The sequence below is a fragment of the Astyanax mexicanus genome, chromosome 2 (genome assembly GCF_023375975.1).
Source record: "Astyanax mexicanus isolate ESR-SI-001 chromosome 2, AstMex3_surface, whole genome shotgun sequence".
Lineage (NCBI taxonomy): Eukaryota > Metazoa > Chordata > Actinopteri > Characiformes > Acestrorhamphidae > Astyanax > Astyanax mexicanus.
In genome coordinates, this window is record NC_064409.1 from 66,418,743 (window position 1) to 66,662,674 (window position 243,932).

Genomic DNA, 243,932 nt, shown 5'->3' on the forward strand with positions numbered 1-243,932 from the left:
CACACACACACACACACACACACACACACACACACATAATGCTTAAATGGACTTCCAGAGTACTCCACACACATTCACAATCTATCATTCACTCACTTTCTCACTTTCTTTCTAAATTAGTTCAGTATTAGTTTTAAAACATTCATCCAACAGTTCCAGAGTATAGTGAAAGATGAAGTTAACCACACATCAGAGAAGCTACCCCACCATAAAATAAAATGAAAAATCAGTGGTCAGGGATACATGAGTCTGTCCACTCTTAGGTCGACTTTACACTAGACTTAGTACATCATACAGCGAGCATTACACTCCAATATCAGCTAGTGTAGCCTTTTACACCAGCAGTGTAAGTTACCAGTGCTTTGTAGACAGATAATAAACATACACATTTTTCCTGCTAAATGTACGTTAGCATTTATTTCTGTACAAAATGTAGTACAAAATACATTTTATCTAAATATACAGTGTATTTCAATAAATAGAGCTGGGTCAAAATTCGATACCAAAAAGACAGAAATGTCTTGGTACTGCTGAGAACCGTATGGTTAAAAAAAAAAATTTGGTGCCTGTATTATTACTGTGCATGAAACACACATAGACATAGCAAACGTGGAGAGCACGAACAGCAAGTTAAAACCAACTGCGACACCGCACACAAGCAGAGAGCTTGTGCAGAAACGCCGTGAGCAAGTTCACAGTAATCATTCAAATTGTGGCCACAGTGTGCTTAAATCTCAGATGCTTGCACTGTCTCTTATAATATTATAATACAGAATAAAGCTCTAGTCTGCCTGACCTAAACTACACTACACTATTATTACTGCTTCCATTCCCAAAAATACAGGGATTTAGCAGCATTAAAAAAAGAATCATGATTTTTTTTTTTTTTTTTTTTTTTTTTTTTTTTTTTTTTTTTTACACAAACATGCTCATTTTTCAACAAGATCCAAAATATGGAGTCTCCCATGGTGACAGTATTAGAATGAGATTACATATGTCCGAATTTTTTGCTTACAATTTAGAACAAGGTATCAAAAAAAAAGTACTGTTTGGATATCGGTTCCAAATTCAAAGTAATTTTATCAGTACTGAAAGTACAGAACATTTTAAAACAATAGCCAGCCCTACCAAAAAACTGACCAATAAACGTGACATATGTTGGAGCAGAAATGTATTTATATTCCACGGCTGTAAGCTGTTTTCCACCTAATATAGTAAACCAGCAGGCTAAAATAATTAGCAGCAGGCTAAAAAAAAAAACATGAAGATAGTAATAATATCTGATTAGAAAAGCCAATTCTGCCACTTCTGCCCTTAAATTGGCTTTACCATTAACCTGGACAGGAGAATAAATTTAATTAAAGTAATAGTAGTAATATAAGGTTGTGTCTTGGCTTTTTATGGGTATTCTAAATGTGCAAGTAAGCAAATTAGTAAATCAGTGATTCTAAAATCGCTTTAAAATGACAAAGATTTTGTTTCTTTTTATCACTGTTTTAGTTTGTTAAAAGAAAACTCTTGTATTTTGGTGATTGGAACACGACTCCCTGACTCCTTGAGATTCATCACAGTTGCTTCTAGTCAGAGTAGCTTTCACTTTATAGGGAAAATAGAAATTGTTATATAAAATATAAGGCTAAATGTCCAGATCATGGGTATGGAGATATATATGGTAAGTGTGGTGGTGGTGTATGGGTATGCACATGTGTGTGCTTGACTGCACTTATTCTCGCCTTTAATTTATACACACATCTGCTGGGTCACGACCTGCCAAACAAAGCCCCCGACACACTCCTACCACCAGCGACCAGACACACACAATACATCACAATAGAGCCTGACACACAGCCCTGCTTTAAAACACCAACACTGCTGCTTCATCACCAGCCTACGTCACAAAAGAGTGAAGAAAGCAGCCAAGCCTGCCACTCGAAGAGAGAAAAAACACACAAAACCTCTCATAAAACACAGGCGTGCATCTGCAGTGCTGCCAGGACCTCTTTACGCTTTACCCAGTACTAAAGAGAGATGAGCAGCCTACCCTCCATCTAAAGTAACCTACCCTACATCTACTGCTGAGGGCGCAGTAAGCACACTTTGCTCCTCAGCAACACGCATACATGGATACACACAATATAATGAAGCGTGTGATATATCCTGCTTCCTCTTGGGGGTGCTGGTTACCTCAAATCTTACCATATGCATGTATTTATTATGTAGTTACACTACATATTATTTAAAAGAAACATAATTTAATTATTTATCATATAGGTAGCAGTGAGATTAATATTATCCTTTCTGTTAAGAATAAACTCTCACTTAATGATTAAGCTCAGATCAGATTTTAGTCAGATTTCATCAGTGGTGACAAATTTATATGTAGGTCGCTCCTACATTATCATCACAATCCATTAATACAACTTTAAACACTTAAAATAACTAATAAAGCAGCTATTAGAACTCTTAGCATATATTCAAATAGTTATGGATTCTAAAAACATGAGAATGGGTTATTTGGAGCTTATCTACTCACAGACCAAAACAGACTAGGTAAAAACCTGTTCATCAACCTGTTTGTAATGCACTAAAATGAAAATTTTTGTCTAAAAGTAAACAAAATGAAAAATTTGGCATAATACTGAACTGATTTTTATTTGTTTTTCAATATTTAATAAATTAAATAACCTAAATGTATTTGAAAAAAATTACAGAACTACCATTCAAATATTTATTAAACACTAAAACTTCTTAATAAAACCATCAAAACCATCAAAGCACAATACAGTTCAGCAGTTCAAGTTTAATCATGAATTTACTTAAGCAGTGCTGTTTTAATAACAAGTTTACTTAAGTGATTCTCTTCCGGTCATAAAGTACCTCTGAACTGTTATCCTGATCATAAATGTACAGTGTGGGTTTGCTGCTGTCAGTTAAAAAAAAATCCTTCGTTTATTCGTGAGACTTAAAATAAACATCATTGTTTTTGTGTGTGTGAAGGTCTTCAGATTTCTCTGTAAAGTGGGTCGTTTACGTAAGTTGTAATTAGTTGAGAGTGTGTCAGTAGGGTAGCGTGTGCTTGGATTGCACTCTCCCAGAGGCAGGAGGTAGAAGACTGAGAGAGGGCGGAGATAAAGCGGGGTGAGAGAGAGAGACGAGAGGAAGGAAATGAGATTGCTAATTAAAAATCACAGATGGTCTTATCTCCCGTTTTCACAGATACAGGACGCTGCTGTGGATGTGATTCATTGCCGTGGAGAGAGGCTATGTTTGGGATATGCTATCTTGGAGAGTCCCGTAGAGGAAAGCAGAGAACTTTAACAGAGTCTGGAGTTCAGAAAGGTCACACTTAGGAGCCAACGAGCTTCTTTAATAGAGCTGCAGAGCACAGTGAACTTTGACCAGGCTGTTGAGAATGTGCTTCACTCACTTTTTCACTAGAGAAAGTGGTGTTGCTTTTTTATGATGAAGATAAACTTATAGTGGTGTTATATGAAACTTGTCGACCTAACTTCTGTCTGATTACACTCCTTACAGTGAATCATGGAGTCTATCAGTGTTCTTTATTTATAAGTGATATCCACAATATACTCAGACACCTATCTTATAAATTACAATAAAAATGATGTATATATGATTGATTATGATAAAATATTGTCATATTCCCCGCAACTTACAGAAACAGTAAGAAACCCTGCAGGCAGTCGTTAAAACAGCTTTCCACTGCCTTCATTTATCTATACTTTTTGTCCATATTATCATGTCAATCATGTATAGTTTCTGATTGCAATAACAGTCACAATAAGGCAGTTCAATTCTGATCTTATGCCCAAAGTTAGGAGTTTGTGTCCGGAATTATGTTATATAATTAAAGACTTTATATATATTGTATTTAAAATAATAGGTCCAGTTAAATTGATTTGTTTAACATTTTTATAACATGATGTCACAAAGTAATGAAAAAAATATGAAAATAAACAAATGACTTATAAAGGGGGAAACACACTCATTTGGTCAGAACCATTTACAGATAACTTAATATTTGGTGTAAAGTCACCTTAATACCTCATAAATTAATTGTTCTGAAGTAACTAAAGTATTGGTACATAATGATGAGACAGAGGAGATGTGGAGATTAAAGAAATCTATATTAGTCCCAAAAATCAGTCATGAATTTGACAGTATAGGCCCCTTTTTTTAAAGATTAATTATCATTCCCTCCTGCAGAGTCTCTATAGGCCCGTTGTGCTAAATTTGGATACAGTATGATTTGATGCAGCAGGTTACATATCTGATCAAATAGTCTGTGGTGCTTGTTGAGGGATATGAAAACCGCCTGTTCTGTTTTTAATAACGGAAATTTGAATTCATAAATAATTTAACTGGTCTAGTCTTATGTTTGAAGGCGTGTAAGCACTCAGCCCACAGGCTCTGCATTTTTATTGGTCTGAGAGTGAAATAGTGTGGCCCTAGCAGCAAGAGCGGTCTACTGCCGCAGCATGGCTTAGGTTTGTACCAAGAGTGCTTTTTTTTTTTTTTTTTTTTTCTTTCAGATTTCTTTTCCCATTTATCTCCCAATTTCGTTATCCAATTGTCCCGCCCCTTTGTGCGTCCCCATCACTAGTGGCAGCTGCAACCATAGGAGGGTGCGGATGAGCACATGCCTCCTCTGACACATGTGAAGTTATTCACCCCTTTTTTCGAGCTGCTAGCGATGTGTCATTGCCTGAGCGGCTAGTGCGCTCGGAGGAAAGCGCAGCGACTCAGTTCCGATACATCCACTCACAGCCGCCTTGTGCCACCTGGCGCCACATTTAAGTGTGATGAAGAGAGAGCGCCATCTACCCACCTGGAGAGAGCAAGGCCAGTTTTGCTGGCAGAGATACATAAACGGGATTCGAACCTGTGACCTCCCGCTCATAGTGGCAGCCCATTAGACCGCTGGACCTCTCAGCACCCATACCTAGCGTGTTTTGTTATTACATGAAAGTGAAGAGTTTTTGAAAAGAACTAATAGTACAGATGAAGCTTCAGGTTTAGACAGTTGTAGAAGATCATGCACTACAGGACATTTCAGAATCATGCTGGTTTAAAAGTTCCAGATTTAGTCAAAAGCCACATAAATGAAATCCTCTCTTTAAGTGAAACTACTGTACACTAGCTACAGTGAGCTTACTTCACTCTCTCTCTCTCTCTCTCTCTCTCTCTCACACGCACCCACACACTCACATCATCTAACTGATTTTTACTTCTCCAACAGACTCAGTGCTGTCCTTATCCCAGCTCATATTGGACACAAGCCTGGTAACCCGCGCGTGTGTGTGTGTGTGACAGTGTGTGCATGTCATGTTTAACTGTACCCTGCAGTGTTTCTTGTGGATGATGTTTGTTTTGTGAACCATGAGGCTTAGTGATATCAATGGCAGTTTGGGCGTGGTCCTGCGTGTGAGCCCGCCAGCCATTGTCATTCATCCATGGTTCACTTTGCATGAGTTTGTTCTGTGTGACCGATTTGCATGTATGATGATTAAAAATGAGTCATGTAATAAGCTGGTACATATTGACATCATAACCAACAGGAACTGTTCTTCAGAGCCAGCAGGACCCATGATCTCTAAATAGGCCTTCAAGTATTTAACTTGGATTATTATGTTTTAATAGTTCTTAATTGAGAGAAATGTGCCTCCTGGGCTCGGATTAGAGTAAGAGTACAATTAAAGTCGCCCAACCTGTTGGAGAAAACACCAACATTAGGTTTTGCACATCATGTACTAAGCATTTCATTATTTCCCTTTAAATGCGTCTTTTATTGCTGTATTTCAATTAATAATTAATAATTTTTAAACTTTTGTCTTTTTCACTGGTAGGCCTATCATGATGATAATGTAATCAATGTATCATTGAATTTACAGACCTCATTTTTGCTGACCTTGATATTGGCAGGTTTTTTTTTTCTTATCAAGGAAAGCCCATTAACATGAGTATGTTGAATTTATTTAAAAACGATTTTATTTATGTAGGATTTTGACATGCTCCAGTGCCAGAATGTTCTTAATAATTAAAAGGTCATTCCTCTTTAACAAGATGTAATTGCATTACTGTATTTTTTTTAGACTATAAGGTGCATTAAGCGACACTAGTAAGGATGCCTAAATTGAAGCAAGCAAGGGTGTCGCCATGTTTCCCTTCTAATCGGGAACCTGGGAGAACAAAGCTGTATTTATTTATAAAACATTTTCTTTTAAAGTCAAATTAGTGCTGGATGTTAATCTACACAGATTTCTCTCCTGAAAACTGTTTATTTTGGCAAGTAAAGTGCTTTCATTTATTTCGATCAAGCTTAGATTTTCAAAATTTTCTATGGGTGAGTTTTCAGTAAAGCTTCTCCAGAACTAAGGCTGAGTGCAGCAGCATTAGCATTAGCCTTCAACCGACGGAGGAACCCTGAGTGTTCCAGTAACCCAGGATGCAATCAGCTAGCAATTCGTCCCATATAGCTTGTTTTAACATGGCGAACACGTAGACTACAGTCTAATATACTCACCTCAGAATGGCAAAAGAGCTAGTGCTGCAGTTAGCAGCTAATGCTAATGCTGCTGCACCCAGCCTTAGTGCTGGAGAAACTTAACTGAAATCTCATCCTTATAATGCTGTACTGTGGCTTTCTACAGTGGCTTTACTTCTCCTTAATACCGGACTGATAAAATTAATATATAAATTGCACTGGATTGCACATATATTCTTGGGGAAATTAAAGTGCACCTTATAGTCTGAAAGATACTATATTATTATGGTATTTGATGATCATTAGCGGAATAGTAAAATCCTCTTGATTTTAATTTAATTTAAATCTATTTCATTAATTACATTTCATTCTGAGAGAGTATATCATCCAGAAAAAATAGTTTGTGAAATTTAACAAAAAAAAGTTTGTTACAAGTTTGTTACAATACACGCCCATTTTTTATTTTTTATTTTTTGTATTTTTTTTCTTTCTTTTTTTTCTTTTCTAGTTAGAAATGGGATGCAGAGGTTTTTGCTTCAGTGAGATGAGTAGTTTTTGGCCCTCTGTCATAGCTTATTTGTCTGAGCTGAGACTAACAGGGCGTTCTGGATATGTGGTCTGTTCTGCAGTTAAGTCTTTGTGACAACCACTGCTTGATAATATGCTGATAAAACTGCTCTGTCTGAATAGGTCACTGACAGCTTTTTGTTTTTTGTACCAAGACTTGTAATAGCTCTTACTTTATTTTAGTCTGTATATCTTTGATATATAACGTTTTGTGCATAACTTGTGTTGTTGAGCAAATTATTGGGTCGTCAGGCTGTTATATTATTAGGGTTAATAATATAACCCTATATTATTAGAGTGCTCATTTCTGGTTCTGCATCTGTATCTTATCTACCACACTGCAACGTTCCTTCTAGTCTCTCATACCTGACCCATGTAATTAAGGCCTTCAGGGACATGAGAACATTGTAGACTCAAGTGTGTTGGATCAGAAATTTCTCGGTCATTAGATCTGCAGGACCCAGAATGAGCACCTCTGCTTTAGAAAGGACCATAAGAATTGATACATGGGGTTTATTTGGGTTTATTTTCATGAACTCAGCATCAGCTGAGCAGTAGCTCCCTAGCTCTGACCCTAAGCGTGACTTTTTAACTTTTCTGACCAGCATGATCTACAGTTGTGTGCTAACCAGGCATTATCTGCTATTCAGATAATGCAACCCTCTGTTTGTTGTTTGTTTTTTTCTTCTTCTTCTTTTTAGGTTTTGACTTAAACACATTATTTATGTATTAATCGCCCATCTCTTTCTCTCCCGCTTTCTTTTTTTTGTACTCTCTATCTCTCAGCCAATCGAAGAGGAGCTGGCCAAGCAGTGACGAACATTCTAGCCAAAGAGTTGCTGCAGGAAAGCCCCTCTTCTAGTTCTGCGACCAAAAAGACGCGATTGGAAAAAGAGGCCAGAAAGCCGGAGCCAGTGGAAGACACAGGTTCACTGGAAGATCTGTTAGAAGACATTCCATCACGGTCCAATTAGGAGATTTCTTTATATGACCCTGTCTTGTCCTGCAAAGGGAGCCAGGGGTTTGGACACATAGTGCTTGGGGGCCAAATGTGAGCCATTACCCTCAGGTAAAGCCTTCATGGCCAATATCACTGTGGACGAGGGGCTCTGTAGATTCTGCCCCTCACTGGAAGCTTGTAAAGAGTGCAGCCACCATTCATGTGCTCCTCATCCACTGCCCTGATGATGTCTTTAAAAATGTCATGTTCTTCTCTCTCACTCTCATCGTGTCTCGTTATTTTTTTTTATGGTTATACAAACAACCCAAAGATAGCTTTTTGTTTCGCAGTTTAGTAAAAATTCATCATTTTGTGTCACAGGATGGATCTTATTACATTATTAGCATATCACATTCCTGCACTTGGAGTTTTCAAAGATTTCAAACTTTTCTCATTTTCTCATTGTCGATGATTTCTCTTGTTCTTGTCCACACATAAATAAAGGCTATGCCTTTATTGTCTTTTGTTTTTTCTTTTCTTTTTTTCTAGAACCAATTGTACTTACTATGCAGAACATACTGTATGCAAAGCGTTTTAAAGGGGGGTGTAGAGTATGGATTGAGTGAATTCGCATTAGCACACGCAAAATGACAAGTGCCAATTATATTTGTAATGTATATGTACACACTGTATCAACACACTGTCCAGTAGCAGTGTGCCTTAGGTGGAAGGGTCAACCAATCACATGCATTTTTTTTTTTTTTTGAGGGTTTTGTTTTAGTTCAGTTCAGTTCAAGCCAGTTACCTCTTCACTTGGGTGGGTGTGTGCTTGTGTGTGTGTATATGTGTGTGTTACTGGGTTAATGAAGGTCTGGTACCTCATCATAACATTTTTTCTGCTATTTCTGCGTTGATTTATTTTGGTCCAATCGAGGCTCTTGTTGAAGATCTCATGACTAAATTTAGACTAGTCTGTCATTATATCACCACAGTGATGGAGTCTGTGCTGTGCATGTGTGTGTGTATGTGTGTGTGTGTGTGTGTATGTGTGCATGAGTGTGTGTATGCCCTCTGTAATTACTGTACTGCCTGTTACTGTTATAAATTTTGCATCTCATAAACAGTGCTGTTTTCTGCGTGGGTGTGGGTATGTATGAGTGTTTCGTTGTTTCCGTCCACGTGTGTATGTCTATGAATGCGCATGTGTGTGTGTGTGTGTGTGTTTAAAAGAGCTGTCCAAATACTGTACCCTTTCAGATTAGTTTAATACACCCTCGAGTGTTGCCACCTTGGTAACTGCTGCAACAGACATATCTCAAACATATACTTCTCACTTGAGCAGTACAATAAATCATATAATATATTCTTTTTATCATTATTGCGGTATGAGTTTTGATAAACATAGAACTAGGCTGGAGGCAGAGCGAGGTAGAGGTTCACAGTGAGAGCACATACAAGGCTACTACTTCGCCTGGGAAACCAAGTGCTGAGAAACCTTTAAGGAGCTTAAACTGCTTTAAACTCATCTAGTTTCAAAACAAAATCAGGACACAGACAGCGTTGTTAAATTATAGCACATCATATTTTTGTACATTGTATGTACCTCTTCCCTTTCCCCCACACATTTGCTGTCTGTTGGTCTTTCTGTCAAGTCCGATTAGAGTTATTTGCAGGTTAAGCAGGAAAGCTATAGCCATGCCCAAGCCTACATGTGTCAACTGCCAACCAAACCAACTGTTAACATCACCATTGCAGCATCTAGGGAACCTTTCAGATTGCGGTGTCTCCATTCACTGTTGTGTCTATGGCCAAAACAGGAAATCAGGAAAGAGGTACTCTGTACTCAGATCAGGTACATATCCCTCATTATTCCTGTTATTAACATTATTCTGGAATGTTGCTTTCACCCTACTACTGTTCACATACATGTTACATACAGAGAAATATGCAGACTCATGTTAGCCAGCATATAATATATATATATATATATATACATTTTACATGATATTAAAGGTGCATCGCAGCCATAAAAACTAAAATATTGAACCAACACTTGATTTTTATTTGGATTTAACACATTAACACTGGATGTGAAAGTCACTTGTGTTGTAGGGATGACGAGCAGGATAAGGAGGACTACTAGGCCTATAGAAGCCTGTCTACTATTGATCAGATTAACATCCTGAGAAGAAAGCTTCCATAAACTGGTGGGTTAGTTCTGTGTGGATGCGTCTGTAAAGTCTCAGTGTGTGTGGATGTTTGTCTTTCTGTTTTTCAGTGTGTACGGATAGTGTGGTAATGATTAGGCCTTTACACACTGGCCAGGCACTGTAGCTTACACGGAGAGAACTTTGCAATTCTGCTGCAGAGCGTTTAGCCCATAACTGCTCATGTTTTAGGCTTGTATGATTCATCCTGACTCTCACTAGCTTTGTTCTTTTATATTTCTAATCATAGAATTCCTCTTAAACTTAATTGAACAAACTTTCAAAAAAAAAAAAAAAAAAAACATTTATGCCTTTCATTTCTGTCATTACCAATCATATGCAGCCTCTTCTCATTATATCAGGATGTTCTTTGATGTCCTAGCTGGTGAGATTCAGGCTGATTTATTACAGGTCTAACATGATGTTTTCAGGATGTTTTGTTTTTTTGACCGGTCGTATTCTGGCTGGTTCAGACTGTTGATATCTACTGGAGTTTGCTTGTATGTGTAGATCTTCTGGACCTTCTGAACATTCCTTTAACAGTTGTTACTTGCTCGAGTGCAAGATGTACATGCTTGGGGAGATTAGATCACTGGAGAACAGAATGCCCATGGCTTGCTCTTTCTGTTGTTTCATTTTTGTTCTCTTCATTTTTAAGGAGTTTCTATACAAATTTTTATTGCTGATTGTTTTATTGTAAGAGTATTGTAATGAGAAATGCAATTGATAAAGTGTGTATATTAAATTGTCTTTAGATAAATTAATGCTTCCAATTCTGTTAAATCCCCTGCCATTAAAATGTCTTCAGTAGAATCTCATCGACTTGGGTGTGTTTATGTGGATGTGTGTGTGTGTTTCTATGAGTACACATTTAACAAGAGTTATATATCTTCAGAATCAACAATTATCTCTATGATTTTGTGGGAAAACACTGCACTGACTTTAGACTTGATAAAACACATGGATGGATCAACACCAGCAGATGACATGCCTCTCCAAACCATCTCTGACCATCAGTACATTTTACACAGTACATTTTACATTTCATTTGTAAATCAAGGGATCAGAGTCTGAAAGAAGAGTGGAGAGAGACACAGTTCAAGCTGCTTGAGGTCTAGTGTGAAGTTTCCACCAATCAGTGATGGTTTGGAGAGACATGTCTGTCATCTGCTGGTGTTGGTTCACTGTGTTACATCAAGTCTAAAGTCAGTGCAGTTTTGTTTTCCCACAAAATCTTACAGCACTTCATGCTTCCCCCTGCTGACAACTTTTATGAAGATGCAGATTTAATTTTCCAGCAGGACTTGGCACATTGCCCACACTGCCAACAGTATCAATTGGTCTTATATAATATTAAAATTTTCTGAGACAAGAATTCTTGTTTTTTTTTTTTGCTGGAAGCCATAATAATCAACAATAAAAGAAATTAATTTTGAACTGAATTACTGGAATAAAGTAACTTTTTCAGCCAATCAAGCATGTATGGTACCAGCTTCAGTAACCTATGAGTCTGCGGGATCTACATGACCCACTGAAACATCTGAGTAAATGTGCATTGCAAAATCTTTATAATTCTATGCCCAAATGTATCTCATCTTTTATCCAGACTAGAGGTGCCTAACGGGGTATTTCACTCCAATATTGTAATCACTTATATACAGCTCTGGAAAAAAAACATGAGATCACCTAAAATGATGAGTTTCTTTGATTTTATTAAATTTAAAACCTCTGGAATATAATCACATGATCACAAGCCACCATTTCAAGCTGAACTGCTTGAATTTTTGCACCGGGAGTGGCATAAAGTTATCCAAAAGCAGTGTGTAAGACTGGTGGAGGAGAACAAGCCAAGACGCATGAAAACTGATTAAAAACAGGGTTATTGCACCAAATATTGATTTCTGAACTCTTAAAATGTACTTTGCATTATTTGAGGTCTAAAAGCTCTGCATTGTTTTTTTTTTATATATATAAATAGCCATTTCTCATTTTCTTCAAATAAATGCTCTACATGACAATATTTTTATTCTGAATTTGGGAGAAATGCTGTTTTTAGTTTATAGAATAAAACAACAATGTTAATTTTACTCAAACATATACCTATAAATAGCAAAATCAGATAAACTGATTCAGAAACTGAAGTGGTCTCTTTATTTTTTTCTCAGAACTGTATATCATTCTTATTTTTACATATAGAAAGTTAAATTTCATGGCCTTTTAAATTCGCCATATATGTGTTTTAAAATGCTGAGGAGATGTGTGATTAGAGTTAGCAATGTCTTGTTCCAGTATCATTTTAAGCAGTGCTAGGTCTGCGAGTATAGAAGAAAGAATGTGTGTCGTGTCTCTTCTGTTTCTTTATTTGAGTGAAAAATGCAGCTCAGATGTGGAATTTCCTCTGGTTTAATCCCAGGAGCTCTGCATGCTCAATTTTATACACGCCGCTTCGAACACAAACCCATTGAGTGTAATAACAGTTGTTTTGGCTGTTAGGAGAGTCAGATTATGGGACAGCTGCTGCCTGCTGTCCTTCACTCGGTCTCTTCCTCTCTCGCTCTCCTTTTCCTTCTCCCGACACTTTTCCACTGTGGGCTGCCAATGTTCCACAGCTCTGAGACAGGGAACATCCCAGTCCTTGGACTTCAGGCACTCATCTGACGTACCCACACACACTCACTCACTCACTCTCTCTCTCTCGCTCTCATTTTCTCGCTCTCATTTTCTCTTTCTCTCTTTATGTTGCAGTGTACTGTTTATCTCACTTTGGTTTCAGAGGGGAAGATCTATGTTCAACATGGATAAAACTTACTAGCAAAATATTTTTTTTCTTCACTTTACAAAAAGTTTTTAGTGTACACACTTAAATGAAAGTTTTCTAACTTCTATGTCAATCATTTCTCATTTTATTCATATTTATCTCCTGATTCTCGTTCTTCTTCTGATGTTATTTTGATTCTTCATCTGATATTTTTTCGTTGTCTGATTTTTTTTCACCTTCTGTTTATTCTTTTCCGTCTTCTGATTATTCATCTTTTTTTTTATCCTTCTTATTCTCCTTATTTTTTCCTTTTTCTGCTTCTGATTCTTTTTATTATATATATTTTTACATTCTTATTGATTTCTTTTTTTTTTGTCTTGTAATTCCTCTAATCCGTCTATTGGTCTGCCTTCTGATACTACTTCTGATTCTTCTTCTGATTTCCTTTCTACTGATTTTTGTTTTTTGTCTGTCTCTGATTTTCTTTTCTTGTTTTTATGATTCTGACATTTTTTCTGATTCCTTCTTCCTCTTTTGATTTTTCTTTTTCTTCTGAATTATTGTCTCTTTTCTTCTTGGTCTCCTTCTTTTTCCCCTTTTATTCTGATTTCTTCTTTTTCTTTTAATGATCATCCATGTCTGATTCTTCTTCTTTCACCATCTCTGCCTCTCCTTCTGTAGAGAGACACAGACAGAGAGTAAGAGGAATGCTGTATTTTCCATGGGGAGAGATGGGAATTGTTCCACTAAGAATAGAACGGGGCTCATCCTCATGCTGGTTATTGTGACCAGAGCAACATGTGCAAAACATCCATCACCATAACAGCCACCAGACTGTGTGTGTTTCTTGATGGGTACGTTGGTCTAGAAGTCACATAGCATTTTCTATGAGTCATACAGAGACTGTTTGTAATGGACTTTTTTCATTAGTTAGGGACTGAGGATCTGAGGCTGATTAGAATTAAAATAAGATTGTTTCTAGTTGATCATGCCGTGTTTTCGATCAAGGAAACATCAACTAAAAACAATCTTATTTACCATTTGTATAAGACACAGGTGAATTTTGGTCTTTGCCTTTAACCCATGTATGCAGTAAATACACAAAAACACAAACTATTATTGACAGCCCTAAGGACTTTTGCTCAAGGGCCTGACAGTACCAGTTTATCAAACCCAGGTATTGAACCCACAACCCTGTCGTTAATAACCAAGTGTTCTAACTACTAATCCTGCCCTTAAAATATCAGGGGTTATCACAAGATGTTCCTTATAAAACTGCAGTTACTTTTAGGGCAGCCAAAGTTAGCTATTGTGACTAGCTTTTTGTTAGAATTTTCCTATTCCACCTTAAATTGTGTTGCAGCCACATGTGTAAGTGTAACTGTTGTAACATTTTAAGGGGGAATGGAAATGTAAGCTAGCTACTAGTGATTTATTTATGCTTGTTATTAAGACAATTACAATAGTATATTAAAAAATACATTATACTAAGATTATGCAATGTTTATCATTATTTTTAACAAATAAAATACTTCATTTGTTGTTGTTTTTTCAGCTGTTTTACTTCTTTGTCTTGATTTCTCACAACCCTCTGTATGAAGTGTTAAAGTTAACCCTTCACGCTCACCCTCTATCCCAAAAAGCATTGAGCCTTTAGTTCTCAGCAGCCCAGTATTATGTGGGCTTATATTGCATTATATTGAGGTTGTTAGAAATTCATTATTATACACATCACTGATGTCAACTGCAGCACCTGGAGCTTTGGCAGCAATACAGTCTCAACCCACAGTCCTGGTCAGTAGACATGCAGGGCTTCTGTTGCACTGTGAAGTTTGAGTATTCTCTGAGTATGCTCTGCTCTATAGTTCCAGCAACTCTGGATTTAAGACTTTATGAGCCCAGGTGCATCTGAAGCCTGCGTTTCTTCGACTGTGTTCCTTGGCGTCGTGGTGTCTCTCACTCTGTTCCTCAGCAGACGCAAGAATAACACGCTCTCTCTTGTTCTTCCTGTCAGGTTTCTTCCAGATGTTTGAAGCCTTTCGATTATTGCATTTAATGGAATGTTCAAGCATGAATTTGTCTTTGATTCCACTCGACTGCTCTGCGTGGGTTGATATCGAGCTGCCTCTTCTAATTTGTCTGTTCCTTGGCTTTCCTTATAGCATTGTGTGGCTAGGCTATTATGTGCATTACCTCAGTTATAAATTATGAAGTGTGTTTCTTTCTAACAGAGCTTTTTAAAATATTTAAAACTATGTATATAGTTTTAAATCTCCCCTCCATCACGGACATTTACACCACCCGCAGCATCCGCAAAGCAACCAGCATTGTGAATGACCCCACTCATCCCTCACATGAACTGTTCTCCCTCCTGCCTTCGGGAAGAAGGTACCGCAGCATCCGGTCCAGCAAGACCAGATTCTGCAACAGCTTCTACCCCCAAGCCATCAGACTCCTCAACTGCAGAGACTGAACTGATGTTTTTTCTGTACATGCACACACACTCTTACCCCACTTACCCCAGAAAATGGAAAGCACTAAAAAACCCTACCACCTCACTGGACTCTATTGCACACTGCGTAATAGAGGTAATTACTACCTCACTGGTCTTTTTTGCACACTGCATAATTTGCACACTGTCTTTTTGTTTATTATTCTTTGTCTGTATTGTGTTGTATTGTCTGTCTGCACTTTTGTACTGTTGCACTTTTTGTTCTGTCTACACTGTGTTTATGTGCACCATGGTTCCTGGAGGAACGTTGTTTCATTTCACTGTGTACTCTGTATATAGCTGAAATGACAATAAAAGCCACTTTGACTTTGACTTTGACTTAGTAGTGACTGCACTATTATTGTATTATTAAATGTATACATTATTAAAAGGGCACCAAACAGGAGACCACCAGGCTCAGCAGAGTGCAGCAGTTTATCTGCAGGGCCAACAGCTAGGTTCAGCAGATTTTAATAGGTTAGTCATGATGCTAACATCCAGGCTTGCAGAGTTGGTACATGGTAGCTTCAATGCTCGCTGACACATGAAACAGAGTACAGAGAACAAAGTCAGCAATCACAGAGAGATGCAAACATCTAATCCTGATATGATGGCTTACACTTGTGTAAGTGCATATAGGCTGAAGATGTTTGCAAAATCAGTGCCTCCTTTTCTTTTTTCTTTTTAGCTGCTCTGTTAATAGGCATAACTGAATGAAAGTTAATGGCTAAATGTAAAGCATTTGTTTTGTCTTAGACACTGGTGCTCTGGTGTGACATCTAGCGTGAGAAAGGATCATATATAGAACCTTTTACAGATTGTTTTGATGACTGAAGCAATCAATCTAAACATTTTTTTATATAAAGCCACAAAATGAGTTGATCTGCCAACAAGGCCTTGCAAGATGCCAAACCGCCCATCAGTGATGGATTGGGTTGAGGAGTGGGGATGTTCAAGTAATGCCATGAGTAACACATACCAGATTTAAACAGCAGTGAGAGAACTTGTGAGACTGTGTTGGGGAAGAAAAGATGTGGAAAAGAAAATTTAACCCAACTCTAAGAGGTCTTTGGACAGCAATGAAGAATGAAGTTATTATACGAAGTTATGTGATTGGCTGAGAGGCATTTTATGAGCGACATTATTAGCCGGTAATGCACTGTAACCGAAGATCTCCATGTATTACTCTGCCACATACAGGTAACCTAGCAACAATACATCGCTTACAAACCAAATGCAATGTCATTATACATCACTGGGAGCCGCTGGATCCCATAGAGGCACCGTGCAGAAAGGTCATGTTTCCAATAGAAGGCACAAACAAAGACGCGGTCCCACAAATAAATTAGCCCAGCGATTCAAAAATATGCATTATTACACACATTATCAGCCTCCAATATCAGGTTTAGAGTTGTCATTATTAAAATAAAAGCTTAAGCTTATATATTTTCCACTTAATATAGGGTATTTTAAGCTGAATGTAGAGTGGACCTTTTTTTGTAATACCGCAGGTCTTGCTGCTGGGGGGTGCCAAAGTAAATAAAACTTCTTAAAAATTTTTTTAAATAATTTCAAAGTCAAACAACCACTGGACTTTGATCTTTAATCTACTTCTCCTGAAAATCATTTATTTGGGTGAGTAAAGCTCTTATGTTTATTTACAATAAGCTTAGACTTCCACAATTTGTACCGAAATGTCACAAAAATTGCTAACTTAGCAACAATGCAGCGCTTATAGCGCAGCTACAAACAGAGCAGCAATAGAACTATTTAAACCAAACAGATCGTATTTCTTCATCCCCTTTAACTCAAAAATTTCAATAAACAGCGATAATGGAACTGTGGTATAATACGCAATAATACACTTAAGAGTCATGCTATAATTAAGTAATGGAACACGAGAGGCTCGTGCCTACGATCAAATCATAGCCGTGATGTTATTCATGATAACACACAACCTCGAGTGTTCTATTGCTTTTATACAACAGTTTTTTTTTTAATTAATAAAGAAAATAAATAAAAGAACCTTGAGAAATTCAGAATGAATATGCTTTAATATGGACTGTGCCTTCCACCAAAAGGTAGTTCCACCACAACTGTAACAGAACTGAAACTTAACTACAAAACAGTGTTTGGTTAATACAGACTAACACCACGAAAGTTAGCTTGAAATTAAAATTGGGAATAAGTGAAGATGGTAACGTTAGGAGCGTGAAATAACACTGAAATTCTCCTCTCCTGCTCCTTGGAGTCCTCTTTAGGTGAAAGCTGCACAGTTTTTTGAGCATTTCTGCTTGTTTTGCTGGGTGGTGTTGGTTAGCTACACGGCTGGACTGTGGTTAGCAGTAAACGCACAGCATGACAGATGAGTAAAAGCCATAAAGCGTAGAGAGATCTAAAGAACAAGGGAAGGAAGAGAGAGAAAGAAAGAATGAAAGAGAGCAGAAATAGACAGACAGGCATAATGAAATGATTAGTCTGACTAAAGAGAAGCCAGGGGATGAAAGAGTCTGAGTGAGTTCCTTTGTTCAAGACAACCACAGTGTAGAGCAACAGCTGTGTAACTGTGCACACACTTATACATTTACACACACACAGTCATTTGCTCAGTGTTTGGGATCTTGTCATTCAGATATGATTGGGATTTTAATCTTTTTCATCTGTAATAAACCATTAGTACACCATTTATTACATATAATAGCACATTTGTTTGTGTTTAGACTGTCTTTTCATGCTTTTGTGATGTTTTAATGTTATTTGCACATCAGTTCTTCATTCCCTTCCTCTCATTTATCCTTCAGTCTCTGCTCTTCTCCTCTTTTCAAGTAATTTATTCTCTCCCTCACTCCTTCCATCCCAGTTATAAGGTTGTTTGTGACAAAGAGCACAAAGCGACGGCGCATAATTGGCCCGATCATGGCCAGACGACACAATGGCAGCCACATTGATATAATAATGAGCTCTGAGGAGGCAGCCGGCCTATCAGAGAGCCAGGCTTTGGTTCCCAGGCCAGCTGATTGGCTGGCTGTGTGTGTCTGTGGTCTCCAGGTAGCCGGGTCAATGCTGGAGAACATTTTAGCCTTTCTGAAGGGGCGGGTCTACAGAGTGAGAGAGGGAGAGAGAGAGAAGGAGAGACTAATTCTCTGCCAGTGACTCTCCTGCTCTCTTCTCTCTTTCTCTCTCTCTTTTACTGAATATAAATGTCACTGTAGAAGTCACAGTGTCGCTGAAAAATTCACATCATTCTTGCTCTGCATTTCTCGGCTGTTTTTTGTTAAAATACCTCCATTGCTGGCACCGTGTTTGTGTCTCCAAGCTTCAGAATGAACTGCTCCATCCCTGTTCCTGACCCTCTAATTCCTCCCTCTTTCTTCTAACTCGCTAAAGCTTGATAAAATAAAGTAGTCCACTGAATACACCGTTTCTCTCTCACAGCTTGAGGCCACCTTTCTCCAGAGCTTCTCCATCAGAGCAGTGAGGAGTGTGTGTGACTTAGGAGGAGTTATGTTTGCCCACAAAACATAGAAATAGAAGGAGTGGGAGGAGAAAGAAACGATGAGAATGTTCTGGATACCTTCAATTCAATTCAATTTTATTTATATAGGGCTTTTTACAACAAAAGTTGTCACGTAGCAGCAAGGAGAAAAACCACAAAGATGCCAATTATTGTGGGGACTACAGTGACAAGGAAAAACTCCCTTACATTAAGAGGAAGAAACCTTAGGACAAACCAAGACTAAAAGTATCTTATAAAATCATATTGTACTGACAATAGAACATACTGTATAACACATCCGGTTAAAAACATGAACTCAGTAAAAAATAAATGATGACAGCAACACATCTTTTAAAGGAATGAAAATGGAAATGATACTAAAACAAAACAGCTACAGCTAACTAACTCACATAAAAAAGGCTCACAAATCTGCAAAAACAACGGCATCCAAAAAATTGTGTGAAGATTTTGGAAATCCCACCATCTACAGTAATTTTATCCAAAGGTTCAACGGATTCAGAGAAATATCTGTGTGATAGAAACATGTCTTACTGTCAATATTGGATGCTGGTGATCTTCAGGCCCTCAGGTAGCACTACATTAAAAACAGGCACAACTATGTACTGGAAATCATTGCATTGGCTTATTTAAAATTTCTCTTTTTAATTCATCTGACCACAGGGTGATTTTTCACATTTCAAAAGAGTTTTGGCCAAGAGAAGACAGCAGTGTCAAATAGAAAATAAATGAACTGCTCTCATTCCTGTTTATGTCCCTCTTATTACTTCCTCTTTTTTCTCACTTACTGGTAAATGCTTTTTTTAAATAAAATTATTCTGGCTTTAATAAATAAGTCAATTTTTAATGTTTAAATAACATAGTATTAGAGACATTTTATTCCTCACCCACTCTTACATACACATTCATTGCCACAGTTCTTTCTAACATAGGACTCTTTAAAACCCCCCTCAGCCATAATGTCTTAATTACATTGGTAATTAAGTACTTTATAAAATACGTCTGAATTTTTAAAAACAAGAATACGGTCACATTAGTTAATGCTATATTGGTATGGAAAGGGATTCGCCTGTTACCTGAGCATCTTCCTAAAACCTGTGTACAGATATAAACTCTCTATAAATCAGTTTGCTAATACAGTTAATTATGGAAATGTGTGGTATTTTTTGGGCAAGTCTGTTTCCAGCACAGTACAATTTATTTCCAGTTTCTGATTTCTGAGCCCTGATATCCGGTGCTCTGTATGGTCGATTTAAAAGCTTCAGTTGTCTGTTGATGCATAGATGTGGTTGGCAGTGTGAGAGGCCAGACAGGCTGTGTAGGTGGACACAGAGGACAGATTCAGTTTCAGCAGGTGGTGATTGTTGCTAAATCATGCGAGTATGAAGGGCTTTAGCAGGGGGCGATTTAGCTGAACTTGGCCTTGGTGGATACAGGCTTAGTGGAGACAAACAGCACCTGCTGAAGCTCTAATAGCTGTTAGCTTAGAGATCTCAGACAGTGAAGGTCTGCTGAAGCGTTAGGTTGTTGATGTAGTCGCCATATGTTTATACAGAGTACAGTAATAGACCTTTTTATATGCTGTATTTTACACATATGTATCTGCCCCTTATTGATCAGTAGAACAAAGGCCAGGGAACGCTGTATATATAAGAAAGTCTCTTTGCGCTATATTTCAATTTTTTGATATAATGCTTTTAATTTGTGCTGGGTCACTACATAAGATTAAGAATGTTGCTAAGGTTGAAGTTCACTTTAATATATTTAATTATTTATTGAAACAGGGATTGTACTATTAGTTATCTAAATTTGTTAACCATTTAGTTTCGAAGTATACTGAAAATGGTAGAACGCTGAAGATTGTGAAAGATGCTTTTCTTGTAACAACAAATATTGAGAAATTGTACAGACTATAGTGAGGGTATGAAAGGCCTTGGATACTATTTTAAGTCTGGGGAGGAAAGACAGGGTTACACTAACACCAATCCTGGCCCCGAAACTGTCTATAGTCAATTATTCAGTCTAAGACTCTCCTGCATATATCGTTCTCTGATCTTCCATCTCTTTGTTTTAGAAGGGACCCTAGTCTTAAACAAATTCTGCATTTTTAAATAAATATATGGCAATTTAGCTGAAAATCTAAACTTTAGTTGCTTTATTTCATTCAAAAACACAAAAAGAGGTACAAGTGTAAAAATCCACAGATTTATAGAATTTATTTGCAGAAAATGAGAAATGGCTGAAATAACAAAAAATACAGAGCTTTCAGACCTCAAATAATGCAAAAAAAAAGTTCATATTCATAAAGTTGCATCTTGGCATGTTCTCCTCCACCAGTCTTACACACTGCTTTTAGATAACTTTATGCCTTTACTCCTGGAGCAAAAATTCAAGCAGTTCAGCTTGGTTTGATGGCTTGTGATCATCCATCTTCCTCTTAATTATATTCCAGAGGTTTTCAATTTGGTCAAATCAAAGAAATTCATCATTTTTAGGTGGTCTATTTTTTCCCAGAGCTTTATATATATACGTGTAAGTAAATGGTGTACAGTACCAGTCAAAAGTTTGGACACATCTCTTCATCATTCAATGTGCTTTCTTTATATATTTTTTTACATTTAAAATTTAATATAAGGTCATTAAAATTATAGATGAAGATGTTCAATATTTTCTCAGTGTCTTCATGAGGGAGAGTCACCTGGAATAGTTTCTCAGCATCTTGAAGGAGTTCCTGGAGGTGCTGAAAAATAGTTACTGCTTTTCCTTCACACTGTGAACCTCCAGGTCATCCATCTCAAATAACTGTCTCATCTGATCAGGATAAGATCACGGGATTGTGGAGAACAAACACTTTTTTTACTGTTTGCTATGAAATTCCATATGTGCCCGTTAATTCTTTTTATGTCTTTAATATTAATATACAATGTGGAAAATAAATTAAATACAGAAACAAAGAAAAACTTTGAATGAGAAGGTGTGTCTATTCTTATGACTGGTACTGTACATTAAAACATTAACAATCTCCATCATGCTCTCTTATTTTATAAAATGCATTTCTACTCATAGCCTTAATATGTCATAAATTGGTTTTGATTTGTTGAAATACTCCACTAGTTTCTCTGTACAGCTGTAGGCATCAGAATGTCTGTATTAGTTTGTGTTGGTTTGGTCAGTTTTGTCAGTGTGTACTCTGGCATTTAATCATCCAGCAGCACAGGCTGCCTGTATGCTGATACCAGTGGGTTTCTTCTGGTCTCAGTGCCTGAGGAGTCATGTGATGAGGAAGCGAACTGCAGAGAGAGGATTTTCTTCTTTTAATCAGCGTGTCTGGATTTTATTATGAAGTATGTATGTGTGCTGTAGAGCGCTGTCATAGTTTGGTATAAATATGTTCTTGAGGGAATAACTCAGTGAGACAGAGATAAAGAAGCTGAGGAGAAGATGGAGAGGCATGGCCTACTTTTCTATCCTTTTCCTTCTACAGAGTGAAAAAAGAGAGAAAGTGGAGGAGGAGGAGGATGATGATGGGGATGAGTTTCTGAGCTGCTTTTCCAGCTTTCTCTCAGTAAAACCCTTCCTCCCCCCGAACTCTGTCTGCTCTAATGAAGAACCTGTGAAAAGATGAAGATGAAGAAAAAAGCAAGAATTTAAAAAAAGAACAATGTTTTTGTTGGTGTAGGAAAGAGATAGAGGTATGGTTTTAATCTATTTCTCCTATTTCACATACCTAACATCTGTAAATGTGAAGATTCACTCTAAAGACCCGGTTTAATTATGTAAAAGTAGCTGCTTTTTATATTGTATTTTTAAAACAAAGATTTTAATCCTGTATTATCCTCCTATGACCTGGTGTCCACATGTGTGGACATCATATTTTGGGTTGTCTAGACCACAATACTAAATGTAGCTCTACAAAGGCCTGGTGTCCTCTTATGAGGCCATTATACTGTCACCTAATGGTGGCCAAAGAGTGTAAAACATTACAGTCTCAATTTGAACAGTAAAGGTTTTACTATGTTTAGGCACAAAATAAATGTGTTGCACATCAATGCTAATTGCGACTTCATTCTGTTAGATATTCTATCTAAATATAAAACTAAAGTCCTCATATGTGGACATAATTTTTCTCAGAAACTACACAATATTAAATGATAGTTCTTTGTTTTTACACTAATCAGGTGCAAATAGGAGGTTAGGAACAGGGGTTAAGCTGTTAGTGAGACTGGAAACTGATGAACTTGTGCAACAGAGGTAATGTTTGCTCTTCCTTTCCTGGGGTGGTCCTGATGAGAGCCAGTTTCGTTGTAATTTTTTTGATAGTCTTTACGACTGCAGTTACAAGATACTTTCAAAGTGTCTTTTAAAATCTTCACAACTTTACAATTAATGCTCTTGAACACATTAGGAGAAGCAAAACATTCAAGTTATTAACTCTTGACGAGTTCAGCACAGAAGTTAACTGAAAGCCTGGATTTCAGGATACGCTACCTCATAAAGCTGACTGAGAAAATGCAGCCAAAATGTGCCTACTAAAGTACATTATACAACAGTAATTTCTGATCTCACAATCTGATTGGTTGAGAAGTGTTCAGATTTAGTGTGAGAAGGCCGTGCTGTTATCACAAATATCAGAAATATCACTAAATCTGTATCACTCCGTCGACGTGTTGCCAAGTAACGCCATATACATACTAAGCAATTTTTGTTTCATCGCCTCCACCAGTAGCATTAGCTTAGCACAGGCTAGCGCCCAGCCAAGGCACGCTCGCTCGCCTGCAGCCCGCTGTGCCGGCTGGTCTTTTGTGGAAAAAAATAGAAAGAAAATCCATCAGTCACCTCGGACACAGTCTGACAACCAGCCAGGCTAGGCTAAGCTAAGCTAATGCTAAAATAAAACAAGCTATACTAACATAACCACAGTCCTTCAGGCACAGCTAGCTAACCAACACCACCCAGCAAAACAGGCAGAAATGCTTGCAAACGCGCAGCTTTCACATGAAGACCACTCTGCAGAGCAGGAGAGGAGAGTTTCAGCATTATTTCAGGGTCCTAACGTTTACTAACCTCCATAATCCTCAATTTTGATTTTAAGCTAACGTATAAACCATACGCTGATTTATAGTTACAGTTCTGTTACAGTTTACTTATTGTGGAACTACTTTTTGGCAGAAGGCACAGTCTGTATTAAAACATATTTATTATGATTTATTGAGGGTCTTTTGAGGGTGGTGTATAAAAGCAGTAGAACATTAAAATAATGTTTTATCACGAATAACACACTCCCTCTCGTGTTCTATTATCTAAGTATAAAACATATTCTAGTTTTCTTCATATTTTGGATGACTTTAATATTAATCCACAATGCAGAAAATTATAAAATAATGGAAATTATGAAATTATTTTTGACCGGTACTGTACCACAAAGGAAAGGCTTTCTGTCCATCTCTCTAAATCTGCCTCCAGTTCTTCAGGCAAATCTGCTTTAATGCTTAATTTACTGTAATCCTCACTGCCATCGTTCTGCTGCTCAAAATAACACCTCACTCTGCTGCAGGCCTGCTGACGGGTGACGGATCACACTGAAGAGGGAGGCTGTGAGAGAGGCTGTGTGGGCCTACACGCTTATCCTGCCATTTTGTGTTCTGTGTGTGTGTGTGTGTGTGTGTGTGTGTGTGTCAGGTCTTTCATTGCTCTGGCTGTGTGGAGGAGGGAGAGACTGCATGCTGAATTTTAACCACTGTGAAAGTCTACCCAGGATTTATCCACATTCACACACAATGATGCACACATTACACTGTGTATCTAAATATGGATGTGCTGTGATGTCATAATCACATCCATATCACAGGTATTTTCTTTAATCTGGCATCAGACAGCTGTCATTTTTACCAGTGTTTACCAGAAGAAGCACTCGATAAATTGTAGTCTATTCCAGAACAGTGGAGTTATTTTGCAGTATAATTTTATTTATATGGAAACTAAATAATGCTGCAAAAATGGGATATGTGAGTGTGGCCTCCTGCTCCCAGCTCTGAAGAATGTGTTCCACCTGTTCCTATTGTCCTACCCACTGTCAGACCTCTCTCAAACTTGCATAATTCATGCTGCCTTGCCATGAGCACACTGACCAGTGTTCAGCCGCACGTACAAGATAAAACCTCCAAAACAATCCCAATTATCCATTTAAATACTGCTATCACTTGATGTTTTATGGGCACGTCAATGTAATATATGTATTGAATTTGTTATCGTGTAGAAAAACATTTTGCATTACTCTAAAATGTTAATTACTTTTTTTTAATGAACCAGATTCATAAAAAAAAAAAATCTGATAATGGTTTGCTCCAGCGAGTCAATGCTACTGGCTAGCCAATTGTTTCATTTTTAGAGCTAACATTTAAAAGAACTTTGTACACAAAGGTCAAAGATTTAACAGAGTAATAATAATAGTTATAACCACCAATAATAACCAGTTATTAATCACAATACATTAACACATGAGGGGACCTACAGTAGCACTTCACTTCTATCAGCCAAGAACAGAAAGCTGAGGTTGCAGTGAGCACAAGTAAAGCAGACTGATCACTGTAACACAAAGACAAAGAAAATGTAACCTCATCAGATGAATTTTCATTTTTGAGAACACACAAGACCATCCCTGCTTTACAGTCATTATTTATTTATTATTATTTTTTTTCTTAATTAATAATTGGAATGACAACTATGCATTACTCAGACTTTATTTTAATCAGAGAACTTACACAGACTCCACATGACGGTTGTTTCAGGGCAGTTATTCTCCAACTCCTCATTTGACATATGTGTAAATGGAAGTCTTTGTTGTGATGATGATGATGATGATGATGATGCTGAAGGCTGGTTTTGAAATGATGTTGATGAAGATGATGATGAAGAACACCTCTGTGTTGGGATGTCTTGTGTTTGTCCTCAGGCTGTGTGTCCCCTCAGCTGACCACCATAATTCAGTGACCAAGGAGAAGCTCACGCCCACCCCAAAAATGGGACAGAAATAGTGTGTGTGTGTGTGTGTGTGTGTGTGTGTGTGTGTCCCTCTAGAGAGTATGTAATGTATGAGGAGTCACATTGCTGGTTGTTAGTGGTGTGTGACTGTCTAACTGTCTGTGACTGAAAATGTGTGTGTGTGTGTGTGTGTGTGAGACTATGAACCTAAAAATGGTTCTAGACTATATAGCATAAAGAATTCTGCATTGCTATACAAAGGTGAAAAAAACGTTTTTTGAATAATGATGAATGATGAGAGGTTCCTGTTTTGTACGGCTGTACCGAATGTTTTGTTTAAAACCTAAATCAAGCAAAAAAAAAAAAAAAAAAAAAAGAATTGGGCCAAATACCAACTACACTATATTTACAAGTTTTTAATGAATTTTCATATTTTTCCCAACTTTAAAATAAATGAAATAGCAAGAAAAAGTTTACATAAAAGCTACAGTTTAATAATATACTGTAGATACAAAACACTGAACATTTAACTCCCCAGTAGACATACCACTAAGACACAATAGTGCTTAAATAAATAAATAAAATAAATAAATAAAAATAAACAAATATAATTAAAAATTGCCATTTGATGCAATCAGAATTTTTCATCATTTTTATGTATAAATTGTTCAAATCAAATGAAATGTATTTATATAGCATATATAAACTATATAACTAATGTTATATAACTAATTATATAATGTTATATATAATGTTAACTAATTATAACTAATGTTTTCTCAAAGCAGCTTTACAGAAAAAAGAATCAGATAAAACACTGAACATATAATAAACAACCCCCAGTGAACCATGCTTACTTTTGGAATCTTTTGGGTTAAATATTAATATGTATTCGTACCATCCAAAAATTATGGTTTCCCCACTATTTTTATTTATCTTCCTGCAGATAAAAGCCAGAAGATTTTGTCTTATTTTAATAATATAAGATAAATTACATTGCTTTGAATGTATTGAATTAAGAAACAAACAAATCTCATATTTAGGCCAGTAAGGAATTCCTTGTTACAAAATATGAACTGTTTGTGACTTTAATCAACACTTAATTTTAGTGAATGATAAATGCTATCATGCTATTATCATTTATAATTTGTTTAGTTTTTAATAATACAGTATTTACAGACTATTTGCTATTATGAATATAAAGTCATGATTAGGGCATGTTTGGGCTGATGGGTTGTAAAAGGTTTTTGTTAATATTTATTTTAATAGCCTCACATATCAGAATCAGGCATGTCAGCACACGTCAGATACAGTTCAGTGCAGTGTGTTACTAGTTCACAGACACAGCTCAGTGACTAGTCTGTTATTACTGTCAATATCAGGCAGTTCTAGTGTGTGTGTGTGTGTGTTTGTTTGGTTGGTGGTCAGCTGCTGTCTCGGAGCAGCTAGCATGAGTAATTGCTGGAGTGTGTGTGCTGGACTGAGAGATATCAGCAGTGTGTGTGAGTGTGTATCTGGGTCTGGGTCTGGGTCTGGGTCTGGGTCTGGATTTCTGGGTGCACTAAGAGGACAGTTAAAGCAGGTTAGGGCGGGGACTGTTTTTCTGTACCTCAGGGGGTAGGTTGTTTGTGTGTGTGTCTGTGTGTCTGTGTGTGTGTAAGTGTGTGTGTGTGTGTAAGGGTGTGTGTATGGGTGTGTGTATGGGGATGGGGGCAGTTGCTGGGTATGTCTGGTACAGAGAGATACGTGGAGGCAGGAGGGATATAGACAGATCTGTGTTACAGGGTCACTGGTTGATTGGCCTACATTATGTGAGTATGCAGCACAGAGAGACAGTAGAGATTGGTGCTTAACAGAACAGGGAGAGTCCCGCATTACTTTATTCTAAAACATGTTTGTTATTAGAATATCCACACTTAAACAATTATAAGGCTTAATTTTCATTTATTGTGTGCAACAAGCTTTTGATATGATTCAGTAATTATATATGATAACTGTTGAAGGTGAAGTAGAGAAGTTTGACAGAAGAAAATTCAGCATGTGACCCTTAAATAAATGTGGATTTTGATGTTTAGGATTATCGTCCTGCTGTAGAAGATATTATCTGTACATTTACATCTTTTTTTGCACACAGTGATGCTTTCTTCCAGATTTGGCTAATATTTATTTAAATCAATTCTTTCTGTAACAGTGATTGATTTAGTTTTAATGTTTGTAAACTGTGAAAAAAATATTTTTTGTTGTGTCTATAAGACTGTTGGCTAAACACACCTATTATCCAAAAAAAAAAAAATATATATATATATATAACAATATTTCACACTTCTACTCCTACAATTGAAAAAACAGGAGGACCAGTGAGTTTTTTTTTTTTTTTTGGCTTTCTCGGTCACATGACATCATATGACATTCAGTGGGCCCCCCTATTTCCACTCATTGTGGATCTCTGTGGAAACATGTGTGCCCAAAGTGTAATTGTGGTGCGTGGCAGTGGATAAAAAGCTATTTTATTTGATAGCTGAAAAAACTCAGAGATGTGGATCAGGACAGGACTAAAATTACCAGACGAGTTCAGTGGTAAACAGTAGGTAATTCAGCCTGTAATTGTTTTTAGAGGACAGCAGAGAAAAACACATACATGGTCGTTCTGGACGAGAATAAAATCACAGAGGACCCCTCATAAAAAAGAAAACTACCCCAGAACCCCCTGAGAAACTAATCCCATCCGGATAGGACCAACGAATGTTTGTTTGGCATCATGAAAAGATGCCTGATTACATTGGACATCATTCCAGGCATTTTTACATCTTAATGTTATGGTTATAAGGTCCTGCAACCAGTAGCCTTACCTTTTCATTATAGGTATTCCTGTAATAGGAACAGGACAACTACAACTACACTACCTTCACTTTTTCTTAAAAAAAAAAAAACATATATATGTTTTACTTTTTAACTTTCAAGTGTAAATGTTTCCTGAGGCAGAAAATATTCTAAATGCATACTGTAACTCTAAGATTCACATTGGATTTTGATAGATTTAGTAGCTACAGTGAAAGTTACTATAGCTACAGAGTTCCCTTGAGGATATCAGCTCAGTGACAGTGCTTATTATACTCCACAATAGTAGAGTTTAGTGCCTTTTTTTTGCCCTTGAGGCCTCTAAAGTCCAGATATCTGTAGATTAGGCTGACCGCACCCATCACTAATAGGATGTAAGAGTGGAACGGCAGTTGTCTGAGACAGAGGACGTTTGTAAGTGACTAAGCGCTTCCCTGCTGCTCCTCATGTATTGGGGGTTTTGTAGTAATTTAATGACAGAATGATGAGCTAATTGCATCAACCTCCCTCAATCCCGGACACACAGAGGAGAGTCTTTATGAACGGGGCTTTAGTGTGCTGTTGTTCATTGTGTCAGTTTGAGTCACTTCCGCAGCGGGAGGAGAGGGAATGTGTGAGTGGGGCAGTGTGGGGGGGGGGGGGGGGGGGGGTGTGAGTGGGTGGGAGTGGGATCGAGGGTCAGATTAGAATAGATTTCTGCATGTTAATGACCATGTGTTCTTATTTGGGTGGGATGGGGTTGTGAGGAAAAATATATTTGCCATACATATTTATGCAACACTTCCTCTTGCTCATTCATTTTTCTTTTTTCAAATTAAAGAGATTAACATACACACCAAAAAAGATTGTTTGACTTAACCCTCTAATGCGAAATGGGTCAAAAATGTCCCGCATTCATTATGGTTGTGCATTGCTTTAGCTATAAAGACCAAATTCGCAAGACCCATAGGACATATTGTGTTCAGGAAACGATACGATATTTCGTAGGTTTTCATACAGTTGTCGTACAAATTTTCCCCATAGGAATGAATGGGGGTTCCAGAGTTCAATTTCACACACCAGCGGCTCTGCATACGAAACCCTTTCGGTCCTCTGCTCTCCAGTACTGTGAGTGTATGGAGGAGCTATCAGATAAAGCAGCTATTGTTCAAAAGTTTAGACACGCGACACGTCCTGAGCAACCTAGTGTGCGCAGCAACATGCAAACACATTATAACCTGATTTATGCAAATACATTACTTAGCAACCACTTAGCAACACCAGAGCAACACCTTAGCAACCACATAGCAATTGCTTAGCAACATCATAGCAACCACCATGGATACCATAGCAATGCCTTAGCTACCACCTAGCAACCGCTTATCAACCACAACAGAATAGCAATGGCAAGTGCGTAGCAACCACTTAGCAACACCTTAGCAGCCACCATAGCGAACGGTGGGAGCCATTCTAGCTGCACAACCATCCTGCGTTTCCTTTAGGAAATGCACTTTTCTAGTTTTCTGTGGAACTTCATGGCTGAGTGTTTCTATCAATAAATCAATTCAGCCATTCACTATCCAAGGTATTCCTCTATTAACTTGTTTTTAATTTATTGGCTAAGATATATCATAGAAACTCCTAGCCATACATAAAGTTCCTTAGAAAATTAATGCGTTAATGCATTAATTAATGTCATTTTTGACCGATGTTGTGCATTAGAGGGGCAGTGATGCAAAAAGGGCTTTTATTCAAAAAGTAAAAAAGAAAAAAATTAAAAAAGGATGTACTATGATTAAAATAAGTTAATTCAGGAATACCTTGGACCACTGAATGATTTTTTTTTTCTATAATATATTAAAGAAACACTTAGCTATACATGAAGTTCCATAGAAAATGAATGCGGGTCATTTTTCACCCTTGTTGTTCATTAGGGAAATAGTGATATAAAAAGGGCTTTTATTCAAAAAGTAAAAACGTTTAAAATAAAATGAGGATCTACAATAATAAAAAAACAAGTTACTTAATGAATACCTTGGACACTAAATGATTGAGTTAATTTTTTGCTATATCATAGAAACTCTCATCCATACATAAAGTTCCATAGAAAATGAATGTGGGTTGTTTTTGACCCTTGTTGTGCATTAGAGGGATAGTGATACAAAAATGGCTTTTATTGAAAAGGTTAAAAAGTATGAGGATGTTCTGTAATAAAAAACAAGTTAATTGAGGAATACATTGAATACTAAATTATTTAATTAATTTATTGCAAAGATATATACAATTAAATCTCAGCCATGTCACTTTTGACCCATGTTGCCCAATAAAGGGTTAAACTAACATGATTGTGAGTCAAATTCTGAATTCTTGTTGAATTCTTGAATTCACTGAATTCTTAGCTGAATGTAACACTACACCTAACACTAAAACAAACTCTAATCTTAAGCTTAAAGAGTATATTTTAGAGTTATATTTATACGTTTTAATCTCCCTGCTGGGAGTTTAGTTGAATTTAATAGATATTCAATTAAATGTAGGTTAAATATTAGCTGAGCATCTATGATGCATCTTTAATGGAGCACCCAAATGAACTGATACCAAATGATGCCTTAGATGATTTTCACATTGACTGACCCCTACACGTTCCTTGAGTAAAATATACTTCATTATTTGAAGCTGAGTGCACTGTGAGGGGTGGAGAATATGAAGAAAAAAAAAACATATAATTTTTTCACATTTTACACTTTCAGGAACAGCTGTAGAATATCACACATCATATTCTCACGAAGGCTGATGTCATATGATCACATGCTGTAGGATATATATATGTGTGTGGGTGTAAGTGTGTTCACACCAGAACCCTTGGGTGCAATCAGCATGTAAAGGAGCTTAGTAGCAAGCATTACATCACCATGTTGGGGTTTGTTTCCATGGTTTCTGTGACTGATGTAGACAGACTTTCCCTCTTTCTGGTGTTTCCATTACTGTATGCGCCATGAAGTTTGGAAGATGATGCGCAAAACATGAGGGATCAACGTAAATGCCCTTCAGAAGAGGAATTGCTCATAAAATCATTGTGATTTGATCATTTTACATTCTTTTTTTTTCAAACTGTTTTAATCTGCAACATAAGGGGTTGGTTTTCCAGACAGAAATTTAGACTTATTACTATTTTCTTTTCAGTGGAAAATCAATGGCATCACATCAATGTCAAAAGTCGGAAAAATGCAAGAAAGGAGGGGGGCGAAAATACCAGGTGAAAAAAATTAACCAGCATGTTTTTACATTTTGCGTGTGTAAATAAACTTCTCGTGAGCAGGAATGTGAAACTAGCGAGCATAAAAAATGGAATCGTAGCATAGCCAGCAAGCTAACTCTCCTGCCGTCTTCCTTTCTCCGCCCTCCTCCGGCTCGTGGAGGTAGGCGGTCCGTCACAAACCCTGGAGATATCAGCCAATAGCGTTCGCTGAGGGAGGTGACCCCGGCCCCGCCCCCAAACGGTCAAAACCACCCCTTTCAAAACTTGAGTGCAAAACTCTTAGTCGAGCATAAACTGCTGCTGCAGAGCAACATTTTCTTCAGTGCGCACACGATTCCCTTTTTTTTTGCTCACTAGTTTCACATTTGTGCTCACGAGAAGTTCCTTTACACATGCAAAATGTTAAAACACGCTGGTAAATTTTTTTTTAAACTTTTGTGCCCCAAACTTGTATTTTTGCGCCCTCGACTTTTGACATTAATGTGACACCATAAGAATCTCCATTCAAAATGCTGTGTAGCCCATAGACTTTATCACTCACTGAAAAACTGCCCCTGTAAAAGTTTAAGACTGACCTGTTAATTACAACTGCTGATGTCACACTGGTACTTTTAATATTCTGTAGCTGAAGTTCGTTTCGTTTTGTCTGTTATCTGAGCTGCTATATATGGAGCTGACTCAGACACATTATTGTCCGGTGACTCTGCAGACACAGTGGTCAGTGTGTGCAGACTGGAGGTGTGTTGATGAATGTGGGAAGTCATACTGTCTAGTTGATGACTGTAGAAACTGCAGTATTTACTGAGTGTAGAATACAGAGAGAGAACAAATCAGCATTGCAGAGTCATCTTAACTCAACTGCCCTACTTTAAACAACCCCCTCATCATTCCACCCACTCTCTCATTCTCTCTCTCCTCTTTCTCTCTCTCTGCTTTCTGGGTTGAAGATGAAAGTCTGAGAGGGATGTAGAGGCACGTTTCTGTTCATCCTGTTTAAATATTCATGCCGTTCACTCACTTCGTTCTATTTAGCTGCAGTGTAAGAGATGCTGTTGTGAACTACAGGACCATCCAGCTTTTCAACCACCCCCTGCTCTTCTACATCCCAAACACACTGCCTACCTTTACACACCAAATGTGCCTTGGTTGATTGACTACATTTGGGGTAGTTTAAGAAAAGCTCACATTCTGCTTCTTGGTTAGTATTATTACAATGTGCACCATGCTTGATTAATCCTGGTCTCATCAGACCATAGGACATGGTTCCAGTAATCCTTGTCCTTTGTTGACATGTCTTCAGCAAACTGTTTGTGGGCTTTCTTGTGTACAGACTTCAGAAGAGGCTTCAGACCAATTTGATTTAGTGTGTATTGTATGCCCTGAGCTCTGACAGGCTAAACCCCCCACCTCTTCAATCTCTGGAGCACTACTGCGCCTATCTTTCAAAGACAACATTTAGACGTGCCGCTCAGCACGTCCACTCAGCTTCTTTGGACAGCCAACGTGAGGTCTGTTCTGAGAGGATCCTGTACTTTTAAAATGCTGGATGATCTTGATCAACAATTCATCTTTTACGGTCCTCAGAGAGTTCTTTGTCATGAGGTGCCGTGTTAGAACTTTCAGTGAACAGTATGAGAGAGTGTGAAAGCTGTACCACAAACTGAACACACCTGCTCCCTATAAACACCTGAGACCTAGTAACACTGACAAGAAAAATAATTTGGACATTTAAGGGTGTAGTCTATTTGGGGTACTCACTTTTGTTGCTTGTGGTTTAAAAATGAATGGCTGTATATTGGGTTATTTTGAGGGAAGAATAAATTTACACTGTTATATAAGCTACACATAGACTACTTTTCATTGTGTCAAAAAGCACATTAATGTGCTTTTTGTTCATTTTGTACAGTTTTATTTAATGTGGGGAGGGGTGAACCTTTTCCATGTCCGCAGTGCTGCTTAGATTAAATTAAAGTTAAATAATTCCCTTATTAATATTTCTCATATTGTCTGTATATTTGCTGGAGGTGAGGCTTAATCTCTTTACTCTGTTGTAGTAAAAACGTAAATTAAAATAATTAGAGGAAAAAAGGGTTGCATAAGCAATTGTTATTAAACAGCTTGAGAGGAGACAGAGGATGGGGTTAAGATGCTTGAGAAAAGGGGGAGTGGGGGCAAAAAGTGGGCCAAAGGTAGTCCCATTCAGAGCATTCTTCACTGGGACAGGCTGGCAGGCTGGAGAGATATACACACTCTGTAACACACACACACACACACACACACACACACACACATGAACACCATAACTCTGTTGCAGAAAGTTTTCACAAAGTATTTTTGCTTAGTTAAACATTTTCTGAACAGTACAGATAACTTTCTTAGAAAATTAAACAGGTTGGATTGGATATTCTGTTTTCTATATATTTTTGAACATTTTTATTTATAGTAGCATTGCTACAACTTTAATCACTTATGACAATGTTTTAATTTTTCAGAATGTTTTAGGAATGTTACTTTAAATGTTTATGTAATGTCTAGTATTCATCTAGCTGGTAATGTTATGTCAGAAACATTATAATCCCATTTTGATGCAAACCATTATTGTGTCAGATGTTTTTAGAACATTCCTGGAACATTATTTCTGTAATTTTACAGGCTAATCTTCCAGGAACCTTTTCAAAATGTTGTTAAACATTGTTAGAGCATTTTCTGTTAGCTAGGTAGTCACAAGTGGTCACTTTCTGGACTAGAGGAGGAGAAATACAGTGATAAACATGACTAGGTTAACCTTATCAATCTAATTTGTTAACTGCTTAAGTGCCAAACATATTTGAAAATTGCTAAAGAAATTATGGTATTGGTAAGTATTGCTTGAAACATAAATCTATATTTTAATAATTTTAAGTTATACAGTATAAGTCTATATGCAGCACAGTTTTAACTGTAGAGCAGCACTACATGGTGCTGTGGTGGATGCATTTTGCTGCATTTTGCATTTTATCTGTAGCTTCACGCTCACAGTGGACACGTTTCTAAATAAATTCTGACAATTCTAACATTCTTAACCCCACTGCTTTTAGATCAGTGCATTTCTGTAGCCATGATGTTTTCTGTGTCAGGCTGAAAGCATGTTTTGGAAAGCCTCTGCATATGATGCTGTATGAGCTGTAATCTGTCTGTGGTGGATGTGGATTCGTGTTTGTTTGTTATGTCTTTGCCATGGTGACATGACAGACATTTCCCTGCAGTTCAGGCTGCAGCGTCGGTGCTGCTACCAGACACATCTGGCGAGATGTTGCAGCTGGAGTGTCGCTGCCACATGTTCTGTTTATCCTCCTTATCCTGAAAAAAAACTGAGCCTTCACTGAAACTCGTCCTGTTCTAACACAGAAACACAGGTCACACTGCTGCTTCTAAGTATTTAACCTCTTGAAGATAATGTACAGTATGTTTATTTCCTGCTAGCACCTATAAACTCATGTGGATACCTGATTTCCTCAGTAGTTTTAATCAGTTTTGGATATAGTGTTATCACACTTTATAGTCACTTATAGTTCAACAATTACGACTGGAAGCAAATGTGTTAGTTTACATTTTTAATGTTGAACAAGAATACATGTCACTTATAAAGAGAGGACTCTGCAGATCCTGTCGTACATGGAAGACAGGGAGGAGCCAACCACCAGGGCATCCCAACAGGACCAACCTGGAGGCAGTTAGGAAGGAGGTGGGGGAAAATGAGCTGTTAGCATCACCAGTAATGCTAATACTGCTCCAGCAGTGCTAGCCGGGGTAAGCAGCAGAATACAGGCTGATAATACTCACCTTTGAATGGCAAAAGAGCTAAAGCCTAGCACGCTTAGCGACTAATGCTAATGCTGCTTCAGAACATGCTAATGAAACATGCAGGAATTTCCCTGCTTACTTCAGACTGGACTGCAGGGTGGAAAGTGTAATGAGAGCAAGGTGTGAAATCTGCCAGGCCACACAGACATTCCAGCAATTACTCACCGCTCTAACTTTCCCCCAAAGTGAGCCTTTCTAAGAATGATCATTTTCTATTGTTTAGTTTCTGCAGTGATCAGGCTGGTATGGACCTTTTAAACAATGTAGATTAATGTACAGTATGTCTGTGTTCCCAACACGAATGTTTACTTTCAGTTTGCACCTGTCAATGCATCTAGATTGTCTGATTTCCTCACATAGCATATTATATTTGTGTATATTATAATTTAAATTTAGTCTTATTTCACTTTATTTGGGCATAGAGTATAGTTTTATAGAAACATTTAAATAAGTACAGTAAACATTGTTTAATTCTCCCTTTTAAATTCTTTCCACCCACACTCATCCCACTCTGCATTTATTTTTTAAAACATCCCCCAAAAAGTCCAATAATTATTATAGAGTGGTTTAAAAAGATGCAGAAGAATGCTGATTTAGTACCAAAAAACAAAAGATAAATATTTAGACACTTTTATTATATTTAGAGTTGATATCGTTCATTGTAGAATTTAGTGTTTTAGTTGTTAGATTTTTTTTTTCATTCACGTCTTGACATTAGCCAGTCATGCTCACTAGTAAAGCAGGTTGGCTGAAGTGTCACACTCCCTACAGCACTCTACTTATGAACTCTACTTCCCAGGATGCATTGCCAAACCATGTGACTGCACCTACAAATCAGAACTCTGTTTTCTTTTTGTTCAAACTCTCCTGCATACTAATTAGCCTCAGCTGTTTAGTAATGTATATAAATTGGTTTGTTTGTAAAACTCTTTGGGATATATTGCTCTGTTTTTTTTTACATCAGTTGAATCCTTTTCTTATGTCTTTTTTAAATTACCCCTTTTTTGTCTTTGGTTTATTTAATTTTGGTTTTCGCTTATTTGATTCTTTTGCTGATTTTTTCACTTTTTGGTGTGGATCTCTGCCTAAACCTCATTTACACTTTTGGATCTTCCTTGTATTGTGTTTTGCCTTGGATATTGCTTACCTGGATTGTTTTCTGGATTTCTCTTTTTCTAATAAACCCCATGGATTTTTTTTTATCTGTGAGTGTCTGATTCTCTCCCAGATTGTTACATAAAGAGGAAAATGGAAAATGGCACAGTGAAGTTCTGTGCAGTACAGGAAGCCACAAAATATCCACAGCCACATTATGAGCTGAACTGAGGACTAGCAGTAACCAGCTGCACAAGCAGTTTATGAGAATCTGTAACAAGATAATGTACTACTATTATGTAACGTACTGAAATATTTAATCAAAAAAAGTTATGGTTACGTTTTCAAAACAAACTTGCAAAATGCAAAATTTACTGTTCAGGACAGTCAGTAATAAACATATGCAGTTGAAGTTCAGTCAAGCTCCCAAAATGATGCAATATGTCATGCATCATGATTTTTGCCATGTGCCATGTATGCTAATGTACACTGCATTGACCTCTGGGTTATGTGTGTGAGACAGGGCCATTTTAAGGCATTTGGGGGCCCCACCACATATCATCAAACAAATCAAACAGATCATACACAGATCTATAAAGGTATATGTTAGTGTTCATTTTTCATTAAAATATAGTAAAGGAAGTAAAAGGAAGTAAAATATATTAATTCACTACTAGTTTAGTCCAGTGCTCTAAAATCCACCTCGCTGCTGGGAAACTGAGTTCAGACAGAGCATGGCTACAAATATAAATTTAATTCATAAACACTCATTGTCTGGGGGCCCCAGGCCCTCAAGCCCCAAGAAATTGCTTGGTTTTGCTTACCCTGTTACAACAGGTCTGGTGTAAGACCAATGGTTCTAATAGAGTTATTTATCTGTTCGCCCAGACAATTCTGTCCAGATGCTGCCAGTCACAATCATTACCACCCACTGCACTGTCCACTGTGGGTGGTAATGGCGTATGACATCATTCTTATTCATTTTTTTTTATAAACACGTGACACTGTGGATCACAGAGGAACGTTAAATACTTAAACAACACTGGGCCTCAGTCCAACTCTGATAACAATACACTTATACAGCTGTGGGCATTCCCTCAAGTACCACTTAATGATTTCATTTTTATATTCTGCTATCCTCTAACTTTTGGCATGTTAGTGTTTCTGTTGATATTCTCAGATGTTCAGGACTGTTGAACAGCACTCTAAGCTGTAGTCATGGTTATATTGACACACTGCAAAAAACGATTCTTGAGCCCAGTAAACTTTGCTCATTAATATGAGAAGATTTTACCTAAAATTATACTTTTTGAACTATGCTTAATTAAAACAGTATGTACAACCCAATATTTTGTGTGTTTATTTTGTTTAGAAATTTGGAGAAATATTGCATGAATATTTGAGTAAAATCAACATGATTTGAGCCCAGTGATGTTTGCTCATTATAATGAGAAGATTTTACCTAAAATTATACTTTTTGAACTATGCTTAATTAAAACAGTATGTACAACCCAATATTTTGTGTGTTTATTTTGTTTAGAAATTTGGAGAAATATTGCATGAATATTTGAGTAAAATCAACATGATTTGAGCCCAGTGATGTTTGCTCATTATAATGAGAAGATTTTACCTAAAATTATACTTTTCGAACTTTGCTTAATTACAAAAATAAGTACAACCCAATAGTTTTAGTGTGTATTATGTTAAGATTTTGTTACGCCTAACTAAATATTTTAAGGCTGCTTGGGAGACCACGAGGCACTGATACAAGTACTTATCTCCACTGATGAAGAACTTTTGGAAGGCAGCGAGCATGGACTGCATGGGTAAGAGCACAGTGACTGATTATTTTTGAGATATTTACAGTTGTGAGTTATCTGTGTAGTTTAAGTTGGTTTTAGAAACACGGTGCTTCAGTGAACTGTGTTGGCCTGCAGCTATAGGCAAGCATCAAACCGAAAGAAAGGGCAAATGTAGCTAGCTAGCACGTAGGCTAACCACCCGGGTGGCTATTCCGGTGTTCTATCATTTCATCCTACCCATCGAGTGGTCCTACCGAGGCTTACTGCGCATGCGCACATCATTTTTACGTCAAATGACTATGGTTTTCGGGTACGCCCATAATTTTATCCTACCTGGATATAAGTACGGTGAGTTAACTTGCTCTTTATAATGTTTTAACGTCTATTTAATGTTCATTGTTTGCTTTAAGCTTACTATATGAACTAGGCGTCATGTTAATGTCTGCAGGAGTGTTTTAAACGTGTACATAGAAGAAAAAAATACCTTGAGTGGTTAAAAATGGTGCGGTTAAGTTCAAAACTATTCAATGTTTGTAACGTTAACGTTACTCTCGGTAGTTTCGGTAGTTTGCGCTTACCCACGTGTAACTACGAGCCTTACCTCATTAATTTGGTGGGCTCAAGAGCACAAATATATTCAGAGGCTGTTTTAGGGCTTTTGAGCAAATACAGGTACATTAGTCTGGAGTTAAGACTTGTCTTTTAGCCTGATAAATGTACACAGAAGTCAGCTAGCCGAGTGAATTAAAGCTAGCCTTCTAGACACGGTTAGTTGAGCCTATTGTCTACGAAACTGAAACTTAAACAGGCCAAACCATGAATACTAAATATACAGTAATATAGTATAATATATATATATATATATGTGTGTGTTTGTGTGTGTGTGTGTGTGTGTGTGTGTGTGTGTGTGTAAATATATATGTGCATATATTTGTGTGTGTATATATATATATATATATATATATTTCTATTATAATAGAGTGGTATTATCAGTGCTTTTTGAAATTGTTTTGGACTTTAAATTGACCCTTTTCTTCCATCCATCTTCCGTGATAGCCATGGAAAAGAAGTGGGAAACAGTATACAATCTTCTGTCTTCGGGATCATACCCATCAGACTTTGACAAATCACAGCGGCAGAACCTTCGGAGATATGCCTCCAATTTTCAGATAAAGGGTTAGTTTATATAAGCATCTCTCTTTTTATGATCTCCTTTTTGCTCTCTCTCTCACCCACACACACACTCAGATGTATAGCATATATATGGTGATTATGTTCAGAATTCAGAATTACAAGCAAAAACAGTACTCCCTTCATTAAAACTATAGGTAGGATAATTCGATAGCCTAATTATGATCATAAAACAGTACTCCCTTCATTAAAACTATAGGTAGGATAATTCGATAGCCTAATTATGATCATAAAACAGTACTCCCTTCATTAAAACTATAGGTAGGATAATTCGATAGCCTAATTATGATCATAAAACAGTACTCCCTTCATTAAAACTATAGGTAGGATAATTTGATAGCCTTAATATGATCATAAAACAGTACTCCCTTCATTAAAACTATAGGTAGGATAATTTGATAGCCTAATTATAATCATAAAACAGTACTCCCTTCATTAAAACTATAGGTAGGATAATTCGATAGCCTAATTATGATCATAAAACAGTACTCCCTTCATTAAAACTATAGGTAGGATAATTCGATAGCCTAATTATGATCATAAAACAGTACTCCCTTCATTAAAACTATAGGTAGGATAATTTGATAGCCTTAATATGATCATAAAACAGTACTCCCTTCATTAAAACTATAGGTAGGATAATTCGATAGCCTAATTATAATCATAAAACAGTACTCCTTTCATTAAAACTATAGGTAGGATAATTTGATAGCCTAATTATGATCATAAAACAGTACTCCCTTCATTAAAACTATAGGTAGGATAATTTGATAGCCTTAATATGATCATAAAACAGTACTCCCTTCATTAAAACTATAGGTAGGATAATTTGATAGCCTAATTATGATCATAAAACAGTACTCCCTTCATTAAAACTATAGGTAGGATAATTTGATAGCCTTAATATGATCATAAAACAGTACTCCCTTCATTAAAACTATAGGTAGGATAATTCGATAGCCTAATTATAATCATAAAACAGTACTCCCTTCATTAAAACTATAGGTAGGATAATTCGATAGCCTAATTATAATCATAAAACAGTACTCCTTTCATTAAAACCATAGGTAGGATAATTCGATAGCCTAATTATAATCATAAAACAGTACTCCTTTCATTAAAACTATAGGTAGGATAATTCGATAGCCTAATTATGATCATAAAACAGTACTCCCTTCATTAAAACCATAGGTAGGATAATTCGATAGCCTTAATATGATCATAAAACAGTACTCCCTTCATTAAAACTATAGGTAGGATAATTTGATAGCCTAATTATGATCATAAAACAGTACTCCCTTCATTAAAACTATAGGTAGGATAATTTGATAGCCTAATTATAATCATAAAACAGTACTCCCTTCATTAAAACCATAGGTAGGACTGTAAAATCTCATTGATAATCTAATAAAGTATTTAATTGTATTATGTAGATGGAGATCTGTTTTTTGGGAATCAAAGAAGGGTTATTAAAACCAAAGAAGAAGCCATGTTGCTGTTCCAGGAGTTTCATTCCTCTCCCATGGGTGGACATTCAGGAATCTTAAAAACACGGACAGCCATGTGTTCCAGATTTTACTGGCATGGAATGTCAATCGACATTGACAACTGGGTATGTATTTTTTTTCTCATTTGTTAGTTTTTTTAACCAATTACTGTATTTTCAAATAATTGCAAGCTGTTTGGATTTTAATTGGGTTCATCTTAAAGGTACTGGAATGTGATAAATGCCAGAAAATTGGAAAGCCATTGACCGCTGCACAACCACTACAGTGCATTAAGGTAAAAAATTGTGTTTTTGTACTGAATAATTCGCATGTGGTTGTGATTGCTTTTACCAAGTTAAACCAAAAAGAGAGTTTTCTCTCATTGCATGTTGAAAATGTAGTGAACTGAGCTGCACAATATAGACGTTGCAACACTATTCAATTATGGTAGAAACTCATAATGCCAAAGAAAAATAAAGCCATAATACATGCTCCTGCATCAATTTTCTCATTTATGGTTTCAGCACATAAGCTGTCTTTTGCATTTTATGAAATGTCCTAACCAGTGGAGCAATGAAATTACTGCGAAATATTTAGTAAAACCTCCGTATATCAACTTAAATATTCATTATAAGCTACAAACTTTTGCCATCTCCTTTAAAGTTACTGGTTTGAGGTTGCATGTTTTTTTTTGGACTGCAACAGTGTCATGTTTCCAGTGACTAATTCAAACTCCTCCTTACCTTCTCCTTAACTTAAACAGTCTAATGAAATAAAGCCAAGTAAATCGATCAAAATATAATGTCATGGTTCTTAAATAATTCTGACACAGTGTCATTCTTTTTTTCTGAAAGTGAGAAAAATTAAAAGACAAGCAAATACTCTCCTTCCATTTTATTCAACATGTTATATCCTGAACTGCACAAATTCCAACTAGATATGATTGATTGTGCTCTTTTTGTAATCAACAATGTCCATGATCAAAAAAATAATTATGTAAGAAATATAGTGACCAGCCCTACTTTTATTTTTCTACTGCACTACCTCATATCTACAACTGATTACTTCCATACTTTATGTATAGTTTTTGTATTTATATATTTATGTATATATTTTTAAGTCTCAGTTTTGAATTTTAGTTTAGAGTCTTATATCCCTTACTGTGCTCTCTTATTGTACTACACCTATTGTTTTTCTACTGTGTTTTGTAACTGCTACTGGCTGCTAAATTTCCTTTGGGATCAATAAAGTATCTATATATCTGTCTTTAATTATAGCTTATTTGTTTTTTGCTTTGTAGGTGTCTGCGGTCTGGGAGCTCATTGGGATAGACCTAACAGGACCATTACCAAAAACTTCAGATGGCTTTCAATACATTTTGACAGTTACAGATTATTTCTCAAAATGGGTAGAGGCCTTTCCTTTGAAAACTAAATCTGCAGCTGAAGTGGGTAGAAATCTTTGTTCTATCATTTATAGACATGGCTGTCCAAAGCGCATCCTTTCAGATCAGGGACGGGAATTTGTTAATGATGTAAGTGTAATCATTAAACTGGAAAACTTTTGAGCCCTCTGTTTATTAGGATTCATAGTTGCTGTCTTGACACTATGCTTGTGATGATTGTGTATTTATTTTGCATGCAAATTGAATGTTTTTATAAATATATTTGATTACAATAATCATATCTTTTTAAAGCTTAACCATAGGCTTTGTGAATTGCTACACATCCAAAGGAGCGTAACAGCAGCCTATCATCCACAAACAAATGGCCTGGATGAGAAGACTAATGACAATATAAAAAGGTATATTTTTGTATTTATTACAATGCTTGCAAGGCAAAGCCAATTCAACCACACCCTATATAGTGCCTTATGGAAAGTGGCAAATGCATGTAATACAAAACAGTGTCCCTTACATTGTTAATGGCATTGCAGACAGTGTGGACTCAACATATTTCCTGTTTTGTCTGATCAACTTCATGTTAATTGCATGTCATACATTAGTTTTAGATTTTAGGCCTTCAACACAATCCTAAAAGGTTGGGATAGTACAGCAATACAATTTTGTAAAATAACGAAATATTTCTTCGTTGTTTGATATCCTTGGTGCCTAAACCAATTATGATCATCGTGAGAAGGGCACTACAAAGTAGTAAATGATTCACTGTGCCAACTTTAAGGATGTGCTATAGGCCTATAATACAGTATTTGAAGTATATTAACAAATAAGTTGTCTGCAATGAAATAAAGGGCCATGTAAAAAACACTGGATTGTTTGTTTGCATTTTCCACACTTTCCCAACTTTTTCTGATTTGGAAATGCATAAAAGCATTGCTCTAAAACATGTCACATGGTGTTTTTTTGTGCATAAACTTGATGATTTCATTCTTTTCCAGCAAGCAATGCATTTCCTTTAGCAAATTAATATAGATCATTTGTTCCCCTAACTTTTGTACAGTTAAGCACCCCTTCATACTTTAACAGCAGTCACACTTCATTCAGCTTTCAGCACAGGATAAACTACTAGTCTAATAAATCGTCAATTTAAGTAGAAAAAGTGATATGCAAGTGGGACCAGGGAACAACACATTACTCTGTATCATAACTAATTCATGATAAAGAGTAAAATATTAAGTAAAATAAATGTTTGGTCATGTCCTGGACATATAGTGTCTGTACAGATAGTTAATGGAATGAATGAAATGAAGATTCATTTCAGAGATGTAGCCAAAACGTCACTGGTATTCCACATGGTGGATATTGGGAACCACTTATATATACTGGCATTAGCTATTATTTATTGGTAATTTGGTTTACGAAGCAATTTTTTAAATTAATTATATTTTTGCATTTTAGAGCCCTTAAAAAATTGGTCAATGACCAGCAAAACGATTGGAATGTCTATCTGGATGCCACCCTGTTTTCATTGCGGTCTAAAGTGCACACTACCACAAAATTCTCCCCGTTTCTTTTGATGTATGGGAGGGAGGCAGTGTTCCCTTCAGAGGTTCCTGTTGAAGTGCCAGTAAGTATGTTTTTGTCTTTACAATTGTAATAAAATTATGACTCTCTATTAGTTTCTCAGATGACAGTCTTGGAAGTCTGTTGATAATTTTCTTCTTACCATCATAATCCTAAATAACATGTAACAGTGTTGAGGTCTGGACTCTGGAGTGGTGAGTACATTATACTGAGAACACCAGAACCTTCCTACCTTCCTTGTTTTGTGTCTGTATCTTCCTTTCTCATTGAGGGCTTTATGACTGAAACACATCCTTCTAGACCCATAACATTCAGCTGTCTTTTCACAGAGGAAGGATGAACAAAAACACCTGAAACTGGGGCTTGTCTGTCTCTCTCTCTCTCTGTCTCTCTCTCTCTCTCTCTGTCTCTCTCTCTCTCTCTCTGCTCAAACTAATGTTTATCTGATGCAGGCAGTTTGGATAAGGCAGTTTACTCTGGTCTACTGTATTCACTAATTGGGGTAACATTTGCTGACTGTTTTTCAATTTAGCTTTCCAAGATTATTCTCCCTGAAGGAGGATACAGCGAGTTTCTTGATTCAAAACAAAAAACATCGGAAGCTGTTAAAAAAACAGCAGAAGATAACATACGTAAGTCTCAAGAAAAACAAAAAGAAGCATATGCCAGAAAAGTGCAGAAGAAATACCAAAATGTTGAGTATAATGATGGGGATGAAGTACTTCTACTGAATATGAGGAAGCGAGGAAGGAAAGGCGGAAGAATAGAACCGGATTTCTCTGGTCCATATGTTATCCAGTCAGTCCGTGGCAAACTTGTCACATTAAAAAACCCTGAAGGAGCCATCCTGAAAAACAAATACAACATTGGCCATCTAAAACCATATAGAAGAAGCCAGGCAGCCGACAGTAGCAGCAGCATCTTCTCTCCTTGTCCTCAGCAGTCTTCTTCCAAGAAGAAGAGTTCAGAAGAGTACACAGACCCAAATGTACAACGGTGCTCAGTTATACGTTTAGCTTCAAAACAAGCTGATGTCAAAAAACATGTGCAAACAACCACAGTAACTGAAAAGCCTGCAACAAAGAGCTCATCAAACACTGAAACAACTTCAGTAACTGAAAAGCCTGCAACGAAGAGCTCATCAAACACTGAAACAACTTCAGTAACTGAAAAGCCTGCAACAAAGAGCTCATCAAACACTGAAACAACTTCAGTAACTGAAAAGCCTGCAACAAAGAGCTCATCAAACACTGAAACAACTTCAGTAACTGAAAAGCCTGCAACAAAGAGCTCATCAAACACTGAAACAACTTCAGTAACTGAAAAGCCTGCAATGAAGAGCTCATCAAACACTGAAAGAAGCATTCAAGAAGAAGGTGGCATAGTTACAAAGTTCAGATTTTGACCTGTTGGTCCGTTTGTTACCAGTTTGGTCTAACCCAGAACATTTTTGTTCATGGAGGTTTGCCCATGATAAACTGTTTTCTTCTTCTTCTTCTTCTTCTTTCTATAAGCCCCCTGGCTGTGTTTGAACTGTTGGTCTTAATCTTGCCATTTCACATTTTAGGGTGGACAAAATAACCTATGAAAATGCAAGGTATTTGATGTATCGAAGGAATTCTTCTCCAGCCCCTAGGTTGGATTTTTACACCTAACATCTTATGAATTAGGCTATGCACACTACTTTCCATTGATTCTCCCACAGTCCTAGATGATTCCTTTAAACATATTTGTTAAATAACAATCATTGTTTAGGTTATCATGTCCATCCCATTTATTTTTGCTTTTTTTGTTTGCATGAGGCCTGTTGGCCTGTTTGTTTTACACTGTTTGTTTTATTTTGCCCTGTTTTAGCCTTGTTTATCAGTATATAACTGATATGGTGATGCTAATGTTTACATATTTATTTTCAGTAATGAGACTCTGGTCTTCAAAGGACAACAATCAGGTGGAAGCAGTTGCCGGGCCATACAAATTGTATGATTCTTCTTTTAGAACACTGCAAGGGACCGAATGGGTCGCTGATGAAGTAAGAATTAGAAATAAATAAAGTTTAATTAGTCCTTCTCAGGATTTAGTTCCAACTGGCTGGACACTTTTGCTGCTGGATCAAACTATTCAAAGAGGCCAGGCAGTTGGAACAAAATCCTTAGAGAGATTTTTTTTATAAACAAATTGTTTATTTGTTTATTAACAATTATTGTGTGAATATAGGTGATTGATGCATACCTGAACCATCTGATTGAACAACATAAGGCAAGTAGGGTTTAAGGATGTAGTTATTTTGAGATTCTTTGATATGTTCTTATCATACTAATTGCTGGTTGCTGTTTTACAGACGCCTGTATATCAGCTGTGTGCAGTGGTTGCTTCTTCTTTAGCTGCTGGACAGTTTCGATGTCTCAGAAAGGTAATGCATTTACACATAAAGTTCTGGTGATTACTTAACCCATTTAGAACCATAACTAATATTTTCTGTTGAAAACTTAAACGCAGATGAAGTTCCCAGTTGAGGACACATGGCTGTGCCCTGTCAATACCGGAGGACATTGGATTCTTGTGGTGTGTGTTCTTAAAATTACATATTTCCAGTAATGTTGCTTTGTTCATTTCCAGTTATGGGTCACAATATATTGTCAGGATATATATTTCAATGCATACTACAGTGGAAAACACTGAAGTTCATAAAATCAAATTCAAGCATTTAATTCTTAGTTCCTATTTCACCAACAAGGGTATTTTTAAAGGGGTTAAACACTGAAATATTTTGGAATGAACAGTGATCTGAGTAATACTGTGTGTACGTAAAATACATTGGACAATCTTAAAGAAAGATTTGTTTGAGGTAAAGAACCATTTTTGTACACAATATAAATAAATGCAGGATGTAATAATGTTAAATTTATTTAAACCATATATCAATGCATGAAAATGCATTGTTTTAAATTTAATACAAGCAACAAATTTAAAAAAAAAATGTTCACCACTGTGTTAATCATTTGGGAACTAAGGACGGGGAGACACATAATATACTCAGTCATCTTACTGACCTTTCAAATCAAATAATTTTTTCCACCGGGTGTTTTTAGAATTATTCAGCTTTTGTACATTTTTTTGTGTTACTTTTTTTGGAAATAGGATTGTATTTGGGAAAAAAAATTAACAGAAAATCACTGTTAAACCAAAGTATTTACATTAATTTTTTTTAGATTGTCAGCATGTCAAGAAAGATCCTCTCCATCATTGACCCCATGGGAAATGAGGGATTATATGAGAGAAAGATTTTGCGGAACTGGAGGTAAGCTTCTTATTAAGAAACCTATTTCATCTTTTTTACAAAGAAACATACGCGTTCTGATTGCAAATATTATGTTTTGGGCCAAATAGGAATTTTTTAAAGATGATTGGACACCAAGATCACAGCGCTGAATGGCGAACAACAGTATTGAAACACAACCCACAGCAAGATGCGAGCAGCTGTGGCGTTTTAGTGCTAAAGGTATGTTAACTTTTTCAGCTTTTGTTCACATAAATATCTTCAGGCCAATTGGTGTATGGTTTAAAAGGTTTGTAAATAATATTGCAGTTCGCAGAAGATTTTCTTTCTACTGGAGCTATCGACAATGTGCAGACAACACAAGCAGCTATTAGCACCGCCCGAATGGGGATAGCCTGTTCATTGCTTGAACGTAAAGGTGAGTTGTGTAGCAGTGGCCATTATTACCATATCGTACATTATATTTTGTCTCTCACCTATGCTCTATGAATCAATTTTGGTTAGGTGATATAGTATTTTATGTATGAATCAAATTGTGTAGTGATGCTTGTCATCAGTGAAATACAACCATAAAATACTCACAGTTCTTTCAGTGTGTGTTGTACTGGTACATGTGGGTGAGACACTACAGTGTTGCTGTTGTTTTCGAACACTGTCCATTCACTGTCCACTCTATTATTAATTTCTAACTGGTAGGTCTACCTTGTTAATGTAAAGTTAGAGATAATAGCTGCACAGTTTGTGTTCCTCTAGTCCTTGATCAGTGCAAACATGACACTGTTGGCTGGATGTTTCTGGTTGATGTATTATTCTCAGTCCAACAGTGACACAGTTCTATTTAAACACTCCAGCAGCACTGCTGTGTCTGATCCACTCACATCAGAACAACACAAACTAACACCACCATTTCAGGGTCACTGCAGTCATGTAACATTGTCATTGCAGTAGCATTTTTCTTTTTGTGCAAAAAAAAAATAATGAAAATGAATTTGCTTCAAGGCAATGCAGAGGACTACTGCACAGTTTGCTCTATGCTGGAAGGGGATGGAGACAAGAGCATGACTGAAATGGTAAATATTTACATGTCTGCAAGTATGCAGTACTCTCATTGTTAATGAGTTACAATAAAATAAATAAGTAAATATAATCGTTTTTAATGTTTTCTTTTTCCTATTTGTCACACATTGTTAATGGATATCAATTTGATTTTTTTTTTTTTTTTTTAGGTGCAGTGTGATGTGTGCAGTCGCTGGGCACATTTTGAATGTGTCCAATATAGTAAAGAGATTTCCGCCAACTACCACTGTAGAAAGTGTACAGTTAACAAATAACCTGAATGTATTTTTTCCTGGATTAAGCTGCACTTTGCACTGTTTGTTTTAAAATGTAAAATCTAAGTACACTGTATAATATGTTTATAAAAATGTGTGTTATTGGATTACAATGCAATGTTCAACTTAATTAGTAAAAGTATTAGCAAACCATGAGAAAAAAAAACTTTGGGGATTCAGTAAAATCACAGTGAACCTTAATCAACTCCCATCAGGTCATCCGATTGTGGTTATTTCTGCTATCGAATTATCCTACCTATAGTTTTAATGAAGGGAGTACTGTTTTATGATCATTTTAAGGCTATCAAATTATCCTACCTATGGTTTTAATGAAAGGAGTACTGTTTTATGATTATAATTAGGCTATCAAATTATCCTACCTATAGTTTTAATGAAGGGAGTACTGTTTTATGATCATATTAAGGCTATCGAATTATCCTACTTATGGTTTTAATGAAGGGAGTACTGTTTTATGATCATATTAAGGCTATCAAATTATCCTACCTATAGTTTTAATGAAAGGAGTACTGTTTTATGATTATAATTAGGCTATCAAATTATCCTACCTATAGTTTTAATGAAGGGAGTACTGTTTTATGATCATATTAAGGCTATCGAATTATCCTACTTATGGTTTTAATGAAGGGAGTACTGTTTTATGATCATAATTAGGCTATCGAATTATCCTACTTATGGTTTTAATGAAGGGAGTACTGTTTTATGATCATAATTAGGCTATCAAATTATCCTACCTATGGTTTTAATGAAGGGAGTACTGTTTTATGATTATAATTAGGCTATCAAATTATCCTACCTATAGTTTTAATGAAGGGAGTACTGTTTTATGATCATATTAAGGCTATCGAATTATCCTACTTATGGTTTTAATGAAGGGAGTACTGTTTTATGATCATAATTAGGCTATCAAATTATCCTACCTATAGTTTTAATGAAGGGAGTACTGTTTTATGATCATATTAAGGCTATCAAATTATCCTACCTATAGTTTTAATGAAGGGAGTACTGTTTTATGATCATAATTAGGCTATCAAATTATCCTACCTATAGTTTTAATGAAGGGAATACTGTTTTATGATCATATTAAGGCTATCAAATTATCCTACCTATAGTTTTAATGAAGGGAGTACTGTTTTATGATCATATTAAGGCTATCGAATTATCCTACTTATGGTTTTAATGAAGGGAGTACTGTTTTATGATCATATTAAGGCTATCAAATTATCCTACCTATAGTTTTAATGAAGGGAGTACTGTTTTATGATCATAATTAGGCTATCAAATTATCCTACCTATAGTTTTAATGAAGGGAGTACTGTTTTATGATCATAATTAGGCTATCAAATTATCCTACCTATAGTTTTAATGAAGGGAGTACTGTTTTATGATCATATTAAGGCTATCAAATTATCCTACCTATGGTTTTAATGAAGGGAGTACTGTTTTATGATTATAATTAGGCTATCAAATTATCCTACCTATAGTTTTAATGAAGGGAGTACTGTTTTATGATTATAATTAGGCTATCGAATTATCCTACCTATGGTTTTAATGAAAGGAGTACTGTTTTATGATTATAATTAGGCTATCAAATTATCCTACCTATGGTTTTAATGAAAGGAGTACTGTTTTATGATCATATTAAGGCTATCAAATTATCCTACCTATAGTTTTAATGAAGGGAGTACTGTTTTATGATCATATTAAGGCTATCAAATTATCCTACCTATAGTTTTAATGAAGGGAGTACTGTTTTATGATTATAATTAGGCTATCAAATTATCCTACCTATGGTTTTAATGAAGGGAGTACTGTTTTATGATTATAATTAGGCTATCAAATTATCCTACCTATGGTTTTAATGAAAGGAGTACTGTTTTATGATTATAATTAGGCTATCGAATTATCCTACCTATAGTTTTAATGAAAGGAGTACTGTTTTATGATTATAATTAGGCTATCAAATTATCCTACCTATAGTTTTAATGAAGGGAGTACTGTTTTATGATTATAATTAGGCTATCGAATTATCCTACCTATGGTTTTAATGAAAGGAGTACTGTTTTATGATCATATTAAGGCTATCAAATTATCCTACCTATAGTTTTAATGAAGGGAGTACTGTTTTATGATCATAATTAGGCTATCAAATTATCCTACCTATAGTTTTAATGAAGGGAGTACTGTTTTATGATCATATTAAGGCTATCAAATTATCCTACCTATAGTTTTAATGAAGGGAGTACTGTTTTATGATTATAATTAGGCTATCGAATTATCCTACCTATGGTTTTAATGAAAGGAGTACTGTTTTATGATCATATTAAGGCTATCAAATTATCCTACCTATAGTTTTAATGAAGGGAGTACTGTTTTATGATTATAATTAGGCTATCGAATTATCCTACCTATGGTTTTAATGAAAGGAGTACTGTTTTATGATCATATTAAGGCTATCAAATTATCCTACCTATAGTTTTAATGAAGGGAGTACTGTTTTATGATCATAATTAGGCTATCAAATTATCCTACCTATAGTTTTAATGAAGGGAGTACTGTTTTATGATCATAATTAGGCTATCAAATTATCCTACCTATAGTTTTAATGAAGGGAGTACTGTTTTATGATCATATTAAGGCTATCAAATTATCCTACCTATGGTTTTAATGAAGGGAGTACTGTTTTATGATTATAATTAGGCTATCAAATTATCCTACCTATAGTTTTAATGAAGGGAGTACTGTTTTATGATTATAATTAGGCTATCAAATTATCCTACCTATGGTTTTAATGAAAGGAGTACTGTTTTATGATTATAATTAGGCTATCGAATTATCCTACCTATAGTTTTAATGAAAGGAGTACTGTTTTATGATTATAATTAGGCTATCAAATTATCCTACCTATAGTTTTAATGAAGGGAGTACTGTTTTATGATTATAATTAGGCTATCGAATTATCCTACCTATGGTTTTAATGAAAGGAGTACTGTTTTATGATCATATTAAGGCTATCAAATTATCCTACCTATAGTTTTAATGAAGGGAGTACTGTTTTATGATCATAATTAGGCTATCAAATTATCCTACCTATAGTTTTAATGAAGGGAGTACTGTTTTATGATCATAATTAGGCTATCAAATTATCCTACCTATAGTTTTAATGAAGGGAGTACTGTTTTATGATCATATTAAGGCTATCAAATTATCCTACCTATGGTTTTAATGAAGGGAGTACTGTTTTATGATTATAATTAGGCTATCAAATTATCCTACCTATAGTTTTAATGAAGGGAGTACTGTTTTATGATTATAATTAGGCTATCGAATTATCCTACCTATAGTTTTAATGAAAGGAGTATTATCAAATAGAAAGTGAAACACAAAACACGCGCGGTAGTATTTTTCGACAAAGTAGCATAAATCGACAGATATAATCTATCATTCTGCGCCACGGTAGGACGTTTCGACAAGGTAGGACAAATCGTCAGAACACCGGCACTGGGCGCGTACAAACCGGGCTGGGCCGTCATGCTAACACCGCATTAGCGACCCCGGTGAGTAGACCAGAGTCGGTCTAGCTGGCTTAATCAACTTATTTTTAGCGTGCCGTAATGCTAACACAGCGTTAGCGTGCACCGCATTAGAGACCCCGGTGAGTAACGCCAGATCAGAGTCGGTCTAGCTGGCTAATCAAAGTATTGTTCGCGTGCTATAAGGCTAACGCATGTTAGCTACAATGATTGGCCACTTCAACCCCTTTTTTACATTCTCCTTTTCACTGAGCAGCTTGGTGCACTTAGTTCTATAATTATCAGTGGTGGGATTAACAGCGTTATAAGTAACGGCGTTAGGTAACGACGTCATTTTGTCAGTAACGGGGTAAAATAATTAATTACTTTTCCTGTCGTTACAACGCCGTTGACGTTACTGGTGATTAAAAGCAGTGCGTTACTATATAATGATATAATAACAGTAATTCGAGCGGACCCCTGCCCAGGCTAGTAACAGGTGTTTCACCATGAACTGTGACCTATAGAGATCTGTGACTCCAGGTCTAAACAGGTGACAGTTCTCGGTGTAACACCTGTTGAACTTGACACGCTCTTAACACGCCCTGGCCCGACGGCGGGCCAGATAAATATAATAATTAATATCTGTCTGTGTTTATGAATACTCAATATATCAATGACAGCCTGCTGACTCTCAGGATTACGGAGCTGCAAACCGTTTTACTGTCGGATGTACGGTTCCTGAATAAGAGTGCGTTAGACGGTTCGGTCTGTGAACACGCTCTTTGATCCGCCTGGGGTTACTACAGGACACCCTTCACACGCAAAAAGAGAATATCAGCGCGTACCTCAGAGTCCGGGCTTCAGAACCCCTCCAAACATCACAACATCCATCAGTCCAGTCTCCAGTAATCCTCATATCCGAGCACTGCTTTTAGAAAAAAATATTATCAACTTTAACGGTTTATTTTAGGAGTTTCTCTTTGTTCTACAGCGATAAACTGCGCATGCGCGTTTCCATGGGCTTCAGCCTGAGAAAAAAAAGAGGTCTGGGCTCAGCCAATCAGGTGGCGAGTTATGCGGGACAGAGGTGGTAGCCAATCAGAGCCAGTGTTTTTACACGTGTGCCGAAGCACACCTGTGACACTCTCTGTAACTGTTTACTTTTTGCTTTTGCCTTTTTTTTTATAAAAAAAAATTGTTTTTTTAAAGGATTTTATTCTGCTCTATTCTGATGTGCAATAAATATAAAAAGTTATGTACAAACACCTTTCTGATCTACTTATTTCAACTGACTGTAAAAATGCTTTTTTTTTCAGTAATTGGCCTGCAGGTTAGGGAGACAAAGGGATCAAATATTATTTTTGTTTCTACACTGTTTTACAGAGTTTTTGCAGATGAGCATAAAACACATGTATTTCTATAATTACAGACTGTTTGTTAAAAAAAATAAATGGAGTTCATTTGAAATGGTCTAAGACTTTTTTTTAACTGCTTTTAAATATTTAATGTTCAGCTGCTCAACCTGCTGTCTTGCTCATGTTCATCTTACAATATTAAGTTAAGTTAATATTAAGTTTATTCACTGGACAAAGACATTTTTTTATGTGAAGGCGTAAAGTGATTTTTTTTGTACTGTCAGTATTAAGACTTTTTGAAAAAAGGACAAAAAAACTTTTCTTAGTTTTATTTAAGAATATGGTGCAACATTTTTGCAAACGTATTATTAAGTATTGCCAGTTTAAGATTTTTGTTAAAAATTAGTAAAAAAATATTTGTTGGTTCTACGTAAAAATATGGTGCAACATTTTTGCAACCTTATTATTAAGTAATGTCAGTTTAAGATTTTAGTTAAAAATGACTAAAAAATATTTGTTGGTTCTACGTAAAAATATGGTGCAACATTTTTGCAACCTTATTTTTAAGTAATTTCACTGTAATTTTTTTTTGTAAAAATGACGAAAAATGTTTCTATGGGTTTACGTAAAAACATAGTGCAACATTTTTGCAAGCAAATTATTAAGTAATATCAGTTTAATATTTTAATTAAAAGTTATCAAAAAAGATTTGTGGGTAACACTTAAAAACAAGCTTGCAAAAACGTTGCACTATATTTTTAAGTAAAACCAGCACATCATTTTTTACAGTGCATGATAACTTTTCTTCAAACAGTAAAATGTGTTTTACTACAGCTTGTACAGACTATTTAGAAAAAAAACTTGATAATGCTCATGTGCTGTGTGTTAATGTGATCCACGTTTCAGGATGTGTGTAGAGCAGACTACAGGAGTGGAGTCAGAGTCTCAGAATATCCCCTGCAGCTGCTCTTAGAGCTCCACACAACACCTGCCACCCGAACGCTGAAGTGAGGACAAGGTTTTTTATCAGGGGTGCATGTCTAACACGCTTTAGATTCACACTCAGATTCCTCCACACACACACATTATACACTCTCTCTCTCTCTCTCTCTCTCTCTCTCTCTCTCTCTCTCTCTCTCTCTCTCTCTCTCTCTCTCTCTCTCTCTCTCTCTCTCTCTCTCTCTCTCTCTCTCTCTCTCTCTCTCACACACTCACTACACACTCACAGCCCAGTGAACCAAAGCGTTCATGCACCTGATGATTCTGTTGAATGCTTTATTTCAACGGTATTATACTTTTATCACACCTTTAAACTGGAGCAGTTAAAGCATGCACTAAAACTGGATTATTATTATTTTTTCATAAGACTAGAATTATGCCTTAAGTAGAAGCTAGTTCCCATGTTCTACAAAAATTAAGTCACCAATAAATGCTTCTGTGCTTCCATAGAAAAGTGCTCACAAACTCTCCTCTCGGACATGTGCTTTTGTGGAAGTTTCACCTGCAACCCTGTAGAAATGTTGATGTCCAGCAATAAGAGTCATTTTTTGGTACCACTTTAAAATAAGACTACCTTTATAAAGGGTTTATAAGTGGTTTACAATTATGTTTATTAATGGTTACTAATTAGGTTGTAAATTCCTTAAAAATCATTAATAATCAGTTATAACACATATGTAGAAAGGTCAACAATGACCTGTTGTTTGCCAAATAGTGAACTCACAGCCATCTATATTGTTGCCCTTTTTACGTGTGTTATAACTGATTATTAATGATTTTTAAGGCATTTACAACCTAATTAGTAACCATTTATAAACTAATTGTAAACCATTTAGAAACCCTTTATAAAGGTAGTCTTATTTTAAAGTGGTATTTTTATTTTTTATTTTTATTTATGTAATTAATGTAATTTAATTGAGGATGTCAAAAAATCCTCCAAATAATGTAATAATCATGTAAAGCTTCAATACTGATTCACTTTATACTGTATTTTCCTAGCTCCATACACACACAAACCAAGAACAGACTATGTTGACTGTTACTTCTGGCAACTGTGAGGATGGTGCTTCTGTTTGAGTCTTTAAACACTTTATTTCCACTTTATTTTTGTAAAGATTCTAATCCATCTTTTCTGGAGAAGCAGGCAGGAACATGCTGGTTAATGCTTATGTATTTCTCAGCTTGTCCAGAAAGGTGTATCCTGTAGTTCAAAGCACAAATTACACTGTTTGAATGTAAAAGGAGTCTGTAAACAAAACTATCATCTCTCACATAATGCTGCTTTAACAGAATTCTATACTTACAATAGTATTTTTTTCTAGTTTAAACCAAGTCCAATAGCACATTGATTGTATGGTAGAACGTCCCTTTTAACTCAACAAAAGAGTGTTAACCACTCAAACTTCTCAAAGGATGTGTCATTAAATGCGAGAGAGAATCCTCTTTTTTCTCTTTAGGTGGTCTTTAATCAGTGTCTGGTTTAAGCTGTGATCCTTTGAGCTTGACTCAGCTCACCCTGCCTGTGACCCTAAATCCCTGCTCTCTGGCCTGTGCTTCTGTAGGGCAAAGATAGCAGAGACGACATTTTTTATCATTTATTTTTTACTTCAATGAAGAGCTGAATAGATATTAGATTTAATTTTAGTGGTACTAAACTTACACTGTGTTCAGAATGATATATTTGTGAACTCAATCACTCTTCACTACATAGTGGTTGTTTTATAGTGAACACACTGAAGAACTAATGTGGAATAGACGAAAATTATAATGTGAGAATTTAAGCACTATAATATGGCTAACACTTTGTATAATGCATTCTCAAGCCAAGTTTTATCTTATCAGCTACACTAACCATATATGAGCATTTTATGGTTCTATAAATACACACTGTATACCTGTATCTGTTTCTCTGCATATTTTATTATCATCCTGCCCCCCCTTTCACCTTCAATGGATAGAACCTCATAAGACCACCAGAGAGCAGCTATTATTCTTTGCATGGTGGGTCCTATTCATTCTCAGCACTAGTGACAGTGATTGGCATGGTGATGGTGTATGAGGTGTTAGTGTGTGTTGTCCAGGTATGAGTAGATCAGACTGCATTTAAACACTCCACTCTATTAGACACTCGTACCTACTATAACTGCTTGTTAGGTCTTGTAGATAAAGTAAAGTCAGAGACAGAAGCTCTGAATCTGTTGCTGTAGAGTTTGTGTTGGTCATCCTCTAGTTCTTCAACAGTGGTCGCAGGACACTGCCCGCAGAATGCTGCCCACAGGACACTGGTCAGAGGTGATAGTAGCTGGATATTTCTAGTTGGTGGACTATTCTCAGTTCAGCAGTGAAAATGAGGTGTTCCTCAAATAATAAACCTATCCAAATAAAATAAACCCATCCTAATAGCTTGTTTTTCAGTGGTCCCAGCCACTAAGAAACATGATGAAAGGAGGATAATAAAGGATGCACAGAAAGAGAAACTACAGTATGTAGTTCTCATGGAACTACAAAGCCTTCCTTTATCATTAGTGAAGCTGATACGAAGGCCAGTGAATGTAGAAACAATTATAATATGACTGTTTATAACAAAAAAAAATCCCATAGTATTGTCTTGGAGTACATGGAAAACTATCCTGTAGTGCTGTATAGTAATCTACAGTACATTTACATTTAATATCCTATGTGTAGTACTATATGAAAAATAATTCTGTATACAACAAAACAAATGTGCTGTACGGAAATCTTGCTGTAGTTATTATTACCAAACTATGTCTCAAAGACCAGAGCCCTTTCTAAATAGTGAATAGCTACCTCGTCTGTATTCTAACCTCACAGCTGAGAAAACATGCAGAGAGTTTGGCAGAGAAAGCCAGGAAAGAGAGAGAGAGAGAGAGAGAGAGAGAGAGAATAAAAAGCAGCTATGAAAGGGAACACTGTGTCAGCTAGCCTTGTTTCCCTCTCTCTTTTGATGAGAGCTGAGCATGCAGAACTTTGTCTCTCAGAGTTAGCCTAGTTAGTGTGTAGCTGCCCCATGCTTTCAGACATGCCGGCAGATCGTGAGTGTAGTCGAGCTGTCATTAAAAATCCCTCTGAGGTACACTGCTTGTCTAAGCAGAGTTAACCCACGACTGCCTGGTTCACTTTGCTTTCATGGAGCAGAACTGACATCTGTTACAAGGTAAACATATTCGGCCTTCAGCAGCAGACAGCACTGGCTAGACAGTAGTGGAAATGTCCTGAATGTCCGGAATCTTCTGTGCAGAACATTTTAAAGACCGTCCACATTCAGTGGCCATATTATCAGGTACTTACTGTATAAGAGCACGGCTTTTATCAACCCTATCTGTTAGTACCATAGGACAGACATTGCAATATATATCTGTGGCTATTTTTCACATTAACTAACCTCAACATGCCTTTTGCAATCATTTAGTCCCCTGTGGGCAATGCTAAAATCACTATTACAAACTGTACAGTGGGCAAGACTTTCAATGTTTTTTACTTTTACCAGACATGGATATACTTTAGAGTAGTCTGAGGTGAAATGAGTTTTGATGGGAGCCATGATGCTCCTGAATGCATCCCACACTAAAAACTGATAGGCTGACTCAAAATCTTTGTAGAGAACAGGCCAATCAGAACCCTCTCTGTTTTGCATGCGCTTCCTGAATATGCACAAGAGGGTAGGGGCTTTCTCGCCTTCTCCCTCTCTTTCACACACGCGGGGAAAAAAGGCTGCGTCGTCTGCGTGTGTGTCTGTGGTGTGTTCTAGATTGTGGGAGATTTTATCTAGCTTGCGGGCATCAGGGAGCCGGTAGTGATATGCGCTATACCCCGCATTCTCCAGGAGACTTGAGAAGTCTGCACAGAAGCACTATAGTAGCACCACTTACAAGATATTATTTGCATGGTGGACCGCTCTCACAACAGCAGCAGTACCAATATGGCAGTGTGTGTGGTCTGAGAGAGCATCAGGCAGAGAAGTGCTGCTGATGTTTGTGCATTGCCACACATCCGTGTCACTGCTGGATACTTCACCATCCACCAATCATATTAAACATAAGGTGGACCATGTGCACTGTAAAATCAAAACTTAAAATGGACATTCCAGGATTTTGGTACATTTCAGGGGTGTTCACTTCTGAAAATTTGATCTTTAATTTGATCATTTTTAGTCATATATTTATTAAATACAGGTAAAAGACTATCAAAAAGTTTTATTCGTCAAGCTCAGGTATCAAAGCAGTTTTTTAAATTAGATTATGCAATATATTTGGTAACTTACAGTAACAGGGTTGCGAGTAACAGGGTTGCAAATCTAGGCTAAGCTGTGGTTTACCCCAGGAACAGATGCTAACTGTAAAATTTAGCTATGTATACAAGATCAAGGACAAGCATGGTTATATAAGTATATAAAGTAAATTTTCACTCTACTCATTATTAGTCTTACAATATGAGTAACAGGGTTGCGTTCACTGAGTGACACACACAACTTGGACAAACATATCTGGAAAAAAAACTTGAAAATTGTTAGAGCACTTACTCTTGGTCTTGCCATGTGGGCAGAAAATGTCCTTGTGATGTCACTTCCTTTGTGCCAGTAGACAAATATTTTTATCTCTTTCTCTGCCAGGTAAAATTCCTTATGGTAACAGGGTTGCACGCATGTTGTGGGACACAACTTAATAGCATAAAAACTGTAACATGCAAAACAATGTAGACCAAAGAAGTTGTTTTCATAAGTAAAGGAGATGCATATCAACAATATACAAGAGGAAGTCATTTATTTAGAGCTGAGTTGGTCACCCAATGTGTGGGACAAGAGAAAATGGCCATTTTTTGATGTGGTCCAAAGGTATTCAGTCTTTTGAATAATATCTAAGGAGCTTATTTTTTTCACCATATTTTACAGTTTGTCTTATAACAAGTACATTGTTCACAAAAAATAGTCATGTAGATATTTTGGATATGTACATTTGAAATTTAAGTGGTGGGACAGGAAATGTACCAAAATCCTGGAATGTCCCAAAATTGTTTTCTTTAATGTGATTTTTAAGTCAAATGAACAAGAAATATTGAATTGCAGTGTAAACTATAGCAAACTGGTTACCTTAACTAACATAACTGAGTTTCCTGTTAAAAGTAACTAAATTATTTGTAACAGGTGTATCTAATATGAAGGACAGTAAGTGTAGACCTACATTGTTAGATTCCCCTGAAATAACACAGCGACTGATACCCAAGCAGGGAATTTTAGGGAAAGCTGAGCTGAGAAAATCGGGGCTAATTTCCACCATCATCACTGTCCCACAAATACTTACAGTACATCATTTTTTAATTTTTTTTTATATTTTGCCTCATGATAATTATTTGTTTTTTTTGTACATTTTGTCACAATTGATGATTGAATAAAAACACCAATCAAAATGAGATCCTCTGCAATTTGAAAAAATAAAAATAATTTCTTTCGTGAGAGCATCATTATTTAATAAATCACAGTCATGTGTATTAATGCTATTCTCTTTCCCCCTCCCTGTTAGTGGTGGTAAACAGAACACTGAGACAAGCTTTCTGCTCCATTTGAGGGATTTCAGTTCCAGCTGTTCAGCTCCGCATTCAGGCAGATGCTCCAGATACAAACTGTTCCTATTTTTTATAGCTTGCTTTAAAAGCAAGTGCACTAATTGTGAAGTCATCCAAGTTCTGCAGATTTATAAAACATGCAAAAAAACAGAACATTCAGCCACTGCTGTGAGACTCATACTAAACCTGCCTCTTATTACAATGTTATATAACAAACTAAAAAGAAAAAAGAAAATTAGGTGAATTATTAGGCAGAATGTAATACTTTGCATCAATGTTATGTGTTTGTACTAAAATACATGGAAGAAAAGGGATTCACTATTATTCATGTGTGATATTAAATTTTGCCACTATTAATACATTAAATATTAATTAAATCATGCATTGTGATTGTCCTGACCTCCTAATTCATATTAATCTTGAATTACATGAAATTATTAATCTTTATACTTACTCTAAACATCTTAAATTAATTGTATAGAATAAATATTTCATGTGTAATATGGACTGCATATTGACTCTGACCTGGACTCTGAACTGGTGATGTCACTTCCTCTGACAGGAAACAAGGAAGGAAGTGAGGCTTACCAAGCTAAAATTATTTAGCAAATCAGTTTTTGTGATACTGGGTGAATATATCATGCATCCTTAAGTTTGGGGAAAGACGTAATATAAGTTATTAATTAATATAAGACATTTAACAAAGCTATGTTAAAAAAAACAACAACTTGAGAGTCATTTTTGAGCAAAAAAGCAAATAAACGTGATATTTCTAGTGACATAAATTACATTAGAACAGCAATGCACAATAAATGAGTATGAATAAAAAAATTACATTAAGAGCAAAGGATTAATGATTTCATAACTTTTTATTTGAAATGTCAGTGTTCAAGAGAAAATAAAACAGCAATATAAATATTAGCATATAAAATAAGTGTAACACTGAGGAGAAGGGGGAGGGGGAGTCTTAGCATTTAATAAGAGGGATGTTACAGTGGGATACAGAGCATTACGGCATTGGCAGAGACACACACACATAGATAATATTTATATTTGTTTCTTCATATAGACATTAGGAAGCAGTCTAGCACATATGCACAATAGAAATCACAAAGGAAAAGGAAAGGCTACAGGAAGTTAGGAGGTTTGTTATTTTTGCGTCTATGCATTTAGGAGTGATCGATCGGAGAAGAAAGTAGGAGAAAAGAAAATGTGAACACAAAAATATATGCAAAAAACTTCACAAGTTTCTAGACTACGTGTGTGCCACTTTCTTTTAAATCCTTAGAAGTTAATCTCTCTATTTACAATCGAGTTAGTGTTGGCCTTCATGTGCTAAAGTACTACTTCTGCAACACATCTCTGAGAACATTGTTTTTTTTAGTTATTTTGTTTGTTTGTTTGTTTTTTTCCCCATCATTTTACTATAAAAAAAACAAAAGTAATGCAACACATTCCAGTAGTAAGCCTGTGTTCCAGGCTTAGAAATCTTATTGGATACTTTTCTTAGTGAACGCATCTTACTCTGTATACTGACTGATATCTATTTACAACAGGTCATGATTTTTTAGCATTGAGTGGACGGATGGGAGGTATGGGGTAAATGATCAGGATTTCCAGCTGAGTGGAGCTTTGGGAACTGGACTGAATGTCCTATTTGCCCCTTCTCAGTGGCACTTCCATGATTGTGGCTTTAGGACTGAGCTTGCTGTTGCTTACTGTTGATTGTTGGGTCACTAAATTCTGAATCATCATTCTGAACTGAGGTTCCTGAAAGTATCTTAACTTAAACAACCAAAAGACTGTTCTTAAATTGTTAGGTGAGCATCACACTGTACACTCACTCTCTCTACACCAGTTAAGATGATCTATTTAAGATAAAGATACTTTTAGGAGACTCTTGTAGGGCTCAGAACAACAATTGAACACTTTATGGTGTCAAAGCGAAACACTTCCAGTGTTTCTGAAAGATCTTATTTTGGCTCTACTGTACTCTCAGGCAGCTGGTAATTAATGTTATGATGTAATTAATGATACAGTCTCTCTTTCTCTGTTACAGTACATGTATCGTGTTTGGCTCTGAACACATAGCATGCCACAAGGCTAGAAGTTACGCATGCACTGGGCTGGTGAAAGCACAATTTGAAGAGCTTTTGAAATTATTTAAAAAAACTTCCTAACTCACTAATGGAGAAGTGAGTCAAGCTCAAAAACTAAAGAAAAAAAGAAAAAAGGACACAATGGATCGTTTAGAAAAGAGCAATTATTCATCTTCTCATTCTAACATCCAATTGATGCTACAAATGGAGTTGATCTCAAGGGGTTCTTCTCTGTCAAGCAATGCATAGTTACTCCTAGTTTTAGCTTTAGATTTATAAGATGTTTGGCTAAAATGCGTCATGCAAAAAAAAAAAGGATTACCTGTATTATATTCCTTAAAAGCTGAACCCTCACATACTTTGTTAGATTTTAGATTTCATGTATTCCATCAGTGGTAGCCTAGGCACAGCAACAGCTATTTATTTACCTGAAAAGGAAACGATTTGAGGAAGAAGAAAGAAAAGTGTCAAACATCAGAATCAAATCAAACATCAAAGTGATATATTACAAAAATCAACACTTTTCTTCTGGGTAAGGCCAGGAAATGCAGCACAGGATATAAAAAAAGAAGAAAAACAAAAACTCAAAGCATCAAATCAAATTATCATCAATATAATCATTACTATCATAAGTCATTTTCAACATGATGATCACCACAGGTTAACCCTCTCCCTCAGAGTGAAGAAGTAAAAGCAAGATCACCATCACAAAAGCACTGTGTTATACACCTGATGATGCCATACACGTCAAAGTATTGTCCTTCAAAACGAAACAGCAAACAAAACAAAGCCAACAACAAAAAAAAAAAAAGTAAAATCTCTCCCAACTTCTAAAACATTCAGCTAGACCAGAGGTCTAATGGAACTGTGATTAAATCTCTGTGTGAAAAATTATCCTATCATACGCAACACATACTGTATAATCAGCCGTGGTATAATACAGGGAATACAGTGAATGAAAGCTAGGACTGGAACAGACGGTGGGCTGTCTTTCTTGCACACACCCACCACAGTCAGAAGTCAAGAGAGTAACAACAAAAAAAAAGTGTTTCAAAACCAAAAATCAAAATAATAAAGAAGACAAAAGAACTCCAGAGGAAGGTGCACATTGATACACTGATGTTTCCTCACTTCCTTCTTCTCATTTTTTCCACATCCTTTAAAGTTCAGTGCACCAAAGCTCACCAATCTCTGAAGCAGCAAGAGAAGAGTAAGCTATGTTCTTCCCTAACTCACCTCTTTCTTTTTCTCTCTCTAGGTATATTTCCATCCATCTATCCATTCTTATCTGCTTTCTTATGTCTACCTCCTTCCATCCTCACTGTCTACCTCATCCAGCACCACCCCTCTGTCTCATTCTCAATCTTTACTTCTTCTCCTTCTTGGTGGACTTCTTCTTGCTGGCAGGTGTCTGGGCCTTTGGTGGTTCAGGCTGGGCGGCAGAGACCTGAGGCGGGGGCAGGGCCTGCTGGGGCTGCTGGGGGTTGGCAGTGAGCGTAGCCGTGCTGCCGGGGATGTAGACATTCTGACGGTAGTCGGGGACGTGCTGCAGGGTGAACTGCGGGCTGTAGCGGGTGCTCAAGCCCATGGTGCCCGGACCCAGAGTGTTGGTAGCCTCACTCACTTCTGAAGAGAGAAAAAACAGTCATTGAGCTATTAGTCAATTAAATATATGTTCCTTTCGAAATACATAATTCGAAATACGTATTCAATACGTTTAAATACATTCAATCCATTTATACCTTATCCTTTGACTTTGACAAAGCCAATTATGCATTCTTGGATTCTCAATTTTTGATAGATGTGTCATTACAATAAATTTACTAATGGTAGGACCAACATTTAAATCATTATCTTCCAGGAACCCTGAACATCTCCCTGCCATTGATAAAGAAACTAAGGGGACCATATACAGCTCTGAAAAAAAAAGAGGCGGCTTAAAAATGATTTTACAAAATTGAAATCCTCTGGAATATAATCAAGAGGAGGATGGATGATTACAAGCCATCAAACCAAACTGAACTGCTTGAACTTTTGGCACCAGGAGTGGCATAAAGTTATCCAAAAGCAGTGTGTAAGAACGTGGAGGAGAACATGTCAAAACTGTGATTAAAAAACAGGGTTATTCCACCAAATATTGATTTCTGTACTCTTTATGAACTTTATGAATATGAACTTGTTTTCTTTGCATTATTTGAGGTCTGAAAGTTCTGCATCTTTTTTTTATTTCAGCCATTTCTCATTTTCTGCAAATAAATGCTCTAAATAACAATATTTTTATTTGAATTTTTGAAGAAATGTTGTCTGTAGTTTATAGAATTAAACAACAATGTTCATTTTACTCAAACATAAATCTATAAATAACAAAATCAGAGAAACTGATTCAGAAACTGAAGTAACCTCTTTATTTTTTTTTCAGAGCTGTATACCATAACAGTCATTCTGATTGATTACAATACACTGCAAATGTTCTGAAGTATAGGACAGTGGTTTCCTAGGAAACCCTGCCTCAGTGTGTTCATGAAGCTCCATATTGTTATTGTTTTTAGAAAGATCAATTTTCATTGACAAAAACAATGTTTTAATGTGGATGAAACACCACAAAATGTACCAAAATATCACTTTTTTAAGTATTTGAATATATGTGGAAGGGATCTTGGTGGTTATCCTGCTCCCTTCACACATGATCCAACTACTTTACTAATATGGTGTGTTAGAGAAGGAAACCACCAAATTGGGTGGGGCAGGGGGTTCTCCAGAACCAGGGTTCAGGGTTGGAAATCACTGGTCTAGAAGACAATATTATAAAAAAAAAAATCTGAAACTGGGTCGATCAATCAATAAATCAATCATTTAAACAACCTTCAACAGATGTATCTGTTATAGTAATCACCTTCAGCTGCAGACTTACAGTATGGTCTATTTGGAGCAGCAGAGGAAGCAGGTGGGTGTTTGTGAGTATGAATGAAGGAAGGAAGGAATGCAGGAAAAGGTCCAGTACTGTGAAATATATGTATGTAAAGCCCATGGGAGGTCACTGCAAATCAGAGCTCAGATGGAGGGTACATGAATGCATGTGTGTGTTTTCATCTGTTTCTACTCTCCATGCTGTTAGTGTCAGTATGATGAAGTGTCTGGCTCATAACTCACGCTTGCCCTTTAATTCCTCCCCCATTCTGCACCATGCCCAACTACGCTCACAACACACACACATTGTATTTATGTTCCCATGTTCTGTTTTATTTTCTAATTGTTGGTAATAAAAAACTTGCATTTGCGTCCGCTCTCCGCATCTCCTTGCTGCACCCTGACAATATTTTTAACATTTTTAACTGGATGCAGTGCAGAAATTACAAATTAAAATAACAATACTAAGATTTGACTGTTCATTAAAAATATGGTATTATTTGTTTGTTTGCATATCACAATATTAGAATACATACGGGCATTTGAAAAAATTGAGACGCACCCTGAAAATTAAAAGATGTTTAGAATACTAAAAGATGGCTGTAAACCATAAATAAAGCATAACACATAATTTAATAGGTAAATTAATTATGGACATTTTCTTTTTTTATGGTCATTTAAGCTTTTTAATATTTTCCTGGTTACTTTACTTTATTTTTGATCATTTAATACAGCTATTTTGTGAGTTATCAAAAATCAGTGTTGTGATTAACTCCTTCACAAGTTATGTTTTAGTAAGCTGAGATGTGGCTGAGAGTTTGAAACTGCAGGAGGCTTCGCTTAATGTTATGCATGTAAATCTTGCTTTAGGCTCCGAACACAGTGTGAGGGTTTCCTAAATTAAGAAAATGGAATTCTAGTAAGGAAAAAAAGAACACTGCATAGGTTTATGTCAGTTTATACTCCAAACAAACCTCACTCTCACTGAGTAAGAACCCTATAGGATTACAGCTCTGCTCTATATCTCTCTCTCTTTCTCTGAAACAGAACAGGTCATAGGTACTTCAGACAAAGTGTGAAGTGTGAGTTCTTGGAAACTCCAGAGGCTTTGCTGGAGGAGAACACTGAGGCAATAACAATGGAAATAATGACGGCGGTTTCTTCAGCATGACTCAAATTACTTGGCACTATTAATCCAGCCTACGTCTCCAAACAAATTGGCCAGGAATGTTTGCCAATGTTTGCCCCAAAAGTGCAGAGAGAGCCATGCAGTGGTTCTAATATGCAATGGTTCTAATTAGAGATGCAGCAAAATGATTTATTTTTGCCACAATACATTTATCATAGCAGTTCTACTATTCTAATCATGGATTTACTTCAGCATGGAACTTTTAGTCATACACTGATCCCAGCAATGCATTCTGAGTCATATGTGCATGCAATTTACACAGAAAAAGCCAATCTGTCCTTTGGTAAACAAACAAATGCTAAGGCTTAGTTAGTTCAGCTAATGTCCTAGCCCTGTACAGCGTGTATCTTTCAGCTGTAAAACAGCTAGCTTGAAAAGAGGTACTAATCAAATACCAAGTATTTCAAGTAATGTTAAAAACTTTTACCTAGCTATACAGTAGCCGATACACAACAGGGGTCTAGGTTAGAAGCTACTGAAATAATATGACTTAAAATAAAGTACTGAATAAATACAGTGTTTTAACTTATTGGCCAAATACAAAAAGTGCTTTATTGCAATTTTGCTTTTCATAATTTGTGCATATGTGTGCATACTAGAATTATTATGCCTGCTTAGTCACAGTAGCAGAGAAAAGGAATGAGTTATAAAGATGGGAAGAGAGAGAGAGAGAGAGAAAGAGAGAGAGAGAGAGAGAGAGAGAATGACATTGTGTGATGTAAGCAAATGAGCTGTCTTCTGCTCTGATTAGGATTGAAATGCTACGGTAGGCTGAACACTGTGTGTTTGTCCATGTGGGTCTTTTTACTTGCACACGTGCCCTCTGTAGATCTGCTGATAATAAGGTCTACAGTAGAAACTCTGTACCACTGTGGCTTGTTATTGTAGAAACACACACACACACACACACACACTGTTTGATAGAGGTCAGACTGCACGTGCACTTTAGTTAAAGAATTAGAAGAACTACAAGAATAGATTGTTGCAAAAACTCTCAAAAATGGTCCTTATAAAGTTACAAGAACAATCAAAGTAAAAATGCTTCATTAAAAGTCATTTTAAAGCAGTTCTATTGGTCCACTCATCATGAAACCTTGATATAATGTAAGGAAGAACTGCCAGACTCACATCATATTAAAAAGTGATGTAACAGCCTACTCTTTCCTGATTAGCAAGAAAAAAAGCCTCATGCGAATGCAGCATTTGTAGGTGAACTCATCATCACTGTCCTGCAAAATCTTTACAGCTTTACATCTTTTTCGACATAATGTGAGTTTAATAGTTATTCTTTACATTTTGTCACTAGAAATGTTCCAAAGTGACTTGGAAAAAATCTTTTTACATTGATTTACACTGAAAGTTAAAGTCTATTCCTTTTCCTATAAAGTTGTTGTTTTCGATACATAAGGTTTTTGCCTGACAGAAGCGACATGTTTCTGTGTAATAACAGAGAGGCTTTGTGTGTGTGTGTGTGTGTGTGTGTGTGTGGTATAAAAAAGTACTGATGAGTACAGAGTAGGCTTTATCAATGAGTGCAGCTGCTCTCTCCCCTCCAGCAATCACTAAACAGGTCAGAGAGAGAGAGAGAGAGAGAGACAGAGAGAGAGACTGAGTGAGAGTGTGTTTCTCACCATTGGCGGCGGCCATAAGAGCCTGGAGCTGCTCGGCTTCAGTGGGGGGGTTGGGCCAGGGTCCTGTTCCCACAGCAACCTCTGGGGTGGCAGCAGCTCTGCAGAAAAAAGAGAGAGAGAGGAATAGGAGTCAGCAAACGGTGGCCATTTTGTTTTCCTTTCCTCAACACCACAGCTGCATCTGTTCTCACTACTTAAATCTGTATGTGTGTTTGTGTGTGTGTGAATATGTATGTGTATGTGTGTGTGTGTGTGTTATAAGTTTTTCAGTAATAAGAGCTGACAGTCTGCTGAAACCTGGAGTAAAATCCAGGGTGTGTATAGGTGGGTAATATTCAATAAAACATGAATATAATTGAGATTATTATAATATGGATTTTTTTTATTGTTTTAAAATTGATGATATTAACCCCCTACTAATGTGGTCCATCTCTCTCTCCATCCCTCACTTTCTTTATCTCATCCTTTCCCACTTTGTTACCATATCCTTACGCTCTTCTTTAGTCTCTTCTTTTTTCATTTCTGTCTCTCTTATTTTCGGTCCCTCTCTAATTCTCACTCTCATTCTCATTTCTCCTTCTTCTTTCTTCTTTAACTATCTCTCTCTATCTGTCTCACACTCTTTCTTCCTTTTTTGGCCTGCCTTACTTTTTCTATGATTTCTCTATTCTTTTTCTCTGATCTCTCTTCTCTTTTTTTCCTGTCTTCCTCTCCTTCAGTCTGTCTCTTTTCTTCTCCGTTTTCCTCCATAACTTTTTACTTCTCACTGTTTCTCTTCATTCTTACTTTATTCTCACTCACTTTTCTTGCTCTTCTCTTTTCTCTTTGTTCCTGCTTTTTACTCCTTTTCTTGTTTCTCTCTTTCTTTCTCTCTCTCTCTCTCTCTGTATTTCTCCCTTTCTCAAACACACGTACATATATAGTTACATAGTTACAGTTATGTAAATACTGGTATGAACACACACACACACACACACACACACACACACACACACACACACACACACACACACACACACACACACACACACATCACATTAAACGTTCACCTTCCCTGTTGTTCTGAACCTTGTCATGTTGTAAAATGAAAAGTTAATGAGACCAGAAACAGAGAGAGCTAACAGCTGCCTGAAAGTAGAACACAGTATACACACACACACACACACACACACACACACACACACAGAGCTTTTCCATCTGGACTGAATTGAGCTTCAAAGACTTGTTTTTAAACTCAGCAATTTGCATCTACAGAGAACAAAAGCAAAAGTACCCTGATCTCCGTAACACTCACCTCATTAGAGAACCAACACACACACACACACACACACACACACACACACACACACACACACACACACACAAAGATTTAGGAGATACGGACACATACTCCTCTAATGGTGGCTTTCCTGGTTACCAGTAGTAAACACACTTCAGGCACTTCAAGGCCTGGTTTTTCCATCAACACCTAACATACAGAATCACTCAGCTCTACACAGGCTTAGAGTTACCGTGCAGCTCCAGCCTGAAGCAGATGGACCTAACGACTCAATTAGAGCTTACAGCACTTTCACAATCCATATTAAATACATCAACACAAAGAACAAACAGCTCCTAAAGTCTACAGCACTACCGGTGGGCAGTGTGTTCCTGCTGCTGAACGCACTGCATTAATACCCATTAATGACAGAAGGTTGCCAGGTGTATCAAGATTTATCCAACGTACGTTCATACACCTACAGCTGCAATCTAGTCTTTTTGTTTATCCAAAGACAACATAGAAAATAATAGAGTGTAATAAAACTTGCACAACCTCTCTTAGACAGTCTGTAACTCTACAGCACATTGCTTCTTCCAGCTGTTGAGGGAAGGTGAATGTGTGTAGCTATAGCATTAAGGGTCACAAACAACTTTTATGTATCTGTTTACAACAATGACCCTCACATCTCTGCTGCAGATCTAATCAAATGACGTGTTTCACATGTTCCTTGTCTTTATAATCAGATTTGTTTATTCAACTAATTCCTCTAAAATCTGTTGTGCACAGATTAAATTGGCAGAACTGTGCAAAATTTCCATAAATACATAAATAAATACATTTAAATAAACACTTCCTTGCACTGAAAAACACAAATGTTAAGATAAATGCAGACAGCTGTTTAATCATAATGGTTTTATGAAATATTGATGTGTCTGTTTAACTATTCCAATGGTCTCAACATTATTTATTATTTAAATTGTGTTTTATAATGGTCAATTTTTGCAATGCACCTTCTTCTTCATCCAGATTTCTGCCATTTAACTTATTTCACAGTTTTTAAGATATAAACAGTTTCCAACTCCAGATTTTTGGGCTAATTGTTCAAAGCATGCTTTTATTATTGATCAAACCCACCCACCCTCATCAAACTCTTTTTTTTTTTCTCCAAAAGACTGAATAGGCTGCTAAGATTTTGCACCATTCAAATTAAATAATGTTAAGAGTACTCCTGTAACACCCAACAATCAACATGGGTACCAAAACAACCACCTGAGACACCATACCAATCACTGAGATTACAATGCAAGTGCCTAGCAACCACTTAATAACCCCTTAGCAACACCACAGCAAGCACTTTACACCACCATAGCAACCACTTAGGATACAATACCTCTGTTTTTTATTATATAAAAAATATATATAGTTTTAGTTCTCATTAATGATTTTCTGATCTCTGTACAGTATAAGATCCTAGGTTACATATCTGCTGCAGATATTTATTTGAAGGGACTTTGGTTGGAGGACCAAACAGATCCGCTTCATGGACCAAATGTGCTTCTGTACTAAAATGACCAAACTTTGCTAATCCCCCCATCTGGAGCCTCTGTATTGAGAGAAATAGGTTTAACTCTTAGTCAGTGAAGTTAATGAGCCCTTTCTCACATACACAGTGGTGTTTTTTTTTACAGATTCCACAATTACACACTCCTTTTGTATTTTAAGTACGATAAATATGTCCCAAGAGTTGACCATCATTTTATTTTTTTTTTAATCATTGTTCCTGGTAACCTTTATCTTTTTCTAAACAGCATTGCATTCGGACCTTTTCTTCTGGGTGCTCATTTTTTGCAATTTCTTTTACAATAAGCACATATCCTTGATGTCCCTTCAGGTGATTGTCACATTGAACCATTAAAGTTAAAAGGACATGTCAAAAAAGTAACACAATATTCAATTCCATCTGTCTCTCTCTCTGGCCTGGGCTTACTGAAAGGGGTTAAAAGGAAGTAAAGGTCTCGTGGGGTCTCACTTCCTGCTTTATACAAGCCTAAAAGTCATAAAACAGGCCTACCGCACAGTTTTACTCTCTCTGGGGAGCCAGGAGACAATTACTCTCACCAACAGAGGACACATCTGCATACAGGACGTGATTAAGGAAAGAAGAGAAGGACAGCCAGAGGAAAAACGCTACTTATGAAAAGTGCAGAAAATGTTACACCACTGATGGACTGTTTATAGGAAAGACCAGAAAAAGAAAACACAAGGCCTAAAGAAGAAGGTTTAAAAGTTCAACGTTCAGAGGAAGAAGGAACACAGAGAAAGAGAGAGACAGAGAGAAAGAAAAACATCATGCAAGAGAAGATGCTGGAATGAAGCACAGCGGAGAGGAGAGGTGCTGCCAGATTCTGCCTGCCAACACTGAGAGCGGGATAAACCCACAGAGCCAAAATGAGGGAAGGCAGGGGACAGGGGCTTCGAGCCAGCACTGCAAGGACTGATGAACAGCAGACCTGAGCACAGTCACACACTGGGACCTTTCTAACCATACGAACATGCAGCTCCAGTCAAACAACTGCATCCAGATCAGGTTCACCAATTCTAACTTCACCAGCCCACAAGTGAACTCTTAATTACTCAACTTATACAACTTTAAAAGTGTTCTTTTTTTTAGGGGGTGGGAGGTATTAAGCAAAGTCCATTGACATATCATACATAATGCAACTGTGTACCACTGGCAAAGAAAATTGCACCACTATCCAATAATGTCAATTATTCTCATCACTCATTAATAGAAAAATAGAAAACACCAGTCATTATCTGCTTACTGTTTGCATGTACAGGCTCAAAAAATATTCAAATTTCTGTCTGGCTATGGACTTACACTATACAGCCTCACATTTTACCCACATACGTTTTCCACCTGAATATCCTGTTTTCTAAGTCTTTCTAATCAACTTAACCCTACTGTTATGATAAGCTAAAGAGAACAGCAACAATGTTGCCAGGTCATACTGACTCCAAAAGTAGTTCAAATTATTGTTTTTTTCATCATAATCATTGTCAAGTAAGTATAAACATAATCAACATTGAAATCCATGCAATCCAATTTTTTATCTCTTTACAGGTCATTGATTACTTGTCATAATTCACAAAAACAACAAAACACATCCTCAGTCTAATTTTTTTGGCCGGAAGGGTAGGTCTATAATATAAAAATACTGTTTATTAACATGCATAAGATAAACATTAAATTGGTTGCTTTTTATTTGCATATTCCCTACACTAATTAAGCCCAAGAGAAAATGTTTCATGCACCTACAATGAGCAAACATATTTTTCTGCATTTTTAAACTTTAAAATGGGTCAGTTTAATCCACACAATAATACGAGATTTACTGTAAGTAGAAAACTAAACTTAACTTCGATTCACAAGTGATGTCCTCTTTCAGAAGATATGGGTTAAAGACTACTGGTTACGGTAATGTAACTATGGGAAGGTCCATCATGGACAGACACTGTTTGAACAATAGTAGCATTAGCTAGGCTAGCACTAACATATGGCGATCAAGTTTTCAATAGGATAGCATAAGTACGCAAAGCTAAGTGAGTCCTACCTGTTTTGATGATGCTAAGCTAAGCCTATTAGTTATAGAACATTGTTCACCAAAATGGTCATTTATTATTGGAGTGTAATTTGTGCTGATGTTTATGCGGCAGTTTCCAATACAGGTATTGAGTCTAGTCTTGGACTTCAGACCATTTTAAGTAGTGATTTTCCATTGAATGACTAGACTTAATCCCTGTCTGAGAAACTGACCCTAAGGATTATAACTAAAATACAGAACAGCTGCAGTTCAAATCGCTGCAAAAACTATCACAGTAGAAACTCTTTTTTCAACTTCTCTTCTCTCAACTCAAAGTAAAATAAGTTAAGACAGCATATCTGATGCCAGACTAGCACTCAGGACAGAAGTTGGAGACGGGACACTTTGTTGTCATGATGAGTTTCCCATTTCCACTGAATCTGTCACTGAGGATAAGATGCCTCGTTTGTACCTAATTAGCCTTGCACCGCTCTGACCGTAGATAGCACTTCCTCTGGCCAGCATTATCATATACTGTGGTTGGATAATGACTTCCTGTGGTCAAGACTGCAGGCTGTCGGTCAGATAGAGTGAACAAACAGCCGCACACATACAAACACACACACGCACTGCTGGCCAGAAGTAAGCAGTTACGAAAAGTAAACAAATAGTGTTTTTTTCTTCTTAGAGACATCACAAGCAACTTTTCCAGTGTAGGGCCATAGAGTCCTGAGTATTGAGGGTAACCGTTTCAATGGCTTTTCCACTTGGACATGGTTCTGCACTGAATCCTTACAAACCAGGTGGGTTCCAGTATTCTCAGCACAGTTAACTAAACGTACTTGGGGGGCAGAATTGATTAGTAGGAGGGTTTTGCTGGGCTGGGTTTTGCTTCTGTGGTAAGCAATGTGGGATGAGGCTGATGGTTGGTGTAAAAAATCAAATTTCTCCATTATACCACCAAACAAAACCTCTTTTTTTAATGGAGAGTACAAAAACATTATCACCAGATATTCTTAAAAAAGGTGTCCCTTACTGGCCTTACTGCTGCTAAACAAAATCCTTGCTTTACGGTGGCAGCCTCCCCACTCTCTAAGCATGCATCAATGGATACTAACGCTTGGGACATAATTTATTTGGATATCTTAACTGCCAGGATACATGGTGCTAAAACTTCCATAACAGACACCTGGGCAAATACTGCTAAAACAGTTGCTGACTTCCTGGGAAAAACACATTAACTACTACTGTTATTTATCTATTTTTATTATGGTGGTTCAAAAGTGGTTCACATCAATAGAGAAGAGCTTGTTCACCCATCAAATAGACATGCTTATTGGTCCACAATATTTAAACAGCTGTTGGTTGTTTGTAGATAAAAGCTGTGAAGGCACATATTCCTTTGTCACTTACTGTAAAAAGGCATCTTTGGCTTCAAAACAGTTGAGAACCTCTGCACTAGATCAGTAGGACAGCATTTACACTCTACATCAAATACTCTACTCCACCACACCCACGTCGACTGCTACTCGAGGAATATGAAAGAGAAGCCTACAAGTGACCCAAGCCAAAGCTACATCCTACGCACAGCACACGCTACAGCTGGATCAAAGTCTCAGCAGGGAAAGCTGATAGGGGATGACTACATAAAAACACAGGGGGGGGTTTAGCATATATGTCATCCTACGCTACTCTACACTTCTGTACCTCAGCCTGCGGGACGATGTCCATCTTGGGGGGCTGGACTGGAACAAGTAGTGACTGAAACAAGATCAGTGATACACCATTTGTGAAGCATTCTGCTTCATGGGAGGAGGTTTTATTACTGGATGACTGCAGTTATCTGATTGAAATGTCAAGTAGTCATGTAAATAGCATTCTCGAATTTCTTAGATGGGAGTAAGATCTAGAAATCCTAAAAGGAGAGCTGGATTTTAGCTTAATAATGTTTTTTCTTAGTGCATTTATTCACTTAACTGGAGTATTATTTTGACCATAGTACAGAAAAAGAGTGAGAAGTGTTTAACACAGCAACCTCCAAACACTCCACACAAAAAAGGCATGATCTATAATCTATGTAACATTGAGCCACTTCAGTCTGGTAATGTTAACATACTATATGTGAACTTTATATGACTGTATGTGTTCTTCTTCTTCTTCTTTGAGAATCTTTAAACATATATTTATCTGCCAGATCCTTCATTCCTAAATGTTCCCTCTAGTCTTCCTTTCTTTGATTATCCTTTAAACAACCTTGAATTCCTGGAAAATACTCTTCCAGCCCAGCTCTTGTTGAACTGCACAGCTCTTCCACTGCTGCATATACAGGGCTGACGTTTCACACTAAACACAGAGATTAAATTTCTTCCAAATGGCTTATTTTAAACAGGTCTCGCTCTCTGGCAGAAGCATGTTGTGTAATGCCTGTTGTGAAAATTGCTGCAGCTTGAGCGCCGGGGCTAGCTGGCAAAAGAGAAGAGGACGAACGCCGTTGGCTAACTGCTAACTGACTGGAAAGACGTGCTGCAAGTTGCTGTCACAAGTCACATCCACAGATCCCAGTATTCCCAGTGGCTCTTTCTGCCATTGCAGTAATCAGTTAGAGCTGGGGGGATATACATGGCATAACATGACTCAGACATTCCAGTTTTTCTTTCTTTCTTTTTTTTTCACTTACTCTGGGCCTCATCATAGCTTACTTTCCAATTTTCCATCCTCTCTCTCTCTCTCTCTCTCGCGCGCGCGCTCTCTCGCTCTACCTCTCTGTGTTGAATCAGAATCACATTGGAAAGAGAAAAATGAGGAGGTGCTGTGAGACAGCAGACATTTTAGTCAACACACAGTAATCTGATGGAGTGGTTATTCAAAGGAATTTTCTCCTTCACTGCTCTCTTTTTCTCAAAATACCTCTCTTTATTTGCCCTCTCTCTACGTCTTTCTCAGTTTTGTATAATGAAAGTAAGAAAAAATATGATATATAAGATATTTATGGCATATAGCTGATGCTCTTACCCAGAGCCACATATAAGGTTATTCCTATTACAGATGTGGGCCAATAAAGTATTAGGAGTCTTGCCCAACACAGTCATCCAGACTGAGAATTGAACCCTAGTCTCCTACATGATGTGGTCATTGGCATCGACCAACCATATCAACTCCCCCTATCACTAGCATTGCTCCCAACAATGCTAGAGGGGTGAAGACCAGCACATGACAAAAATTTCCAATGATGTATCATCACTGGATAGCCAGTGCACTCAAAAGGATAGCGCAGGAACCCAACTCTACATCATACATCAGCTAACAGATGTTTGTGCTGACCAACCCAACATCACTCTAGGAGTGATGAGAGGAGAGAGGGACATCTACCCACCCAGAGATAGCACGGCCAATTGTGCTCGCTCTGACTCTGGCTGCTGCTGATGGCAAAGCAGCATGATCCGGAATTCAATCATAATCCTCAGTAATCCTCAGACCATAGTGACAGTTCCTTAGTCAGCTGGTCTGCCAAGCTTGGTTCTTTAATTTTGACTGGAACCTACAAGGATAATACAGCTAATAAGTGATGAAAGCTTCAAGCTATCAGTTAGCATGGTGTAAACTCCTGAGTCAGGCCTGAGTCATCACATACTTGCCTCAGACCATGCTCAGCTGTTACATAATCTCATAGAATCTTCCTTATTAGCCAACTAAACAATAATCAAGCATGTCTTAGCTGATCAATTACATTTTTTATATCTGGAAATCTATGTATACCATTTTAAAAAGGTAACCTATAAACCTATAATTTTTTTTCATATGATGCCGTAATTTCGTCTTAACAATGACTTTAAAACAAAGAGAGGGAGGAAGAATGGGCAGATATTTATATTCATTCTGCCTCTGGGCCATCCCTTCTGCGCCTCCCTCCTGCTGTGAACTCTGATGAGCAAACATCGACCTTTGCTTCATCAGCCAACACACACACACACACACACACACACATTCAGAGCTCCTCCCTTACACAACAAGGGCACCCCTACACGCCCTTTCCCATCGCTTTATCTCTTCACAGTGCTTTGGGCTCATTTTAACATTCAGCAAACTGGTAGATTCAGAGAGGCCTTATGTAAGACACAGTGGCTATCTTACCATATACAGGATTTTTAACACACTTCTAAAAGTTTGATAAAATAAGGTGTATAAGCTCAAATTATTTGTAATATTTAATAAATATCAACAAAACATTCCAGTCAAAATAACTAAATACACAGTTTGCCAATACCATAAGTTGAACCTGGATTGAAAACAGTTTGTCAAAAACTACTTGCAAATATTTGTCAGTTTGAACTGTAATATCAAAGACTACTTACATTATTTTAAGAAAACCAATGTCATGTATAAATATTTTTGACAATGTCTGTACTAGCTTACCAATCCCATAAACAATATCATTATAGTGATATCAGTCCTCATCAACAAGCAAATTGTTCACCAGTGTAAACTGAACATGGATCAAAATATTTTCAGTTTTACAGTAGTTGATAAAAGAAAACAGTCAAAGAATCAACTTTCAACAACAACATGGATGAACATGGAATGTGCAAAATGTTAAGGTATGAGCAAAAGCTCATATGTTTGGATATGCAAACGAATGAGTGTTAGAAGGGTGTGTACGTGTATTTCACATCCAAAACATTTGCATAATCCAAATCTATGGTAATCAACTCACCCGCTGGGTCCGGGCCGCTGGTTCTGGGTAAAACGCCAGTCAGTGTTAGGGGGTTTTTGCTGTAGAGAGAAAAAAAAATACGTTTTAACTTCAGGAAATTAAATACAACTTACATGTGCATGTACATGTTTAGAATTTTGGTGCTATCAGGTTATGGGGCTGCAGCAGTGGCAGTATGTAAGCAGTGGCAGCCATTTTATTCTGGATAGCAGTTCTGTACACTTTCACTCACTCAATTATCAGGAGACAAAAAGGCATGGAGGTCACATTAGCAAAGAGGACAAGGAGTTTGTGTGTGTCAACAGAGTCTGCATTGATTGCAAGATGAAGAAAGCTCCCTAACATCTGTCTGTTTGCAATTCCCCTGATCTAAAGCACTTAACCTTCTGTTTCAAAGCGATAACAGCTCTGAGGCTATGGGGTAGTAAAGAGCTGTAGGGCTTCAAGCGCAACACAGAGACACCAAAAAAACAATCCCTAATTGTTTCTGGACCCGGGAAATGAGCGCTAGCGCTAATTGAGTGAGTGCGCAAAACCACAGCCAGCAAACAAAGACGCCATTGTGTTTATATTGAGAGCACAGGACATGCTCAGTGGACAGGAAGCATATAGGACAGTATACAACTAAAACAGCACTGCAGAGAGACTCTTTAAAAATCTCTTTAAAAATGCAGACAACAGTACAAGAATACACTAAAAGGCATGGTCAAAATAGACAAATGGGTTATAGAGGGGTTATAGAGAAATAAAAGCTCCCCTACTCATCCTCTCCACCTAAAATTTTAACTTCTCCATCTCTATGGGTGTGCTATGCTTAAATAAACTGCTGATACAGGGTAAGGAGGAAAAAATATTGACAGAGAGAGAAAAAGAGAGTAAAAACTAGTCTGAAAGAAAAATAGTCTGAAGAAAGACTAGAAGACTGAATTATTAATATCCTCATGCTGTTAAATAAAAACAAGCCTTTTGTTTTCCCTATATGTGAGTCAGTGTATGTCAACGCATACTTCTGTGCACTATTCCCTCAGGACAATGCTCATCCACATACAGCTGCTGTCTTAAGAGATTTCCTTAAAGACACAAATGCTATGTCATGGCAAGCCTCAAACATATCCCTAAAATCCCATTTAAAAATTTACACTGCAAAATCTGCAGGTATATTTAAGCTGCACTGGATGCATTATCACAGACACCATTAAGAACCTCTACAACTCCATCTAACTAACATCACTACTAGTTCAAGACTAGCAGTGTGGGTCTTGCACACATCCACACAAACACATTTAACTGTCACACAAAAAGCGAACCAAGTCATCAGTGCTTTGAACAGTCCATTAACTCTCTCACGCACAGCAAACACAGGTTTAACTACTGCACACACACACACACACAGCAAACACTACCACCGCTACTGCCAGCACCCATCTGTGTAATGTGGACACAGGACATGCTGGCCTCAACATTGAAACAAAGCACCAAATAATATAAAACATATGGGTAAAATTTCAGAACAGTCACATGACCTTCATCTTTAGGACTTTTATATTATTAGTCTAAATATTAATCCTCTCTTTGTAAATGTGTACAAAACAGTGCTCTGGCCTGGTGTGTGTGTGTGTGTGTGTACTGAAGGTTACAAATGAAGAGAAGAATGTAAGTAGAGTTAGACCACACCGCAGCCTACACGGTGAAACCTGAGGGAGGACATTACTCATCCACATTTTTTCTCACTTTCTGTCCTTCTGATCCTTCTCTATCCTCCCTCTTTCCTGCTATCGCTCCCTGATCCATCTCTCTATCTGTGTATCTGTTTCCCTTTGCTTCTCTCTTTTAACTTTCACCGGAAAACCAGAAAGGAAAAATCGTTCCGTGTTCTTCAACATGGCGACTGAAAAGCCTGACATTCCAGCACTGTGAGAATCTGAACTGTGCGGAGTCTGAATAGCCCTGTGCGCTTTTCAAGGTCGCTGGCAAGGTCATGCTGTATCCCAGGGAAAAACACAGAAGAATGCAAACTCTAATGCTGTGTGATGAGAATCCAAAGTAAAAACACAGAGAATACACAGATGATGATAACTATGTATAAAAAATACACTTCTAATAAAGGGCTGTTGGGCTAAATAATATATAAAGGACTGCATAGCAAAATCTGAATGTTTCAACGTATCACAGAAGAGCATTTTTTTCCCAATAAACATTTTTTAAAAGTTAACTAAACCTAAACTTGAATGTTAACAAAGGGTTATTAATTATTTTGAACCATTCACAACTATTCCATACTTTATAGACAAATAAAGTTAGGCTATATGACAATATTTTATTGTATCATAACTTTTTTATTATACACAATACACTTTTCTAAACCTATTGTGGATATTTCCAACGCTTAATGATGAAAACTATCCAACTGTGCCATTAGTCCAGTTTAATTAGCTAAAGTGCAGCACTTTTCCAATAAAAATCACTGTATTTATTATTACGTTGTTTTCTAATAGGATTTTTTTTAGAATCTGCAATAAACCTGGAAAAAAATGACATTACAATATAAAATATGTTATCATGTTAATACACATGATTACAGTCATAATACAAATGCATCAGTAGTAACAGATCCTTTAAAATATATTTAAATACTATCCCACAGTGATCTTTTTTCAAAATGTCCTGTCTTTTATCCAATTAAACAAGACTAATCACACTCTTTAAAATGTAATTTGTTCTTTAAGTAATGTTTTCTTTATGGTAGCACTAATGGTATCTTTCAATATGCTTAAAAACATATATATATATATTGTCAATATGATAAGAAAGTGTATCATAATACAATAAAACAATAACACACTGCACACTTATATGTAATTAATGATACATTTTGTTTATGTGTTAATATACTGTGTTGAATGTTTTGTATCATAAAAATTACTCTAAATATTATAATAAAAGTTTTGCCCTATTGTGCACCCCTATATACACTAAAACATATCTGAGCCTGGCAGAAATAATCCTAAATGTTGTTTCACACTGATACAACTTATTCATCTTACTTGTTTCCCCCTTAAACTCATGTTTACATTTACAGCAGTCTGGCACTGCTGGATGTTAATAAATGATAAAATAAAAGTCATTCACACGATCAGTAACAGCGAAAAATCTGAAGAGAGTTTGTGACATGGTGGATTAAGACCTTAAGACGAACTATCATGCCATCAAATCTTCACTGCAATATTCCAAAATCTAGTGTAAGACCAGTGCAAAAGAAACAGGGCTAAAAAACATCTCCTTATTTCCACCACTGATTTCAAAAGCAACTTTGAGGGAGCAGGTATCTACAAAATTTTGAATATATAGTATATTCCAAATACTATTTTACTATTTACGAGAACAACATAATTAATCAATATGAGAGCCAATCTTTTTTTAGCAAAAGGTTTTATAAGAACTTATTAAAAAATATATTTGAAAGATATTGGTGTATGAGACCCAACGACTAATACTGAAAAAGTGTGAGGTCACAATAAAACAATTATCTTCTATTTCTATCCACATTTTCACACTCACACTCACACTCCCACACACACACACACACACACACACACATACAGAGCTATGGTTGGGTCATGCTTTTAGCCCAAGAGCTATGGCCCATTGCTGCCCCAGGGACCACTAAAGAAGCACTCTGTTTCAACACAACCTCTAGGAAATTTCCAACATGAGGTTAACCTAAATCACAGCTTTTAGTACTCCTGGGTTTACCGTGACTCTGTGTGTTTTAGTGAGGACTTTAATGAAACAGCTGTGGCTCAGTGGGTAAAATCTCTTCAGCAGTTTTCACAGCACCACTTGAATCCCACAGTGGACACGGCTGAAAAGATTCTAGATTCAGGATTCTAATTGGCCTGCATGGTTTACAGTTTGTTACAAAATACTCAGATCAGCACTAGGGGTGTGCCATATTGTATCAGACGCAATAATATTGCCAATATTTTTTATATTGTGAATGATATTACGCCCTAAAATACTAATATAATATTACATCAGGGTACTACTTTTTTTTGTTGCTGTTTTTAGCAAAAACATTTCCCATTGTATATCTATTAGAGACAGATTATACCTGTCCAGATTATATAATTTATTTTACTTCAGTCTTGGATATATGGAGATATTTGGAGTGGATTATTAGTATCATGACATATGTCAGGTATAAGTATCATTATCGCGAAAATACCATGAAATACTGTGATATTATTTTAGGGCCATATTGCCCACCCCTAATGAGCACACTTTTCAAACTGTAACTTTCTAAATAGCCCGAAGCTTAGATACACAATATCTTCAAGAAATATTATTGGTGTAGAACCCATATTATCTACATTATTTAAAAAAAAAAAACAAAAAAAAAAAAAACAATTTGATCTAATTTCCAAAAACTGCTCGATTTTTTAATAAGCGATCTATGAAAAATCTGTGAAGAATCCCTTTGAAAGCTCAATATTTAAAAAGTATGTCCTAGAAAAAAAATATCTCCACATCTCCATATCTCCAACAATCCAACCACAGGCAAGATATGTATTAAAGGAATAGTTCATGTTAAATGTGGCTAACAATGAATGGAAGCAAGTAGCCACCATTAATCACTTGATTCCACTTTTAGCAACATTAGCATTACTGACTAAACAATTTCTTCAACAGGACATCCATGCTACAGGAGCTAGTTTCATTTATAAACGTGGAAACCGGATACAAACAGCACACACACGCATTACCAAAACCCAACACCACAGCGGAAGAAGTGTGGAAAACAGCTGCCTCTACATGAGCAAACACACACACGAATGCACCAACACATCCTTCTGTGGACCTCACAAAGACTAGGCTTCACCCTCTTCTCTACATCAGAGAGGAAGTTCCTATTACGGAATATTGTTTTCCTATGATAGTGTTTTCCATCTCTTTGTCAGGCTCAAACTCCAGGGTGTCTAGCCAGTCTTTTGTGTATGAAACACAGACAGCAGAAACAAAAGGACATCTTAATGTTTCTGTAATAATCACAGCTTGTTACAGATCCATGCCTCATTGTTCTGACAGCTCGTAAACCAGCTGCCGGAAGCAAATGTCCAGCTGCATAAAACACCATGTTATTATGTAATACGTCACTCACCTATTTTTTAAGTTCAGCTACACTAATAAATCATTTTAATCATAAAATGTATCATTATGTGTGAAAATGCAAAATTTGTATTGGTATCAGCAGAAAACTGTTTTAACATTTGACATTAGCATGCTTATATATTTGACTAATATTTTAAACCTAAATCAATTTTTTCTTACTTTATAACTCTTAGTGTATAAATCATTATCTCTTGTGGCTGTCACAAAAACATTTCAATATCCATTTCTCCAAAATGACAAGTTAACAGTAGAAAAGAAAACATGTCTTAACTTTCAATGGTAATCAGTGTAAATGTTTTGATTGCAAGTAATTTTGGAGCATGTCTAATAGTTAATTTACTATAAAAACTGTATTTAATGTGTATAAAGTATAGAGGCAGTTTCCCAGACAGGGATTAAGCCTAGTCTTGGACTACTCACAATTTTGAATTTAGATTTTTATTGAAAGAAAAAAATAGTCTAGGAATATGCTTAATCCCTGTCCACTGGAAACTTCCCATAAAGAAACAACTATTAAAACAGATTAAAATTAAATTGGTTAAAATAGTGATAAAACTATATGTTTTTTTTCTTCAGAGCTACACTGTATTCTATGTCTCTATAAAGCTAATTCACTGTATCTCTATTTACCATCATCTGACTTGTTATTATCATTGCTGTGCCTGGTATTTCCTCTGCTAATATTGACTATAATTTGTGCTCAGTCTTAATTTAAATGCCATTTTGATGTTTTAAATACAAAAATGATTATATACAGTAGTGTAATGTTTTTACCCATAATAGTGATTTTCTATGTTATACAGAAACATTTTGAAACAGCTCCTCTAAGAACAATATACAGAAATATACAAGTTTTCTCTATACATGAAGAACAATCTATGCATGTTGTCATAGCCTTAACAAAAATAGCATTAAAGCTAAAAAAACACCCTCAAACCATTACCTTCACTACAATACCCCTATAGAACATCTATAGAACTCATTTGAAGGGCAGTACTGTAACTCACTGAGGCAAATAAATGATGGACATAACGTTTTATCATTCGACAATTGAGCACTGCAAACAGGAACTCCATCTTAGTCCTCTCTGCCTGGAGGGTGTTCATTAATCTGATTACTGTGATACGGCTCTCCAGCAGAACTTTCTTCTCCACCAGCATAATTTAGGCCACTGCAGGGGGTCTTAGAGAGGTGAGGAACACACCAGAGATCAGAAACACTCCACTGATGTGGGTTAATCCACCCTATACACACAAGCACTTTTTAAACACTGACACTAAGCACAAGCCACAGAAACACACACTTTCACACACACACACACACACACACACACACACACACACACACACACTCAGCAGCTCTGGAGGGAGAAAATGGCTGCCATGGTGAGCAGAAGAATAGTCAGGAAAACACACATGCAGAGGATGAGGGAACAGAGGAAATGACTGCCAGCAGCACAGCACTCTAAAAGACAACCGGCTGTATACGGTAGTTGATGGGTAACAAGATGGAGGATGGAAAACTTTGCCTCTGTTAACGTGATAAAGACACAAAGAGAGATATTAAACAATAAAGCATTTATATAACAAACGACTCAATTTTTTTGGAAACTGCAGTAGTTTATACCAGAGTTTCTAGACCTGTGTACTGAGGACCCCCAGTGTGTCATGACACACTCACTAGGGGTCCCCAGGCCTACCTCAGGTGAGGCAGTAGTTTAAAGTTGTCTGGTAAGGTAATTTAACTCATAAAACAAACGACTAAAAATATTGACAATACTGTACTTAAAAATCAAGAGATCAACCATGTTTAAACTATGAAAAATATATTAATTGTAAATAAAAAAAAGAAAAACAAAAACATTACAGAAGTAATTTGAGGCGAATTAAATGTCATCAGTTTAAGACAACACTGCTGCTGTTGCATAATAAGGACAATTAGCTAACCAGCTATAGAGCAGTTTCTTAAACAAAGAAAAAAGTATATGAAAAATGAAGAAAATAATGTTATGGTTAATATTAAATATAAAATTATCACGTTTTTAGTCAGAACCTGAGAAAAAAAAACGCAAAACAAACTCTGGGATTAAATTCACTTGTGTAGTTTTCCCAAAGATTCTGCCCTCACCAATGTTTTCATATTGGGGGTTGTACAATTCACAATAACTCTAGAATACATCATTACAAAAACAAAGATGTAAGCAATGCTGTGGTTTAAAACACATCATGTATCTGAAGAAAGAACTAATTTAAGAAAAACGATTAGCATGGAGCCCATTTACTCTTACTAAGAAATTGTGAAGTCACAGTAAAACAGACATTTCTATTTTTCAATCAAATTCTTCACACTCACACAGCTAATAGAAATGGATGGAAACTATAATGACACAAAGAGACCAAAGCAGACAAAGCAGGCAAGGGAAGGCCCCTCCACCTTTTTTCTCTCCATAATAGAAGAGATAAAAGGAATCCATGGATAATGACAGTAAGCACAAGCGAGGCAAACTTAGGGAATATAATCCAAAGCCCTCTTTGGCTCTAGAGCCATTATACGTGTTAAAGCAGAAGGCCTAAAACTCTGTCTATACTCTCCTGTGCTGAACGTCAGAGCCATTAATGGCCTGTCCTTCTGTTATTGTTGTAGCTCACATGCCCTCCAGTAAACCACACACACACACCAATACACACTGTGCACGTGTCATGCCAGAGGAGCCAGATGGTCTCCTCACAGCCCAAAGGCCAAAATGACTCCCAGAGGACTGAATGATGGGACACAAGGGAGCAGAGAGGAGATTGGAAGAAGGAACAGGACAACAAATACTCATTCTCAGGCTCATCCTCTCTTTCCTCCCTCTAAAAACATGATATAAACACCAGAGATTACTCAGAACTCTGCTTCAACAAACAGCAGATATAAATAACCTTGGTGTGAACCCCAAAGAATTTCCACCTTACACATCACATTCCAAACTCAACACAGTAAACCCAAAACTTTAGGGAGTGTGACAGTCATCTTCACTCCAGTAAGTCAGTTTTTCAGTAATGAGGTCTAAGTAAGCACAAGCACATTCCTTCAATTCTCACTCAAGTACAAGACTGAAGATTAAGTTTTACTAACTCTAAACACATTCACCACAGTTCTACAGAGAGGATTTCAGCTAAGCTGTCTGAAGGAAACTCATTTCCTTCCTGGGTCTAGAGAATACTATGGGAAGTCAGGATCCCAGCTACCATGTTTTAGCAGATTTACAAGGGGATTGACCAGAGATGACACACTCACACATTACCGGAGGTCACATGACTCATAAGGTATGGGATCAATCACTGGCGTCCAGCACAACAGGAAACCCAGGGTCACAGGATGACCTCTGGGATCCTGTTATTCAGCCAGTCATTTCTTCCCTTCCACACCCCCATCCACTCTGTCCTTCCCTCTGTCCTCATTTATCCATCCCCCATCTTTCCTTATCAGCAGAAAAGCCAGGTCCTCTTCCTTTCTCTGCCATCTGCCATCTGCTAACTATTTCTTCCTTAAACCTTTTTTTTTTTATCTCTGAAACCTCCATTCTTATGATTTCTCTCAATTCCCTTAATTTATTTAACAGCTAGTTCTTGAAGTTCCTTATTTCTATATACTATTTTTTGTATTCATGTTGCTATTTGTGGTTCTTTGTAAATTGTCACTTTTAGACAAAACTGTATATCTCAAAAGAAAAATGTTGACTTTCAATGTAACTTAACAAGTTTTGACCATTTCAATTGGTCTATTTATCAACATATCTGTATCTCCCAACATAAATGCTATGTTCTTCTATATTCCTTTCATTATGGTTATGATTTTTTATAATAATCTTATTTTTGACTATAGTTTAAACTATGGTAGTTCACTTGTCCTCTGTGCCCGTGGTATAAAAATGATGGATCTGCAGCTAACCCAGATTCATCCTTCATCCAGCACACTTTGATGATTTCCCAATTCAAACGCACCTGTTTTATAACACCAGTTAGTTATGAGCTTTGGTTGATTGTTAAGCGTGGAAATGACCACACTGCTGGACCTAAGATGGTCCAAGATATGTGTGGAGTGCACCTGAAGTAAAATATGTTCAGGTTAGAAACAAAATAAGCATCATGCACAGAACTACTTAACATCACAAAACATTATTGATTTGTGTGTCGAGCCGAATGCTCACCTCATTGGCTGAGTTCATTAAGTGCTTCCTCGTTAGAGTCATGTTTAATGTGTTGTTATGGCTCAGCATGGGAGTCTTGACAAACACAAAGTCACTCCTGCTGGAAAGAGTTGAGTAGCAGGGCCTATATGTGCGTGTGTGGGGCTCCTGAGGGCCCCCGACCACCTCCATGTACCGGATTGGCCCATCTGTGTTGAGCTGGAGGTGTAGGTCTTTATGAGGGCGCTGCTGGTAGGCATGCCTGGAACGGAAGCCCTTCCTTGAGTAGCAGCATGTCAAGTCGTCCTTGTTTTTGAGGCACCGCACCACCACCACTAGAGTGGTTACAAGAAAGACTAATGTCACACAGCCCAGCGATATGATGAGGTACAAGGTGACATCTGTCATCCCGCTAACTTTCTGGGAGAAAGGTTTGTGGGAATCCGGAACAGCATCAATGCTCTTCTCCTCCACACTGACTGTGATGGGGACTGAAGTGGACTTGGAAGGCTGGCCATTGTCCTGCACGACCACCACAAAACTGTAAGCTGAACTATCCCTGCCATCTTGGTCTTCGTCAGCCAGTTTTCGTGTGGTGCGCAGCTCACCTGTGTTTGCTCCAATGCGGAAGAATGCAGCATCGTCTCCAGTGATGCTGTAGAACAGCCAAGCATTGTGCCCGCTGTCCGGGTCAAAGCCTACAATCTTGTTCACTAGGTGGCCCACAGGGGCAGAGCGGGGGACGGTCAGCTGGAGGCCTGAGTCGTCCGAGTGGGCGGGGTAAAGAATGACAGGTGAGTTGTCATTCTGATCAATGACAAAAACATGGACGGTGACATTGGAGCTGTGTGGGGGCGTTCCAGCATCATGTACCTGCACTTCTATTTTAAAAGCATTCATCTGCTCATAGTCTATCGAGCGCATAGTAAAGATATTCCCATTTTCTGGATTGATGTAGACATAAGATGACACAGGGCTGCCATGGATTGTGGAGGCTAAAATTGAGTATGTTAGGCGGGCATTGTCTCCCAAATCTGGGTCTGAAGCAGAGACAGCCACTATGGGAGTACCGGGGGAATTATTCTCCGGAATGTCTACAGAGTAAGAGGATTGGGAGAACAGTGGAGCATTATCATTTACATCAGAAAGACTAACCACAAATGTCTTCTGAGAAGACAAGGGAGGTGTGCCTGCATCTGTTGCTGTGACAACAACAGTGTACTCAGGGACAGTCTCTCTGTCTAATCGGCCATCAGTGACAAGGGTGTAATGTTCCCCAAAAGCAGATTTGAGTTTAAATGGCAAGCCTGGTGACACCTTTAACGTCAGCTGGCCATTCTTATCAGAGTCTAAGTCTTTTGCGCTGATTAGTGCGATGACAGTGCCGGTTTTAGCATCCTCGCTGATGGGGCTAGAGAGTGAGGTAAGTGTCACTTCTGGAGTGTTATCATTCACATCTGTTATTTCTACTTTGACATTACAAGAACCTTCCATGGCAGGGGTCCCGCCATCCCGGGCCTCAAATGTAATGTCATATACACTGGTTTGCTCATAATCCACCTCCCCTGTAACACGAATTTCCCCAGTTTTAGAATCCACACTGAAAAGATTATGAATTCTGTTTGGGGTGTATTTACCGAACAGGAAAGTCACTTCCCCATTCATTCCAGAGTCTGCATCAGTGGCGTTGAGTTTAGCTACAATAGTTCCCACTGGAGAGTTTTCTAAAAGACTGACCCTTTTCACAGACTGATCAAAAACTGGTGCGTTGTCATTCACGTCCAGGATTTTAATGAGCAGCAGGGTGGTGCCCGATTTTTCGGGTTGCCCACCGTCCACGGCCGTGAGCAGCAGCCGAAACGAGTCCTCCGTCTCTCGGTCTAAGGCCTTCTCCAACACGAGCTCCGGGAACTTACTACCGTCGCTCTTGGTCTCGACGCGTAGACTGAAGCAGTCGCTGGGTGCTAGTTGGTACGTACGCAAAGAGTTCACACCCACGTCGGGGTCCCGCGCACTCTCCAGACGGAAGCGCGTTCCAGGCGCGGCCGCCTCCGAGATCTCCAGTGAGGAGTTCCTCGCCGGGAACTGCGGCGCGTTGTCGTTAACGTCCAAGATATCCACGAGCACGCGATGTATTTCCAGCGGGTCCTGGAGAACGATCTGAAGGTGTAGATAACACGCCGCGCTCGACTCGCACATGCGCTCCCTGTCGATAATCTCCCGGATGACCAGAGCGCCGCTGGCGGCGTTGATTTCAAAGTATTCCGAGTCCGAAATGACACGCACGTTTCTCTCAGTCAGCCTCTGAGGAGTGAGGCCCAAATCCGTTGCTATGCCTCCCACAAAGGAGCCCGGCTTCTGCTCCTCCTGGACGGAGTACCTGAGCTCCCCAAACGCGCTGGACAGACAGGACAGGGTAAGCGCGAGCCAGAGCGCGCGCCATTCCGGGTAGCGGCTCCTCTGCCTCAACTCCATTGTAAGAGAGAGAGCTGGAGAAGAGAAAGTTCGGAAGGCGTTCTCCTCCCGTGTTCAATCCATATTTCCTCTAAAAGGTTTTTACCACGCCGTTCGAAACTTAATCCGTTTGCTGGGCAGAAGAATGAGGCGTTTTGAAGAGTTCATGGTGCCCGAAAAACGCTTCGGTAAATTTCCAAACGAGTAGAAAAACATGAGCCCATCCAACAGTCTCCCCAAACTTCCCTGCGCTGCCCGAGCCTCTCCGTTGTTCGGGGGTGGGGAGGAGACTAGGCCACAAAGGGCCTCTTTCTATTGGCCACAAGCGAGCAACAGGCTCTTCAAGGCAGTTTTTTTCTTTTCACACCCGTTTTCCATTAAGCCTAGCCTACTGTGTTGGGATTGGCTGCTGATATCTCCCCTCTTCACAACACAGGCTACGACTGACTGGTGGACTCCCACCCCCTGTGTTAGAACTGGCCGCCAGCTCATATATCATTACCAACAAAAAGTTCCTATTGACATCCAGCCAATCAGAGAGCAGCAGGATGAGCGGTGTACCCGAAAACGGGTAGGGAATAACGCGCCTCACATAAACCCATCCACAGTTTTTGCACAGCCACAAAACTTTGGGAGCAGACAGAAGTTCGTCTGGCCGAGGAGACACACGCACAGAGTAACACAGCAAAAGTATTTTTATTAAGAGATCATGAAGATGGATGAACTATGGAATTCAGAATTTAAACTTTCAGGGACAGCGCTTCACTTGGTACAAACACGGATTTCTTGGCTTCACATTTTCAGTGTTAATTATTATTATTATTATTATTATTATTATTATTATTATTATTATTTATTTTTATTTTTTCAGATTGCGGAGCTGCGCACGTTCTCCGTGTGATGGATGCTGGATTCTGGTGTATCATGGACAAAAACTAACACCGAAGGGAATCAACTGAAATATATTGTAAAGACTGCCATATACAGAATTCTCCACCCGAGGGCGCTGTTACTAAACCAGCTCAATTTAATCCCCGTTTTTTAAGAGACTGTAGTAATATTTTTACATTAAACAGAGTATAGTGAAATTGATCCAATTATAACTGTGAGAAACGGCACTATAACTAGAGTGATAAATATTTATTTATTTTCTAAATAAACCAAAACAACTTTTTTTTTATAAATGCAAATCATGTAAATTGTATTAGCCTATGTATTAGATATATAGTGAAATAAAGAACCATAGATCATTTTGCATTTAAACGTGCAAAATTATGTTGTATTTAGATACAAATACTGTAGATGTTTTTAATAATGAATAAATAATTAAATAAATAAAATGTCTTATGCGAGTAAGGTTAACACAGTTAACAAAACTGTAATTAAGAATGAAGTAGTAAACTATAATAAAACATTTATATAACATTTCTCTTTTGTAAGGAGATACAATGCCATAGAAAGAGACATAGCACTGATTACTAAGGGAATATTAATATTATACACTTTATATTTGTGCACACCCTTTCTAATAAATTGCCAATATACATCTTGTCTAGCCCCTACAGAGAAGTAGTGCCAGTAGAACAGGACCCTCTAGGGTAGATAAACATGAATAAATAGGCAAAAGGGCTTTAAGCCCCCAGCATTGAGCTGTGGAGAAGTGGAACTGTGTTCCCTGGCATGATGGTGCCCAATTCAACACTTTTATGATGAGGTGAAGAGGTGACTTCAACAATATCAGGATAAACTATTTTAATACTCTTAATTTTGTGTGTGTGTGTGGGACTATTATTGAGCAGTTGTCCTAATGTATTGCCCATATTTCTAGTGTATTTGTCTGGGCAAAGATTCTACAGACTATATTTATTGGGTAGCATACATAATATATCCTTTAAGCAAACGCTGTGACCCTGGTCATATGATACATTTTATGGATTTGTGAAAGTAAATGAACAAGCTTAAATGGCATGTCCTCTGCATGTTCATTCTTATTTAATTACTAATTTAATTACTAATAGCAAACTATTGTCATAACCTTTGGACACATCACATTTAATGCTTTTTTTTCAATATGTCAAATTAGTCAAATAAAAAAATATTCTATTATAAAATAAAAAGATCTCTCTAGAGCAGGGGTCACCAGTCCTGCTCCTCCTAGAGAGCTACCTTCCAGCTTTTTAGCTGAATTAACCAAGCCCACCTGATCCATCTAATCACTGCCTCCAGGAGAGCTTGATCAGATAATAATGCGTGTTTGATTTGGGATGGAGGGGTGACCTGCAGGATGGTAGCTCTCCAGGAGCATAGTTGGTGACTCCTGCTGTAAAGGAAGAGAACGTATTCAACTCACATATAACACATGTAATGTGAAAAAAGGTGCCATACATTTTGATTTAGACTGCAAAATAAATAAGAAACTAACTCACATGCATGAAAACATTCCTCAATCAGACATTCCCATAAACCAATCATAACAAGCTCAAAAGGAAGGGATCAATCTGCAAAGTCTTATAGATGAACCTGAATTACACACAACACAATTTTCTACATATAAAAGGCGTGAGAGAAGTGTGGTGTTTACAACATCACAGCACATTTCATCTCACCTGCTGACTCTCAAAGGTCCAGGTGCTGTCAGGTAAAGACGCGTCCAGCACGCTGATCATGTCCTTAAAGTCGATGGTGCTGCTGGGCTTAATGAGGGTGAAATCACTGAACTCTGACAATGGGGAGAGACAGGACCTGAAGGAGTGGCTCTGGGACAACATGTCACCCCCTAGAACCTCCACATACTTAATAGGCCCGTCTGTGTTCAGCTGAATTTGCAGGTTTCGGCTGGGATGTTTGTAGCTGTCAGAGTCGTTCCGTCTGAGGCAGCAAATAGAGCTGCTTCTACTGTTTCTGGCACACTTCACCACTAAGACAACAAACGTCACCATAGACAACAGAGACACAGAGGCTAGAGACATGATCAGATAAAATGTGATGCGGTCACTTTTGCTGATGGGCTCTGGAGCTGTATGCTGGAGGTCTAGGACAGGTTCGTGCAGAGCATCCTCTAACAGTATGTTCACTGTAATGGTGGAAGACTGCACTGGATCACCATTATCCTTTATTTCTATGAAAAGTCTCTGAGAGGAGTCATCATGCTCAGAAACAAGACGTTTAGTCCTCACTTCCCCTGTGTAGGTATTCACACTGAACAGAGATGCATCTGTAGCCTCTAGAAGTTTATAGGAGATCCAAGCATTGTGGCCTAAGTCTGCATCCACTGCAGTTACCTTGGTGAGCAAGTGTCCTGCTTTAGCAGAGCGTGGCATTTTATGGTTAGACCCTGTAGATGGGTAGATAACAGCAGGGGTGTTGTCATTCTGGTCCAGAATAAACACATGAACTGTGGCATTGCTGCTCAGGGGTGGAGAACCGTGGTCTTTGGCCTGCACCTGGATCTGAAACACCTTTAGCTGCTCATAGTCAAAAGAGTACATGCTGTAGATGCTACCGTTATCTGAGTTAATGTACACGTAAGATGAAACAGACACATCCTGGACTTTAGAGTTTAAGATGGAGTATGAGATCTTCGCATTCTCACCCAGGTCTGCATCAGAAGCTGATACTGAGCATATGATTCTTCCAGCTGGAAAGTTCTCCTTGACATAGACAGTGTAGGAAGGCTGAGAGAATACTGGAGGACTGTCATTTACATCCTGAACATTGACTATGACTGTTTTCTGAGCAGAAAGTGGAGGGCTGCCTGAGTCTGTGGCACTAATGTCAACACTGTAAAGCATGTTCTTCTCACGGTCCAGCTGAGCTGTGGTAGCTAATTCATAGTGATTTTCAAAGCTTGGTTTCAACTTAAAAGGTGCATTACCGAGTACATGAAGGCTGACTTTTCCATTCTCATTCGAGTCCAGATCTCTAGCGTTTATTAATCCCACCACAGTGCCTATGGGGGAGTCCTCAGGAACTCTATCAGCCAAGGATTTAATAATGATCTCTGGTGTGTTGTCGTTGGCATCAATTAAATTAATTTGTACGCTACAATGCCCCTCCATTTCAGGGCTGCCCCCATCTTTAGCCACCACATCAATTTCATAAGAGGACACTTCTTCATAGTCAAGGGATCCCGTCAATGTTAACAAACCTGTTTCTGAATCTAAATTGAAAGTGTTTAAAACATCATCATCAGTTCTTTCTCCGAATAAATAACGGATGTGCCCATTTGAACCTTCATCTAAGTCTACAGCTTTCAGTTCGACTATAAGTGTCCCAGGTGGGCTTGTCTCACTTATGAAAGCCTCGTATGTCTGTTTGGCGAACTGAGGAGCATTGTCGTTATTATCCAAAACTTGAACAGTGATTTTAGCAGTGCCAGATTTAACAGGACTTCCTCCATCCACTGCTGTCAGTATCAGTTCGTGAGTGGATTGTTTCTCTCTGTCGAGAGGTTTCGACAAAACAAGCTCAGGTAGTTTTCTATTGTTTTTTAAAGTCTTGGTAGCTACAGAAAAATACTCATTGTTACTCAAAGTGTAGGAGCGCACGGCGTTACTGCCAACGTCCGGGTCCTGCGCGCTCTCTAGAGGAAAGCGCGTTCCAGTCACGGCGTGTTCGGCCACTTTTAGCACCACCTCCTCCGTGGCGAAGCTGGGCGCGTTGTCATTAATGTCCTGAATTTCCACGACCACCCGGTGCAGCTGCCACGGAGAGTCTGCGATCACCTCTAAGGGAAGCGCGCAGCTGCCGCTCTGTCCACAAACCGCCTCCCTGTCTATCCTCTCCTCCACCACCAGCTCCCCTTTCCCCAAGTCCACACTGAAAAAGCGCTCGCCAGCCTCGGAGGCGATGCGCACGTTACGGCTCGTTATGTCAGCCAAACTCAAGCTCAAGTCCTTGGCGAGGTTTCCAACAACCGTGCCCGGCTTGGACTCCTCCGCTACAGTGTACCGAATCTGCCCGCACACTGGGGTCCACCAAAGACACGCACACATCAGTCGGAGTGCCAGCGCACAGCGCATACCGCCGCGCATCCCCTTCTCCATAACGATCAATGAAAGACGACGAGGTTTTCCACGCTGGTAAAATGCACCATATCTGCAATAGCATGCCTCTAAAACACTAAAACTCTAAAAAGTAGCGCAGAACCGAAACGGGCTGTAAAACCAGAACAGGTGAAAGTCTCCATCCTTTTGCGCTCAGACTTTAAAGCTGATGCTGAAGCTGAGGACACTGGATCGCTCAGAGATTGCTGGAGTCTTATTGGCGCACACACGAGGTACTATGAACCAATAAGGGCATGACTCAGTTTAAAGTGACAGTGGCGTGGAAATGTAACTGTTTTCATTAAAGTTGCACATTGGAAAATGTGTTTTAAATAATACACATTTGCTAAATATAATATAAAATTATTATTATTATTATTATTATTATTATTATTATTATTATTATTATTATTATTATTATTATTATTATTATTATTATTATTATTATTATAATTAACAACAACACTGCAACCAGCTGCAAGTACTTGAACCCTGAATAAAATTTGTGTGTGTGTGTGTGTGTGTCTGTGTAAAGATGGGGGCGGGTGTCTTCATTAGATCAACATAAGAGCTTCTCACACTCTTCTTTCCACTACCAGAAGTGGACACACTGCTCAAATAGAAAAGGGAGTGACATGGGTGAATGGAGTTATGAATTAATGGAGTGTAAAATGAGTTTAACTTGGTCTGTTCAAGCTTGCAGTTTCTGGGCAATGTGGTCCACAATATGCAATTACTTAAAATTAAATGTACTTGAATATTGTTACTGTTTGTACACACAAAATATAGCATGCCAATTTTAAAGGGGGAGGGAAAAACACCTCAACCTCTAATGTTTTTTAACTTCTAATATACAATACTGTGACACATTGTTTGCTCTTCTGCTAATAAACTACACATCCTTTTGTATGTAGATTTTTAATTGAAAGAAAAATATTGCATATGACTAGCATATTGTGCAATCTGTTTTTTTTTCGTTCAAATCCCTCATCAATGCAAATTTGTTAATTGTAGTTTTTTTATTTCATTTTCCATATTTAGTATTTCCTTTTCTATTTTTAAATTATTGCCTGTACATTTGTAGATTTTTACCTATTTTGTTTAGATAACAGATGTGTATCTACTTTTGTTTATGTATCTTTTTTATACTCTTTGCACATTTTCTTCTATTGTTTATGCTGCTGTAACAATGCAAATTTCCCAGAGTGGGATAATAAAAGGCTATCTTATCTTATCTTATCTTATCTTATCTTATCTTATCTTATCTTATCTTATCTTATCTTATCTTACTTAATCTACATTTAGAATGTTGTGTAGTCTAAAACTAGTCTTAATCTCTGTCTGGGAAACGTCCCCCAAAATTTTGACACAATGTATAGGTTGGGTGGTGTGTTCAAATGAAAATAAATAACTATCAGAATGTATTGGATCAGATTGTACAGGTTTGTTACACATGTACCTAAAAAAATACATTAAATAAGTAATTAAAAGTACATGGAAATCATTTATAATATTTTATGTTTAAAAGATCAAGTTTCAAAATCAAGCACAGTTTAACATACAAGAAAGCACTTAATTATGAATAAAAAGTGTGTGTGGGTGTGTCAGCAAAGCAAAGCAAAGTGTTTTATAATAATCCAGGACAAAAAATTATAAGAACTGTTGCATTGCTGCTCAGAGATGGTGATCTTCCAACTGCTACTGGATCTAAAGCCTTTACACTTAGTCAAAGGAGTACTACTAATTCTGTGGAGGCTGCCATTCTCCTAAATAACCCTGTACTTTGTCTTATTGTCTGGAGTACGGTAATATGTTTTCACATTCTTACACAGAACAGGTGATCCTTTCACCTAGGAAGGTCTATCCTCAAGCTAATAGACAACTGAAGGACAGTCCACCCAAATTTCCACCCAAAACACCAAAACATCAACAATTTTTGTTAACTTAAATTTTGCAAATTTACAGTACTTTACAACATGGGAAGATCACATCAGTAGCATTATTTAAGGAGGTGCTCAGAATATTTCTCACATCCAATTGCAGCTTTGTTTACCAGCACACAATGCTTGGAGGCTGAGAGGGCCAGCTCAAATTCTGGGTCCAACACAGTACACTGGCTGTTATATAATCAATCATTTATTCAGATCGAGCTATACTACACATCCTACAGTATAATTAAATATTTCCTATATATCTTAAATCTTAAATATTAAAGCTGCAGTGGTTTTCTCTTATAAGCTCCACTTTGTCCTCACGGACTGTCTCCATCAGTACTGTCATTCACCATTTATTTATTTATTTTCCCAAACCCACAAGGAAACTCAGTATACCACTATTGGATAGTATATCATAGAAATCTAAGAAATAGTATTATACATTAAAAAAAAACAACCCATTGTTTTATCATACAAATTTTCATGCTTATGGTCAAAATCCTTGCAAATCAATCCTCTGGGGTTAAAGTGGAATCGAGCATAAGGTTTATTATTATTATTATTATTATTATTATTATTATTATTATTATTATTATTATTATTATTATTATTACTTGCATCACATAAATATGCTCCCACATAAGTAATTCAGAAAATAAATATAGAATGAGTTTAAGGTCGAGGCCACATTCCATCTGTGCATCCAGCATAAGTGTGGTGAATAATAATAATAATAATAATAATAATAATAATAATAATAATAATAATAATAATAATAATAATAATTGTTTTTATCTGTTTTGATCTGTTTTTCTGATTTAGGCCTCTTTAGTGCCACCTTGTGGTAAAGGCCTGAAACTACACTCTGCGGCTTTTGCTCCGCGAGCCCCGTGCAGTCTAGTCCTTAGAAGCAAGAGTAATACATTTTTATCTTTACTTCAATATGAATACATTTTATTAACAAAAAAAAAAACTACTTTTCTTCCAGCACTTCTAAGTTCAGCATCTGGGATACTGACTCTTATTTAGAGCATCTATAACTCAGGACACGAATTCCCACTAGCACAAGCCTCTATGTAGAATGTATTATTTCGCTGTAATGTGTGGAGAATATATTAATAAGCTTAAATAACAGCGCGGGATGGCAGTGAAAGAGCAGATGGAAGACAGAGAGAAGACGCAGAGCAGTGCTGAGAAGAGGGAGGCTGAGGAAGGGGAGGGAGGACATGCTGACTCTACAGCAGAGCCATGCAGTCAGTTTCAGCACCACCAGGGCGAACAGCGCCACACAGGCGGCGAGCACGCGCCTCTGCATGCAGCGCGCGGCCATGTGGAAAAAAGCCATAAAGACACAAAGACCTCCTGCCCTCCTCCCACAAAGACACACTGAAGCGGTCACTGGCCAAGAAAACCAGCCCCCACGTGTCCTATTTTAACACTACACACATTCAACTCTTTAAATACAACACAATACAACTTTAAACTCTTCTCAAAGCCCAGTCTGACTAAATTCTGTTTCACTGTTAGATACAGTATCCATTCTATCTCTATACACAGTGAGGGGTGTTGTCTCGTTTGTGTCTCATTAACTAATGCACTGACCAAAGCAAATGTCCTACTGCATAAAATACTAAAATCTTTACAAATACATAGAGTACCATCCAAAAGTTTGGACACACCTCTGCTCATGTAATATTTTTCCTTTATTTTCGATTGTTTTCTACATTGTGGATTAATACTTAAGACATTAAAACTATGGAGGAGCACATATACAATTTAACAAAACAGTTTTAAACAAGACAAAATATGTTTATACTTTAGTTTTTATTCTTTAAATTAGCACATTTTGCTTTGATGCCAACTTTGCCCACTGAGGATAAAACCTGGAATGATCCTCCATCTGTCTTTAATGAGTTCTTCAGGTGCTGAGCTTTTTTAAACTACTTTTGTTTCACTCTGTGCTCTAATTCGTCCTAAACCCCCTGGGTTGGGTTGATTTTTTTTTAAATCAGGTGTTTGTGAAGGTAAAACCCTTTTTCTCTAATGTTAAATTGCATATGTCTACCTTCATAGCTTTAGTCTTTAATATTAATATACAGTGTAGTAAATAATACAAATAAAGAAGAAATATTAAAAACGTCTGACTGGCACTATATATATAGTCTAAATATAACTAGCACATTCGAGCACTCTCTCATATATAAGATTAGGCACCCCTGGTAAAATTGTATGTGTTGGTATCTGTTACATAATTGTATGTGTTGTTATCTGGTACATAACAAAGCAAGCTACTGAGAGAGATAATGCACCTAAACCACATTATCATGCTAAAAAAAAAAAAACCAACCATCCACAATAAGATCAATTAAATACGTTTTCTATAGATAATACAAAGTCTGTTGTCCTTAATGGACCATACAGTAGATCTGTCACAATAACTATTTTGGTTTGGATGATATACTCTCTCAGAAAGGTTATTTTTATTTTAATAATATACAATATCTTATTGCTATTTTAAATCTATTTTATGCCACTGATATAATGACAGTAAAATAGCATAATGATGCAGTCACACAATTTTGAAGAGAAAATACCTTTTTTTTTAAAGAAAATTCCTCAACTGGAATTTGAATATAAAATGTCTTAATATCCTAAATTAATAAAACATAAATAAAATAAAAGTACTGTTTTTAAATAAAGTTGACACATTGGCTAATTCAGTTCAGCTGTTAATGGGTTATTGACAATACTGAATTTAACAGAAATTACTAGGGCTATGTCCATATATTGTATGAAAAATCAATAACATTATTATCGTAACAGGCTGATCAAACAGTAACACTGCTAGCCCTCAGTGAATAAAAGTCTCTTACCTTTATTGAGAGACACCAGGAGACCAGAGTAAGAGCATCAGCAGGTCAGATGGTCACAGCATCAGAGCATGAAACAGAAAGAACATGAAGGAATTTGGTTAGAATTATGCAAAGAGCAGACAGTTCAGGGACCAGACTCATACTTACCCATCATGTTTACATTACAGCATAACACAGCACAGGTTATTATAATGTTTCTTTTTACAATTTAATAAAATAAAATAAAAAACAACAACAGTTGTTCATCTGTAAAGCTAAATTGCTGTAGAAGAAAATGAAGCAATTGTACACATAAATATTGTCAGTGACGCACAAAAAACATGTTTTTTTTCAAAATAATATGAAGGGGGCAGTTGCTTTTGCCACAATTTCATTAGAAAACACCAAAAAATGCTCTAACATTATTTGAAATCAAATATTTTTTTTACACAGAATACTATTGAAAGATAAGAAGCTATTTTCAATTTTCTGCAAAGTTAATATTTTGAATGTAAAGAATAATTGTGTGACACTAATGATATATATATATATATATATATATATATATATATATATATATATATATATATATATATATATATATAGAGAGAGAGAGAGAGAGAGAGAGAGAGAGAGAGATCATTATAATAACATAATGATAACCATTCACACTGTGTGGTTTGATGTATTAGAGTGCACAAATGTAATTGTAATGTAGACAAACATGTAGTCTAAACAGACAGAAGTTTAGCAGCTTCTTTACAAAAATGATGATCCAGCACCTAACAGATTAATTAATACAATGAATCAATTGTTGTCACTTGTTAAAATGTTTTAAACAGAGCTTATGTTAAGCTCAACTAAACAGCTTAAACACAAATGTACTGATATGCTGTCAGTGTCCTGTCAATAAAAGTTGTCATACACAGACAAAGATTGCAGGCAAAATACTAATAAATAAGTAAATGAACAAAAAAAGGAATAACAGCTGCCTGTACATTGTATAAACATGACACATACATAAATAAAAAAATATATAAAATTACTTATATTTTATTTTACGTATAAAGAAGGTTATTTTTTTCTGCATCATCCCACTGTATCATGAAAGAAGCTGCACTACCCTCAATGTAACAGCAGAGGACTCATATCCAAGGACAGAGCATGCATTATTCATGACTGTGTGCCTGTGAATCTGTGCATGCGCCCCCCTGCATGTGTGCTAGATAAAGAGGTAAAAATAGACGTGCATATAGGTCTGCAGCTTTAAATCCTATTACATTACACTAAACATTAAACAGCACTGCTATATCATGGTAAGCCTGGCACTGCCTGCACAGTGTCTGCTGGTAAATGAATAAACAACTGCAGATACATATACAGATTTCTCCTTGCGAACCCAAACACCCACACCCAAACACCCACACCCATCCGCATACACACACACCCTCCCCCCATCACATTAGCCTAGAATGTCAGACTACTGTACTGCATCATCTAGTTCAGGGGTATTTCAGTTTCCCCTCTATTGCTCCCTTCCCCTCAGATTATATCACTCAGCTTTGGGCCTCTCTCACTGCCCCCCCTGTGGACTCTGCCATAATGGTACAGCCCTGCCTGTGAGTCAGCTTGTTGCTGGGCAACACATCCCAGGATGAAAATGGATGGGCTAGGAGCTAAAAAAAAAAAACGAAAAAGAAAACAGTCTGAAGAAAAGAGGAACGATGGCCAAGAAAAAGATTGAAGCAGCACATCAAAGCACGTGATATTAAGGCCAAATATTAGTCAGCAACTCAAACGTTATTACCACATTAAATCCCGAAATTAAAAAGTGACTGTTGTCTGATCATAACAGTAATTCATGAGTAATATTATTACCCTGCCATCCTGATACACAGCAAGATGCTCTTTGCCTTAAGCCAAGAAGCTACAACAACAAAATCGTCATAGTAAGAATCTCTATAGTATTTACTGACAGTGATGTTTTTCATGTGTATTTTTAGTCCATTTTGTTCTATACAGAAGGAGTGAGCAGCCCAGTACAGACACACACACACACATACAGCACAAAGACTGCAGAATGGTGCAGCTGGAGAGGGGGATGGGAAAGACAGAGAGAGAGACCCAGCAAGAGAGGAATAGACAGCACAGAGAGAAACCCAGAAAATGGGTCGATGATGGGTTGGTGGACTTCACACTTTACAGCAGGGAGGTTAATCGTTGCTTATATTCAGTATTTTATCATTTATATAATTAAAAGCAAGACTAGAAATGCTAATATTTAAGACAAACAACCTATTCTTGCCATTTTGATTGTGTTTGTAGTCATAAAAGCTTTAGACATCTATTTACAGTACATGAATTCAGAGAATAATGTTTACATTAAAAGTGTGATTTGACAGACACAACAAGGGCCATCAGATATTTTGTCACTGTGCCACAAAAAACCTTGTGTAACTCCATTTTTTAATATTCCGACAGATTTTTATAATGATACCAATTGGACCTATAGAAATGCAACACAATTACTATGAATAAAATATTTTCACATGAATATCATAGATGTTTTTGTTTTTCTGTGACAGCAATGATTTGCAATCACCAACATAAGTATTCCTACTTTTGTGTGCTTGTGTTGTGTGTCTTTGCCCTACTGTCTCACTGGCCTCGATAAAGCTAAAGTAATCCCTTCAGAGGATCAGCACTTGCCACATGAGACACAGCAAAGAAATGCTTTAACACACACACACATAGACACTTGTGTTCTGAGCCTGATGACTGTCTTCCTTTAATCTGCATTCAGGGCCACACCTGGTCAAAGAGCACAGGACAGACGAGGACAAAAGCAGCTCTGCAGCAAAAAGGATGCTACTAAGGTATCCATAACAGGCACTGATACAGAGAAATTTGCGAATGCCTCAGACAGAAATGCAAACACAAGCCTTAGAAATAAAACTTGCTTAAACAAGTTAATCAGACACTGTCAGAATCTACCATTACAAAACAGAATTAAATAAATGAACACTTGTGAATTTGCAAGCATTTTGTGCTGCAGTAGAACTAGATATTGCTGATCAGAGTCCTCATCTGATCAATACCATCAATGTACCATAAATATCCATGCTAGAAAGCATACATTACACTTTAACAAGCAGAACCCTTAGAAATGTTTCTTATTTAAGGGAGTGGCACATCCCTTGACCTCAAATGCACTGGACACTGCAGTGGAAGACAATACTGCTGGTCATGGTGCTCTTCTGATCAATATGATCAGTACTTCAATTTGAGAGTGGCCACTACTTAAACTCTGGTCCAAACTTGAATATAGAACAGAAATGGACCAAACTACAACATAAACCCTGATACTTCTGCTCAAGATGCAACACTAACAGCAGCCATTGTATGATGGATAAATAATAATAATAATAATAAAAATCAATATGATAAAATACTCAAGAAATATAGTTTGCACCTAATCAAACCTGATGAACTGTCTGGTCCTGTCAGAAATCAAAAACAACTACAAGTGTGCAAAAAAATAATTACTCAGACTAACCAGGTATGCAACACATAGTACTGTATGCAGTGCTGTAGTGCATATTGCAAATACATCTGGGGTCAGATTTATCTTCCAAAACAGTGTGAATTTTTCTACTGCTTTGCTCATCACATACAAACACAGATACACATGCCCTAAACTCGGGTGAACTCCTAATCTTGTTAGTTTAATGTTGGATGAATAGCACAGCCAGTAAAAGGGAGAGGAAGTATTTCTTTCTTAAAGACAGGGAATGGTTTTCTCAGTGGCACAAAAATTATTGTATATGCTGATGGTGGAAAATTGGCTTTTGCAGGTGCATTGTATTTTGTATACTGTATATAACCTGTGTTATCTATTTTGCTAAAAGTAAAGTAAGACAAGATTAGACAGGAAGAATGTTCCTGAGGATTACACAATATAACAGACATACATACAAACAAAAAGAATATCATTGTTATAACCTGTTTTTTTTTTTACTAAATTTCATGTCAACATTTCATGATTAATAGACCAAAGGGAAAGCTCCAATTGACTGTTTTGATTCAATTTGGATGTTTTTTCTTCTCCTGTAAAGTTTCTGTTTTGGAGATGGTTTTTGTATGAAATGTTTGTTATAAGGCCTTTCAGAAACAGTTTTGAAATGTTAACAAGTAACCAACCATCACTGTCCTAAATGTTCCACTCCTTTGAAGTAAGGAGCAAGGAAGGTAACATCAGGGGCATGAAGATTTACACTTTGCAGTAAAAAGGAGCCACACTAATGAGTCTGGAAAGTGCAGATTAGTGTCTAAAACAGTGCTTAAGTGAGCCCAGATGTGAGGAAGCTTGTTGCTGGAAGGGCACAAGTTCACACATTCTCACACACTGAGCGCACATTTATGAATTTCATTTTTACACTGACTTCCACTGTGAAGTTAACTTTTTGGAGAAACAAGATTGTTTCCGGTGACATTGTTATTATATAAGTAAATATCTTTACAACAGGCACATACATACATACATCACAAACTAGCCACAAGCCACACAGCTGTATTCAGTTCAAATAACAAGCACAGGGTTTGCCATTATTGGTTATAGCACACCAAAGTTAGCATGATGATGCTCTGAGAGCAGTCACTATTCACAAAAGCAGACGCATCCTCCACACCATACCCTCATGAAACCCATCATACCCAACATGCTTCTTTTCCTGTATAAAATAAGCTTCACATCTGACTGCCACATGAGCCTTTACCGCACATCCACTGCATCTCCAAAGCACCAAGAACAAAGGAGCAGATGCTAGTAGGACCTCTTTTTAAAGTGGCTGCCTGTGGAGCAACCTGGAAAATAAACACAATAATGTTTTAACTGTAGCTCTAACAGTTTTCACTCACTCATTGAGGTTACTTTTAAAGTGGGCCAACAGTAAAACCCATAGAGCTACAGAACCAACAGAAAATGAGTATCTTAAACTGCAACCTTCCACTTATAGCTTCAAATTTCCAACTATTATTGTCCTCTTCTTTAGCAAAAAATGAAGCAGGATTCGATGACTTAACACACAAATGAATTACATGTGCTCAGTTATTCACACTTTAGTTAAAACCAGGAGACCTTATGGAGTAAAAAAATCTTTTTTTATTGGCTGTATACTGTGGCTAAGTGTCTACTCACAGATTAGTGAGACTTATTAGTGATTAGTGAGACAGATTAGACTCATGCACTGATAAACATTAGTTAGCTGATTGTTCTCTCAGTCTCTAAGACAGTTTACAATAAATGGACAAACAATATGACCCAACGGTATAAAATAACTAAGTTCTCTTTGATTACCATATGCAAGATGAACCGTTTTAACATTTCATATTGACTTTTTAGCCTTATGCAGGCATGCTTATCCAGTTTCAACCAGTTTCCTCTCTCTCTTCTGTACATTGAGAGCTTAGATGCAGGTTAAGGGAATAAGAACATACTATGTAAAATTGCTGCCTTGCATTTCACTAAAGTGGCTTTAGGGTATTGTGAACATAATAGTATGCACCATCTCCTTTTCCAGTAACCTAAACTCTAACATTGTACCTGAGCGTGACTTCAGCAGTGATCCTCTCCTATCACTGTACATTACTGCTGCACTCACCCTCTCCCCATCACTTGCTCTGTCCTCCACCATCTCTGCTCTTGGTATCCCCGAATGTAAATAAAATAATCAGTATTAGATTGGCAAAATGGAAAAATATATATATATATTAGTGGTGTTATTGTGAAGGATTCTTTTCAAACAATTAAAGAAGTAGCGTCTAGGTAGTGTAATAAATTATTATTATTATTATTATTATTATTATTATTATTATTATTATTATTATTTTATATTTTATATTTTATATTTTATATTTTATATTTATTATATTCATATACAGTTTTGTTAATGTTAGATGCTGTACGGTGGAGCCTGAGCTCGTTTGACAGACAACAAGTAAACTAGAAATGTCATTATACGGTGCTCGTTATCTCTGTTACGCCATTATATGTGGTGCGTCGCCGCACAGCACAATAGCACACCTGTCAATCTATCATATTCACAAATTCCACAAAGCAAACTTGATGCAAGCACCCAAGCAAAAACAAGACAAAAAATATAATATGTTGTAGCATTCGGTAATCTTTAAAATGAGTTCAAAAACAAAAGCTTTAATATATTTTACTAATTACCAAAAGGTCCTCACCTCAATATCAACATCCGGGTCAACCGTGTGTTTGTTTTGTCTAGGTGCAGTTTTAATGCCACCAAGGTCCACACTCAAAACACTCTGACTGGAGGAAGGTACGAATTTTATGTCGCTTTTTCTGGAGTCAGCTGTCCCACAAAGTTCATAATTATACACATGCTGTAAAGTTCCTGTTCCCCCTACATCCGCGTAAAGGGGTGGATAATACGGAATAACTGGCAGATTGGCACCGGATTTGTAAAACATCCTCTCATGTCTCCATCTGTAGCATTTGACTGATAGTATAGCTATTATTGACACGATAAACAGAAAGGAAACTACAGCCAAGGCCAAGACTAGATAAAAAGTAAGGTTATCGTTGTAATCCTTGTCGTGCGTAAAGTCAGTGAACTCCGAGAGCACTTCAGGGAAACTGTCCGCCACCGCCACGTTAATATTGACTGTAGCTGAACGAGAGGGCTGTCCGTTGTCCTCCACTACAACAGTGAGCTTCTGCTTCACAGCATCTTTATCGGTAACCTGGCGCACAGTCCTTATTTCTCCATTCTGTAAGCCCACTTCAAACAGCGCCCTGTCTGTAGCTTTCTGCCATTTATATGAGAGCCAGGCATTCTGTCCAGAGTCCACATCAACAGCCACCACTTTGGTCACGAGATAGCCCACCTCTGCTGAACGAGGCACCATTTCAGCCACCAAAGAGCCACCAGTCTGCACTGGATACAGAACCTGAGGCGCGTTGTCGTTCTGGTCCTGAATAATAAAGTTCACTGTTGTGTTGGTGCTCAGAGGAGGAGAGCCACCATCTTGCGCTTTGACAGTGATGCTAAAAGACTTTACTTGTTCGTAGTCAAATGATTTCAGGGCGTAAAGCATCCCACTTACCGAATCAATCGACACTAGAGTCGATGCTAGCGCGCCGTTCAAATCTTTATCCTCAAGGAAGTAAGAAATACGCGCATTCGCCCCCAAATCGGCGTCATTCGCCTTTACGCTGAGCAAAGACAAGGAGGGAGAGTTATTCTCAGTTATGTACGCGTTATATGATTCATGCTCGAACTGAGGTAAATGGTCATTAATGTCAGAAATTTTCACCAACAGTGTTTTTGTATTAAACAAAGGTGGCTGACCACCGTCTTTTGCCGTAATGGTAATGTTATATTCTGCCATTTGCTCCCTATCTAGGCTGGAGTCTGTCACTATGCTGTAGTAATTGTTCAGTGAGGATTCAGTCCTGAAAGGAAGGCTTCTGTCTATTAAACAGGTGACCTTTCCGTTCTCCTCAGAGTCACTATCCTGCACATTGATCATTGCTACAACAGTACCAGGGGGTGAATTTTCAGGCAGTGTGTTTGAAAAGGACATGAGCGTAATTTTTGGTGCATTGTCATTTACGTCAGTCACTTCTATGACCACTTCAGAAGAATCAGATAACCCACCCTGGTCTTTTGCTTGAATTTTGAACTCATGAACACTGCCTTCTTCAAAGTCAAGCTCCCCAACAAGCCGTACTTCACCAGTAGACGCATCGATTGAAAATAATTCTCGAATTTTAGGTGTTGTGTGTTCAAAATAATAGCCAATGTGGGCGTTAGAGGCTGTATCTGCATCGGTAGCGTTAACCGTAAGCAACAACGCCCCCTTTGCTGTATTTTCAGGAACAGACAGTCTATAATCATCTTTTTCGAATATAGGGGGACTGTCGTTGATATCTAAAACAATAACATGAATTTTAACAGTACCAGAGCGTTTAGGAGTACCTCCATCACTAGCAGTTATAGTTAAATAGACATGCTCCTCTTTCTCTCTATCTAAAGGGGTTTGCAGAACAAGCTCGACCTTTTTTCCACTACCTGCTCGGCTCTGTGTTTTCAGGCTGAAATGATCGGTTGGGTGAATCGAGTAGCTCTGAATCCCATTTAATCCTACATCAGGGTCGACCGCACTCTCTACGGAAAAGCGCGCACCAGCAGAGGCTGACTCGCTTATTTCCAGCTGAATTTCTCCTTTTGGAAACGCAGGACTGTTATCATTAACATCCAAAATCTCCACAGTAACCCTGTAGAGCTCGATGGGATTTTCGAAAATAATCTCAAAACTGATGCTGCACGTAGATATCGCGCTAGAGCAGAGGACTTCGCGGTCCATTCTCTCTTTCACGACAATGTGCCCTTTGTCCCGGTCCAGACCCACATACTCGCGTCCACTTGCTGTGAAAACTCGAGCCTTCCCAGTTGTCAAGCGTTTAAACTCCAGGCCAAGGTCCTTCAAGATGTCCCCGACGAAAGAACCAGGTGGCATTTCCTCTTGTACGGAGTAACGGACCTGCCCTAATGCGCAGTGGAGCAAATGCACGCAGACAAGAAGAGCACCGGACAGGCGTGCAAGAAAAGAGATTTCTCCCATTGCGATATGGAAGCGTCACAGAATCAATCCCAAAATTAATATTTCTTGTCCACAAAACTGTTAAATAAAAAAAACAATCACGTTACTCATCCAATGTTAAAGGAGTGAAAAGAGAAATGTGAGACAACGGTTCAGCTTGAATGCAGAGCCTAGTCTTTGTATAAAATGAAATGGACTTTCGGGAGAGTAGACATGCGCAAAAGACACTAAAATGGGAGGCGCAGATTTAGTATATTCAGAAAGAATCAAACACTCTAACCAACAGCGACGTTTAGAGATCAAAACATGAACTACACGCGGATGTTCTCAGCTTTAAGATGGGAGAAACTAAAGGACACCGCAACATCTCAGATGAACATGGTAAGAAGTCTTAAAATAAATATAACACACATTACACGTGAAAGAAAATGTGAACGCGATGAAGGTGATTTAAGCCTGTGACCCCGATTTAAGTGCCATTGAGCTTAAATTTCCTTTCATTTGATGTTAAGGTTCGTTGTCAATTACAATTCTAAATTGCATGCGTGGTTGTGTGTCACGTTACATGTCTCTGTATATTTGTTCTGCTGCAAGCTATTCAGGATAGAGTGATGTAACGAGATTCCACAGTCCTTTTTATTGTGCTTACTGTCGTTTGTAACGATAATGTTTATTGTATTTGTTCTGCGTTTGCACAGACGTGTGCACATTGCTATATGTGTAATGTCATGTTGTTCTATGTTGCACCACCGTCCAGCTGGAACGTTATTTCGCTTCTGTGTGTGCATATACAGAAGAAAACACAAAAATACTCAGAAAAACAAATAATGTTTAAAAGTAGAGCAATTTAAGCTAATCAACGGGATAATACCTTATTAAACAAAGTCATGGTTAATTTCGCAATTCCAAGTGAGGCAAACGTAAAGTTACACCTTAATACAGGCACGTCCATGAAGAATAATAGATTAATATATTCAAAGGGCTTGATTTGAAAATGACTAAAAGTGAACGGGTCTTTTTGTCTTATAAAAACATATACTTTGATTAATATACTACTCATTCATAACTCAATATATAAAAACTAAAATATTATTCATTGTAAAATTAGGTACTTAGTATAAACAGAGAGACAAATACCAAAATAGCTATATATCCTAACAGAACGACAGGCGTATTAATTATAACAGAAGACCCTATGCCCTAAGTGACAATAATATGACATCAAAAACACACTACACTGCACTAAAGAGACCATGAGAAAAACTTCATAAAATGTTATTGACTAAAATGAGTTATTATTTAAATAAAGTAGGCAGTTTTAATGTAATTTATTACACGTTTCGCACCTCACCTGAATATCAGACTCTCCGAGCGTCTGCGCCTGATCTTGTACGCGCAGCAGCGTTTGAGTTCCGCTAGCGTCCAGACTAATGATGCTCTGACTGCCAGGCCTAAAATACTTTAGCTCACTTTTTCTGGAATCAGCGGTCCCACACATCTCATAATTGAATGTTTGTTTCAAAGTCCCCATCCCTCCCACATCTGCATAAAGGGGTGGATAATATGGAATAACTGGCAGATTGGCACCGGATTTGTAAAACATCCTCTCATGTCTCCATCTGTAGCATTTGACTGACAGTATGGCTATGATGGACACGATGAACAGAAAGGAAACTACAGCCAAGGCTAAGACTAGATAAAAAGTCAGGTTATCGTTGTAATCCTTGTCGTGCGTAAAGTCAGTGAACTCCGAGAGCACTTCAGGGAAACTGTCCGCCACCGCCACGTTAATATTGACTGTAGCTGAACGAGAGGGCTGTCCGTTGTCCTCCACTACAACAGTGAGCTTCTGCTTCACAGCATCTTTATCGGTCACCTGGCGCACAGTTCTTATTTCTCCATTCTGTAAGCCCATTCCAAACAGCGCCCTGTCAGTAGCTTTCTGCAGTTTATATGAGAGCCAAGCATTCTGTCCAGAGTCCACATCAACAGCCACCACTTTGGTCACAAGATAGCCCACCTCTGCTGAACGAGGCACCATTTCAGCCACCACAGAGCCCCCAGTCTGAACTGGGTACAGAACCTGAGGCGCGTTGTCGTTCTGGTCCTGAATCACTATTTTCACACTCACATTGCTGCTGAGAGGAGGATTTCCTCCGTCCTGCGCTTTTACTCGAATATGAAACTCTTTGGTTTGCTCGTAATCAAAAGAGCGAACAGCAAGAATTTCTCCGCTCTCTGCATTCACTGAAACATATGTAGAGGCTGAAACTCCATTCAGGAGAACATCCTCAAGAAAATAGGAAATCCGCGCGTTGTTCCCAGAGTCTTTATCAGCTGCTGTCACTGCGAATACAGACACTCCAGGCGTGTTATTTTCCAGCACATAAGCAGTGTATGACTGATGCTGGAACAGAGGGGCGTTGTCATTCACATCAGATATTTTCAGATTCAGTGTTTTATTAGTAGAGAGTGAAGGAGAACCCTCATCAGTAGCTGTTATTGTTATATTATATTCAGAACATTTTTCTCTGTCTAAAAACTGATCTGTGACTAAACTGTAGAAATTAGAGGAGGAGAATTTGATGCGGAATGGTAAATCTGAATCCACGGAACATCTAATCTGACCGTTTTTACCGGAGTCGATGTCTTTAATATTCAGCATTGCTATAACAGTCTCCGGGGCAGAATCCTCTGGAATGGGATTGGAAAAAGAGATAACACTGATAACAGGAGCGTTATCATTAACATCGGTGATTTCAACCAACACTTTACTATTATCAGTTAGTCCTCCTTTATCTGTTGCCTCGATATGTAATTCATACTGTTTTGATTTTTCATAATCTAAAAGACCATTAACTCGAATGTCTCCAGTGCTTGGCTCTATTGTGAATAGCTCCATAATCTTTCTATTGTTTTGTGGAAATGAATATATAACCTCCCCATTAGGTCCTTTGTCCTTGTCGGTGGCACTTACTGTCACCGCAGTGCTGCCCATTTGAGCATTTTCCGGTAATGATACTCGGTAAACAGGCTGACTGAACACGGGAGCATTGTCGTTTGCATCAATAACAACGACGGTAATTTTAATTGTTCCAGATTTTTGAGGATTTCCTTCATCAAAAGCTGTCAGAATTAATGTATGCTTCTCCTGTTGCTCTCTGTCTAAAGGTGTTTGTAAAATCATCTGAACGTACTTTGTGCCATCACTGTTTGACAATTCGTTCAAAGTGAAATGATCGGTTGGACTAAGGGTGTATCTTTGTAGTGAATTTTTTCCTACGTCGGGATCATGCGCACTGTCCAATGAAAACCGCGAGCCTGCTACGACAGATTCTCTAATTTCAAGAATTATTTCTTTTCTGTCAAAAATCGGAGCATGATCATTGACGTCTAATATTTCTACATCGATTCTATGCAGCTCCATCGGATTTTCCAAAATTATTTGAAAATGTAATGAGCACGGAGTGATCTGGGCGCACAGCTCCTCTCTATCTACTTTCTCTTTCACCACCACCGTCCCTTTTTCCACATTTAAACCGATGTACTCACGACTGTCCTCCGTAAAGATCCGCGCTCGACCAGATTTCAGTTTTTTAACATCCAAACCGAGATCCTGCACGATGTTTCCCACAACAGAGCCCTTATTCATCTCCTCAGGAATAGAATAACGCAGCTGTCCGTGAGCAGCGGTCAGGACAAAGAAGAAGAAAATAAGAAGATTCGGAAGCCGTCGATAAATACCATGAATGGTAAAGCAATTGCGGAATGTTCGAACAAAAAATACATCCATAATGCCAATTATTCGATTGAGCGTCAATTACTCTTATCACTATTAAATAATGTGAATATATTTGAAATAACTGGTAAGAAATACTTGTCTATGGTTCTACATTGGGTCCTCAGTCAGAACTGCAGAGTAATACTGCTTCATGCACGATGTCAGAATGTGGAGGAGGATCCACAACTGATCTTTAAAACCTGCACACACTGACCAACAGCGTCGACCAGAGTTCTAAAATAATACTACAACAAAAGAGAAAAGAATCTTTTTGTAATTGTTAAAATGGAACTTAGAGATAAACCTCGATTTATTACCAATAAATTACATAATAACATTTTGATATTTTAAAATATAATCGTATTATAATTATAGAGAAGTAAATACAACAATCATAAGCTTAAATGAAGAAAGGGGGGGGGGCATAACAACACCAACAGCAACAAAACAAACGTTTGAGAATATAATGATTCAAAATAAAATAAAATCAACAAATTTGTATTGTGGCGAGGACATCAATGGCATTTTAATATAGACCGATCAATTCTAAATGGAATTAAATTACTTACAGTACATTTGAAATTCTCATTAGTGACCAAATCTTACCTGATCTTCACAGTCATTTATCAGATTGTCTCTTTGCGCATGCCTGAGTGTGTGTGTTCCGCTGGTATCCAAACTCATTATGCTCTCACTGGAAGGTCTTACATATTTCAGATCACTCTTTCTGGAGTCAGTCGTCCTGCATACCTCATAATTATACACATGCTGTAATGTTCCTGTACTCCCTACGTCTGCATAAAGAGGTGGATAATATGGAATAACTGGCAGATTGGCACCGGATTTGTAAAACATCCTCTCGCGCCTCCATCTGTAGCATTTAACTAAAAGTATGGCTATGATGGACACGATGAACAGAAAGGAAACAACAGCCAAGGCCAAGACTAGATAAAAAGTCATGTTGTCGTTGTAATCCTTGTCATGCGTAAAGTCAGTGAACTCCGAGAGCACTTCAGGGAAACTGTCCGCCACCGCCACGTTAATATTGACTGTAGCTGAACGAGAGGGCTGTCCGTTGTCCTCCACTACAACAGTGAGCTTCTGCTTCACAGCATCTTTATCGGTCACCTGGCGCACAGTTCTTATTTCTCCATTCTGTAAGCCCACTTCAAACAGCGCCCTGTCTGTAGCTTTCTGCAGTTTATATGAGAGCCAGGCATTCTGTCCAGAGTCCACATCAACAGCCACCACTTTGGTCACGAGATATCCCACCTCTGCTGAACGAGGCACAATTTCAGCCACCACAGAGCCACCAGTCTGCACTGGATACAGAACCTGAGGCGCGTTGTCGTTCTGGTCCTGAATCACTATTTTCACACTCACATTGCTGCTGAGAGGAGGATTTCCTCCGTCTTGCGCTTTTACACGAATATGAAACTCTTTGGTTTGCTCGTAATCAAAAGAGCGAACAGCAAGAATTTCTCCGCTCTCTGCATTCACTGAAATATGAGTCGAGGCTGAAACTCCATTCACGAGAACATCCTCAAGAAAATAGGAAATACGCGCGTTGTTACCAGAATCTTTATCAGCTGCTGTCACTGCGAATATAGACACTCCAGGTGTGTTATTTTCCAGCACATAAGCAGTGTATGACTGATGCTGAAACAGAGGGGCGTTGTCATTCACATCAGATATTTTCAGATTTAATGTTTTATTGGTAGAAAATGAAGGAGAACCATCATCAGTAGCTCTTATTGTTATATTATACTCAGGTTTAGTCTCTCGATCCAAAACCTGATCAGTTACAACACTGTAGAAATTGGATGAGGACGATTGTATTTTAAACGGTAAATTTGGATCAATTGAACATTTTACCTGTCCATTTTTCCCAAAATCTAAATCTTTTACATTAATCATGGCTATCACTGTCTCTGGAGGGGAGTTTTCTGGTACTGAATTAGAAAAAGAAATCAAGCTTATGACGGGTGCGTTGTCGTTAACGTCAGTGATTTCAATCACTACTTTACAAGAATCTGTTAGCCCTCCTTTATCTGTTGCTTCAACATTTATTTGAAAATGCTTTGACTTCTCGAAGTCCAGCTCACTGGTAACAGTGATATCGCCCGTTTTTGAATCAATATTGAACAAATCCAAATTCTTTCCTGTACTCTGTGAAAATGAATAAGTCACCTGGGCGTTTGTCCCTTTATCTTTATCTGTAGCGGCTACTGTTGCTACATATGTGCCTCTGGGCGAATTCTCTTGCATTGTAACACGATATACAGGCAAACTGAACACAGGAGCATTGTCGTTTGCATCCAGTACTGTAATGGTTATTTTAACAGTACCAGATTTTTGTGGGCTGCCTCCATCAAATGCCATTAAGGACAGCGTATGCTCCTCTCGGTCCTCTCTGTCAAGTGATGCTTGTAACACCATTTCTACGTATTTCAGCCCATCATTACCAATGATTTCTTTCAGAGAAAAATATTCTGTGGGATTGAGAGTGTATCGTTGGAGAGCATTCATTCCTACATCAGGATCATGTGCATTATCTAAAGAAAATTTTGCACCAGGCATAGCCGATTCACTAATTTGGAAATTAATTTCATTTCTTGTAAACACAGGAGAATGATCATTAACATCTAATATTTCAACATCGATTCTATGCAGCTCCATTGGGCTTTCTAGAATGATCTGAAAATGTAAAGAGCACGGAGTAACCTGGGCGCACAGCTCCTCTCTATCTATCCTGTCTCTCACTACCAGAGTCCCTTTATCTACATTTAGACCGATGTACTCACGACTATCCTCTGTAAAGATCCGCGCTCGACCAGATTTCAGTCTTTTAACATCCAACCCGAGATCCTGCACGATGTTTCCCACAACAGATCCCTTATTCATCTCCTCAGGAATAGAATAACGGACCTGCCCGTGTGCAACCGCCAGGACAAAGGAAAAAAGGACAAGACGATTTATTTTCTTCAGTGATGTCATAATCATGGGACGAACAGAGCTTCTTCATTCAGCAAAAAAAAGAGGAATCTTCTGTTAAAACGTACGTGTTCTCGGTCTGTATAGTTTATCCCGAATGAACGAGAGAGTGCGAAGTCTCAGTGATGTCACAATATAGGGAGGATCATTCCCTGAGAATTTAAAGCCTTCACACACTAACCAACAGCGTCACACAGAGTGCAAAATTGTTACTGCACCATAAATATAAAAACGTGGAGCAAAAAAAACGAAATACATTTCTGTAAACTTTGAATTACCGTGTAGGATTACAGCTAAATTATTTAAAAAGGCAAGCATATAAATTATTTCTAAACCATGACGAAAGTTAGAGACATGCTTAATAATGAAACTTAATATTTACATAAATAGTATCGAACTTAAACAGACAATTCTTTTAACAATTTACAGAGACCCATGCCATGAACTGCATCTGGAAGGAATAACGTCGATTTCAGCACCAAGGACAGAGGCTTAAGACACTAAGTGAGCATTAAATTTCACATAACTGTTAGTCAACTCGACAACAAGAAGTGAAATGTGTATTAATAAAATGATGAAACTATTAATAATAACAATAATAACCAATCCTTACCTGATCGTCAAAATCGTCACTTATAAGTTTCTCCCTCTGCGCACGTGTAAGAGTATGTGTTCCACTTGTATCAAGACTAATGATGCTCTGGGTTGGTCGCATGTGTTTCAGATCACTCTTTCTAGAGTCAGTCGTCCTACAGACCTCATAATTATACACATGCTGTAAAGTTCCTGTACCCCCTACATCTGCGTAAAGTGGTGGATAATATGGAATAACTGGCAGATTGGCACCGGATTTGTAGAACATCCTCTCACGTCTCCATCTGTAGCATTTGACTGACAGTATGGCTAAAATGGACACGATGAAGAGAAAGGAAACTACAGCCAAGGCCAAGACTAGATAAAAAGTCAGGTTGTCGTTGTAATCCTTGTCGTGCGTAAAGTCAGTAAACTCCGTGAGCACTTCAGGGAAACTGTCCGCCACCGCCACGTTAATATTGACTGTAGCTGAACGAGAGGGCTGTCCGTTGTCCTCCACTACAACAGTGAGCTTCTGCTTCACAGCATCTTTATCGGTCACTTGGCGCACAGTTCTTATTTCTCCATTCTGTAAGCCCACTTCAAACAGCGCCCTGTCTGAAGCTTTCTGCAGTTTATATGAGAGCCAGGCATTCTGTCCAGAGTCCACATCAACAGCCACCACTTTGGTCACGAGATATCCCACCTCTGCTGAACGAGGCACCATTTCAGCCACCACAGAGCCACCAGTCTGCACTGGGTACAGAACCTGAGGCGCGTTGTCGTTCTGGTCCTGAATCACTATTTTCACACTCACATTGCTGCTGAGAGGAGGATTTCCTCCGTCCTGCGCTTTTACACGAATGTGAAACTCTTTGGTTTGCTCGTAATCAAAAGAGCGAACAGCAAGAATCTCTCCGCTCTCCGCATTCACTGAAATATGAGTCGAGGCTGAAACTCCATTCACGAGAACATCCTCAAGAAAATAGGAAATACGCGCGTTGTTACCAGAGTCTTTATCAGCTGCTGTCACTGCGAATATAGACACTCCAGGTGTGTTATTTTCCAGCACATAAGCAGTGTATGACTGATGCTGAAACAGAGGGGCGTTGTCATTCACATCAGATATTTTCAGATTTAGTGTTTTATTGGTAGAGAATGAAGGAGAACCCTCATCAGTAGCTGTTATTGTTATATTATACTCAAGTTTAGTCTCTCGATCCAAAACCTGATTAGTTACCACACTGTAGAAATTGGATGAGGACGATTGTATTTTAAATGGTAAATTTGGATCAATTGAACATTTTACCTGTCCATTTTTTCCAAAATCTAAATCTTTTACATTAACCATGGCTATCACTGTCTCTGGAGGAGAGTTTTCTGGTACTGCGTTAGAAAAAGAAATCAAGCTTATGACCGGTGCGTTGTCGTTAACGTCAGTGATTTCAATCACTACTTTACAAGAATCTGTTAGTCCTCCTTTGTCTGTTGCTTCAACGGTAATTTGAAAATGTTTTGCCTTCTCAAAGTCCAGCTCACCGTTTACAGTGATATCGCCAGTCTCAGAATCAATACTGAATACATTCAAATTCTTTCCTGTACTCTGTGAAAATAAATAAGTCACCAGGGCGTTTGTCCCTTTGTCTCTATCTGTAGCGGTGACTGTTGCTACATATGTCCCTCTGGGCGAATTTTCTTGCATAGAAGTGTGATAGACAGGCAAACTAAATATAGGAGCATTGTCGTTTGCATCCATAACTGTAATGGTTATTTTAACAGTACCAGATTTTTGTGGGCTGCCTCCATCGTAAGCCACTAGATTTAAAATAATTTCTTCCTGGTTCTCTCTATCTAGAGGCGACTGTAAGACCAATTCTATGTATTTCAGCCCACCATTTGCAATCACTTCTTTCAAAGAAAAATTGTCTGTTGGACTAAGGGTATATTTCTGGAGAGCATTAACGCCAACATCCGGATCATGCGCACTATCTAAAGAAAATTTTGCACCAGTCAGTGTTGATTCAATAATTTGAAAACCAATGTCTTTTCTCACAAATACAGGCGAATTGTCATTGATGTCTATAATTTCTACATCGATCTGATGCAGCTCCATCGGATTTTCTAAAATGATCTGAAAATGTAAAGAGCACGGAGTAACCTGGCCGCACAGCTCCTCTCTATCTATCCTCTCTCTCACTACCAGAGTCCCTTTATCTACATTTAGACCGATGTACTCACGACTGTCCTCCGTAAAGATCCGCGCTCGACCAGATTTCAGTCTTTTAACATCCAACCCGAGATCCTGCACGATGTTTCCCACAACAGATCCCTTATTCATCTCCTCAGGAATAGAATAACGGACCTGGCCGTGCGCAAATGCCAGAACAAAGGAAAAAAGGACAAGAAGCTTCATCTGCTTCATCGATGTCATAACCATGGGAAAAAGAGAGCTTCTTCTTTAAGTCAACATAAAACAAAGTATAATTATGTTGAAATGTTTATAATCCACCACTAAAGATCAAAGAATATTTGCATTATTTAGTATAGCGAAATATACAAGGTGAGAAAGAACGACGTCTGGACATGTTCACGGTCTGTAGAGTTTGTCTCGAATGAATGAGAGAGAGCGCAGTCTCAGTGATGTCACAATATAGGGAGGATCATTCATTGAGAATTTAAAGCCTTCACACATTAACCGACAGCGTCACACAGAGTGCAAAAATGTTACTGCAACATAAATATAAACACGTGAAACAAGAAAAAAAATGCATTTTTGTGACATTTAAATTAACATTCAAGACTACAGCTAAATGTATTAAACAGACAAGAAAATAAATCATCTCTAAAACGGGACAAGATACATGCTTAATAATTAAATATAATATTTAAATAAATAGTATCGAACTTAAACAGACAATTATTTTAACAATTTAAAGAGATCCATGTTAAGAACTGATTTTAGAAAGTCTAAAGTGAATTTTAGCACCAAGGACAGAGGATTCACAAATCCATTAATCATTAAATTTCGAAAACTAGTGAAATGTGCATAAATAATGAGATGACAATATTAAAAATAACAATAATAACCAACCCTCACCTCATCTTCAAAATCGTCACTTATACATTTCTCCTTCTGCGCATGTGTGAGAGTCTGTGTTCCATTTGTATCAAGACTAATGATGCTCTGAGTTGGTCTCATGTATTTCAGGTCACTCTTTCTGGAGTCAGTCGTCCTGCATACCTCATAATTATACACATGCTGTAAAGTTCCTGTACCCCCTACGTCTGCGTAAAGGGGAGGATAATATGGAATAACTGGCAGATTAGCACCGGATTTGTAGAACATTCGTTGACGTCTCCATCTGTAGCATTTAACTGAAAGTATGGCTATGATGGACACGATGAAGAGAAAAGAAACTACAGCCAAGGCCAAGACTAGATAAAAAGTCAGGTTATCGTTGTAATCCTTGTCGTGCGTAAAGTCAGTGAACTCCGAGAGCACTTCAGGGAAACTGTCCGCCACCGCCACGTTAATATTGACTGTAGCTGAACGAGAGGGCTGTCCGTTGTCCTCCACTACAACAGTGAGCTTCTGCTTCACAGCATCTTTATCTGTCACCTGGCGCACAGTTCTTATTTCTCCATTCTGTAATCCCACTTCAAACAGCGCCCTGTCTGTGACTTTCTGCAGTTTATATGAGAGCCAGGCATTCTGTCCAGAGTCCACATCAACAGCCACCACTTTGGTCACGAGATATCCCACTTCTGCTGAACGAGGCACCATTTCAGCCACCACAGAGCCCCCAGTCTGCACTGGATACAGAACCTGAGGCGCGTTGTCGTTCTGGTCCTGAATCACTATTGTCACACTCACATTGCTGCTGAGAGGAGGATTTCCTCCGTCCTGCGCTTTTACACGAATGTGAAACTCTTTGATTTGCTCGTAATCAAAAGAGCGAACAGCAAGAATCTCTCCACTGTCTGCATTCACTGAAATATAAGTCGATGCTGAAACTCCATTCACGAGAACATCCTCAAGAAAATAGGAAATACGCGCGTTGTTACCAGAGTCTTTATCAGCTGCTGTCACTGCGAATATAGACACTCCAGGTGTGTTATTTTCCAGCACATAAGCGGTATATGACTGATGCTGAAACAGAGGGGCGTTGTCATTTACATCAGATATTTTCAGATTGAGAGTTTTATTGGTAGAGAATGAAGGAAAACCCTCATCAGTAGCTGTTATTGTTATATTATATTCAGAACATTTCTCTCGGTCTAAAAACTGATTAGTGATTAAACTGTAGAAATTAGAGGAAGAGGATTTGATGCGAAATGGTAAATCTGAATCCACTAAACATCTAATCTGACCGTTTTTACCGAAGTCGATGTCTTTAATATTGAGCATCGCTATAACAGTCTCCGGGGCGGAATCTTCTGGTATGGGATTGGAAAATGAGATAACACTGATAACAGGTGCATTATCATTAACATCAGTGATTTCAACTAGCACTTTACTGGTGTCAGTTAATCCACCATTGTCCATTGCTTTTACATTAAGCTCGTACTGTTTAGATTTTTCAAAATCTAAGATTCCATTAACTCGAATGTCTCCCGTATCTGAATTAACGGTGAAAAAATCCATAGCTTTTCCAGTGCTCTGTGAAAATGAATATGAAACCTCACCATAGGAGCCTTTGTCCTTGTCGGTAGCGCGTACAGTCACTACTGAACTGCCCTTTTGAGCATTTTCTGGTAAAGACACTCGGTAAACAGGCTGACTGAACACGGGAGGATTGTCGTTTGCATCAATAACAACGACGGTTATTTTAACTGTTCCAGATTTTTGAGGATTTCCTCCATCATACGCTGTCAGAATTAATTTATGCTCTTCTTGTTGCTCTCTGTCTAAAGGTGTTTGTAAAACCATTTCAACATACTTAGTCCCATCACTACGTGAAAATTCTTTTAGTGAGAAAATATCGGCTGGTTTCAGAGTATAGCTCTGCAATGTGTTTAATCCAACGTCAGGATCGTGCGCATTTTCTAATGAAAATAACGACCCCCTGACGACAGATTCCATTATTTCAATATTGATTTCTTTTTTTTCAAAAACCGGAGCATGATCATTAACATCTAATATTTCTACATCGATTCTATGCAGCTCCATCGGGCTTTCTAGAATGATCTGAAAATGTAAGGAGCACGGAGTAACCTGGCCGCACAGCTCCTCTCTATCTATCCTCTCTCTCACTACCAGAGTCCCTTTATCTACATTTAGACCGATGTACTCACGACTGTCCTCCGAAAATATCCTTGCTCGACCAGATTTCAGTCTTTTTACATCCAAACCGAGATCCTGCACGATGTTTCCCACAACAGAGCCCTTACTCATCTCCTCAGGAATAGAGTAACGGACCTGCCCATGCGCTAGGGTCAGAACAAAGCAAAGAAGAAAAATAAGCTTCATCTGCTTCAGTGATGTCATATCACGGGTAGAAGAAAGTTTCTTCTTTCAGCAAACAAATACGAAAGAAATCTTCTGTTGAAATGTTTATAAACCACACTTGCAGATTAAAAGGTGTGCATGGTTCAGTATAATAAAACTAAAGAGAAAAATAGAAGGTGAGAAAGAACGACGTCTGTGCGTGTTCTCGGTCTGTAGAGTTTATCTCGAATGAACGAGAGAGTGCGCAAACTCAGTAATGCCACAATATAGGGAGGATCATTCATTGAGAATGTAAAGCCTTCACACACTAACCAACAGCGTCACACAGAGTGCAAAAATGTTACTGCAACATAAATATAAAAACGTGGAACAAGAAAACGGAATACGTGTAGTGACCTTTGAATTACCGTGTAAGACTAGAACTAAATGTATTAAATAGGCAATAATATAAATTATCTATAAAACGAGACGAAATTTAGAGACATGCTTAAAATTAAATATAATATTTACATAAATTGTATTAAACTTAAACAGATATTATTTTAACAATTTAAAGAGACTCATGCTATGAACTCTATTTGGAAGAAATAACGTCAATTTCAGCACCAAGGACAGAGGCTTAACACGTCTAGTGAATATTAAATTTTTTTAGAACTGTTAGTCAACTTGAAAACACGAAGGGAAATGTGTATTAATAATATGAAAACTATAAATGATGACAATTATGATGACTATTATTAATAACAATAATAACCAACCCTTACCTGATCTTCAAAATCGTCACTTATTAATTTCTCCCTCTGCGCATGTGTGAGAGTCTGTGTTCCATTTGTATCAAGACTAATGATGCTCTGAGTTGGTCTCATGTATTTCAGGTCACTCTTTCTGGAGTCAGTCGTCCTGCAGACCTCATAATTATACACATGCTGTAAAGTTCCTGTCCCCCCTACGTCTGCGTAAAGAGGTGGATAATATGGAATAACTGGCAGATTGGAACCTGATTTGTAAAACATCCTTTCACGTCTCCATCTGTAGCATTTGACTGACAGTATAGCTATAACGGACACGATGAAGAGAAAAGAAACAACAGCCAAGGCCAAGACTAGATAAAATGTCAGGTTGTCGTTGTAATCCTTGTCGTGCGTAAAGTCAGTGAACTCCGAGAGCACTTCAGGGAAACTGTCCGCCACCGCCACGTTAATATTGACTGTAGCTGAACGAGAGGGCTGTCCGTTGTCCTCCACTACAATAGTGAGCTTCTGCTTCACAGTATCTTTATCGGTCACCTGGCGCACAGTTCTTATTTCTCCATTCTGTAAGCCCACTTCAAACAGCGCCCTGTCTGTAGCTTTCTGCAGTTTATATGAGAGCCAGGCATTCTGTCCAGAGTCCACATCAACAGCCACCACTTTGGTCACGAGATATCCCACCTCTGCTGAACGAGGCACCATTTCAGCCACCACAGAGCCACCAGTCTGCACTGGATACAGAACCTGAGGCGCGTTGTCGTTCTGGTCCTGAATCACTATCTTAACACTCACATTGCTGCTGAGAGGAGGATTTCCTCCGTCCTGCGCTTTTACGCGAATATGAAACTCTTTTGTTTGCTCGTAATCAAAAGAGCGAACAGCAAGAATCTCTCCGCTTTCTGCATTCACTGAAATATAAGTCGAGGCTGAAACTCCATTCACGAGAACATCCTCAAGAAAATAGGAAATACGCGCGTTGTTACCAGAGTCTTTATCAGCTGCTTTCACTGCGAATACAGACACTCCAGGTGTGTTATTTTCCAGCACATAAGCGGTGTATGACTGACGCTGGAACAGAGGGGCGTTGTCATTTACATCAGATATTTTCAGATTCAGTGTTTTATTAGTAGAGAGTGAAGGAGAACCCTCATCAGTAGCTCTTATTGTTATATTATATTCCGAACATTTTTCTCGATCTAAAAACTGATCTGTGACTAAACTGTAGAAATTAGAGGAGGAGGATTTGATACGAAACGGTAAATCTAATTCCACTAAACATCTAATCTGACCGTTTTTACCGGAATCGACGTCTTTAATATTCAGCATCGCTATAACAGTCTCCGGGGCAGAATCCTCTGGGATGGGATTGGAAAACGAGATAACACTGATAACAGGGGCATTATCGTTAACATCAGTAATTTCAACCAGAACTTTACTGGTATCAGTTAGTCCTCCTTTGTCTCTGGCCTCAACATTCAGTTCGTAATGTTTCGATTTTTCATAATCCAAAGGGCCATTTACTTTTATTTCCCCAGTTTCAGAATCAATACTGAACAAATCCATGGCTTCAGTTGCCGTGCTCTGAGAAAACGAATACGTAACCTCACTATTTGATCCTTTGTCAAGGTCTGTGGCGCTTACTGACACAACTACAGCACTAGTCAGTGCGTTTTCCGCTAAATACACTCTATAAGTAGGCTGACTGAACACGGGGGGATTGTCATTTGCATCAATAACAGCGACGGTTATTTTAACTGTTCCAGATTTTTGAGGATTTCCTCCATCAAAAGCAGTCAAAATTAATTTATGCTCTTCTTGTTGCTCTCTGTCCAAATGTATTTGTAAAACCATCTCAACGTATTTAGTGCCATCACTACGAGATAATTCTTTTAAATTAAAATGATCAGTTGGGTTAAGGGTATATCTCTGCAATGCGTTTAAACCTACATCAGGATCGCGTGCATTATCTAAAGAAAATCGAGCACCGGGGGTGGCTGACTCACTTATTTCAAAATCTATTTGCTTTCTTGTAAAGTTCGGAGCATGATCGTTTACATCTAATATTTCTACATCGATTCTATGCAGCTCCATAGGGTTTTCTAGAATGATCTGAAAATGTAAAGAGCACGGAGTAACCTGGCCGCACAGCTCCTCTCTATCTATCCTCTCTTTCACCACCAAAGTCCCTTTATCTACATTTAAACCGATGTACTCACGACTATCCTCCGTATAGATCCGCGCTCGACCAGATTTCAGTCTTTTTACATCCAACCCGAGATCCTGCACGATGTTTCCCACAACAGAGCCCTTACTCATCTCCTCAGGAATAGAATAACGGACCTGCCCGTGCGCAACAACCAGGACAAAGGAAAAAAAGACAAGAAGCTTCATCTCTTTAAGCGATGTAATATCACGGAAACATAAGCTTCTCCTTTCAGGAAAAAAAAGGAAAAAAAAGAGATTATATTGACATGTTTATAATCCAGTATTAAAGATCAAAAAGTGTTTGCATGATTTAGTATAGTTAAACTACAGAAAAAATACAAAAGGTGAGCAAGAACGACGTCTGTACGTGTTCTGGTCTGAAGAGTTTATCTCGAATGAAGGAGAGAATGCGCAGTCTCAGTGATGTCACAATATAGGGAGGATCATTCAATGAGAAATTAAAGCCTTTTCACACTAACCAACAGCGTCACACAGAGTCCAAAAATGTTACTACAACATAAATATAAAAAAGTGGAGCAAGAAAAACTAGATACATTGTTGTGATCTTTGAATTACCATGTAAGACTACAGCTAAATTTATGAAAAAATGAAAATATAAATGATCTCTATAACGGGACAAAAGTTTGAGACATGCTTAACAATGTAATATAGTATTTAAATAAATAGTAAAGAATTCAAACAGACCATTGTTTTAACAGTTTAAAGAGATCCATGTAATTAACTGTTATTGGAAGGACTAAAGTCAATTTCAGCACCACGTCCAGAGGATTCACTAATCTAATAAGCACTAAATATCTTACGACTTTTAGTCAACTCGAAACAATGAAATTTGTGTTAATAATATAATGACAATATTAAAAATAATAATAATAACCAACCCTCACCTGATCTTCAAAATCTTCACTTATGAGTTTCTCCCTCTGAGCACGTGTGAGAGTTTGTGTTTCATTTGTATCAAGACTAATGATGCTCTGAGTTGGTTTCATGTGTTTCAGATCACTTTTTCTGGAGTCAGTCGTCCTGCAGACTTCATAATTATAGACATGTTGTAAAGTTCCTGTACCCCCTACGTCTGCATAAAGAGGTGGATAATATGGAATAACTGGCAGATTGGAACCTGATTTGTAAAACATCCTCTCACGTCTCCATCTGTAGCATTTGACTGATAGTATAGATATGATGGACACGATGAACAGAAAGGAAACTACAGCCAAGGCCAAGACTAGATAAAAAGTCAGGTTGTCGTTGTAATCCTTGTCATGCGTAAAGTCAGTGAACTCCGAGAGCACTTCAGGGAAACTGTCCGCCACCGCCACGTTAATATTGACTGTAGCTGAACGAGAGGGCTGTCCGTTGTCCTCCACTACAATAGTGAGCTTCTGCTTCACAGCATCTTTATCGGTCACCTGGCGCACAGTTCTTATTTCTCCATTCTGTAAGCCCACTTCAAACAGCGCCCTGTCTGTAGCTTTCTGCAGTTTATATGAGAGCCAGGCATTCTGTCCAGAGTCCACATCAACAGCCACCACTTTGGTCACGAGATAGCCCACCTCTGCTGAACGAGGCACAATTTCAGCCACCACAGAGCTCCCAGTCTGCACTGGGTACAGAACCTGAGGCGAGTTGTCGTTTTGATCCTGAATCACTATTTTCACACTCACATTGCTGCTGAGAGGAGGATTTCCTCCATCCTGCGCCTTTACACGAATGTGAAACTCTTTGGTTTGCTCGTAATCAAAAGAGCGAACTGCAAGAATCTCTCCGCTCTCTGCATTCACTGAAATATACGTCGAGGCTGAAACTCCATTTAGGAGAATATCCTCAAGAAAATAGGAAATACGCGCGTTGTTACCAGAGTCTTTATCAGCTGCTGTCACTGCGAATATAGACACTCCAGGTGTGTTATTTTCCAACACATAAGCAGTGTATGACTGATGCTGAAACAGAGGTGGGTTGTCATTTACATCAGATATTTTCAGATTTAGAGTTTTATTGGTAGAGAATGAAGGAGAACCCTCATCAGTAGCTGTTATTGTTATATTATATTCAGGTGTAGTCTCCCGGTCCAATACTCGATCAGTTACTAGGCTGTAAAAGTTGGATGAAGACAACTGTATTTTAAATGGTACATTTGGACCAATTGAAGATTTTATTTGACCGTTTTTGCCAGAATCTAAATCTTTCACATTTAACATCGCGATAACAGTTCCAGGAGCGGAGTCCTCGGCAACTGGATTAGAGTAGGAAATTATACTCATAACAGGGGCGTTGTCGTTAACATCAATTAATTCAATTGCGATTTTGCTTGAGTCTTTTAAACCTCCTTGATCTGTTACTTCTACATTTAACTGAAATTGCTTGGTCTTCTCAAAATCTAGGTCTCCGTTAACACTGATATCACCTGTCTGAGCATCAATTGTGAACATATCTAAAACTCTTCCAGAACTTTGAGAAAATGAGTAGATGACGTCCGCATTTGCTCCTTTATCTCTATCTGATGCGCTCACAGTGGCAACAACGGTGCCTTTTGGTGAATTTTCTAACAATGAAGCCGTGTAAACAGACTGACTAAACTGTGGAGCATTGTCATTTGCATCCATGACAATTACACGAATTTTTACTATTCCTGACTTAGGAGGAGTGCCTCCATCAAATGCTGATAAAATTAAATTAAGCTCCTCTTGTTCTTCTCTATCAAGCGGCGATTTTAAAACCATTTCAGCGTATTTTATTCCGTCGTTTCCAGTTATCTCATTTATTGAAAAATGATCGATTGGATTAACCGTGTATCTTTGAAGTGTATTCATTCCTACATCCGGATCATGTGCGCTATCTAAAGAAAAACGAGCTCCAGGGACGGCTAATTCACCAATTTCTATATTAATTTCCTTTCTTGCAAAAACCGGAGCATTATCATTGATATCTAACACTTCTACATCAATTCTATGCAGCTCCATCGGGCTTTCTAGAATGATCTGAAAATGTAAGGAGCACGGAGTGATCTGGCCGCACAGCTCCTCTCTATCTATCCTCTCTCTCACTACCAGAGTCCCTTTATCTACATTTAGACCGATGTACTCACGACTGTCCTCCGTAAAGATCCGCGCTCGACCTGATTTCAGTCTTTTTACATCCAAACCGAGATCCTGCACGATGTTTCCCACAACAGATCCCTTATTCATCTCCTCAGGAATAGAGTAACGGACCTGCCCGTGCGTAACCACCAGGACAAAGGAAAAAGGGACAAGAAGCTTCATCCATGGCATAATCATTGGTAGAAGAGAGCTTCTTCTTTCAGCAAAAAGTGAGAGATCTTCTGTTAAAATGTTTAGAAATCACTGTTGCACATCAAACAATGTTTGCATGACTCCGTTTAGTGAAACTGCAGCGAAATATATAACGTGAGACAGACCGACGCCTGTACGTGTTCTCGGTCTGTATATCTCGAATGAAGGAGAGAGTGCGCACTCTCAGTGATGTCACAATATATAGGGAGGATCATACCCTGAGAATTTAAAGCCTTCACACACTAACCAACAGCGTCACACAGAGTGCAAAATTGTTACTGCAACATAAATATAAAAACGTAGGGCAAGAAAAACATAATTTATTTCTGTAACCTTTGAATTACCGTGTAAGTTACAGTTAAATGAACTGTAAAGGCAAGCACGTAAATTATCTCTAAAATGTGACGAAAATTAAATACATGTTTTATAATGGATTATAATATATAGGTAAATAGTATCGATCTTAAACAGACCATTCATTTAACAATTAAAAAAGATCAATGTTATGAACTGCTTTTGGAAGTTCTAAAATTTATTTCAGCACCAAGGACAGAGGATTCACAAATCTAGTAATCGTTAAACTTTGAAAACAGGTGAAATGTGTATAAATAATGTGATGACAATTTAAAAATAACAATAATAACCAATCCTCACCTGATCTTCAAAATTGTCACGCATGAGTTTTTCCCGTTGCTCGTGTGTAAGAGTCTGTGTTCCATTTGTATCAAGACTAATGATGCTCTGAGTTGGTCTTATGTGTTTCAGATCACTCTTTCTGGAGTCGGTCGTCCTGCAGACCTCATAATTATACACATGCTGTAAAGTTCCTGTCCCCCCCTACGTCTGCGTAAAGTGGTGGATAATATGGAATAACTGGCAGATTGGCACCAGATTTGTAAAACATCCTCTCACGTCTCCATCTGTAGCATTTGACTGACAGTATGACTATAATAGACACGATGAAGAGAAAAGAAACAACAGCCAAGGCCAAGACAAGATAAAAAGTCAGGCTGTCGTTGTAATCCTTGTCGTGCGTAAAGTCATTGAACTCCGAGAGCACTTCAGGGAAACTGTCCGCCACCGCCACGTTAATATTGACTGTAGCTGAACGAGAGGGCTGTCCGTTGTCCTCCACTACAACAGTGAGCTTCTGCTTCACAGCATCTTTATCGGTCACCTGGCGTACAGTTCTTATTTCTCCATTCTGTAATCCCACTTCAAACAGCGCCCTGTCTGTAGCTTTCTGCAGTTTATATGAGAGCCAGGCATTCTGTCCAGAGTCCACATCAACAGCCACCACTTTGGTCACGAGATATCCCACCTCTGCTGAACGAGGGACCATTTCAGCCACCACAGAGCCCCCAGTCAGCACTGGGTACAGAACCTGAGGCGCGTTGTCGTTCTGATCCTGAATCACTATCTTCACACTCACATTGCTGCTGAGAGGAGGATTTCCTCCGTCCTGCGCTTTAACGCGAATATGAACCTCTTTGGTTTGCTCGTAATCAAAAGAGCGAACAGCAAGAATCTCTCCGCTCTCTGCATTCACTGAAATATAAGTCGAGGCTGAAACTCCATTCAGGAGAACATCCTCAAGAGAATAGGAAATACGCGCGTTGTTACCAGAGTCTTTATCAGCTGCTGTCACTTCGAATATAGACACTCCAGGTGTGTTATTTTCCAGCACATAAGCAGTGTATGACTGTCGATGGAACACAGGGGCGTTGTCATTCACATCAGATATTTTTAGATTCAATATTTTATTGGTAGAGAATGAAGGAGAACCCTCATCAGTAGTTCTAATTGTTATATTATATTCAGAACACTTCTCTCGATCCAAGAACTGATCTGTGACTAAACTGTAGATATTAGAGGAGGAGGATTTGATACGAAACGGTAAATCTGAATCCACTAAACATCTAATCTGACCGTTTTTACCGGAATCGATGTCTTTAATATTTATCATCGCTATAACAGTCTCCGGGGCGGAATCCTCTGGGATGGGATTGGAAAATGATATAACACTGATAACAGGGGCATTGTCATTAACATCAGTAATTTCAACCAGAACTTTACTGGTATCAGTTAGTCCTCCTTTGTCTCTGGCCTCAACATTCAGTTCGTAATGTTTAGATTTTTCATAATCCAAAGGACCATTTACTTTTATTTCCCCAGTTTCAGAATCAATACTGAACAAATTAATGGCTTCAGTTGCTGTACTCTGAGAAAATGAATACGTAACCTCACCATTTGATCCTTTGTCAAGGTCTGTGGCGCTTACTGACACAACTACAGCACTAGCCAGTGCGTTTTCCGCTAAATACACTCTATAAGTAGGATGACTGAACACGGGGGGATTGTCATTTGCATCAATAACAGCGACGGTTATTTTAACTGTTCCAGATTTTTGAGGATTTCCTCCATCAAAAGCAGTCAAAATTAATTTATGCTCTTCTTGTTGCTCTCTGTCCAAATGTATTTGTAAAACCATCTCAACGTATTTAGTGCCATCACTACGAGATAATTCTTTTAAATTAAAATGATCAGTTGGGTTAAGGGTATATCTCTGCAATGCGTTTAAACCTACATCCGGGTCACGTGCATTATCTAAAGAAAATCGAGCACCGGGAGTGGCTAATTCACTGATATCAAAATATATTTGCTTTCTTGTAAAATTCGGAGCATGATCGTTTACATCTAATATTTCTACATCGATTCTATGCAGCTCCATCGGGTTTTCTAGAATTATCTGAAAATGTATAGAGCACGGAGTGACCTGGCCGCACAGCTCCTCTCTATCTATCCTCTCTTTCACCACCAAAGTCCCTTTATCCACATTTAAACCGATGTACTCACGAGTGTCGTCCGTAAAGATCCGCGCTCGACCAGATTTCAATCTTTTAACATCCAACCCGAGATCCTGCACGATGTTTCCCACAACAGAGCCCTTACTCATCTCTTCAGGAATAGAATAACGGACCTGCCCTTGCGCAACAACCAGGACAAAGGAAAAAAGGACAAGAAGCTTCATCTCCTTTAGCGATGTCCTATCACAGGAGGATAGGCTTCTTCTTTTAGACAAAAAAAGAGGAAGAGAGATTATATTGAAATGTTTATAATCCAGTTTTGAAGATCAAAAAGTGTTTGCATGATTCAGTATAGTAAAACTACAAGGAAATATAAAAAGGTGAGCAAAACCGACGTCTGTACGTGTTCTCGAGTTTATCTCGAATGAAAGAGAGAATGCGCAGTCTCAGTGATGTCACAATGTAGGAAGGATCAAGTAAGGAGCGTTAAAAGCTTTGAAATACTGATCAACAGCGTCACACAGAGCCTAAAATTGTTACTGCAACATAAGTAAGACAAAAGTTAAGGAAGAAAAACAAAATTAACCTTCTGTGGTATTTGGATTGCCTAGTAAGATTACAGTTAAAGCTTCCTAAAAAGGCAAACATTTACATTAACGCCAAAGCATGATAAAAGGTGAAGAAATGCTTTGCGTTAGAACATAATATTTACGGAAACAACATTAAACATGAACATGTAATTTCTTGCATAATTTAAATATATCCAGGATAAGAACTGCTTTAAGCACTGATTAAACTCGATTTCAGCACCAAGGACAGAGGCTTAACATATGTAGTTAAAAACAACTTTTTTAGGACTGCTTCTCAACTCGACAACACGATGGAAAAATGTGATTTGATTATATGAAAACATTATTAATAATATAAATAATTATCAACTCTCACCTGATCTTCAAAATCGTCACGTATGAGTTTTTCCCTTTGCGCGAGTGTAAGAGTCTGTGTTCCATTTGTATCAAGACTAATGATGCTCTGAGTTGGTCTCATGTGTTTCAGATCACTCTTTCTGGAGTCAGTCGTCCTGCAGACCTCATAATTGTACACATGCTGTAAAGTTCCTGTACCCCCTACGTCTGCATAAAGGGGTGGATAATATGGAATAACTGGCAGATTAGCACCAGATTTGTAAAACATCCTCTTACGTCTCCACCTGTAGCATTTGACTGACAGTATAGATATGATGGACACGACGAAGAGAAAGGAAACTACAGCCAAGGCCAAGACTAGATAAAAAGTCAGGTTTTCGTTGTAATCCTTGTCGTGCGTAAAGTCAGTGAATTCCGAGAGCACTTCAGGGAAACTGTCCGCCACCGCCACGTTAATATTGACTGTAGCTGAACGAGAGGGCTGTCCGTTGTCCTCCACTACAACAGTGAGCTTCTGCTTCACAGCATCTTTATCGGTCACCTGGCGCACAGTTCTTATTTCTCCATTCTGTAATCCCACTTCAAACAGCGCTCTGTCTGTAGCTTTCTGCAGTTTATATGAGAGCCAGGCATTCTGTCCAGAGTCCACATCAACAGCCACCACTTTGGTCACGAGATAGCCCACCTCTGCTGAACGAGGCACAATTTCAGCCACCACAGAGCTCCCAGTCTGCACTGGGTACAAAACCTGAGGCGCGTTGTCGTTTTGATCCTGAATCACTATTTTCACACTCACATTGCTGCTGAGAGGAGGATTTCCTCCGTCCTGCGCTTTTACACGAATGTGAAACTCTTTGATTTGCTCGTAATCAAAAGAGCGAACTGCAAGAATCTCTCCGCTCTCTGCATTCACTGAAATATACGTCGAGGCTGAAACTCCATTGAGGAGAACATCCTCAAGAAAATAGGACATACGCGCGTTGTTTCCAGAGTCTATATCAGCTGCTGTCACTGCGAATATAGACACTCCAGGTGTGTTATTTTCCAACACATTAGCGGTGTATGACTGATGCTGGAACAGAGGGGCGTTGTCATTCACATCAGATATTTTCAGATTCAGAGTTTTATTAGTAGAGAATGAAGGAGAACCCTCATCAGTAGCTCTTATTGTTATATTATATTCAGAACATTTTTCTCGGTCTAAAAACTGATCTGTAACTAAACTGTAGAAATTAGAGGAGGAGGATTTGATGCGAAATGGTAAATCTGAATCCACCGAACATCTAATCTGACCGTTTTTACCGGAGTCGATGTCTTTAATATTCAGCATCGCTATAACAGTTTCCGGGGCAGAATCCTCTGCGATGGGATTAGAAAATGATATAACACTGATAACAGGAGCATTATCATTAACATCAGTGATTTCAACCAGAACTTTACTGGTGTCAGTTAGTCGTCCTTTATCCATTGCTTCGACGTTCAGCTCATACTGTTTAGATTTTTCATAATCTAAAAGAACATTAACACGAATGTCTCCAGTGGCCGAATTAATCGTGAAATATTCCATAGCTTTTCCAGTATTTTGAGAAAATGAATAGGAAACCTCCCCATAAGAGCCTTTGTCCTTGTCCGTAGCACTTACTCTTACAACTGTACTGCCCTGTTCAGCATTTTCCGGTAAAAACACTCGGTAAACACTCTGACTAAACATTGGAGGATTGTCGTTTGCATCAATAACAACGACGGTAATTTTAACTGTTCCAGATTTTTGAGGAGTGCCGCCATCAAAAGCTGTCAAAATTAATGTATGCTCTTCTTGTTGCTCTCTGTCTAAAGGTGTTTGTAAAACCATCTCAACATATTTTGTCCCATCGCTTCGAGATAATTCTTTTAACGTGAAATGATTGCTTGGGTTAAGGGTGTATCTCTGCAGTGTGTTTTGTCCTACATCAGGATCATGCGCACTGTCTAAAGAAAAACGTGAGCCTTCTACGACAGATTCCATGATTTCGAGATTAATGTCTTTTCTGTCAAAAACTGGAACATTATCATTTATATCTAATATTTCTAGATCAATTCTATGCAGTTCCATCGGGTTTTCTAAAATGATCTGAAAATGTAAAGAGCACGGAGTAACCTGGCCGCACAGCTCCTCTCTATCTATCCTCTCTCTCACTACCAGAGTCCCTTTATCTACATTTAGACCGATGTACTCACGACTGTCCTCCGAAAAAATCCTTGCTCGACCAGATTTCAGTCTTTTTACATCCAAACCGAGATCCTGCACGATGTTTCCCACAACAGAGCCCTTATTCATCTCCTCAGGAATAGAGTAACGGACCTGCCCATGCGCTAAGGTCAGAACAAAGGAAAAAAGAAAAATAAGCTTCATCTGCATCAGTGATGTCATATCACGGGTAGAAGAGGTTTCTTCTTTCAGCAAACAAATAAGAAAGAAACCTTCTGATGAAATGTTTATATTCCAATGTAGCAGATTAAAAATGTGTTCCCGGTTCTGTATAATAAAACTGAGGAGAAATATAGAAAGAACGACTTCTGTACGTGTTCTCGGTCTATAGAGTTTATCTCGAATGAACGAGAGAGTGCGCAGTCTCAGTGATGTCACAATATAGGGAGGATCATTCAATGAGAAATTAAAGCCTTTACACACTAACCAACAGCGTCACACAGAGTCCAATAATGTTACTGCAACATAAATATAAAAAAGTGGAGCAAGAAAAACGAAATACATTTTTGTGACATTTGAATTACCGTGTAAATCTACAGCTAAATGTATTAAAAAGGAAAAATATAAATTATTTCTAAAACGGGACAAAAGAAATGACTTACCATGTATTATAATATTAAAATAAATGGGAAAGAACCTAAACAGACCATTGTTGTAACAATTTACAGAGATCCATGTTATGAACTGCTTTTGGAAGGGCTAAAGTCAATTTCAGCACCAAGGACAGAGGACTCAATGATCTAAGCATTTCAGGACTGCTAGTCGACTCAAAAAAGTGAAATGTGTATTTATAATATGATGACCATTAAAAATGACAATAATAAACAACCCTTACCTGATCTTCAAAATCTTCACTTATGAGTTTTTCCCTTTGCGCGTGTGTAAGAGTTTGTGTTCCGTTTGTATCAAGACTAATGATGCTCTGTGTTGGTCGCATGTGTTTTAGATCACTCTTTCTGGAGTCAGTCGTCCTGCAAACTTCATAATTATAGACATGTTGTAAAGTTCCTGTACCCCCTACGTCTGCGTAAAGAGGAGGATAATATGGAATAACTGGCAGATTGGCACCGGATTTGTAAAACATCCTTTCACGTCTCCATCTGTAGCATTTGACTGATAGTATAGCTATGATAGACACGATGAAGAGAAAGGAAACTACAGCCAAGGCCAAGACTAGATAAAACGTCAAATTGTCGTTGTAATCCTTGTCGTGCGTAAAGTCAGTGAACTCCGAGAGCACTTCAGGGAAACTGTCCGCCACCGCCACGTTAATATTGACTGTAGCTGAACGAGAGGGCTGCCCGTTGTCCTCCACTACAACAGTGAGCTTCTGCTTCACAGAATCTTTATCGGTCACCTGGCGCACAGTTCTTATTTCTCCATTCTGTGAGCCCACTTCAAACAGCGCCCTGTCTGTGGCTTTCTGCAGTTTGTATGAGAGCCAGGCATTCTGTCCAGAGTCCACATCAACAGCCACCACTTTGGTCACGAGATAGCCTACCTCTGCTGAACGAGGCACAATTTCAGCCACCAAAGAGCCACCAGTCTGCACTGGATACAGAACCTGAGGCGCGTTGTCGTTCTGGTCCTGAATCACTATTTTCACACTCACATTGCTGCTGAGAGGAGGATTTCCACCGTCTTGTGCTTTAAGGAGAATATAAAACTCTTTGATTTGCTCGTAATCAAAAGAGCGAACAGCAAGAATTTCTCCGCTCTCTGCATTCACTGAAATATAAATTGAGGCTGAAACTCCATTCTCGGGAACATCTTCAAGAAAATAGGAAATGCGCGCGTTGTTACCAGAGTCTTTATCAGCTGCTGTCACTGCGAATATAGACGCTCCGGGTGTGTTATTTTCCAGCACATAAGCGGTGTATGATTGATGCTGGTACAGAGGGGCGTTGTCATTCACATCAGATATTTTCAGATTCAGTGTTTTATTGGTAGAGAAAGACGGAGAACCCTCATCAGTAGCTCTAATTGTTATATTATATTCCGAACATTTTTCTCGATCCAAAAACTGATCTGTGACTAAACTGTAGAAATTGGAGGAGGAGGATTTGATACGAAACGGTAAATCTGTATCCAATGAACATCTAATCTGACCGTTTTTACCGGAATCGACGTCTTTAATATTCAGCATCGCTATAACAGTCTCCGGGGCAGAATCCTCTGGGATGGGATTGGAAAACGAGATAACACTGATAACAGGGGCATTATCATTAACATCAGTGATTTCAACCAGAACTTTACTGGTATCAGTTTGTCCTCCTTTGTCTCTGGCCTCAACATTCAGTTCGTAATGTTTAGATTTTTCATAATCCAAAGGACCATTTACTTTTATTTCCCCAGTTTCAGAATCAATACTGAACAAATCTATGGCTTCAGTTGCCGTGCTCTGAGAAAATGAATACGTAACCTTACCATTTAATCCTTTGTCCAGGTCTATGGCGCTTACTGACACAACTACAGCACTAGTCTGTGCGTTCTCTGCTAAATACACTCTATAAGTAGGCTGACTGAACACGGGGGGGTTGTCATTTGCATCAATAACAGCGACGGTTATTTTAACTGTTCCAGATTTTTGAGGATTTCCTCCATCAAAAGCAGTCAAAATTAATTTATGCTCTTCTTGTTGCTCTCTATCTAAAGGTATTTGTAAAACCATCTCAACATATTTAGTGCCATCACTACGAGACAATTCTTTTAAATTAAAATGATCAGCTGGGTTTAGAGTATATCTCTGCAATGCGTTTATACCTACATCAGGATCACGTGCATTATCTAAAGAAAATCGAGCACCGGGGGTGGCTGACTCAATTATTTCAAAATCTATTTGCTTTCTGGTAAAATTTGGAGCATGATCGTTTACATCTAATATTTCTACATCAATTCTATGCAGCTCCATCGGGTTTTCTAGAATGATCTGAAAATGTAAGGAGCACGGAGTGACCTGGGCACACAGCTCCTCTCTATCTATCCTCTCTCTCACTATCAGAGTTCCTTTATCCACATTTAGACCGATGTACTCACGACTGTCCTCTGTAAAGATCCGCGCTCGACCAGATTTCAGTCTTTTAACATCCAGTCCGAGATCCTGCACGATGTTTCCCACAACAGATCCCTTATTCATCTAAAGGTCGGAAAGAGGGAGTTGGAGGAGCACTTTAAGAGTGTTTACACAGAGAAGGAAAGGTCTAGCGACCTGGACCTACCAGCAGACATGCCGCCGTTAGGTGATATAGAGTGGAAAATGGATGTTAACCCCCCTAGGTGGAGTGAGGTTCAGGAGGTGGTGAAGGCTGCAAAGGCAGGTTCTGCCCCAGGGCCAAATGGGGTTCCATATAGATTATATAAAAGTGCACCAGATGTTTTGAAGTTTCTATGGAAACTAATGGCTATAGTGTGGAAGAAGGGGATTATTCCAAAGGAGTGGCGCAGAGCAGGTGGTGTTCTTATCCCAAAAGAAAAGGATTCTGTGGCTATTGATCAGTTCCGTCCCATAAGCTTGTTGAATGTGGAGGGTAAGATCTTCTTTAGTGTGGTTGCACGTAGACTAGCAACGTACCTGAAAAGAAATAATTTAATTGATACGTCTGTACAAAAGGCAGGAATTGCAGGTTTTTCTGGTTGCATAGAGCATAATAGTATGATTTGGCATCAGATTCAAACAGCAAGAGCCGAGAAAAAGGATCTACATGTGGTGTTTTTAGATCTGGCTAATGCTTTTGGTTCGGTACCGCATGCATTGTTGTGGAAGGCATTCAATTTTTTTAGGGTTCCAGAAGAGATTTCAAGGTTAGTTAAAGCCTATTTTGAAGACATACAGTTTTGCTTTAGTGTAGGGGAGTGTGTCACATCTTGGCAACGACTGGAAATAGGTATAATGGCAGGTTGTACAATTTCACCGCTAGCGTTTACGATGGCAATGGAGGTGATTATTAGGGCTTCTAAGTGGGTCGTAGGCGGGGAGAGGCTGCATGATGGCACCCGGCTCCCACCAGTTAGGGCGTTTATGGACGATATGACAACATTAACGACCACGGTGCCATGTACCCGGCGACTGCTAGGGAAGTTAAATGATAATCTTAGGCTGGCTAGGATGAAAGTTAAACCGAGCAAGTCTAGGAGTGTATCAATCGTTAAAGGGAAATTGATACAAGAAAGATTTATGATGGAGGGAGAAGTCATACCATCTATATTGGAAAAGCCAGTTAAGAGTTTAGGTAGGTGGTATACTGCAGCACTGAATGATAAAGAGCAGGTGGAAGGGTTGAGGACAGAAATGGTGGAGGCCATTAATAGAATTGATAAGTCTTTTCTGCCAGGTAAATTAAAATTGTGGTGTCTGCAGTTTGGTTTGTTGCCTCGTCTAAGGTGGCCACTTACAGTTTATGATATTCCGATTTCTGAGGTTGAGAGGTTAGAAAGGGTTATGAGCAAGGCTATAAGGACATGGTTGGGGGTGCCGCGTTGCCTTAGTAGTGTGGCGTGGTGTGGGAGAGGGGTGCTGGAACTGCCGTTGACGAGCTTGGTTGAGGAGTTCAAATGTGCTAAGGTAGGACGTGAAATGCAGTTGTTAGGGTCAAAAGACGGGCTGGTTAAAGCAACAGCACCAGTGACTAGGTCTGGGAGAAAGTGGAATGCTCGAGAAGCTACTCAAGCTGCAAGGAGGGCACTGGAGCACAGGGATGTTGTGGGGCAGGTGCAAAATGGGAGGGCAGGATTAGGTTTAGGTGATTCTTGGAAAGCATTCGGCAAGGCCACATCACCTGAGAAAAGGCGTATGGTTACAGGGTTTATTCGTGAGCAGGAGGAGGAAGCAAGGAGGGCAAAAGCAGCAGGGCAGAGTAAACAGGGGCAGTGGATGAGATGGGAAAGTGTAGAGAAGCGGAAAATCACCTGGCGAGAGTTATGGGGATTGGATACAGGCCGTATAAAGTTTCTTTTGGGAGCTACATATGATGTTCTGCCAACGCCACAAAACCTTGCTCAGTGGGTGGGTGAGGATCCAAGTTGTAAGCTATGTGCAGGAAGTGGCACGCTGAAGCACATTTTGTCGGCATGTAAGGTGAGTCTATCCCAGGGGCGCTACACATGGAGGCATAATCAAGTACTTAGATCTCTTGCAGGTGCACTTGATAAGAAACGGTTAGAAGTTAATAACATGCCCGTGGTAGGTTGCAGTAGGGTAATCACGTTTGTGCGTGAGGGGCAGCATAGTGGAGAAACAGCACAGTGCTTGAAAACTGCTGGTAAATGGGCCAATGCACGAGATTGGAAGTTACTAGTGGATGTAGGTAGTAAACTGCAGATCCCAGAGTGCATTCTGGTTACAACCTTGAGGCCGGATGTAGTGTTGTACTCTGAAAGTAAGCGGATAGTGTATTTTATAGAGCTGACTGTTCCGTTTGAAGACGAGGTAGATGGAGCTTATGAAAGGAAAAGGCTGAAGTATACAGACTTGGTGGCTGAGGTGAGAGAGCGTGGGTGGCAAGCGTATATTAGACCGGTAGAGGTAGGTACTAGAGGCTTTGTTGCGAAGTCTGCCACAAGACTGCTGTCTGAATTCGGAATTAGAGGTCGTGTGCTAAGGACTGTAGTGAAGGAGTTGTCAGATGTAGCTGAAAGATCTAGTCAGTGGTTGTGGTTCAGAAGGGCTGAGGCTGTGTGGGGAAGGGAGTGAGTTTGTGCTTCTACAGCAAGCTTGGAGGGGGGTGGGTCTGGGACGCCAGACTTCACTGTTGAGCCTTCTGGAGGTGTCGTGGGCCTAATTCAGCGAAACACTGACGAAGGAAGGTGCCTACCTGATGACCCCTGAGAAGAGCTTGCACTGAAGTTTGTGTTGGAGTTGTTAGATGTAGCTGAAAGATCTAGTCAGTGGTTGTGGTCCAGAAGGGCTGAGGCTGTGTGGGGAAGGGAGTGAGTTTGTGCTTCTACAGCAGGCTTGGAGGGGGGTGGGTCTGGGACGCCAGACTTCACTGTTGAGCCTTCTGGAGGTGTCGTGGGCCTAATTCAGCGAAACACTGACGAAGGAAGGTGCCTGCCTGATGACCCCTGAGAAGAGCTTGCACTGAAGTTTGTGTTAGAGTTTGGATGAAGGGGATTGGTGTGGTCCTGCTCTTGTAATAATTTGTCTCATGAGTTTTTGTAGACGTCTGAGTACTTGGCAGTTGAGGCACGGACCATGAACATAGTTCGCTATGCTTCTGGATTCTTGTCGAGCCAGTATCAGATGGTAGTGGTTGCTGTGTTCTGCTCAAGCAACTTATAATGTGACTTATGGTGTGTGATTGTGCTTAGGTAAGTGTGTTGTTGCCATAGTTAAAGGAAGTGAGCTTAGATTAAGGAGGGATTCTGTGTGTTCATAGGTTATTTTTTGGTAGGTCTGTTACTTGGCAGTTGAGGCAATGGACCATGAACATAGTGTTAGGCTGTGCTTCTGGATTCTTGTCGAGCCAGTATCAGATTGTGGTGGTTTTGCTATTGTTGTTAATTGAGTGAGTAGTAGATCCTGGCTGAGCCCTATGCATAACCCCAGCTGTTAGGTGCAGGATTTGTCAATTTCCTGTATTATATTACTTGATATCTAGTTAAGCTAGTGACTGCTGTGAAGAGAACAGTTGACAACAGAGGAAAGACCCTGTGACAGCATGGAAAGACAGCTGACAAGAGGGAATAGACCCTAACGGTGCTGCCATGGGCTGGCAATCCATGGTAGCAGCCACCATGGTTAACCATGTGTGTGCAACCAAGCAAGCTACATTGAAAAAGAAAAAAGCAATACCCCAGGAGTCAGCGAGAGCAGGGGTGGAAGATGACTCACAGGCGGATAACATGGTTACGGACTCTGGAACGGACATGACTACGAGAAGTGGGTTAAGCATAGAGGCAGGTGGGATGGTAAGTGGAAAGGAGTTGCTGACCTGTGTGTGTGGGTGGAGCAAGGTCACATCAGTGAGAGGGCTGAGGATACACCAAGGAAAGATGAGGTGCTTGAGTGAAGGAGTGCAGGGGCCCCGCATTGAACAATACTTTGAACAGAATTGTTTGAGTCAGTCGGCTGAAGTCCAGCGGCAGGTTACGTGCCACAGTCCGCAGGATATCAATACCTTTGATACTAGGGAGGCTAACTTAAGCACAGAAGGAGTGGAGGATGAAGGAGGTGTTGATAGGTCAAAGGCTAAGGGAAAGCAGATGGGTAGGGAGAAAGGAATCGGTCAAAGATCCAAAGTTAAATGGCCAGGCACAGGAGACAAGATGGCATGGAGGAGTATTAATGATGATTTGAAAGGTATGCTTGAGGGTTTGAAGGGAACAGCAGAGAGTAAATTGAACAGGCTAGGTAAAGTCATTTATGATTATGGAATGGCAAGATTTGGTGTTGTGCAGAGGAACGTAAAGTGTCAAGATGTAGTTAAATCAAGGCGGCAGGTAGAAATAGAAAAACTGGTTAAGGAATCAAGGTTACTCAGAAAGAAGTGGAAGAAGGGGAATGAGGTAGAAAGAGAGGGCATTGAGTTATTGCAGGAGGAGTTGAGAAGTAAGTTGGTAAAATTGCGGAGAGCAGAGGCTATGAGGAAAAGGAGGAAGAAGAAGGAGCGTGCTAGGATAGAGTTCTTTAGAGATCCATTTAGGTTTGTTAAGAGTCTGTTTAGTAAGGAGAAATCAGGAAATCTAAAGGTCGGAAAGAGGGAGTTGGAGGAGCACTTTAAGAGTGTTTACACAGAGAAGGAAAGGTCTAGCGACCTGGACCTACCAGCAGACATGCCGCCGTTAGGTGATATAGAGTGGAAAATGGATGTTAACCCCCCTAGGTGGAGTGAGGTTCAGGAGGTGGTGAAGGCTGCAAAGGCAGGTTCTGCCCCAGGGCCAAATGGGGTTCCATATAGATTATATAAAAGTGCACCAGATGTTTTGAAGTTTCTATGGAAACTAATGGCTATAGTGTGGAAGAAGGGGATTATTCCAAAGGAGTGGCGCAGAGCAGGTGGTGTTCTTATCCCAAAAGAAAAGGATTCTGTGGCTATTGATCAGTTCCGTCCCATAAGCTTGTTGAATGTGGAGGGTAAGATCTTCTTTAGTGTGGTTGCACGTAGACTAGCAACGTACCTGAAAAGAAATAATTTAATTGATACGTCTGTACAAAAGGCAGGAATTGCAGGTTTTTCTGGTTGCATAGAGCATAATAGTATGATTTGGCATCAGATTCAAACAGCAAGAGCCGAGAAAAAGGATCTACATGTGGTGTTTTTAGATCTGGCTAATGCTTTTGGTTCGGTACCGCATGCATTGTTGTGGAAGGCATTCAATTTTTTTAGGGTTCCAGAAGAGATTTCAAGGTTAGTTAAAGCCTATTTTGAAGACATACAGTTTTGCTTTAGTGTAGGGGAGTGTGTCACATCTTGGCAACGACTGGAAATAGGTATAATGGCAGGTTGTACAATTTCACCGCTAGCGTTTACGATGGCAATGGAGGTGATTATTAGGGCTTCTAAGTGGGTCGTAGGCGGGGAGAGGCTGCATGATGGCACCCGGCTCCCACCAGTTAGGGCGTTTATGGACGATATGACAACATTAACGACCACGGTGCCATGTACCCGGCGACTGCTAGGGAAGTTAAATGATAATCTTAGGCTGGCTAGGATGAAAGTTAAACCGAGCAAGTCTAGGAGTGTATCAATCGTTAAAGGGAAATTGATACAAGAAAGGTTTATGATGGAGGGAGAAGTCATACCATCTATATTGGAAAAGCCAGTTAAGAGTTTAGGTAGGTGGTATACTGCAGCACTGAATGATAAAGAGCAGGTGGAAGGGTTGAGGACAGAAATGGTGGAGGCCATTAATAGAATTGATAAGTCTTTTCTGCCAGGTAAATTAAAATTGTGGTGTCTGCAGTTTGGTTTGTTGCCTCGTCTAAGGTGGCCACTTACAGTTTATGATATTCCGATTTCTGAGGTTGAGAGGTTAGAAAGGGTTATGAGCAAGGCTATAAGGACATGGTTGGGGGTGCCGCGTTGCCTTAGTAGTGTGGCGTGGTGTGGGAGAGGGGTGCTGGAACTGCCGTTGACGAGCTTGGTTGAGGAGTTCAAATGTGCTAAGGTAGGACGTGAAATGCAGTTGTTAGGGTCAAAAGACGGGCTGGTTAAAGCAACAGCACCAGTGACTAGGTCTGGGAGAAAGTGGAATGCTCGAGAAGCTACTCAAGCTGCAAGGAGGGCACTGGAGCACAGGGATGTTGTGGGGCAGGTGCAAAATGGGAGGGCAGGATTAGGTTTAGGTGATTCTTGGAAAGCATTCGGCAAGGCCACATCACCTGAGAAAAGGCGTATGGTTACAGGGTTTATTCGTGAGCAGGAGGAGGAAGCAAGGAGGGCAAAAGCAGCAGGGCAGAGTAAACAGGGGCAGTGGATGAGATGGGAAAGTGTAGAGAAGCGGAAAATCACCTGGCGAGAGTTATGGGGATTGGATACAGGCCGTATAAAGTTTCTTTTGGGAGCTACATATGATGTTCTGCCAACGCCACAAAACCTTGCTCAGTGGGTGGGTGAGGATCCAAGTTGTAAGCTATGTGCAGGAAGTGGCACGCTGAAGCACATTTTGTCGGCATGTAAGGTGAGTCTATCCCAGGGGCGCTACACATGGAGGCATAATCAAGTACTTAGATCTCTTGCAGGTGCACTTGATAAGAAACGGTTAGAAGTTAATAACATGCCCGTGGTAGGTTGCAGTAGGGTAATCACGTTTGTGCGTGAGGGGCAGCATAGTGGAGAAACAGCACAGTGCTTGAAAACTGCTGGTAAGTGGGCCAATGCACGAGATTGGAAGTTACTAGTGGATGTAGGTAGTAAACTGCAGATCCCAGAGTGCATTCTGGTTACAACCTTGAGGCCGGATGTAGTGTTGTACTCTGAAAGTAAGCGGATAGTGTATTTTATAGAGCTGACTGTTCCGTTTGAAGACGAGGTAGATGGAGCTTATGAAAGGAAAAGGCTGAAGTATACAGACTTGGTGGCTGAGGTGAGAGAGCGTGGGTGGCAAGCGTATATTAGACCGGTAGAGGTAGGTACTAGAGGCTTTGTTGCGAAGTCTGCCACAAGACTGCTGTCTGAATTCGGAATTAGAGGTCGTGTGCTAAGGACTGTAGTGAAGGAGTTGTCAGATGTAGCTGAAAGATCTAGTCAGTGGTTGTGGTTCAGAAGGGCTGAGGCTGTGTGGGGAAGGGAGTGAGTTTGTGCTTCTACAGCAAGCTTGGAGGGGGGTGGGTCTGGGACGCCAGACTTCACTGTTGAGCCTTCTGGAGGTGTCGTGGGCCTAATTCAGCGAAACACTGACGAAGGAAGGTGCCTACCTGATGACCCCTGAGAAGAGCTTGCACTGAAGTTTGTGTTGGAGTTGTTAGATGTAGCTGAAAGATCTAGTCAGTGGTTGTGGTCCAGAAGGGCTGAGGCTGTGTGGGGAAGGGAGTGAGTTTGTGCTTCTACAGCAGGCTTGGAGGGGGGTGGGTCTGGGACGCCAGACTTCACTGTTGAGCCTTCTGGAGGTGTCGTGGGCCTAATTCAGCGAAACACTGACGAAGGAAGGTGCCTGCCTGATGACCCCTGAGAAGAGCTTGCACTGAAGTTTGTGTTAGAGTTTGGATGAAGGGGATTGGTGTGGTCCTGCTCTTGTAATAATTTGTCTCATGAGTTTTTGTAGACGTCTGAGTACTTGGCAGTTGAGGCACGGACCATGAACATAGTTCGCTATGCTTCTGGATTCTTGTCGAGCCAGTATCAGATGGTAGTGGTTGCTGTGTTCTGCTCAAGCAACTTATAATGTGACTTATGGTGTGTGATTGTGCTTAGGTAAGTGTGTTGTTGCCATAGTTAAAGGAAGTGAGCTTAGATTAAGGAGGGATTCTGTGTGTTCATAGGTTATTTTTTGGTAGGTCTGTTACTTGGCAGTTGAGGCAATGGACCATGAACATAGTGTTAGGCTGTGCTTCTGGATTCTTGTCGAGCCAGTATCAGATTGTGGTGGTTTTGCTATTGTTGTTAATTGAGTGAGTAGTAGATCCTGGCTGAGCCCTATGCATAACCCCAGCTGTTAGGTGCAGGATTTGTCAATTTCCTGTATTATATTACATCTCCTCAGGAATAGAATAACGGACCTGGCCTACCGCAGCAGCCAGAACAAAGGAAAAAATAAAAAGAAGCTTCATCTTCTTCATCAATGTCATATCGCTGGTAAAAGAGAGCCTCTTATTTCAGCCAAAGAATGTTTGCATTATTCAGTACAGTGAAGCTGCAGAAAAATAAACAATGAGAAAGAACAACGTCTGTACGTGTTCTCGGTCTGTAGAGTTTGTCTCAAATAAAGGGAGAATATGCAGTCCCAATGATGTCACAACACAGGGAGGATCATTCAATGAGATTTTAAAGCCCTCACACGCTAACCAACAGCGTCACACAGAGTGCAAAATGGTTACTGCAACATAAATATAAAAAGTGGAGCAAGAAAAAAACAAACACATTTCTTTGAACTTTGAATTACATGTAAGATTACAGCTAAATGTATTTAAAGGCAAGCAAATAAATTAACTCTAACCCATAACAAAATAGACTTTAGAAACTTGTTATGTAATGGAATGTAATATGTAGAACGATCTGTTTCATTTCGAGCTTAAACAGACAGTTCTTTTTACAATTTCAAGAGGTCATAAACTGCTTTACCAAGCACAAATCTCAATTTCAGCACCAAGGACAGAGGCTTAGCACATACAGGATTTACCTTTTCAGGGCAGTTAGTCAACTCGAAAACACGAAGTAAAATGTGAATACGATGATTATAAAAACAGTACAATAATGACCAACCCTCACCTGATCTTCCAAATCGTCATTTAATAGTTTCTCCCTCTGCGCATGTGTAAGAGTATGTGTTCCACTCGTATCCAGACTAATGATGCTTTGAGTTGGTCTCATGTGTTTCAGATCACTCTTTCTGGAGTCAGTGGTCCTGCACACCTCATAATTGTACACATGCTGTAAAGTTCCTGTTCCCCCTACGTCTGCGTAAAGTGGTGGATAATATGGAATAACTGGCAGATTGGCACCAGATTTATAAAACATTCTCTCACGCCTCCATCTGTAGCATTTAACTGAAAGTATGGCTATAATGGACACAATGAAGAGAAAGGAAACTACAGCCAAGGCCAAGACTAGATAAAAAGTCAGGTTGTCGTTGTAATCCTTGTCGTGCGTAAAGTCAGTGAACTCCGAGAGCACTTCAGGGAAACTGTCCGCCACCGCCACGTTAATATTGACTGTAGCTGAACGAGAGGGCTGTCCGTTGTCCTCCACTACAACAGTGAGCTTCTGCTTCACAGCATCTTTATCGGTCACCTGGCGCACAGTTCTTATTTCTCCATTCTGTAAGCCCACTTCAAACAGCGCCCTGTCAGTAGCTTTCTGCAGTTTATATGAGAGCCAGGCATTCTGTCCAGAGTCCACATCAACAGCCACCACTTTGGTCACGAGATAGCCCACCTCTGCTGAACGAGGCACAATTTCAGCCAACACAGAGCCACCAGTCTGCACTGGATACAGAACCTGAGGCGCGTTGTCGTTCTGATCCTGAATCACTATCTTCACACTCACATTGCTACTGAGAGGAGGGGAGCCTCCGTCCTGCGCTTTTACACGAATGTGAAATTCTTTTGTTTGCTCGTAATCAAAAGAGCGAACAGCAAGAATCTCTCCGCTCTCTGCATTCACTGAAATATAAGTCGATGCTGAAACTCCATTCACGAGAACATCCTCAAGAAAATAGGAAATACGCGCGTTGTTACCAGAGTCTTTATCAGCTGCTGTCACTGCGAATATAGACACTCCAGGTGTGTTATTTTCCAGCACATAAGCGGTGTATGACTGATGCTGGAACACAGGGGCGTTGTCATTTACATCAGATATTTTCAGATTTAGTGTTTTATTGGTGGAGAATGAAGGAGAACCCTCATCAGTAGCTGTTATTGTTATATTATATTCAGAACATTTCTCTCGGTCTAAAAACTGATCTGTGACTAAACTGTAGAAATTAGAGGAGGGGGATTTGATACGAAATGGTAAATCTGAATCCAATGAACATCTAATCTGACCGTTTTTACCGGAATCGACGTCTTTAATATTTATCATCGCTATAACAGTCTCCGGGGCGGAATCCTCTCGGATGGTATTAGAAAATGACATCACACTAATAACGGGAGCGTTATCATTAACATCAGTAATTTCAACCAGCACTTTACTTGTGTCAGTTAGTCCGTCTTTATCCATTGCTTTGATATCCAGTTCATATTGTTTGCATTTTTCATAATCTAAAGGACCATTAACTCGAATTTCACCTGTCTCCAAATCTATGGTAAAATATTCACCACGTTTTCCGGTGTTTTGTGAAAATGAGTATATAATCTCGCCATAAGAGCCTTTATCCTTGTCGGTTGCACGCACGGTCAGTATTATACTTGTTTTAGCTGCATTTTCTGGTAAAGACACACGGTAGACAGGCTCACTGAAAACGGGAGGATTATCGTTTGCATCAATAACAACAATCGTAATTTTAACTGTTCCAGATTTTTGAGGGTTCCCTCCATCAAAAGCTGTCAGTATTAATTGGTGCTCTTCGTGTTTCTCTCTGTCTAAATGTGTTTGTAAAACCATATCAACATATTTAGTCCCATCACTCCGAGATAATTCTTTTAAAGTGAAATGATCGGTTGGATTGAGGGTGTATCTCTGCAGTGTATTCTCTCCAACGTCGGGATCATGTGCATTATCTAAAGAAAACAGAGACCCCGTAAGCATAGATTCCTTAATTTCAATAACGACGTCTTTCTTTTCAAAAACAGGAGCATGGTCATTAATATCTAATATTTCTACATCGATTCTATGCAGCTCCATCGGGTTTTCTAAAATTATCTGAAAATGTAAAGAGCACGGAGTAATCTGGCCGCACAACTCCTCTCTATCTATTCTCTCTTTTATTACCAGAGTCCCTTTATCCACATTTAGACCGATGTACTCACGACCGTCCTCCATAAAGATCCGCGCTCGACCAGATTTCAGTCTTTTAACATCCAAACCGAGATCCTGCACGATGTTTCCCACAACAGATCCCTTATTCATCTCCTCAGGAATAGAATAACGGACCTGCCCGTACGCAACGCTCAAAACAAAGAAAACAAGGACAAGAAGCTTCATTTTCTTCAGCGATGTGATATCATGGGTAGGAGATACCTTCTTTCAGCCAACATAGAACAAAGAACGATTATGCTGAATTGTTTGTAATCCACTATAGAAGATGTAAAAAAATATTGCACGATTTAATATAGTAAAACTACAGAAAAATATAAAAGACGAGCAAGAACGACGTCTGGACGTGTTCTGTGTCTGTAGAGTTTATCTCGAATGAAAAGGAGAATGCGCAGTGTCAGTGATGTCACAATGTAAGGAGGGTCAAGTAAAGAGGCTTTGAAGCTTTTACACACTGATCAACAGCGTCACACAGAGCCTACAATTGTAACTGCAACATAAATACGACAAACGTGAAGGAAGAAAAACAAAAATAAACTTCTGTGGTATTTGGAGTTCCGAGAAAGATTACAGTTAAATCTTACTAAAAAGGCAAGCATTTACATTAACGCCAAAGCATGATAACAGGTGAAGAAATGCTTTGCGCTTAAACATAATATTAACAGAAAGAACATAAAACATAAAAAGTTGATTTCTTGCCAAATTAAATATTTCCAGGTTACAAACTGCTTTAGGAATGATTAAACTCGATTTTAGCACCAAGGACAGAGGCTTAATACATGCAGTTAGAACCATCTTTTTCAGGACTGTTTGTCATCTCGACAACACAATGTGAAATGTGTATTAATAATATCAAAACATTATAAATAATACAAATAATAATCAACCCTCACCTGATCTTTATAATCCTCACTTAAGAGTTTCTCCCTCTGCGCATGTGTAAGAGTCTGTGTTCCACTTGTGTCAAGACTAATGGTGCTCTGAGTTGGTCTCATGTGTTTCAGATCACTCTTTCTGGAGTCAGTCGTCCTGCAGACTTCATAATTATACACATGCTGTAATGTTCCTGTACTCCCTACGTCTGCGTAAAGAGGTGGATAATATGGAATAACTGGCAGATTGGCACCGGATTTGTAAAACATCCTTTCGCGTCTCCATCTGTAGCATTTGACTGACAGTATGGCTATACTGGATACGATGAAGAGAAAAGAAACCACAGCCAAGGCCAAGACTAGATAAAAAGTCAGGCTGTCGTTGTAATCCTTGTCGTGCGTAAAGTCAGTGAACTCCGAGAGCACTTCAGGGAAATTGTCCGCCACCGCCACGTTAATATTGACTGTAGCTGAACGAGAGGGCTGTCCGTTGTCCTCCACTACAACAGTGAGTTTCTGCTTCACAGCATCTTTATCGGTAACCTGGCGCACAGTTCTTATTTCTCCGTTCTGTAAGCCCACCTCAAATAACGCCCTGTCTGTAGCTTTCTGCAGTTTATATGAGAGCCAGGCATTCTGTCCAGAGTCCACATCAACAGCCACCACTTTGGTCACGAGATAGCCCACCTCTGCTGAACGAGGCACCATTTCAGCCACCAGAGAGCCACCAGTCTGCACTGGGTACAGAACCTGAGGCGCGTTGTCGTTCTGGTCCTGAATCACTATCTTCACACTTATATTGCTGCTGAGGGGAGGATTTCCACCGTCCTGCGCTTTTATACGAATGTGAAACTCTTTGATTTGCTCGTAATCAAAAGAGCGAACAGCAAGAATCTCTCCGCTCTCTGCATTCACTGAAATATAAGTTGAGGCTGAAATTCCGTTCACGAGAACATCCTCAAGAAAATAGGAAATGCGCGCGTTGTTACCAAAGTCTTTATCAGCTGCTGTCACTGCGAGAACAGACACTCCAGGTATGTTATTTTCCAGCACATAAGCAGTGTATGACTGATGCTGGAACACAGGGGCGTTGTCATTCACATCAGATATTTTCAGATTCAGAGTTTTATTAGTAGAGAATGAAGGAGAACCCTCATCAGTAGCTCTTATTGTTATATTATATTCAGAACATTTCTCTCGATCTAAGAACCGATCTGTAACTAAACTGTAGAAATTAGAGGAGGAGGATTCGATGCGAAATGGTAAATCTGAATCCACTGAACATCTAATCTGACCGTTTTTACCGGAGTCGATGTCTTTAATATTCAGCATCGCTATAACAGTCTCCAGGGTGGAATCTTCTGGAATAGGATTGGAAAACGAGATCATACTGATAACAGGAGCGTTATCATTAACATCGGTGACTTCAACGTGTACTTTCGTTGTTTCACTAAGTCCTCCTTTGTCCATTGCCTCAACAGTTAGCTCATATTGTTTAGATTTTTCAAAATCTAAAATACCATTAACTCGGATTACTCCTGTAACTGAATCTATTGTAAAAAGCTCCAAAGCTTTACCAGAGCTCTGTGAAAATGAATATGTAACCTCCCCGTTAGAGCCATTGTCTTTGTCCGTGGCATTTACTGTGACTAATGCTGCGCCTTTCGGTGCATTTTCTTCAATAGTAACTCGATATGCAGGTTGAATGAAGACTGGAGAATTGTCATTAATATCAATTACTTGGATATTAATTTTGACTTTGCCAGATTTTTGAGGATGTCCTCCATCAAACGCTGTTAATTTTAGTTTATGCTCCTCTTGTTTTTCCCGGTCTAAAGCTGTCTGTAAAACCATTTCCACGTATTTTGTGCCATCGCTTCGAGAAATTTCCTTCAGCGAAAAATGATCAGTGGGTTCAAGAGTGTATCTTTGCAGCGCGTTCAAACCTACATCGGGATCATATGCGACATCTAAAGAAAATCTCGCCCCAAGAGTAGCAGATTCACTAATTTGAAAATATATTTCATTTCGTGTAAACACTGGGGCATTATCATTGATATCTAATATTTCCACATCAATTCTATGCAGCTCCATCGGGTTTTCTAAAATGATCTGAAAATGTAAGGAGCACGGACTGATCTGGCCGCACATCTCCTCTCTATCTATCTTTTCTCTTACTATAAGAGTCCCTTTATCTACATTTAGACCGATGTACTCACGACTGTCCTCCATAAAGATCCGCGCTCGACCAGATTTCAGTCTTTTAACATCCAAACCGAGATCTTGCACGATGTTTCCCACAATAGATCCCTTATTCATCTCCTCAGGAATAGAATAACGGACCTGTCCGTGCGCAACAACCAGGACAAAAGAAAAAAGGAGTAAAAGACTCATTTTCTTCAGAGATGTCATTTGACGGGTGCAAGAGCGTCGTCTTTCAGTCGACAAAGAACAAAGCTAGCTTATATTGAAATGTAAAAAAAATTGTAGATTAAACGAAATATTTGCGAATTGTTCTAGTAAAACTGAATCGGAAACATAGACGGTAAGCAAGAAGCACGTCTGTTCATCTGCCTATTTTGCCTCGAATTACATAGAGCATGCGCAGTATCAGTGATCTCACGGTTGAGGGAGGATCAAGCAATGACAGTTTAAAGCTTTCACACTATCAAACAGCGCCACACAGAGGCTAGGATCGTTACTGACACATAAAGTAAAACATTTGAGCAAGAAAAACGAAAGACAATTCTGTAACATTTGGAATACCCTGTAATATTACAGCTATTTTTTTAACGTAAGCAATTAAATTAATTTTAAATATTGTAAAAGTAAGAGACATCCATTGGGATGGAACATAATATTTGGGAAAATAACTTAAACATGTTATTTCCTATTAATGAAGAATTTGAAGAGGTCAGCATGAAAAACTGCTCTAAGAAAGCAGGATACTACATTTCAGAACCAAGGACAGAGGCTTAACTCAAACAGTGATCATGCAGTTGTTCAAAAGAGTTGGCATACTGGATAACACGGTGTAAATTGTCACAATAATATCATGACAATATTGCTTATTACAATATTAACCAACCCTCACCTGATCTTCGAAAACGTCTCTGATGAGTTTCTCCCTCTGTGCATGTGTAAGAGTCTGTGTTCCACTTGTATCAAGACTAATGATGCTCTGAGTTGGTCTCATGTGTTTCAAATCACTCTTTTTGGAGTCAGTCGTCCTGCAGACCTCATAATTATACACATGCTGTAAAGTTCCTGTCCCCCCTACGTCTGCATAAAGGGGTGGATAATATGGAATAACTGGCAGATTGGCACCGGATTTGTAAAACATCCTGTCACGTCTCCATCTGTAGCATTTGACTGACAGTATGGCTATAATTGATACGATGAAGAGAAAAGAAACTACAGCCAAGGCCAAGACTAGATAAAAAGTCAGGTTGTCATTGTAATCCTTGTCGTGCGTAAAGTCAGTGAACTCCGAGAGCACCTCAGGGAAACTGTCCGCCACCGCCACGTTAATATTGACTGTAGCTGAACGAGAGGGCTGTCCGTTGTCCTCCACTACAACAGTGAGCTTCTGCTTCACAGCATCTTTATCGGACACCTGGCGCACAGTTCTTATTTCTCCATTCTGTAAGCCCACTTCAAACAGCGCCCTGTCCGTGGCTTTCTGCAGTTTATATGAGAGCCAGGCATTCTGTCCAGAGTCCACATCAACAGCCACCACTTTGGTCACGAGATAGCCCACCTCTGCTGAACGAGGCACAATTTCAGCCACCACAGAGCCACCAGTCTGCAATGGATACAGAACCTGAGGCGCGTTATCGTTCTGGTCCTGAATCACTATCTTCACACTCACATTGCTGCTGAGAGGAGGGGTGCCTCCATCTTGAGCTATTACTCGGAAATTAAAATCCTTGATCTGCTCGTAATCAAAAGAACGCACTGCGTGGATAACGCCAGTATCAGCACTGACCGATACGTAAGAGGAGACGGAAACTCCGTTAACGGACGAGTCCTGTAGTATGTAAGAAACACGCGCATACTGGTTCCAGTCAGCGTCTCTGGCTTTGACTGTGAATATGGAGAGACCTGGTGTGTTATTTTCTGAAATGGAGGCCTCATATGAGCTCCTCTCAAAAACAGGAGCGTTATCATTAACATCTGATATCTGTAAGGAGAGAGTGACGCTGCTGGAGAGAGACGGAGACCCCTCATCAGAGCACATCACACTGATATTATACCCAGACTCTCTTTCTCGATCTAGATCACTATCTGTGACAATACTATAAAAGTCGCTGGACGTAGACGCAATTGTGAAAGGAATCCTTTCACTTATTCTACAGTGGACATGGCCATTGCTGTCGGAATCAGGATCAGATACACTTATAATAGCTATCACCGTGTCTGGCCGTGAGTCTTCAAGTATACTAGAGGATTTTGACATCAAAGTGATGAGTGGTTTATTATCATTTACGTCAATAACGTCTAACATTATTTTACTAGAATCCGAAAGTCCGCCATTATCAGTAGCCTCTATATCTATTTGGTAATGCTTGGCGGTTTCATAGTCAATGTCTCCAACTAAAGTCACCACGCCCTTTTCGTCGACATGAAACATCTCAGACAATCTGTTTATGTTACTGGAAATTGTATAACCTACATGGCCATTTGAGCCTTTGTCTTGATCAGTGGCATTAACGGTTAGTATTGAAGTGCCTTTTGGTGCATTTTCAGTTATCACAGCTTTATATAATGGCTTCGTAAAAACAGGAGCATTATCGTTGACATCAAGCACAGTGATGTGTATTTGTACGGTTCCTGACATCACCGGTTCTCCCCCATCGATTGCTGTTAATAAGAGTGACATGTTTTCTTGTTTTTCTCGATCTAATGGTTTTTGCAAAACCATTTCTACTGTTTTGCTTCCGTCGGCCTGAGTACCGATTTTCAGATTAAAACAATCAGTCGATGATAAAATATAACTTTGTAGACCGTTTTTTCCAATATCTGCATCCACTGCTTTTTCTAATACGAATTTTGAACCAACAACAGCAGATTCACTGATCTCAAAGCGCTTCTCGGTCCTGATAAAACTGGGCGCATTGTCATTGATGTCTGTGACTTCGACAGTAATGCGGTACAGCTCAATTGGGGTTTCAAGAATTATTTGTAAATGTAGAGCGCAAGGTGAGGCTTGTTTGCATAGCGTTTCTCGGTCTATTTTCTTTTTGATCAGCAGCACCCCCCTCTCCTTATTAAGCTCTATGTATTCAGTAGTGTCGCCACTAAACACACGAGCTTTACCTGATTTTAGACGCTTTACATCTAAACCCAAATCCTGCGCTATGTTACCGACTAATGATCCTTTCGGCATTTCCTCGGGAATGGAGTAACTGACCTGCCCGCGCACTGGACTGAAAGAGAAAAAACACACAAACAGCAGTACTTGCCGCGCTATGTTCTCTCCGTCATTTTGTGGATTGCCATAACAAAACAAAGTCGATATGCTCAATTATATAAATGGTTAATCCAAAAAATAGCAATCCAGCTCAAAAAAAAAAATATTCCAAGATAATGATGATGAAAGTATAGTATAATATAACGCTGGCCTCTTTATCCGCGAGACGTTTCGTGCACTCTTTATTACTGAAGTGCGTCTGAGAAGCTCTGTCTCTCTCTTATTTCCATTATGTGGGGGAGGCTCTGCTCAAACTAGACCTCCATACTCTAACACGCTGACCAACAGCCGCACTGTGAGTCCAACTTGAAGAACTACACACAGATGCAAATTCATTTGTGTGTGAGAGGAACGATGTAATGAAAAGTAGGACAAATGAGTGGTTAAAAATTAATGGGAGAACTAAGAAACAAAAAATCAAAAAGCCGTTAAAAACTACACAAATCTATACAAACATCATGTCTGAGAAAGGTTCCTTGGGGTAAAAAACTATTCAGACAATGAAAACTCATTATTACAAATAAAAACATGTAAGTATTGCAAGACAACAGGCAAACTGTGAAATTGTGAGTTAACATTTAAGTATAGAAAAATACTATAACTGGGAAAAAAATCCTTATGAGAAAAACAGAAAAATATATAAATTTGCAAACTACAGGATGTTAAAAATATATATTTTTGCGTTAGGTTTAAGCTAACACAATCTGTGCCAGCTTTACGTAGCCTTAACAACTGAATGTAATAGAACACTAAAAATGTGTTTACTGTATTTCTATTATAAGAAAAAAATGGAATTTTGACATTTATTCGTAATCAACATGAGTGCAGGAACAACATATTTGTGTATTAATCTTAAATTAAAGCTCCACTAGGTATAGATTTTGTGCTCGTGGGCTCCCCCTACAGTTGCAGAGTGTAAAATGTTTCAGGCGGATTAGTTTCTCTTTCTCGTTTTCTGGCTTTCACAGACATAATCGGTCTCTTTTCAGCTTCTACCAGAGTGTCTGTATGTTAGTTTGTAAACAATGAACCAGTAGTCCTTGTAGAACTGTTAGAACTAAAGGTCTGAAAACAGGTCGAAGCTCGCGAGCGTTTGTCGCGGCCACCTCGGAAAACTTACAGAGTCTGGTTTAAGCTCAGAGGAGCCCGGCACAGGCACGAGAGCACCGGTATTTTTTTCCTATTACACCTCAATTGAGCGCTGCAGTGAGTTTCAAGCTGTAATTTTACTTCTTTAAAAAGATCAAAAATCAAGGAAATCCTACATAGTGGGGCTAGGTAAATAGCATGGAGAAATAGGATATTTTTCAAAACACTATTATTACCATGTACAAAACTGCAAAGGTTACATAATGCGATCTATGAAGAAAAAATGCTCTTTATCTGAGTTTCCACTTAAGAACATTCAGCACCAAGGACAGATACATGAAGGCAGTGGTGAAGGCTGGTCATTCAGTAAGGCCAGAGCTTTACTAATCAACTAAAAAACTAGGTAATAATAATAATAATAATAATAATAATAATAATAATAATAATAATAATAATAATAATAATTTGTCTCACCTGATCTTCGAAATCGTCAATAATCAGCTTCTCCCTCTGCGCATGTGTGAGAGTCTGTGTTCCATTTGTATCAAGACTAATGATGCTCTGAGTTGGTCTCATGTGTTTTAGATCACTCTTTCTGGAGTCAGCCGTCCTGCAGACGTCATAATTATACACATGCTGTAAAGTTCCTGTCCCCCCTATGTCTGCGTAAAGAGGTGGATAATATGGAATAACTGGCAGATTGGCACCGGATTTGTAGAACATCCTCTCACGTCTCCATCTGTAGCATTTGACTGACAGTATGGCTATAATGGACACGATGAAGAGAAAAGAAACTACAGCCAAGGCCAAGACTAGATAAAAAGTCAGGTTGTCGTTGTAATCCTTGTCGTGCGTAAAGTCAGTGAACTCCGAGAGCACTTCAGGGAAACTGTCCGCCACCGCCACGTTAATATTGACTGTAGCTGAACGAGAGGGCTGTCCGTTGTCCTCCACTACAACAGTGAGCTTCTGCTTCACAGCATCTTTATCGGTCACCTGGCGCACAGTCCTTATTTCTCCATTCTGTAAGCCCACTTCAAACAGCCCCCTGTCTGTAGCTTTCTGCAGTTTATATGAGAGCCAGGCATTCTGTCCAGAGTCCACATCAACAGCCACTACTTTGGTTACGAGATAGCCCACCTCTGCTGAACGAGGCACCATTTCAGCCACCACAGAGCCACCAGTCTGCACTGGATACAGAACCTGAGGCGCGTTGTCGTTCTGGTCCTGAATCACTATCTTCACACTTACATTGCTGCTGAGAGGAGGGGAGCCTCCATCTTGAGCTATTACTCGGAAATTGAAATCCTTGATCTGCTCGTAATCAAAAGAACGCACTGCGTGGATAACGCCACTATCAGCACTGACAGATACGTAAGAGGAGACGGAAACTCCGTTAACGGACGAGTCCTGTAGTATGTAAGAAACACGCGCATTCTGGTTCCAGTCTGTGTCTCTGGCTTTGACTGTGAATATGGAGAGACCTGGTGTGTTATTTTCTGAAAGAGAGGCCTCATATGAGCTCCTCTCAAAAACAGGAGCGTTATCATTAACGTCTGATATCTGTAAGGAGAGAGTGACGCTGCTGGAGAGAGACGGAGACCCCTCATCAGAGCACATGATACTGATATTATACCCAGACTCTTTTTCTCGATCTAGATCACTGTCTGTGACTAGACTAAAGAAATTATTAGTGGCTGATTTTAGCGTGAATGGTACATTCGAGTTTAATGAGCAGTGGACCTGACCGTTTTCACCGGAGTCCGGGTCTTGAACATTTATCATTGTTACAACCGTTTCTTCTTTGGCATCTTCAGATATAATATTAAGTTTACTCATTATATTTATGAGAGGCGTGTTATCATTTATGTCAATCACATCTAGAGCAATTTTGCACGAATCTGTTAAACCGCCGTCATCAGTTGCCTGGACGTGAATTTGATAATGTCGAGCCTTTTCAAAATCTATATTTCCAGCCACTTTAACCTCACCGGTTGACATATTAATTTCGAACATTTCGGGCATTGTATCATGTGTACTTGTAATGGAGTATATTATTTCACCATTAGAACCTTTATCAGCATCGGATGCACTCACTGTTGCGACAATTGTCCCTTTAATGGCATTTTCGATTGTTGTGGCTTTATACACTTCTTGTGTAAAAACGGGTGCATTGTCGTTGGCATCTAAAACAGTAATATATATTTGTGCTGTGCCAGACAACCGCGGATCGCCACCGTCTAAAGCAGTCAGTATAAGAGACAACTGTTCTTGCTTCTCACGATCAAGAGCTTTTTGTAGAATCATTTCTACAATTTTATTTCCGTCTGCCTGATTCTGAATTTTAAGTGAGAAATTGTCCGTTGGATTCAGGGAATAACTCTGAAGACCATTAACACCAACATCCGAGTCCACAGCTCTTTCTAAAACAAATTTCGCTCCAGCTACAGCTGACTCACTTATTTTAAATTGCATTTCAGTTCTTTTAAATGAAGGAGAGTTGTCGTTTATATCAACAATCTCGACTGTGACACTGTAAAACTCCATCGGATTCTCTAATGTAATCTGAAAATGTAGAGCGCAAGGCGTTGTCTGTCCGCACAGAGCTTCTCGGTCTATTCTCTCTTTGATAAGCAGGACTCCCCTCTCTTTATTCAGCTCGATGTATTCAGTGCTGTCTCCTGTATAAATACGAGCTTTACCTGATTTCAGTCTCTTTAAATCTAAACCTAAATCCTGCGCTATGTTACCGACAAAAGATCCTTTCTGCATTTCCTCAGGAATGGAGTAACTAACCTGTCCGAGCACCGAATTGAGAGAGAGGAGACACACAAACAGCAGTACTTGCCGCGCCATTGTTCTCTCCGACATTTTCCTCCGCAATCTGGATTAAAAATGATGTATATTCCAGCATGAACAACGGTATTCTTCCCAAAACGAAACAATCAGCATAAAAGTGCCGCTACAAAATAAAGGGCTATAAATTCACAAATTATGATCATGTCCTTATACTGCTTGCACTCTGGTCGTCTGTTTCTCCTTCTAATATGTGAAAATAGAGTGGGCGGTTCTGTGCATCATTTCTGGAACAACTTGTCCAACAGCGGCACTCTGAGTCCGATATACTGAACTACACAAATGTAGTCGAACTACAAACTACAAAATGAATACTCTTTCAACAAAGTGATTCGAGAATGACAGTTGTAAAACACATTGAACAAATCTAAAAATAAATGCTCACGAAAAACGCTCACGTATGCAATGGTGTACAAAACATAATGAAGAATTAGAGTATGCGAATTAAAGCACCTCAGCACCTTGGGCAGATGATCCAAATAAAATAAATGAAAAAAAAATGTATGAAACATTCCACAAACTAAAAAAAAATACAATAAAACGAAGGTAAAATGTGGCGTAGAATTATAACCTGTAACATAAAGTGATAGGACATGCTTTCTTGTCACTTAATTTAAACCTCACCTGTGTGTCGGGATAACCGTGGACCATTTTTTCCCTCTGCACATGCGTGAGAGTGTGAGTTCCACTGGTGTCCAAACTAATGATGCTGTCACTGGAAGGTCTGGCATGTTTCATATCACTATTTCTTGAGTCAGTCGTCCTGCAGACCTCATAATTATACACGTGCTGTAAAGTTCCTGTACCCCCTACGTCTGCGTAAAAGGGTGGATAATATGGAATAACTGGCAGATTGGCACCGGATTTGTGAAAAATCCTCTCACGTCTCCATCTGTAGCATTTGACTGACAGTATGGCTATGATGGACACGATGAAGAGAAAGGACACTACAGCCATGGCCAAGACCAGGTAAAAAGTCAGGTTGTCGTTGTCGTGCGTAAAGTCAGTGAACTCCGAGAGCACTTCAGGGAAACTGTCCGCCACCGCCACGTTAATATTGACTGTAGCTGAACGAGAGGGATGTCCGTTGTCCTCCACTACAACAGTGAGCTTCTGCTTCACAGCATCTTTATCGGTCACCTGGCGCACAGTTCTTATTTCTCCATTCTGTAAGCCCACTTCAAACAGCGCCCTGTCTGTAGCTTTCTGCAGTTTATATGAGAGCCAGGCATTCTGTCCAGAGTCCACATCAACAGCCACCACTTTGGTCACGAGATATCCCACCTCTGCTGAACGAGGCACAATTTCAGCCACCAAAGAGCTCCCAGTCTGCACTGGATACAGAACCTGAGGCGCGTTGTCGTTCTGGTCCTGAATTACTATCTTCACACTCACATTGCTGCTGAGAGGAGGGGAGCCTCCATCTTGAGCTATTACGCGAAATTGAAAATCCTTGATTTGCTCGTAGTCAAAAGAACGCACTGCGTGGATAATGCCACTATCAGCACTGACAGAAACATAAGAGGAGACAGAAACACCGTTTACGGACGAGTCCTGCAGAATGTAAGAAACACGCGCATTCTGGTTCCAGTCTGCGTCTCTGGCTTTGACTCTGATTATGGAGAGACCTGGTGTGTTATTTTCTGAAATAGAGGCCACATATGAGCTCCTCTCAAAAACAGGAGCGTTATCATTAACGTCTGATATCTGTAAGGTGAGAGTGACGCTGCTGGAGAGAGACGGAGACCCCTCATCAGAGCACATGATACTGATATTATACCCAGACTCTCTTTCTCGGTCTAAGTCGGTGTCTGTGACAAGGCTATAAAAATGATCAGATGCTGATTTCAATGCTAGAGGAAGATTATCGTTAATTGAACAAGTAATTTGTCCATTTTGTTCTGAATCAGGATCCTGAATATTCAACATAGCCACAACTGTACCTGGTTTAGAATTTTCAATTATTGTTTTGGACATCGAAAGCACATTGACTGATGGAATATTATCATTCACATCTAAAACGTCAACTAGCATTTTACACGAGTCTGTGAGCCCACCCTCATCAGTAGCTTGAATATGTATTTCATAGTGACGAGCCTTTTCAAAATCAATTTGTCCTCTTACCATTATCTCTCCATTGTTTGCATTTACGTCAAATATATCACGTACATTGTCCATTGTATTGGTTATGCTATAAATGATATCACCGTTACCATCGCGATCAGCATCTGAGGCGCTCACTTGACCGAGGATTGTTCCTTTAAGAGCATTTTCGTTCACTGTGGATTTATAGAGAGGCTGTGAAAAAATAGGCGCGTTGTCATTTACATCCAACACTGTTACATAGATTTGAGCAGTACCGGATAATTTGGGGTCACCACCATCTACGGCAGTCAGAATTAAATAAATCTCGTCCCGTTTTTCTCTGTCAAGCGCTGTTTGTAAAACCATTTCAATCAGTTTAGTCCCATCAGGTTGATTTTTAATTTTCAGATTGAAATTTTCTTTAGGACTAAGAGCATAGCTCTGAAGGTCGTTCACACCGACATCTGGGTCCATAGCCCTTTCCAGCGCAAATTTACTACCAATCACTGCTGACTCACTTATACGAAATTTAATTTCTGATTTCTCGAAGACTGGTGAATTATCATTAATGTCGGTTATTTCAATAGTAACTCTGAACAATTCCATCGGATTCTCTAAAATAATCTGAAAATGTAGAGCGCACGGCATTGTCTGTCCACACAGAGCTTCTCTGTCTATTCTCTCTTTAATAAGGAGGAGTCCCCTCTCTTTATTCAGCTCGATGTATTCAGCGCTGTCTCCTGTATAAATACGAGCTTTACCTGATTTCAGTCTCTTTAAATCTAAACCTAAATCTTGCGCTATGTTACCGACTAAAGATCCTTTCGGCATTTCTTCAGGAATGGAGTAACTGACCTGTCCGCGCACTGAACTGAGAGAGAGGAGATACACAAACAGCAGTACTTGCCGCGCCATTGTTCTTTTCGATTTCTTCCTCTGCGACACTTTAAAAAAGATCCAGTGGAATAGGCAGACAGTCAAGAGAGGAAGCGTGCTATATTCGATAAAAAAAAGATTCACAGAAAATTGTGATACAAACAAAAATGTTTAAAGCATGTCCTTTAAAAATCGATATTTGTACTCGTCCAGGCGTGTTTCATCTCAACCCTGAGTGTTGCGTACATAAAATGTTCAGATAGCTGGGAGGGGCTGCTACCAATTTACATCTTAACCACAAACACTGGACAACAGCGGCACTTAGAGTTTAGAAGTATGTATTGCACTCAATATAAAGTATCCCTCTTAACATTTGTTCCACAGCAATAGAAAAACTTATTTACAGCAGTCATCAGTAAAAAAAGAGTTCAGTTTCGAAGATGAAATGTGAACAAGAATGCTTCACATACAGGAAAGTGAGAGTGAGTCGGCAAAAGCCAGTTTCAAATAAGGTATGTGATTTAACAAAGATATTTTAAGACATTCCAAGCACTAATACCTTTCAGAACCCTGGACAGAGACAACGGGGAAGTCCCCACAGCCCCATTAATCGTAACATTGTAAAGGAATAACACTAGTTAAACATCTGTACGACCCAACCATTAACACACATACACAGATTATGTTATATAAAATATACAATGGTGCGAAAATATGATTGCCGGAGACACGTTTGAAACATTGTGCAATATTACTATATATATATTACTTACAATATAGACAAACACAGTCTAATATTGGGACATTAGAAACAGATTATCATTAGGCCCCAACTCAAATCAATTATTTCCAAGATATATTTTGTTCCTTCAAACAATATTAGTTTTATTTATTTGCCATTTGTCCAGTCACGTTGGAATTCTTGTGCAGAGCTCATAGGCAACAATTTAAAGCAGAAAAAATATATAAGTACATATATGTAAACATGCACATATGTACAATTACCCACATACATATATACCTCATACACAAACATATACATATATACATAAATATACATATAAACATATATATACTCATGTATATACATACCCATACATACACATGCATACACACACACACACATGCATAGACAGAGATCAAAAGTTATTTAAAAAGTGCACAACCAACGAAGAGAAGGACAAAGATAAACATCAAAAGTATCTTAAACAACCTTTCACATTTGAGAGAGAGAGATATTGCACAATACTACACATTTACCAGCATGTAAGTAGAAAGAAAATATTTTCAGTGACTTTTCATTTTACACAAATGGTTTTTGAAAAGAGAAGATCTTGTACATGCACAGTTGGACTGTTTTAAATGTAAATGTAAATGAATAATTTAACTTATTAAAGAAAAACTCTCACCTGATCATGAGAAATATCACCGTTCACTTTCTCTCTCTGCGCATATGTGAGTGTCTGAGTTCCACTTGTGTCCAAACTAATGATGCTCTCACTGGAAGGTCTGGCATATTTCAGATCACTCTTTCTTGAGTCAGTCGTCCGACACACTTCATAATTATACACATGCTGCAAAGTTCCGGTGCCTCCTACATCTGCGTAAAGTGGTGGATAATATGGAATAACTGGCAGATTGGCACCGGATTTGTAAAACATCCTCTCACGTCTCCATCTGTAGCATTTGACTGACAGTATAGCTATGATGGACACGATGAACAGAAAGGAAACTACAGCCAAGGCCAAGACCAGATAAAAAGTCAGGTTGTCGTTGTAATCCTTTTCGTGCGTAAAGTCAGTGTACTCCGAGAGCACTTCAGGGAAACTGTCCGCCACCGCCACGTTAATATTGACTGTAGCTGAACGAGAGGGCTGTCCGTTGTCCTCCACTACAACAGTGAGCTTCTGCTTCACAGCATCTTTATCTGTCACCTGGCGCACAGTTCTTATTTCTCCATTCTGTAAGCCCACTTCAAACAGCGCCCTGTCTGTAGCTTTCTGCAGTTTATATGAGAGCCAGGCATTCTGTCCAGAGTCCACATCAACAGCCACCACTTTGGTCACGAGATATCCCACCTCTGCTGAACGAGGCACCATTTCAGCCACCACAGAGCCACCAGTCTGCACTGGATACAGAACCTGAGGCGAGTTGTCGTTCTGGTCCTGAATCAATATCTTTACACTCACATTGCTGCTAAGAGGAGGGGAGCCTGCATCCTGAGCTATTACGCGGAACTGGAAATCCTTGATTTGTTCGTAGTCAAAAGAACGCACTGCGTGGATAACGCCAGTATCAGCACTGACAGATACATAAGAGGAGACGGAAATTCCGTTAACGGACGAGTCCTGCAGTATGTACGAAACACGCGCATTCTGGTTCCAGTCAGCGTCTCTGGCTTTGACTGTGAATATGGAGAGACCTGGTGTGTTATTTTCTGGAAGGGATGCCTCATATGAGCTCCTCTCAAAAACAGGAGCGTTATCATTAACATCTGATATCTGTAAGGAGAGAGTGACGCTGCTGGAGAGAGATGGAGACCCCTCATCAGAGCACATAACACTGATATTATACCCAGAATCTTTTTCTCGGTCTAGATCACTGTCTGTAACTAGACTAAAGAAATTGTTAGTAGTTGATTTTAATCTAAAGGGTATATTCTCACTTAGAAAGCACTTAACTTTTCCATTTTCTCCCGAGTCTGGATCTTGAACGTTAATCATCGTAACCACAGTCTCTGGTTCAGAATCCTCGGCTATTACACTTGTTTTTGACATGATGCTTATAGAGGGAATGTTATCGTTTTCATCTATTACATCAATTATTATTTTACAAGAGTCTGTGAGACCTCCGCGATCGCTGGCTTTAACACGAATCTCATAATTTCTAGTCTTTTCGTAGTCGATATCACCAATTACTGCAACTTGGCCGCTATCTCCATTCATTTCAAATACCTGACGGACATTGTCTTGTATGTTTTGAATAGAATAGTCTATTATACTATTAGAGCCCTCATCAGAATCAACAGCACTTACTGTAGTGACAACGAATCCTTTCGCAACATTTTCTCTAATGTTAGCTTTATACACAGATTGATGAAAAACAGGCGCGTTATCATTTGCATCCAATACAGTTATGTGTATTTTAATATTTCCAACCAACTGAGGATCCCCTCCGTCGACTGCAGTAAGCATCAATGACATATACTCTTCTTTCTCACGATCTAAAGGTTTTTGTAACACCATCTCAACGTTATGTCCTCCCCCTGGTTGATGTTTATATCTGAGGATGAAATGATTAGTTGGAAGCAATGTGTAGCTTTTTATGCCGTTAATACCAACATCCAGATCCACTGCAGGTTCTAACGTAAATTTTACTCCCGTAATAGTAGATTCGCTGATTTTTAAACGAATTTCCTCCTTCTCAAAGCTTGGTGTATTGTCGTTAATATCAGTTACTTCAATCGTGACACTATAGAACTCCATCGGATTCTCTAAAATGACCTGAAAATGTAAAGCGCAAGGCGTTGTCTGTCCGCAAAGAGCTTCTCGGTCTATTCTCTCTTTGATGAGGATGACTCCCCTCTCTTTATCCAGCGAGATATATTCAGCGCTGTCTCCAGTATAAATACGAGCTTTACCCGATTTTAATCTCTTGAAATCTAAACCTAAATCCTGCGCTATGTTACCGACTAAAGAACCTTTCGGCATTTCTTCAGGAATAGAGTAACTGACCTGTCCGCGCACTGACGTGAGAGAGAGGAGATACACAAACAGGAGTACTTGCCGCGCCATTGTTCTCTTCCACATTTTCCAGCAGTGATATCAAAACATGTCCATTGACATAGACAGTCAGTCAAAAAAGAAAATCCTACTCTATATTTCGAAAGATAAATATCCACGAGAAAAGTTTAAAAGAGAAATGAATACATATTTAAGAAAAATCCTAAAAAAAATGATGGCTATACGATTCGTTGTGTCTTTCCTCTTCATTAGCCTTAAGTGATCTGTCCCATATTATCGCGTCAGCGGGGGAGGCACTGCTAGAACCGCTCAACCTTCCTCCAAATCACTGAACAACAGCGGCACTTAGAGTTAAATGTGATGTATTACACCAAAAATGCAATGACATTTACTGCAAAGGCAATTGTTAAATAAATCATTTTCATGCACCACAGACGCTATTTAATTAAGAAGAGGAAAAAATGAGCAATCAGTCATAAATACAAATCAGAATGTTTCACAGGCAAAAAGGAATCAAAGAGGCTACAAGCAGCCTATCACAAAAAATGGCTGTGAGCAATCAAAGTCAATTATGGACATTCTGAGCTCTGTTGCGTTTCGGCACTATGGCCAAATACAGAAAGAAAGTCCTATAATCACAATGTTCATAATTATCACAGTTAAAATATATATAGTTCTAGTTAAAAAAATTATGATTGACTTAGCCATGTTAAAAAAACAATACACAATGTAATTATTCTTAACCCATTTAAGCCAAATAGTTACAAATGTGGTGAAATTAATTAATTTACAGTGAGGGGAAATTATTAAATACGACAGTGCAGTCATATAAATACATCACATACTGATTTCCTGTCAGAAAATATAAATGTATTAATTGGCAGCAACCTCACCTGATTATGAGAAATGTCACCAGTCACCTTCTCCCTCTGCGCATATGTGAGTGTCTGAGTTCCACTGGAGTCCAAACTAATGATACTCTCACTGGAAGGTCTGGCATATTTCAGATCACTCTTTCTGGAGTCAGTCGTCCTGCAGACCTCATAATTATACACATGCTGTAAAGTTCCTGTGCCCCCTACGTCTGCGTAAAGAGGTGGATAATATGGAATAACTGGCAGATTGGCACCGGATTTGTATAACATCCTCTCACGTCTCCATCTGTAGCATTTGACTGACAGTATGGCTATGATGGACACGATGAACAGAAAGGAAACTACAGCCAAGGCCAAGACTAGATAAAAAGTCAGGTTGTCGTTGTAATCCTTGTCGTGCGTAAAGTCAGTGAACTCCGAGAGCACTTCAGGGAAACTGTCCGCCACCGCCACGTTAATATTGACTGTAGCTGAACGAGAGGGCTGTCCGTTGTCCTCCACTACGACAGTGAGTTTCTGCTTCACAGCATCTTTATCGGACACCTGACGCGCAGTTCTTATTTCTCCATTCTGTAAGCCCACTTCAAACAGCGCCCTGTCTGTGGATTTCTGCAGTTTATATGAAAGCCAGGCATTCTGTCCAGAGTCCACATCAACAGCCACCACTTTGGTCACGAGATAGCCCACCTCTGCTGAACGAGGCACAATTTCAGCCACCACAGAGCCCCCAGTCTGCACTGGATACAGAACCTGAGGCGCGTTGTCGTTCTGGTCCTGAATCGCTATCTTTACACTTACATTGCTACTGAGAGGAGGGGAGCCTGCATCTTGAGCTATTACGCGAAACTGGAAATCCTTAATTTGTTCGTAATCAAAAGAACGCACTGCGTGGATAACGCCACTATCAGGACTGACAGATACATAAGAGAAGACGGAAACTCCGTTTACGGAAGAGTCCTGCAGTATGTAAGAAACACGTGCATTCTGGTTCCAGTCAGCGTCACTGGCTTTGACTGTAAATATTGAGAGACCGGGTGTATTATTTTCTGGAATGGAGGCCTCATATGAGCTCCTCTCAAAAACAGGAGCGTTATCATTCACATCTGATATCTGTAAGGAGAGAGTGACGCTGCTGGAGAGAGACGGAGTCCCCTCGTCAGTGCACATCACACTAATATTATACCCAGACTCTCTCTCTCGATCTAGATCGCTTTCAGTTACAAGACTGTGGAAACCATCTAATGAAGAATGAATGACAAATGGAATATTTTCATTCAATTGACATTTTACTACCCCGTTTTCATGTTTATCAGCGTCTTGGACGTTCATCATTGCCACAACAGTTCCTGCTTTGGCATTTTCAGAAATTTGATTTGATTTAGATATTGTACTGATCACTGGTGCATTGTCATTTTTATCACTGACATCAATAATGACTTTGCATGAATCCGTGTGACCACCCTGGTCTCTGGCTTCAACTACAATCTGATACTGTTTGAATTTTTCATAATCCACATTTCCTATTAACCTTATTACGCCGTCATGCTGACCAATTTCAAAAAGATCCGATACTCCTTTTGATGTGGCAGACAGTGAATAAACGACGACACTATTTGACCCTTCATCTGCGTCAGTTGCGCTAATTGTAGTTAATAATGTTCCCCTTGGAGCGTTCTCTTCTAAGCTGGTTTTATATACTGCTTGACCACAAACAGGAGCGTTATCATTTGCGTCTAGAACGTTAATAAGAATTTGCAGTGTGCCAGATAACCGTGGCTCTCCCCCGTCAAGTGCTGTTAACAGCAAAGTAATGTGTTCTTGCTTCTCTCGGTCTAGCGTTTTTTCTAAAATTAGTTCCACGGTCTTACTGCCATCTGGTAAACTGTGCATTCTTAAACCGAAATTATCAGTCGGTTTCAAAGTGTAGCTTTGAAGACCATTTACGTCAACGTCATTATCTACAGCAGCCTCCAGAGCGAATTTTGCTCCCGACAATGCCGATTCACTTATTTCGAATTTCATCTCATTTACAGCAAATGCAGGGGCGTTATCATTTACATCGGTGATTTCTAATGTCACTCTGAACAATTCCATCGGATTCTCTAAAATGATCTGAAAATGTAGAGCGCAAGGCGTTGTCTGTCCGCACAGAGCTTCTCTGTCTATTCTCTCTTTGATGAGGAGGACTCCCCTATCTTTATTTAGCTCGATGTATTCAGTGCTGTCCCCTGTATAAATACGAGCTTTACCTGATTTCAGTCTCTTTAAATCTAATCCTAAATCCTGCGCTATGTTTCCGACTAAAGATCCTTTCTGCATTTCCTCTGGAATAGAATAACTGACCTGCCCGCGCACTGAACTGAGACAGACGAGATACACAAACAGCAGTACTTGCCGCGCCATTGTTCTCTCCGACATTTTCCACCAGCGATATTAAAACAGATCCAGTGACCTAGGCAGGCAGTCAAGAAAAAAGCATCATACTCTATATTTCGATAGAGGAATATACACAAAAAAAGGTTTCAAAGAGAAATTATATATACTTAAAATAAATCCTCAAAAAATCAACGCCTGTACGATTCGTGGCGTGGTTCCTCTTTATGAGCCTTCAGTGCTCTGTTCCATAATATCCCGTCAGCGGGGGGAGGCACTGCCAGAAATGTACAGCCTTCCACCAGACTACTGAACAACAGCGGCACTCAGAGTTAAGTGTGACGTATTACAATGTACTGTATATGCACAGAAATCTGCTTCATACATTTAATTTAGAAGCAAACGCTAAATCAATCTACATGAACCACAAACATTGTTGAATAAACAAGCAAACAAAGGAAATAATAACAGAGAGCAATTAATTGCAACACATGTAAACCAAAATGCCTGGACAAAAAAAAAAAAAAAATAATAATCGCCATCTGGATGGAACTAAGCAAATGATCTGGGGTTGCTGCCGTTGGTCAGGTCTAGCGTCAGCAACAGTATGTGCTTAAAGAATGAATTCAGCTGAATACCTGAATATACTGAATGACCAGGTTATTCCATCATTGGTCATTCCTGATGGCACGGATATTTTCCAAGATGACAATGCCAGGATCCATCAGGTTCGAATTGTGGATGAGTGGTTCAGGCAGCATGAGATCATAATTTTACACATGGATTGGCCACCACAGATTCCAGATCTTAACCCCATTGAGAATCTGTTGGATGTGCTGAAGAAGGCTTTGCGCTGAGGTTATACTCTACCATCACCAATGCAAGAGCTTGGTGAAAAATTAATGGAAGACTGATTGAAAATAAATCGTGTGACATTACAGAAGATCATTGAAATATTGCCACAACGAATGTGTGCCGCGATCAAAGCTAAAGGCGGCCCAACGAAATATTAGAGTGTGTGATCTTTTCTGGTGGCTAGCCTAATGTATTTTTGGCCAGGCAGTGTATTAAGGAAAACAGACTACGAAGTGCCAAAAAAAAAACGTCTGTGAGCAATTTAGAGACTTTCTGAGATCTAATATGTTTCAGCACCATGGCCAGAGACAGTTGTGAAGTCCCTGTTTAATCACAAAAGCCGTAAAAAACAAATATAAATGTATAGTTCAAGAATCTAATAAACTATGCCAAGGTCGATAGCATCGCACACAAATACACACACACAATTAAATACTTTAATTACACAAGTCATTTGTATAGTAAAAATAATGTTAATGCAATTGATAAATTAACATTAAGAGGAAATAATTATTTAACGCAAAATTTACAAAAAAAGGAAGCAAAAAAGGACAACAAAGTGGAAGATAAAATGATAATAATTAAGGGGTTAACATAACAGCGACCTCACCTGATTATGAGAAATGTCACCAGTCACTTTCTCCCTCTGCGCATATGTGAGTGTCTGAGTTCCACTGGTGTCCAAACTAATGATGCTCTCACTGGAAGGTCTGGCATATTTCAGATCACTCTTTCTGGAGTCAGTCGTCCTGCAGACTTCATAATTATACACATGCTGTAAAGTTCCGGTGCCTCCTACATCTGCGTAAAGTGGTGGATAATATGGAATAACAGGCAGATTGGCACCGGATTTGTAAAACATCCTCTCACGTCTCCATCTGTAGCATTTGACTGACAGTATGGCTATGATGGACACGATGAACAGAAAGGAAACTACAGCCAAGGCCAAGACTAGATAAAAAGTCAGGTTGTCGTTGTAATCCTTGTCGTGCGTAAAGTCAGTGAACTCCGAGAGCACTTCAGGGAAACTGTCCGCCACCGCCACGTTAATATTGACTGTAGCTGAACGAGAGGGCTGTCCGTTGTCCTCCACTACAACAGTGAGCTTCTGCATCACAGCATCTTTATCGGTCACCTGGCGCACAGTTCTTATTTCTCCATTCTGTAAGCCCACTTCAAACAGCGCCCTGTCTGTAGCTTTCTGCAGTTTATATGAGAGCCAGGCATTCTGTCCAGAGTCCACATCAACAGCCACCACTTTGGTCACGAGATAGCCCACCTCTGCTGAACGAGGCACAATTTCAGCCACCAAAGAGCCACCAGTCTGCACTGGATACAGAACCTGGGGTGCGTTGTCGTTCTGGTCCTGAATCACTATCTTCACACTCACATTGCTACTGAGAGGAGGGGAGCCTCCATCCTGAGCTATTACGCGGAACTGGAAATCCTTAATCTGTTCGTAGTCAAAAGAACGCACTGCGTGGATAACGCCACTATCAGCACTGACAGATACATATGAGGAGACCAAAACTCCGTTGACGGATGAGTCTTGCAGAATGTAAGAAACACGCGCATTCTGGTTCCAGTCAGCGTCTCTGGCTTTGACTGTGAATATGGAGACACCTGGAGTGTTATTTTCTGAAATAGAGGCTTCATATGAGCTCCTCTCAAAAACAGGAGCGTTATCATTCACATCTGATATCTGTAAGGAGAGAGTGACGCTGCTGGAGAGAGACGGAGTCCCCTCGTCAGAGCACATCACACTGATATTATACCCAGACTCTCTCTCTCGATCTAGATCGCTTTCAGTTACAAGACTGTAAAAACCATCTGACGAAGATTGTATGAGAAATGGAATATTTTCATTTAGTTTACATTTTACAATCCCATTTTCGTGTTTATCAGCGTCTTGAATGCTCATCATTGCCACAACAGTTCCTGCTTTGGCATTTTCAGAAATCTGACTGGACTTGGACATTATACTGATCACTGGTGCATTGTCATTTTTATCATTGACATCAATAATGACTTTGCATGAATCCGTGTGACCACCCTGGTCTCTGGCTTCAACTACAATCTGATACTGTTTGAATTTTTCATAATCAACATTTCCTATTAATTTTACTACGCCGTCATGCTGACCAATTTCAAAAAGATCAGATACTCCTTTCGATGTGGCAGACAGTGAGTAAACGATTGCACTATTAGTCCCTTTATCTGCGTCAGATGCGCTAACTGTAGTCAAAATGGTTCCCCTTGGAGCGTTCTCTTCTAAATTGGTTTTATATACTGCTTGACCACAAACAGGAGCATTATCATTTGCGTCTAGGACGTTAATAAGAATTTGCATTGTGCCAGATAACCGTGGCTCGCCCCCGTCAAATGCTGTTAACAGCAAAGTAATGTGTTCTTGCTTCTCTCGGTCAAGCGGCTTTTCTAAAATCAGTTCCACGCTCTTAGTGCCATCTGGTAAACTATGTATTTTTAATCCGAAATTATCAGTCGGTTTCAACGTGTAGCTTTGAAGACCATTTTCTTTAACATCATTATCTACAGCAGCCTCCACAGCGAATTTTGCACCAGAAAATGTCGACTCGCTTATTTCAAATTTCATCTCATTTTCTGCAAAAGCAGGAGCATTGTCATTTACATCGGTGATTTCTAATGTCACTCTGAAAAATTCCATGGGATTCTCTAAAATAACCTGAAAATGTAGAGCGCAAGGCGTTGTCTGTCCGCACAGAGCTTCTCGGTCTATTCTCTCTTTGATGAGGAGGACTCCCCTCTCTTTATTTAGCTCGATGTATTCAGTGCTGTCCCCTGTATAAATACGAGCTTTACCTGATTTTAGTCTCTTTAAATCTAATCCTAAATCCTGCGCTATGTTACCGACTAAAGATCCTTTGGGCATTTCCTCTGGAATGGAGAAACTGACCTGTCCGCGCACTGAACTGAGACAGACGAGATACACAAACAGCAGTACTTGCCGCGCCATTGTTCTCTCCGACATTTTCCACCAGCGATATTAAAACAGATCCTGTGACCTAGGCAGGCAGTCAAGAAAGAGCATGCTACTTTATATTTCGATAGAGGAATATACACAAAAAGGTGTAAAAGTGAAATTATATATATATATATATACTTAAAACAAATACTCCAAAAATCAATGGCTATACGATTCGTTGCGTGTTTCCTCTTCATGAGCCTTCAGTGCTCTGTTCCATAATAACCCATCAGCGGGGGAGGCACTGCCACAAATGTACAGCCTTCTACCAAACTACTGAACAACAGCGGCACTCAGAGTAAAAAGTGATGTATTACAATAAGTATGCACAGAAATCTGCTTAATAAATGTAATACCAAAGCAAAGGCTAAACTAATATATTACATGAACTACAAACATGGTTAAATAAATAAGCAAAAAAACACATACAAAGAGCATTTAATCGCAACACATGTAAACCAGAATGCCTGGCCAAAAATATTTAATACTAGTCACCACCTGGATTTAACTAAGCAAATGGCCTGGGTTGCTGTAGTCGATCAGGTCTAGGTTCAGTAACAGTATGTGCTTAAAGAATGAACTCAGCTGAATACCTGAATATACTGAATGACCAGGTTATTCCATCAGTGGTCATTCCTGATGGCACGGATATTTTCCAAGATGACAATGCCAGGATCCATCAGGCTCGAATTGTGGACGAGTGGTTCAGGCAGCATGAGATCGTAATTTTACACATGGATTGGCCACCACAGATTTTAGATCTTAACCCCATTGAGAATCTGTTGGATGTGCTGAAGAAGGCTTTACGCTGCGGTTAGACTCTACCATCATCAATGCAAGAGCTTGGTGAAAAATTAATGGAAGACTGATTTAAAATAAATCGTGTGACATTACAGAAGATTATTGAAATATTGCCACAACGAATGTGTGCCGCGATCAAAGCTAAATGCGGCCCAACGAAATATTAGAATGTGTGATCTTTTCTGGTGGCTAATTTATTTTTGGCCAGGCAGTGTATGAAGTAAAACAGACTACGAAGGGCCAAAAAAACCCGTCTGTGAGCAATTTAGAGACTTTCTGAGATCTAATATGTTTCAGCACCATGGCCAGAGACAGTTGTGAAGTCCCTGTTTAATCACAAAAGCCGTAAAAATAAAACATAAATGTATAGTTCAAGAATCTAATGAACTATGCCAAGGTCGATAGCATTACACACACACACAATTAAAGACTTTAATTACACTAGTCATTTGTATAGTAAAATTAATGTTAATGCAATTGATAAATTAACATTAAGAGGAAATAATTATTTAACGCAAAATCTACAAAAAAAGAAGCGAAAAAGGAAAACAAAGTGAAAGATAAAATGATAATAATTAAGGGTTTAACATAACAGCGACCTCACCTGATTATGAGACATGTCACCAGTCACTTTCTCCCTCTGTGCATATGTGAGTGTCTGAGTTCCACTGGTGTCCAAACTAATGATGCTCTCACTGGAAGGTCTGGCATATTTCAGATCACTCTTTCTGGAGTCAGTCGTCCTGCAGACTTCATAATTATACACATGCTGTAAAGTTCCGGTGCCTCCTACGTCTGCGTAAAGAGGTGGATAATATGGAATAACTGGCAGATTGGCACCGGATTTGTAAAACATCCTCTCACGTCTCCATCTGTAGCATTTGACTGACAGTATGGCTATGATGGACACGATGAACAGAAAGGAAACTACAGCCAAGGCCAAGACTAGATAAAAAGTCAGGTTGTCGTTGTAATCCTTGTCGTGCGTAAAGTCAGTGAACTCCGAGAGCACTTCAGGGAAACTGTCCGCCACCGCCACGTTAATATTGACTGTAGCTGAACGAGAGGACTGTCCGTTGTCCTCCACTACAACAGTGAGCTTCTGCATCACAGCATCTTTATCGGTCACCTGGCGCACAGTTCTTATTTCTCCATTCTGTAAGCCCACTTCAAACAGCGCCCTGTCTGTAGCTTTCTGCAGTTTATATGAGAGCCAGGCATTCTGTCCAGAGTCCACATCAACAGCCACCACTTTGGTCACGAGATAGCCCACCTCTGCTGAACGAGGCACAATTTCAGCCACCAAAGAGCCACCAGTCTGCACTGGATACAGAACCTGGGGTGCGTTGTCGTTCTGGTCCTGAATCACTATCTTCACACTCACATTGCTACTGAGAGGAAGGGAGCCTCCATCTTGAGCTATTACGCGGAACTGGAAATCCTTAATCTGTTCGTAGTCAAAAGAACGCACTGCGTGGATAACGCCACTATCAGCACTGACAGATACATATGAGGAGACCAAAACTCCGTTGACGGACGAGTCCTGCAGAATGTAAGAAACACGCGCATTCTGGTTCCAGTCTGCGTCTCTGGCTTTGACTGTGAATATGGAGACACCTGGAGTGTTATTTTCTGAAATAGAGGCTTCATATGAGCTCCTCTCAAAAACAGGAGCGTTATCATTCACATCTGATATCTGTAAGGAGAGAGTGACGCTGCTGGAGAGAGACGGAGTCCCCTCGTCAGAGCACATCACACTGATATTATACCCAGACTCTCTCTCTCGATCTAGATCGCTTTCAGTTACAAGACTGTAAAAACCATCTGACGAAGATTGTATGAGAAATGGAATATTTTCATTTAGTTTACATTTTACAATCCCATTTTCGTGTTTATCGGCGTCTTGAATGCTCATCATTGCCACAACAGTTCCTGCTTTGGCATTTTCAGAAATCTGACTGGACTTGGACATTATACTGATCACTGGTGCATTGTCATTTTTATCACTGACATCAATAATGACTTTGCATGAATCTGTGTGACCACCCTGGTCTCTGGCTTCAACTACAATCTGATATTGTTTATGTTTTTCATAATCAACATTTCCTATTAACTTTACCATGCCATCATGCTGACCAATTTCGAAGAGATCAGATACGTCATTGGAGGTGGCAGATAGTGAATAGACAACTATGCTATTCGAACCTTCATCTGCATCAGTTGCGCTAATTGTAGTTAATACTGTTCCCCTTGGAGCGTTCTCCTCTAAAGTGGTTTTATATTCCGCTTGAGCACAAACAGGAGCATTATCATTTGCGTCTAAAATGTGAATAAGAATTTGCATTGTCCCAGACAGCCGTGGCTCGCCCCCGTCAAATGCTGTTAACAGCAAAATAATACGGTCTTGCTTCTCTCGGTCTAGTGGCTTTTCTAAAACCAATTCTACTCTCTTACTGCCGTCAGGTAAATGATGAGTTTTTAAGCCAAAATTATCAGTCGGTTTCAAAGTGTAGCTTTGAAGACCATTTACGTCAACGTCATTATCTCCAGCAGCCACCAAGGCCAGTTTTGCACCAGACAAGGCCGACTCACTAATTTCAAATTTCATCTCATTCACAGCAAAAACGGGAGAGTTATCATTTACATCTGTAATTTCTAATGTCACTCTAAAAAATTCCATTGGATTCTCTAATATGATCTGAAAATGTAGAGCGCAAGGCGTTGTCTGTCCGCACAGAGCTTCTCGGTCTATTCTCTCTTTGATGAGGAGGACACCCCTCTCTTTATTCAGCTCGATGTATTCAGCGCTGTCTCCTGTATAAATACGAGCTTTACCTGATTTTAGTCTCTTTAAATCTAAACCTAGATCTTGCGCTATGTTACCGACTAAAGATCCTTTCGGCATTTCTTCGGGAATAGAGTAACTGACCTGTCCGCGCACTAAACTGAGAGAGAGAAGATACACAAACAGCAGTACTTGCCGCGCCATTGTTCTCTTCGACATTTTCCAGCAGCGATATTAAAACAGGTCCAGTTATATTGGCAGTCAGTCAAGAAAGAAAATCCTATTCTATATTTCGATAGAGAAATATCCTTAAAAAAGGTGGATATTGGAAAAAAAAAAATATATATATATATATATTTTTAAATAAAGCATCTAACAATCAATGGCAATACGATTCGTGGCGTGTTTCCTCTTCATAATCCTTCAGTGCTCTGTCCCATAATATCCCGTCAGAGGAGGAGTTGCTGCCAGAAATGTACAGCCTTCCACCAAACAATTAAACAACAGCGGCACTTAGAGTTAGGTGTGGTGTATTACAAGAAATATGCACCGAAAAATCTGCATCAAAAATTAACTCCAATACAAACATCTACTACATACTATATCTACTACATAAACCACAAACGTCGTTAAGTGAAGAAGTAAAAAAAGGAAAAATAGAGCAATTAATTGTAAACACGTTTCACAGCAAATATGGAGTGAAACAGGCTACAAAGTGTCAATCAGTAAAAGAAACGTATGTGAGCGAAGACATAAAGATAAATTCTGAGCTCTAATATGTTTCAGCACCATGGCCAGAGACAATTGGAACGTGCCTTTGCACACAAAAGTCGTAACGAACACATTGCTAATATGCATGTATAGTCCATAAATATAATACACTGAGCCAAGTTCGAAAACACACACACACACACACACACACACACACACACACACAAACACACACATACACGCACACACACACTACTAGTCACTACTTTAGTCAAATAAATAGTAATTCAATTGATACATTCAAAATGATGCAAAAGTTACAAACAAGGAAGCAAGTAAGTGAAGATATTAGTTAAGTGACGGATATAATTATATTAATTAAAGGTAAAATAACAGCAACCTCACCTGATCATGAGAAATGCCACCAGTTACTTTCTCCCTCTGCGCATATGTGAGTGTCTGAGTTCCACTTGTGTCCAAACTAATGATACTCTCACTGGAAGGTCTGGCATGTTTCAGATCACTCTTTCTTGAGTCAATCGTCCTGCAGACTTCATAATTATACACGTGCTGTAAAGTTCCTGTACCCCCTACATCTGCGTAAAGGGGTGGATAATATGGAATAACTGGCAGATTGGCACTAGATTTGTAAAACATCCTCTCACGTCTCCATCTGTAGCATTTGACTGACAGTATGGCTATGATGGACACGATGAAGAGAAAGGAAACTACAGCCAAGGCCAAGACTAGATAAAAAGTCAGATTGTCGTTGTAATCCTTGTCGTGCGTAAAGTCAGTAAACTCCGAGAGCACTTCAGGGAAACTGTCCGCCACCGCCACGTTAATATTGACTGTAGCTGAACGAGAGGGCTGTCCGTTGTCCTCCACTACAACAGTGAGCTTCTGCTTCACAGCATCTTTATCGGTCACTTGGCGCACAGTTCTTATTTCTCCATTCTGTAAGCCCACTTCAAACAGCGCCCTGTCAGTAGCTTTATGTAGTTTATATGAGAGCCAGGCATTCTGTCCAGAGTCCACATCAACAGCCACCACTTTGGTCACGAGATAGCCCACCTCTGCTGAACGAGGCACAATTTCAGCCACCACAGAGCCACCAGTCTGCACTGGGTACAGAAGCTGAGGATTGTTGTCGTTCTGGTCCTGAATTGAGATAGTTATTGTTGCTTTGCTACTGAGCGGAGGGGAGCCACCATCTTGAGCCTTTACTGTAAATCTGATCTGTTTAATTTGTTCATAATCAAATGGTCGAATTGCACGTATTTCTCCGTTGTCAGCGTTGATTGACACATAATATGTCACGGTCTCCTCACCGATTTGCATTTCTTCAAGGAAATAAGAGACTTTGGCATTTTGATTCCAGTCCGAGTCTCGTGCATTGACAGTAAATATCGACGTACCTGGTGCGTTATTTTCCGGTACCGTAGTATGATACTCATTCTGTTCAAATATCGGGGGGTTGTCGTTAATGTCAGACACACGAAGATGCAACGTTTTCGAGGTGGAAAGAGTTGGCGATCCACGATCTGAAGCTGTTACAGAAATGTTATAATCCGTCTTAGCCTCTCTGTCAAGCAATGTGTCTGTCACTAATGTGTAATAATTCGTAAGAGTAGATTTAATTTTAAAAGGAAGTCCATTATCTATGGTGCACGTAATCTGTCCATTTTCCCCAGAGTCAGCGTCCTTAACATTGATTATGGCTATCGTCGTACCTATAGGTGAATCTTCAGACACAGGACTCGAAAAAGACATTATATTTATGACAGGTGTGTTATCGTTGACGTCAGATACCTCAATTATAACCTTGCTGGTGTCTGTCAGTCCGCCTTGGTCCTTTACTTCCACTCTGATTTCGTAGCGCTTATCTTTTTCAAAATCAACATTACCTGCAACTGATATAACGCCAGAATGTCCATCGATACGAAATATTTCTGATAAATGTTCTTTAAGGTTGGAAAATGCATACGACACTTCGCCGTTAGAACCGCTATCTGCATCAGTTGCGTTCACTGTAGTAATATATGTGTCAGTTGCTGCGTTTTCCACAACAGTGGCTTTGTATACGGTCTGACTGAATACTGGGGCATTGTCATTCGCGTCTAACACCGTCACATCTATATTAATAGTGCCAGACCTTTGTGGATTTCCTCCGTCAACCGCGATCAGCTTTAGTGAAAGCTGAGGATTTTCTTCTCGATCCAAAGGTTTTTGCAGCACCATTTCTGCATATTTACTGCCATCTGGGTTCGAATATTGCTTTATAACAAAATTATTGTTTTTAGCTAGTATATAATTTTGAAGGGCGTTTAGTCCAACGTCCGGATCCTCTGCGGTTGCTAAAACAAAGCGTGAACCAAGCGTAGCGGACTCGCTTATTTCAAAGTTCATTTGATTCTTACGAAATACAGGCGAATGATCATTTATATCAATAATTTCTACCGTAACCTGATGCAGTTCCATCGGACCTTCGAGAATTATCTCGAAACTGAAGCTACATGGTGTGGTCTCGCCACAAAGCTGCTCTCGGTCTATTCTCTCGTTCACCACCAGAATCCCTTTGTCTGCTTTTAGTTCTGCGTACTGTGTACTCTGTTCGGTCACAATCCGTGCGCGCCCGGCCCTGAGCCGTTTCAAGTCCAGACCAAGATCGTGCGCTACATTGCCGATCAACGAGCCTTTCTTCATCTCCTCTGGAACGGAGTAACGGATCTGACAGTCGATTGTGCGATAGGCAACAGACATAAGCCATAATATTACTTGCCACCTCATCTTCCAGCCAAACCAATGGTTAACTGCATAACCTTCCATGCAGAATTCAATGAAGATATTCCGGAGCGAACAACGCAGTAAAGCAAATACCAGCTTGAAAAAAATAGTCCTTAGGTTTAAGACAGCTAAAGAATGGACGAGACTGTTGCGAGAAATGGCTCTTTCTTTCTTCTCACACATTGCGCATTAGCAAGGTGGGGCCACTCTGAGATAAAAAGTGGGACAGGCATTATTTCGTTGACCAACAGCGGCACACAGAGTCCAAATGGGGGGTAACACGTGTATCCTATCTAAATTAATATTTTATGTCATGAATCAAAGAAAAAGCAAACATAATAACAAACCAGAAATCGACTACACTTAAACGATATAAAAGTATAAAAGAATAGCAATATTATATGTGTAGTAAAATAAAATACTTAACTAACCTCGATTGGTGAGTCTGATTCATCCAGGATGTTCTTCTGTCTGAGTAAGGTGTCTGAAACATTTAAAGTCACTTTTTGTGGAGTCAGTGGTTCTGTACACGTAGTAATTGTACATGTGATGTAAAGATCCTGTGCCTCCGGCGTCCGCATAACGCGGAGGATAGTATGCAATTACAGAAAGACTGTATTGGTAATACGTACGACATCTGTAAATCTTAATTGATGTTATTATAACTAATATGAAGACTAAATACAAAGTCAGGTTACCGTTGTAATCCTTATCGCAAGTAAAGTCAGTGAACTCCGAGAGCACTTCAGGGAAACTGTCCGCCACCGCCATGTTAATACTGACTGTAGCTCAACGAGCGCGTTGTCGTCCTGGTCCCGAACGCTTATCAAAGCAACAACAGTTCCCAGAGAATAATCTTATTGTATTTTACAAGAGAAAGACGTCATGGAAATAGCAGGTCTATTATCGTTCTAAATCATCTAAAACGCCTATAACTAGTTTACTTGTACCATCGAGACGCCCTCTTGCAGATTAAATCCACTATGCTGGGTGGATTTAAAGTCTGAACTACTAGCTTGTCTAATATCACCGGTTAGTGCATAAACAGTGATAAACTTTTGGGCGCCCTCTACATTTGTGAATGAATAAGTCACATTTCCATTGTGTCCCTGCCAGTGGCACTAGTTTTAGCAATCAGCGTGCCAATCGATGTATTCTAGACTAGATTTATACAGAGGTTCTGTTAAAAAAGGTATCATTAACATCTAGAACTGCAATAAGCATTTACTGTTCCTGATAGTGGTGGGTCGCCTCCATCTGCAGATTTCAGCACCAGCGAATGTTATTTGTGTTTCTCCAGGTCTAGTGGACTCTGCAGCACTATTTCTACGTATTTGCTAACGTCTGCGCGACTGTGTTGCCTCAATGCAAATTTATGAAATTTGAACTGTAACTTTGCAGAGGATTCAAACCAACATCCATATCAGACGCTGTGTCTAAAAGAAGAAAATGGTGACTATCGGTGCAGATTCGCTAGATTCATCTTGCTAAAAATCGGGGCGCTTGATCAATTATATCTTAAATTTCGACGATTACTAAAAAAAACCGAGCAAAATCCAGCAAAATCTTTATTCCGAACACTGAGATTTCTGACCACAGAGCTGCTCCCAGTCTATCCATTTTTCACAACCAAATGCCCACTTGTTACGGTTGAGTTCGACTTTCTGCTTGCTTGGAGACAATAAAAATAAGAGTTTGGTTTGAAAAGACTGGACTACCACTAGGACGTTTTCTTCTATGATTCTTTTCAATTTCAATTCAATTCAATTTTATTTATATAGCGCTTTTTACAACAAAGGTTGTCACAAAGCTGCTTTACAGGAAAAACAGGTCCACGCCTCTTATGAGCAGCACCACAGAGATGCCAATTTTATGGTGACACAGTGGCAAGGAAAAACTCCCTTTAAGAGGAAGAAACCTTGGAAGGAACCAAGACTCAGTCAGAGGAACCCATCCTACTCGGGTTGACCCGCTCAGTACAAACAAGTAACAAACAACAAACAAATAACAGAACAAAACAGTACAGAGAATTAATGTGTACTATGGCTAATATAACAGGTACTAATTTATGAATATAAAATGTGATGGGCACAAACTATAGAGCTGTGACTAATACAGAAACATCAAATTCATTGTACAACCCACGTGAAATGTGCATTTCGTTTATCATCAGATAGCTGCAATATAAAAAATCTAGAAGATGGACGTTTTCAGATGTTTATGTCCTATATATTGAAGGCGGCGTATACGCGACCTGCTTTTTATTTAATGACGCAATGTATTGTCATTAAGCAGTTGGACAGTTAAACAAGTCAAGATTTGTAAATAAATGTAATCAACCCACGTTAGATTTCCATACTAAACCAAGCATAATCGTCACAGTTTGTCTGAAAATAGTTGTTAAGAACAATTGCCAGAATTAAATGTCAAAAATAGTAACAATTCTGTTATGACACGTACTAGTCTTTTTGTGCAATAAAAAGAATGGTAAAACACCAGCATAATTCTCAGCCAATTATTTAGGTTTCAGCTGAAATGCAAAGTCTTGCTAATAAAGTGAGATATTTAAAATGAAAAAAAAAAATTTTCTAACTTAATTCTTAAAAGTCAGAATATATAACAGCCCACACAGCTGTTTTGCCCCAATAATCTTTAACAATGACGCCCCCCCCTCCTTTTTTTAAATTCCATTAAACTTATATTTTAATACCCAAGTATAGTTCTCAAAACTCTTCAGAAGATATGCACAAAGAGAGCCACATTCAAAGAGAACCCTATCAACTGCTGGACACCGCTTTAGGACAAGTAAATGGACACATTTCTGACTACCCAATTAAGGGTAAACAACAACAGTTTAAATGTACCCTTTTATGGGACCATACTATTATGACTACATTAATTATTCCTACAGTAAATGAAGGGTCACTGGATTTAGAAAAAAAAAGTTTGATTATCTAACTTTCTGCTAAAGTTAGATAATCAAACTGAAAATGTCAATTTTACTAAAATACCTTAAAATCACTCTTCAAACAGCTGTTTTACCACAAGTATATGTAACTCCTGTTTTAAAGATAATTAATAGTTTTAAAGACAATTCAATTATTTTGTGATTTGTACGATAGGTTTAAACACTAAATAATAATTTGTGATGTTTCCTCCTTGGTATGACTCATCATTTGCTATGTCACTCACAGGTGTAATTTATAAAACCTTTTAAAATATCCCTTTATCTGTATTTATGGGGTCAAATAAGTCTAAACCTAGAATAGTGCTGCAAAGAAAATAGTGGTATGAACATGCATTATTCAGTGCATGTGCTTGTGTGTGAGCCCTTGTGCATTTTAATGCTACTGAAAGTAGGCCAAAAGCCCTAGACATAAAAACATACTGACATACTGCGGCAGGAGAGAGAGAGAGAGAGAGAGAGAGAGAGACAGAGAGACAGACACCATTGACAAACCAAGCCTATTTTGTTGATTCACTCAATGACCACAAGATGGAGTAACTATACAGTCAAATCACAGTTCAACTACTGCACACTGATACCTCCACATATAATGGCATACAAATAAATGTAGTTTCTTGTACAGTACACTCTTTAAACAGTTGAATTCTTAGGACATGTAACTAAGTTATAATTTTGTGCAATGCAAGTTACAGCTAGAGCAAATATTGTTTTGTGTGCAAGTAACCTATGGCCATATATGCCAATGCTTTTGTTTTATTAACTATTAATAAACACTACAGTTATTTAAAATATAGTTTCATAAATGCATTCTAGCTAATAGAGATTAGCTCTATGTACAGTTGTACACATAAGTTATATGTCATGTTATGTGAGGCAAAAAGCAATCTGGTTTTATTTAGTGATTTCTTGAAAACTCCAAATGAGTATCTGCATTTTAATGAACACTGATAAACTGATACAGTATACAGTATTAAACATATATATATATAAACATATTAAAACATATATATTTTGAAAAAAGTTGCTAAACAAATCAAATGTCGTTGAAATAAATCCATCCATCATTCCTGACACTTTGCTATCTTTCTATATAAAGTTTGCTTTCAAGTTTGGTTTCATATCCTTGATTTTAGTTATAAAGAATTCAAACATAATGGTGGATTGTGTTCAATAAAGTGTATTGTAGGATTTAATTATGAATGAAAAAAACAAATATGCCAAGGGATTTGACTACTATAGGTTATTTGTGCAGTTATGGATAAACATATGCAGGTATAAACATATGCAGATATGTGGGTCTCTAAGTCAATATGAAAGCTACTGTTGAAAAACAGTAATAAGCTAGTGTGAAAAAGTGACTGCAGCAAAGCAATTGTCTCTTACCTGTTACACGGTTGGGCCATTTTCATCCAGAAGACCACATCAGTGCATGGGGAGAAGAAAAAGGGGAGAATAATGAGAAAAGAGCAAATCTAAAATAATTAAAACTTGTGAAAAGGTTTCTTCAAGAAGAAGTACAGCAGAAGTAGATTATTGAAGTGGAAGACATTAAAAAGTGTAATGTGCCATGAATAAAAAGGCATTACACTTACACTGTATGGCAATTCATTGCTATATTATTTATAATCACATCAGTAATAATAAGAGCCTCAGACTTTGATGAGACCCATGGCTCTGCAGAAGTGAACTTTGTGATAAAGGCCTGGGGACACAACAGCAGCCTAGCCTCCCACTCAGGGAGCATGTATACCAACTTATATATATATATGTATATATATATACATATATATATATGTATATATATATACATATATATATATATATATATATATATATATATATATATATATATATATATATATATATATACATATATATATATATATGTATATATATATACATATATATATATATGTATATATATATATACATATATATATATATATAACACTTTACGGACACAGCTTACATTTATAATTATGACATGCATTACAAGGATGGTCAAAACTTTATCCTGGGCCTATGACATGCACCAATACGCACATGCACCAATATGCACAAACAGCAATTTGTGGTACATTTGCATCTATGTCATGTTTGGTTCTGTTTCTGGGTTTCAGTTTGTAATTCAACATCATCTCTTCACAGACACAATAATAAAACTGTGATGAAACTACTAAACATTAATGTGAGCACATCCTTGTGCACCTGAACAGATCTCAGTCAGTCAGCATCCATTACCATCATTCCCACCCCACCAACAACACCACAAGAGCCCCACAGGATTTATTAATTACCTTCATTTATATTTCCACTACACTGTCAAATATTTACACGTTTTTTTTACCTCACTTTTGTATTATTGTCATGTAATGTGTTTGCAATGTTACATAAATATTTAAAAAGTTTTTGGTCTTCAATTCATTTGATGAATGAAAAATTATGTGTGCAATTTTGTTTCATCAAAGAAATACATAATAGAGAAGTTGTGCAGTGGACATTCTGAAGAGAAAATATTCTACACAATTTATTGTCTAAACATTTTAAATTTTAATTATTCAGAGAAGTCATACCCAGCAGAATGAATATTCTGCAAAGACAGTTACTTGTGTGTTGCTGTTCTATCTAAAACAGCTCAGAGTAACTCAGAGTAATTCCTGCTTCTCACATGGCTGCTGTGTGGAGCAAAAAATAGGTCTGCCTACAGCGATCATTTATGCATACATGGGTTAGCATGGGAATTAGCACACAGTGACTGGCTGGCATGCATGCAACATCTCTGTGTAGCTCAGCAAGAAGAAGAGATTTCAGTAACAAAAACAGGTTAAACATCAAATAACATGTTTTTAACGTTACTCAAAATAATTTAAACTGTAGGTTTTAACAGCAACTCATTAGTATCAATATTTCACATAGTGTGATGTAATATATTTAAATTTCATTATAACAAACTTCAGTGTAGATCATTAACTTACATCTAAAAAAATATCTAAAATTAACCAAATCACATGCTGAAATTTGATTATATTGTTTATATGATAGGTAAAGTAGAATACTAAATTGATAGATGAAAGTACCAACAAACCTTTCAGTATGACCACCAAAAGCATTAAACATTCATTACACTTTCCTAGTACCAAGCTTTTCATTTTCATGCTTTCATGCTTCCACAGCCTGTGAAAGCCCTCTAACCGGATTATAGCAATGAGAGTATAGCAGATTATTGGAAATTACTTTTGGCGAGGACAAGCTCAAAACCTTCTCCCTCCATTTTGATTCTCTACATGAGAGATGCTAGTAGGCAAAGATACTTAATGGTTGAACTAAATAAGAAAAGGCAAAAAAACTTGAGTCATAGGCCAGACATGTCAGATGTTGTGCTACTGATTATTATAGAAACTGAGTGCACCAATATGACATATTTTATAGTAATGTATTCAGAAATGTTAAAAAATAAATACATTTGTATTGATGTTTGTTGTAAACTTTATTACAAAAAGTCACAACAAAGTGCAAGGTAAAAAAAAAAGTAGAAAAAAGTAAAACAGGCACACATAATAACCACCTACCACACCATCAATATATTTTTTATTTAAAGATAAATTAAACGTTACCCATATCCAACCCTTGTTTGCCTGTTGCAGTAATAGTACATACATGCATACACTGTGTAACTGAAAGCACTCTTTGTTTACTTTTCCAGGAAAAATGCATCTTTGCTCATTTCTATGAACAGATTTATGTAGTCACATGTATGTATTAGTATATGTGAAAGAGAATAAACAAAAAGGACTGTATTATTATTTTACTTAGCTTATGAATGATGAATTACACGCATATCTATCTATCTATCTATCTATCTATCTATCTATCTATCTATCTATCTATCTATCTATCTATCTATCTATCTATCTATCTATCTATCTACCTATCTATCTATATAACTAGAATATACCATTAGTTGTGAGCTAAATAAACATAATACTGATATCCATATAAACACTTAAAATGACCACAGTGATAATTAGTTGTGAAGGTGAAGTGAGCAAGCATCAGTGTTATTTGCTAAATGGGGCAGCAAGTCTGGATGTGATTGGCAGATTGATCTTTTATCTGTTCTAAGAAAACATGGCACAGTGACAATAAGAGACAAGTGTAAACAGAAAGATTGTATAAAACAATTCACATGGCTTTAAATTTGGTTTGGTTGAAATAAGAAAGAGATATTGAGGGGCCATGCGAGAGAGGTAGAGCAGGACTGTAAGCAGAAAAGATGGTATAAAACAAATGTACAGTACATGGCTTTAAAATTTTAATTTGGTTAAAAAAATTACAATGAGCTAAATACATTTTTAAATCAAAGTAAAAATTTTTTTTTTTTCACAGTGTGATTTTTAATTACCCCTTAGATTGGATACAATACAGTACATACGCAGTAGAATTAAGATAGATATAGAGCACAAAGTCACATGCAGTACTGGAAAAAAATAAATTAAAGGAATAATACACAATTTGAATAGACAAATATAGAACACATAAATGCACAAATTAGTTCTGTGAATGTGGATTTTAGTTATCAAAACTATTCATTCTATGTTTTAATTTCGCTTAGTCTGAAATCTTTAATATTTTTACTGAAATTAGCGTCTTACAGAAAGATTTGCACATGGTCCCACCTTTACATTGGCTGTTTTGTCTCCTATCACATGCAGCATTGTTCCACTCTTTTTTGGAGTATCATAATCAAAGACCTCTGGCCCAAATCTAAAATCACCTCTCCACGACCCTGTTGTTAAAAATGAACTGTACCTATCATCGTCCTGCAACGTACCACACCGACTAACATCAAAGTAGCCTGGAGGCCCATATGTTGAGGGGAAAACAGGTAGCTTTGTGGAGGAGCGGTGCATGTAGCTGCGCCTACAAAATCTCATGTAAACAACTACAGTGATTAGGATGAGAAAAAGAACAGACACCACAGCCAATGTGATTATTAAATACATTATAAAATCATCTCTCACTCGTGACTCATCTAGGCCAAAGGCAGAAAGCTCATCTATAACGGGAAGGCCCTCCCCAATGGCAATGTTCACAGTGGCCGTGGTGGAAAAAGATTCATGTCCGTTATCTCTAACTGCAATGACCAACAATTGTTTTGGTTCATCATCATCTGCAAACGGTCTGAGAGTTCTGATTTCTCCACAATGTAATCCAATGGAGAATAAATTATGTTGTGTTGCTTTTACTATATGATAAGACAGCCAGGCATTATGTCCAGCATCTGCATCTACAGCTACCACCTTAGTGACCAGATATCCTTTAGGAGCAGCCAAGGGTACTATATCATCTGCAATGTGCACAGTAGACTGAACTGGGTAAAGGACAACTGGTGCATTGTCATTTTCATCTCCAATGAAAACCCTAACAGTACAAGTGCTTGTAAATGGGGGGTTCCCCCCATCCTGCGCCATTACACGTATACAGAAGTGACTTGATGTTTCATAATCGAATGGGCGTAATGTAAAGATCTCTCCAGTCTCTGCATTCAGTGAGAAGTAAGAAATTGCATCCTCTGCTAATGAGTACTGTATTTGGGCATTCTGCCTGGCATCTGCATCCATAGCCCTCACCCTTGTCACAAGGAAGCCTTGAGCTTTGTTTTCGGGCACCTGAATGGTGTACTCACTGTGAGTAAAAACAGGAGGATTGTCATTAACATCTCCAATCATTATAGGCACTACTTTACTGCTGAACATAGGAGGTGTACCTGCATCCATTGCAGTTACTGTTATGTTGTAGTAAGACTGCTTCTCCCGATCTAAAACTCCATCAGTAATGAGCATGAAGTAATTTTTAACTTCTGACACAAGTCTAAATGGTACATCATCTGAAATGTCACAAATTACTCGACCACTTGCTCCAGTGTCCAAATCGTAAACATTGAGCAAAGCAACCATAGTTCCAGGAGAAGCATCCTCAGAGACAGAGAGGGAGGCAGACTTGATTTCTATAACTGGTGCATTGTCATTGAGGTCAGTCACTTCTATAATAAGTTTACAGTGTGATGACTGTCCTCCTCCATCTTTGGCTTGAACATCCAGTTCATGTGTGCTTGCCTCTTCATAATCAATTGACCCAGCCACCCGCACCTCACCAGTCACAGGGTCAATCATAACAACCCCTTTAGTTTTGTCTGGCATGTGACTAAACGAATAGCTAATTTCACCATACAGTCCACTATCTAAATCCGTTGCATTTAACTTTGCCAATACTGTTCCATGGTCAGAGTTTTCATGTATGTAGGCCTTGTAAACTCTTTGACCAAAAACTGGAATGTTGTCGTTTGCGTCCAGCACATGAATGTGAATAGAAGCTGTACCAGAACGAGGTGGATGACCCCCATCCACCCCACTGATGGTCAAGAAGTGATCAACTTGGCTTTCGCGGTCCAGTGGCTTTTTAAGAACCAGTTCAGGGTACGCATTTGCATTCATCTGAGTGTTCATTTCCAAAGCAAAATAATCGTTTTCGCTAAGTCGGTAGTGCTGAACTGAGTTAGCTCCCATATCAGGATCTTGTGCGCTCTCCAGTGGGAAGCGTCTCCCCAGAATTGTTGACTCCAAAAGCTCCATTTCAATTTGTCCATTATCAAAAAAGGGACTGTTGTCATTGATATCTTGTATATCCAGTACGAGGCTGTACACTTTAAGTGGGTTCTCGAGGAGCAGTTGAAACTGTATGATGCATACCTCAGTCTGTGTGCAAAGCTCTTCCCGATCCATTCGCTCACTGACTAAGAGAGAGCCTGTCTCTGTACTCAGCTCACAAAACTGTCGACTCCCTTCTGCCACGACTCGTGCATTGCGTCGTATCAGTTCATCCACGTTAAGTTTCAAGTCTTGTGCTAGATTTCCAATTACCGAGCCACGCTGCAATTCTTCTGGAACTGAGTAGCGCACTTCACCGAGTGCACGTCCGGAAAAAAAACAAACAGACAGCACTACCACAAGCATCTTAATGCATTGCACCCTTAAAAAAAGAATGTATCTTGTTGGAAAAAACATCTTACATAAATAAAAATTTAAATAAGTTTAAAAGCCAACACAAAAATAACAAAAATATACGCAGATTCTTCATCCATCCGGAGTTCAAAAATGGAGTAGATCCTGCACTGTGAAGCCTGATACTGTCGGCTTATATTTTTCTCTTCATCTCTCTCTCTCTCTCTCTCTCTCTCTCTCTCTCTCTTTCTCACTCCCTCCTCTGTGCCCGCAGCACTAACACACATCCCCCGCCCTTCACTCTCTCTGTGTAACACTAATGAAATCAGGGAATGAGGGCACCCGGCTCCTCTGGTACTACACTAGAAGAGCGTCACCCAGAGACCAAACAACAAACATGCAGCTTCCACATAAATTACAAAATGCTTTGTAGATCAAATAATATGTTAATAAAATTAGGTCAAGAGATTAAATTGAAAAATGCCATAAACATTGAATTTTGAAGACACCTGTGCACACTTTAATTAAAATGAAAAGGAGCACATCATACTGGCTAAGACAATCATTAGTAAACACATGAAAAGGCTCTTTTCAGTATTATAAATGTAAATTATGTATATTGTGGTTCACAATGTTTTTTTTTTTTTCAAAATATTTTAATTATGTGGTAGTCAAAGTAGGCAAACTCTGAAATTACATTACAAATGTATGTTTTAAATAATACATTAAATAAATAGTTTCCTAAAAGGTTGTGTCTTATGAGCCATGTCTTAAATTAAATCTGTAACTATTTTACAGTGCTCTTATGACGTAAATAATTTTATGTGCACTAAATTAATGGTAGAATAAATGGTAGCTACATTAAAATACAAATCTTCAATGAAAGGTAGTTATATTTGTGTAATTGCACATTGGAATACCGCAACTTGTTACATTTGTGAAATCATATTTCAGAAATTCAATTTATGTTGGAACTGTAAATGCACTTTAGAGTCCAGAGGTTTTGTTGGGCACTTAAAGACAGCCCAACCAGGACAGTAATAAATCTAAACACCCTATTTTTTTTTAAAAAATCCCTACAGAGTAAATAAATGTCACATCATTGATATTCTCATGGTGCTTTAATTAGGGTGGTCCCCAGCTCATATTTTGTGGAAAGGCCTTTCATTATGAAAGTGATTATGTAATTAGTCCTGAGGACCTTATTAAAATATCACTTAATCTAGTTCTCACCATATTTAATAAAAGTGGCTTTTGTTACTTTTTTGCATGCATGTATGTCAAGTAAAAAAGGCTTTTTAAAATGATGGAGTATAACAGCTATCTCAGAAACTGTAAAATTCACAATACGAAGATGTCATAGCTTGGTCAGGATATGTATTAAAAAAGATAGCATTTTCAAAAAGGTTGCTTTTTAGCATCACATGTACATGGCACCTACTGCATGACAGATAAATGTAGTGAAAGAATCATCACTGATTTTACCCAAAGTAAACACAAACATAACAAAAAGCATTATAGATTTAGAATTATATAAAATGACCTCCCTAAACTAAAAATCTGTATGTAGTAAAATTTTATAATATATATATATATATATATATAGTTTTTTTGGTGTAACCGATTACCTAATAAATTTTAAGTTCATGTAATATAATTTTTAAGTACAATGAACTTAACAAATACATATACATATATATTTAAAATTAATATTTTCCTGAACTTGTATTTAGTCTTCTTCCTGGTTTCTTTCAACATTTTTTTTTTAATTCTCATAGAAAAGTAGATGAAAGAAAAGAGTAAAGAATTAAAAGTACTGAGAGCACAGCGAGAACACAGAGTTACTGCAGCTCAGTAAATGATGCTTGTTCTACAGCCTACACCACAGAGGCCAAGTATTTATTCATAATATATGATCAACAAGTTTACCTAAGGTAGCCCCGGGTGAATCACTACACACTGATGGTGAGTGTAGGTCAGAAACTGTTGGACACACTCAGTATGCAAATAGATTGTGACAGAAACCAATGAAAAAGAGGCTGCCAATGGCAACAGACTAAACTCAGTTATTATAAGTTGATTCAACTCAAAGATTTCAGTTTAAGTGTATATGTGCCCACGAACGTTTAACTAAGTCAAAATAGTTGAGTATTGTTTAGAAATCTCTAATTTTATGTAAAACAGACTTAATTTATTTGAGTTCAAACAACTTCTGGGTTTACAGTGTATATATATATACACAACTATTAGTTTGGCAGTTTGTACAAAAATGTGTAAGTATTTAAAAAAAATGTGACAAGAGACTACTCTCACCTGATCTGAATCAGCAGATATTTCACCAAGTCCCTCAAAATCAGTAAGAACAGATGGTGACTTCTTTAGCGTCTGGTCAGCTGACAGAGTTCCTTCATTATAAGATGTAACAAACTTGAAATCACTGGTTCGTGATCCTGTGGTCAGATATGCATCGTAATTGTAGGTGCTGCGGAGAGTTCCCATTCCATCCACCTCTGCGTAATTTGGAGGGAGATATGCACTGGGAATGGCTACAGCTCCATCAAACAACAGCCTGGGCTTCCTCCTGTGACAAAACCTCACGGCCAGAATAATGATGATGAAGGTGAGGAAGAAAGTGGAGACGGACACCAGCGCGATGATCAAATAAAAAGTGAGTTTGGAGCTGCTCTCATCATAAGACATGTCTTTCAGTTCTGGTACTTCAGCCAAGTTATCAGAAATTAGTAAATACAGTGAACATGTAGCAGAGAGCGCAGGCTCTCCGTTATCTTTTACCGAAACAATAAGATTCTGCTTCATATTAATGGACTCAGAAACGTCTTTTTGAAGTCTGATTTCTCCACTGTGTTCACCAATAGTGAAAAGTCCAATGTCAGTTGCTTTCACTATGTGGTAAGAGAGCCACGCATTCTGACCAGAGTCTGCATCCACTGCGATCACCTTTGATACCAGAGAGCCTGACTGGGCAGCTTTGGGCACCATCTCAGTCATAAAAGAGTTTCCTTCCAGAGAGGGGTATAATATTTGTGGGGAGTTATCATTCTCATCAGTTATGAAAACACTCACAGTCACGTTACTACTGAGTGGAGGAGAACCGTTGTCTCTGGCTAAGACAAGCACTTTAAAACTTTTAAACTGCTCATAATCAAAAGATCTCACTGCATGGATAACACCTGTGTCTCCATTAATTGATAGAAGTGAGGACACAGGTGAACCATTAATATCAGACGTTAATAAAGAATAAACTACAGTACCATTCTGTCTCCAGTCTGGGTCTGTTGCTGCTACTGTACAAACAGAGGACCCTGGTTTGTTATTTTCTTTCACATGAGCGCTGTAAAACTGTTCCTCGAATACAGGATGATTATCATTTACATCAGCTACTGAAAGATGAATAGTTTTAGAGGAGGATAAAGGTGGAGAACCTCCATCTGTAGCAGTGATTGTAACATTATAATCAGATATAATCTCTCTATCTAACTCACCTGTAGTCACCAGAGAATAATAATTTTTCAAAGATGGAACCAGTTTAAAAGGAATGTTTTGTTTAATAAAACAATGCACCTGCTGGTTATGACCTGAATCTCTATCCTGAATATTTATGATACCAACCTCTGCACCAGGCAAGATATTCTCAGGAATTGGGGTTTTCAAAGACTTAAGAACTATAACAGGAATATTATCATTAACGTCAGTTATCTCAACAGTTAGATCTGAATAAGATGTTAACCCAGATCCATCTTTAGCTATTATCCTCAATTCATGCATCATCTCTTCTTCATAGTCTACTGCACCAATAACAGTTACTACACCACTTTTTGGATCCAAAGAAAATATGCCCTGGTCCTTTTCCAACAAACGGCCAAAGCCATATGTCACCTCGCCGTTCTGTCCCTCATCTTCATCATTTGCGCTCACTCTTGTAACTTCCGTGCCTATTGGACAATTTTCAGGCAGACTGACTTTATAAACAGACTGACTAAACACTGGAGCATTATCGTTAGCATCGAGTACAGTGACGTGTATGGCTACTGTAGCTGATTTCGGTGGAGTCCCACCATCTAATGCTGTAAGAATGAATGATACCTCCTGCACCTGCTCACGATCTAACTCTTTATCTAACACTAACTCCGCATATTTTCCACCTGCTGAACTGTCTTGAACGGATAAAACGAAATGGTGGTTATTCTGTAGAGTGTAGGTTTGAACGGAGTTCTGCCCAATGTCATCGTCGGTCGCTTCCTCCAGTAGGAAACGGGCGCCTTTAACAACAGACTCGGCGATTTCCATTTTAATTTCGCTCCTTGAATACATAGGTGGGTTGTCGTTAATATCTTGAATATGCAAACTGATGAGATGGAGCTCCAGTGGATTTTCCAGGACCAGCTCTTGTTTTATAACGCACACAGATTTCTTTCCACAAAGCCCCTCTCTGTCAATTCTTTCTGCCACAGTCAGTTCTCCAGTATTCACATTAATGTCGCAGTAGCGTTTTCCTTTACCTGTAGAATCGATGCGGGCATTGCGCGCCGGTAGTCTGTTTACATGGAGTCCGAGATCCTTGGCTATATTTCCAATCACAGATCCGCGTTTCATTTCCTCCGGTATAGAATAGCTCGCGTCTCCATAAGCTACGTATATCATTGAAAAGGCGGAGAAACAAAGACAAAATCCACCCACAGAGGATCCATTAAATATCGTCTTGAAAAACATCACGTTATGATTCCCACCGTTATAAAACGGCTTGTAAAACTACGTAATTTAGTTTGGAGACAAAACGTTGCTGATTACAGAATGAAAGAGTTCAAAGCACACCAAACGTCGCAACAATATATATCTGCCTAGTTGCAATAAATGGGTGGAGAAAAGAAATACACGTTGCTTTGAAGGTGCACAGCGACACCAAGAGGTTCAATAACAGAATCTGATAATACAAAAACACTACTGCTACAGCAATAAAAACATTCACAGTTTCCACGTGTCCTACACTTAATAAACTTTAATGAAGCTCGATTAAATTCACTTTGCAATAGAAAACAGTCCTTACAGATACGCATTTAGAAACGACTGTGAGAGTATTGCATTTGCAGCACCATGGGCAGCGACCATTCGTTGCAAATCCTCACGTTGTAACACTCATCAATAGTGGAGCAGTGGAAAGTAAATTAACAAGCAGGTTTCACGCGACTAAAAGCGGAATATCTCATTAACTGTGTCCTCGAATTAGAGTTGAAAATGTAATACATTGACACAAGGAATACATTCTATTAACCTAATGTGAAATGGTATTTTAAACATTTGTCCTACAGTGTAAGCCCGGATAAGTTGAATTTACTTAAACAATTTGAGGAAACCGGTTGCCTTAAAAAAGTTAAGTAAAGGGTAATGAAAACTTAAGTTAGCATAACTCAGAACATCAAGATATTACAACTAAAGGGGAAGTTGATTTGATTTTTTTATTTTTGTTTTACTGTAAGACCGGATAAGTTAAGTTTACTTTACTTTTTTAAGGCAGCCGCTTTGCTCAAATGTTTGAGTTGAATTTTTTATTTAAAGAATTTGAGTACATGCTTGCCTTAAAAAAGTTAACTAATGGGGAATTGAGTTAGCATAAATCAAAATATCAGGTTATTACAACTAAAGAGGAACTTTATTTAGATTTATTTCTAAGGCAGCCCAGGGGGAATCACTACACACTGATGGTGAGGATCAGAAACTGTTGGACACAACCAGTATGCAAATAGATTGTGACAGAAGCCAATGGAGAAGGAGCTGTCAATGACAACAGACTAAACTCAGTTATTATAAGTTGGTTCAACTCAAAGATCTCAGTTTGATTGTATATGCGCCCACAAATGTTAACTCAACTAACTCAGAATAGTTAAGTATTGTTTAGAAATATTCAATTTTATGTAAAATAGACTTAAATCATTTGAGTTTAAACAACGTATGGGTTTACAGTGTAATAGAATTTGGACCAAATGAAGCATACATTTAAGAAAGAAGGAAAAAACAACAGAAACTATGAAAAAAAATATGGTCCTACCTTAGTTAAGTCTGCATCGATTTTTTCTATTTGTAAATTGTGAAAACAGTATAAGTAAATATTTGATATTACAAACAAGTTTATAAATAATGATTTACAAATAAGTAAACAGTCTGAATTTATCACTGGGTCACCAATAGTAAAAAGTGCTGGATCAGTGGCTTTCACCATTACATAAGAGAGTCTGCATCCACTGAGATTACCCTGGAGACCATAGAGCCTGACTAAGCTGCTTTAGATACCATCTCAGTGATGAAGGAGTTTCCTTCCAGAAAGGAGTATAAAAATTGTGGGGAGTTATCATTCTTATCAGAGTGTAGGAGAACTATTGTCTCTGGCTCATATGAGCACATAGAAACTTTAAACAGTCCACAGTCAAAAGATATTCCAACACTGATAACACAAATGCATCTATAAACCATAAAAATGAGGATACTGGTAAAAATCTTACTATAAGGGCAAAAGAAAGTACAGTACCATTACACTGCACTACCAACTCATCAGTCCCAGTATGTTGTTGCTAATTAGGGTTGGGCGGTATTGAAGTTTTTCATACCGTCATACTGTCGTCAGGTTATATGGGTATACGGTATTACCGGCGGGGGGTGAGGGGAGGATTTATATTATTTTATTTTTGTACCTGTGTGTTTTGATATTTAAGAATTCGTTAGATTATATTTCCTTTAGCATTTTGAGCTTTAGTTAGTTACCTTCCTATTTCAGATCTATTTTTCTGTTTTTATTAAATGCTGCAGAGCTTTAAACGCCTGGAAGATTTGTTTTATGTACATTATTTTATTTTTGTACCTGTGTGTAGACTATTTCTTTTTTGTTATTTTAGAATTCGTTACATTATATTTCTTTTAGCATTTTAAGCTAAGTTTAGTTAGTTATTTTCCTATTTCATATCTATTAATCTGTTTTTATTAAATGCTGCGGAGCTTTAAACGCGCGGATGAGCTCGCGTTCAGTCTCGCGTTCACGCTCGTGTTCAGTCTCGCGTTCACGCTCGGGTTCAGTCTCGCGTTCACGCTGGGGTTTAGGCAGACAATCTAAACTCTAGTATGCAGAACTATATTATTATTGTTATTAAATTTTCCATTCTTTTAAATAGCAGGATACTTTGATTTTTATTTCTCAGCCCGGACGAGACCCGGCCCGAGGAAAGTAATGGAAAATCTCGGGTCAGTCCGGGCTCCAGGAAATAGTCATCTGTTTTTTAATACTATTTTTATTTTATATAAAGCTACGGCCTGAGAAGCACCATATAACAAAGTATTACTGTTAACGAAAACGAACGAAATAACGAAAACTGAAAGTGAAAGTTCCCCTTAACTGAAACTAATAAAAACGGTAATTAAAAGAAAAAAATAAAACGAACTGAAATTACAGATTGAATACCCTATTTTTTGTGTTTGTTAATTTATTTATAAGCGCTGTATCCACTACAGCAGCTTAACAGAGGGTGGTGTTGTGCCGTTTCTGCTCCCGAAGGGGAGCCGGGGTTCATATGTCAGCAGCGCGGTGCAGCGCGCAGCGCCTCGCGGTCCGCGGAATTGCTCATATTTACAGCGCTGGAGCTAGCTGCTAAATAATGACAGAAAACTCTGAGGAAACTGCAGAATTCTGTACGGTATTAGAATATGAGCGTGAGTGACATAAAAAAACTGTTTTGTAGAGAAATAGGAGATGAGCAATAGTTAAGGAAACACTGAAACACTGAACACCCCATGCTGCAGGTTAAACTGATAAATCTGATCATTTCGGTGGTTGGTTAGTATAGGGATTTATTGTCACTTCAGCACAAATGTGGCTATTTGTGGCGATAATTTTGGTGAAAATTAGTGAAACCTGTTTATTGAGTTTTTGCTGTATGATCTCCTCAGTGAGAAGCCCCACCCCATAACCAATCAGGGAGCTCCAACTGCTTACCCCTCCCACTGCTCTTTCATTGTGGATGCGCAGAATGTCTTAAACGTCCGTTTTTCAAAGTTCAGGTTTGACACGTCACGTGGTTAATATACCGTCACTATTTTACAATACCGTCAACATATTTAAATACCGTGGTATACCGAAATACCGTCATACCGCCCAACCCTAGTTGCTATTGTACAAACAGTGGGCACAGCAATATTTTCTTTTAAACGACCACTGTAAAACCTCTTCACAAATAGAATAAGATTGTACAGAATATTATACACTGTACATTAATAATAACATTTTAAGCTGTTAATATTTCATTAACAATTTCTTTGTTATTAACATCGGTTTTAGTTGATGCTGTAGAATATGACATTTAACCAGATGTGTTCATTTAACCAGATGCATCCAGTGCTTTTCCCAGTTCATATGCAGATACCTCCTCATGATCTACTGGTTTAATGACAGTGATTATTCTGCAGACAGTAGCATTCACAGTAACTGCCTCTGTATTTAAAGGGGAATTTTCAGGTAGTGTAATTTCATCATCCAATTTGTCCCACCATCTACTGCAGTAAGATTTGAAATGAGCTCCTGCCACAGAACAGGAGTAACCCATGGCCCACTGCACAGCAAGACAATGGCTCTGGGAATTTGATATTAGTACACAACAGCATTCAGGGCACCACTGACCATAATGTGAAGGCTTGTCCAACCCTCCAAGGATATGCCTTCACCGACCCAACACCAAACCAATCATAATGGATGATGTTAAAGGCAGCATGACATTAATCACAGCTTCAGACTCTGTTACCTGTGCTCAGTTTGAACCTGCTCTAAACTTTAAATAGAATGGGGTGCCAGTGATTGACCTGCCAAGTCTGGAGTCTGTTCCTGATCATTTTCTCACTACTTGTCCACTTGATATCACTTTGTAGGGTTTTGATCGCATTCATCCTGTTCCTCCTCACAGAAAGAAACTGTCACTGTTCCTGCTGCTGGTTTGATGCCTTTCTATGACCCTGTTTTGCTCTACTGTTGTAATGGCCTATGTCCTAATATCTCCTCCATGCTCTGTGCTTGGAGACACAGCAAATTATCCTTAAGGAAGTGGAGAGAAGTGTTATTGACTTTGTATTATACTGTGGTAATTATTATATAATATTCCCTTATATTTTTGAGCAGTATATTTTTCACTACTTAGTTATTGTCAGTTTTACATAATGTCATAACCTAAAGGAGACTAATGGATGGGACATTGTATATTCCTTGGTGCAGCATCATTCTGAGAATAATGGGCATACTTAAAGTGATAAGACTAAAGTAATGAAAATAATGCTCTATGATTAAATGTCTATTCTTTTACTGTAACAGCAAAACAAATCCCTACATGAAAGTTTACAACTATACCCTGTTTTTATACATGCGCACTCAATAAAGACTACAGAAAAACATCATTAAGATCAATGAACAATGGATATGTTAAAACCCAACCAATGACTTCATTTGAACATGAACGGAAAAAGACAATTTTATATACGTGTACAAAAACACGTGTATGTGGAGAATTACCAGCAACTATAAATAAGAAATACTGTAAAAGTAAGCTCTTGAATACAAAGTTTTATTATTGCTCAAATGGAGCTGAGTAAAATTTAATAAACACATCCAATTACCACTGCCAGACGGCAGATCTGAAAATCCCATTGGTGAAAATAAAACTATTTTATAATAAATCTGCTGAAAAGAAATAATTAATAAAAACAAATCTGGCAAAAAAATAGTACTGATAAATTTACCATACCTCTGAAAGACCTTTGGATTCATCATCAAGTCCGTCAAGATCATCCATAGATGAGCAGACTTTTTTCAGTGTCAGGTCAGCAGGCAAAGTACCATCACTATAAGATGTGACAAACTTGAAATCACTTGTTCGTGATCCTGTAGTCAAATAGGCATCATAATTGTAGGTGCTGCGGAGAGTTCCTGCTCCATCCACCTCTGCGTAATTTGGAGGGAGATACGCGCTGGGAATGGCCACAGCTCCATCAAATAAAAGTCTGGGCTTTCTCCTGTGACAAAACCTCACAGCCAGGATGATGATGATGAAGGTGAGGAAGAAAGTGGAGATGGACACCAGCGCGATGATCAAATAAAAAGTGAGTTTGGAGTTGCCCTCCTCAAAAGACATGTCTTTCAGTTCTGGTACTTCAGCCAAGTTATCAGAAATTAGTAAATATAGTGAACATGTGGCAGAGAGTGAAGGCTCTCCATTATCTTTTACCAAAACAATTAGATTCTGCTTTATGTTAATGGTTTCTAAAATGTCCCTTTGGAGTCTAATTTCTCCACTGTGTTCTCCAATACTGAATAGTCCAGAATCAGTTGCTTTCACTATGTGGTAAGAGAGCCAAGCGTTTTGACCAGAGTCTGCATCCACTGCGATCACCTTGGATACCAGAGAGCCTGACTGAGTTGCTTTGGGCACCATCTCAGTCATAAAAGTATTTCCTTCAAGAGAAGGGTATAATATTTGTGGGGAGTTATCATTCTCATCATTTATGAAGACATTTACAGTCACGTTACTACTGAGTGGAGGAGAACCGTTGTCTCTGGCTAAGACAAGCACTTTAAAACTTTTAAACTGCTCATAATCAAAAGATCTCACTGCATGGATAACACCAGTGTCTCCATTAATTGATAGAAAAGAGGTCACTGGGGATCCGTTAACATCAGCAGGCAAAATAGAGTAAACTATAGTACCATTTTGTCTCCAGTCTGAGTCTGTTGCTGCTACTTTACAAACAGAGGAGCCTGGTTTGTTATTTTCTTTTAAATAAGCATTGTAAAATTTCTCCTCAAATACAGGATGATTATCATTTACATCAGCTACTGAAAGGTGAATAGTTTTAGAGGAGGATAAAGGTGGAGAACCTTCATCGGTAGCAGTCACTGTAATGTTATAATCAGAAACGAGCTCTCGATCTAGCTCACCTTCTACAACTAGAGAATAGTAGCTTTTTAGAGATGGAACGAGTTTAAAAGGAACATTTTGCTGAATGGACAGTCGAATCTGTCCGTTATTCTCAGTGTCTTTGTCCTGTACATTAATGATGCCCACCTCTGTACCTGGAGACAAACTCTCAGGGACTGGTGTATGCAGTGACTTCAAATATATTTCAGGAGGGTTGTCATTAATATCTAGAATTTTTATCACAACATTTGCTTCAGAAGAGAGACTGAACTCATCTCTTGCTTCAACACTAAGTTCATATACCGATGACTCCTCAAAATCAATGTGTCCAGTGACTCTAATCTGACCATTATCTTGATCCAGAGAGAATATTTTTTGGGCTTTAACAGATATACGACCAAATTCATATGTCACTTTTCCGTTCAGTCCTTCATCTGCATCAGTAGCGCTTACTGTAACTACTATAGTACCTAATGGCGAATTTTCAGGCAGAGTTACCATGTAATCGGTCTGACTAAATACAGGAGCATTATCATTAGCATCCAGCACATTGACATGTATTGTCACAGTACCGGATCTCGGTGGAGTACCACCATCTACTGCTGTCAGAATTAATTTGATCTCTTTTTCTTGCTCACGGTCTAGCTCTTTGTCTAATACCAATTCGACATATTTTCTACCATAGGTATTCGAATTGACAGCCAGAGAAAAGTGTTCGTTTTTCTCCAGCATGTAGCCCCGCACGGTATTCTGCCCTATGTCTGCGTCTTGAGCCTCGTTCACACGGTACCGTGCGCCTTTAACAGCTGTTTCATGAATTTCAAATATCATTGCGTTCTTTGAAAACACTGGCGCATTGTCATTAATATCATCGATTTGTACTGAAACACGATGTAGCTCTAAAGGCTGCTCTAATATTAAATCAAATTTCAAAACACACGAAAGCTCGTCCCCACATATTTCCTCTCTGTCAATTCTTTCTGCTACAGTCAGTTCTCCAGTATTCACATTAATGTCGCAGTAGCGTTTTCCTCTACCTTCAGTATCAATCCGAGCCTTACGAGCTGCCAGTCTCTTCACATCAATTCCGAGGTCCTTGGCTACATTTCCAATCACAGATCCGCGTTCCATCTCCTCTGGAAAAGAGTAGCTTACGTCTCCTTGTGAGTCGCGTACAACGAGCATTAAAAGACAAAGGCAAGGCATCAACATCAAATCCAGAAATCCATTTAACGCCATTTCCAAACGTACGTTCACAGCAAAATCAGATAAAGAGTTCCAGACAAGCACTACATGAGATGCACAGACAAAATATAAGGCAGCGTTGTTGGTAAATGTAAAGGGATGTAAAGCGTCAGCAAAGTGGGATCCTGAATAGAGTTAAAAGGAAAATGGGCGTGGTCAACAGCTCCACGCAAATCCAATGATCTACACGTCATATCTAAGTCATATGTGAAAGAACAGTTGTTTGAAGATCAGCGATGCTGCTCATGTTTGCCTTATACTGTAGCCACCCCAAGATATCTATGGCTTTGTTGAACAACAGCGACACCGTGAGTCATAACGGAGAACATTTTACAATTAATGTTCAAATTATTTAGATACCAACTTTTCATAAAAAATATACAATTGAGGCACGGGTGTAAATAGAATTGCTTTACTTTGAAAGCACCTATCGGTGATACGTGATTAAACAAAATGGACGTAATGTTTATGTAACCATGACCAGCCATCTCTCAAAAAGTATTAAGCTCAAATCACAAACAATTGCAAAAAATAAAATGCATTTTGCATGACAAAAGTGACTTAATGGTTTGATAAGCATATGGTTCTATTCTGGTGAACCTATGGCCTATGGAGCTTTAAGCCACAACTGTTAAGACAACATTGAAAAACAACTTTGCACTGATTACTAACTGTACAGACAAATTTGCACATTCCATCATACTGAATCCACCTACATAATCCAGCTGTAATACGATACACTGCAGGTTGCCAGTAACAAATGACATATACTGCATGGAAGCAGAGCATGAAGAAAGGGGCCTTCAGGATTAATTGAGAAATTTAATGTCATTTCTGACAGGAGTTGTTTGAAATATCAACATATCCCTCAAGTTCACCAACAAAAGACTTAATCTTCTTCAGAGTCAGGTTATCAGACAGAGTTTATGTTAAGATGACATTGACATTATAAGATGTGACAAATTTAAAATAACTAGTTAATGAACCTGTGGTCAGATATACATAGTAAATTTAGTTATTAAGAAGAGCTCCCACTCTCTCCACCTCTGCATAATTTGGAAGGAAATATGCACTGGGAATGACCACAGTTCCATCAAACATCAGTCTATTTTTTGTTGTGAAAGTGTGTTTCCTTTTGCATAGGATAAAGATGAAGAAAGTAATAAACAAAGTTTGAAACTGCTCTCATTATAAAACAAAAGGCAAGTATTTTAGTTTTGGTACTTCTGACAAGTTATAAGAAGTTATTAAATATAATAGGTATGTTGCAGAAAGGTGAGATTGCCTATTATCTCTTATTAAAACAATTAGATTCTATGCAATGTTTTCAGATTCAGAAACATATATCTTGTGTCTGAATACTCCAAAAGTCAATAATTGTTTGGTTTCACTATATCATAAGAGAGACACACAGTGATTAAAGTCTGCAATTACGTTGACATCTTGAAAATTGCACAACACATTCCCAACAGATCCAAGAACCATTATAGTGCCATTTTGAGCCACTAAATTTAAAGTAAATGCTCTTGTGTCCTGTTGCAAATGATCAATAATAAACTAAGAGGGAAAGTGCAACCTAACATTTTTTTTATTTGCATGTACCAGTGTCAAGAAAACAAGTAAATTCATGTAAATATTGCATGATTTATATAAGTTACAATACCATAGTGGCAGTACCATGGACAGCAACAAACACGTGGATCCAACTCTTTCATCATAATCATGAATGAGAATACAAGCACAACGGTCCACTCAGCAATATACAAAAAGCCAAACTTACCCATTGCATAGTGAGACTACGATACATCATAAGTATGACTGGCTCAAAGTTTTCATGTTTTCAGATTTATGAACCAAGGAGGATGCACTTGATGCAGATCATCCATATGTCATGCAGTTAACTTCCAGTAAAAATCGTCTGATTCATAAAAACCTTTTTAACCAGGCATATTCAACTCACAAATGTTTTAAATAGGACAGTACTTCACTCAAAATATTCTTTTGATTTTAATAATTCTAGATTATTTGTTTGTTGCCATATGAAGAAATTTCACTAAGCATTCTTATTTACAGTGTTCTTAGAAAATGTACTGAAAATTCAAACAAAGGTATAAACAGAGCCAGCAAAATTAGTTACAAAACAAATGATATTATATATATTTTTATATTTAGCACTTAAATATAGCTTTGTAACCAATAAACACATGCCCCAATATACAATCGTGTTATGAAGGGTACTTCTATCAATGTGCCCAAATAAAAAAAAAAAACATTTAACTATTATTTCACACAAAAAAAATATTTAACAAATACACCTCATAATGAAACATTTTTTAAAAAATCCTTTCTGTCATTTGAGCTAACTTTTGTATTTATTTACATATGTAAAGACCAGTGCTGACTAATGAGCAAAGTAATATTAGAACTTTCTTACATGTACTTTGATTCTGCAATTTTTATATCACTTTAAAAAGTATCTATACTTTAAACAAACATTTATACTTTAGAAAACTATTAAGTAATTATATTTTACCCACACTTTATTGAGAACTTACTATCCTGAACTGGACGTAAATTGTTGCAAACTAATTAAAACATTTTTTGTTCACTGGGAACAAGCCATAAACAAATTTGTACTGTTTTTCAGAAAATGTACTATATGTACTACAGTTACCTGGGCAACTCTGTATGGTATTTTTAACGTGAATATTTGAGAATTTGTCATAAAATTAAATTAAACTAAAATCATTCAAGATGAGAGAACTTGGATTAAGGCAACACAGACAATTCACACTACTTAGCAAAGGAGAAAAAAATGATAATTAGACGAAATAGTATTCTTATTAAAATATCTGTAAAAAAGCATACCTTGGAAGAATCAAACGTATCACCATCAAGTCCTGAAAGGTCGTCCATAGATGACTGGACATTTTTCAGAGTCAAGTCAGAAGGCAAAGTGACATCATTGTAAGATGTGACAAACTTGAAATCACTGGTTCGTGATCCTGTGGTCAGATATGCATCATAATTGTAGGTGCTGCGGAGAGTTCCTGCTCCCTCTACATCTGCGTAATTTGGAGGGAGATACGCGCTGGGAATGGCTACAGCTCCATCAAATAAAATTCTGGGCTTTCTCCTGTGACAAAACCTCACAGCCAGGATGATGATGATGAAGGTGAGGAAGAAAGTGGAGACGGACACCAGCGCGATGATCAAATAAAAAGTGAGTTTGGAGCTGCTGTCATCATAAGACATGTCTTTCAGTTCTGGTACTTCAGCCAAGTTATCAGAAATTAGTAAATATAGTGAACATGTGGCAGAGAGTGAAGGCTCTCCGTTATCTTTCACTGAAACAATTAGATTCTGCTTTATGTTAATGGATTCTGAAATGTCTTTTTGCAGTCTAATTTCTCCACTGTGTTCTCCAATAGTGAATAGTCCAGAATCAGTTGCTTTCACTATGTGGTAAGAGAGCCAAGCGTTTTGACCAGAGTCTGCATCCACTGCGATCACCTTGGATACCAGAGAGCCTGACTGAGTTGCTTTGGGCACCATCTCAGTCATAAAAGTGTTTCCTTCTAGAGAGGGGTATAATATTTGTGGGGAGTTATCATTCTCATCAATTATGAAGACATTCACAGTGACGTTACTACTGAGTGGAGGAGAACCATTGTCTCTGGCTAAGACAAGCACTTTAAAACTTTTAAACTGCTCATAATCAAAAGATCTCACTGCATGGATAACACCAGTGTCTCCATTAATTGATAGAAAAGAGGTCACTGGGGATCCGTTAACATCAGCAGGCAAAATAGAGTAAACTACAGTACCATTCTGTCTCCAGTCTGAGTCTGTTGCTGCTACTTTACAAACAGAGGAGCCTGGTTTGTTATTTTCTTTCACATGAGCGTTGTAAAACTGTTCCTCAAATACAGGATGATTATCATTTACATCAGCTATTAAAAGGTGAATAGTTTTAGAGGACGATAAAGGTGGAGAACCTTCATCGGTAGCAGTCACTGTAAAGTTATAATCAGAAACAAGCTCTCGATCTAGTTGACCTTCTACCACTAGAGAATAGTAGCTTTTTAGAGATGGAACGAGTTTAAAGGGAACATTCTGCTGAATGGACAATCGAACCTGTCCATTGTTCTCAGTGTCTTTGTCCTGCACATTAATGATGCCCACCTCTGTACCTGGAGACACATTTTCTGGGACTGGTGTATGCAGTGACTTCAAAAAGATTTCAGGAGGGTTGTCATTAATATCTAGAATTTTTATCAGTACATTTGCTTCAGATGAGAGACCAAACTCATCTTTTGCTTCAACAGTCATTTCATATATTGATGCCTCCTCAAAATCAATGTGGCCCGTAACTGTAATCTGGCCATTACCTTGATCCAGAGAGAATATTTTTTTGGCTTTTCCAGATATACGACCAAATTCATATGTCACTTTTCCGTTAAGTCCTTCATCTACATCAGTAGCGCTCACTGTAACCACTATAGTACCTAAAGGTGGATTTTCAGGCAGATTGGATCTGTAATCGGTCTGACTAAATACAGGAGCATTATCATTAGCATCAAGCACATTGACGTGTATTGTTACAGATCCTGATTTCGGCGGAGTTCCTCCGTCGACCGCAGTCAGAATTAATTTGATCTCTTTCTCCAACTCGCGGTCTATCTCTTTATCTAACACCAATTCAACATACTTCCTACCATAATTATTCGTATTGACAGCCAGAGAAAAGTGTTCGTTTTTCTCCAGCACATAGCCCCGCACGGTATTCTGTCCTATATCTGCGTCGTGAGCCTCGTTTACACGATACCTGGCGCCTCTGACAGCGGATTCACGAATTTCAAACGTGATCACGTCCTTTGAAAACACTGGCGCATTGTCATTAATATCCTCAACTTGCAGGGAAACACGATGTAGCTCTAAAGGCTGCTCTAATATTAAATCAAATTTCAAAACACACGAAACCTCGTCCCCACATATTTCCTCTCTGTCAATTCTTTCTGCTACAGTCAGTTCTCCAGTATTCACATTAATGTCGCAGTAGCGTTTTCCTCTACCTTCAGTATCAATACGAGCCTTACGAGCTGCCAGTCTCTTCACATCAATCCCGAGGTCCTTGGCTATATTTCCAATCACAGATCCGGGTTTCATCTCCTCTGGAAAAGAGTAGCTTACGTCTCCTTGTGCGTCGCGTACAACGAGCATTAAAAGACAAAGGCAAGGCATCAACATCAAATCCAGGAATCCATTTAACGCCATTTCTAAACGTACGTTCACAGCAAAATCAGATAAAGAGTTCCAGACAAGCACTACATGAGATGCACAGACAAAAGATAAGGCAGCGTTGTTGGTAAATGTAAAGGGTTGTAAAGCGTCAGCAAAGTGAGATCCTAAATAGAGTTAAAAGGAAAATGGGCGTGTTCAACAGCTCCGAGCAAATCCAATGATCTACACGTCATATCCAAGTCATATGTGAAAGGACAGTTGTTTGAAGATCAGCGATGCTGCTCATGTTTGCCTTATACTGTAGCCACCCCAAGATATCTATGGCTTTGTTGAACAACAGCGACACCGTGAGTCATAACGGAGAACATTTTACAATTAATGTTCAAATTATTTAGATACCAACTTTTCATAAAAAATATACAATTGAGGCACGGGTGTAAATAGAATTGCTTTACTTTGAAAGCACCTATCGGTGATACGGGATTAAACAAAATGGACGTAATGTTTATGTAACCATGACCAGCCATCTCTCAAAAAATGTTAAGATCAAATCACAAACAATTGCAAAAAAAAATGCATTTTGCATGACAAAAGTGACTTAATGGTTTGATAAGCATTTGGTTCTATTCTGGTGAACCTATGGCCTATGGAGCTTCAAGCCACAAATGTTAAGACAACATTGAAAAACAACTTTGTACTGATTACTAACTGTACAGACAAATCATACTGCACATTCCATCATACTGAATCCACCTACATAATCCAGCTGTAATACGATACACTGCAGGTTGCCAGTAGCAAATGACATATACTGCATGGAAGCAGAGCATGAAAAAAGGGGAACCTTCAGGATTAATGGAGAAATTTTATGTCATTTCTGACAGGTGTTGTTTGAAATATCAACATATCCCTCAAGTTCACCAACAAAAGACTTAATCTTCTTCAGAGTCAGGTTATCAGACAGAGTTTATGTTAAGATGACATTGACATTGTAAGATGTGACCAATTTAAAATCACTGGTTAATGATCCTGTGGTCAGATATGTATAGTAATTTTACGTATTAAGAAGAGCTCCCACTCTCTCCACCTCTGCATAATTTGGAAGGAAATATGCACTGGGAATGACCACAGTTCCATCAAACATCAGTCTATTTTTTGTTGTGAAAGTGTGTTTCCTTTTGCATAGGATAAAGATGAAGAAAGTAATAAACAAAGTTTGAAACTGCTCTCATTATAAAACAAAAGGCAAGTATTTTAGTTTTGGTACTTCTGACAAGTTATAAGAAGTTATTAAATATAATAGGTATGTTGCAGAAAGGTGAGATTGTCTATTATCTCTTATTAAAACAATTATATTCTATGCAATGTTTTCAGATTCAGAAACATATATCTTGTGTCTGAATACTCCAAAAGTCAATAATTGTTTGGTTTCACTATATCATAAGAGAGACACATCGTGATTAAAGTCTGCAATTATGCTGACATCTTGAAAATTGCACAACACATTCCCAACAGATCCAAGAACCATTATAGTGCCATTTTGAGCCACTAAATTTGCATTAAATGCTCTTGTGTCCTGTTGCAAATGATCAATAATAAACTAAGAGGGAAAGTGCAACCTAGCATTGTTTTTATTTGCATGTACCAGTGTCAAGAAAACAAGTAAATTCATGTAAATATTGCATGATTTATATAAGTTACAATACCATAGTGGCAGTACCATGGACAGCAACAAACACGTGGATCCAACTCTTTCATCATAATCATGAATGAGAATACAAGCACAACGGTCTACTCAGCAATATACAAAAAGCCAAACTTACCCATTGCATAGTGAGACTACGATACATCATAAGTATGACTGGCTCAAAGTTTTCATGTTTTCAGATTTATGAACCAAGGAGGATGCACTAGATGCAGATCACCCATATGTCATGCAGTTAACTTCCAGTAAAAATCGTCTGATTCATAAAAACCTTTTTAACCAGGCATATTCAACACACAAATGTTTTAAATAGGACAGTACTTCACTCAAAATATTCTTTTGATTTTAATAATTCTAGATTATTTGTTTGTTGCCATATGAAGAAATTTCACTGAGCATTCTTATTTACAATGTTCTTAGAAAATGTACTGAAAATTCAAACAAAGGTATAAACAGAGCCAGCAAAATTAGTTACAAAACAAATGATATTATATATATTTTTTATATTTAGCACTTAAATATAGCTTTGTAACCAATAAACACATGCCCCAATATACAGTCGTGTTATGAAGGGTACTTCTATCAATGTGCCCAAATAAAAATAAATTGTCACATTTAACTATTATTTCACACAAAAAAATATTTAACAAATACACCTCATAATGAAACATTTAAAAAAAAAATCTGTCATTTGAGCTAACTTCTGTGTTTATTTACATATGTAAAGACCAGTGCTGACTAATGAGCAAAGTAATATTAGGACTTTCTTACATGTACTTTGATTCTGCAATTTTTATATTACTTTAAAAAGTATCTATACTTTAAACAAACATTTATACTTTACAAAACTATTAAGTAATTATATTTTACCCATTATTTATAGAGAATTTACCATCCTGAACTGGACGTAAATTGTTGCAAACTAATTAAAACATTTTTTGTTCACTAGGAACAAGCCATAAAAAAAATTTTTACTGTTTTTCAGGAAATGTACTATATGTACTACAGTTACCTGGGCAACTCTGTATATTATTTTTAATGTGAATATTTGAGAATTTGTCATAAAATGACATTAAACTAAAAGCACTCAAGATGAGAGAACTTGGATTAAGGTAACACAGACAATTCACACTACTTAAAAAAGGAGAAAAAAATGAAAATTAGACGAAATAGTATTCTTATTAAAATATCTGTAAAAAAGCATACCTTGGAAGAATCAAACGTATCACCATCAAGTCCTGAAAGGTCGTCTATAGATGACTGGACATTTTTCAGAGTCAAGTCAGAAGGCAAAGTGACATCATTGTAAGATGTGACAAACTTGAAATCACTGGTTCGTGATCCTGTGGTCAGATATGCATCATAATTGTAGGTGCTGCGGAGAGTTCCTGCTCCCTCTACATCTGCGTAATTTGGAGGGAGATACGCGCTGGGAATGGCTACAGCTCCATCAAATAAAATTCTGGGCTTTCTCCTGTGACAAAACCTCACAGCCAGGATGATGATGATGAAGGTGAGGAAGAAAGTGGAGACGGACACCAGCGCGATGATCAAATAAAAAGTGAGTTTGGAGCTGCTGTCATCATAAGACATGTCTTTCAGTTCTGGTACTTCAGCCAAGTTATCAGAAATTAGTAAATATAGTGAACATGTGGCAGAGAGTGAAGGCTCTCCGTTATCTTTCACTGAAACAATTAGATTCTGCTTTATGTTAATGGATTCTGAAATGTCTTTTTGGAGTCTAATTTCTCCACTGTGTTCTCCAATAGTGAATAGTCCAGAATCAGTTGCTTTCACTATGTGGTAAGAGAGCCAAGCGTTCTGACCAGAGTCTGCATCCACTGCGATCACCTTTGACACCAGAGAGCCTGACTGAGTTGCTTTGGGCACCATCTCAGTCATAAAAGTGTTTCCTTCTAGAGAGGGGTATAATATTTGTGGGGAGTTATCATTCTCATCAATTATGAAGACATTCACAGTGACGTTACTACTGAGTGGAGGAGAACCATTGTCTCTGGCTAAGACAAGCACTTTAAAACTTTTAAACTGCTCATAATCAAAAGATCTCACTGCATGGATAACACCAGTGTCTCCATTAATTGATAAAAAAGAGGTCACTGGGGTTCCATTAACATCAGCAGGCAAAATAGAGTAAACTACAGTACCATTCTGTCTCCAGTCTGAGTCTGTTGCTGCTACTTTACAAACAGAGGAGCCTGGTTTGTTATTTTCTTTCACATGAGCGTTGTAAAACTGTTCCTCAAATACAGGATGATTATCATTTACATCAGCTACTGAAAGATGAATAGTTTTAGAGGAGGATAAAGGTGGAGAACCTTCATCGGTAGCAGTCACTGTAATGTTATAATCAGAAACAAGCTCTCGATCTAGTTGACCTTCTACCACTAGAGAATAGTAGCTTTTTAGAGATGGAACGAGTTTAAAGGGAACATTCTGCTGAATAGACAATCGAACCTGTCCATTGTTCTCAGTGTCTTTGTCCTGCACATTAATGATGCCCACCTCTGTACCTGGAGACAAATTTTCAGGGACTGGTGTATGCAGTGACTTCAAAAAGATTTCAGGAGGGTTGTCATTAATATCTAGAATTTTTATCAGTACATTTGCTTCAGATGAGAGACCAAACTCATCTTTTGCTTCAACAGTCATTTCATATATTGATGCCTCCTCAAAATCAATGTGGCCCGTAACGGTAATCTGGCCATTATCTTGATCCAGAGAGAATATTTTTTTGGCTTTAACAGATATACGACCAAATTCATAGGTCACTTTTCCATTTAGTCCTTCATCTGCATCAGTAGCGCTCACTGTAACCACTATAGTACCTAAAGGTGGATTTTCAGGCAAACTGTATCTGTAATCGGTCTGACTAAATACAGGAGCATTATCATTAGCATCCATCACTTTGACATGTATTGTTACAGATCCTGATTTCGGCGGAGTTCCTCCGTCGAGTGCAGTCAGAATTAATTTAATCTCTTTCTCCAGCTCGCGGTCTATCTCTTTATCTAACACCAATTCAACATACTTCCTACCATAATTATTCGTATTGACGGCCAGAGAAAAGTGTTCGTTTTTCTCCAGCACGTAGCCCCGCACGGTATTCTGCCCTATATCTGCATCGTGAGCCTCGTTCACACGGTACCGGGCGCCTCTGTCAGCGGATTCTTGAATTTCAAACGTGATCATATCCTTCGAAAACACTGGCGCATTGTCATTAATATCCTCAACTTGCAGTAAAACCCGATGTAGCTCTAAAGGCTGCTCTAACATTAGATCAATTTTTAAAACACATAATAGCTCGTCCCCACATATTTCCTCTCGGTCAATCCTTTCTGCTACAGTAAGTTCTCCAGTATTCAAATTAATGTCACAGTACCGTTTTCCTATGCCCTGAGTATCAATCCGAGCTTTACGAGCTGCCAATTTCTTCACGTCGAGCCCGAGATCCTTAGCTATATTTCCAATCACAGATCCGCGTTTCATCTCCTCTGGAAAAGAGTAGCTTACGTCTCCGTTGGCGGCGTTCACAACAAGCACAAAAAGACAAAAGCACAGCATCCAATTCAAATCGAAGAATCCTTTAAAAGCCATTTCCTACCGGATTCAAATTTACATCCACAATAATAATCAGATCTACTACAAGACGCAAGCAATGACTGAGATGGGCAGTCAAAGGCAAGGCAGAATGGCTGCTTAATGGTAAAGCGAGACAAAGCGCCCGCTAAGTGCTATCGTAAATATGTTTGAGACAAGAAAGTGGGTGTGTACATCAGGCCCATACGAATTACAGGATCTCTACATCATACGCAAGTCACATATGAACGGAGTATTCATTTAAGATCCGTGATTTTGCGCGTGTATGCCTGACTCTAATGGCGCCTGTAATATCTGCGGTTTCCCAGAACAACAGCGACACCGTGAGTCGCATTCAAGATTCAAGATTCAAGATTTGATGGCTGTCATTAGCTAAGAGTATAGAGTGTACATACTGTACATACCGTTCTGTACATACCGTTCACAGACAGTATGGTAAACATACTTTAGTCGCCTGTCCTTATAATTTTTCAAAATGGTTATGCAGCATCTTTATAGGAACGGAGTATGTAATCACATTTGCATTCTAAAAAATATTTTAAATGATACTAAATGTGCTAAAGAAAATTACATTTGGACAACTAAAATTTTCTTTCAGCAGGTAGTTGAAGAATATGACATGTAATGTACCTTGTTACAGAGTTGATAGTACTCTAATTCTATAGTACTATTATTTTGATAGTAGTGAAAGAAAGTTTTGTGTACTGGTAAAACATTTTCAAACTGCAAGTAAATCTTTAGTAGAGCTGAACAGACAACAATGAGAACCAAATTTGTACCATACACTAACTCTACATTTTCCAAAATTTTATATAATAAAAAACACAGCATGTAAACGGCAACAAAGGCAGATACTGCATGGAAACACAGAGCAGAAGGAAAGTGTTACCTTGAAGATTAAAAATATAATTTAATGTCGTACCTGAAAGGAGTCATTGGAAACCTCATCAAATCCATCAAGTTCACCAACAAAAGACTGGGTTTTCTTCAAAGTCAAGTCAACAGGCAATGTTCCATCATTATAAGATGTAACAAACTTAAAATCACTGGTTTGTGATCCTGTGGTCAGGTATGCATCGTAATTGTAGATGCTTCGGAGAGTTCCCATTCCATCCACCTCTGCGTAATTTGGAGGGAGATACGCACTGGGAATGGCAACAGCTCCATCAAACAACAGTCTGGGCTTCCTCCTGTGACAAAACTTCATGGCCAGTATGATAATGATGAAGGTCAGGAAGAAAGTGGAGACGGACACCAGCGCGATGATCAAATAAAAAGTGAGTTTGGAGCTGCTCTCGTCATAAGCCATGTCTTTCAGTTCTGGTACTTCAGCCAAGTTATCAGTAATGAGTAAGTAAAGTGAACATGTGGCAGAGAGAGATGCTTCTCCATTATCTTTCACAGAAACAATAAGGTTCTGCTTCATATTATTGGATTCATAAACATCCTTTTGTAGTCTGATTTCTCCACTGTGTTCACCAATAGTGAAAAGGCCAGGATCAGTTGCTTTCACTATGTGATAGGAGAGCCACGCATTTTGACCAGAGTCTGCATCCACTGCGATCACCTTTGATACCAGAGAGCCTGACTGGGCAGCTTTGGGCACCATCTCAGTCATAAAAGAGTTTCCTTCCAAAGAGGGGTACAATATTTGTGGGGAGTTATCATTCTCATCCATTATGAAGACACTCACAGTCACATTACTGCTAAGTGGAGGAGAACCATTGTCTCTGGCTAGGATCAGAAATCTAAAACTTTTAAACTGCTCATAATCAAAAGATCTCACTGCATGGATAACACCTGTGTCTCCATTAATGGATAAAAGGGAGGCCACTGGCATTCCATTAACATCAGAGGACAAAAGAGAATAAACTACAGTACCATTCTGTCTCCAGTCTGGGTCTGTTGCTGCTACTTTACAAACAGAGAAGCCTGGTTTGTTATTTTCTTTCACATGAGCACTGTAAAACTGCTCCTCAAATACAGGTGGATTATCATTTACATCTGCTATTAAAAGCTGAATAGTTTTAGAGGAGGATAAAGGTGGAGAGCCTTCATCAGTAGCAGTGATTGTAATGTTATAATCAGGTATTATTTCTCGATCTAATGCATCTGTTGTAACCAAAGAAAAATAGTTTTTAATAGACTGCACGAGTTTAAAAGGAATGTTTTGCTGAATGGAGCAGTGAACCTGTCGATTGTTCTCAGAGTCTCTGTCCTGCACATTAATGATGCCTACCTCTGTACCTGGTACAACATTTTCAGGAACTGGACTATTCAAAGATTTAATATATATCATTGGATTATTGTCATTAACATCTAGGATATTTACTATCACTTTAGAGAAAGATGAAAGTCCATAACCATCTTTTGCCTCAATCTGCATTTCATATATTGCATCCTCTTCAAAATCTACCTGACCTATTAACCTAATTTCTCCAGATGTTTTATCTAATGAAAAAAACTTTCGGGCAGTGTCAGAAACTCTGCTAAATTCATAGGTTACTTCCCCGTTTGGTCCTTCATCTGCATCAGTAGCACTCACAGACGCCACCAATGTATCTATCGGGGAATTTTCAGACAGATTGACTTCATATACAGATTCGCTAAACACTGGAGCGTTATCATTAGCATCCAGTACAGTAACGTGTATGGTTACAGTACCAGAGTTCGGTGGCGTACCACCATCTACTGCAGTCAGAATTAATGATACCTCCTTCTCCAGCTCACGATCTAGCTCTTTATCCAACACTAAATTAATTTGTTTCCCCTCATTATTGTTTGAATTAACATTTAAAATAAAGTAAGCATTATTTTGTAAGCTGTAGGCCTGCACTGCATTTACTCCAATATCTGAATCGTGTGCGTCGTTAATGCGATAGCTAGAGCCTTTGTAAGCGGATTCTGTTATTTCCAGTTTTATTAAATTCCTTGGAAAAACTGGTGAATTATCATTAATGTCTGTAATTTGCAATGCAATTCGATGCAGTTCCAAAGGATTCTCTAGAACTATATAAAAATTGAGAAGACAAGACATCTTTTCTTTGCAAAGCCCCTCTCTGTCGATCCTTTCTGCTACAGTCAGTTCTCCAGTATTCGCATTAATGTCACAGTAGCGTTTGAGGTTACCTTCAGTATCAATACGAGCCCTTCGAGCTGACAGTCTGTTTACATTCAACCCTAGATCCTTGGCTAAATTTCCTATTACAGATCCGCGTTTCATCTCCTCCGGAAAGGAATAGCTCACATCTCCAAACGCGGAGTTTGCCATAACCATGAAGAAACAATATGCCAGTATCACCTTCACAGCTGCAAATGGCTTAAGATCCATGACGAACAGGATTTTAAACGCGAACAAATTCTCCAGAAACAAAAATTCTCCAGAAACAAGCGTACTGTGTAAAATCAAACGTATAAGTCAGGACAAAGGACGCACTTTGTCCTTTTTTTTGCTGTGTGACATCATGGAGAGGGTGGGGAATGAGGTGGTACAGCTGCCAAATGCTTTGCTGGTGAACAGCGACTCTACGAGTTATATTTGAAAACTGCAGGATTTACTATTATACTACTTTTTTCATACATTGATTGAAAAAAATGAAATTGTGTTTATGTACTGTAATGCGGCCACGAAGAGATTGTGTACACATTCAGTCAAGGATATGCAGAACATGTAAAACAATTTAATTGCTAAACAGAAACACGCGTTATTTGCTTAAAGTAATGAAGACAATAAACGTTAAAAAAAGAATAAACCCGAAAACAATAATAAGCTCCAGTCGTACATGATCATGCATTACGTTTAACTCTCTGATATGAATCTAATTATATAATTGTGCTCGTTTCTCCTGATAAATGCTGTTCTAGAATATTTACACTTTGATTGAAATCATGTACTTTTTTCTATTTAAAAGGTCACATAACCAGCACTACAATTTGATAAATTCAACAGAGATTATAATATTATAGAGCAACACTGCTGTAATTATATTTGAAACGGAAAACAATTTATGTCTATTCTGACCTGTTCAGGAATAAGGCTATAAAAACGTATTTTCATATGTGACCGATAATTGTATACAACAAACAGTGAGTAAGTACAGAACATAGTAAACCATTGTGCGCGCTATTAAGAGTGAACAAAGAATATTTCACTACACCAATCCTAGAAAAAACTTAACCGAAACACTCTAGTCATCAGAGGTTAGACAGATGCCACCATTTACCATTCCAGATTTAATCCACTCAACATTTTTTTTCACAAATAGACGAGAGCTTAACCAAATAACGTTCAGAGCGTAAAACTTACTAACATGTATACTGCACCTGATCGCAATCAACGGCGAGTCCTGTAAGGTCGTCCACAATGCAATTAGTCTTCTGCAGAGTCAGGTCAGCAGACAGAGTTCCGTTATTGTAAGGTGAAATGAATTTGAAATCACTGGTTCGTGATCCTGTTGTCAGATATGCATCGTAATTGTAGGTGCTTCTGAGAGTTCCCATTCCATCCACCTCTGCATAATTTGGAGGGAGATATGCAGTGGGAATTGACACAGCTCCATCAAACAACATTCTTGGTTTCCTGCTGTGACAAAACCTCACGGCCAGGATGATGATGATGAAGGTAAGGAAGAAAGTGGAGACGGACACCAGGCCAATAATCAAGTAAAAAGTGAGTTTGGAGCTGCTGTCATCATAAGACATGTCTTTTAGTTCTGGTACTTCAGCCAAGTTATCAGAAATAAGTAAATATAATGAACATGTTGCAGTGAGGGAGGGCTCTCCATTATCTTTCACGGAAACCACGAGATTCTGCTTCATATTGTCAGATTCAGAAGCGTCCCGCTTCATCCTGATTTCTCCATTGTGTTCACCAATAGTGAAAAGTCCAGAATCAGTTGCTTTCACTATGTGGTAAGAGAGCCACGAGTTCTGACCAGAGTCTGCGTCCACTGCGATCACCTTGGATACAAGTGAACCCGACTGGGCAGCTTTGGGCACCATCTCAGTCATGAATGTGTTTCCTTCTAGAGAGGGGTATAATATTTGTGGGAAGTTATCATTCTCATCAGTAATAAAGACACTCACTGTCACATTACTGCTGAGTGGAGGAGAACCGTTATCTCTGGCTAAGATGATCATTTTAAAACTCATTAACTGCTCATAATCGAAAGATTTTACTGCATGGATAACACCAGTATCTCCATTGACTGACAGTAAGGAGGACACAGGTGTACCATTAACATCAGAAGGTATAACAGAGTAAACAACAGTACCGTTCTGTCTCCAATCAGGGTCTTTTGCAGCTACTTTACTAACAGAAGAGCCTGGTTTGTTATTTTCTTGTATGTGAACGCTGTAAAACTGCTCCTCAAATAAGGGAGGATTATCATTTACATCAGCTATTGAAAGGTGAATAGTTTTAGAGGAGGATAAAGGTGGAAACCCTTCATCAGTAGCAGTAATCGTAATATTATAATCCGAAACGAGCTCGCGGTCTAACTCACCTGTTGTCACCAGTGAATAATAGTTTTTAATCGATGGGACAAGTTTAAAAGGGACGTTTTCCTGAACCGAGCAGTGAACCTGACCGTTTTCCTTAGAATCTCTGTCCTGAAAGTTAATGATGCCAACTTCTGCACCGATCAAGGTATCCTCATGAACAGGACTATTTATAAATTTAACAAGGATTACAGGAATATTGTCATTAACATCTGTTATATTTACAGATACTTTTGTATCACCAGTAAGGCCATATGAATCCACTGCCTGTACACGTATTTCGAATTTAGATTCCTCCTCAAAATCAAGATGTTGTAATACCTTAATTTGTCCTGTTTTGTGATCCAAAGAGAATATTTTCCTGGCCTTGTCAGATATACGACTAAATTCATATTCAATTTCTCCGTTAGGTCCTTCGTCTGCATCAGTAGCCGTCACTGTAACCACTACAGTATCTAAAGGAGAATTTTCAGAAAGACTGACTTTATAAACAGATTGACTAAACACGGGAGCATTATCATTAGCATCAAGTACAATGACGTGTATTGCTGCAGTACCTGATCTCGGTGGAGAACCACCATCTACTGCAGTCAAAATAATTGTCATTTCATCCTGCTGTTCACGATCTAGTTCTTTTTCTAATACCAATTCACTGTATTTCCCTCCATCCGCATTTGTGTTAACAGACAATGCAAAATAATTGTTTCTCTGTAAATTGTAGCTCTGAACAGCATTTGTTCCTATATCTGCATCATGAGCTTCATTCAAACGAAACCGTCCACCTTTGGTCACGGATTCGCTTATCTCAATCTTTATAACATCCCTTTGGAAACTTGGAGAATTGTCATTTACGTCGTCGATTTTAAGCATAATCCGGTGGAGCTCTAATGGACCTTCAAGCACCAACTCGCACTGAAGAATACACGAAATTCTGTCGCTGCATATTTCCTCTCTGTCAATTCTTTCTGCCACAGTCAGGTCGCCAGTATTCTGATTAATGTCACAGCATCGTTTTTGGTTACCTTCAGTGTCAATACGAGCCTTGCGATAAGATAGTTTGTTCACTTCGAGTCCGAGGTCCTTCGCTACGTTTCCAATCACAGATCCGCGTTTCATCTCTTCAGGCAAAGAATACGTGACATCCCCATATACAGAATGGGCCGTGAGGACAAAGAAACAGAAGCACAGTATCATCCCAGCGCTCCAACGGCATTCTCGATCCATGACAAGCTAAGTAATTAATTTTATAAATGGATTATGGATCTTTTATCATGCGAAAAAAGGAAAAAATATATGTAGGAAAACAGGATCCGTAAGGAAGTATCAACCAATGCAGGTTACTGGTTTTGTGTGAAGCCCAATTCACAAGTGACGACATACGCGGGGTGGAGAGAGTGTCAATAGTTTTCAAACGTGCTGGTGAACAGCGACGCTGTGAGTAACGATAAGTAATTGCACAATATATTTTAGACCGCATTCCCAACATATCCAAGAGCCGGTTTAGAGCCTCCTTAGATTTAAATAGATTTATGAACTAGCAGTTTACTAAATTAGCATGTGGCATGGCCTGATTAATATTAGTTAGAATACCATACAATGGCAGCACAATGGACAGCAGCAAACACATGATTTCAAGTCCTCCATCCACTAAAATACAACAAAAACAGTTCACCTAGCAATTTAGAAATAGACAATAGACATCTGGGGTTTCCCAAAAGCTTTGTAACACTAACTCGTACTTAAAATTGATCGTTAATTAAAGAGTGTTTCCCAGACCCTTACGTAACTAAAGCACTACGTTAACTCGCTCGTGAACCCGACCCAGGCGTTATTCTGAATGAACTTCTTTAAGTGGATTCTACTACAGTTCAGCACCTTAAACGACAGAGACGCATATTCTGAGGGAAAACAATCGTCATTATTATATTATATTATATTATATTATATTATATTATATTATATTATATTATATTATATTATATTATATTATATTATATTATATTGCCAACACTTTGTCTGTAGCTTGTAGCATAATTGTGCATATTTGAATTGACCAATAAAACCCAGGCATAAATAATTAAAATACAGATAAGCCATGGTAGAGCTCTTGACATGAATGCTGCACACCACATTATATTTCCATTGGGAAAATCCCTTCTACTGTTAGGCACGGGTTTGGGAAACACTCTTTAATTAACGATATATCTTAAGTACCAGTAAACGAAGTTCTTATCTTTCGGGAAACCCACCCTCAATTATGTGTTGAACACTGAAATGGACAGCTTATTGAATAAACAATAAACGGGAGGGGGAAAACATTAAGTCCGAACATCTAGGCTGCAGCAAATATATTTTAGCCTACGCAGACATTGAATTAATGCTTCAAATGATAAAAAAAAAAAAAAAAAAAAAACTGGATTGAACCTCTGGCATTCGGTGTTAATATGTCAGAAATTATGCAACAGTTAATGAAAATAAGAGAACCATACCTGAGATTCATGAGTGCACAAGCCTTCAAGATCAACAGCCGATGCTAAATAATTATTTTTTACATTCAGGTCAGATGGCAAAGTGCTGTCATTGTACGAAGAAACGAACTTGAAATCACTGGTTCGTGATCCTGTGGTCAGATATGCGTCGTAATTGTAGGTGCTTCGGAGAGTTCCCATCCCCTCCACGTCTGCGTAATTTGGAGGGAGATATGCGCTGGGAATGGCTACAGCTCCATCAAACAACAGTCTGGGCTTCTTCCTGTTACAAAACCTCACGGCCAGGATGATGATGATGAAGGTGAGGAAGAAAGTGGAGACGGACACCAGCGAGATAATCAAATAAAAAGTGAGTTTGGAGCTGCTCTCATCATAAGACATGTCTTTCAGTTCTGGTACTTCAGCCAAGTTGTCAGAAATAAATAAGTAAAGTGAACATGTAGCAGAGAGAGAGGGTTCTCCATTATCTTTTACGGAAACAATTAGATTCTGCTTCATATTAATGGATTCAGAAATGTCCTTTTGAAGTCTGATTTCTCCATTGTGTTCACCAATAGTGAAAAGTCCAGAATCAGTTGCTTTTACTATGTGGTAAGAGAGCCATGCGTTTTGACCAGAGTCTGCATCCACTGCTATTACTTTGGAGACCAGAGAGCCTGACCGAGTTGCTTTGGGCACCATCTCAGTCATTAGGGAGTTTCCTTCTAGAGAGGGGTATAATATTTGTGGAGAGTTATCATTCTCATCAATTATCAAGACATTCACAGTGACGTTACTGCTGAGTGGAGGAGAACCATTGTCTCTGGCTAAAACAAGAACTTTAAAACTTCTAAATTGCTCATAATCAAAAGATCTCACCGCATGGATAACACCAGTGTCTCCATTAATGGATAAAAATGAGGACACTGGCGCACCATTAACATCAGTAGGCAAAAGAGAATAAACTACAGTACCATTCTGTCTCCAGTCTGAGTCTGTTGCTGCTACTGTACAAACAGAGGAGCCTGGTTTGTTATTTTCTTTTACATGAGCGCTGTAAAACTGCTCTATAAATACAGGAGGGTTGTCATTTATATCAGAAACTGAAAGGTGAATAGTTTTAGAGGAGGACAAAGGAGGGAAGCCTTGATCAGTAGCTGTGATTGTAATATTGTATTCAGAATTGAGCTCTCGATCTAACTCACCTGTAGTCACAAGAGAATAATAATTTCTGAGTGATGGAATGAGTTTAAATGGCACATTATCCTGAATTGAACAATGAATCTGTCCATTAGATCCAGAGTCTCTGTCCTGCACATTAATAATGCCCACCTCTGTACCTATATGGATATTTTCTGGAACTTGGTTATTATGAGATTTGTAGACAATAGTTGGAACATTGTCATTCACATCGGTGACTTCTATAATTACTTTTGAGTATGACGTTAAACCAGGCCCATCTTTTGCCAGTACTCGCAATTCATAAAGTGACTCCTCCTCATAATCTATTTGGCCAGTGACTGTGATTTCTCCAGTTTTACGGTTGAGAAAAAATATTCTTTTGCCTTCCTCAGATATATGGCCTAATGAATAAGTGATTTCACCATTCTGACCATCGTCTTCATCAGTCGCACTAACAGTAACCACATTAGAATCTAATGGGATATTTTCAGGCAGACTCACTTGGTATACAGACTGACTGAACACTGGAGTATTATCATTAGCATCCAGTACAGTGACGTGTATGACTACAGTACCTGATCTTGATGGAGTTCCACCATCAAGTGCAGTGAGAATTAACGTTAACTCCCGCTGATGTTCTCTATCCAGTTCCTTGTCTAAGACTAAATCACTGTATTTTCCACCGTCTGAATTTGTGCTGACAGCCAAAACAAAGTGTTCATTCATTTGTAGAGTGTACGTTCTTACAGAGTTATCCCCAATATCAGCGTCATTAGCCTCATCCAAAAGAAAACGAGTTCCTTTTACTGCCGATTCTCTTATTTCAATTTTGATCACATTGGCCTCAAATTTCGGAGAGTTGTCGTTTATATCTTGAACATTTAAACTTATGCGATGTAATTCCAAAGGATTCTCCAGGACAAGCTCCTGTTTGATAACGCAGGTAGCTTTCTTACCACAAAGCCCCTCTCTGTCAATCCTTTCTGCTACAGCCAGTTCTCCGGTATTCACATTAATGTCACAGTAGCGTTTTTGTTTACCTTCAGTATCAATTCGTGCATTGCGACCTGGCAATCTGTTCACACTGAATCCAAGATCCTTGGCTATATTTCCAATTACAGATCCGCGTTTCATCTCCTCCGGAAAAGAATAGCTCAGGTCTCCATATGCGGTACGTGCCATGAACAAACAAAGAACCAGGGTGAGACCACCGACAGACAAGCTTCTCGTGCTCATTGTCAACCAAGTGTCCGCTAATGCGTACCCCCGCCTGTGCCAAAAATAATATTCCACAAGGTGTGTTTCAATCAAGACAGAAAATCCCAAATAATTAATAAAAAGTTACAAGAGGTTTTCATCACCATCGACGCCTTCCAAAAGGGAAAACCGACAACGTTTAAAGTAACATAACCAGCAAGGGGTGGAGAGAACACTGCATTTATTTTAAGAGCTTTGTTGGTGAACAGCGACGCTACGAGACAAAATGGGAAACTGCACAAAGCCATAGTGATCTTAGTGAGATTGAATAATGTTTAAAAACAAAACATATTCTATGTATTAATTGTATCCAGCATATAATGAAAAAGTAGATGTAATGATAAATAACATTAATTTAAGAACAAATGTATACATTTCCAAACATTAGGTAAAACATTGTATATTGTATATGGTTTTTGTGTGGTTGGGGGAGCGGATTTGCCGAGAAACGGTTAAACATGTCTGGGGAGTGTGCACTTAAATAATGATATATAAGTAGATTGCAAGATAAGTGGCTTGTACTAGCGATTTCTCACTGGTACTGTCCATGGTGCTCCTACTCTGTATTGCATACAGCAACTGTGGTTGCTTAGAAGTGCATGGTTTTTATGTCCTATCACTTAGTGATAGGACATAAAAACCATGTGATAGGTTTGTAATGTAAGTGATAGGACATAAAAACCATGCACTTCTAAGCAACCACAGTTGCTGTATGCAATACAGAGTAGGAGCACCAGTGAGAAATCGCTAGTACAAGCCACTTATCTTGCAATCTACTTATATATCATTATTTAAGTGCACACTCCCCTGACATGTTCTCTGTTAAGTTGGGTCAATCGTTTTCTTCCTTTTCTGCACCTATCACCTGTGGTGTTCCCCAGGGATCCATTCTGGGACCTATCCTTTTTTCCCTGTATATGCTTCCTCTGGGATCTATTTTCCAGAAGTACAACATCTCATACCATTGCTATGCAGATGATACACAAATTTATCTTCCACTTAATCCAAGAAAAAACTGTTCTTTGCGTCTCATATTTGATTGTTTGAGGGATGTTGAATGCTGGATGTCAAAAAATTTCCTCAAGCTAAACCAAGACAAAACTGACATTATTATCTTTGGAAATCCTGACGCGGCTAGTGTTATAGCTAATGATCTGGGGCCTTTGAGTACCAATGTACATGACCATGTAAGAAACCTTGGTTTCGTTTTTGATACCAACCTAAATTTCGACAAACAAATTAGCACAGTTGTTCGAGGTAGTTTTTATCACCTTAGAAACATAGCTAAGCTCAAAAGCATTCTGTCTTTTAGGGACTTGGAAACAATTATACATGCTTTTATCTCCTCTCGTGTCGACTATTGTAACTCACTGTACCTGGGTATCTGTCAGTCGAGCCTGTCACGTCTGCAGTTGGTCCAAAATGCAGCTGCACGGCTCCTGACTGGTACCAAGAAAAGGGAGAGCATCACCCCTGTACTGGCTTCATTGCACTGGCTTCCAGTAAAATACCGGGTGGATTTCAAAGTTTTATTGTTTGTTTTTAAAGCTCTTCATGGTTTGGCTCCGAGTTACATTTCTGACCTCCTTTTCCTTCGCTCGACCCCTCGTGTTTTACGCTCCTCCAACCAGTTGTGTCTAGATGTTCCTCGGTCTCGGCTGAAATTCAAAGGTGACCGGGCGTTTTCTATAGCCGCTCCAAGACTTTGGAATAATCTTCCACTTTTTATAAAAGAATCGGCCACAGTGGATATTTTTAAGTCTAATTTGAAAACCTATTTGTTCTCTCAGGCATTTGGATCCTGAGCGGAGTTTGATGATGTTAGTTGTTGTTCTGTCTTGGTCTATCTTGGTTTTTAAATTAGGTTGTGTTATTTGATCTTATTGTACAGCACTTTGGTCGGCACTTTGTGTCTTTTAAATGTGCTTTATAAATAAAGCTGACTTGACTTGACTTGACTTAACCGTTTCTCGGCAAATCCGCTCCCCCAACCACACAAAAACCATATACAATATACAATTTTTGTGGTGATATTTTTCCCAATATGCTTACCAATTACAACACAGTTTCATTACAACAGACCACAACTGACCATGAAGACTAAAATCAATCAAGGGATTTATCTTGGCAAATTTGTGAGGCGGTAGTATTTTGCATTAAGTTTTTTAAAGATTTAAATGAACAGCATCTTAATAGAGAACATTCCGCTCCAGTTTCATACACAAATACACAACTACTGTTTCTCTGACGAATTAATTAAAACGGCTCAAACACAACGTACGAAAAATATCTTAACAAATAACGAACGAACTGAGAAAAGAACGAGAAAGTTCTGGGAGTGTTTCTCAAAGAGCTTTAAAATAAACACGATTTAAAATAAACGATTTTGGAACATACCTTCGAATCATTTACATCGCACAATGCTTCAAGATCCGCCACGAATGTAGGGGTCTTCTTCAGAGTCAAGTCAGCAGGCAGAGTTACGTCATTGTAAGTTGAGACGAACTTGAAATCACTCGTTCGTGATCCTGTGGTCAGATATGCATCATAATTGTAGGTGCTTCGGAGAGTTCCCGCTCCATCAACTTCTGCATAATTTGGAGGGAGATACGCGCTGGGAATGGCCACAGCTCCATCAAACAACAGTCTGGGCTTCCTCCTGTGACAAAACCTCACGGCCAGGATAATGATGATGAAGGTGAGGAAGAAAGTGGAGACGGACACCAGCGCGATGATCAAATAAAAAGTGAGCTTGGAGCTGCTCTCATCATATGACATGTCTTTCAGTTCTGGTACCTCAGCCAAGTTATCAGAAATGAGTAAATACAGTGAACATGTAGCAGAGAGCGCAGGCTCTCCGTTATCTTTTACGGAAACCACAAAATTCTGCTTCATGTTGTCAGATTCAGAAGCGTCCCGCTTCATCCTGATTTCTCCACTGTGTTCACCAATAGTAAAAAGTCCAGTGTCAGTTGTTTTTATTATGTGGTAAGAGAGCCACGCGTTCTGACCAGAGTCTGCATCTACTGCGATCACCTTGGATACAAGTGAGCCGGACTGGGCAGCTTTGGGCACCATCTCAGTCATGAAGGACTTTCCTTCCAGAGAGGGGTATAATATTTGTGGGGAGTTATCATTCTCATCAGATATGAAGACACTTACAGTCACGTTACTACTGAGTGGAGGAGAACCGTTGTCTCTGGCTAAGACAAGTACTTTAAAACTTTTAAACTGTTCATAATCAAAAGATCTCACTGCATGGATAACACCTGTGTCTCCATTAATTGATAGAAGTGAGGACACTTGTGAACCATTCACATCAGACGGCAAAAGAGAATAAACTACAGTACCATTCTGTCTCCAGTCTGGGTCTTTTGCTGCTACTGTACACACAGAAGAGCCGGGTTTGTTATTTTCCTTTACATGAGCGCTGTAAAACTGCTCCTTAAATACAGGAGGATTATCATTTACATCAGCTACTGAAAGGTGAATAGTTTTAGAGGAGGATAAAGGTGGAGAGCCTTCATCAGTAGCAGTGATCGTTATGTTATATTCAGAAATTAGCTCTCTGTCTAACTCGCCTGTAGTCACCAGGGAATAATAATTTTTGATGGACGGAACGAGTTTAAAAGGGATGTTTTGTTGAATTGAACAGTAAACCTGTCCACTGTATCCTGAATCTCTATCTTGTACATTAATGATGCCCACTTCGGTAGAAAGAGCTACATTCTCGGGGACAGGACTATAGAGTGTCTTAATGATTATTACAGGTGAGTTGTCATTAATGTCCAGTACTTCGATAATCACGGTAGCAAACGAAACTAGCCCTAAGCCATCGGTAGCTTGAATCTGTAATTCAAATGAGGATTCATCTTCGGAGTCAAGCGATTCTGCTAATAATATCTGTCCAGAATTAGGGTTGAGCGAGAACGTTGTTAAACCATTCTCCGAAACGTGGCTAAATTCATACAACACCTCCCCATTTACTCCTTCGTCTGCATCAGTAGCACTCACTGTAGCCACCAGAGTATCTATAGGAGAATTTTCAGGCAGACTGACTTTATAAACCGACTTAGTAAACAATGGAGCATTATCATTAGCATCCAGTACAGTGACGTGTATTGTTACAGTACCTGATCTCGGTGGAGTCCCACCATCAACTGCAGTAAGAATTAATGTTACATCATTTTTTAGCTCACGATCTAACTCCTCATCCAACACCAGTTCACAGGAAATTCGTCCACCTGTTTTAGAACTGACCGCTAATGAAAAATGTTCGTTACGTGACAGGGTGTAGGTCTGAACCGAATTTGTTCCAATGTCTGCATCGTGAGCCTCCTCCAAAAGAAAACGAGAGCCTTTATCTGCCGATTCGCCAATTTCCAATTTTATAACCTCCTTTTTGAATACAGGTGAATTGTCGTTCACATCTTGTACATTTATGTTAATCCGATGAGATTCCAGTGGATTCTCCAGCACCAGCTCCTGTTTTAAGATGCAAACAGGCTTTTTTCCACAAAGCCCCTCTCTGTCGATCCTCTCTGATACAGTCAGTTCTCCACTATTCACATTAATGTCGCAGTATTTTCTACGTGTACCCTCGGCATCAATCCGGGCCTTCCGAGCTGCAAGATTGTTTAGGTTAAGTCCGAGATCCTTGGCTATATTTCCAATCACAGCTCCGCGCTTCATCTCCTCCAGTAAAGAATAGCTCACGTCTCCAATAGCAATGTTCGCCATTATAAACATGCAGAAACAAAGGTTCAGCAAGACCGACAGCACGCATATGCTTTCCATCTTATACTGCGTGCAAATAAAGGGCTATTTAATCCAGTTGCTTCTAACGTTACTCAAATTTCTAATACGAATTGAAAAACAATGAGCAGTTTTGTAGAAAGGAAATGTCACCAGTGCAATAAGCACAGTTCTCCACCACAAAAGAAGCACATCATAGAAGAGGAAATGCCAGTGGGTGGATACATCAGCGTAGTTGTTTCGCAGGTAAACAGCGACACCACGAGTTATATTACTGATGTTTTCTTTTCGAATCTTTAAGAGGCAGGATTCACATCACTGCACATAGTTACCACTGTTCTGTTGACTCCCATTTCAGCAGGATTTGGAATATCTAAAACAGGAATTGGAATATCTAAAACATCTTACCCCAGAGTAGAAGACCTGCTCAATAATCTGACTTCATATGGTCCATGTATCATAATTGCATTCTTTTCAACATTTCAGGACCACAGACAGCGTCCATACACAAAAAGAATTGCTTATATCCGAAGGAAACGATCAAATATTGTAATAAGCCCAGGTCTAATTATGCAAAAGGAAGCATATCATAAAAGACAAATCGCCAGTGGATGGAGTCATTAGCGTCATTGTTTCACAGGTAGGGACATTTTATTACACTAAGTGTAAGACTGTAGAAAATATTGTGGTCACAAATTTGCTAAATTAAAGACATTTGTAAGGTTTTTAGATCTTTACCAACTCAAGCAAAAAAGCCGAAATACCTTGCACATATTCTACTCAAAATACGTAATTCAGTTTAGCAGTATTTCATTCCTGGCTAATAAAATAACATGCTATGCAAAAAAGTGTATACATGAGGACAGCCAGTAAAATAAAATAAAACACGACAGATTCTATGTAACCCAACATAAAGTCCATACTGCTTGTACCCGTTCTATAACTGAAGTTTAATTTAAAACTGATCGATATTTTTCATTATTTTATTTTTACTATCGATTTCACCACACTGTATTTTGAGCTGCGTAACTTCCGTACAATGTCTGCATAACGTATGATTTTACTCAATTTATTTGTAAAGCATACAGTGTGTGAATCTGGCATACAACCCGAGTATAGTGTTTTGAAAATAAATGGTGATCATGTTGGGTGATTGCCGGTGCTGTGACGAAACACTAAAGCTCAAAATCGTTAAACACAGCCAGAAAATTGCAAACATTTGTTTTGGTGTATATAACTTTTAAAAACCCAATGCAAAGCGTGGAAATCCAAATATAATTATCACATGCAAAAATAACTAATAAAGGGTTGCTGCCAGATATCAGATTTAAATATAAATAATCTTAAAAAAAAAGCCAAAAGCCATACCTGGTTTAAAATCTCAAGTTCATCCCCAGTACATCTCAGCATGTCCTCAACGGATTTACCCTTTTTCAGAGTCAAATCAGCAGGAAGAGTTCTGTCATTATAAGACGAGACGAACTTAAAATCACTGGTTCGTGATCCTGTGGTCAGATATGCATCATAATTGTAGGTGCTTCGGAGAGTTCCCGTTCCATCAACTTCTGCGTAATTTGGAGGGAGATACGCGCTGGGAATGGCCACAGCTCCATCAAACAACAGTCTGGGCTTCCTCCTGTGACAAAACCTCACGGCCAGGATAATGATGATGAAGGTGAGGAAGAAAGTGGAGACGGACACCAGCGCGATGATCAAATAAAAAGTGAGTTTGGAGCTGCTCTCATCATAAGACATGTCTTTCAGTTCTGGTACCTCAGCCAAGTTATCAGAAATGAGTAAATACAGTGAACATGTAGCAGAGAGCGCAGGCTCTCCGTTATCTTTTACGGAAACAATAAGATTCTGCTTCATATTAATGGACTCAGAAACGTCTTTTTGAAGTCTGATTTCTCCACTGTGTTCACCAATAGTAAAAAGTCCAGGATCAGTTGCTTTCACTATGTGGTAAGAGAGCCAAGCATTTTGACCAGAGTCTGCATCCACTGCGATCACCTTTGACACCAGAGAGTTTGACTGGGCAGCCTTGGGCACCATCTCAGTCATAAAAGAGTTTCCTTCTAGAGAGGGGTATAATATTTGAGGGGAGCTATCATTCTCATCAGTTATGAAAACACTTACAGTCACATTACTACTGAGTGGAGGAGAACCGTTGTCTCTGGCTAAGACAAGCACTTTAAAACTTTTAAACTGTTCATAATCAAAAGATCTCACTGCATGCATAACACCTGTATCTCCATTAATTGATAAAAGTGATGACACTGGTAAACCATTAACCTCAGAGGGTAATAAAGAATAAACTACAGTTCCATTCTGTCTCCAGTCTGGATCTGTTGCTGCTACTGTACAAACAGAGGAGCCTGGTTTGTTATTTTCTTTTACATGAGCGCTGTAAAACTGCTCCTCAAATACAGGAGGATTATCATTTACATCAGCTACTGAAAGGTGAATAGTTTTAGAGGAGGATAAAGGTGGAGAGCCTTCATCAGTAGCTGTGATCGTTATGTTATATTCTGAAATTAGCTCTCTGTCTAACCCGCCTGTTGTCACCAGAGAATAATAATTTTTGATGGACGGAACAAGTTTAAAAGGGATGTTTTGCTGAATTGAACAGTAAACCTGACCACTGTATCCTGAATCCCTATCTTGTACATTAATGATGCCCACCTCTGTGGAAAGTGCTACGTTCTCGGGAACAGGACTATATAGAGTCTTAATGATTATTACAGGGCAGTTGTCATTAAAGTCCAATACTTCGATAGTTACGGTAGCAAACGAAACTAGCCCTGAGCCATCGGTAGCTTGAATCTGTAATTCAAACGAGAATTCATCTTCGTAGTCAAGCGATTCTGTTAATCGTATCTGTCCAGAATTGGGGTTGAGCGAGAACGTTGCTAAATCATTCTCAGATACGTGGCTAAATTCATACACCACCTCCCCGTTTACCCCTTCATCCGCATCAGTAGCACTCACTGTAGCCACCAGAGTACCAAGAGGAGAATTTTCAGGCAGACTGACTTTATAAACAGACTCAGTAAACAATGGAGCATTATCATTAGCATCCAGTACAGTGACGTGTATAGTTACAGTACCTGATCTCGGTGGAGTCCCACCATCAACTGCAGTAAGAATTAATGTTACCTCTTTTTTCAACTCACGATCTAACTCCTCATCCAACACCAGTTCACAGGAAATTCGTCCGCCTGTTTTAGAACTGACCGCTAATGAAAAATGTTCGTTACGTGACAGGGTGTAGGTCTGAACCGAATTTGTTCCAATGTCTGCATCGTGAGCCTCCTCCAAAAGAAAACGAGAGCCTTTTAAAGCTATTTCACTGATGTCTAGTCTTAAAACGTCTTTCTTGAATACAGGTGAATTGTCGTTCACGTCTTGGACATTTATATTAATCCGATGAGATTCAAGTGGATTCTCCAGCACCAGCTCCTGTTTTAAGATGCAAACAGATTTCCTTCCACAAAGCCCATCTCTGTCGATCCTCTCTGATACAGTCAGTTCTCCACTATTAGCATTAATGTCGCAGTATTTTCTCCGTGTGCCCTCGGCATCAATCCTGGCCTTACGAGCTGCAAGAGTGTTTAGGTTAAGTCCGAGATCCTTGGCTATATTTCCAATCACAGCTCCGCGCTTCATCTCCTCCAATAAAGAGTAGCTCACGTCTCCAATAGCAATGTTCGCCATTATAAACATGCAGAAACAAAGGTTCAGCAAGACCGACATCACGCACATGCTTTCCATCTTATACTGCGTGCAAATAAAAGGCTATTTAATCCCGTTGCTTCTAACGGTTCTCAAATTTCTAATACGAATTGAAAAACAATGAGCAGTTTTGTCGAAAGGAAATGTCACCAATGCAATAAGCACAGTTCTCCACCACAAAAGAAGCACATCATAGAAGAGGAAATGCCAGTGGGTGGATACATCAGCGTAGTTGTTTCACAGGTAAACAGCGACACCACGAGTTATATTACTGATGTTTTCTTTTCGAATCTTTAAGAGGCAGGATTCACATCACTGCACATATTTACCACTGTTCTGTTGACTCCCATTTCAGCAGGATTTGGAATATCTAAAACAGGAATTGGAATATCTAAAACATCTTACCCCAGAGTAGAAGACCTGCTCAATAATCTGACTTCATATGGTCCATGTATCATAATTGCATTCTTTTCAACATTTCAGGACCACAGACAGCGTCCATACACAAAAAGAATTGCTTATATCCGAAGGAAACGATCAAATATTGTAATAAGCCCAGGTCTAATTATGCAAAAGGAAGCATATCATAAAAGACAAATCGCCAGTGGATGGAGTCATTAGCGTCATTGTTTCACAGGTAGGGACATTTTATTACACTAAGTGTAAGACTGTAGAAAACATTGTGGTCACAAATTTGCTAAATTAAAGACATTTGTAAGGTTTTTAGATCTTTACCAACTCAAGCAAAAAAGCCGAAATACCTTGCACATATTCTACTCAAAATACATAATTCAGTTTAGCAGTATTTCATTCCTGGCTAATAAAATAACATGCTATGCAACAAAAGTGTATACATGAGGACAGCCAGTAAAATAAAATAAAACACGACAGATTCTATGTAACCCAACATAAAGTCCATACTGCTTGTACCCGTTCTTAAACTGAAGTTTAATTTAAAACTGATCGATATTTTTCATTATGTTATTTTTACTATCGATTTCACCACACTGTATTTTGAGCTGCGTAACTTCCGTACAATGTCTGCATAACGTTTGATTTTACTCAATTTATTTGTAAAGCATACAGTGTGTGAATCTGGCATACAACCCGAGTATAGTATTTTGAAAATAAATGGTGATCATGTTGGGTGATTGCCGGTGCTGTGACGAAACACTAAAGCTCAAAATCGTTATACACAGCCAGAAAATTGCAAACATTTGTTTTGGTGTATATAACTTTTAAAAACCCAATGCAAAGCGTGGAAATCCAAATATAATAATCACATGTAAAAATAACTAATAAAGGGTTGCTGCCAGATATCAGATTTAAATATAAATAATCTTTAAAAAAAGCCAAAAGCCATACCTGGTTTAAAATCTCAAGTTCATCACCAGTACATCTCAGCATGTCCTCAACGGATTTACCCTTTTTCAGAGTCAAATCAGCAGGAAGAGTTCTGTCATTATAAGATGAGACGAACTTGAAATCACTGGTTCTTGATCCTGTGGTCAGATATGCATCATAATTGTAGGTGCTTCGGAGAGTTCCCGTTCCATCCACATCTGCGTAATTTGGAGGGAGATACGCACTGGGAATGGCTACAGCCCCATCAAACAACAGCCTGGGCTTCCTCCTGTGACAAAACCTTACAGAGAGGATAATGATGATGAAGGTGAGGAAGAAAGTGGAGACGGATACCAGCGCGATGATCAAATAAAAAGTGAGTTTGGAGCTGCTCTCATCATAAGACATGTCTTTAAGTTCTGGTACTTCAGCCAAGTTATCAGAAATTAGTAAATACAGTGAACATGTAGCAGAGAGCGCAGGCTCTCCGTTATCTTTTACGGAAACAATAAGATTCTGCTTCATATTAATGGACTCAGAAAGGTCTTTTTGAAGTCTGATTTCTCCACTGTGTTCTCCAATAGTAAAAAGTCCAGGATCAGTTGCTTTCACTATGTGGTAAGAGAGCCAAGCATTTTGACCAGAGTCTGCATCTACTGCGATCACCTTTGACACCAGAGAGCTTGACTGGGCAGCTTTGGGCACCATCTCAGTTATAAAAGAGTTTCCTTCTAGAGAGGGGTATAATATGTGTGGGGAGTTATCATTCTCATCAGTTATGAAAACACTCACAGTCACGTTACTACTGAGTGGAGGAGAACCGTTGTCTCTGGCTAAGACAAGCACTTTAAAACTTTTAAACTTTTCATAATCAAAAGATCTCACTGCATGGATAACACCTGTATCTCCATTAACTGATAAAAGTGAGGACACTGGTGAACCATTAACATCAGACGGCAATAGAGAATAAACTACAGTTCCATTCTGTCTCCAGTCTGGATCTGTTGCTGCTATTGTACAAACAGAATAGCCGGGTTTGTTATTTTCCTTTACATGAGCGCTGTAAAACTGCTCCTCATACATAGGTGGATTATCATTTACATCAGCTACTGAAAGACGAATCGTTTTAGAAGAGGATAAAGGTGGAGAGCCTTCATCAGTAGCAGTGATCGTTATGTTATATTCAGAAATTAGCTCTCTGTCTAACTCGCCTGTTGTCACCAGCGAATAATAATTTTTGATGGACGGAACGAGTTTAAAAGGGATGTTTTGCTGAACTGAACAGTGAACCTGACCACCATTTTCTGAATCTCTATCTTGTACATTAATGATGCCCACCTCTGTGGAAAACGCTACGTTCTCGGGAACAGGACTATATAGAGTTTTAATGATTATTACAGGTGAGTTGTCATTAATGTCCAGTACTTCGATAATCACGGTAGCAAACGAAACTAGGCCTAAACCATCAGTAGCTCGAATTTGTAATTCAAATGAGGATTCGTCTTCGTAGTCCAGCGATCCTGTTAATCGTATCTGCCCCGAACTAGGGTTGAGCGAAAACGTTGCTAAATCATTCTCAGATACGTGGCTAAATTCATACAACACCTCCCCATTTACTCCTTCGTCTGCATCAGTAGCACTCACTGTAGCCACCAGAGTATCTAGAGGAGAATTTTCAGGCAGACTGACTTTATAAACAGACTCAGTAAACAATGGAGCATTATCGTTAGCATCCAAAACAGTGACGTGAATGGCTACAGTACCTGACCTCGGTGGAGTCCCACCATCAACTGCAGTGAGAATTAATGTAACTTCTTTTTCCAGCTCACGATCTAACTCCTTACCCAACACCAATTCACAGGAAATCCGGCCACCTGTTTTAAAACTGACCGCTAATGAAAAATGTTCGTTACGTGACACGGTGTAGGTCTGAACCGAATTTGTTCCAATGTCTGCATCGTGAGCCTCCTCCAAAAGAAAACGAGAGCCTTTAACTGCCGATTCTCTAATTTCCAATTTGACAACGCCTTTTTTGAATACAGGTGAATTGTCGTTTACATCTTGGACATTTATATTAATCCTATGAGATTCCAGTGGATTCTCCAGCACCAGCTCCTGTTTTAAGATGCAAACAGATTTCTTTCCGCAAAGCCCCTCTCTGTCGATCCTCTCTAATACGGTCAGTTCTCCATTATTCACATTAATGTCGCAGTATTTTCTCCGTGTACCCTCGGCATCAATACGGGCCTTCCGAGCTGAGAGACTGTTCAGATTAAGTCCGAGATCCTTGGCTATATTTCCAATCACAGATCCGATTTTCATCTCCTCCGATAAAGAATAGCTCACGTCACCACGAGCAATGCCCGCCATAATAAAAACGCTGAAACAAAGGTTCAGCAGAACCCAGAGAGCGCATATGTTTTCCATCATATGTACGACTATATACCTATTTTATTACCGTTTTTGCTAATGTATCTCAAAATTTTAACAGTAAATTAATAACAACACGCAGTGTTGTCGAAAGGAAATATCTCCAAAGTAATAAGCACAGTTCTCCCCCACAAAAGAAGCCCATCATAGAAGAGAAAACGTCAGTGGGTGGAGACATATAAGATCGCTGTTTACAGGTAAACAGCGACACCTCGAGTTATGTTACTGGTATTTCTTTGCGAATCTTTAAGAGACAGTATTCACGTCGTTGCACATTGTTACCTTTGTTCTGTAGACACACATTCCAACAGGAATTGTGAATTTGTAAAACATCTTACCCCACAATAGAAGACCTGCATAATAAACTAACTCGATATAATCCATCTACCATAAATGCATTTCTTTTCCATGTTTTCAGGACCAGAGACAGCGACCACAGAAAAAAAAGTTTTGCTCATATCCGAAAGAAGTAAAAAAAAAAAAAAAAACATTGTAATAATCCAGTTCAGAACCACAAAAATAAACAAGTCATAAGCGAGAATAACGTCAGTGGGTGGAGGCATGGGCGTATTTTTTCGTTATTTTCTTTTCACACTGTCCATTTCAATACAATCTACTATGGCCTGTGTAACTTATAGTGGTTGCAGAACATGTATGGTTTTCCTAAAATTTTAAAGCATAGCATGTGTGAATCTGGCCAACAACACGTGTAAAGTATTGTGCAGAAATTAATGCGCAGAAATCAATATAGAATCATCCCGTGTTATGTTATTGAACAAAATTACTAATTAAAGGTGACTGGGAGGTATGAGTTTTCAATGTAATAGATCGTAAAAAACGAAATGCCATACCTGGTTTAAAGTTTCAAGTTCATCACCAGAACATCTCAGCATGTCCTCGACGGATTTACCCTTCTTCAGCGTCAGATCGGCAGGCAGAGTTCCGTCACTGTAAGATGAGACGAACTTAAAATCACTGGTTCGTGATCCTGTGGTCAGATATGCATCATAGTTGTAGGTGCTTCGAAGAGTTCCCGTTCCATCAACTTCTGCGTAATTTGGAGGGAGATATGCGCTGGGAATAGCTACAGCTCCATCAAACAACAGTCTGGGCTTCCTCCTGTGACAAAACCTCACGGCCAGGATAATGATGATGAAAGTGAGGAAGAAAGTGGAGACGGACACCAGCGCGATGATCAAATAAAAAGTGAGTTTGGAGCTGCTCTCATCATAAGACATGTCTTTCAGTTCTGGTACTTCAGCCAAGTTATCAGAAATGAGTAAACACAGTACACAAGTAGCAGAGAGCGCAGGCTCTCCGTTATCTTTCACGGAAACAATAAGATTCTGCTTCATATTAATGGACTCATAAATGTCCCTTTGAAGTCTGATTTCTCCACTGTGTTCACCAATAGTGAAAAGCCCGGGATCAGTGGCCTTCACTATATGATAAGAAAGCCAGGAGTTCTGACCAGAGTCTGCATCCACTGCGATTACCTTGGATACCAGAGAACCTGACAGGGCAGCTTTGGGCACCATCTCAGTCATAAAAGAGTTTCCTTCCAGAGAGGGGTATAATATTTGTGGGGAGTTATCATTCTCATCAGTTATGAAAACACTCACAGTCACGTTACTACTGAGTGGAGGAGAACCGTTGTCTCTGGCTAAGACAAGCACTTTAAAACTTTTAAACTGTTCATAATCAAAAGATCTCACTGCATGGATAACACCTGTGTCTCCATTAACTGATAAAAGTGAGGACACTGGTGAACCATTAATATGAGACGGTAATAAAGAATAAACTATAGTACCATTCTGTCTCCAGTCTGGGTCTCTTGCTGCTATTGTACAAACAGAAGAGCCTGGTTTGTTATTTTCTTTCACATGAGCGCTGTAAAACTGCTCCTCAAATACAGGTGGATTATCATTTACATCAGCTACTGAAAGATGAATAGTTTTGGAGGAGGATAAAGGGGGAGAGCCTTCATCAGTAGCAGTGATCGTTATGTTATATTCAGAAATTAGCTCTCTGTCTAATTCACCTGTTGTTACAAGGGAATAATAATTTTTGATGGATGGAACAACTTTAAAAGGGATGTTCTGCTGAATTGCGCAATTAACCTTACCACTATTCTCTGAATCTTTATCTTGCACATTAATGATGCCCACCTCTGTAGAAAGCACTACATTCTCTGGAATAGGATTATAAAGTGTTTTAACAAATATAAGAGGGGAGTTATCATTAATGTCCAAAATTTCTATGTTTACAACAGCAAACGATACTAACCCTAAACCATCAGTAGCCTGAATCTTAATTTCAAATGAAGACTCTTCTTCGTAGTCTATAGAACCAATCAAGCGTATCTGCCCAGAATTAGGGTTGAGAGAGAATGTTGCTAAATCATTCTCAGATACGTGGCTAAATTCATAAAAAACCTCCCCGTTTACCCCTTCATCTGCATCAGTAGCACTCACTGTAGCCACCAGAGTATCTAGAGGAGAATTTTCAGGCAGACTGACTTTATAAACAGACTTTGTAAACACTGGAGCATTATCATTAGCATCCAGTACAGTGACGTGTATAGTTACAGTACCTGATCTTGGTGGAGTCCCACCATCAACTGCAGTGAGAGTTAATGTTACCTCTTTTTCCAGCTCACGATCTAACTCCTTATCCAACATCAACTCACAGGAAATCCAGCCACCTGCTTTCGAACTGACCGCTAATGAAAAATGTTCGTTTATTGATAGAGTATAGCTCTGAACCGAATTTGTTCCAATGTCTGCATCGTGAGCCTCCTCCAAAAGAAAACGAGAGCCTTTAACTGCCGATTCTCTAATTTCCAATTTTACAACGCCTTTTTTGAATACAGGTGAATTGTCGTTTACATCTTGAACATTTATGTTAATCCGATGAGATTCCAGTGGATTCTCCAGCACCAGCTCCTGTTTTAAGATGCAAACAGATTTCTTTCCACAAAGCCCCTCTCTGTCAATCCTCTCTGATACGGTCAGTTCTCCATTATACACATTAATGTCGCAGTGTTTTCTCCGTGTTCCCTCGCCATCAATACGGGCCTTCCGAACTGAGAGACTGTTCAGATTAAGTCCGAGATCCTTGGCTATATTTCCAATCACATATCCGATTTTCATCTCCTCCGGTACAGAATAGCTCACGTCACCACGAGCAATGCCCGCCATAATAAAAACGCTGAAACAAAGGTTCAGCAGAACCCAGAGAGCGCATATGTTTTCCATCTTATTCCCAGTACGACTATATACCTATTTTATTCCTGTTTCTGCTAACGTATCTCTAAATTTTAACAGTAAATAAATAACAACATGCAGTGTTGTCGAAAGGAAATATATCCAAAATAATAAGCACAGTTCTCCCCACAAAAGAAGCCCATCATAGAAGAGAAAACGTCAGTGGGTGGAGACATATAAGATCGCTGTTTTACAGATAAACAGCGACACCTTGAGTAATATTACTAGCAATTTATTTCTAAATCTTTATGAGAGAGCATCCACATCCACATTATGAATTTGTAAAACATCTTACACCACAATAGAAGACCTGCAGAATAAACTGATTCGATATAATCCATCTACCATGATTGCATTTATTTTCAATGTTTTCAGGACCTGAGACAGCGACCACAGAACAAAAGGTTTGCTCCTATCCGAAAGAAGTATAAAACATTGTAATAAGCCCAGTTCACAACCACAAAAAAGGATGCCATATAAGAGAAAACGTCAGTGAGTGGAGGTATGGGCGTATTTTTTCGTTATTTTCTTTTCACACTGTCTAATTCAACACAATCGAGTATGACCTGTGTAGCTTCGGTATAGTTGTTGCAGAACATGTATGGTTTTACTCAATTTTTAAATCATACAGTGTGTGAATACGGCCCATAACACGTGTATAGTATTTTGAAAATAAACGGTAATCATGTTGGGTGATTACCAGTGTTATGTGACGAAACATTGAAGCTCATAATCGCTTGATTAACACACCCAAAAACTGCAAACGTTTGAATAGGAGCATACAACTTAAAAATGGAAAGCGCAGACACCAAATAAAATCATCTCGTGTTATGTTAGTGAACAAAATGACTAATTAGAAGTAATTGTCACATATGAATTATCGCAAAAAAACTAAATGCCATAACTGGTTTAAAATCTCAAGTTCACCAACAGAACATCGACCGAGAGCATGCATATGTTTTCCATCTTATACCCAGTACGACTTCAGAGCTATTTTATACCACTTTATTCTAACATGTTTAAATTTTCTAACAGTAAATGAATGAAAATATGCACTTTCGCCGAAAGGAAATGTCACACAATGCAATAAACACAGTTATTCCCACAAAAGAAGCACATAATAGGAGAGGAAACGTCAGTGGGTGGATACATGAGCGTTGATGTTTTACAGGTAAACAGCAACACCACGAGTTATATTACTAATATTTTCTTTTCGAATCTTTAAGAGGCAGCATTCACATTACTGCACGTTTTTACCTTTGTTCTGTTGACTCGCATTCTAACAGGAATATGTAAAACATCTTACCCCGCAATAGAGGACCTGCACAATAATCTGACACCATATCATCCATGTTTCATAATAGCATATGTTTCCACATTTTCAGAACCACAGACAGTGACCACATACAAAACGGATTGCTTAAATCCTAAAAGAAATAGCAAGCATAAAAAGCCCAGTTCTACCCCAACAAAGGTAGCACATCATAAAAGAGAAACGCCAATGGGTGGAGCCTTGAGCGTCATTGTCTCACAGATAGGGACACTTTTCTACACCATGTGTAAGTCTGTAGAAAACATTGTGGTTACATATTTGCTAAAAGTTATGTAACTTCTGTATAGTGTTTTCTCAATATTTTGATTTGATTGAAATATGAGCATACAGTGTGTAAATCTGGCGTACAATATGTGTAGAGTATTTTGAAGAATAACGGTAATAATATTGAATAATTGCCCGTGTTATGTGACGAAACACTGAAGCTCATAGTCGCTAGTAATAAGCTAATAATTAACACAGCCAGATAATTGTTTGGGGCCATACATCTTTTATGAACACAATGGAAAGCGCAGAAATAAAAAAAAAATAAATCATCTCGTGTTGTTTTTGTGAATAAAACCGCCAGAGTTTAGATTTGAATGTAAGGAATCGTAAAAAATCCAAAAGCCATACCTGGTTTAAAATCTCTAGTTCATCACCAGTACATCTCAGCATGTCCTCGACAGATTTACCTTTCTTCAGCGTCAGATCAGCAGGCAGAGTTCCGTCATTGTAAGATGAGACGAATTTGAAATCACTGGTTCGTGATCCTGTGGTCAGATATGCATCATAATTGTAGGTGCTTCGGAGAGTTCCCGCTCCATCCACCTCTGCGTAATTTGGAGGGAGGTACGCGCTGGGAATGGCCACAGCTCCATCAAACAACAGTCTGGGCTTCCTCCTGTGACAAAACCTCACGGCCAGTATGATAATGATGAAGGTGAGGAAGAAAGTGGAGACGGACACCAGCGCGATGATCAAATAAAAAGTGAGTTTGGAGCTGCTCTCATCATAAGACATGTCTTTCAGTTCTGGTACTTCAGCCAAGTTATCAGAAATGAGTAAATATAGTGAACATGTGGCAGAGAGCGCAGGCTCTCCATTATCTTTCACAGAAACAATAAGATTCTGCTTCATATTAATGGACTCAGAAACGTCCTTTTGAAGTCTTATTTCTCCACTGTGTTCACCAATAGTGAAAAGTCCGGGATCAGTGGACTTCACTACATGGTAAGAGAGCCACGCGTTCTGACCAGAGTCTGCATCCACTGCGATTACCTTGGATACCAGAGAGCCTGATTGGGCAGCTTTGGGCACCATCTCAGTCATAAAAGAGTTTCCTTCCAGAGAGGGGTATAATATTTGTGGGAAATTATCATTCTCATCAATTATGAAAACACTCACAGTCATGTTAGTGCTAAGTGGAGGAGAACCGTTGTCCCTGGCTAAGACTAGAAATCTAAAACTTTTAAACTGCTCATAATCAAAAGATCTCACTGCATGGATAACACCCGTGTCTCCATTAATGGATAAAAGAGACGAAACGGGTGAACCATTAACATCAGAGGGTAAAAGAGAATAAACTACAGTACCATTCTGTCTCCAGTCTGGGTCTGATGCTGCTATTGTACAAACAGAGGAGCCTGGTTTGTTATTTTCTTTCACATGAGCGCTGTAAAACTGCTCCGCAAATACAGGTGGATTATCATTTACATCAGCTACTAAAAGGTGAATAGTTTTAGCGGATGATAAAGGTGGAGAGCCTTCATCAATAGCAATGATTGTAATGTTGTAATCAGACATTATTTCTCGATCTAATGCATCTGTTGTAACCAGAGAAAAATAGTTCTTAATAGATGGAACGAGTTTAAAAGGAATGTTTTGCTGAATGGAGCAGTAAACTTGTCTATTTTTCTCAGAGTCTCTGTCCTGCACATTAATGATGCCCACCTCTGTACCTGGTAGAGCATTCTCAGGTATTGGGCTGTTTAGAGATTTGAGAAGTATCACAGGTGCGTTGTCATTAATGTCAGTCACATCGATAACTACTTTAGAATATGATGCTAAACCTGGTCCATCTTTAGCTTGTATTTGGAGTTCAAATGTTGTTTCTTCTTCGAAATCTATTGTGCCGATAAGAATTATGTCTCCTGATTTTGCATTCAATGAAAATATTTCTTTATTTTTCGGTGATATGTGACCAAAAGCATACATTACTTCACCATTTGCCCCGTCGTCTGCATCTGTAGCGCTCACAGTAACCACCACAGTATCTAATGGCGCATTTTCAGACAGAGTCACTTTATAAACAGACTGACTGAACACTGGAGCATTATCATTAGCATCCAGAATATTGACATGAATGGCTACAGTACCTGATTTCGGTGGAGTCCCACCGTCTACAGCAGAGAGAATTAATTTGATCTCATTTTCCTTCTCACGATCTAACTCCTTGTCTAAAACCAATTCGCTGTACTTTAGTCCGTATGCATTTGTATTAACATTTAAAATAAAATGGTCGTTTCGCTGTAGTATGTAGGTCTGTACTGAATTTTGCCCAATATCTGCATCATGAGCAGGATCTAATGGAAACGTAGCACCTTTATCTGCTGACTCCCTGATTTCTAACCTGATCACATCATTTGCAAATACAGGCGAGTTGTCATTGATATCTTGAATATTAAGAACTACGCTATGCAGTTGCAAAGGATGTTCCAGAACAAGCTCTCGTTTTATTACGCACGACGCTTTGTTTCCACAAAGCCCCTCTCGGTCAATCCTTTCTGCTACAGTCAATTCTCCAGTATTCAAGTTAAGGTCGCAGAACCGTTGTTGGTTACCTTCTCCATCAAGACGGGCCTTACTAGTCAACAGTCTGTAAACATCCAACCCCAGATCCTGGACTATATTTCCAATTACAGATCCACGTTTCATCTCCTCCGGAAAAGAATAGCTCACGTCTCCATAAGACATACGCGCAGCGAGAACAACAAAACATAAGCGCACAGTCAGAGTTGGAAATGTTAAGCTTTTGCCAGGTAGCATGATGTTAGATCGGGATGTTGCACGCAACACGTGAACATTAAAGCACAATCAAATTCCTGTAACACACCAAAACAATTAAACGAAAAAAACAGACTGGAATACAAACTGCTGTCGATTGTTCAGTATCACAGAAGCCACTCACGTCTGTTGAATGCGTCATGGGCAGGGTGGAGACATCTGCGTTTATGTGACTCCTAGCAGCTTTGTTAACCAACAGCGACACTATGAGTTTTGAAGTGAAACATAAGCGCCTGGATATAGTGATTAACAAATATGTGGCTAATATTATTATGAATACCAAACACTAAATGTCACTGAACTTTTTATTTCAAGCGTTGCATATACTTTTGATGGACCTTTTAATATTTCAGCATTTTTTTTAAATTATAAATATTATTTTTTTAATTATAAAGCTTAAACAACTGTGTAACAGTTATTTAACAGAAATTTGGTATTAATGTGCCAAAACTTCGCCAAACGCAGAAACAAATAAATATATATTCTTTTCATGTTAATGAATTCAGAAGCATCCCTTTGCATTCTGATTTCTCCACTTTGTTTACCAATAGTGAAAAGTTCACGATCAGAGTTTTCATCCACTGCGATTACCGACACAAATGAGCCTGACTGGGTAGCTTAAAGGAGTTTCCTTCCAGAGAGGGGTATAATATGTGTAGCGAATTATCATTCTCATTAGTTATAGAGATACTTACAGTCACGTAACTGCTTCACCATCATGAAGCAGAGGAGTGTGTTCACTGGCAGACTGCTGTCACAGAGCTGCACAACAGACAGACTCAGGAGATTCTTCATTCCGAGAGCCATCAGACTCTTTAACTTCTCCCATCGGGGACGCGATGCTGCTGCCGACTGAGTTTAACCCAGTCACACCACATGGACATTATTCAACCGCTTAATTATTTACACTTACACTTCCCCAACCTCACTTACATTCGAGTACACTTTACTCATGATTGAGTATTTACATATTCACATTCATATCTATGTAAACTTCTGAATTGCTCATGATCTCACTGCATGGATAACAACAGTGTCTCCATTAACTGATGAAAAGGAGGACGCTGGGGCACAACTGACAAAAGCGGGTAAAGGAGAGTTAACTACAGTATAATTCTGTCTGCAGCCTGGATATGTCGCAGACACCGATGCCACAGAGAAGCCTGTTTTTGTTATTTAGGGGACGTGTGCGCCGTAACACTGCTAAAGAAATATAGGCGGGTTATCCTTTACATCGGACATGGAGAGCTGAAATATTTGGCTGAAGAGAGAAGAGGAGACACTTAGTCCGTAGTCTAAATGTGCCGTAATAACAGGAGATAATTGGTTCTTTATGGAACTATATTCAAAGTTGGTTTTATTCCTGTGGGACACCTGATCTTGACATTAGATGCGGAGTCTTTATCTTGCACTTATATAATCCCCACCTCATGAGGCAAGGTCTCTGGGACATGGGTTTGTTTAGACATTTTATGCATCAGTCTTCTAGCTGACAAAGAGTGTCACAGTGTGTTCTAAATTGGAACTGCATATATAAAGGAACACCCATGAACATTCCCCAATATCGTTGCACAGCTGGAATGGAATAAGCATAGAACACATTTTTAATACAAGCAAATATCATTTCTATAATTTAATAAAAAAAAAATAATCTCTTCTTTAATTTCATCTTTTTGTCACATTTTTGTTACTGGAAAATCTGTTTTTAGCTACAGTACACCAGCGAACTGGAATTCAATACAGGAAACTCTAAAACTCAGCTCGCTGGTGTCAATAAATTATTTTAAAACTTTAATATATAACCACTTTCAGACAGCCTGTAACTTTTTAGCTGAGTTTTTATTTTACCTTTTTATCTATTTTATTTATTTTTTATTTTTATTTATTAAATGTTATGTTTTACCTTTACCTTTTTTATTATTTATTTGATCCTTTTATATTTTATTATTGGTTTATTTCATTTATTTCGTTCTTTTATTATTTTTACTTTTTTAACTTGTTATATATTTATTTGAAATTGTTGACTTACCCGTGAATATTGTGAGTGTATGACCTGTCCTATTATATATAACTGCACGTTATTTATATGTAAACGGTTGTAATGGCATTTGTAAGGAAAAAGCTCATTTACATTTATACACTGTTATGAACAGACGGGGGCGCTGTTGAGACATACAATGAAAGAATATACTGTGGACAGTTGAATAAATGAAACAGCACAGGATCCTTTAAAAATACTTTTTTTATTAACTTCTATTTTTTAAACATGCAGCAACCAGAGGATAGCTTTCAATGTCAGATTTAGTGATATGAGCAAATGACAAATAATTACCCAGATTCTGGTTATTTGTAGATACATGGTCAAATGTAATCTCTAAAGCTGTTTCTCTGAGTAAGGAGTGTGGCATTAACTATATCACTTAATTTTATTTTCC

General features: G+C 38.6%; 21 protein-coding genes and 1 long non-coding RNA gene across 71 annotated transcripts in view; 2 read left to right on the forward strand and 20 right to left on the reverse strand.

The window, feature by feature from the left end:
• LOC125799042 (protein diaphanous homolog 1) overlaps positions 1–11,029 on the forward strand; it is a 33,761-nt gene extending 22,732 nt beyond the window's left edge. The window contains exon 10 of the mRNA XM_049474736.1: positions 7,856–11,029. Within this exon, the coding sequence (XP_049330693.1) occupies positions 7,856–8,043 (188 nt within the window). The 3' untranslated portion in view covers positions 8,044–11,029. The remainder of the gene's footprint in view (positions 1–7,855) is intronic.
• Positions 11,030–39,081: 28,052 nt separating this feature from the next.
• LOC111192513 (uncharacterized) lies at positions 39,082–49,256 on the forward strand. Its single transcript, XM_049474737.1, has 17 exons — positions 39,082–39,124; positions 39,833–39,952; positions 41,401–41,579; positions 41,678–41,749; positions 42,755–42,988; positions 43,151–43,257; positions 44,312–44,480; positions 44,970–45,813; positions 46,351–46,466; positions 46,652–46,693; positions 46,776–46,847; positions 46,934–46,999; positions 47,647–47,735; positions 47,825–47,936; positions 48,024–48,132; positions 48,714–48,784; positions 48,941–49,256. The coding sequence occupies exons 2-17, from the start codon at positions 39,835–39,837 to the stop codon at positions 49,043–49,045; spliced, it is 2,505 nt and encodes an 834-aa protein (XP_049330694.1). The 5' UTR covers positions 39,082–39,124; positions 39,833–39,834; the 3' UTR covers positions 49,046–49,256.
• A 1,242-nt stretch (positions 49,257–50,498) lies between these two features.
• On the reverse strand, positions 50,499–52,322 carry LOC125799043 (uncharacterized). Of its 2 annotated transcripts, none has more exons than XR_007437859.1 (5): positions 52,278–52,322; positions 51,906–52,091; positions 51,720–51,781; positions 50,852–51,161; positions 50,499–50,727 (listed from the first exon to the last, which is right to left on the reverse strand). It is a non-coding gene; the product is annotated as an uncharacterized LOC125799043 (long non-coding RNA). The 2 variants fall into 2 exon arrangements; XR_007437860.1 differs by lacking the exon at positions 52,278–52,322 and having other exon boundaries at positions 50,852–50,913; positions 50,976–51,161; positions 51,906–52,264.
• A 9,040-nt stretch (positions 52,323–61,362) lies between these two features.
• Positions 61,363–157,854, reverse strand: LOC111188173 (protocadherin gamma-C5-like). 48 transcript variants are annotated; one of them, XM_049474758.1, is made up of 8 exons: positions 155,834–157,854; positions 148,675–148,818; positions 145,199–145,576; positions 130,962–131,105; positions 77,895–77,953; positions 74,891–74,944; positions 68,339–68,436; positions 61,363–64,237 (listed from the first exon to the last, which is right to left on the reverse strand). In XM_049474758.1, the coding sequence occupies exons 1-8, from the start codon at positions 157,562–157,564 to the stop codon at positions 63,978–63,980; spliced, it is 2,868 nt and encodes a 955-aa protein (XP_049330715.1). In that variant the 5' UTR covers positions 157,565–157,854; the 3' UTR covers positions 61,363–63,977. The 48 variants fall into 48 exon arrangements, with proteins under 48 accessions (XP_049330715.1, XP_049330713.1, XP_049330711.1 ...); XM_049474756.1 differs by lacking the exon at positions 148,675–148,818 and adding an exon at positions 151,748–151,891 and having other exon boundaries at positions 155,834–157,853; XM_049474754.1 differs by lacking the exons at positions 130,962–131,105; positions 145,199–145,576; positions 148,675–148,818 and adding exons at positions 124,807–125,071; positions 131,227–131,627.
• On the reverse strand, positions 125,500–136,322 carry LOC111193089 (protocadherin gamma-A11-like; the record flags this gene model as incomplete). Its single annotated transcript, XM_022672087.2, has 2 exons — positions 136,257–136,322; positions 125,500–127,034 (listed from the first exon to the last, which is right to left on the reverse strand). A coding segment is annotated over exon 2 (1,380 nt), but the record flags the coding sequence as incomplete, so codon positions are not given.
• On the reverse strand, positions 127,992–175,804 carry LOC125799047 (protocadherin gamma-A2-like). Its single transcript, XM_049474793.1, has 2 exons — positions 173,291–175,804; positions 127,992–128,386 (listed from the first exon to the last, which is right to left on the reverse strand). Exons 1-2 carry the CDS (start codon positions 175,163–175,165, stop codon positions 128,015–128,017), a joined length of 2,247 nt encoding a protein of 748 aa, XP_049330750.1. The 5' UTR covers positions 175,166–175,804; the 3' UTR covers positions 127,992–128,014.
• Positions 155,055–178,642, reverse strand: LOC125799044 (protocadherin gamma-A11-like). Of its 2 annotated transcripts, XM_049474786.1 has the most exons (3): positions 176,732–178,642; positions 162,445–162,588; positions 155,055–155,689 (listed from the first exon to the last, which is right to left on the reverse strand). In XM_049474786.1, the coding sequence occupies exons 1-3, from the start codon at positions 178,625–178,627 to the stop codon at positions 155,093–155,095; spliced, it is 2,637 nt and encodes an 878-aa protein (XP_049330743.1). In that variant the 5' UTR covers positions 178,628–178,642; the 3' UTR covers positions 155,055–155,092. The 2 variants fall into 2 exon arrangements, with proteins under 2 accessions (XP_049330743.1, XP_049330744.1); XM_049474787.1 differs by lacking the exons at positions 155,055–155,689; positions 176,732–178,642 and having other exon boundaries at positions 161,860–164,486.
• On the reverse strand, positions 158,082–161,845 carry LOC103033934 (protocadherin beta-16-like). The gene has a single exon (XM_022672085.2). The coding sequence runs from the start codon at positions 160,547–160,549 to the stop codon at positions 158,114–158,116; it is 2,436 nt and encodes an 811-aa protein (XP_022527806.2). The 5' UTR covers positions 160,550–161,845; the 3' UTR covers positions 158,082–158,113.
• Positions 165,002–171,485, reverse strand: LOC111193087 (protocadherin gamma-A2-like). The gene is made up of 2 exons (XM_049474792.1): positions 171,401–171,485; positions 165,002–167,580 (listed from the first exon to the last, which is right to left on the reverse strand). The coding sequence occupies exon 2, from the start codon at positions 167,544–167,546 to the stop codon at positions 165,078–165,080; it is 2,469 nt and encodes an 822-aa protein (XP_049330749.1). The 5' UTR covers positions 167,547–167,580; positions 171,401–171,485; the 3' UTR covers positions 165,002–165,077.
• LOC125797748 (protocadherin gamma-A2-like) lies at positions 168,946–171,405 on the reverse strand. Its single transcript, XM_049474102.1, has one exon. The coding sequence runs from the start codon at positions 171,364–171,366 to the stop codon at positions 168,946–168,948; it is 2,421 nt and encodes an 806-aa protein (XP_049330059.1). The 5' UTR covers positions 171,367–171,405.
• Positions 178,643–178,782: 140 nt separating the features above from the next.
• Positions 178,783–200,970, reverse strand: LOC125799045 (protocadherin beta-16-like). Its single transcript, XM_049474790.1, has 2 exons — positions 198,202–200,970; positions 178,783–178,928 (listed from the first exon to the last, which is right to left on the reverse strand). Exons 1-2 carry the CDS (start codon positions 200,608–200,610, stop codon positions 178,842–178,844), a joined length of 2,496 nt encoding a protein of 831 aa, XP_049330747.1. The 5' UTR covers positions 200,611–200,970; the 3' UTR covers positions 178,783–178,841.
• On the reverse strand, positions 184,924–188,921 carry LOC103033622 (protocadherin beta-15). The gene has a single exon (XM_015608816.3). The coding sequence runs from the start codon at positions 188,474–188,476 to the stop codon at positions 186,053–186,055; it is 2,424 nt and encodes an 807-aa protein (XP_015464302.3). The 5' UTR covers positions 188,477–188,921; the 3' UTR covers positions 184,924–186,052.
• Positions 190,029–193,844, reverse strand: LOC107197811 (protocadherin beta-16-like). Its single transcript, XM_049474789.1, has one exon. It carries the CDS (start codon positions 193,142–193,144, stop codon positions 190,544–190,546), a length of 2,601 nt encoding a protein of 866 aa, XP_049330746.1. The 5' UTR covers positions 193,145–193,844; the 3' UTR covers positions 190,029–190,543.
• Positions 200,971–203,385: 2,415 nt separating the features above from the next.
• LOC125799046 (protocadherin beta-16-like) lies at positions 203,386–206,018 on the reverse strand. The gene has a single exon (XM_049474791.1). It carries the CDS (start codon positions 205,891–205,893, stop codon positions 203,410–203,412), a length of 2,484 nt encoding a protein of 827 aa, XP_049330748.1. The 5' UTR covers positions 205,894–206,018; the 3' UTR covers positions 203,386–203,409.
• A 1,963-nt stretch (positions 206,019–207,981) lies between these two features.
• On the reverse strand, positions 207,982–211,409 carry LOC111193088 (protocadherin beta-16-like). Its single transcript, XM_049475069.1, has 2 exons — positions 208,772–211,409; positions 207,982–207,993 (listed from the first exon to the last, which is right to left on the reverse strand). Exons 1-2 carry the CDS (start codon positions 211,178–211,180, stop codon positions 207,982–207,984), a joined length of 2,421 nt encoding a protein of 806 aa, XP_049331026.1. The 5' UTR covers positions 211,181–211,409.
• Positions 211,410–212,093: 684 nt separating this feature from the next.
• LOC103034905 (protocadherin beta-15-like) lies at positions 212,094–214,752 on the reverse strand. Its single transcript, XM_049475070.1, has one exon. It carries the CDS (start codon positions 214,512–214,514, stop codon positions 212,094–212,096), a length of 2,421 nt encoding a protein of 806 aa, XP_049331027.1. The 5' UTR covers positions 214,515–214,752.
• Positions 214,753–215,488: 736 nt separating this feature from the next.
• Positions 215,489–218,199, reverse strand: LOC111197364 (protocadherin gamma-B7-like). The gene has a single exon (XM_022686710.2). It carries the CDS (start codon positions 217,904–217,906, stop codon positions 215,489–215,491), a length of 2,418 nt encoding a protein of 805 aa, XP_022542431.2. The 5' UTR covers positions 217,907–218,199.
• Positions 218,200–218,476: 277 nt separating this feature from the next.
• LOC111197365 (protocadherin beta-15-like) lies at positions 218,477–221,709 on the reverse strand. Its single transcript, XM_049475071.1, has 2 exons — positions 219,172–221,709; positions 218,477–218,557 (listed from the first exon to the last, which is right to left on the reverse strand). The coding sequence occupies exons 1-2, from the start codon at positions 221,566–221,568 to the stop codon at positions 218,477–218,479; spliced, it is 2,478 nt and encodes an 825-aa protein (XP_049331028.1). The 5' UTR covers positions 221,569–221,709.
• On the reverse strand, positions 221,674–227,516 carry LOC111197362 (protocadherin beta-16-like). The gene is made up of 3 exons (XM_049475072.1): positions 223,987–227,516; positions 222,966–223,032; positions 221,674–221,702 (listed from the first exon to the last, which is right to left on the reverse strand). Exons 1-3 carry the CDS (start codon positions 226,384–226,386, stop codon positions 221,674–221,676), a joined length of 2,496 nt encoding a protein of 831 aa, XP_049331029.1. The 5' UTR covers positions 226,387–227,516.
• Positions 226,673–233,990, reverse strand: LOC111193049 (protocadherin beta-16-like). Its single transcript, XM_049475073.1, has 3 exons — positions 231,850–233,990; positions 227,713–228,117; positions 226,673–226,717 (listed from the first exon to the last, which is right to left on the reverse strand). Exons 1-3 carry the CDS (start codon positions 233,851–233,853, stop codon positions 226,673–226,675), a joined length of 2,454 nt encoding a protein of 817 aa, XP_049331030.1. The 5' UTR covers positions 233,854–233,990.
• Positions 233,991–234,668: 678 nt separating this feature from the next.
• Positions 234,669–237,284, reverse strand: LOC125799101 (protocadherin beta-16-like). Its single transcript, XM_049475074.1, has one exon. It carries the CDS (start codon positions 237,108–237,110, stop codon positions 234,669–234,671), a length of 2,442 nt encoding a protein of 813 aa, XP_049331031.1. The 5' UTR covers positions 237,111–237,284.
• A 1,572-nt stretch (positions 237,285–238,856) lies between these two features.
• LOC125799102 (protocadherin beta-15-like) lies at positions 238,857–241,626 on the reverse strand. Its single transcript, XM_049475075.1, has 2 exons — positions 239,068–241,626; positions 238,857–238,898 (listed from the first exon to the last, which is right to left on the reverse strand). Exons 1-2 carry the CDS (start codon positions 241,477–241,479, stop codon positions 238,857–238,859), a joined length of 2,454 nt encoding a protein of 817 aa, XP_049331032.1. The 5' UTR covers positions 241,480–241,626.
• Positions 241,627–243,932: the final 2,306 nt, after the last annotated feature.

What these genes read in the sequence shown, in the direction of transcription:
- LOC111192513 (XM_049474737.1), top strand. Translation starts at nt 39,835, where the DNA reads ATGGAAAAGAAGTGGGAAACAGTATACAATCTTCTGTCTTCGGGATCA. An exon ending in GACGGGAATTTGTTAATGAT is followed by an intron (nt 42,989 to 43,150) that starts GTAAGTGTAATC and finishes ATCTTTTTAAAG; the next exon opens with CTTAACCATAGGCTTTGTGA. An exon ending in AAGATTTTGCGGAACTGGAG is followed by an intron (nt 47,736 to 47,824) that starts GTAAGCTTCTTA and finishes TGGGCCAAATAG; the next exon opens with GAATTTTTTAAAGATGATTG.
- LOC111188173 (XM_049474738.1), bottom strand. Translation starts at nt 89,709, where the DNA reads ATGGAGTTGAGGCAGAGGAGCCGCTACCCGGAATGGCGCGCGCTCTGG. An exon ending in CAGCGGCCCGGACCCAGCGG is followed by an intron (nt 74,945 to 77,894) that starts GTGAGTTGATTA and finishes ATCTTGTTTCAG; the next exon opens with TCACTACTTGTTCCAGTCCA. An exon ending in ACATCGTCCCGCAGGCTGAG is followed by an intron (nt 68,437 to 74,890) that starts GTACAGAAGTGT and finishes TTTTTTCTGCAG; the next exon opens with AGCTGCTGCCACCCCAGAGG.
- LOC103033934 (XM_022672085.2), bottom strand. Translation starts at nt 160,549, where the DNA reads ATGGCGCGGCAAGTACTGCTGTTTGTGTATCTCCTCTCTCTCAGTTCA.
- LOC111193087 (XM_049474792.1), bottom strand. Translation starts at nt 167,546, where the DNA reads ATGTCGGAGAGAACAATGGCGCGGCAAGTACTGCTGTTTGTGTATCTC.
- LOC125797748 (XM_049474102.1), bottom strand. Translation starts at nt 171,366, where the DNA reads ATGTCGGAGAGAACAATGGCGCGGCAAGTACTGCTGTTTGTGTATCTC.
- LOC125799047 (XM_049474793.1), bottom strand. Translation starts at nt 175,165, where the DNA reads ATGTCGAAGAGAACAATGGCGCGGCAAGTACTGCTGTTTGTGTATCTT. An exon ending in AAATAAGAACTGTGCGCCAG is followed by an intron (nt 128,387 to 173,290) that starts GTGACCGATAAA and finishes ACTGTACGCCAG; the next exon opens with GTGACCGATAAAGATGCTGT.
- LOC125799044 (XM_049474786.1), bottom strand. Translation starts at nt 178,627, where the DNA reads ATGTGTGAGAAGAAAGAAAGAGCCATTTCTCGCAACAGTCTCGTCCAT. An exon ending in TTGTGCCTCGTTCAGCAGAG is followed by an intron (nt 162,589 to 176,731) that starts GTGGGCTATCTC and finishes CGTTCAGCAGAG; the next exon opens with GTGGGATATCTCGTGACCAA. An exon ending in AAATAAGAACTGTGCGCCAG is followed by an intron (nt 155,690 to 162,444) that starts GTGACAGATAAA and finishes ACTGTGCGCCAG; the next exon opens with GTGACCGATAAAGATGCTGT.
- LOC103033622 (XM_015608816.3), bottom strand. Translation starts at nt 188,476, where the DNA reads ATGTTTTTTCCAACAAGATACATTCTTTTTTTAAGGGTGCAATGCATT.
- LOC107197811 (XM_049474789.1), bottom strand. Translation starts at nt 193,144, where the DNA reads ATGTTTTTCAAGACGATATTTAATGGATCCTCTGTGGGTGGATTTTGT.
- LOC125799045 (XM_049474790.1), bottom strand. Translation starts at nt 200,610, where the DNA reads ATGGCGTTAAATGGATTTCTGGATTTGATGTTGATGCCTTGCCTTTGT. An exon ending in AATCCAAAGGTCTTTCAGAG is followed by an intron (nt 178,929 to 198,201) that starts GTATGGTAAATT and finishes TAAATGTTTCAG; the next exon opens with ACACCTTACTCAGACAGAAG.
- LOC125799046 (XM_049474791.1), bottom strand. Translation starts at nt 205,893, where the DNA reads ATGGCGTTAAATGGATTCCTGGATTTGATGTTGATGCCTTGCCTTTGT.
- LOC111193088 (XM_049475069.1), bottom strand. Translation starts at nt 211,180, where the DNA reads ATGGCTTTTAAAGGATTCTTCGATTTGAATTGGATGCTGTGCTTTTGT.
- LOC103034905 (XM_049475070.1), bottom strand. Translation starts at nt 214,514, where the DNA reads ATGGATCTTAAGCCATTTGCAGCTGTGAAGGTGATACTGGCATATTGT.
- LOC111197364 (XM_022686710.2), bottom strand. Translation starts at nt 217,906, where the DNA reads ATGGATCGAGAATGCCGTTGGAGCGCTGGGATGATACTGTGCTTCTGT.
- LOC111197365 (XM_049475071.1), bottom strand. Translation starts at nt 221,568, where the DNA reads ATGAGCACGAGAAGCTTGTCTGTCGGTGGTCTCACCCTGGTTCTTTGT. An exon ending in TGTGCACTCATGAATCTCAG is followed by an intron (nt 218,558 to 219,171) that starts GTATGGTTCTCT and finishes CTGTCGTTTAAG; the next exon opens with GTGCTGAACTGTAGTAGAAT.
- LOC111197362 (XM_049475072.1), bottom strand. Translation starts at nt 226,386, where the DNA reads ATGGAAAGCATATGCGTGCTGTCGGTCTTGCTGAACCTTTGTTTCTGC. An exon ending in GCGATGTAAATGATTCGAAG is followed by an intron (nt 223,033 to 223,986) that starts GTATGTTCCAAA and finishes TCTTGGTACCAG; the next exon opens with TCAGGAGCCGTGCAGCTGCA. An exon ending in CTCGACTGACAGATACCCAG is followed by an intron (nt 221,703 to 222,965) that starts GTACAGTGAGTT and finishes CCCTTTTGGAAG; the next exon opens with GCGTCGATGGTGATGAAAAC.
- LOC111193049 (XM_049475073.1), bottom strand. Translation starts at nt 233,853, where the DNA reads ATGATGGAAAACATATGCGCTCTCTGGGTTCTGCTGAACCTTTGTTTC. An exon ending in TTTCTGATAACTTGGCTGAA is followed by an intron (nt 228,118 to 231,849) that starts GTACCAGAACTT and finishes AACTTGGCTGAG; the next exon opens with GTACCAGAACTGAAAGACAT. An exon ending in AACTTGAGATTTTAAACCAG is followed by an intron (nt 226,718 to 227,712) that starts GTATGGCTTTTG and finishes TTCCTGTTTTAG; the next exon opens with ATATTCCAAATCCTGCTGAA.
- LOC125799101 (XM_049475074.1), bottom strand. Translation starts at nt 237,110, where the DNA reads ATGGAAAACATATGCGCTCTCTGGGTTCTGCTGAACCTTTGTTTCAGC.
- LOC125799102 (XM_049475075.1), bottom strand. Translation starts at nt 241,479, where the DNA reads ATGCTACCTGGCAAAAGCTTAACATTTCCAACTCTGACTGTGCGCTTA. An exon ending in AACTAGAGATTTTAAACCAG is followed by an intron (nt 238,899 to 239,067) that starts GTATGGCTTTTG and finishes GTTAATTATTAG; the next exon opens with CTTATTACTAGCGACTATGA.